Source organism: Halichoerus grypus, chromosome 6 (genome assembly GCF_964656455.1).
Source record: "Halichoerus grypus chromosome 6, mHalGry1.hap1.1, whole genome shotgun sequence".
In the NCBI taxonomy this organism is placed as follows: domain Eukaryota; kingdom Metazoa; phylum Chordata; class Mammalia; order Carnivora; family Phocidae; genus Halichoerus; species Halichoerus grypus.
Window position 1 is genome coordinate 167805576 of NC_135717.1, and position 282143 is coordinate 168087718.

The window sequence follows — 282143 nt, forward strand, 5'->3', positions numbered from 1 at the left end:
AGGATATGTAATAGACGACTGAATTAAAAACAGACTTTTTTTTTGGTGTTGTCTAACTTCTTTCCCTTAGCTGAGAGTTGGCGTGCAGGTATAACCAGTGCATACTTGTTGGTGTAGAAAAATGACCTGTTTCTCCACCCTGCATAAAACTTCTTTTTCTCATGCTCTGTTCCTTTCTCAGAAGGGAAGGCTCCTACAAGGGGCAACTGCTATGCTCCTGGCATGTGGGAGACGGTCCCTGTGTCTGGAGAACAGAAGCACAATTTCAGCAACCTTTGCTAAGTTACCTTTAGGGTATAGCAAGACATTTGCAGACTGAGGCTTTCTCCAGTTTTGTTTCTTGTCCTGTGAGGACAGGGATGGGAACTGGGAGGGGAGAGGGCTGATGTGCTAATCCACTGAGCAGGGAACTTAGCAAGTCCAGCCAGTGGTTCAGGTGGGTGATTTTTTTTGGCTCTGGTCTGTAAGGAAAAAGTGAAGTGCAAGCAGGAAGTCCCCTTAGATGTGCTAGGCCTTTTTTGGGGTGGGGGAGTGGAGAGAGGCTTGGCTGAAGCCACACAAGACTGAGCAGCTTGCCATCTCCTACGCTTGTCACCTTGGTTGCCTCTGACCTGTCCAAGAAGTCCCTTCAGACTAGAGATAGAGCCCTCCTTCTTATCCACCCATCCCATTACCGACCAACGCCTGAATCTTTTGCTCAAATGGAATCAGTCCCAGAGGCTCAGAAACTTCTGTTTGACCACAGAAGCTGGTAACATCTTAGCCACTGACTGTAGCTGCAGCTTTAGCAGCATGTGATTAATCTCCTGGCCGGATAATCACTGAGAGGAGGAAAGGGGGTTGGAGGGAATGTAACAGCTTTGGGCTGTCAGTGTGGACAGAGCAGACTTCTGGAGACGGAACAGGCCTGGGGCCACAGGTTAGCCTCTGCTACTTAACTGCATGACCGCAAACAAGTCAGTTTCCTAGAGCCTCAGTTTTACCGTATGTAAAATAAACACGTTGGTACGTGCCTCTTCCTCCTTTCTGGAGTTGTTCCTACTTACTGCCTGCTTTTCACCGCTGCCACCACCACCATGCCCAGGCCTCTACCGTCCGACTTCTAGCACTTCATTGTGCATGCATCATCTCTCTGACTTGTGAGCCCTTTGAGGTCAATACCTGTGTCCTGTTCACCATGATGTCTTGGGGACCTTGCTCTGGGCTTGATACATAGCCGATACTTGATAGCAATGGCTGAGTGATTATAGTATGAGATGGGTAATGTGCCTGGAACACAGTAGGTGCTCAATAAATGTGGCTTGCCTCTCATTTCTTCTCCCCACTTTTACGTCCAGTTTGGTCTCCAGCGTCCTTCACTCTAACTCCTATTCCGCAGCCCCCCCCCCCCCCCGACCTAGCCTTCTCCTCAGGTCCCTTCTGCAGACCCGACAAGGTTGCCTAGGAAAAGCTGGCTCAGTGTGAGCCCCATTACATGGTTTGGGTCCACCGGGCACACATACTTAGCAGCTGCTGAATGGGTGCTCTTAGGGGAGCAGCTTTGTGTGCCTGCGGTTGGTTACTTGGGAAGGGCTTAGAGGAAATTAGCTGAAATGCCACAGGCCTATTTTGAGCTCCTTCTTTGATGGAGTGGAAATAACATGGGATTTGGGTGCAGCAGACCTGGCCTTGAAGCACAAGGCTGCCATTTCCTCACTTTTGACCTTGGGCAGTCTCTTAGGACACTAGGGCACTCTCTGGGAACCTCTCTTCATCTGTCAAGGAGGACCATGGGAGGAACCTTACGGTGTGGTTGTCAGTATCACATGGTAATAACAATAACAGAAGCCAACATGCCAGGCACGGATCTGGGCTGAATCCCACTATAACCCTATGAGACATGTACGATCATGATTCCCATTTTACAGATGAGGAAACCAAGACATGTAATGGTTTAAGTATCTGGCCTGAGGCTGCCCAGTTAGTGAGTGACAGAGCTGGGATTCTAGTCCAGCAGCCAAGCCTAAGAACCTATGTCTTACTCACTGTGCCTTGACCCAAGACACAGACTTTCTGAATAAGGGTATTACACCAAGTTTATTTACTTCTCATCCACAGGCTTGGCAAGAATTTAGGGAGTAACTTCTAGGTGCTGGGTGTTTTCACAGAGATTCTTAAACCTACCTTTCCAACAACCCTGTCAATGCAGACTACTATCTTATCCTGCAGGTGAGTAAGCAGAGGCTCATATATCAAGTTAACTGGAAGAGTAGAGATTTGAACATTTTGCACTGCTTCAAGTTCTGCTAGCTCCAAGTCCCACAGTTCATTTATTGGTTCAAAAAACAAGCACCTACTATGTGTCCAGCACCATGCTAATCTCTGGGGATGTTGAGCAGGACAGACATGGTCCCTTCCTCCAAGGACCTGAAGACAAGCAGGAGGAGTGGACAGGTAAGGAATAGCCACATTGAGGTGAGGAGAATGTTAGGTGATGGAGACCAAACCCAACCTAGGGGGTGAAGGACATCCTCCCTCAAGGACAAGACATTTAAACTGAGATGCAGGAATGAGAAAGAGTTAGCTAGGCCAGGATGGGGGTGAGAGGGTGAAGAGGAGCTGAGAAGAGGAAGAGCATTCTAGGCTGAGGGAACAGCATGGGCCTGGGTTTAAAAGGATGCACAGATGGGAAAAGATGATTGGCCAGTTTTAGGGAAAACATGCTAAGTATGGCTGATCTAAAGACAGTGATGGGAAATGTTTTAGGCTAAGAACGTGGAGGCCATGGAAAGGAGGTTGGAGCATAAGAAGCAACCCAGAGGAGGCTGGGGGGACAGGGAATATGAGAAGTGAACACAGAAGCAGAGAAACAGCAGGGCCGCTGTAGTGGGGCTCCCAGCAATAGACAGTGGCGGCCTGGACCAGCAGCGACAATGGGGATGGAAAGAAGTGGAGGTCTTTGGGGATGTTGGGTGAAAATTAATACATATTGGTGAGCATCACTGAGACAGCTGCTCTGAGGAAGAAGGCTGGACAGGGGTTGTGTGCAGGGCATGGGGAGACTGAGAATTCTGCTTTGGTCATGCATGTAGTTTTGCTACGTTCTACTGCCTCTTCGCTCCCTGCTCCTGTTCTTCCTCTTCTCATCATGTTCATTCATTAATTAGGACTATAAATCATTCATTCAATTACATTCTATTCCCCCCCTCCCGAATTAAACCTCATGAAGGCAGGGATTTTGGTCTGTTGTGTTCACATTGTATTTCTAATACTTAAAATAGTGCCTAGCACATAGTAGGTGCTCTATAAAATGAATTACTTTATTGGTACAAAAATCTAAATGCATGCATCCAAATGCATATCTGCTCTGGGGCAGGAAATGTGCTGAGATGCTAGGGAGGCAGATGAGATTAAAATACCCAAATTAGGGAGCTTGGCAAGCAGACAGCTAATTCCGGGGCAGTGTGACCCAGCCCAGGGAAGATCTGGGGTGTGTGGCATTCCCCACTGTGTGCTCCCACGGCCCCTGAGAATTCTCCTCTTGTGGTACTTCTCTCCAGATTTGGAATTTCTGTTTAATGGCTGGCACGTAGAAGGCCCACAATACATATTTGCTGAATGAATGTATGAATGCATGAATGAATGAATGAATGAATGAACAAAATGAAGACATGTGCTAGGGAAGTCCAGAAGGATGCATTTATTTCTCTCTTGGAGTATCTCAGAAGGCTTTGCTTTGCTGATGAGGTTACTCTCAAAGGCCAGGAGGAAAGGTCACAATTGGGCAAGGAAGAGAAGGAGGGCATCACGAGGAGAGGAACAGCACATACAAATGCAAGCGGATCTGAAGCAGTGTGAGGACCTCAGGAGGTTGGTGTGGCTGATGGGGATGGAAGGAAGCCTGGGGTTAACTCCAGAGAGACTGCTATGTCCGGGGTGATAGGCCACCCATTGGGGTCACTGCCCTTGTGGCCCTTGCCCAGGAAGAAGCAATGAAGTGGGAAGAGGACAGGCCATGGAATTAGACAGAGTTGGGTTTGAATCCCCCTTCTGCTAGTTGCTCTCTATGTGACCGGGGCTGAGCTTCCTCATCTGTAAATGGGGCTAATAGGTGCCTAGTTTTTTCCTATCTTAAGTCCTTTGCACTTACTATTCCTTCTGTTGGAATGCTTTCCTCCCTGAACACTGGATCCCTAGCCATCATTCAGGTCTTAGCCAAAGATCAGCTCCAGAGAGTCATTGCTGGTCATACAACTTAACCTGCCACTCTATATGACATTGGCCTGTTTTGTTCATATCGTCGTGCTTCTTGCAACTTGACGTTTCTTGTTTATTATCTGAAGTCTCTCTCTACCCCCCTGCCTCCCCCAGGATGTCAGACCACATTGGTCTTGTTCATTACAGTATCCCCAATGCCTTGGAAGTGCTGGAAATATTGCAGGTGCTCAGAGAGTATGTTTTGAATGAATGACTAAGGTCAAGGTTGTAAGGAGTAAACAACAGGGACCAGATATAAGCATTTGGAAGACAGTGGGAGCAGGCCTCTAGAAGCTCCTGATACTTGCAGGTGGGGGTGGGAGGGAAAGGTGAAGGTGGCCCCGAGATGCTATGGGAGACTGGGAGCACATGGTGGGGAGGTAGTACCTACCAGTGTCAGACTTGGGGAGGCCTGGCTTCTCCATGCTGCTCCTCCTGGGCCTGCTCTGCTCTCTTGACCTCACGTATAGGCCACCATGGGTGACCAGAGACTTCTAGCCCAGATAGCTATTCAGCCCCACGCTGGAGCAGGCACAGCAGCGAGGCCCTGATGGGGCTGGGAGGAAGGGAGATGCTAGGAGACAGGGCAGGTTTCATGCCTTGCAGTGCTGAGGGCAGCTGAGAGAGCCTCAGGGAGACCCAAGTGTCTGCTGGGCCAGAGGGGGCTGGAAGAGTGGGGCCAGCCCAGCTCGTAATGGAGTACGTGGGGTTAGTCCTGAGCCTGGTGAGAACCAGAAGCTGAAAATCCACACGTGGAGGCGGCCATGACCAGAAATCCCACAGAGAAGCGGCTTTCCCACCTGGGACTTGCAGCCCTAGTCTGAGCTCGGAATCTCCAAAGCTCTGTCCACCCCCCTGCCCCCCACCCCCCGGCTGGTGTGCAGTTTCACCAGGAACTGAGCCACGGTAGAGAATAGTATGATAGAAAATCAATCAGAAAGTTACAGAGTAGAAAAAAAAAATACAATAAAGAGGACACATAAGGATGCAGAGTAGAAAAAAAATAATACAATAAAGAGGACACGTAAGGATGCCCATAAGAGACAGAGTGTTAAAGGGCAGAAGGGCAGGGAGAAAAGGTGATTTCCAGTGACTCTTCGGGGAATCCAGTGGTGGAGGAAGTGAGAGGGAGGCGTGCACCTGGACGAGCAGGTTTGGGAGGGGGCAGAGAATGGGTCCTGGGTGTCCTTCATGGCCAGACTCAGCCACCTCGAAGCCTCTCCTCTTCCACTTCCCTCCCTCCCTCCTCTCCTCCAGTCAAACCAGACTCCATGCCTGGATCCCATGGCCCCACATCTACCCCAGGGCCTTTGCATCACAGTTTTGGTGTCTGGGATGCCCGTCTTCTGGCAGCTGATTCAATCCCTCCTTCCCACAGCTATCTGCTCAGAGACCCAACTGACCACCTGGTAGAGAAGCCCGCCTGCCCCTCCTCCATCATTGCTCATTCTTTACCTGCTGAAATTTTCTCCTTAACCCTTAGTAGCACCACCCCCCCCCCTTATGTATGCATTTATTTTCTGAGTTCTAGTGTAAGGGTAGGGGTCTGGTTGTGTTATTATCCTCCCTGCCTCTCCCATGGTGTTGGTCCCACGGTGTCTGGCACATAGTAGGTGCTCACCAAATAACGTGTGTACTGCTCAAGAAAGCTCCTGGGCCAATAGGAAGAGAAACAGAGGCTTCAGCAGGCAAGAGGAGGCAGGAAATCGGAACGGCCTGGTTGGAATATCCTGGGAGAGTTGGCCTGGAACTCTGCACAGGGAAGCCAACAGTGTCTTCAGAAGATGCTGGAGGTTTCTGGGAGGAAAGCGGGGGGGGGTGACTTCCAAGGTCCCCAGGCAAAGTGGAACTTGGAGAGGTGACAAGCAGGAAAGAGAAGGGAGGGCACTCCTCTCTGTGTGGGTTTCGGCCGATCAAGAGGAGGGGCTGCTGAGTGGCATGGCAGGACCGTGCAGGAGCCGAGGGATGGGGTTCAGATGCCCCCTAGCAGCGCGGCTTTGGGCAAGCAACCAGGCAGTCCCAAGTCTCAGCTGGCCTGTCTGAAAAATGGGGCAGCGTTGCCGGCCTCGAGGTGCTATGCTGACAATTAAACGAAATGAAAAAGTGCTTCTAGTGCCTCCTTCATGGTAAAGCCCTAAATAAATATTAGCTACATGTCGAGCTCCTATTGGGTGTTACGTGCTTTGAATGAAATACAAAAATGAAAAAGATGTGGTCCCTGCTCAGAGGCAATCAGTCCAGTGGAGAGAGACCTGCCGGTGGCACTCAGTATGATGTGGACGGAGGGCGGAGGTGGGCATGCGGACACCGCAAAGAAGACGAGACAGTGTTACCTGGGTATTCAGCACGGGCTCCCGGGACTTGGTGGCCACGGAGCCAGGTCTTGAAGGATGAGTGGAAGACAAGGAGCAGAGGAAGCCAGGCACGGTTTTCCAGGCGGAGGGAACAGGGGAGGTGAAACATTCACGCAACAAGAATTTGTTGGAAAATAAACACTTAAAAAAGGATTTAGAAAATCAATCCCTAAATCTTTTAATTATTTTTAACTGAAGAGGTGTTTGTGATTTTAGCAGACCATTTGTTACAAATAAAAACTATTCTCGAAAAAAATTGTTTTGTTGAGCACCTACTATGTGTCAAGGCACATCAGTGAGTGAGACTGGCGCGGTCCCGGCCTCTGGGAGCACGCACGCCCAGGAGGCAGACCCTGAGTCATCGATTATGAATTGACTGTTTAATTGCAGTCATGCGTGCTTGTAGGTAGAGGGGCCGCAGGTAGCTCTGTTTTGCCGGGAGGGGCTGGCGGAGATCAGGCTGAGGGGGGCGGTGGGCCGGACCAGGGCGAGCCCTGAATCGGGCGCAGTGCTTACGGGCTGTCACAGCTCTGGACAATGAATACAAAGGTGAACAAAACCAAGGCCGGCACTGGCAGGAACCAGTGACCGAAGGTGGAGTGGTAGAGGGCAGTCCATGGTGTGACTGGAGCACAGCACGGAAAACCACAGGTGGGAAGGCTTCATGGAGGAGGGGACCTTTGCCTCTTCCTCCAGTGGAATAGAAGTCCCAAAGCCGACTGTCCTGCCTTTCAGGGGCGGGCTTCCATACCTGCAGGCTTAAAGGGGCATTAATCACAGCCAAGAATGGCTCAAGAGCAAAGGGTTCTGAGTCTGGCAGAGTTCTTTCTCTAAGCCTTGGATATAAGGGAGGGAGGAACTAGCATCATATTGAGCTATTGACCCAGAGACCAGACTGTGGGGAGGACCAACAGGCTGCTCCTAGGCCCAGGGGCGGGGCGGGGGGAGGGTGGTGGTTGCTAGGGCCAAGGGCTAGAAATCCTGGCTCCACCCCTCCCCCACAAGCCAGGTGAGCTTGAGACAGGTTATTCCCCCTCTCTGCCTCTGTGTGCTTACCTGTAAAATGGGCATCATGGTGACTTTACGGGGCTGTTGTCATCGTGAAGATCAAGTGTGTGTCTCCCCCTTGGAAGTTTTAAGTACAAACAATTTGTTATTATACTCTACCAAGTGTATCACCGATTCTATAAAATGTGGCTGACTTGGCTCCTTGTAGGAATGGTCTAGATGGCCCAGGGTGCTCTGTGGTGGATGGGGAGGGTAGCCAGGTCCTGAGCCTACTAGATGTGGCCTAGCACCACATCCTGCTTTGTCCAGGCCTGATGGGGGCTGCAAACTGGAACAGGTAGAGAAGACCCCACCTCCTGACCCTGGTGGGTGTTGCAGGGTGTCAAGTTCCTCTTTCCCTAACTTGGCATTCTCTCCAACAACCCTGCGTGCCTGCGTTCCCCTGTTGGCGTCACTGAAGTCCCTTGCACACTGTGAGCAGTCTGTGATCTGAGCCAAGTGACTTCCTGCATGATAACATATCCACCCACTCCAGGGGCCTGTGTGGAATTCAGACGGAGGGCCTGCCTCCCAGAGGGACATGGGGCTGCTTCCCGAGGCCGGGGGTGCAGCCCTGCCCCCAGACCAGGCTAGGCTTGGTGCCCTGGCCAGGCTCCCCCCAGCCTCCTTCCCTGGGCCCTCATCTCCTTGTGCTGCGAATACTGTTTCTCGTCTTTCTTGGTAAGTCCTGAGTCCCGAGAGGCTGCATCCTTGTCCCTCATGTGCCTTACTGTGTCCTTTGCCTCTTGAGCAGAGTTTGGTACAAAACAGGCTCTCAGTACGTGTTTGTTGATCAATAGGGGGAGGGGGCCAGGTGGAAGGAGAGCGAAGAGGAGCAAAAGTGATATAGCAGCACATTTTCTTCAATGATGGGGGTCCTGTTGACCACCCAGCTCGCACATTTGTTGAGTGTGGCCTGTGCACGAGGTATGTTTCACGTGATACGAACTCCGGTGACCCTTATAGCAAGCCCTCCAGGGGAGGTCTGTCATAGTTCTCGTTTGACAGATGGGGAATCCGAGGCACAGAGAGGTTAAGCAACTTGCCCAAGGTTACACAGCCAAGAAGTGAGAGAGTCAAGATGCCAGCTCTCAGGCTCTCACGCTGTAGAGTCTCCTATTTGCTGAATGCCTACTGCGTGCCAGCCTCATTGTCCTTTAATAGTACAGAAAACCCGGGGAAACTGAGGCTCAGGGAGGTGAACATGCCAAGCCAAGCGGCCAGCAGATGGCAGATTCATGATGGCTTGCACACAGCTCTGCCTGTATATAGTTTCTGCCCCAGAGTGGGGAGAGGTCCTGCGGGGCACCTGCCCCTCCCCTTCCCCGAGTCAGGGACAGGTAGACATCTACTGAGCCCTTGCCTTCTTTCTGGCCTCACACCTAGGCCCACCCCCTGCTGTTAGGGGGTTATACTTAGCTATGGAGACCTCACTGAATGGGGTAGTGGAAAGAACACGGAGTCTGGAGCTAGAAGACCGGGTTAGAGCCCCAGGGACCTGGGGGAAGGTGCTTCACCTCTCAGAGGCTCAATTCCTTCAGCTTGGAAATGGGAGAAATCACATGCCGCCCTCAGTACAGTATGGATTAATTCAGATCACACACCTAGGGCTGTAGGGTACATAGAGGGTGCCCGGGAAAGGTGGGAGATGGTAGCATCTCCCCACTGAGAATCTTCAGTGGGGTCTACACACTGAGGCCTGGCCACGTCTCGTCCAATCTCGTCCGCTTTATCCCCTCCGTAGCCCTCGACCCCCACGTATACCCTGAGTTCCAGCCACGCTCCCCTTCTTCCTCTGGACAAGCCAGGCCCTTTGGTGCTACCCATTCTCCCACATCTCCTTTCTCCTTTCCGCTGGGATCGGTGTGGGGATGATCTGCAGAAGGGCTTAACTGGGAAAACCCGTCATATCAGCTCTTTCTCCGTCTTTCTTTTTTCCTTTTGCTTGTCTCCCTCCTCCCTACACATTTCTCTCTCCCACCCCCTTCATCCCCATGTCAGTAACCTGTGTATTTCTCCATGTTCACACGATCATAAACAGAACATACCGGCAGCTAACATGCGCACAAAAACACACACCTGCGCCTTTTCCTGTGCCTACGCCCATGTGGGGCTTGAGTATTGTTTCACAAAGCGGGGGCCCTGTGAGGCACCCCTTTTGCATGTTGCTTTATCATTCAAACAGCAACACCCGTGAGGCTCTGAGTCAGCTGCATCAGCCCTAATTCATTCTTGTAATGCATTACAAGCATTCTATTTCACAGTGAGCACTAACTGTCATTTCTTCATCCGGTCTTTTACTGACAGGCATCCACTCTACTTCCTGTCCTCCCCCTGCACCCCGAGCCTATAAGCAGTGTTGCGGGGCACACCCGTGTATGTGTATCCTTCAGCTGGAGCTTTTATTTTGATGGACTAGAGCCCCAGGAGTGGGATTGCTCAGTTGAAGGGTATATGTATTTTTTTTAACTTCAGATCGCTTTCCAACAATGCTATAACTTGTCACCTGTCCAACAACAATTTTATGAGTCTGTTTCCCTGCATCCACGCCAGCAATGAGTGTTAGTAGTATTTTTAGTTTTTGCCAGTCTGATGGGGACAAAATGAAATCTCACCGTTACTTTAATTTCAAGTTCCCGTGCAACTAGTGAGTTAGGGCCTCTCTCCGTATGTTTGTTGGCCATCTGGATTTGCACCATGTCTTGCTGAGTCTTATCCTTTGACTCAATCCTCCTTATGAATTTCTTATCAGTGTGTGAGAACTCTTTGCATATTATAAATATTAATTTTTTATTTGACATCTGCTGCCATTTAATTGAAGAATAATTGACATGTAACCTTATATTAGTTTCAGGTGCACAACATAATGATGTGATCTTTTATACACTGCAAAATGGCAAATAGTTTCATACTTGAATTCCTTATTTTCATATTGACTTTGTGAATGGAATCTGTTGCCACAAAAGTAATTTTGGGGGTAAAAAGTCTTTTCATGTACCACTTTCTTGTTTTCTTTTTTTCAGAGTATTTATTTATTTGTTTGACACAGAGAGAGAGAGAGAGAGAGAGAGCACAAGTTGGGGAGAGGGAGAAGCAGACTCCCTGCTGAATAGGGAGCCCGGTGCGGGGCTCAATTCCAGGACCCTGGGATCATGATCTGAGCCGAAGGCAGACGCTTAACCAACTGAGCCACCCAGGTGTCCAACTTTCTTGTTTTCTTATGCACTGAGACCGACCCTGTCCTCTTCCAAATTTTCTTGCAAGATATTTATTGTTTTTGTTTATTTTTTGGATGTTAACTCTTCGATCCGTCTGACGTCAAATGAGGTTTCAACTTCCTTGCAAAAGAGAGCTGGTTGTGCAAGTTTCATTAATTAAACAATGCCCCCTTTCCAACCAAATTGAAATACCATCTCTGCCCCATATTGAATTCCTGTGAACATGTTGATCTAGTTCTGCTCTCTCGGTCTGTTCCACTGATCTGTTCATTGCTTCCCCACCAGCCCCATCTGAATTTGGTAACAGGGGCCTCAATATGTTCTCGCTTCTAGTAAACCATGTTCTTCCCTGATATTTTCCCTTTCATTGGATCTGGTTATTACCAGGTCTCCCTTCTTCTATGTGAACTTTGAGATTATTCTAGTCAATGGCATGTTGGTCACCCCTGGAGCCCAGTGACTTACGTGGGGTCAAGCATCTAACTGGGGAGCAGGAGATATTTGTGGAACGTTCTTGCTGCCCTTCTCCTTCTCTAGGACTATGAAAAGTATTAAAGAGCAATATGCAAGCCAAAAGTAAGTTAACGTGAACATGTGTATAGAGTAGACGACTCTAACTAGAGAAAGCCTCAGAGATGTTGAGACTCAGAGACACTTGAAGCAAAGAGAGAGAATCATTGGTTTTTCCAACCCCTGTTTATTGGACACCTACTGGATGCCAGACCTTAATGTAGGTCTGGGGATATAGTGGTAGCCAAGGCCAAGACAAAAGTTTGGTTTTTGGGGTATCACAATACTATTGTGCTCATTATTTTTCCACGTGATGATGATATTTTGGTTATATTTAAAATAAAGAGTCCCTGTATTTTAGAGTTACATCCTGAAATATTTCCAGATAAAATTTTATAAAGTTTGGAATCTGTTTCGAAATAAGCCAGGGGTGGGAGAACTGAATGGAAGTACAGCTCAAACAAGGCTGAATTGATCATTATGGAAGCTCAGTGATGGTTTCATAGGGCCTAATGGCTTCACAGTATATTTATTATACTACTCTCTCTACTTTTGTCCGTGTTTGAAATATTCCATAATAAAAAGTTTAAAAAATGCATACAGAGCTTATTATGTTTCAGGCATTATTCTAATTGCCTTACATCCATTAATTCATCAAATCCTCAAAAAAGCCCTATCTCAGACAGCTGGGGCTGCTATAACAAAATTCCATAGACATTTATTTCCCACAGTTTAGGATGCTGGGAAGGCCAAGATTAAGGTACTGGCGGACTTGGTTTCTGGTGAGAGCCCTCTTCCTGGCCTGCAGGCGGCCATCTGCTTGCTGTGTCCTCACAATGCAGCGATCGAGCTCTCTCGTCTCTTCTTATAAGGGCCGTGATTCCATCATGAGAGCTCCTTCCATAGATGTTACCTCCAAATACTGTCATCTTGGGGGTTATGGCCTCGACACACGCATTTGGTGGTGGTGGTGACGGTGGGAGGCACGATTCAGTGTATAGGAAGCCCTACGAAGTGGATATTATCATCCTAGTTGAGACAGACCAGTCCCCACAAGATTCAGTAACTCGCCCAGGATCCCCGCTGGTAGGAGCAGAACTGTCTGGCCCCAAGGCCCTGCTGTCAAGCACTGTGTTCTACTTTTTTTTTAAGACTTTATTTATTTATTTGAGAGAGAGCGAGTGAGAGAGAGAGCATGAGCTGGTGGCGGGGGAGGGAAGGGCACAGGGAGAAGGAGAAGCAGACTCCCCGCTGAGCAGGGAGCCCGATGCGGGGCTCAATCCCAGGACCCCAAGATCATGACCTGAGCCGAAGGCAGATGCTTAATCGACTGAGCCACGCAGGCGCCCCCACTATGTTCTACTTTTATGTCTATTCATTCCAATGAACCTATAAACAAAGAGCTATATATATAATATATAATATGATATATATAATAAAATAATTTCATATAGCAGGAAGAGCTATGAAAGATAAAAAGAAAGCATTGTGGGAAAGAGAGAAAGAAGAGCGGTAGCCCCATAGTGGGACGAGGAGGGACTGAGGCTGCTGGGGGCAGGGTCCCCCTTCAGCAGGTATGACCAGAGAAGGGCCCTCCAAGGAGCCAAGACCTGAATGAAGATGGGGAGGCTGTGTGGAGATCTGGGAAAGATGTTCAGGCAGAGGACTGACAGGTGCAAGGACCCCGAGACAGAAACAGAAGGTTTGGTGGGGCTGGAGCGCGGCCGGAGAGGATGAAGGCAGCGTAAGCAAAGTGGCGGGAGCAGATCTTACCGCAGACCGTGGTAAGGCATTTATAGGTTCAAACAAAGGAACTAAGAGATCTCAGTAGGATCAAAACGATTTATTGGATTTATTAGCTCAATGATCATTTAAATACATTTTCCTACATTTTGCCCCGCTAAATTCATCTGTAACGGAGGAATAATTTAATTCCGAAGCCAAATTAACTGCTCTTTGCCTTCTCGCAAAGTCACCGCTTTAATTTTTTTTTTTTTTTGCATAACTTGATTCAATTTTTCTGCTCTTGCCGCATTTTCTCCAGCTCCTACACAGTTTTTGAGGCGGTTATAACGTTATTATCTTATTATTAGTCACTACCAGGGATAATTCACTTTCCAATTGATCTATGCTGCTTATAAAATGCCAAATCAAGTGGAAACATAGGAAGCAAGTGGTTAGTGACTCCTGAAAGCCAGTGTAGACAGAAAACTGTGCGTGAGAGGCTGGGGGCCGGGCCTTGCTGATCTCCGATGAGTTGAATTTACCTGGTTGAGCCGTGCAAATGTCAGGAGCATCCACAAGGCAGGTTGTCAAGGGCGCAGGTGGTGGTAAGTGCTTGCATCAGATTCATGTTGTGTGTGCTGAATGTTTTACATGGTCCCTGCTAGTTTGTATTTGTTCTAAGTAAGTATCCAGCAATGTCAAGTTCAAAGGATTCTGTAGACAAAATGTGCCCAAGCACAATGTTTCCCTTGGGGACAAAAGGCTGGCAATACTCAGATATTTGTCGTGTAGCCTTCATACAAGCCACACTTACCACGCGGGTGGAGTGGGAATGCATATGTGGGGGCCGGCGGGCCCTTCTGCCATTTTGACTCGAGCCTGGAGAGTGTCAATTGTGGACAAGCAAGGTTCGGGCCATAGACATTTGCTGGTTTATTTTATGGTAGGATCACCTCTGATGTTGCAAGTTGGAAGAAAAGAGGCTGAAGACAGAACATAAGATGGACAGAAAGGAGAGGCTATAAAATAAAACTTATTCTTTGGATAAGAGGATGCCATTGAAAAGGGCAGTTTATTCCTGAAGGAGGGTTCCTGGTCTTTCCTTTTAGGCTGTCAGCTAGTGAGGTTTTGCTGAGTTGTTTTTTTTTTTCCTTCTGATTCTTGACTAGTTTTTTTTTGGCGGGGGGAGGCAGCTTGGGGGCTACAAAATCAAGATGAAAGGGGCAGAAGGAAATGGACAAGAAGCCCACCATTTAAGACTTGGGAGGAATTTTTCAGGGTGCTGGAGGAAAGCACATAGAAGGAGCTGTAGGGGAGGTGAGAGAGGCCAATGGGAAGGTGGATTTTTTTTTTTTTAAGATTTTATTTATTTATTTGAGAGAGAGAATGAGAGAGAGAGAGAGCATGAGAAGGGGGAGGGTCAGAGGGAGAAGCAGACTCCCTGCTGAGCAGAGAGCCCGATGCGGGACTTGATCCTGGGACTCCAGGATCATGACCTGAGCTGAAGGCAGTCGCTTAACCAACTGAGCCACCCAGGTGCCCCCGGAAGGTGGATTTTAAGAAATTTTGCCGCAGTATGTGTCCCTCTGTGGTGTCTGAGACACATAATTAAGGAGCTTGAATTATCGCGAGTGTTTTGGTTGTTGGATTGATTCTTTGACTGTTACACGTCCTCGTGGACTGGACCACATGGCCCCAGGTACAGCAAGGCTCCAGGGAACAAAGGCCTGGATGCTATCGGAGGCTGCTCAGGGAAGACGGTGGATTGGCTAAAGATTTGGTGAAAGTTCATGCCAAACTATACAACTTAAAAATGAGACATTGTCTTTTGATTTTAGGTGCTAGGTAAAAAAAAACAAAAAACCCCCCCAAAACAAAACAAAACAAAACAAAACAAAAAACCCAAAAAGTCACAAGGAATAAATAGCTCTGGATAGAGAATCAAGAGACGTACATATTTGCCTTTGCTAATTCATTAGATGGTCCCTTCCTTTATTCAATAGATTACTGAGTGATCAGTTCTATATGCCAGGCTATATGCCAGGCCTGAGCTAGGTGGAGGCATATAAAGATACATTGTTCATCTTTCTGGGTAATTCTGTGCTGCGTGTTGAAGGGTGGGTGGGAACTTACAGACAGACAATGGAGGGAAGGGAATTTTAGGCAGAGGGAACAACATGTGCAAAGACATGAAGTTAAGTTTAAAATGGCAAGTCTTCCAAAAGTGGAGAGCAGTTTAATGAACCTCAAATCTAGAGTCCATGCAGTTGGGAAAACATGCGATTCATCTCCTTATTGTTGGTGTTAAGGATGTTTCCGTTTTTCGTGATTATAAATAATGCTGAGATGAACATCTTAATGCATAAAATGGTTTTTGGGTTTTGCTGTAGGGTGGATTCCTACAAGTAAGAATCACAGTGAGTTTCAGTGGGAGAGTAACCCAGTGGGTCTTACCCTGTGAGTTTGTCCAAGTCCTTCTGGGTTTTCCTTTCCCTGTCTCAGAACATGGATCACAGGAATGAAAAGGATCTTTTTAGCCCTCACATGCAGACACCTAGTGGCATCTTCAAACTGTGCTTTGTCCGGGACTTGTGAGGGAGATCTGGATTCCTACTGACTGAGAAAATTATTCATTATTTCATCTCAAGCAAGTCACATCCCTCCTGTATGCCTTGATTATTCTATTGGCTCAGCAAGGATACTAAAAGAGACTTAGGGAGCCACGAAGTGATATTTGTGAAGCTTTTTAATAAAATAATTCTGTGGTCCAGAGCACGGAGTTTCCTTCCACACCATCTCTTGTATGCAGGCCCCTCCTTCTCTTGCCTTCCTGTTCCCTGGTCCATTGGCCCCCTCCCTCCTCCTGAGGGGGCTGGAGGAGGATGCGCCCTGGGAGTGATATCCTCCCCGAGGGTGGCTGCTGACTTTATCAATGTTCAGCAACTGTTAAACACCACGGATGCATGGATATGCTCTGAGCTCCTCTCCATGGAACCCTCTTCCCAGAGACTGCACCCTTCACTGAGAGGAGTCCCTGAAGCTCTAATAAGGGCCAAACTCACTTCTTCTTTTTTTTTTTTTTTAAGATTGTATTTATTTGAGAGAGAGAGCATGTGGAACCTGGCTTTAAATGTTTGCTCTGTCATTGACTAGCTATGTGAACACGTGTGAGTTACTAAATCTCACTGTTCCTCAGATTTTTCATATGTGGGGTGGGTTGGGCATGGGTTTGGCTTCTGCAGGGGGCTTGCTGGGCTGAACTCCGAGCTGTGGATTAACCACAGGTCTCCATTTGTCTTTCATTCTGTTTGTGCCAGTGGCCACCTGGGGTCATGTTCTTGAGGAAGAAGACAGGAGCATAGGAGGGCACGTCCAACCATATCAGCACACATCAAGTCCCTACTGAGTCACGTCTACTATTATCCAGGTGGCCAATGCAAGTCAGTGGGGCAAGGATGTGTATTCCCTCCATAGGAGGGGGGAGGTCAATCTTTGTTGAATACTAATTCTATCACATTATGACATGGTTTGTTGTGAAGGTTAAATGAGATAATAACTTTTAAGCGCTTATAACAATACTTGGCATGTAATATGGGTTCAATGACAAATACCCTAATACTAGGGGTGGTATTAATACTGGTGTTTGTATTAGTATAAGTACATATCAGATACTCTTTAAAATACACATTCATACTATAGTGTAAATGTCTGATAAGATAGTGTGACACAGACCTCAAATGTTTATCTCAAACAGCAGATGTTTAAGCCAAAGGGGTGAATGCCTAAACGTGGACTTTTGAGAATCAGTAAGATCTAGCAGCTGAGAAAAAGGGTTCTGGAATTAGCCAAATTTGGGTCATGATTCCAGCTCTGCCACTTTTTTGCTGAGTGACCATGGGCTGGTTTATTATCTTTTTTTGGTTGGTTTTGTTTGTTTTGTTTTGTTTAAATGGTGGTTGGAATTTTTTTTAAAGTTTCTTTGTTTATTTAAGTAATCTCTACACCCAGCATGGGGCTTGAACTAACAACCCCAAGATGAAGAGTCGCATGCTCTTCTGACTGAGCCAGCTGGGCGCCCCTGGTTTCTTATCTTCCCCATGTCTCATAGAGCTGTTGTTGAATGGGAGAAGATATTATACGTAAAGCATGTCATAAAGTGCCTGGCACACAGTAAGGTCCTTAAATGCTCATGGTGAAAAAGGTCTGGAGTGGGGGAGGGGGAAGGTGTCAGAAAGCCTCCCACGGAGCCCGACCCTTCCCAGAGTGTGGGCGCTGCTTCAGCTGTGTCTTCCGGTCCACTCAACAAACATTCTTGTAGTACCTACTATGTGCTGGACGTTCCTCTCTGTTCGATCCGTGCATGCCCACAGCTCACTACCTCATGGTAAATTCCATGGAACATTAGTTCCATTGGATGTTAAGTAGGGTGTCAAACTGAAAATGACAAGTTGAGTTTGGGAAGCTGAATTAGGGAGCACTCAACAGTTTCCGCGGCTGTGGGGCTTTGAGCTTTGCCTAGGCGTGTGTGCCTTGAGGGCTGAGGACTGTGGGCGTTGGGTCTCCTGTGACTGCAGACTCCTTCTTGTGGAAGCCTCTGGGGCTTTCTTCACATGTCCCGAGCGTGCACCCTCATCTCCACCCACTGCCACTCTCTGCGGGTGGCATGTCCCCACCCTGCTGGCCGCCGTGGCCCCGTTCCTGGTCTCCAGCCCACCGCCAGGGCATGTAGAGTCAGTTTTCCAAAATTCATGCCCTTTGAGCCATATGCTGTCCTCCCACACGCATGGTGCAGGGACCTCCTCTCTCCACTTTTGCCTTGCCGGTTCTGTTCACCTTCCATGACTCCACCCCCCCCCCACCCCAAGGAAGACTCCTGCTGTCCTCGTCTTGGATGGGAGCCCCTTTTTGGACCCTCTCTCAGACCTAACGGTATTGCCTGGCACCCCCAAGCTTCCCACTGTCTCCTTCCCAGCATCTTCCGGGAGCCTTCGGGTGGGGACTGCTGTGTAGCCCTGTGACTAAGCCCATAGGCTCTGTGGCCAGGGGGTGGGGATTTGTGACTGTGGGCACCTGCCTGGGCCTCAGTGTCCTGCCCTGTGAAATAGGAATCATGGCCACAGCTCACAGGATGCCACACGGAGGAAGAAGCAGCTTCTGCTCTCCATTCCCCGTGCCCCTTCCTGGCGGGGAGGTGATGGAGTGTAATGGAAGGAGCTCGACCTGGAACCTGGCTTTGAATCTCAGTTGCGAGATCAGAACAAACGACTATACACCTGAAAACCTAAACTTCCCTCTCTGCCATATGGGATGATTGTATTTCCCTCTTTCATCGGGTTGAACTGAGGATGACCAGAGGCTCTGCGGGTACAGGAACTGACACAGGGCAGGTGCTTAATAAATATAGTTTTTCAAATTATGTGGGCTTGCATTTGACCAGTCCCACAGACCTGGGGCATGTGACTCCTGGGCTCCCCGAAAGCCAGCATGGGAAGGCACCTTGACTTCCCATGACTGTACAACCTCATTATGCAGAGGAGGAAACCCTACTTTTGCTTCCTGTTTACCTGAGCGTGGCGTGAGGGTCACCGCCTTTAGATGCAAAAGGCAATCCTAGTCATCATTATTACCCTATTTAATACCAACCCTGAAAATTGGGGGTGCAAGGGGGCCTGAAGACACCCCCTGGTGTCGTTGGCTTCCAGGAGGGAATAGTTCTGTTACCCCTTTGTCTCACACTCCCAGGCCCAGTGGCTTGTCCACACTTGGGGAGCATTCTTTTGACATCGTGAAAGGCACAGCCCAGCAGCTCACAACCCAGCAGCTCCCTGGTGTTTGCAAAGGCACGAACGCCTAGCACGGGTGTCGCATTTCACAGCCTAGGAAGCCCTTTATCCTGCACCATACATCGCTACCCCTCTTATACCTCTAGCGCTTTACAGTGGATACATCACAAAGCGTCTGCCAGGATCAGGGATCCCGACCCCAGCCCTTACAGATGAGGACGTGCAGGCCCAGGGAGTCACACTTGGGCCCAGACCCTGCCTCTGGGGTGGCCCTGGGGGCGAGGTTCCCCGAGGGGAAGAGGTCCAATTCCGACTCTGCCCCGGTGCCCTGGGCTCGGCCTCCTGCAGAAGATGCAGCCTTCCTGAATGAGGCTCGGGAACGCCGCCACCGTTCAATGAGCTAATGGTGAAATCGGAAACTCAGGGCTGGTAGCAGAGGCAAAAAAAAAAAAAAAAAAGGACAAGCTTTGATTCATGGGCCGGAGGATCAGTGAATGGGGAAGACAGCCCGCGGTAACAGAGGAAAAGCCTGAGCTTCTAGCTTAGTCCCTCCCGGGGAGAGGAAGGTCAGGCTAATGGAGGCCAGGGTCAGCATCGGACGGAGCCTGACGGGGGAGGTGAGGGAGCACTGCCGTTCGGAGCAGCTCTGGTGAGCCCCATCCGTGACCCGGGCGGGGGCGGGGTGGCATACTGGTCGTCACCGGCTCCTGAAAGCAGGGTGTGTAAAGTGGCCGGTAGGAGCCAGGCACAAAATAGGGGCTCACAAAATAAAAACACCCTGAAACTTCTTTCGTTAGGGCAGAATGGAGAGAGTGTCCTGTGTGTTTAAGAAGATGGGGATCAAATCTCTTAGCTGCCTCCACTGGTCTTAGAATGAATGAACAGGGAATTTTTACCCTGTCAGATCTGGTTCCTAGTTCCTAGTGGACCCCTATTGGGGTCATGAAGATGTTTAGAAAGGGAATAACTCACATATCTAGGGGGTCACCACACACGGGGCCCTTTCCCAACCAGGCTCTTCCATCTGCTCTTCATACAGCCTCACTGAGCTGGGCGTTATCATCCTAGGACAGGTGAGGGCTCAGGGATCAGAGAGGGGCAGTGATTTGTCCCAGGTCACACAGCTGGTAAATGGCAGAAGTGGGCCTCCAATCCCCAGCTCCTTCTCATACTTCATCTTAATTTGGGAGGAGATGGAGATGCCTGAAGGTGGGGGGGGGCAACATGACAGTGTAAGAAGGAGAATATTATTGTACCTTGACTAGTTACAGAAGTTTCTTTAGCCCTTTCACACTGGTGAACTTCTCTGCAAACGTACTGTTTGGCATGAAGGCAGAGCTAAGCGGCAGCAAGAAAGCCTCCAACTCCTCACATTTTGGTTTACACGCCAGTTTCCCAAATTAATGGAGACTTCCTCTGTGTGCTAGGAGGGTGGCAAGAAAACTTCCCAGCCTGAAATGGGGCAATGATGGTAATTAATGAAGCCGGTTTGTGTGAAGCGCCTCAGCTTTCGAGGTAAACAGGAGAAGGTGATAATGTATTTTATTTTCTCTAATAACTGCTCCCACTGTGCCCAGTTGAGCTTCGTCTTTCTGGCTGGCCTCCTTCAGGACACCTCAGGCCCATTCCATAACTTACCGATCACTTTTGGTTATTAAAAAGAATAATTTCATTTTTATTGTTAAGTTCAACCCTGTTCATTTTTTTTTTAAGATTTTATTTATTTAGTTGACAGAGAGACACAGCGCGAGAGGGAACACAAGCAGGGGGAGTGGGAGAGGGAGAAGCAGGCTTCCCGCTGAGCAGGGAGCCTGATACGGGGCTCGATCCCAGGACCCCGGGATCATGACCTGAGCCAAAGGCAGATGCTTAACGACTGAGCCACCCAGGCGCCCCAACCCTGTTCATTTTAAAATATCGATCTCACACGAAATGTGGGGCTCCGCACTGGGGTCGTGTGTGTGCGTGCATGCCTGTGCACGTGTCCACAGGCGTGTTTGCATGTGCATACGGGCGTGCCCGCGTATGCATGCATGTGCACATGTCCATATGTGTATGTGCATGTGTGTGTGCATCGCCCGGAGTCGGGGCCAGGAGAAAGCTGCCTCCTCGTGTGGCTGCATCCTACAGGTGGATTGTGCTCACCTGGGTGGTTCAGACCTGCTGCCCTCTCTGCAGACAGCCCCGCGTCAGAGGTGCCGAGTTTGCTACGCCTCTGCCCGTGGTTTTGCCTGTATTTCTGTCCAACACACAGTAGCTGCTGGTGTCCTCTGTGAGGCTGAGGACAGGCTCTCTCAGGAGGAGGTGCTGGTTGCATGCAGCTCAGGCTCAAACTTTACCTCCTTCTCTTAGTGCTCATGGGCAAGTAGGGGTCCGCTCACGGCTCTGACTCCTAGGATCCCTGATCTTGGAGGTTTACTCACAGCTTCAACTCCCAGGGTCCCTCCCCGATCTTGGCAGGGGGCCGGGACATTGACATAAGCCCTGAATTTCTACTTTAATGTCTGCTCATGCCACAGGAAACCCACAGGTCCTTGCCACACCGAGCAGTGGGCATCCTCCTCTCTGCCCCGCTGTCTCCCTGTCCCTTTCTCCACACTCCCTGGAAATCTCCCTGACTCCAGGGGAGGGCAGGGGAGGTGGTCCAGGGCATTCCAGGTCTTGTAGAAGGGAGGCTGGACATGCATTCTGAATCCCTCCCCAGACTTAACGTCTTGCGTGTCTCGCTGGTAAATGCTGTCCTGCCAGGTTGGTGTCTCCAGCTGCTGGGGCTATGGGAGGTCCTAAGAGTCCAGGAATCGGACCTTCTTTGAGATGGTCCCGGAGAATTTAGTCCTTTTGTTCTCTACAGTGAGCTTGTGGAGCCCCTTCAGGGAGACGGTGGGGTGTGTAAGGGCCAGACCTCACGGCATCCTGCTACATGAGGTCCTAGCCTGTGCCAGCCACTGCCAGGGGCTTCCTAAGCACCAGCCGGTGATGCTTCCCACGACTCTCAGAGCATGTTTTGTTATCCCCATTTTGTGGATGAGGAAACCAAGGCTCAGACAGAAGATGGCTTGTTAGAAGTGACGCGGACCGCACGTGGCAGAACCTAAACATGAATCCAGGTCTGCCTGTCTTCTGAGCCCGAGGCGATGGGTATCGGTTGTTGGCAGCCACCCAGAATCGATTCCTCATTCTCTGGTCACAGCACCCTGATTTCTTTGGGGGAGCAATGACCTCTTCCCCATCGGGTACAGTCTTGGGGGCACCCTCAATTCAGGTGGCCTGTCCGTTCTTAGACGGCTGACCCAAACTCGACTTATTGGACCGTTGGTCTAGAACAGAGATACAGTGACAAACATCCCCCCTTCCGGCAGTGAAGCCACGAACGATAACGAACAGTCAGAGCACGTGCTCTCCCGCCTGGCTGGGATGAGCTGCGGAGCAGCCCGGGCTCCCCAGGCTCTGGAACTGCCGCAGTCCTGCCCCCGGGCAGACCCTCGTTCTCTGGCTCGCCCACGGCTTCAGCGAACTAGCCAATGTCCCACCAAACCCGTCCGTCCCCCACGTTATTTGCTCCCAGCTGGTTTCCGTTGTTGTCATCCAACAAGCCTACCTGGTACCCCAAGCATTGTGCCAGGGGTCCGGCTCTTTGCCTGATGGGAACCCCTCTATGCTCCGTGTCTCCATGAGTTATGACCTGAGAAGCATGCAGGCCAGGACCTGACACTCGATGAATAAGATCACTGTTCTCTCCCTGCACTCTGGTTCACATCAGGGACCAGGTGGGGCACGGGGCCTGACCTTCCCGGGCGTGGGGTGAGTTTGGGGGAAGCCGGCCCGGTTGCTGTCTGCGGGGCATTCTAGGGTCCCCCGGCCTGGGGCCGATCATCTTGTCCCGCAGTTCTCACCAGCAAGAGGCAGGGAAAGGCCAGACTCGCCCTCTCCCCATTACCATCGTCATCCTCAGCGTCGTCATGAGGAGTGACCATCATTACTGTTGGAACGCCTACCGTGGGCCGGGCCCTTTATGAGAGTGAGGACAGCCCTGATCATGAAAGCAACAGCAACATACGTTGCCATGGTTACTCTTCCCAGAACTCGTCTGAGGAGGCGTATGCCCATTGTATGGATGAGTAAGTTGAGGCAGGGGAATGTTGCTGGGGACACATGGAAAGTCCTGGGTTCCACTTGGTGTCATTCCACCCAGCAGTGGCGGTGGCTGCTTTCTCCTGATTTACTTCAAGGCAGACACGGAACCATTTGATTCTTCCCGAGACAGCAGTTTGACCCACAGGAGATGCATACATGCTCCTCCTATTAATGTGGTTTCTCTCCTGCTCCTCGTAAAACATCATCCTGGCTCTGTGATGCTAAAGGGACCTTCACCTCCTCTCCGGGTCATGTCCAGATCCTGGGGACAAATGGCGCTCTCCTCACCAGTGCTCCCTATGCATCAATGACTCCCAGACTCCTAGCTCCCATCAGACCCCTGTCCTGAACTCTAGACTCACACCACCAGCAACCTTCGCACCTCCAGCCGAATGTGGGTGGACATCACAAACTCCACGCCCCTGGGCCCCTGGTCTCCTCCAGCCCCAGGCCCCGTTTCTCCTGTAGCTCCCTCCACTTTGATTACTGGTGCCTCCCTCCGTCCCTCTCGTGCCCAGTCCCAAAGCCCTGGAGTCCTCGTTGGCTCCTCTCCCTCCTTCACCCCACATCTAACCCATTAGGAAATCCTATATTCACAATCGATCATTTCTCTCTGCTTTTGTCCTGGTTTGAACCACCATCCTCTGGTGCTTGGATTAGCCCATTGGTTTCCTAATTGGTCTTCCTGCTGCAATCCCAGCTCTGCCTCCGTCCGTTCCCACTGCAAAGACCGAAATGATCCTTTTAAGACGTCAGACCGTGTCACCATTCTGCATGAGCCTGAGTGGTGACTCCCCATTTCACTCTGGCTGAAATCGAAGGTTCGAGGTAGCCTCCGGGACCCTCCCTGACCTGGCCACATGTCTTACAGCTCTCCTCTGCCCACTCACTTCGGCCACCACGCTGGCCCCCTTGCCATCCCCCTGCACCGCACGCCCACTCCTGCCTCAGGGCCTTTGACCTGGCCACTCCCCCTTACCCCGGATACACGTATAGCTCACTCCCTCACTTTCTTTGAGTCTCTGCTCAACAGGCTCCTTCCTGCTTGACCACACTAGGATTGCATCACCCACACCCCACCCCCAAAACTCCCGAGCCCCTCACACTGTCCTACTTTTCTTTTGTTTTGTAGTACGTACTGCCTTCTGGCAACTTATACAATACACTTAAGGAGCATTAGGATCACCGTTTATTGTCTGACTCCTGCTACCAGTATGTTGGCTCCCGGGGTGAAACTCTTTGCCTGTTTTGCTTACCCACATGACGCAGGCTTCTGGTTCCCTGCCTGGCACATAGTGGACGCTCTATGAATGACTTCCTTGTCGCTTTCCTCTGATCCTCGACTTGCTCCCTGAAACTGGGGACCAGGAGAGCATCGGTTCATTGCACTGTACTAGGTATTGTGAAAATCCCCAGGAAACCAAGTGATCCTGCCGGGTAGGCTGCTGACCTGGTCCCTGCCCCCACTTCCAGGCTCATTCCAATCTTGTTCTCATCTTTAGGCTCTATCAGTGGTGACGTCCTGGCAGGGTCCTGTGCTGTCATATCTCAGGGCCTTTGCATGTGCTACTGTGCCTCTTTCACCTGATGGCCTCCTAGGTGTCATTCAAAGCCCTAGTTAGGTGTTGCCTCTTCCCTGAGGTCCTCCATGATACTCCCACCCTCCAAAGTCCCGAGAGACTCCTTCCTTCCTTCCTCTGAGTGACTTCTGTGCCTCACATGCGTTTCTCAGTGTGTGGGTCCCCAGTCTCCCTGGGGCTCATCTTCAAGTCCGTTGCACCATCAGACTGTGAGCTGCTTGAAGGCAGAGGCTGGGCTCTGTGTCCCGAGCTGGCCCAGAGCCTGGCACACGGCAACTGCCTCGCCGGGGTTTGTGTGTTGCGGACGATAGAGCAAATCTGACACGAACCAGGGGAGAACAAAGACTGTTCGAAGACCCTTTCAAGGTCACCGGCTGGCAGGGAATGAATAATGTCTTATTATTTGATCATTTATTTATACTCTATTTTCACTAGGATTTGAGGCAGCCTGAGATGAAAGGCACAGATACGGCAAAAACAAAGCCCTGTGTCTCCAACACCTTCCTCTCTTCCTCGACTGGTTCTTCCTCACTGGCCTATAAACACACCCCAGCCTCTGTTCTTTTAACAAAAGCGCCCCAACCCTCTGCAGCCCTCTGTCCCTCTGCAGCCGGCACCTCCAGCCGGGCCTCCGATGCTTGTCCTCCTCATTCCACCTGCTCACCTGTCAAGTGAGCAGCTCCTAGTCAACAGCGGCCGCCTGTTACTGAACACAGTGGACACTTGCAGACCTAGATCCCATGAGCTCTGGTAGCACCAGACCTCCTGACATCTCCCCCCTCCTCCAATCCCTTGCCTCCTTTGGCTTACATGCTGCCATTCTCTCGAAGTTTCCTTCTGCCGCTCGGTTTCTCCTCCCCAGCCCCCTGGCAGATGGCCTTCCTCTGCCCGTCCCATGAACATCTGTGCCCCCAGGACCCCTCTCTGCTCCCCCTAGACACTGCTTGAGCAGCTTTCTGTTCCAGTGACTGCGCTTAGTTAGGGATTAGTTAAGGTCATTCTAGAAACAGATGCCCCCAACCTCAGTGGCTGAGCACAGGGTTTCTGTCTCACTTACATAAAGTCCATTCGGCAGCAAGGGGAGGGAGGGCGGGCTCTGCTCCCTTTGGTCATCTAGGAACGCAGGCCCCTTTCACTTGCCTGCCCCTGCCCCGGGCTCTGTCCTGCGGGAGGAACGTGCCTCCGGACCAGGGCGGGTGGTGGATGGGGTGTCACGGACAAGAGTGTGGGGTAGAGCACAGGGCGAGGCAGGTGGCCCCGAGTCCCCGACTCAGCCTGTCCACTTGGTGTCCCCACCACTGGGGACAGTCACCCTGTGTCTCTGAGCATCCTTTTACTCTGGCCGGAGAGGAATGTGCCACTCACCTTTAGGCTGTTCTGAGGCTCCTTGAAAGCACGGACTCCTCGTGTGCTGATGAGGGAGTCCTCCGTGCACAGGGACAAGCTTCCTGCACTCACATTCACACATTTCTTGGGCCCAGGAGAGACCTGCCAGTTGGCTGATCCCAGGAGTTGGGCATGTCGTTGGAAGAAGGAATCCAGAACCAGCCATGGGTGGCTTGCTGCTGGGGACTGTGCAGGGACATCCTGGCCAGAGGGCAGCTGTGTGCCCGGCTCCTCCTCTACACATTCGTGGCCCAGAGGATGGACTCAGCCTCCCTGCCCGAGCTCAGAGCCTGTGCGGGACGTGCGGCACGGCTGATTGTCAACTCCATCATCCTCAGTCAGTGGCATGACTGTGGGCATTGTCACTGGCTCTTGAAGCCAAACAGGCTGGACCCGCTGTCCTCTGTAAGGAAAGGGGAGCTGACATTGATTGAGCACCTACTGGGTGCCAGACATTCTCCTAAGTGTTTCACACCCGCGCTCATTGAGTTCTCACAACAGCCCTGGAAGGAGGGGTGGCTCAGCCCCCCCATTCACAGACTCAGACACCAGGACTTGGGAAGCTTAGCATTCGAAAATTTCAATAAAAGCACAGTGATGAAGAAGCTGCCCAAAGATCGCGTGTTGCCAAGGTGCAGCGGCTGATGTTTGAGCTCTCTCACCTGACCCACATCTTTGACTCTCTTAGGACTGTAAGACAGAAAGGTAAGAGGCACGGACTGGGCATGGGAACACCTGGGCTTGAAACCTAGAGTCCAGCACTCACCAGATAAGCCATGTTGTACAAGCCACTTCTACCTCGTGAAGTCTCAGTTTTCTCATCTGTCAAATGGGCACGATTATGCTGATCTCCCAGGGGCAGCTTAACAAACCATCCGGGTCTGTTATGGAAGTTGTCTTGTCCTGCTCAGATATTTCTTAGGGGCTTCTGTTTACTCTGGCTTCTTCCTCGGCAGCCTCTTCTCTGCAGAGCAGCTAGAGGGATTATTTTTTGGAAACAGAATCAGTTCGTGTCACATCCTTGCTTAAGACCTTTAAGTGGGTTCACATGTGTTCCAGGTACCCTGCATGATCTGCCTCTGCCTCTCTCCCCCGGGCCTACCTCTTGCCCCTGCCTCTGCCTTTAGCTCTCTCTCTCTCTCTCCAGCCCCCTAGCCACCTTTCAGTTCCTTCACCGCACTAGGCTCTCTCCTGCCCCAGGGCCTTTGCACATGCTCACCCCTCTCCCTGGAATATGCTTTTCTCATGCTCTTCATGCTCTTCACCTGGCAACACCACTCCTCCTTCAGATTGCTGTAGAAACTTCATACTCTCAGGGATCTTCCTTTCTTCTGCCTCTATCTCAATTAGGTTCCTTGGCCTCCCTCTCTTGTATGACCCTGCATGCTTCTTTACCCCACACAATCTGTCCTTGCAGTTTTACTTGTGCATGTGGTTTGGTTTGGTTTTGATGTCTGTCTCCCTCTCAGAATGTGAACCCCATGAGGACAGGCCCCTCTTCTGCTCTGCCCACCACCACGGGGGCTGGCACAGAAGGGCACTTGACACTTGGTGTTGAACGAATGGAGATGCTTCCTGCTGTCTCCCCAGGATGCCCGCAGCTGCTGTCTCAGTCCTGTGCTAGAAAGCATGAGTGCTCGGCAGCGTCTGCCCCAGATGCAGTGGACCAGAGCTCTTTTCCCATCTCGGATCTCCTTGAACCCTCATGGTAGTTCAGCTTTGGTTTCTTCATTTGTAAGATGGGAGTAACTGGGTTGGAAGGTTCGATGTGATATGGTATGGAGGTGTCCGGCACAGTGAAGATATTTTAAAAATGCTGTTCCGGGGGTGCTTCGGGGGGCTCCGTCAGTGAAGCATCAGACTCCTGATTTCAGCTCAGGTCATGATCTCGGAGTTGTGAGATCGAGCCCCAGCTCAGGCTCTGCACTCAGCATGGAGTCCGCTTAAGATTCTCTCTCTTCGGGGCGCCTGGGTGGCTCAATTGGTTAAGCATCTGCCTTCGGCTCAGGTCATGATCGAGCCCCGCATTGGGCTCCCTGCTCAGTGGGGAGCCTGCTTCTCCCTCTCCCTCTGCCTGCCACTCTGCCTACTTGTGTTCTCTCGCTCTGTCAAATAAATAAATAAAATCTTTAAAAAAAAAAAAAAAGATTCTCTTTCTTCCTCTCCCTCCGCCCCTCCCCCTCCTCGAGTGCTCATGTGCACTCTCTCAAATAAATAAATAAATCTTTAAAAAAATTTAAAATATTAAAAAATTAAAAATTCTGTTCCATCCCCATTTTACAAATGTCCTCAGTCCCTCTGTGAGGGGTATTTCTCCCATTTTGCTGATGAGGATGCTGAGGACTAGAGAAGTTTAGCGGTTAGCCCCAGCACGCAGCGGCAAGGCTGGGCACAAGATGGGGTTCTCTGCATTTTGTGTGAGATCAGGCTGCCTCGTCCACCTGCCAGCCATCGGGAGCAGTCCCAGGCCCCGAGGAGAAGCGGGAGGAGCCTCTCGTACCCCAGCCCGCTGGTCACAGAAGAGCGTCTCCTGCCACCGTCCCACGTCCCCTCCTCACAGCTTCCCTCTGCAGAGCCAGCCCCAGGTGACCAGGTCTCCTCTCCCCGGGACCACTGGGACACTGCTCGGCAACTGACCTATATTCCTCTCCAGTGCTATTTGCCGCCCGAGTCCCCTCCCACCCGGCGCACAACCCCACCCTGCACAAACACCGCCATCCATCCAAGGACGTTGTAAAAATAAAATGATCACAACCTGGCCCTCTGGGAACCGTGGCTTTACAGCATGTCCTGCTCCGAGGGGGAGGCATTCACATCCTGGTTCGCAATAGAGGAGGAGGAACAGATACAGGGGGGCCTTAGGAGGAGAGAGGGGAGGCAGGTACTCACCGGCTTGCAGGGTGGGGCAGATGAGGCACGGAGGCCGGGGAGGATGGGCAAAGGGAAGGGGAGTCAGCAAAATGGGTGAGAAGAAGTCACAGGGACGCCGGGGTAAACAGCACCAATGGAGCCTCAGAAAGGGTGCTGAGTGGGTGGAAGCGAGCAGAGAAGGGGCCTGGAAGAAAACCCGCGGAAGGGGAAGAGCGGGACGAAGGGGGCAGAAGACATGCAAGCGGCCAAAGCTGAGCACCCAGGACAGGGGACCGGGCTTTTGTGGGGAATAGAGACTGAGGGCGTGAGAGAGTCCAGGACCAGCCTAGAGGCTGCCGAGTCAGAGGCGAGGGCTGGTTGGCAAGACAGAAAGCCATTTCAGGCCGGTGGGGGCGCCTGGGGCCTGGGGCACCGAGCGGACCAGCCTCTGCCGGCTGCTCAGACCTCAGCCCCAGAGCCGGCAGGTGCAGCCTGCAAAGCCGGCTCCCGCGGGGGCTTCTCGGGCTCCACCTGCCCGCCTCGGCCCCAGACAGCAGTCCGGGGAGGTCCCCTGCCCTCCGAAGGCCTCGGTCCCTCGAGAGCATCCATGAGACATTTTCACTCCCTCTGAGGTCTTAATGAAAGTCTTCACAGTCAGTCACACCTTGGATTCACCTTTAAGCCGTTTCCCTGATAGTGGCCTGGCTTTCATCTTTGCCTGGACCTCATTTCCTCTTGTGGATAGATTTCGAGAAAAGTCTTCAAGCCCAGCAACTCCTGGCTCTGTTACGCTTAAAGGCCTGTTCTTCAGCATCTCTTACTGACAGAGGCAAGACTGCACCCAGGACTCTGTGTTCTCAAAGCCTGTCCTCTTGCTGAGAGACACTAATGCCTCTCATTACAGTGGAGTGAGCGGAGATTCCGGAAAGTCCTGAAGGAAGGAGGGGAGAGCTGACGCAGGAGGGAGAAGGGAGGGCGTCCCGGCAGGCCTACTATACGGACAAGACCATGGCGATGGAGAGGGAAATGCACATGGTGGGGGGCACAGCGAGGCATCCAAGAGGGCCGCACCTTTCGATCCCTCTCTGCTGTGCCTTATCTGTCATATGTCGGTTCCTACCTCCCAGTCACTCAGCACCACCTTTTCTGTCCTGTTTGCAGCACCAGCCTTTCCACATCTGCCACCCTACATTCCCCTCCTCCGTGGGCAGGCTCACAGAGGTCCCGCCCTCCCCAAGAACGCCCCTCCTCATCTTGCCCCCCTGGACAGTGACTTCCTTACCCACCAGGGCCCAAGAGGAGCGTCACCTCCTCCAGGAAGCCTTCCGTCATAGTTAGGACATGTAAACTGTTATAAAAACACACCAGTGCCACAGTGGCTTGACAAACAGTTTATTTGTCACTCAGAGCTCAGCTGAGTGAAAGTTGGCCGGGTTGAGGGGGGTGGGCTCTGCTCCCTAGTTATATGGGGGCTCAGGTTCCTCCTGCAGGGGTCCACCATCCTCTAGGGCAGAGATTGGCAAACTGTGATCTGTTTCTGTAAATAAAGTTTTATTGGGACATAACCACGCCCATTTAGGCACCTGTGCTCTGAGGCTGTGTTAGTGTTACCACGACAGCTGGGCTGAGAAGCCGCGACAGACCACAGGCTCTGGAGGCCTCGGAAGAGAGAGTGGGGACGTTTGGATGGGCCGGGCCACGAAATACTGGGCATCGCCTGCTCCCACGTTCCACGTGACCCCACCGTGCTGCCGGGAGCTGGGGGATGGTGAGCACACGGCCCTGCTCCTCCTCACCTTTCCTCCTTGGCTTTGCTCCCCGGACGCAGGCCCCCGTGGGGTGGGAAGCCCTGTGTCCGTGAGGGCCGAGACTGTGTCTGTCTTGTTTATCACTGTCTGCCCCAGGCTCAGCACAGAACACGTATTCTGGAAATAGTTCCTGAAGAAAGGAATGGATTGGTGTGCACGTGTGCGCCCGGAGCGCTTCGTCAAGACCTCCGGTCTGGCGCCGACATGGCTGTGTTATACTCACTCCATGCCTGTGTGCCCCCCGTCTCTGTTCCACCAGTTTCTCTCCAGGTGGCTCGTGTGTGGTTACAGTGTGCCAGGCCCTGGGCATGACTTTGTGAACAGAACAGATCCAGCCGTGTCCTCAGGGAGCTTCCAGTCCAGCGGGAGGGACCGGCCAGGAGCAGAGAATCACACCATCGTGCCAGTAAATGTAAAGGGACAACAGGGATCGTGTGCTCTGAAAGGAAGGAGCCGAGCAGGTGCGCTGAGCACATCCAAGGAGAGATGATCTAATCTATGATGCAGGGAGGCCCCCCCCGGGGAGGTGACGTTTGGGCTGCAACTCGAACCACACGCAGACATGAACCAGGTGGAGGGAGGGTGGGGCAGCGGCGTGTGCCAGGCCGGGGGAAGGGAGGGCCCCGAGGTCGGAGAGAGCATGACCTCCCGACGACAACGACATCCTTCACGTCATGACAGCTCGGACCCACTGAGGGCTTACTATGTCACAGGCCCCGGATTAAGTTCTTTCCGTGTATTATGTCATTAATCTGCAGGATGCTATGAGAGAGGTACTCACTAGGGCACAAGCTGTTAACATCCAGCCCCTACTCCTTCAGTCTACCGCAGAGGTCCCCTGGGGACAGTCCTCCTACTTCTCCCAGCTTCCCTTGCGGCTCTGCCACCTGCAACGGGTCTACTTCCCAGGTGAGCCCTCGGCAATGACGCCTGAGAAGCGGGGAAGGGGGACAAAGCCCCGCTTCCTTGCCCCTGGCTGGGGAATTCAGTGGCAGTCCTGCCGTGGCCTCTCTGAGCGCTCCCCCCACCCCGACACGGAGGCTCTCTTGGCCACAGGAGTAGCCCCCATCGGGGCACACGTCACTGGCTTTTCTCCCTCCCTCCCTGCGCTCCCGGGATCACTCTCAAATAACTACTTGCTCCTGAACACTTGTCTCAGGCTCTGTTTTTGGAGTAACCCAAACTAAGACACTGTAAAGTGTCCCATTTCATAGACGAGGAAGCTGAGGCACAGAAGATTTACGTAAACACAGAACTGACGGAAGGTCTTTGAAACTAAAGCACTGTGTGTGCGTGTGTGCATGTGTGTGTGCGTGTGGGCGTGTGCGAGTGCATGCACGTGCGTGTGCGTGCGATGGAACCGAGGCCGGGGAGGTGTGTGTGCAGGCCAGGACAAGGAGCACAGGAGGCTGTTGAAGTGCTTTATGCAGACCAGTGACGCGTTCTGATTGATGCTGGGACAGAGTCACCGTGGTGACCGAGGCAAACCTGGGTCAGAGGCACTAGGGCACATGCAAGGGGGCGGTTGGCAGTCACTGCGGGTGCCCTGGGGACCCCCCCAGGGCAGGAACACTGAGCTCACTCATTGGTCTCCGCAGCTCTGTGGGGCCCCGTGAGAGCCAGGGAGTATCTGGGTGTCCGAGGGGCTTGGTTCCCTGCATCCCACCCAGAGTTCATCTCTCCAGGGGGACACACACTTGGTGTCCCAGCTGCTCCCCTCCCCGCACCCCTTTTCTGCCCCCTTAGGTCACAGAGTCCCCCTAACTCCCCCCAAGCCCGGGACCTGCATCGGGGGGGTCTGTGCCCGGCGCCCAGCACCCCCTACAGCCCAGCTGGGGCCGGCAGCTGCGGCGGGAAGGCCAGCCGGGCCTCCTGACCGGGGAGGCCCCAGAGGCCAGCACGCGGCCGGCCGGGTGCTGGCTCTTTCTGCCCCGGGGCCCTGAGCGGCCCGCCACCGCCTGAGCAGATGGTCTTGGAAGCGAGTGCGGACTGAACGGGGTCAGGAGGGTCTGGCAGCGCATCTTCCCCTCTGTCTCTGCTGCGCTCCTCTGCCCTTGTCACCGTCCTGGAGAGACCGCTGAGCTCGGCCGGCTGGTGGCACTGCGCGGCGTGGTGAGGGTGGTGGGACCTGGCCCAGGCGTCCAGTGGTGCTGGGCATGTGGGATGTGGATCCCGGGGGGCTTTGGGGCAGCGGTTGCAGGACTGGAGGGTGGGAGGGTGGCAGGAGAGTGACAAGGGGTACAGGCCACCCGGCAGATGCCTCAGGGAGCCCCTGACGGCACAGTGAGCCCCTCACCGGGTGGCTTGTGGTGGCGGTCTCCACGGGGGTCCCCAAAGGACGAGGTCAAGGGAACTCGCATTTGCTGAGAGGCTAGTCCTCATCTAAGTGTTACCCTGGACTATTGCCTGCCTCTCACCACCGCTTCATCACCTTGCCTCTGCCCTTTCTGGGGGGCCCTTCTCCAGCCCCCATCCTGTGGGTTCCAGCCCCCAAAGTCCAGTGTTGATTATGTAGTCTTCGCTTGCACATCCTCCAGGTCAGCTGCTTCCCCGCAAGCCTGTCCTCGAACATTCCCAGCTATACTGTCCTTCCTGCTCCCTGGGGCTCTCATTCCCTCTGTCTCTCATTCCCAAGGGTCAGTGGCAGCCTCCCTCGGGCCTTTGCTCTGCTTTTGGAACTCATTGATGGGTCCGGTGGTGGGTCAGTCCTGCGTGGGGCCCCTGGGGCTGCCCATGCTAGGAGGGGGAGAGTTGGAGCCCCACCTTAGCTCAAGGCTCATATCTGAGCATCTGCTCACCAGTGTCCGATGTCTGCTACCCTTTCAGAGGGGGGACTGCCAGTACCTGGCAGAGAAGGGCATGGGGAAACCCCGGGAGAGTGAGGGCAAAGGAGGAGGCTCTGCTGAGATCTGCTATGGAATTGGGGTGTTATTCCTCTCTGCCTCAGGACCTTTGAATGTGCGGTTACTACTGGCTGATAGACAATTTCCCTGTATCACTGCCCAACTCTTACTTGTTCACATCTCAACGTAGGGGCTTTTGCTGGACAACCTCCTCCCCAATCTAAAATAGGCCTCCTTTGAAACCTAGTTCAGAGGGCTCTGGTCTTCCCCTTCAAGCAGCTTTTATAGCTTGGTTATATGTGTGTTTGTAAACTTGCTTATTATCTCTCCCTCACGAGATTGCATGGAGAGGGGCCTCACCAATCCTGTTCAGCCCAGAAGATCCCGCACATAAAACAGGGCCTGGCACATAGTTGGTGCTCAAAAGGCCAAGGTCAATTGAGACACACTGTCCCTGTGCCTACAGCTGTTCTGTAAGCCCTCTTGCCTACTTGCTGTGCGTGGAGAAACAGAGAAGTTAGAGGCACAGGACTGCTCGGGATTATTAGTGCAAGCTTGTCATTACGGAAGCCACCCAGGCTTGGGCCCTCCCGCTGAGGGACAAGGTGGACTTGAATCCAGGTCTCCTAGCCCCTAGTCAGGTCTCTCTAGCCTGCTGTGGGCCGTGGTGGGCCACTTCCCAGAGGGGCGTCGTGGGGCACCCAGGCCTTCTAGCCCCAGAGCCCCTTCGGATGAAAGGTGGGGGGCAGCGGACTCAGCCCCTTGGGATGATACGGGACGGGACAGCAAGATTAACCACAGTCGTAGCAGGACACGAACAGTGGCTCTTCCAGTGTGGCCAAGGGCTCTGTACGTACTGCTGCGTTAGGAATCCTAAGCGGCCACTGGGGGAGGTGATATTGAGGCCCAGGGCAGTGAAGTGACTTGGCCAAGGTCATTCAGTGAGGAAGCGGCTGAGCAGAGATGGGAAGCCAGGGCGGTTCGCCTCCAGAGCCGAGAATGCTGGGAGGGGCCCACGGCTCCGCTCTCCGCTTCTCTGAGCTGTGGCCACCTCCCGCCTGGGGAACAGGAAGGTGCTGAAGGAAGGCTGTTGCCAAGGACCTGACCTTCCTCAAGATGTTTCCTGAGATTCACAGATCCCCGAAGGCGGCTGTGGGCGTTCCTGGAAAGCTGTATTGGGGACCGAAGGTCACAGGCCCAGTGTGTCTTCAGCCATTGAGGAAGAACGTTGGCTTGGCCTCCTGGCTTGTTTTGAAGGTTGAATGAGAGGAAAGAGCTTGAAGGGGACTTGGGGAGATCTGGCACAGAGCGGGGCTCTCAGGGGCTACCTCCTCCTGCTGGGCCCCCCCACTTGGCCCCAGAGCCCCAACCCCCTCTGGGAAAGGGAGCCACTGTTGGATCCACGAGGAGGCAAAGGGTTGGGGGCAGAAAAGGCTCACAGATGCCAAGAAGACCATCTGAGGTCATGGAAAGAGGCCTGGGTCGGAGGGACCCCAGGTTCGAGTCCTGACCCCTACCAGTCAGGTGAGTCACGTCACCTGCTGGAACTCAGTTTCCTTTTGTGTGAAATCGGGTACAGAATGTCCACTTCAAAGGGTTGCCATACAAAATAAAATTGAGATAGGACGTATGAACTGCCCCAGACATTGTTCGTGAAACTGTTTCTTGATCTTTGCTTGAGAACTTCCTTTTATACCAGCAAGAAGCCACCATGACCTGGATCCTGTGTGCTCCTAATTTCAATACCATCTTACAAAGGATACAGCAGTTAAGAAAGTTCTGGACTCATTCTAAACCCATGAACTCACCCGAGTTCTATGGTCCTGTCGTCAATGATTACAGTTGGAATGGTTCTGTCAATTGAAGATTGATGACTTCGATCCTTGGACTAGATCTTCTCTGAGGGCTTGTACTCGACAGATGGACGCAACAGCGGAGGGGGTGAGTCGAAGGCAAGCAAAGCATCATGATGTCCCCCTCCAGAGGGACGCTCTGACTTTACCCGGCCCGTAAGAGCCAGAGCCAGCCTGTCCTCCATTTTTTGTGTAGAGCCAGGCCTCAAATGTATCTTAATTTTATTTACTCTTCTCAAACCTGAAATTCCTGCCCTGAGCAAGTGCCAGAACAGAATGTCCCCTGGTCTTCGGTGGTGGAAAGTCTTGCCCAAGTCCAGCCTACAACCTTCAGAACGGGGGCCCCTGGACTGTGAGCACAGTGGATGAAGCTTTCGGGATTTTAGGAAAACAGATAAGCTTTGAGCACAGCTGGGCTGCAGCTTCCCTGCCCGCCTGCCCCCCCTCCCCGCCTTCAGCCATGGCAGCCTGCTCCTGATTTCTCTGGAAAGGCAGCTCCTAATTAGAATGGATCGAAGAGTCTCTGCTCCAGCTTTGTTCTCAGTCTCGATTGAATCGTTGCTTTAGGACTTAATCTGGTGTAGTCGCCGGTGGGCTGGGACCCTTGGGTCTCTGAGCTCCTCTCAGGCTTGAGCAGGCTGGCACTGGAGCGGGGGCCGAGGGGGGAGGGGTGCGGGGAGAGACGGGGGGTGGGGTGCCCTGCTGGCACCCGGGGGGCACCAAGACCTTGCATCACCCCTCTCTCTGCACCCTCTCCCTCCAGCTCCTCTTCTATTTTTCACCTGCTTTCTCTCCCTTTAATTTCCTTTCATTAACAACCCAAGGCTGTCCAGGACAGTCCCTGCTGGTGGGAGTGCAAATTGGTACAATTGCTCTGGAGGGCAATTTGTCAAATGCTATTAAAAGCCTTAAAAAAGTGCATAGGCTTTGACCTGGAAAGTCCCCTTCTAGGAATTTGTCCTAGAATATAATAATTGGACAGGGGTCCACAAATATGTTGCCCTCAATGCTTTTCATGAGTGACAACTTGGAAACCTGGAGCCCATCAACAGGGGGTCATTAAAAATGACCATGTGATAAACCAGCTAGAAAGGAACACTTTGGAGCTAATTGGAGAAATTTGAATCTTGACTGGGTATTAGCTGCTCCTAAGGAATGGCTGTTAATTTTATCAGGTGTGATAATGGCCTCGTGATTGGTTTAGAGACACATGACAGGAGGGCTGATATTGGGTTTAAACTGTTAGAACAACAGTAACGGGAAGAAACAATGCTGGCAAAATCTTGCAAGTTCTGAATCCGGCTGATAGGTTATTTGACTATCCATTTTGGTGTATCTGTCCTAAATTTGTGCATGTTTTAAAATGTTCATGATTTAAAAAGAAATAAAATGATTGTGTAAAACCGTATTTTTTTGATGTCAAGATACTGCTAAGTGAGAAGAGAAAAATCCCAAATAGCAAATATGGCATTACCAGATTTTCTGGTTTAAAAAATATACACGGAATTTTATATGCAAAAGAAAAAGGATGGAAGTACACACACCAGAATGTTCGGGGCGGCCATTTCCGGGTGGCGGAATATGAATAATTTCCACTTTCTTCTTTATATTTTTCGGTTGTTTCTGACTTTTGTTTTTGCAACAAGCATACATTACTTTTATGCTTCTAAAAAAGCCAGAGTTAACTAAAGAAAATTTGGAAATCTCCTACTATGCATTGAGCGTTACTATATGCCATGTCTTGCAAAAGGAGGTTTGATATATCTTAATTCAGAACGCGGTCATTGGTGAGGTTGACGCTGTTATGCCCATTTGCTAAGTGGGGAAGCTGGCCATCAGAGAGGGTGAGCGCTTTACCTACGGACACACAGCCTCAGCTCTAGTTCCACTCTTCCAATGTGACGCCGGTGCTCTTGTCACACTACACCTCCGCTTCTTCCAGAGAACCTGCAAGGAGTATCAGGCGTGGGCCCTGCCCTCCAGGAACCAACCCCGTCTGGTCCCCCTGGTCTCCCGCCCCCACGCTCTGCCCCGAGAACCAGTTACATAATGGCTTTGCCAAGAACGTGTGCTCCCCCCTCCCGTCACAGGTGAAACTTGAACACTGCCCCTTTGATATTTTCTCCCAATGAGCCTTCCCAGGCTTCTTGCCTTTTTAGGATGGAAACAAGTGCTCTGCTGTTATCCTCTTCATATTTATCAGCTCGGTTTACTGGCAGAGTGGATGAGTGAACGGGCATTGTATACATAAATATCATAAAATCCACAGAGGGCTGGCGAGCCTGAGTTCTTAATCCGGGCTCTGTCACTAACAATTTGCAACTCAAAGAAGTCACTCTCTCTCTGTTTTCTCTGTCTCTAAAGTAAATAAAGGATAGCCCATTAGAAAAAAAATCAATTGGTGCTCTGAAGAAAGGAGGGGGTTTAGACAACACTCTAAGTTGGGCTGAAAATACGTTTCCCAAGTTTTTGCTAATGTTGGAAATGGACAAAGCCCTGTCTCCACCTCACCCCATCAGTTCTCAGCCAGAGTACTGTGATGTCTCTTACCTGATCTCCAAGCTCCATGCTCTTGTTTGTCCTTCTCCCCAGCTGTCACCTGCTGGGCGCCCCTCACTCCTTGCCTTACCCTGCATGCACAGTTTCTAAGAGGGGCCCCAGCTTTGCGCCTCAGGGCCTTTGCTTACGCTCTTCCCTTTGTCTGGAATGCTCTTCCCCAGCTAGCATCAGGTATTTCCCTGTAAGGTCCCTGGAAACCCTCCCTGCCCAGCAGACCTGAGCTCCTCGAGGGCACAACCTCAGTTATCTCCAGGATACAGCCGGCCCTGCGCAGACACGGATGGGAACGGGGCGGGCAAGGGCAAAACTGAAGGCTTCTCTCTACGTCTCCAGGATGGGCAAAACCTGTCCCACAGATTTAGGTTAGAAGAGTACTGTTTCCATCCTGGGCTCCCTTGAATCTGCGTTTACTGCCACCCCAGTTTGGGACAAGACATTTTTCCAATATTCTCTTTTAAAAACACAACATTTAAGCACCCAAATGAATGCATTTTTATATAGACACTGACTGCAGGAGGTTACCTCTTGCCCCTGAGCCCTTGCAGAAGATGGTCTAACCAAAGCACCTGTCTCAGCCTGGAAAACTGCGGGGCTGCCTCTCAGGGCAGAAGCGTCATGGCGATCCAATGCGTCCGGGGACCACCTGCCTGGGGGCTGCCTCCCACACCATCCACATAGAAACGAGGAACCCTTCCGTGGTGGGACCCCCGCAAAGGACTCAGCAGGGAAACTACCTGAGGGTCATGGTCACATCACGTTTATGTTTCTGGACACTAGCTCCAAAACTCTACCCGCCCATGAGTCCCCGCCCTCCCACTAGCCTGCGCATCCCTGCCCTCTCCGTGGGTGAATCCCAGCCGTGTCAGCAAGCAGCGGGGACAGTCAGCTTCATACAACCAGGGAGCAAATGCTGAGGCCAGGCCCCGGCCGCAAGCCACTCCTCAGAGAAGGAAGGCAGCCATGGAGGGCAGTGAGAACCTTCCCCTACAATCCTAAAGGAGATGGGGGAGCACCTGGCTCCTATGCAGGTGGGAGACCCTGGCTGGGGTGCTTTTTGGGTTTCACTGGGGTTTAGAAGTCAAGTGTTGCTCAGCTTTCTCCTCTCTGGATTGTAGGTGATTCTAAGACCCATTCAGCGTGGCATTCCCTCCCCAACCCCTCCCCCCGCCCTGCTGCCCCGAGTCCATACACATGGGCTGTGCTCATCTTGAGTCCCAGTGCTGTGTGCCAGGGACAGAAAGTGGGAGATGGGCCACCACTGTCACATTTCGTCTCTGAGGGGCCAATGAACGAACTAGAGGGTGCCAATCACTCTGCTCTCTCTCAAACCTTGCTGAAATGTCACCTCGGGAAGGTTTCTCCTGACCCCCTAATTCATATTGCCACTCCCCCTTCCCCGGCACCCCCTCTGCGCTCTCCTGCTCTATCACCATCTGTCGGATGGTTACTTTCCCCGCTTAACTGGACCTCTGTCTCACTCTGCTAGACGGAGGGGAGGGATTTTTGTTTTACTCAGTGACAAATCCCCATTCCTAGAACAGGGACCGACACATAGTAGGTGTTCAGCAAATGTCAGATGAATACATCTGCAGACCTGGCGTTCGTTTCATAAATGTCTGCTCACTGAGAATGGCGTCTCCAGGCAAGTGAAGACGTTAATAACCACTTACTAGATTCCCCAAATAGTGTGGGGCACTGAGTCCATAAAAGGTCCACTGTTTTCCATTGGCTCCCTGTTGTCTTTGCAGTAATCCAAACTCCTTCCAGAAATGGTCTCTGTCTGCTTCATTTCCTTCTGCTCTTCCCAGCACACACCAGACTCCACCTCCTGGACACTCTGAGCTCATTCACACCTCAGGGCCTTTGCATTTGCTGTCCTTGCTGCCTGATGGCTCATCCCTCAGGGGGTCACATGGCTGTGGGGCCCTAGCTTAAATGTCACTTTTCCTTAGAGTCCTTCCTGCCCACCCAACCCAGTTACCCCAGCACCCATCACAGCTCCACTTTATTGTCTGCATAGCTCTTAGCAGGGTCTGAAATGATCTCAATCATTTATTTGATCATAGTACATTTATTGGAGAATCTCGACCACCTTACTTTCCCTAATTGCTTTATTCTGTCCCGCTCCGTTGAGCCCCCCTTCCCCTGGGTCTTCATGACAGCGAGATCCCACACTAGCATCAGGTATTTCCCTTCCCCCTGGGTCTTCATGACAGCGAGATCCCACACAGTGCAGATGCTCTCGCTCATTAGAACTCAGACCAGGCCAGTTCAAAACCCCATCCTGGCTCAGAGCTCCTCTACAGAAGGGGCAGGAACGGGGAGCAAGGGCTTTGTCTTCTCCTCTCTCTGGGGTGCCTCGGAGCAGAGGGGTCAGGGGTGGGCTACTTCCGTTTCCCTCGCACGCCTCTCTGGGTCTGCTTCTATCCGCCGCTGTCTCCGTGGAGATGGGTGTCTGGTCGTTTTGGGGCAGAGACTCCTCCGTGGCTGGCACCTCCTCAGGAGGTGGCAGGCATACCCCCCACTTCAGCACTGCCAGCAGAGTAGGCCCCAACCTTTTCCAGGTGGGAAGCAGCTCCCTCTGCTCACGATCCGTCTGGGGGGCCCACTGACTCTGCTCTATGTGGGTCCTTATATGAGCCCTCTGGGGGTCTTGCACAACTGAGTTGGGGGCACCTGCTCTTCCTGCCGGTAACACAGGCTTCTCCCCACCAGGTCCCCCTGGAGCAGGCACAACTCCGGGGCATGTGTGCCGAGCTCCCCTGAGGGCACCCTCAGCACCCCGCGCCTGCAGCCGGCACGAGGCTCCTGCACTCGGTGGGCACCCAGCGGGGGAGCGAGGCGCCAGCCTCTTGTTGGCAGTGCCCTCGGCCTCAGGAGCATTCTCTGGGGCTGGGGCAGGAGCTGGGGGGGCACCCACTCACCAACAGCCCATCTCCCCGCACTCCCTCCTCTCGACCGCTCAGCTTTCTTACACCAACGGGGAGGGGGCGGTGGCGGGGAGCACAGGGGCCCGGGGCTGGTTCCTGGCAGCAGGGCCAATTCTGCCCCAGGGAAGGTGTCTGGCCCCAGCCTTTTGGGAGCTCTTAGCATCTCTTTGTCCACAGCAGTGGGTCCCAGTAACCAATTCTGGGGCAGCTGGAAATGCCCCTTCCGTGGCTCCTTGGTTGTTTTTTGTAGGTTTCCCTTGTGGGCCACGTGACACGAGATCAGCACTGCTGGCGCCTAGAGAAAAGCCTGACACACTGTAGGTCCTCGGGAACCGCCGTCCGAAAGGGTGACTCAGCAGGAAGCCTGCTGGCTACTGTGAGCTCACGTAGAGAAATGACCAGAAGAGGAAGGGGCTGGACAGGGCCTGACGGGGTGATGCCATGTCCCCCCACCGATGCCTTTCCCCCATTAGCTGACTTCTCATGGTGGCCTCAAGGGGCAGCCTAGCCATCACCCTTCGCAGATGGAAAGACCTCCACCTGCTCCAGGCCAGGCCGAGCTCGGGGGTGGGGGGGCGCGAAGGGGCAGCGGCTGTGCACTGGGCTCTGGTGTCCGTGATCCTGCTCTGCCCCCCCCCCCCCTTAGCTCAGTGACTGGATTCTCTGACTCCGGTCCCTCGTTTGTAGAAGCGGATGGTAAGACTACGTTGTAAGGCTTGAGTCAGCTCATGCAGGTCATGTGCTTAGTTCAGGTGGAGACACGGCAGGTCATAAACCACCCAGAGTAATTGTCATCATCATCACTAGCATTGGGACAGACCCAGGTCTGTCCACCCCCAAAGCTGATGCTCTGCATGAAGCCCCCCGCCCCCACGAAGCAGGAGGGGGGGATGCCTGGCAGTGGGTGAGGGGGAAGCCCTCGGGGACACCGGGGCTGAAAGAAGCCGAGGCCCCCAGCAACGGTGACTGGCGGGCCTTCCGTGCCAGACCGCGGCACACAGCCCTGATGTAAAAGGCACTGAGGAACCTCTGTGGTCTTTCATCAGGGGAGCGAAACGATGAAAGTGAGGTTTTAGGAAGATTAATCTGGCAGCAGGCACGGGATGGAAAAGAGTCAAGCTTAGCGCTAAGAATTACGACTGCCGCCCGGCTCCGAGAGGCGGGTCATTAAAGGAAAGTGGCCTGGTTTTCGGCTCCCTGGGCACTCAGGGTTCCCGGCAGCTGGGAGGGGCTGGGCGCCGTACTCCGGAGGAGGCCCCGAGGGGGCTGGCAGAGGGCACCGTTTGGTCAGTGGCCGTGGCCACCGCAAGGGACAGCAGAACAGGCAGCAAAGCCGAATCTGTCAGGAGGAGGCAGAGCTGTGGGCCCCTCAGCTGTGGGGCCGGTTCCGAGCCGAGCATCCCACCGTGGGCCGCACTGTCGGGGCAGGCCCTTCGGGGCCGGCAGGACCACCCACTCTGACAGGTGGCGGCCCCCGCCGGTGCCAGGCCACCAAGGTTCTGAGCGCCGCCCTGGAACTGGCAGCCAAGGGGCAAGACGGAACCAGGGCCGCCCCGGCCAAGAATGGAAGGAGTGGCGGCTCCTACATCTCATTTTATTTAAAGCTATCAGGATACACTGGAAGTCGTCGAGGCAGTTCCAGCTTCTCTCCTCCCCGAGGAGCCCGAGTCCCCGCCAGCTCCCCAGTGGCGCCGTGTCGTCGTGGGGCACTGCCCGCCCCTGGCCCTCACAGCAGCGCCTGGAAAACCTCCACCTTCTCCCGGTACAGGTGGTGAAACTGCTTGGCCAGGCAGTGGAAGGGGGCTTCGTAGTTTTCCAGCTCCTTCTGTAGAGGCAAGGTGAAGAAGCCCGTGGTGTTACGGCCTCATCAGGACTCACGCTCCCCTCCCGTCAGGGGCCACACACGCTTGGCCTCCTTTGGCTACGACCGCGCCCTCGGTACAAGGAGGAAACTGAGACACGGACAGGTTAAGTAACTGGCCAAAAGCCTCACGCCTGTCAGTGGTGGAGCTGGGTCTGCACCTGGGTGTTTCTACAGAGCCTGGGCTTTCAGCCACGCTCGCCCCACGTGTGACGGGATGTTACAGTGAGACTCTTCTCGCTTAGTTTTCACTGGGGCCCTCAAAGGCCAATGCAAAATAACAGATGGCAAGGACTCCCCCCGCCCCACTCCGGAGGGAGGGCCAGATGGGATGGGCCCACCCTGACCTCGAGTCGGGCAGAGCCGTGGCACAGACCCCTGCCTGGGGAGGCTCTCCCTCACCTCGAGCTCAGTGGGAGGCTCCAAGAGAAAGCCTGAGGCCCGGGGGCTCAGGCCAGTGCTGGAGCCAGGCCTGGGGAGCATCGAGGTTGGCCCGGGGCTGGCGGTGTTGACAGCTGAGCCAGGAGAGCCAGCCTGGAGCTGCCCTAAAGGGACTCTGCAGGGACGGGCTCCAGGAGGGGGGGTGGGCCCCAGCCAGAACCGAGGGCCAGGAACCAAGGCTGCAGGACAGGTGAGGAGGAGTGACCTATGAGCTGCAGGGGGAGGTTCCGCCAATGGGCCAGGGAGGGGGCATCACGGAAGCGCTCCCAGGGCGCCAGCCTGAGACACCTGGCAGGTCCAGAGGGGCTGCGGCGGGTCCCAGCCCAGCTGCCTGAGCTCCCCACTGAGCTCCCTCTCCCGCAGGGGGCGGGCTGGGCGGGGAGGGGCAGGTGCAGGACCAAGGACCGCCGGCCTGGCCCCGCTTCCCACAGCAGGTGTGGGAGGGGGCACTGACTGGAAGTGGTGAGGAGTTTTCAGGCACCCAGGAGGGTGCATCTTCATAACTGAGATGAGTATTTTGTGACTAAAGGTGCCCAAAGGACTTCCTGTTCTCTGAGCGATTAGACAAGCTCTGGAACTGGCCCTAGATGTTCTCTACGGGGTGGGAAGAACCGGCCCCCCAGGGTGAGCATGGCCAAGCTCTAGGGGAAGGAAAATGGTAGCCTCTCAGCTCAGCTAGTGCTCTCTCACTCTCCGTGTGCACGTATTTTTTTTTTTTTTTTTTTTTACGAAGTAAGTTGGCAGAAGAAAGAACCCGCTACTTTGAGCACAGAGGCTCAAGCTACGCACGCACAAGAAGCCGTCTTCAGACGATCCTTGGGAGCTGGCAAAAGGGCAGCCTTGACAAGAGGCAATGATATACCCCAACGAAAGGGAAGGATTTCCAGACTGAGAATGTCCTGAAGTCATCGAGCTCAGTGCCCTCGCTCTGCAGGCGAGCAGCCTGCGGCCCAGGGGTGCAGTGGCTCAGCTGGGGTGCGCGGAGCCCAGCCTAGGATTTGAGTTCCCCAACTGGAGAAGAGCAGCCTTTCCACCCTGCCAGCCGGGGAGACAGAAACACACAACGGAAACCGGTTCTCATGGAGAACGTTACCTGGACTTTCTCACAAGGGAAATCCCAAGAGGAAACGGGACAAGTTAGCCAAGAGCAGAAACAGAGGTGGCGCTGCCGAGGAACGAGGGGACAGTTTGTAGTGAGATGAGCACCCGTGCTAAGTGCACGACTGCCGAGGACCATCAGCTCCCCAGTCGGACGGAAGAGAACTAACTCAGTGACATCCGCAAGGCACGTTTGGTGGTACAGAACATAATGTCCCAAGCAACGCCAATGTCAACGGTAAAATGTTACACTGGGGGTGCCTGGGTGGCTCAGTCGGTTGGGCATCTCTTGATTTCCGCTCAGGTCATGATCTCAGTGTTGTGGGATCGAGACCTGTGTCGGGCTCTGCGCTGGGCGTGGAGCCTGCTTAAGATTCTCTCTCTCCCTCTCCCTCTGCCCCTGCCCCTCCTCCCTCTCTAAAAAAGAATGTTACACCAGTTGAAAGCATAGTTAAGTAATGAGTAGACAGAGAATGAGGCCTGCATAGGACACACACGAGGATTTCCAAATGAATTTGAAAGCTCCTGAAAGCAAGATCTGGGGAGAACACAACACAAAAAGTAAAGAATTCAGTGGAGATGAGCCTTTATATATGCCATGGAGCACTCCTGAAGTAGCAGATGTAAACTGGACCATTTTCTGAATGCATTACGAGAGTTTGCGGATGACAGGAATCCTTTTGTTAAATGACTAATCATAATCTCCCTGGCACACTATAGAGTACGTTTGCTTTGTGTGAAAAGATCCTTAGAACAGGCTCCCAGACTAGCGCTCAATCTGGCCTAGAATTCTGCCCCTGAGAGTCCCAAAGTAGGTTCCGTGGGAGGCCAGAGCTCCTTCTAGAAGGTTCTCAAGCTTAGACCGGCTTTCTATTCCTGGTTTGGCTGCTCACAGGCTGAGCAACCAGAGAGAGCCACACACCCTTTCTGAGTCTGCTCGTCATCTGTAGGACAGCGATAGCACCGGCTGTCTTGTGGGGCTGCTAGAAGCTTCAGCAGATAATGTCTGCAGATAGCTAGCACACAGTAGGCGCTCAACAAAGGTCAGTTCCCTTCCCTCCCCCGGCTGCAAGAGGAGTCCTCCCCACAGATCCTTCTTGAACTTGCTTGTGTTTAATACTGTCCTACAGTAATAAACTTTTTTTTAACATGCTTAAAAAATGTTTTTTAATTTTTTGGTCTGAAAATGTCAAATATCAAGGGGTATTAGAAAGTCCAAGAAAGGGGGGCACCTGGGTGGCTCAGTCAGTTAAATGTCTGACTCCTGATTTCGGCTCAGGTCATGATCTCAGGGATCGAGCCCCCACATTGGGCTCTGCGCTCAGTGTGGAGTCTGCTTGGGATTCTCTCTCTCCCTCTTCCATTGCTCCTCCCCCCTTCCATTGCTCTTCCTCCCACTCACGCTCTCTCTCTCCCTAAAATAAATAAATAAAATCTTTAAAAAACTCCAAGAGGATCTACAAAAAATGCCAAATAGCCAAAGCAATCCTGAGAAAGAAGAACAAAGTTGGAAGCATCACACGTCCTGATTTCAAACTATATTATAAAGTCATAGTCATCAAAACAGAATGGTCCTGGTATAAAAACAGACACAAAAGCCAATGGAACAGAATCGAGATCCGAGAAATAAACCCCTGCCTACATGGGCAACTAGTATTTGACAACGGAGCCAAGAATACTCAATGGAGAAAAGCTAACCTCTTTAATAAATGATGTTGGGAAAAGCGGATATTCATATGCACGAGAATGAACCTGGACCCCTATTTTATACCATTCATAAAAATTAACTCAGAATGGATTCAAGATTTGAACTTAAGACCTGAAACCATAAAACTCCTAGAAGAAAACATTGGGAAAAAGCTCTTGGACATGGAACTTGGCCATGATTTTATGGCTATAACAGCAAAGCACAAGCAACAGAAGCAAAAATCAGTAAATGGGACTACATCAGACTAAAAGGCTTCTGCACAGCGAAAGAAACCATCAACAAAATGAAAAGGCAACCTATGGAATGGGAGAAAATATCTGCAAACCACACATCTGAGAAGGGGTTAATATCCAGAATATGTAAGGAACTTGGGTAACTCCACAGCAAAAACATCGATAATCTGATTTAAAAAATGGGCAGAGGAGCGAATAGACATTTTTCCAAAAAGGATATTCAGGCGGCCACCAGGCCAATGAAAAGGTGCTCGACACCACTCATCAGCAGGGAAATGCAAATCAAAACCACAATGAACTATCACCTCACACCTGATAGGATGTCTGTTACCCCAAGGACAAGCGATAACAAATGTCGGCGAGGATGTGTGGAAAAAGGAACCTTTGTGCACTGCTGGTGGGAACGCAAGCTGGTGCAGCCGCTGTGGAAAACCGTATGGAGGTGCCTCACAATGTTAGAAATAGAGCTACGATATAATCTAGCAATTCCACATCTGGGTAAATAGCCAAAGGAAATGAAATCACTACCTTGAAGAGATACCCGCACCCCTACATTCACTGCAGCATTATTCGTAATAGCCAAGACATAGAAACAACCGAAGTGTCCATCAATGGATGAATTAAAGACATTGTGGTTGGTATGCATATGGCCACGATGGAATAGTATTCAGCCACGAAAAGGGGGGCATCCTGCTATTTGTGACAATGTGGATGACGCCTGAGGGCGTTATGCTTGGTGAGACAAGGCAGACAGAGAAAGAAATATACCGCATCTTCTCATTTATACGTGGAATCTAAAAACACCCTAATCCTAGAAACACAAAGCAGACTGTGGTTGCCAGGGGTGGTGGGGGACACAGGTGAAGGTGCATCGAAGGGTGCCAAGTTCCAGTTTTAAGACGAGTGAGTTCTGGAGATGGAATGAAGAGCGAAGAGAGAAGGTCAGACGACCACGTGGGCCCCGCCTGGTCCGCAGGACCGTGGCCGCCGCGTAGTCAGGAGGGCGGAGCCGGGCGCTGGGTGTCAAGGCTTGGCTGCGTCTCAGGCAGCGTTGGGTTATATTTCCTTTTTAATTACAGCTTTCTTAACCGAGCTGCCAGTGGTGCTTCTGTTAGCATCAACTCGGGGGACTAGTTAACTTACACAGTTAATACCAAGTGCTTAACTGCAGCCTCCTCCGGTGTAATTTACCGGCGTAGCAACAAACACCTACACAGAATTGAAACGTGCCGCCGAGGGGCCTGTGATGACTAATGTGTTGGGGGTGGGCGTTAATTTTTGAGCTCTATCAAGAGTTCTGGGGACCATGGGATACTGGGGTGGGGAGGCAATTTCACAAATGTGAATGGAGGCAGAGGGAGTAGTAAAATATGGCTTGACGTGGGTAGCGCAGCGTACGCTTGGCTCAAAGGCGCGCCACGTTACAGGATGAGAAGCCGTCTGTCCCGTAACCGTGAACTTCATTAGTTTAGCATTTGTGATCATTGGGTGGAGGCAAGGGGGACATCTATCTTTGTATAATCTATGAATACAAAACACTTAAGTAACAATAGTATAAAGAAAATTGCTGGGGGAATGGTCATACGTCAAAAGCAAACATTTATTGTTTACTAGGTACCAGACTTTGTGCTGATGTTTTCCCATTTATCCTCTGACTGAATTCTCACATTTACCACTCGATGAGGAATATATTTTCTTATTCCCATTTTACAGGTGAGGCGGCTGAGGCGCCAGCATGTTGATGAACACGCCGAGGGTCCCACAACTAGTTCTGCGCCTCACCCTCAGCCGCCAGTGTTGGCCTTTACCCGCTTTACTGTCTCAAGAAAACACGCCACTTTGGGGGATTTAAAAAGTTCACATCCACACAGCAATTGAACAGCAACATTTGCCAAGTTTTGTAAATGCAACAACGGAAATGTCTGCAGCTTGAGTAGAAAACCACCTCCAGGCTATTTCTTAACTAGCCCACTGACTCTTTTGGAGGGTCAAAGAATCAGGCCCGGGGGCGGGGCACAAGGCCAGGAGTGAGGTCCCAGCGACAACCATGGGTGTTTCGGGCTGGCAAGTCTCCCCAGCAACCCCGGGGAGGGGCACTGCAGCCAGGACGTTGGCCCCTGGGGCTGCAATGGATGCTTCTGGGCCGCTCCGGCAGGGGGTGGCTTGTCACTTTACTCCCTTCTGGAAAGTCTGATCCGAGCGTGCAGAGGGGGTCGCATGCCTGCACCCGGCTGCGGGGAGGCTGGGACCTAAAAGGTCTCGAGCAGAGGAAGGGGGTCCCCCAGCAGCGGACAGCCAGAATCGGGAGACAGCACACTCAGGGTGGCAATAGCAAATCCCGCTGGCTGTCCCCTTTCCCAAGAGCTCCTGCTGACTCTAAGGAGGGTACTTTGTGGCCTGGCATCACCCTGGGGCTGTGGCAAGGTGGGACAGGGAGCCAGGGATCATACTCCTGGCTCGACTCTTCACTAGTCCTGTGACCCTGGGCAAGTCCCTTCGCCTTCTCAACACGGAGATGGGAATTATGGGACCGGCGCCCAGGGTCACGATCCTGCCTGGGGGACCCGTGAGATACGCTCCAACAGCACTGTAACCCACCCTGTCTCATGCGAATGCCAACGGTCGCTGCAGTCGAACCCGATGCACTTGCATTTCTCATTAACTGAGATACAACTATGTCGGCGCTGGCCGGCTGATCTGCTTTACTGTAAGTACATGAGTGACTCTGCTATAGCGAGAAGCGTCTTGGACTAAGAATGTGCACGTCAGTTCCAAATGAGACCCTGCATATGGTGGGAGAACAACTCGATGCCCATGAGGTCCTGTGAAAGACCACTTCCAGCAGAGGCCCACTCCAGACTTGGCTCCGGAGTGAGCAGAGCCACTTACCACGGATGTTTCAAAACATTCCAGGCCTTGGCCCAGGGCCCACGCCCGGGCCTGAGCTGAATCCACCGCTCGTCTGCTGGCCAGGTCTGCCTTGTTCCCCACTAGCACACCTACTCGAAAGAAACAACCAGAGCATCACATTTAACTGTGGCGGCCTGGGAGGATCGCTGGAGAGATGAAAGGGCAAGCACGCTAATTTTGAGGGGTATAAAACATTGTTGGGGAGAGGCCGCCCGATTCGAGGTGCTGAGCACGGGGGGGCGGGGGGAGAGAGAGGGAGAGGCTCCAGGGCTGCCCCCCTACCCCCACCCCAGCGGGCTTTGCTTTTCACATGCAGCTTTTGCTCGGCCCTTTTTCCAGATTTCACGCGGATCTGTCCGCCCTGTCTCCTTCAGGCTGCAAGGTGAGGGCCAAATTTATGTGAGCATTTGTGATAATTCCTAGCACATGGAGCAAACGTTAAAAATGGTCATTAATACTAATCTAAGGACTGGGCTCAGAGTCAGGGACTCAGAGGTAATTTAGAGCCGTTCCCAGCTGCATCAGCTGCAGCTAATTTCTGAGCTCGTCTCTGGAGATCGCTTTCCCTGGTCTCTAATGAGGGGAATTTGTTGATCTCACATAGGGATGAAAAATAAACTGATTTAAAGCATTCAGAAGTGACAATAGGACTTGAATGTTTACTTGCGCCCCACATACAGGAGAAAATGAGGAATTCATCCCCGGGGCTAGCTTTCAGAAATAAAAACTCATTCATATCACAGCACCTTCCCCATATTATGCTTGAGTCTCCTCTCCACAACCCTGCGGCGGGGTTGGGGGGGGGACGGGCGTCATCGTGCCCATTTTACAGACTCACAGAAGTGTGTGCAGTAACTCACTGAGGTTTCCGGGGCTGCTAAGAGGCAGAGTCACTGTACAATGCAGGCCACAATACTCTAAGCCGGGGACACCGCACCCTCTTTTCTCCCCGTAGCCACCTCTGCAATGACCTTGAGCTCGTGAACTCGAGGGCAGAGGTGCTGGAAGTCCCACAGCTGACGGCAGCTCCTACCTGGGAGGGAGGTGCCTGGAATCTGTGACCGAGCCTTCTCCAGCCACTTGCTACAGTTGGTGAAGGACTGCTCGTTGGTCACGTCATAGACGAGACACAAGACGTTGGGACTCTCCCACTGTGCCAGGGGGACAGGACGAGCACATCAGTAACAGTGAAAGCGATTTCTAGGCTGGCCTTCCGAGGGAAGCGATGGGGGGAAGTGGGGGGGTGGGATGAAAAACTATAATGGGGATGGGAGTCAGGAACCTGAGCCCACCCACAGGAGAAAGCAGTTCACCCACAGGCACCAACGGGAGGGCTGGGCTGAAGGCGAGGGCAGGGGCTCACCTCTGCACCAGGCTGCTGGCTGGGCAGCGTGCTGTGCGTGGCTGAGAAACCTCCCAACTTTGCAGGGCTGGTCTCAATATCCCTACTGAGCTCGGAGAGGGTAACTGACTTGCCCAGATCAGACATGCTTTAAAAACGGGTAGGACTGAGGCTTTTTCTACCCAGAAATGCTTTTGCCTGCCACTGGTTTCATTCATTCATTCTCTGTCGCATTCCTCTCGAGGGCCCACTCTTATGCCAGTTATTTCGTTTTTCTGCTTTGCAGGACTAAAAGAGCATCCTTTCTTCCATTAGCCAGCCCCTGGAAGCTTGTTTGCTGGCATCTTCTTAATAAGGGCTGGCTTTTCAAAATGCAAAGAGCACTTTCTGCTTCTCCTGCAGTGTATCAGCCCTAATCCAAACCAGACTGACAACTGGACAGGGCTCGCTGTCCCAATTAAGAAGCAGGGCTCTGCTCTCAGAGGCTGTGGCCTTCAGGGGCTGCTCAGAGTCCTGGGACATCCTGCTACATGGCACAAGGCCACAGGACGGCCCTGCTCAGAGGCTGTGATGCTTGTCCCGGTGTCGGACGCTCTTGCCATGCCCCAGTCTCTGCGGACCCCCATCCTGCACAATTACAGCCTGGTTTATTTCTGGTGTCAGTAACCTCCCAGGGTGTGGGGAGGAATCCTTTTCCCTCCAGTTGTCCTTGGAAGGCTGGTCTAGGATTGGCTCTGGAGGGCTCACTGTACCCCAAGGCTATGCTGCCCCTTTGACCGAACTGATGAACACCCCCCCCACACACACACAGCTTCACTCTGCAGACGAACTCAAGAACTCTTGCTAGAACCACAATGACCTCTCCTTTGTGCATGCAGGGGACACCTCCTCCCTCTAGGCCTCAGTGAGGGCACCCAGGAGAGGCCTGGGATCAAGCTGGAGCCAGAGCAGGCACCCAGCATCAGGGCCGGCTGGAAGCAGGGGCTGGGCTGATCGGTACTGCTCTGGCTTGCCCAGACACACCCTTCTGCCCAGTAGGGCCTTGCCCAGTGGGAGGCCATGCACACAGCGGGCACGTTGTAAGCATCGCAGATGGATGTGTGAAGCCAAGCCCATGAGAAATGACCGTCATTACATCTATTTCTCTTAGACAACAAAAAAGGGGCAGAAAACAGTTTCTATTAAAATGTAGCCGTTCTTGGAAAGGCAGGGGAGGGCTCTGGAGAGCTCAAACCTTCTAATTAGCTCACTGGCCCAGATTAGCGGAACTGTTACCTTGGAAGGTACATTGAGCTGGATCCTGTGAGGACGGCTGGGTGGGCCAGAGAAGCCCCTGGTGGCCGCACGCGCAGGTCCCAGAGCAAACCCCAGGCTGGGCCCAGGAGGTGGGAGGGGAAGGTGAGCCTTGCTATGGGGCCTCCAGGGTGCCCCCTAGAGGGGAAGGAAATGTTTGCTTCCATCCTAGGAGGTTGGGGAGTGCTGACCGTGCACCATCGGGAGGAAGCTGGTGAAAGAAGGGGGGCCCAGAGCGCTGCGGGGACTGAGTCACACAGCTCGGGCACATTTGGAACCTGGCCATTCCGGAGCTGGGGGGAGGGGAAACACGTGCACGAGCCAGTCCTCCTGGCCAAGGGGCCGTGAGTCTCAAGGCTGGGAGGACTGCCCCTGAAATAATTCAGCCATGGTAGCTTCTCTTGGCAGCCAGACTGCAGTGACATTTCTGGGAGAGCATGGAAGGGGGGAAACTTTGTGGTGGAAGGTGGTGGTGGTGGTGGTGGTTAGGAAAAAGATCGCACGCTACTTGCCAGTTTATCCAGCATTTCAGAAAACAGCTCCTTGCCGGCAGAGTCAAAAATGAAGAGTTCCTAGAACCAGAAAGGCATGTCCCGAGAAAGTCTACATGTAGGGAAATCGCTGGCCGCGAGTCCCCGAGGTGACACTCAGCTCCCCGCAGACCTGTCTTAGGGGTGAGATACGCCCATTACCACAGAGCCTCTCTCTCTTCCCCAAGGCTCGCGGAAGATGATGTGGGAAAGGAACGATCTCGAGAGCCAGAGACAGGCAGCGCAACGGTTTCCCACACCAACTAGCACTTTCTGTGCGGCAGCTCACCTCTCCTAACCCCGAGTGCAAAAATACCAGGAACAAGCTGACTTCCCACCTGGCAGAACAGAATGCTAAACAGGCTGACAAGTGCTCTGGTTTCCAAAAGGTCATTCTGCACTTTGTTAACCAAATTGATTTTCAAATCTTAAAACAATTCTTTTTAAAGCAGGTCACTGAGTAGGCCTGGAGAAGGCGTTTAAAGTAGGACAGCCTGCCATCCTTCCCCGATGGTGGAGGGTGACCCTTCCTGCCCCTCGACCCAACCTCGGCCAGCCCATGCGAGGGCCCCTCCCCAATGTTGCTGCTCTGGGAAGTCTCCCCCTTCGGCTCCCCTGGGCACTGGATGCCCCCCGGCTGGCTTCTGACCCCAGCACCTGCAGTCTGAAGGTCAGTGCTGTAATCTGTGCTCATTTCTGCCTGCATCGGGGAGTACTTAAAAGTTGTGTTTTCTCATAGACCTCTTTAAGAAGGTGGTGATTCTTCAACCTTCTCTCCAGGACAGTACTACAAACGTAATGCCTTGCAATTCAATTTCCAGAGTTATGGATTCCAAAAAAGGGACCCGGATTAAGAACCCTGATACTATGCTAGTTCTGTGAGCGCAGGGCCCCTATCCCCGTCTTCCTACTCCCTCCTCTTCGGCCTGGGTCAGCGACGCTTCCCAAGTGCTCAGAAAAGCCTAGGCCAAGTCCTCGCACCGCTTCCCTCTTAGGGAGGATGACACTGACCACGGAGACTCTGGGCCCAGCTGGAGGAGCACTGAGCTCTCCGGGGTCAAGGGCACCACTTACCACACTGTCCCCCGTGTCAGAAACTGGCACTGTCTTCACCACCAAGTCCACCCCTGTCGTCTGCGGGGGGAAAACCGAGAGTTTGCACGTCAGAGGGTCCCAAGAGGCGTGTTGCAGGACACGATGAACACCCGATGCCCAGAAGGTACAAGCACTATGTTCTGGATTTGTTGGTGCAGAAGTCAGACAGGACCGACCAGCCTCGTCCAACTCCCTGCCCACAAGGAGCGGTACACGGGGACCAAGCCGACCACCAGCTGCTCTGTTCCACAGACAGCCTCGTGCCCTGTGGCTTGTGGAAAAGTGCTCTTCGCGTGGCCATGCTCTCTTAGGGCTTCTTAAGGAATTCTGGAAAGTCACTGCCTCAGGGTTAGGGGACGACCGCTGCTCTTTAAGCCTGGGCCAGCCCACGACTCCCACATCTCACCAGGGTGTAGTTCTTCTGGAAATGGGCCCCGTCGCTGCGGAAGATCTGCGCCAGGGCGGTCTTGCCCACTGCTGGATCTCCTGTGAGGTCAGAGAAGAAAATCATCATTGCCATCCTGATCTGACTGGAGAATCTCGCACTCCACAACACTAGTTAGAAACCAGAAACTTCAATGACTTTTCAGAGAAAATGTACTTGATTCTCCTGGGGACTTGTGAGGTGGCTGGTGGGGCCACGGGTCCAGGAGAGCAATCTTCAAAGCCCAGTTGCGTTTCTTCAAGGGTAATCCTTTCATCCAAAAGAACTGACCCAGAAGGTAACAGAGCTTAAGGGGGGCTTTCGAGCACTAGAAACAGAACTAACATCTGCCACTGAACACACCCCATGGGGAAAAACTCTCACTTTCAAACTTGAATTTACTTTGAAGTCTTGAAGGTAAAGGGGTAAGACCCGGCTCAGTCTTACGGGGCTCACCTGCCTAACAACCAATTTGAGTTTAGAGCTTCCGTACTTGGGTCCCTGCACGCTTCTTTTAGGACAGGGCGGGATGGAAGTTGGGAGGGCTTCTGTATTTACAGGAAGCAAGAGATCAGGTGCTAAATTCATCAACCTGAAATCCATTTCCAAGTGATACGTTCTGCTCCCGCCTTCCCTGTGCCTGAGACCACTGCGGATCCATCTTTCCAGGGGCCTCTCCACGTCCATCCGCAACGGCCGCCGTTTCCTCCAGCTTGCCTTATACCTACGGGGGTTTATCTCCCTGGCCTTCCTTCATGAGTCCACAGCCCCATAAACTGGTATCTCCAAACTAAAGGTTTATGGCATAGTTTCGGTCTGAGATCTGGACCTTTCGCAAGACTGTCGGGAGCGATTTAATCTGGAGGTCCTCCCTGCCCCCAAGGATGCTGAAGGCTCTCCATGCCCACCCCTAATCCCTCTGTGTGCACCACCCCTCCCCTTCCCCACAGATGGCTCTGCTCGGCTTCCTGTGACTCCACGCTGTTCTCATTTGCAAGATCTTCTGGGCCATGGGTCTGACATGGACGCTCCTTCAGAACACCTGTTTTCTGCTCTCTCACCCCCTGGCCCCTCAGCAAAACCGCCACTGAGCTCGCGGGCCTCTGACTTGAATCCTTCGGTGTGATCACCGCACCTTCGCTGCTTACGGTCGGCCCCCACGCGCCTCTTCATTTGACTTCTCCACAGCCTGCTGCTCTGTTCACTTTTCAGTTTTGACTTTTCCCACCTATAATTTTCTCTTGTGAGACAATTACTTGACTACTTGTGGCATTTCATTTCCTGTGAACTCCTCCGGGACTGAGTGAGCTATTCAGTCTTGCTTTTCTATTTACTGCCATGACTTAGAAGGGAATCACGCACGAGATTCCCTCCTTCCCAGCCCCTACCCCCTACCGTCACCATCATTAACCTCATTTGGCAGATGAAGAGTCCGAGGCTCAGAGAAAGCTGGGTAACTGGCCCAGACTTCCAACATCTCACTCTTCCCGCCAGACCCCACTCCTCTCCTAGAGCTCAGGGACACTCCTGACCCATCTCTAACACTGCCCCTCCAGGCCCCCATCACCGCAGCCTCGCCTGCCATCAGGGGCGACCGCGGGCTGGACTGTGGCCGGGTACCCATCCATCTCCAAACAAACAGAGCGTATCACTCTCCTTCTTGCGCTCTGACTGCATCCACCCTCTGGACTCCAATTTTGCTTCTGAATCCAGTTGGAAATTGGCTCTTCCTGCTTGTGAAATTCCCCACGGATTTATTTGTTCTAGTTAATTTCATAAATCTTTCTTCCGACTGTCAGTCAGAGTCACCCACACTTACGGAAAGCCTCGTGTGCCGGCTGAGGAGGGATCCAGCACAGGGAAGGGAAATGCTGATAAACACATTTGCAGAGCAACACGATGACAAAGTGCAAAGCCAAATAGCACAAGCTGAGAACCAAAGCGTCTGAGGGCGCATCGAGGAAAGAAACGAAGGCGCAGTTTCATCAGCGAGGCAGACTCCCCCGGGGCGAGGCTGAGCCTGGGGTGACGGCAGGGAGGGGCACTGCTGGACAGAGATGGTGACACCTGCAAAGGCACGATGCAAGGTCACCTGTGACCTCCTAATTGCCAAGTCCGATGGCTTTTCTCAGTTCTCTCGCTCCTTGACATCTCTGAAGGATGAGTCAGCCCAAAGCAGCCCCCTCCTTCCCGAGCCCCCTGGCTCCGTGGCCCTGGTGTCCTGGCACTGGTCTGGTTCTCCCACCTCTGAAATGTGGGCACTCCTGTGGGTCTCCCCTTGGCCCTCTGCTCCCAGTTGCTGTCCCGTTTACTCTCTTTCCCCTGTCACCTCTTGGGTCAGGATCTCTCTCCCATGCTTTGTCTGGATCTCCAACAACGTGTGGATGGTTCCACTGGAATGTTGGGCCTTCACCCAATCTGTTTGTTGACAGCCAGGCTTGTGTCGCACCCCCAGGTCCCAAGTGCTCTTGCTCACGCATCTCACTGGTTCTGCTCCCGTCTCCATTTGCCCACACTTCCCAGCTGTACCCAGTCACCTCAGACCGCATGTCCCCCGCTCCTCCCACACCCTGCGCTCTCCTCCCCACTCCTGATGTCCTTTGCTGAGTCTCAAGCCCGCATGACCTTTGTTGTCACTGCTGACACTGCACGAGTTACCTCAGACCTCAACCTGGGCTCTGTGCCCTGCCTTGTGATGCGGGAGCAGGGACTCTGCAAACATGTGTCTCCTTTGCCAGGGGCTTCCTGTCCAGCTCTGCCAGTGCGAGTTCTAGAAAAAGACTGGCAGCTGGGAGAGGGGGGATGGGCTTGCCCCTTTCCCACCTGCCTGCTGCATCCCTTAGCAGCACCCTGGCAATGGCCTTCATCCCAGCAGTAGGTAGTAACTTCTCTCCAGTTTGTTTGCTTTTTTTGTATTCCCAGACCGACCTTATTATTCCCTCTCAGAGATGCCAGCATCGCGGGGCAGTGCCCCCTTCTCAGAGATCTGCATCTCGGCTCCCCAGGGCCCTCCTGAGCTTCTGATGTCCCTTCATCCTTCCAGGCCTCCAGTACCTGTTTGATGGACATCCTGCATGAATTCTCGCCGGTGTAGTACCTAATGCAGGTTCTGCTTTTTTGCCTGGACCCTGACTTCTGTTGCATTGGTAGCAAGAGTGGTCTCAAAACCCAGACCCGCAGCATGATCCGGAGTGGATTTGGTCATGTCTTGCCTGAACACGGGGCCCAGCTCCCTGCCAGTGGGGAATAGGGCCTAGTGATCCATGGCATCACGTGGTGGGTGACTGAATTCTTGAGGTCCCATCCCAGCAGAGCCAGCCCCCTCCTCAGGAATCTGGATCCCAGCTCTGTGGGCTTCTTCCTCAAGCCTCTGATAACCCAACCTCTATCTACCACTTCCGTGTCATCTCAATGTTTTCTTCTTGCTTTTCCATTCTCCTCCATTTGGAGAAATGGAACCGTTGAACCAATTCCGTGGAATAAAATGCCTAATGTTATTTTCTGTTTTCTTGACCGGGTCTTGCCTAAAGGACTCCCCACCTGCCCCTCTCTGCTTTTCATTTTTCTCTTTGTTCTACCCTCCCTGTCGGCACCAATAGATGGACCTTTCCAAGATCGAGTTTGACCCTGTCACGCTCTCATGAAGAAGATGCCTTCTACTGTGTACCCCTCTCTACCGTCAACCCTGAATCCACCTCCAATTAGCTCTCCGACTATCCCTTACACCGAATCTGGACCCTACACTCCTACTCTCTTGCCCTTTGAGAATCCCTCAAAGGTAACTTCCTTCCAGGTCTCCCCGCCCAAGTCCAGATTCTCTGCCCGGCAAGGCTCCGTGTCCTTCCCCCACTGCCTCTGAAGGCCATCCCTCCCTCTTGCCTTTACCTGTGAGGCTCACTGCTGGTAGCATTAGACTTGATGTCGGAGCCACCTTCTGGCGAGGCACTATTATCATCCCCACTTCCATCAAGGGGGAGTAAACTGTGGTACTTAGGGCACACCCCAGCTCTGCCACTTACTAGCTATGTGACCTTGGGTCAGCGATCTCCCTCGGGGCCTCAGTTACCACTTCTGCATAAAGGGAAGAATAGCACCTGTCTCGCAGAATTGTTAGGAGGATTTAATGAGCTAATATGTGCAGTACCTGACATTTTTGAAGTTATATTTAAGTGATTTTTAAGTAAATAAAACAGATAAATGCCAAGGGTGTAGTCCCTCCTCATCTCCTCGTCTGAGCCAGAACAATTAGCAGCCATGCCCTGAGGCATTTCTCTGGTATCTGGCACACAAAGGGCATTCTATTCGTGTTTGTTCGATTATAAATTATTCTCCCAAAATCTCAGCACTGCCAAGAGTGTAGGGGCTGGCCTGGTTCATCCCTGCATTCCCGTTATACCTTGCACGGTGACTCACACAGAGCAGGTGCTCAATAAATATCTGTTGAATGAATGAGCACTTGAACTGAATATCAGGCCCCTCAATGACCAGTTATAGGAGAGAAAAAAGACAGATAAACTCAATTTAAACAGTAGGCCTGGGAAGAGAAAGGAAAAATAAACCCAGGGAGGGGAGTGTATGCGGTGGGGGCGGTGTGGAGAATGAGAATTTGGTGGGTGGTGGTGAGGGGGTGGGGACCTGATTCATTGTGCTGAGGTCTTTTTGGTTTCTGGAAACTACCAAGAGGAAATGCCCTCAAGGCCCTGAAAGGAGGCTGCAGTTGAGGACTAGACTGGAGTTCAAGAATCACTTACTCAGGCAGTGGCTGAAATCAGGTGAAACAGTGCCCGAGGGAGTGCGCATAAAGAGGGGCAAAGAGTCTAGACTTAGGGCTTGAGGACAGAAGAGCTGGGGGGCTAAAAACAAAGCCCTGGAAATCAGACCACCCGGTCTGGATCTGGATGCCAGCTCTGCCGCATCCAGCTGTGCGACCCAGGGCTAGTGTCTTAACCTCTCTGGGCCTCAGGTGCCCCAGCTATAAATGAGGATGACAGCAATACCGATCCCACAGGGTTCTCGTGAGGATTCACTGAGATACCTGTGTTGAGGGTTCCTGTGCAGTGTTGGCACATAGAAGATGCTCAGTAAGTGAGTCCCATGATGGAAGGTGAATTAAGAGATAAGAGAAAGAGATAAGAGAAAGAATAAGAGAATAAGAGAAAGAACAGTTAGAGAGAGAAGCACACATCAGAAAATGTACAACTTCAGAAAATAAAAAACGTTCTCACCTTATCTGCAAGGAAACTGAGGCTCAGAGAAGTGCTGTGTCCAAGATGACAGAGCCGATCAGAGGAACAGCTGAATTACTTTTGTTACATAATACTACCTCCCCTGGGCTCTGGAAACTGGAGACCTCTCCTGAGAACCACTGATCTTTTTTTTTTTTTTTTTTGCTCCAGTATGATCTGAGTTACTATTGTCAGTCATCTTTCTGTGTGGCCCTTTTATTTTCAAATTAGAAAAGCCATTAAAAATAGCATCAATTTCAGTCTGGAAGAGAGGAAGCCAAAAAGGCATCTCTTTTTCCTCCATATAGTTTCTTACCATTTCTTTCCTGAGCTGGTCAGGGAACCCTGGAGAGAGGGCGGGGTTCAATGGTAACACAAGTGAAGAGTTTTGGAGTTAGGCAGGTCTGGGGGCTGAAATCCTGCGTATGATTTTCCTTCGCTGGCGGGGGGGGTGACCTTGGGCAAGAGACTTGACCTCTCAGTGCCTCAGTAAGAGCAGAACAATACAGCCCCTATTCCAGTGTGCTCTGGTGAGGGGACTGAATGAAGTACCCATGCCTGACATGCACTAAGGACTCAATAAAGTACATCTATGTTCAGGGGCCTCAGGTCAAAACCCAGGCAAATATTTTCCTAAATGTGCAGACAAAGGGAACACCACAAATGTGAATGCCACATTGTCATGCATGCCACACATAGTTACTGAGTACCTCTTGGGTTCCAGATACTGTTCAGGATGCTTGAGATATAGGAGTCAACAAAACGAAGATTCCTGCCTTTGGGGGATTCAATATTCGTGTCCTCCTGAGTGTGAGGCGGCACAGTAACTCTGGCTCTTAAAGACAACACACATGGGCCTGTTGCAAACTCTGGTCAACTGTACATTACTGTCTCCAATCCCTGTTATCAGAGGGGGTGGGGTCAGGAAAAAAAAATCCCACAAGTAAAGACTTCCAAAGTCAGTGATACCTGACTTTGGGATACAGCACATAGTTTAGATGAAACACTTAATGGTGTGTTTAGCCTGACTTTTTTTTTTTTTTTTTTAACGAGTCTATTCCTCCTGAACACAGCTCAAAAACTGGTGAAGGTGGTCTCAGAGTATGGCAGGGAGTGGGGAAGTCAGCTGGAGCTACAAATGTGCTCTGGAAGATAATTCTCCCACCCTAATGGAGTTTACTCTATCAGTAATTACATTAACTCGCTTTTGGAAGAGACAAAAAAGGGAAAGAGGGTAGGCAATTTAGGAGAACAAAAGCTCTAGATAACTTACGAAGTCTCTGGACTCCGGAGACTGTAAATTTCAAACTCACCTGCCAGGATGCATTTGGCCGCCAGCTTCACCATGGTAACCAACCACCTCCGCGGACGAGACAGGGAAGAGCGGCTGCTAGAGGCGTTGGGGGGCTTGCCTGGGAAGGGAAGTGGGGAGAGGAGAGGCTCAAGGGGCCTGTGGCCGCGGTGGGGACAGGGACAATGGGGCCCGGACCTGCTGGGCTGGGCTGGGGGCGGCTATCGGGCGCTAGGACTGGGGCGGGGGCGCGGAGGAGCGCCAGATGGGGCTCGGCTCACGGCCTCAGAAGACGGCCTTGGAGGTGCGAGCGAGGCGACGCGGCTCCCGTTCCCAGCCCAGCCTCGGCAGTGGGGACCGAGAAGTGTGACCCCGCAAGCCTGCAGCCCCAACCCAAACACAGTGCCAGAGGCGCTCCCGCTCACCCACCGCCCGCCTGCCCCGCCTCCTCCTCCTCCCCGCTGACCCGCGATTGGCTGCCACCAAAAGCTCCCGCCCCGAAGGCTCTCGGAGGCCAGTGGGAGGAGGGGGCGGGGCTAACAGGCCTCCCTTGACGGACAGTTCTTAGTGGTATTTGCGCTTCAAGCTCATCCCGCTTGACGAATGGTTATGGGAGACGTCAATCATTACTACTCCCGCCCCCGGGCCGCCGGAAAGTTCGCGGGACTGAAGCTCCAGTCTCCGTAGCCAGAAGCAGTGATAAGAGAAGCTTTCTGATTGGCCAGAAGTTGGCTTGGACCATCTGCGGGTGGAAGGAGGATTCGCCGCTGCCCCCCCGCCCTTTCGGAAGTGAGTTCGCCCACGAGGGGCCCGTCGAGCGCGCGGGAGTTTGCAGCTGCGCCTGCGCAGTAACGAGGTCGCAGTTGCCGACGTGGAGCTGTGAGCAGGTTACGCTTCGCAGAGAGTCTTGTGGCTCAAGTTCGCGGGCACCTGGGAGCAAGGCCGCGTGGTGCATCAAGAAATCCGGTTCTTGCCCCACATCCCGCAGGGAAGTCCGATTTTTTAAAGCCCAACGATATTATGCGCTGTAAGATCTAAAATAGGACCGTGTTTATAGTGATGTCTGTGAACAAGAGGGAGAGCAAGTAAACTTTGCCCCGGGCGAGGATTGCTCTCCGGAATGTGAAGTCCTCCTTTCCGCTGAGCCCACTTCCTCGCTTGTACAATGGAGAACGTGTTGGAGAACGTGTGACCCCCCCCTCGCCCCCCACTGAACAAAAGCGGGCCTCCAGGACCTTGCCCGTCGCTCAGGAAGGCTGCGCCCATCTCCGCACGCTTCCCAGGGAGGTCCCTCTTGCTGGGCGGTCAGAACACCAGGCTGAAATCCCCACCGTCTTCCTGGCATGGCGCGTCACCTCACCCTGAGCCTCGTCGCTCATCTTTGAAGATCGGCCAGCAGAACCCGCCTCTGGGGTTGTCCTGAGGAGTACAAGAGGGGAAAGATGTAGGGGCCCGGGGCACAGTAGGTGCTCAACAGTGATTGTCGAATGGATGAAAGAGAAGAAATTTATCTGGACAGATTTGGCTTATCACCATCACGGTGATGACATCATGGCCAGATGCACCCCCGAGGTCACTCCTGCTCACCCCCCCCCCCCCCCGGGTGGCTGGCGCTGAGAGGGAAGAGCAGGCCCTGGGCGAAGGTGCCTGTGCCCGGGGTTCCCATCACGAACCGCTCCTTCACCAAGCACTTCTCTCAGCTGCCCTGTGACTTCGTGTGGCTGCCAGCCGCGTGCAGGGCAGTGAACACACGCACACTCATCAAATTGCTAAGAACTTTTTAGTCCCGATTCTGGAGTGAAACAATGCAAGTTGCCTGGAATTTTCTTTCCTTGGGAATCATTCCTGGTATTATGGTTGAGGCCTCTCTGCCTCTCCTTCGTTCTTTTTACCTGCTTTTCTTTTTTGAGGACATCATGCACAGCTGTCTCAGGCACCTCAGGCCTGGGTGAGTCAGAATGCCTCTGCCTGGTCTTCCTGCTCCCCCTCCAGGCTGTCCTGTCCATCGTCACCCTGCTAATCCCTTCGAGGACCCCTTGAGTGAGTCCCCCTCCTGAGGCAGCTGCATGGAGCTGAGACACTGAGCTACATATGAGGGGAGCCTTCTAGAGCCCCCATTTCCTCCAAGGGGGTAATGGCACTTCCCTCATAGGCTGTTGTCCTCTGCACCACATCCACTCTCCCTCTCATTGTCACTCTGTGATTTGGTCAGCATTTTGGATTTTTCCAGCGAGGTGCTAAACTGTGTATAATGAATTCTACCCCACTTACTCCACAATCCCAAGAGCCTTCTATATATTCTTAATGACTAATGACAGCTGCCTGACTGTCCCTGGTTTTAAAGCGGTCAGAGAGTTTTGGAGCCCTGAGGGCCCTTGAGAAATTCTAGTCTGACCCCTCCCTGAGCTGCTGTAGTGGCTAAAGCTGGCATATGTTGAGCACATTATGAATGCTGGCCTCATCCTGAGCACCGTAAAGGCTTAATTAATTTAATTTTCATGTTCGTATGTGATATTCATAATAACCCCTGCGAGGCTTGTATCATCCCTGTGTGATAGATGGGGAAACTGAGGCCCAAATGAGGAAAAGGCTAACACCCAGAGTCACAAAGATAGTGAATGGCGGAACTAGGTTTTGAACAAAAGGAGATTGTCAAGCCCGTGGTGTCGACAGGAGCCTGTCCCTCCTCCACTGCCTCTCACGTTTCCTTCCATCCTAGAGAATAAATTTATTGAGTTCCTTTGCAGTAATAGGTCATGTCAGTTGAGCCTCATATGCCAGGCATGTGCTAAACACTTCACATCCTCTCTCGTTGGCTGCAACGACTCTGAGAAGTGGAAACTGTCATTACTTCAGTTCAACAGGCAAGAATCTGAGGTCCATGGGCAGCCCAAGGTCCTGCGACATATCAGCTGGAGTCAGAACGGACCTCAGTTCCTGTTCTTGGGACTGATGTCTTTTTCCATTTCCCGGTGCAATCTTCCCAGTTTCATTAATAAGCTTTCCTTGAGTGCCTGCCCTAGGCCAGGCCCTGGGCTGGTGGCCGGGGCTATGAAGTGAGGGTGACAAGAGTCCCAGGCATCTCTGTCAGACTGTGGTCCCGTGGGAGTGCTGGCCAGTGTTGCAGCCCTGTTTTCTAGAGGAGGCCGGAATCTGGATTTTGTGTGAAATCCCCTGACTCTCAAATGATCTGCGCCTGCTTGTGGTAAGTGTTGAGCGGGAAACGATTTGTTGCACGAAGAAATAATACTCTTTGCTGTGGTTCCCGGACTAGCAACATCAGCCCCGCCCCGCAACAGGGACTTGTTGGAAATGCTCATTCCCAGGCCCCACCCAGGCCAACTGAACACGGGGTAGGAACCACAGTCTGTTTTCATAAGCCTTTTTGGTGATTTTGATGCATGCTATTGTTTGAGAACCTCTGCTTTTAGGTCATGCTAGGACCCACCTTTATCCATTTTCTCTGTTTTACTGTTTCTCAGACTCCCCAAGACCCTTCCTACCTCAGGGCCTTTGCACTTACTATTCTCAACGTGGCTGCATGACTCTTTCCCTCAAACCTTCAGATCTTTGTTCAAATGTCATCTCCTTGGAGAGACCCTCCCAAGCACCCAATTTAAAGAATCACTTCCAATCTGTCGGTCTCAATCTCTTTGCCTTATTTTACTTTCTTCATAGCACTCCCCACTACCCGATATTATATCCTGTACTAGTTATTTGTATAGTATCTGTCTCCCTCCACTAGGAGGTAAGCTTCACGAGGACAGGGACTTGGTCTCTTTTGTTCTCCCAAGATCTCGAATGGTGCCCAGCCTGGTGAGATACTTGGTAAATATTGTTGAATGAAGGAAGGAGTCTTCTAGAGTTTACCTTTCTGGTCATTCATTTATTCATTCTACAAGTACTGATTCTTGAGTACCAATTCTTGTGCAGGCAACAGGCTTGTTGGCCATGGCCATTCAGATGGGGACAGCCTGTGGCCTGGGTCCTCTGCTGCCTCCCACCCCCTCGTACACCAGCTCCAGATCTGTAGAACCTCCAGAGCTTACAGACCCATAGGCTCTGTGGAATTGGAGGGGTTAAATAACACTGCTCCCCAAAGCCGGGGACTGGGCTGTTTGGGCTGATTTGGAAGCGAGGGCTTTGGGGGAGGCAGCTGCTGACAAGTTGTTCCCGGGGACTGTTCCATCATCCTGGGGTTGGATGCTTCCTGACAGCCCTGACACACAGCGTGCGCCCAAACTGCGGCTTGCTGCCACAGACAGCCGCAATATTCCACGCATGTGCCCGGGCCGATCGTGCCCACTGTGGCCGAGTCCTTCCACCGTTGCTCCAGGGGGTTCTCCTCTGCTTGGGCTGCTCCTCAGAGCCCCCGTCGCTTGTAGAGTAGATTGTGAGCGGGATTGTTGGGTGCAAAACAACCCCTTTGGATAAATAAGAGGCTTTAGGGGAAATTAGTGGGGAAAACCTCTTGAGAGTTATTCAGCATGAAGCCTCGAGAAGAATACGTTTCATGCAATAAAGCAGATTTGCTCTAATGCCCTCATGTTAGGGGGGCAATGCAAAAGAGAGGACTAGTAGATTTGGGGGAATTTTATGTATTTTGATGAGGGCTTATTTACCTTGGCACTATTGACATTTTGGAGGATAATTCACTGTTGTGGGGGGCTGTGCTGGGCATTATAGGTGTGTGGTAGCATCTTTGGCCTTTACCCACTAGATGCCAGAATCATCTCCCTCGTTGTGACAACCCAAAATGCCTGCAGATATTGCCAAATGTCCCCGGGCGGCCAAAATCACCCATGGATGAGGACCACTGATGTGTGAACTCAATGAGTAAGGAGTATTGATTTTAAAATTGAAATTTGCAAGGGCCGGGACTCAGACTTGTCCGGGTTCAGATCCTGCTTTGCTTCTTAAGTTCTGTTTTGTCATCCCTGCTCCTGTGGGGGCCGCACGGATCAGCCGGGTTAACACCCAGAAGGGGTCTAGAACAGCGCCTGACAAGGAGTAGGACTCACTAAGCACCAGCCCTTACTAACAGCGATCCGGATGCTGATGAATCCCCCTTAGGGTGATCTGTAATGCAGCCTTGGCGTCTGTTTGACAGTTTCCTACGATGCACTGTGTCTCATCTGCCTCCTGGGTTGCCGCCTTCTTATGGTAATGACCTTTGCTGTTCGTTTCTCTGCTGTTCACATGGGCCTGGTTGTTTATGTCTCCACTGATGCAATGCCTGGCGGTGGCCATCTCGATAAAGGGCAGAGGAAATGTGACGGACTCACCTCCTGTGCGCCTGGAATGCAAAGTGGAGCCTTGAGCTGTGTGGCCTCAGAAGTGCACGGAGGCTGCGATGTCCTGATTCCGTCAGCAGGGGGCAGCAGCAGCTGGGAAAATGCCTGTTGCAGGAGGGAGCCAAGGGCGGCCTTCGCGGTTGCGTGTATTTAAAGTGGAGCAAATCATCCCTCCAGAGCCACCCGCGGCCTCCTTTAACAGCCCGCGATAGCTCATCTGCGGGAGCCAAGAGCTGCTTTTCTAGAACATTCTACATTTAGCATCTCTGTCCACTTCCAGATGGCTCAGTCTGAACCCAGGCCAAATTCTGCTAGGGGCAAAGTTAAGCTGGTTCCTGTTGCTCCCTGTGCCTTTGCCTCTCTGCTTACTCCACCCTGTCCTGTCCACGTGTCTGAGTGGCACAGTGCCTTATCTAGGGCATCCCGGCAGCTGCACCCCACGCTCAGGCCCCGCCTTACCGTGTCCCCCATCTCCCCCTCCCACAAACAGCATTCCAGAGTCTCATTCTCTCACAGTTGCCCTGCATTCACTCTGGACCCCCTCCACCGCGTTTCCTCCGTAGCAGCCGGGGACATCTTTCCAATTTTGAATAGACAGTCTCTTCTCTACGTTTAAAATGTAAAAGGTGGAAGACAACAGTACAGAGAATGTTCCCTCCCAGCCGTGACCACAGGCCTGCAGTTCCCAGCCCTGGGGCCACTACTCTTAACAGTTTCCTACACTTTTCAGATATTTTATGTGCCTGGCAGCAAATGCACATGAACATTCTTTCTTACCCTTCCCCTCCTCCTTCCCCCTATGAATAGAAGCTGTCACACACACTCTCCTGCACTTTGCTTTTTCTAACAATGTACTTTGGAGAGGCTCCGTGTCAGCACCCAAAATGCCCCTCATTCCCCCCCCTTTTTTTTATGCTTGTGCAGAGAGTGGTCTTTCTAAATCTTGTATTTCCACTGCACCTCCCTCAAAGACTTCCTACTGTTTTTCCCAAACAGCTGTTAGGCCTGGTGAGCTGGCCTTGGCCTAGCTCCCTTTCTGTGTCTAGGGCAGGCTGGCTTAATCCATCTTCAAACTTGACCTGCCTCTCCTGCCCCAGGGCCTTTGCCTCTGCTGTCCCCTCCTAACCTAGTTTGCCCCCACTGTGCTTTTCTCGGCTCAACCATTACTTATGCCCTGTGTCCTGTACATCCCATAGCAGTGGTGACTGTTGTTTGAACACAGTGATTCATCATAGGCTCTAGACCAGAGTCCTGGGGTTCACATCTTGGGCACTTTGTAGCTGTGGGACCTTGGGCAGCTTGCCACACCTCTGCCAAGTGCCATGGGAGCGATAATAGATCCTTCACCCTGGGCTTTGGTGTTGAGGATTCAGGGACTGGATGAGTAAGCACAGAGCAAGCCTCCACGCCCGTGGTGATTGGAGGGCATCTTTTTCACCTACTGAGTGCTAACCCCTGAGGGCGGGGACCATGTCTTCCTCATAGGCATCACATCCCAGTGCATGGTATAAAGCAGATATTCTATAAAGATGGCCCAAATCTACTGGGCATACTTACAGATTAGAAGGAGTCTCAGTACGAGCCAACAGTAGTTGGCCCTTGTGCCAGGCTCCTCCTTAGATTGTTTTACCCCATCCCCACAACAACCTTGACAGGTAGGTAACATCACTATCCGCGTTTCCCAGGTGAGGAAACTGAAGCCCAGAGAGGTTAAGTAACTTGCCAGAGGTCACACAGGAGCAGAGCTAGGAGTCAAGTCCAGGAAGACTTCTAGGAAACAATAAACGTTTCAAAAATAGCGTCTGAACTCAGAGATGGTTATCTCTGTGAGTGAGAGTGGGCTGTGCCCTGGGGCACCCTTCCCATCCATCTCTGCCCGTTTCAGTTCTGGGCCGGTTTTGAGACCCAACTCAAATAACCCCTCCTTCCTCCAGCCCAGCAGTTCATGTCCTGATCTACCTCTGGACCCTCAGAGAGGGGAGGCAGACAGCCCCTTCACCTGGGTTCGGGTCCCCTGCTGTCCTGGCCGGGTCCCGCTCTGTAGTTCTCCTCTGTCTGCCCACTTGTTCATACAGGCACAAGGCCCCCAGCTTTTGAGACACATTCCCCACACCTCCCTTCAGAGCTTGGCTTGCCCATCCCTCTTTCATTCCCTCACCTCCCACTTCTGCCACAGTCTGCTGCAAACAGTCTCCCCCCATGTCAGAAGTCACCCACAGAGCAGTGGTCCACTCCAGTGCTCGGCTGCAGGAACGGGGGACACTGCACTATGTGCCAGGCCCGCGGTAAGCACGCCAGCTCACGGTAGCCTTGTGAAGTGTTGCTAGCTTCAGCCTATAGAGGAGCAAACAGACCCGGAGAGGTTTAGCAACGTGCCTGGGATCATATGCTTGAAGTAGCAGGGCAGGATTCAAACCCAGGAGCCACAGCTGCGGCCACTGAGCTCTGCTGTCTCCAATGGGGCGTGTCTGCCAAGTTGGCATGGCCAACCTCTTCCCTCTCTTGGCCTTCTTCTCTCTTCCTTGCTCGGTGAGGCCCCTTTTCCTGGTTCTTCTCCTGAGCCCCTTGACTGGTCTTTCTCCAATGCATTGGAGGCTACTCTGCTCCCTGCTCCTGAAATGGTAGACCCCCAAGGGCTTCATGCTGTGCCTCCCTGCCCTGCGGGCGCTCCCTGGTGCCTGCACCTGGTGCCTGTCTGGTGACTTACTGCCCACAACAGGCTGCCCGACACAGGGGACTTGGGGATAATAACACCCCTGCTCGCTCTCTCAAAGAGTTACTGTGAGGGTCAAAGTGTGGCCCAGGATATGCTTTGCAAACTGTAAAGTGCTGGGCAAAGGTCAGGGCTGTCACCGTTACTGCGATGGGCTCCATGCAGAGGTTGGTGTCTGGTCCCCCGTTCTGAGTGTTCTTGGAGTGTGTCGTCAGCACCTGAATGTAGCGCTGGGTAGTTCCTGAGTTGGAACCTGGCAGCCTGCGGACAGGCTGTGAAAGTACCTGATAGCCATTCGGAGTGAGAAGCCGAGAGGCCTTTTCCAAATGGAACCATGGAGATGAAGAGACTGGCCAAGCATGTTACCTGGCTGGGCCGCCTCCGGGCCGTCTCCTGAGCCTCTGGCGGCTGTAGATGGGTGTGATTGCTTGGACGGCAGGCTCCTCCACCCTAGAAAAGGGGGCTGGTGAGACAGAGCAGCACAGAACCCCTCGACTTACCACCACTGTGGGCTTCGTGCCCAAGGGTGCGAGCACCCGGCTCTCGCAGGTGCCGGAGGGGCAGGAGGACAGACGTTGAAGTCAGCAGATGTGGTTTAAGAGGCCGACTCTGAACAGAAAGATGTCTCTGGTCTACCAATGCCGCCCTCCATATCCCCGAAGAGAGTTCAGACATCCTGCTTGCAGGGAAAGAGTCTTAAAATCTCACTAACTTAATCTTTGTCGGGGCGGAGTGGGGGGGGGTGAAGAAAACCAGTTTGGGATATGCAAACTGAGAAGCAGATCCCGGGATGTGGGCAGTCATCCCTCAGAGCGCTGGCACCTCACCTGTCTGGTGGCTCTATCCTGTCCTCTCAGACTTCAGCCGTCGGCGTCCAGTTTCCAGAGGGGGAGACTGAGGCTCAGTTCAACGAGTTGACGGTACAACATGGTTGTGTCTGGTACAACATGGCTAATAAGAAGGGAGCGTGGGATTAGAATTCACATCTCTTTTCTCCAGATCCCGCTCCCCTACCTGCTGGCTGGCTGGCTTTGGGAGAGCTAATGAGCTTGGCTGAGCCTCTGTTTCCCTATCTGTAAAATGGGACGAATGACTGACCTCAGAGGGCTTAAATGTGCCTTGAATGAGGCAATGCAGATAAAACACGTGATACGGGGCGCCTGGGTGGCTCAGATGGTTACGCGTCTGCCTTCGGCTCAGGTCATGATCCCAGCATCCTGGGATCGAGCCCCGCATCGGGCCCCCTGCTCAGCCAGAAGCCTGCTTCTCCCTCTCCTACTCCCCCTGCTTGTGTTCCCTCTCTCTCTGTCTCTCTCTGTGTCAAATAAATAAAATTAAAAAAATAAAAATAAAAAATAAAACACGTGATACAGCCACAGAGCAAACACTCAGCAAATGCTGGTGGTTATTGCTACTCGAGAGCATGCTGTTATTGAATGAATGAATGAATGAATGAATGACTTAAATGTACTCCTACCCTCTATGGGGGGATAGGAAGCTTTCCTTGCAAGAAACCCAAGAAATGAAAACAATTTTCTGTAGATGAAAATAAAGTGCCCATGGAAGCAGTTTCTTGTGGCAGAAGAATTGGCCCCCACTTCCTCTGTGTTATTCACACTCGGAAGCCGAGGAAGGGCTGGTTCCCGGCGCCGACCAGCCATCCACGACCATCTTTCTGGCAGTGCTGACAAGGTGGCATTTTTGTGATCATTACGCAAGAAACCTTTCCAGTCCCTGACCCTCTGCTCCAGCAAAAAGCTTTGGATCTTGCAGAACTGCTGGGCCATTGGCCATTTCTCATCCGGCGCTGGCTCGCCCCGCAAGCTTCTCGGCCATCCCCAGAACCGTCGGAGAAGCACTCTGCTGAAATGATCGCCCTCTGCCCGTTTTTCGAGAGTGCACAGATGTGAGCATTGGGTGAAAAGTGGCCCGAGACCTGGAGATGCTGGAGCAGTAACAGAGGCCCGGGTGTCTTGCTGGAGCACGGCCAGGTCGGTGCCACAGGCACTGTGGTGAACACAGAAAGCCTTCGAACGTTCTCTGTTTTCGCAGCAGGACGTTCAAGAGCCTCCCCAGTCAGAGGTTGGGCCTTCGGCAGCCGCCGCGCCCCTGCGTCCTGCTCCAGGCTGCAGAGAGCTGGCTGCTTGCGAGTCTGGGTCCCTGAACATGGATGCACTTGGGGCTGTTAGGCAGATCACCGCACAGAGCGGAGGAGCTTAGTGGGTCTGAGCTCAGGCTCCGGGGTCAGAGAAACCAGAGATGGGCCCCGACTCCAACACTCTTTCGCTTTGGAATTCTCCCAGAAGCACACCTCGAGCACGGACTTGATTGAATACAGTGGTTTATTGTGAGTCGGTTCCCAGAAGCACTACTTGGGGAGCGGGGACATGAGACAGGGAGGGGACAGGGGCAGGAGGGTGCACAACTAAGCTGATGGCCACTGTGGGCAGCTCAGCCCTGCTGGGGACTGAGGGCTGTGCCGCGGGTACCCTCGGCACGTCTGCCTTGCCCTGGGCGGGAGCTGGGTATCCACAGCCAGGAACACAAACCCCTTGGACAGTGAGCCTGGGGTCTTCAGAGGGAGGAGGGGGGGGCACTGCAGGATCTGCTGGGATCCCTCCCCTCTCTGGGCCTCAGTCTCCCGAGCTATTAAAAAGGGATGAGGATACCATTATTGGGGTTTGGCATAAAGATTAGGGGGAGGGCATGTGAAGCACAAAGTAGAGGACATGCCTGACAGCCGACATGGTGCTATTCTTGTTATAGTTTGCTGTTCGTGTTTCTGGAAGATTGTTCTCCTCTTAACCAAAGAATTCCTTTGTATCCTTCAGATGCCTGGCTTAGATGTCACAGCTTCTACTTCCTGCATGTCTTAGTGTCCTAGGGCTACCATAACAAATGGCCAAAAATTTAGTGACTTAAAAGGAGAGGAATGTATTCTCTCATGGTTCTGGAAGCCGGAGTCTGAAATCGAGCTGTCTGCAGGCCATGCTCCTTCAGAAGGCTTTGGGGAGAGTCCTTCCTTGCCTTTCCCAGCTTCTGGTGGCTCCCGATGCTCACGGACTTGTGGCTGTGTCACTCCCACCTCCGCCTCCTCCTTCATGTGTCTGTTCTATCCTGGGTGTCTTCTCCTTTTCTGTCTCTTCTGATGACAGCTGTCACTGGATGTAGGGCCCACGCTCATCCGGGAGGGTCTCAACTTGAGATCCTCACCTTAATTATCTCGGCAAATATTCCAAATAAGGTCACTTTCTGAGGTTCCGAGTGGACGTATCTGTTCAACCTGCTACACTACACTTTCTGAGTTTTCTTTAATTCCTGCTCATTGGTTAGAATTACGGCTTGTTTTACATACTAACCACAGCAACTCAACCCGCCAGGGGCTTGTTGCGCTGTTCTCAGAACCCTCCCGAGCTTGGTAGCTTCCAGGAGCCCTCGGGGACCAGGCTCCTCCCAGTGTCCTGACTGACACGTCGCTGGCGTGTCTTTCATGTCTACGGCTGTAGGAAGGCAGCTCCATCTTTGGGCACCAGGGCTGCATCCCAGACAGGGCAAAGGAGGAAAGCAAAGGCCAAAGACTAAGGGGTCTGCTTCTCTGGAAGCTTCTCTGCAAACCCCACCCAGGGATGTAGGTTTACATCTCATAGACCAAAACCGTGTTCCCATTCAGGCATCTTTATCAGGGCACATCGCTCTCCTGCCCCCAAATAGGATTGTGGTAGAAAGAAGGAGGTGAGAATTAGGGAAAAATAGACAAATTACAATATACTATAGTATAATGTAATATATAATATAATATATAATAGAGTCACCTATAAACAATTAAAATTCGCATCACAGATCTCATGTTATTATAGAATATCCACGATGTCTGGCTTAAAGGACACCCCCTAGTTTCTTTGTGGATGCTCAGACTTTTCCCAGCCTTGTCCCTCCTGGTGTCGTAGCCGCTCCTTTCTGGACACCAGGGCTTGGCCCTGAGGGAGAGCGGGGCCAGGATGTGGGCGTTCCGGTGAGCCCAGCAGAGCAGAGCCACATCAGAGACGGCAGGAGCCGTCGCTGGTGGTGATGCTGCTGGAAAGAGTTCGAGCAGGGACCGGGAGGTGGCGAGCGCACCAAAGGGCCAGCAGAAGCCTGCAGGAGGTTCATTAAATGCAAACCAGTCTCCTTTGAACCTGGTGACTTCAGCACCTGGCTTTCCCAAGGTGGTGTTCTGAACACTGGGTCGGGTCAGGACGGAGAAAATAAAAAGAATGACCTGGAAACCTCTCTGCCTTTTTAGGACGTGGCCCCCTCTTTGGGTCTGTGTTTGGGTGACATCTGAGTTCAGTGGCTATCTGGAGAGTGATTGATTCAATAACGTAGCAAGCAGCCAGCAGGAGGTTAATGGATTTGTAGTGGCCTGTAAGTTGGCTCAGGTCACAGCATCTCCGAGTTGGAAGGGACTCCCTGTCCAGGGGAACCTGCCTGCTGATTCATGAGTTCTTTCAACAAGTTCCCTCGTCTCTGTTTGCATGCCTCTCATGATAGGACACTCACTGCCTCACAGGATAGCCCGTGTCGTGCCCAGGAGCTCAAGGGGTAGATAGGTTTCTTTAGGTTTAGGCAAGAGCTGTTGCCTCATGAATCCCCCTAGTCGGTCCTGATTTTGTGCCTGCGGAATCACACAAAATAAATGTGATTCCTGTTCAGGCTACGCTCCTGCCTTCGATTATGGAAAGGCTTAATATCCTCTGTACGTTGATGCTTTGCTTTTCTTGCTTCTTTGTGAATGTTTTTCTTTGTTTTCCGTGTTTATTTCCTCCACAAGGATATATTAAGCCCCTCCTTTGTGCCAGGGACTGTGTCGGGTGCTGGGGGTCACAGTGGTGAGTGAGGTACACATGTTTCCAGCTCTCAGGAAACCTAGCAACCGAATGGGGAACCTAGGTGATCATGATGATGATTGAGGTGAAATTCACATGACATACAAGGAACCATTGTAGAGTGAACGATTCAGTGGCATCTAGTGCATTCCCAATCTTGTGCAACTACCACCTCTCTCTAGTTTCAGAACCTTTCCATTACTCCAAAAGAACATCCTATACCCATTCCCCTTTTCCATCCATGCCCTGGGCAACTTCTAGTCTGCTTTATATCCATATGGATTTATCTATTCCAGATCTCTCATATAAAAGGATACTCTGAGTCTGGCTTCTTTCACTGAGCATCATGTTTGCAAGGTGCATCCCTGTTGTAGTGTGGGTCAGCACTCTGTTCGTTTTTATGGCTGAGTAATATGCCGTTGTATGGATGTACCACATTCTGATTATCCATTCAATCACTGATGCACATTTGGGTTGTTTTCACCTTTTGGCTGTTACAAATAGTGCTGCTATGAACACTTGTATACACGTGTCTGGACACATGCTTTCATTTCTCTTGGATATATACCTAGGAGTGGATTTCTGGGGTATATGGAAATTCCATGTTGAACGTTTCGAGGAACTGCCATACTGTTTTCCATAGTGACTGTACCATTTTATGCTCTCACAATCAATAGATGAGAGTATTAATTTCTCCACATCCCTGCCAGTAATAGTTTCATTCTCTTGATTAAAGCCATCCTAGGGGATATGAAGTGGTTTCTCAGTGTGTTTTGATTTTCCATCTCGTTAGCAACCGATGATGTTGCGCGTCTTTCCCACGCTTGTTGGCCATTTGTATATCTTCTTTGGAGAAATGTCTTTCAAGTCATTTGTCTGTTTTTAAATTGGGGTTTGTGCTGGTTAATTTTATGTGTCAACTTGACTGGCCCAGATATTTGGCCAAACATAATTCTGGGTGTTTCTGTGATGACAGTACATTTAAATCAATAGACTGAATAAAACAGATTGCCTTCCCTAATGAGGGTGGGTCTCATCCAATCAGTTGAAGGCCCAAATAGAATGAAAAGGCTGACCTCCCTGAGTAAGAGAATTCTTCAGCCTGGGGAGGTAGGGGATGTAGGAGAAGAATGTGGACTCTGAATCCAGGCTCCTCATAGTTTGAATCCTGGCTCTGTCCCCCATCAGGCAAAGAGTGGGGTCAAGCAAATGGGTTCTGGGGTTTCAACTAAGCTACTTATGCTCCATTTTCTCATCTGCAAAATGGCGATGATGAGGGTATCCTGGCTTGAGTGCCACCACCCATGGGGAGCCTGCCTTTGGCCCTTAGGAGCCCCAGATCTGACTTTAAACCCCAAATGTGGATACTTCTTCTATCACTTCCCTGGGGAGGTATAGGGAGAGCAGAAACAGAGGTAAGTCAGGTGAGAGCCCTTTGTGACATGGTTTGGGGTCCAGACTGGCTGTCCAGGCCTTTCTCTGGCTGGACTGGTGGAGGAGGATGCAAAGTCAGAGGGCACTGGACTTCTGTCCCACATGCTGAGCTGCCCCTCGCAAATGGCCTCCTGATTCTTATATAAACTGGAATATCAGATTCAACCAATTTAAATCTTTCCAGGCTAATTGTCCCTGTAGAGTGGCAGCAGAGACACTGGATGGAGGTGGGGGTCTTCACTGGGGGAGGCAGAGCCAGAGAAGGCCGAACTTTGGAAAGAGGTCTAGCAGTTACTATGATGATCCAATGAGGTAATGCTTCTAAAATGCTTAGCTGTGTTGGTTGTAAGTAAGGCACTCAAAAATTATTTGTTGACTGTATGAGTCTATGTTTGTTATTTTCAGTTTTATTAGCTGTGTAATTTGGGCAAGTTCTCTAACCTCTCTGAACCTCTTTTTTTCACCTGTAAAATATAATTGCTCCCTTCCTTGGAGGGTTATGGTGGGAATTAAGAGGTGTTATATACAAAACATCTGGCACATAGTAGGTGTTCAAAGGAGGAAGAGGCAGATTTGGAAGGCAGCTCTGTCCAGCCCCAAATCCGGAGCCCAGCACGCTCCTATTCTCCAAGCCCATGGCTGGAAGAGGAGAGAGTCCACAGCCCTGATTTTTCCCACCCAGCCTTCCCCACCTCTGACCCTTCCTTGCCCCCTCTTCTCCCACTTACCTGCATCCTCTCTGAGCTCTGGGACGTTTATTCCATCATTCAGCCCTCTGCCCGCATGCAGGCTGCTCCCTGCTCTTATCAAAGGCCACTCAGGCTCCTCCCAGCCCCAAGCTCCTTCCCTCCGGGTCCCCAGCCTTTCCAGGACAGAAGGGAGATGGAGATAAGGAGTGAGCATAACAAGGAAGAAACGGAAGAGGAGTTGTGTTGAGCTGATGAGCGAATGAAGAGAGTGGTGACCAGGTGTTAATGTGACTCTGGCCGGAGGCTGGCCGATGCTGGCTAGGAGGACGTCCGTCGCCTGTGCCCCACTCCTTGCTGGGGTGGAAGGTCTCTGTGGGTGAGACACCGTGGCAGGGTGGGAAAGCGGGAGGCTGGGGTCAGGTGTCCATTCTGCTCTGTGCCTGTGGCCTTGAGCCAGTCGTTGGCCACACTTGGCCTCTGTGGCCACGTTGGCATCATGGCACCTTTTTGTGCATCAGGCCCTGGGATCCAGCAGGGAACCCCGCGGACATGACCTTGGGCATCTTACGATCTCTGGGAGACATGGGTGTGAATTAAGTTGTCACACCTGTTTTCCCCATTTCACCTGCAGAAGAAGTTCAGATGCTCTAGCCCTGGCGGGGGTCTCCATCTGGGGGAGGGGGGGTTCCCAAGAGGAATAAGACTGAGGCAGGGAAAGTGGCGGGGAGGGCAGAACGATCTGGGCTGAGGGAGCAGCTTGGTAGGGAGCGGTGGGGACTGAGGGAGAAGGCAGAGATGGGGGAGGGATGGGAGTGGAGGAGCTAGGCCATCCCCGCGGGCAGGGAAGGCTGTGCTTGGATTCGGGGTTCTAGTCTGTGGATGGGGCAGTCACAGGACAGTTTTAGGCAAGAACCCTTGGGGGCTCTGGGTGGAGAGTGGGTTGGGGAGGGATGGGGAGGCTGGGACATGGGCTAGGAAGCCACTGTGGCAGGCCAGGGGCCAAGGGAACCGCCACCAGCAGCTCTCAGAACCAGCTTGGAGCCAGCCGACTTCCAGGTGGTTAGGCCCCCAGTATATAGAAATGCCAACCCTGAGTTACAAACAGCGACTGGACTTATGGCCTCATTAGAAGAGATGCCCCAAGTTTGAACTGGAGGTTCTTCACGAATGTGAGACCCTGGGCACAGGGCTCTGTGGAGGAGTCCCCTGCCCTACCCTGTGACCAGGCCTGGATTCAGGTGGTGGTGGCGAGGGTGAGGGGATTGAGGGAATCAAGAGCTGTGTAGTAGGAGGCAAGAGGAGGCTTGGTGACTGATGGCCGGTGTGGTGTCACCTGTCATCACACCCCCCCACACACAATACCGCTGTACTCCCCACCCCCCGAAAGGTGCCCTCCATTCAGGGAAGCCATTTCCTCCTTGTCCTGCCCACACCCCAGAAAAATCCTTTCCAAATGGAGGGACCTGGAGCCAATGTCCTGTGTCCCCTAAGAGGTCGAACAGCCCTGCTTTCAGACGTGCTTAGCTGCTGGGCCACGTGCTGCCCCGAGTCTGAATTGTGATGTGCGGGCTGTCATTCGGGTGTGGGGTGAGAAGCGCTGAAAGCCACCTCAGGCCAGTGGGCCGCGGTGGGCGGCGCTGTTCCTGACCTGCCTGTCCTTGCAGGGCCCTGCTCTGGTTTCTGGGGAGACACTGCAGCTCCCCAGCCTGGCCCCTCCTCCTGCATGACACACGGGCCCGGCATACGGCCCCTTTTCATCTTCCCCCGCCCTCAGCTCCCACGTTGGGCCCACCTGCCCCTTTGGAGCACACCTGGTCGAGCCCCCAGCAGGGCGGTCTTTTGGAGCTTGCTGCTTTGACCCACTTCCTAGTTCTGGTCCCAAGTCCCCTCCTGAGCCTGAGTCAGCTGACTCTGCCTGGCTGTAGGGAGGTGGCTTGTCCATCCCTGCCCCTCAGCCTAAACCCGGATGGGGCTGCCTGCCCCGGCCTTACCCTCAGTGAGGGCCTTCCCTGATAGCCCTGCCCAAGACGACAGGGGAAGAGTCAGGAAGCACCGCTGGGTAAGGGGTCTGGAAACCTGACATGAGAGATGAGAACACGCACCAGTTCCCTCCCCAAGGCTGTCGTGGGAAAGAGCAGAAGGCATCCTGCAGGAATGCTGCCTTGTGTCCACCCAGCCTCCGTCCCCACTCCTGATTTCCGTTGGGACACCTCTCCCCAGCTGTCAGACCCTGAGCTTTCTGTGCACCTGACCCCACCTGTCTTCACAGATGGGTGCCATCCGGAATGTGCCAATCAGGGCCCCTAGCCTTCGGGTCACGGGGACTGGTTCAGGGAGGGACGCAGGCTCCGGAGGTGACTGCCAGGGTTGGGGACCCTGGTTCCACTACTTACTGAGAGTGCAGTTTGGGGCAAACACAGAACTTCCCTGTGCCTATGTTTCTTCATCTGTACAAAGGAGACAGTGATAGTCCTCACTCATGAGGTTGTGGTCCAGATGGAATCATGCAAAGGGTTCAGCACAAAGGAAGTGCACAATAAACATTAGTTACTGGTATTAATGGAACTGAATTTGGGGTCTTCTGATGGAGTGATTGGGAGAGAGAAGCTCTTTTTTTTACTGACATTGAGCTGCTGGAGGAATTTTGCCATCATGAGGGACAGCCTGATAATGAATCCAGCACAAAGGAACACAGTCAGAGATGGGGGAAGAAGGACTTAATTCTGATGATACCACTTGATCCAGCTGTTCCTGAAGACCTACCCCTGGACTATTCAGGCATAACCAAATCTTTGTTTTTTCTCCCTTTTTTGCTTAAGTTACTCTGTGTTGGGTTTCTCTTATTTGTAACAAAGAGTCTTCATGGGTTTACATCCATCCATCCATCCATCCACAAGTCCTAGCTGTGTGGGCTTACACACGTCACTTACCTCTCTAAGACTTAGTTTCTGCATCTGTAAAATGGGAGTTTCATCACCTACCTTATGGGTGGTTTCAAGAATTAATGGGCAACCCATGCAAAGTACCATTCTCAGGACCACGGGCAGAGGAGGGCTCAGTAAATTTCCCTCCCATCCTATCTTTTCAGTCTAAATCCTATTCCACCCCTGCACAGGTGTGTCTGGAAAGCCAAGGCAGGTTCCTCGCCCCACCAGGCCCAGGGCCTCCCGAGCAGCAGAATCCGATTGGTACAGCCTTTATTATTTCTCCAGCATTTTTCAGAAGAATTATGTCATTTGAGGGCCACAGGGGACAGGGGGAGTAAAAAATAACATAAACACACTGAACAGAAATGCAGGAGGGCAGCAAGAGGGGCTGAGATTGGGTGGAAGAGGGGCAGAGGGGTGGAACACCAGGGGCAGTCAGAGCCTCTTAGCTTTCGGCCACCAGAGAGGAGAATTCTGCAAAAGAAGACAGAGAGGTGAGTCAGAGGTGGACAGTGTGGGAGGACTGGCCATGGCCTGGCTGCTGGGCCCCACACGGGGCTTGCTGTTGGTTCTCCCATCGGCTGCAGACCTAGAGTGATGGAATGAGTGAGTGTGGGAATGAATGAATGAGTGAATGAGAAACGGTGAGCCTACTATCTCTCCTTTTTGTTTTACTTTTTAAACATTTTAATTCCAATGTAGTGAACATACAGTGTTATATTCATTTTAGGTGTACCATATAGTGATTCCATGTACTACTTCCATATACTACTCAGTGCTCATCCAGATAAATGTTCTCTTAATGAGCCTGCCATCTCTTTTGCTTGATGACGTCATTGCCACCTGCAAATTCCTAATAATAACTACAACGATCGTAGCAGCAATCATCTGAATGTTTATCACATTCCAGCAGCTATCCTAAGGACTTGATATTCTAGATCTTGTCTGGTTCTGACAATGGTCCTATGATGTGCACATTATCATTATTCCCATTCTACAGATGAGGAAGCTGAGGCTCAGAGTCCAGCATTTACAAGGTCACACAGCTAGTAACGAGCAGAGCCAGGGCTCAGACCCGGATCTGTCTGAGCCTCTTGGGACCCAAAACTCTTCCTCAGCTCCTTGTCTAGTTGTTCCCCAGCTTCCCACCAGGATCACCAGCAGAATCCTAGAAGACACAGATTGCCAGGCCCTCGCCCTAGAATTTCTGATTTAGGAGGCCTGGGCTAAGGGAGGAGTTCTTTTAGTTGTTCAAAGGTGATTCCGGCGAGCAACCTGGTTCAAGAACCACTGTGTGCTCTTCCTCCTCAGGGGGCTGAGCAAGACTCTGGAGGAGACCTGAGCAGGTGACATCTCCATGCAGGTCAGACGGGTGAGGGTGGGCAGGTGCTCAGAATGAGCTGCGCCCTGTCTCACACAGCTTCTCATTGAATCCTGACCATAACTCAGGAAACTGGGAGCTAGTCCCATTTTACAGAAGGGGAAACTGAGCCCCAGAGAGGAGAAGTGACTTTTCAGAGCCCCCGGGGTCATAAGGGGCTCAGCTGGGCCTCAAGCCCTGGGGTCCTCGTCTCTCCACAGGGCTTGCCTTCGAGTCCATGGTGGGCTCACCTGCCCCTCCCGCCCCAGGAGCATTCACCTGCCCCACTTCGCTGAATATTAATTGATGTCAGTGATTGGTGTCAGCACTAGGTGGAGATCCAGTGTCCCTCTACTGAATCCAGCTCCACCTAAATGAACAAAGGGATGGCCCCAACCAGGTAAGCGGAGACACAGGGGAGCCGAAGATGATCCCTGCCCTGAAGGAGCTTCTGGCCTAGGCAGGGAAGGAACAGTACTTGGCAGGACAGGCTCCGTGCTACTGGCCTTTTGTCTGGATCTCAAGCATGCTGAGTACATTCCCGCCTCAGGATCTTTGCACCTGCTGTCCTCTCTGCCTGGTGTGTTCTCAGACTTCCCACGGCTACCTTCTTCTCACTTACCGGGTCCCAGCTCAGATGTCGCTCCTCCTGGGTCCTTCTCTGACCACTCTGGTGACAGTAGTGACCCTCCCCTACTGTGATCCTCTTTGCTGTCACCATTTTTATTCTATTCACAGCACTTACCACTCTCGAAATACTTTTGAGTATGGTCTTGCTTATTCATTATTTATTTCCCCCCCGCCAACTGGAACAAGAACATCTCTCTCTGGAGAGAGCCCACTCCCCTTCTTTCCTGCCCCATCCCACCACCTGCCTCCAAGCGTGATACTGAGGGGCCACGTGTGTTTGTGACTGGATGGAAGGCCCAGAGACTTCGCTGTCACAGGGAGAAGGGGTGCCCTCTATTTAAGGTGTCAGCAAAATTTCAGAGGGAAGGTGGCTTCTGATAGAGTCCTGTGAGAAGGTGCAGGATTCCCACAGGAGAAAGCAAATGGTGGGGAAGAGATCACAGGCAGTGGCTTTTCACGGGGCAGGCTCAGAAGGCAGGAAACAAGGGGGATTTGGGAAGGACCCAGTAGCCATGCTGGGCTAGTGTCTTGCGTGATAGGGTGAGTGCCGTAAGAGGCCTGCTCTGCTGCTTATGGGCTGTGTGACCTCAGACAACGCCCCTGGCCTCTCTGAGCGATGCTTCTTGAGTTGGGAGATAGTCAGAAGCGAGGTGCTGGTGCACAGGAGGTCCTCGGCTCCCCCGCCCCCCCCCCCAGCTCCTCTGTCCCTGTTCCCTGCATCCTCCCAATGGCGGGGTCCTTGCTGTGGCAGTCACAGGGGCTACTGCTCAGCAGCCAGGTCTTCTGAGACCTTTTTTGGAGTAAAGGCCCAGGGAATGTCTGTCCTGTTGATTTTCTCTCCAGGAGACCAGAGAGGACAAGAAGGAGTTTGCCACCCTCTGCCACGATGCGTCTGAGATGCTGTGTCCCCAGCCTGCCGGAGAGTGTGGGGCCCCAGGTAAGTCCTCATTGCATCTAGAAGGGATTGAGAGTTAGGGGTCCAGGCCCCGCCTGGCGTGTTTGCTGGGAAATGCGCATCTCTGGGTGAGGGTCCAGGTGTCTGTCAGGGCCGTGAAGGGAGGGGCAGGACCAATTCCTTGGGAGAGACCAGTGAAAACAGAACGTGAAGTGGCCTCAGAAAAGCCGCCAAAAGGACCGGGGCTCCTTGAGGTGAGCGCTGTCCTCCCCAGACTTGGTATGAAGCACATGTGTCCCCCCCCACCCCCCAATCCCATGCGAGCTCTTAGTATTCATCCTGTGCTGTGGCCACATGAAATGTTAGCCCTGGGGGACACCGTGTGTGGGGTGCACAGAACCCGCCGTGCTATTGTTGCAGTTCTTCTGGAAAGCGAGCGTTATTTCCAAATAAAAAAGCAAAGAAAGTAAGATCAACCAAGCCAAACACAGGCCCCCACCATGGGAATAACGGGTGGGATCCCTGCCAGGTGGAGGGACACGTTCCCGGGCTCCTCCTCTTCCTGGGGTGTGAGCTGGGAAGTGGACAGCACCTTCTCCTGTCCCCAGGCTGTCCCCGAGGGCAGGAAAGGCAGGTGACCTGGATGTGGGGGCCTAGGTATCGACTCGAGGTGGGAGAAAGAGAGGGTCCTCCAGCTGGTCCTGAACACCCACGGGGCCACAGGCTGAGTGGTAACAGCGAGGGGCAGGGATGGAGCCCAAACACAGATACTCCAAAAACCCCTCCCGGGGCCGGGGTCAAAGTGTCTGCTCCCTCAACCAGGAGCTCCTGTGACCCTACGGCACCTCCGTGAGGCAGGTGGTTCTTCTGAGATGTCTCCGATCGATACTGTCCATTTTTATAGAATTTAAGAATCCTTATTTGTTGAATGCCATTAAATTCTCACTACTCCTCCACGGGAGAGATGCTTTTGTCTGCATTTTACAGATGGGGAAACTGAGGCCCAAGAGTTAAGTAGCTTGCCCAAGATCACGCAGCAGACGTGAGTCAAGCTCCTGCTTTTAGGCTCCCTTCTCTACCCCGGAGCTTTCCGACCTCCTTTGACCTAGGTGTAGAGTGACCCACGAGCCAGCTCAAATATCGCCACCCCCCATGACTCTGTCATATTAGCCCTGTTTTATTTACTTCATGCTACTTAGCACTCTCTGAAATGAGCTTATTTATGGACTTACTTCTTTCTGTGGGTCTCCCCCTCCTAGAATGTAAACCCCAGGAGGGCAGGGAGCCCTGACTTGTCCACCGCTCTTCTAGCAATAGAGTAGAACTTGGCAAACAGCAGGAGCTAATAAACAAATGCAAATGGGTGGATGGACAGACGGATGGATGGATGGCTGGCTGGCTCATGAGTCTTCCATGGGGTTCAACAAATTCCAATATGCCTCATATAATTCTCACATTGGGTGGTCAGTGGGGTGATTCCCATTTTGTAGATGGAGAAACAGAGGCCTGGAGAGGTGAAGGGTCAGGTCATGCAGAAAACAAGAGGCAGAGAAAAGATCTGGCCAGTGGTCTCAGGCGCACCCACTGCATGAGTGTGGAGAGGCCATTCCTGATTGGGCGAGCATCCCAGATCGGGAGCAAGCAGGGACTCTCAACCCGCCATTTAATCTGGAAAACTACCCAGGGCCGATGTATCCTGTCCTTGGGCACAGAGTTTGCTCTGTGCTGGGATAAAGGAGACGTGAGTCTGTCTGCCAAAGCCATCTCACGGAGAGACTGTCAGGAGGGAAAGTTGGTCCTTACAGTTTCCTGACCTCCCTAACCCTCACCCTAGAAATCACGGGTCCTTGGGCTGCTCATCAGCAAAGAGCCAGTTTACCACCTTCACACTAGATGGCATTTGCTGCGGTCAGCATGAAGGGGACCAGGGAATGCCAACCAAGAGATGCCCCCCGGGGTGGAAAGTCAGGCATTTTGGAGCCTGACTGGGAGGTGCCTTGGACCCGTGGGGTTTTCAAAAGCCTCTGGAAACAGACCCCTCTGCCCACCCGGGGATCTACTCTGAAGCAGCCCGGACGTCACAAAGGCCGCGTGCCCTGGCTTTTTGCAGAGAACGCTGCATTCTAATTTTATCCTCCCAGAAGCTGGAGCAGGGCATTTTGTAGACAAATTGAGGGCAGGGGTCACCTCTTCTGGACCTTTCGTGTGTGCCTCAGGGCAGAGCTCTTAGCAATCAGCCAATTAACAAACAGCCCTCTTATCAAAAAAAAAAAAAAATCTCCTCTAAAATGTTCAGGTTTCTCCTTAAAGAAAAACCAATGAGCAAACATACAAAGTCCTGCAAAGTCTAGGTCAACTGATTTGGCGGTAGGATGCTGGGATGGGGAACGGGGAGGGGGGAGGGGGTTCTGACCTTGGTTCTGCCTCCTGCTCACCCCTCCAGGTCTTGCTTTTCTCCTCTGTGCAATGTCAGGTCTAGAAGATGCCTTGCCAACTCTCCCACAGTGCTTGGAGCAAGGGCTCTGGGAGTCAGCTCCCAACTCCCATTTTTGCTTCCATGACCTTGGACTAGAGATACTTCACCTCACCATGCCTCAGTTTTCCCATCTGTAAAATGGAGCTCTCTGGCTCGTTCAGAGGAAGCCCCACTAAAGCTCTTGCGTCTGGCCTGATACATAGGCAGCACTCAGCATTTGGTAGCTCTTGTTATCAAGCTGCCTCTACAGCTCCAGCTACCCGAAACGAAGCCTGTGAAGTGCCCGGCCGCTGCCTGGCACAGAGCGAGTGAAGACCTGGCAAACGGCACCATAACATTTACTATCTGGCATGGGGGTTGTTGTCCCCCACCATTTCCTGTCCCCCCGCCTGGCACCTGGAGCGGGGTCTGATTCTTGTTCCTTTGCTTCCTGGCTGGGTGGGCTTCGCTCCCCACTTTACTCTCGTTTGTAAAGGGGGCGTGATAATGTCTGCTTGGTCGGCTGTTGGGAAGGCCAAATGAGCAAATGCAGAAAGACGCCTGGTCTGTAAGTGTTAGTTTCCCCCGCCCTTGGAGCTCCTCTCCATGACATAGGTTGGAGCTTCGAAATGTCCACAAAAGTCCTGAGACAAAGACAGGGAGGATGTGAGCTGCAGAGGGCAGGGGAGGGTGGCCTAAAGAGCAGGCAGCTGACCTGCCCCAAGTTTCCGGCACCATCTATCCCATCGAGTTAGGATCCCACCTCCAGCGTGCCCATCTGTGGAAACTCAGCCTCTGACCCTCAGCTTCCGCGTCTGTCAAATGGGGATAGGACTCTGGTGAGGACCACAGGAGGTAACTGGATGAGAAGCGCCTGGCACAGGGTGCCCGGCACACAGAGGGAGCGCATCTAAATCAAATTTCACTGTGGAGATGCGAGGGACGGTGTTCCTTTGGAGGGACCCAGATTCCTGCCCTAGCTCTTGAAGGGGCCCCTGGGGTGCGGTGGAGAGGGTCAGAGGATGGGAGGGCTCAGTCCTCCCCTTCCCACAGGAAGCTGAAATTAGCCTCATTAGATCTGTCCCAGTCCCAGTGCCGTGGGGATTGGACAAATTTAGAAGCTATTGACAGGTGAACCAGCACATGCTGACAGCCCCAAGTGAAACTGAGACGACATTGAGTCAGCGCTTGGACACGTCTTCCCTTCCGTCTGTCGTGAGGACCAGGATGGAGGCACTGGCCCCCTGGTTTATCACCTCGCCTCTAAATAGCTCCTGGGCTGGGTTTCTTATAAATTGGTATTGCAAACAGGGATCACTTTCCCACCCCAGAGAACGGGAGGCAGGGTTATTTGGCGTCAAGCCAGACGGCCACGAGGAGCAGCGTAAACAGTCCTGGGGGCTCACTCTGTGCCAGGCGCTGCCCTGGGTGTCATCCCATTCCATCTGCGCTGACTCTCTTGTCCCCGTTTTACCAACAGGGAAACTGAGGCTGCGAGTCACTCAGCCACGAAGATTCTAACTCAGGCGTGGCTCACGTGGGGTGCCTCTCTTTCTCTCTTAGAGGCTGGGGTTCCAACTCACGCCCTGACCCACAGAAGCAGGAGAGGGATCGATGGAGAGGGGATGTCTTTCTGCCCTCCCCACTGTTCCTCCTCACAGGAGGGCAACTCCATAAGGAGCGCTGCTTCCTCTCCCTTTGCTCCATCATATCTAGCTCCACACAAGGCCGGAGTTAGGGAGCGTCTGTCCACTCGTGAATGAAAGCCAGCATCTCGCTAAGCCCAGAAACCATTTATAACCTGAATGTCTCCATGAAGCCCCGTGGAGGGGGTGGCGGAGTCAGGAGACACGGGTTCCCTTCCGCCAAGGATTTCCGTGTGACTCTGGCACAGAGCCCACCGGGCCTCAGTTGCCACAGTTCTCAGTGGGGATCACAGACTCTGTCCCCCCGACCTTATGGGGCCCGTGTGAAGACGCAGGGAGACGGGACAAAATACCGTACACCTTAGGGCTCTGCCACCAGGACCGCGGCTGGCCTTGATGTGCTCATCCTGCCTTCCCCGGAAACCAAATCCCACAGGGGCTGGAGGGCTGGATGACCTCTCCTGCGGTCCCTGTCACTGTCCTCCCATCTTCGACCCCATTTCCCTTCCTTCGAGGACTGGTATTCCACAAGGGTTTCGAGGCGGCTTCCGAGAGAAAGCACACATATCAAGTAGGAGGAAAGGAATCATTTCCAGAACACTCACTTCATGCAAGCAACAACCCTTTGAGGTGGGCATTTTTGTTCCCATTTTGGGATGAGGAGGTGGTTGCCCAGGGAGAGAAAGGGGCTTGGCTGTCCACACCACCGCATTCTGTGGGTTGGGTTTTCAGCCTGACTTCAGGTGTTTGGGCCCAAGGGCTTACTCCCTCACTCCCACCCGCCTGCCATATTAAATGGGCTGCTTAAGGATAAAAGAGAACAGATTTCACCAGAAGGAAGCAGAAAAGGCAAATGCCTCGAGGCACATGATTGGAGCAGACCATAGTGGTTCAGCGATAATTATGACTAAATTTTTTAGCATCAGAAGCAAAAAGCAAACCACAGGCTCTTGGGCTGGAATAGGCTGGAAGCCTTGGAAACAGGACCCATCACTGGAATCAGGTTTCAGGGAACCGAGAACAAGGATCTTCTCTGTGTGTGTGTGTGTGTGTGTGTGTGTGAGAGAGAGAGAGAGAGAGAGTGTGTGTGTATGAGAGGGAGAGTGTGGGTGTGTGTGAGAGAGTGTGTATGAGAGTGTGTGATAGTGTGAGAGAGTGTGAGTGTATGTGTGAGAATGTGTGTATGAGAGACAGTGTGTATGAGAGTGTGTGTGTGTATGAGTGTGTGTATGAGAGGTGTGTGAGTGTGTGTGAGAGTGAGTGTGAGAGAGTGTGTATGTGTGAGAGTGTGTGAGACAGTGTGTGAGAGTATGTGTGAGAGTGTGTGTGAGAGAGTGTGTGAGAGAGTGTGCATGAGACAGAGTGTGAGAGAGTGTGTATGTGTGAGAGAGTGTGAGAGAGAGTGTGTATGTGTGAGAGTGTGTGTGAGACAGAGTGTGAGAGTGTATGTGTGAGAGAGTGTGAGACAGTGTGTGAGAGTGTGTATGTGTGAGATTGTGTGTGAGACAGTGTGAGAGAGAGTGTGTATGTGTGAGAGTGTGTGTGTGAAACAGTGAGAGAGAGTGTGTATGTGTGAGTGTGTGAGACTGAGAGAGAGAGTGAATGTGTGAGAGAGTGTGTGTGAGACAGAGTGTGAGAGAGAGTGTGTATGTGTGACAGTGTGAGAGAGTGTATGTGTGAGAGTGTGAGAGAGTGTGTATGTGTGAGAGTGTGCGTGAGACAGAGTGTGAGAGTGTATGTGTAAGAGAGTGTGAGACAGTGTGTGAGAGTGTGTATGTGTGAGAGAGTGTGTATGTGAGATTGTGTGTGAGACAGTGTGAGAGAGAGTGTGTGAGTGTGAGTGTGAGAGAAAGTGTGTATGTGTGAGTGTGTGAGACAGTGTGAGAGAGAGTGTATGTGTGAGAGAGTGTGTATGTGTGAGAGTGTGTGTGAGACAGAGTGTGAGAGAGAGTGTGTATGTGTGAGTGTGTGAGACTGAGAGAGTGTATGTGTGAGAGAGTGTGTATGTGTGAGAGAGTGTGTGAGACTGTGAGAGTGTGTATGTGTGAGTGTGTATGTGTGAGATTGTGTGTGAGACAGTGTGAGAGTGTGTATGTGTGAGAGTGTGTGTGAGACAGAGTGTGAGAGAGTGTGTGAGACAGTGTGAGAGAGAGTGTGTATGTGTGAGAGTGTGTGAGACAGTGTGTGAGAGAGTGTATGTGTGAGAGAGTGTGTATGTGTGAGAGAGTGTGTGAGACAGAGTATGTGAGAGAGTGTATGTGTGAGAGAGTGTGTGTGAGACAGTGTGTGAGAGAGTGTATGTGTGAGAGTGTGAGACAGTGTGAGAGAGTATGTGTGAGAGTGTGTATGTGTGCGTGTGTATGTGTGAGATTGTGTGTGAGACAGTGTGAGAGAGTGTGTATGTGAGAGAGTGTGTGAGACAGAGTGTGTGAGAGAGTGTATGTGTGAGTGTGTGTGTGAGAGAGTGTGTGAGACAGAGTGTGAGAGAGTGTGTATGTGTGAGAGAGTGTGTGAGACAGTGTGAGAGAGAGTGTGTATGTATGAGAGTGTGTGAGACAGTGTGTGAGAGAGTGTATGTGTGAGAGAGTGTGTGTGAGACAGAGTATGTGAGAGAGTGTGTGAGAGAGTGTATGTGTGAGAGAGTGTGTGTGAGACAGTGTGTGAGAGAGTGTGTATGTGTGAGAGTGTGTATGTGTGAGTGTGTATGTGTGAGATTGTGTGTGAGACTGTGAGAGTGTGTATGTGAGAGAGTGTGTATGTGTGAGAGTGTGTATGTGTGAGATTGCGTGTGAGACAGTGTGAGAGAGAGTGTGTATGTGAGAGAGTGTGTATGTGTGAGATTGTGTGTGAGACAGAATGTGAGAGAGAGTATGTGAGGAGTGTGAGACGGGGTGTGTGCGTGCGTGTGCGCGTGTGTATACAGGGCGTGCAGATCTTGTCCACGGCACGGTGGGGAGCAGCGGGATATCTGGAGTCAGAGTGTCAGGGTTTGGAGCGGCCCGGTGATCCTGGGCAAGTGGCCCCACTTCCCGGAGTGTCAGGTTGCGGGTCTGTCCAGTGAGGGTGTATCTCGTGGAGCTGTCGTGTGGGCTGCACGAGCTCTCAGAGCTAAGGCCGAGGTGCAGTGCCCGGCACACAGGACGTGCCACACGGGTGGTAGCCACTAGTCCTGTCAGCCTGCACGTTCCACATGGGCAGGCATTGCGAGTGGAGAGCCCGGGCTGGGGACACATCTGTGTGAGAGGCAGGGGGGTATGTGGGGGGACTCTGGCTGGACCTCTGAGCCTCCTTCCTGGCTCTGTGACTGAGTGACCCTGGACGCCTAATCCCTCAGTGCCTTGTTGTCCTCATTTGTAGAAGGGGAAGAGTGATGGCACCTACCTTCTAGGATTATTGTAAGGCAGTAAGTTCTCAGAGTCTGGTCCCCGGGGCATGAGCCCCACCGGGGAACTTGGTGGAAATGTGAACACTTGGGCCCCACTCCAGACCTAAGGAATCAGAAACTCGGGGGTTCGGGCACAGCCATGTGTGTTGTGAAAAGCCCACCAGTGATTCTGATGTTGGCTCCAGTTTGAGACCCACCAATGGGAAGGGCAGACACTTGAGAAGGAGCCTGTCACTTAGCAGGCTTGCCTACTATTTGTGCCTGGGTTTTGAGACTATGGCTGGGGTCGCCTTCCACCTCTGTCCAGCTTCTCTCTCCTTTTCTGCCTTAAAACCCTCCTTTACCAGCTCTGCACCAGCCTCTCAAGGGTGGACTTCGAGAATCAATCGACCACATCTATAAAAGTCTGAGCTTCCTGGAAGTAGTTGCCCCAGGGATGGGAACGCAAAGGGTTATTATTAGAACTCTGTCTTTCTATCCCCTCCCTTCAATCTGGGGTCCTCAAGGACCTGGTAAGCATCACTCACCTTGAGAGGGCAAACGGTGGGAGATGAAGGTAGTCCTGCTTCTAGAATCTCCCAGCACCTGCTGCATGCAAGCCCCCAGCCCACACAGGTCTCCAGCCTTTGCCTGCAGACCTCTCCCTACACACCACTCTTCCTCAACACTGCGTCCCCAGAGCTGGCCATTCATTCATTCATTCATCAAACTTTCCTTGTGCCCCTACTGTGTGCCAGGCCCTATTCTAGGTGGTGGGGTCAGAACGGAACAAAACAAAGTTCTTGCTTTTGTGGATCTGGATCACAGTGGGGGAGAGAGAAGCAAGCAGTAAGTCAGTAAATAAAATCATCTTAGGGTAGATGCTCACTGAACTCCGTGAATGAACAGAGCACGCAGCACTGGGCATGTGCTTTGGATCCAGCAGACGTGAACTCCGATCCTGACCTTGCAACTTCTGAGACATGAAGTTTAGGCAAACCCCTAGCCTCTCTGAGCCTCAGTGTCCTTGTCTATAAAATGAGAACAGTAATAGTATCTACCTCAGAGACAGCTAGGAAGATTAGGGGAGTAAAATACTAAGCACAGTACCTGACACAGAATGAGTACTCCATGAAGTTAGATGTTACTGCTATCATTATTCGAGGTGGCACGGGCTCAGCTGGTCCTCTGCCTAGAGGTTTATTCACTGGGGCATCCACGGAGTCCCGGGCCTGGCAGGGACCCCAGTGATTGGCTAGTGATCTGACTCCTGATTGTAAAGATCAGGCACCTGAAGGTCAGAGGGGGTTCTGTGACTTGGCTCAGGTCCCACCACAAGTTGAAAGCATCCTCCTGCTGATGGGCAGGGCTCAGAACCTTTTGCCTTTAGAGGAAACAGGCAGGCAAGCAGATTGCCTAAAACAGAACTTCCCGGGGGCCTGCAAAGTCTTCTGCCTCTCATCTCAATACCTATTGGGCATCATCACCCCCATCCTTCCTGGCACCCTCCAGAAAAAGTACCGTGTTTGGGGTGGAGATGGGGAGGGGAAGCATCTGTATGTTCCATCCTCAAAAGTGCACCGTGTGCGGTCCCGCTGACTCAGGGGATCTGATCTCACCGCCCCCCACTTCTTCTCCTGCCCCACTCTGTTTTGTTCTGCGCTGACCCCCAGACCTTGCACCAGGTCATCCTGAGCTAGAACTGCGCTGGCAGACAGACCTGGGTGTGTATCCAGTGTACCTCGGGCTCTAGCACTGCTCTTTCTCCATCTGCCCCTCCGTCCTCTGTCATAGGTGACCGCTTGGGCAGGCTTCGACACACATTACCACCCTGCTAACAATTCTCTCTCTCTTCCCACCCCCAGCGAAACAACCTTCTTGTCCCTTTCTAGACATCCCTAAACCTCCCAGCCTTGTGCCTTTGCCGAAACCCATGCCTTGCCCCACGCTCCCCCAGGAACACCCCCACCCCCTACTCCGGCCAGTGGTTTCCTGTCCCCAGCCTCCCATATGCCTACACACCACCGTCTCTCCCTCTCCACACCTCTCCCCCTCCTCCGCACCTTCTTGGTATTGCCATTCCTTTGTGTACATATACATAGAACTGTAAGCAACTTGCTGCTAGAATAGAAATAGGATCGTAGCCGCTGTTGGCCGAGTACTGGCAATGTGCTGGGCGCTGCGCTCAACATGCATCGGGTCATGGAATCCTCAGGGATGCCAGTGGGCCATATGTTGTCATGCCCAGTTTATCGATGAGCAACTGGGGCTCAGGGTTGCTGAGCCGCTGCTCTGGGGCACCCAGCCAGGAAACAGTGCCTCTGGGAGTAGGGTCGAATTCATCTTTACCTCCCTGACAGCCTGGCACAGGCTTGCTACTCAATAAACGTCTGTTGGATCTGTTGGAAGAGTTGAGTTAGCTCTTTAAGATAGGAGACGGGCAGGGAGGGAGGAAGGGAAGCAGCCTAGGATCTGGCCTGGTTTTTCTTTATCCTGAGGTTGCTTGTGAGCAGCCAACCATGCAGACCCCGCCTCCGGCTTGCTTCCCAGCTGTGGCATACTGGCTGCAAATGAAAATGGGAAGCAGGTCTGGAGGTTTGGGATGGGGTCCTAGGAGGAACCCTGGTCCGGCGTGGAGCTGTCTCAGTGGATTGGTGAGGAGGGGCTGTCGGGAGATGTGCCACTCACCACTCACCGGAACCGCCAAGACCAGCCACCCACCTCTCTCCAGCATTTTCTGCTCCAGCTCCTTTAAAATCACCTCCCTCCCTCGCAGCCGCAGGAGACATGGCTGGCACTGGAAGGCCAGGCGACTCGCTGCATCTGACCTTGCTCGAGTTTCTCCGTTTTGGTCTCGGGCATAAAACTTTAATAAACTACACCCACATTCAGAATCCTTTTAACTTTCCCAAAGCAATTTTGTGTCGATAGCCACTTAATTTTCACAATGAGCCCAAGCGGGTCTTAGGATTAAACTGTGCACCTCATTTGGCGGGCAAGGGAACTGGGTGTAGAGAGGCGCCGGGGCCAAGGTCATAGCTGGGGAAGCGCAGAGAGGAAGCAGAGCTTGGGGGGGGCTGGTCTTTACACTCGGGCAACAGATGTTTATTAAGTGCCTGCTTTGGGGCAGGTGTGGGGTTCATACTGGATATAAAAGGGTGAAGACAACCTAGTCCCTGTTTTTTAAAAATTTAGGTGACAGACACATATATACAGTGCTGACTCTGTGCCAGGCACTATTCTAAACCCTTTACACATTAACACATCTAATCCTCATGACAATCCCATGAGATAAGAACTATCATTATCCTCGGGCGCCTGGGTGGCTCAGATGGTTAAGCGTCTGCCTTCGGCTCAGGTCATGATCCCAGGGTCCTGGGATCGAGTCCCGCATCGGGCTCCTTGCTCAGCAGGGAGTCTGCTTCTCCCTCTCCCTCTGCCTCTCCCTCTGCTTGTTCTCTCTCCGTCTCTCTCGCAAATGAATAAATAAAAATCTTTAAAAAAAAAAAAAAAAAAAAAAAGAACTATCATTATCCTCAGTTCAGAGATGAGAAAACTGAAGCCCAGAGTAGTTACTTGAGTTGCCCAAAGTCACACAGCCAGAAAGTGGTAGGGATTTGAGCCCAGAGGCCAAGCACCTGTACACAGTTTTCTCTTAGGCTGATGGGAAGGACCATCACGAGGTGCGACACAGCTTACTGGAAAGAGCTATTCTAAATCCCTGCTCGCCCACTTATGTCCTAGCTCTTTGAACAGGCTAAGCTCCCCAGCCTCAGTTTGCCCATCTGCAAAACCGAGATCGTTCTCAAGGCTGTTGGGATGCTAAGAAAGATAATGCTGCTGGGGTGTGTTCTGTGAATGTTAGTTCCGAATGGAGAAGGATGTGGGATGGTGGACTGGCCACCATCCCCTCACCTGTTCTGACAGCAAAGCTTGAAAAGCAAGTCAGGGCCAGATATTTCTTTTCCTGATTCCCAGCTGATTGCTGGCTGGCTGTTTTTCCTGGCTCTCCTACAATGCGGGAAGGGTATATTTGGGTGAAGCCCAAACAGGCTTTTGAAACCTGAAGTTACAGGATACCAGGACAAGATGCTAAGGAGGATAGAAGATAAGGAATTTCCATCCCTGGAATTTGAGAACATGAGAGCCCCCAGGGTCCTTGGGGATCAGTTGGCCTCATCTCCTCAGGTTACGGTTGGGAGACTGAGGCCCAGAGAAGGACAGAAATGGCCCAAGGTTACACAGCCAATGTGGGCAGAGCCGGGACCGGAACCCAGGCAAAAGTGCAGGCAAAGTTCAGGGAAAATCCCAAATTCTCCTTAATTCCCTACACAGTAGGGAGGAAAAGAGAGTCTATTCCTTTTGGGTTGTTCAAATTTAGAAAAAAAAATGTCCCAGGTGTTTTGTGTGTGTGCCTGGCTTACGTGATAGAGCTCTCAGACCTAATGCATTGCCTTTTCCTTCTAATCCTGGGGAGTGGGGGACCCCTCCTCTCCCTCTCAGGTGACAGAGATAGCTCCAAGCTTTTAGCATCCAAACATCCCAAGATCCACGACGTGCTCTGGCCCCAGGTCATGGCTACTCACCATCGACCCCAATCTTGCCGTCCCCATCCTTGTCTCCAGCGGCCATCAGCGTCTTGGTTTCTTTCATCGACAGGTCTCTGGCATCTGGGGAGAAGCCCTTCAGGATGAACCTGGGGAGAAAAGCCAGGGAGGGAGTCAGGCGGCGGTCATCTTGCAGGAACAGCGTCCCGATGGTGGGCCGGCACCTGCGCAGCTGCAGTGGGCGACTGGGGGAGGCGGTAAGCAGCGGGCCTGCACGCAGCTGTGCTGAGCCGGGCAGCCGGGGCTGTGGCTGTGCTTTCACGGGTGGGTGTGCAGGGGAGGGACGGGCCGTCCTCGGCAAAAGGTCGACCTCACTCCAGGCAGGGCACCTGCATTTGTTTATTTATTCAGCCAACCCGACAAACGCAAAAGTGTCTTCTCTGCACCGGGGCCATGCTGGAATCCGGGGGCACAGAGAAGGAAGCCACCCGAAAAAATGAGGAGGCAGTCGAGTACTCGGAGAGAGACCACACAGGGTGATGGATACAATGATGGAAACAGAGAAGGGTGCTCAGAGGATGCATCCAGCCCACCTGGAGTGAGAGGAAAAGCTAGGGAGGCTTCCTGGAGAAAGTGATGCCTGGAGGACAAGTAGAAGTCAGCCTGTGTGTGTGTGTGTGTGTGTGTGTGTGTGTGTGTGTGTGTGTGTAGGTAGAAGGAGAAGGTTCTAGACAAAGGGTACCCTTGCGAGATGGTGTGGGGAGAGACTGGATGGATAGGGAAGTCCCTATGGAAAGGTCTCTCTCCACACCCTCCCCCTTCTCTTTAGGACGAAATTCAAGGCCGTCTTGGCCAGAGAGTAACTTAAGGCACAGCTGGGTGGGCAGACATGAGCCAGGTGCATTTTCCTAGTCGTAATCTTCCCCTCCTCTGCTTTGCTCCCAGAACTCCTGACCCCCAAAGTTGGTTCTGCATTCCCCACCTGTCCAGACATTGCTTTAGCTGCACTGGTACAGAAGTCGGGCTGCGGGGGGGGGATTGTCTGCAGGATGATGGATGGTGCCTTTGAGACAAATGACAAATCAATGAAATAAATACTCAAGCTAGTGCTCCCTGTCTTGCACATGGCGTTAGGCATCCAGAAAACCTGCCTCTTCGTGTGTATTTAATTATTTAGTAGCATCATCCCATTAGCAATATTAAGTGGCTATAATTTAACCTAGTTAGTTGCACTTTCTGCTGCCGATTTTATTCTTCCGGAAGCAACCGTGGTGAGGCACAGCTGTTTTCTGCCAATGGTGCAGAGAGAGGGCCAGATCTGATGGGCACTCGGAAGCAAGAGTCCCAACCCCCACTCCCTCTCGGGCTGGGCAGCCCTTCTAGGCCTTAGTTTACCCCAGCTCATCCTCCTCGATGAAGCCGCTCTTGTCTTTATCCAGGATGTGGAACACCTTCTTTACGTCATCCGGGCTCTTTTTCTTCAGGCCAATCATTTGGAAGAACTTTTTGTGGTCGAAGGAGTCGACAGCTGTGGGGGCGGGGTGGAGAGGAGTGGGTTAAAATGAGGACAAAGACGGGGCAGTAGGGAAGGGCAGGAGAACGGGGTGTCAAAGCATTTGTTGATTGAGCCCCCTGTGCCAGTGCTGGGGGGTGGGGGGTGCCTCTGTGGGAGGGTTGAAGGAGCCCAGACTAGCAGACGGTGCTTGGGCCAAGGTCACACAGCTAGAGGTAGAAGAGGTAGACTTGCCCCCACTCTCCGCTGTACCCTTCACTGAGAACAGGGCAGCCTTTGAAGGCAGAGGAGCTTCCTGGGTTCCATGAAGGCTTTGGGGTGTTGGGGGTGGGCAGGGGAATTGGAAGTGGTGTGAACATGGTGTGTGCATGTTGGGGGGCGATCGACCTTTTTTCTCGGCCACACAGATTGTATTGCCAGAAAATCGACCGACACAGGGAAGACAAGTTTCTCTCAAGGTCATACAGTGGGAGGAGGAGGGGGAGGACCCAGGAACCCTGGCTTTGCCACAGATATCAATTCCGGTGGGAGTTGGGGGAGTGTTGGAAGGCTCCCCAGAATTCCCACTTAAGTTTCTTCTCAGAGGGAGCAAGCTGGGTCAAGGAGTCGTGGGTGGGTTATCCCGGCACCCTGGGAGGGTAGCCTCCCAGAGCTTCTTCATACCCTGAGGAGGGGACACCAAGCAGAGAGGAAATGGGAGGCCCCCTCCCCAATTTTCTGTGTGCTGAGCTCCCTTTCAGGAACACCCGGAAAGGGTACAATGTTAGAATAACAAAAGTGTGTGGCAGGGAGGGGTCCTGTTGAGAGTCATGTTCTCCCCTCAGCCTTGAGCTGAGGGAAGGACCGTTCCTCCGTCCACCTCTGACACTAAGGAGGGGGACCAAGACCTGGAGGTGACCTTAGCTCTAATCCCCCTTCTGCTGTGCTAGGTGACCTTGGGCAAATTTCTGGTCTGCTCCCAGCCTCAGTTTCCCCACCTAGGTGAGGGAAGGGAGGAAGCAGGTAGGCAGCGAAGCGCTCGACTCCAGGGCAGCTCAGAGAGGTTAGACTGCCCGCTCCCCTCCCTGGGCCATCTACCGAGGCTGGAAGTTGCAAGCTGAGGATGCTCCCGCAGGATTGGGCAGAGCAGAATGCCAGCTGCGGGAAGGTCAACGCATTCGTTCGCTCGATGGTCGGTGGTGGTGGTGGTGGTGGTGGGGTGCTCTGAGCCCTAGAGAGGGGCTTGGACTGCAGGGGAGCCAACCACCGACAGCTGAGAAGAGTCCCGTTCTGAACGGGGGTCTCCGAAAGGGGCTGCTTGGAGAGGAGATGTGCGCACCCGCACCCCTCCAAGTGCCTTAAAGGGGAAGTATCAAGCGCCCACAAGGACCTGGGGGTCCCGCTTTGGACCCTGGTCTTTGCCCTTTGTCCGGGACCCCGAGTCCTCGCAGCGCGGCCACCCGGCCTTTGGCCCCGACAAGTTTCCGCTGTCGGGCAGAGCACGGGGCCTCCCCACCCGCTCCCCGCGCCAAGTCCCGCTCCGGAGGAGTTTGGGAAATGCCGAGGAGCCCCCTGCTCCGTCCTGCCAGCGCCCCGCCGGATGCTTGGGCAGAGGAGCGCTCCGGAGGACTGGTCAGCCGCGCGACCCGCGGGGTGCTGGGGCCAGGGTAGTGGATCGGGGGAGAGGGCTGGGGAGGGGAGCGCGCTGCTCACCGGTAAAGGCCCCCACTGCCTTCTTGATGTCCTCAGCGTTGAGCAAGTCTGTCATCGACATCCTGCAACTGTTTGAGCGGGCAGAGCAAGTGCGAAAAGATTAAAAAGTGCTTTTCTCATCATTTCTGCTCATATGACCAGCGCTGCAGTGCTGCGCGCCGGGCGCACGCCCGCCGGCCTGGCGCAGAGCCAGGGGGCGCTGGGCTGGGCGCGCAGCCAGAGCCGCTCACTCCCCCCGCGCGGCCCGGGCCCGGCGGGCGCGCAGACCCGCTGCCGCTCCCGCACCGCCCCCGCCGGGGGTCCTCGGGATCCCAGGGGCCGCGACCAGGGCGCCCGGGGAGGGGACGACCTCTGGAATTTAGGGGGCGCCCGCGTCACCAGCCGGGGCTGGAGGGGTCGCCTGCCGTCAAGGGCACGCAGGAGGCGCCAGCCTGGTGCGGCGCAGCTTCTCCGGTCCGTGCGCCTCGGAGGATGTCCCGCCGCTTCGGGGAGGATCCCGGGCCGTCAGGGGCCAGACCTACCCCCTGGTGGGCCCCTCGGGGCGGGGGGGCCCTACTCGCATTCTGTCTCCGCTCCTACCTCAGCCTCCGCTCTTGTCTGTCCCCGATGCAAATTTATGCTGCAAAATCTGAGCGCTGAGGTCTGGAAACCTAACCCTCGGGACGCTGGGAGGAGGTGGCACGAAGATAGGTGGCTACCTCTCAGGCCCTCTCTGGATGCCCCATCCCACATCTGGCCAGAGATGCACTGAAACCATTTTTCTTTCCTAGTCTGACTTTCCAAAGAACTGTTCTCAGATCTCCACTAACTACTTGCTTCCCTGGTCTCCTGAGCCACGGACTATAGTGTGGGTCCAGGCTCCTGCCCCCACAAACCTTTTGGGAGAGGGTAAGGTGGGAGAGGCTCGCTGAAATCTTTATGCACCCTCTCCTCACTTGGCGACCAGAAGACCCATGTTTGGGGAGAGGTTGGTACCTTCAGACCACACTTTCTAGACAAGCTCAGCAGGTTTTATGGCTTGAACTTCATCTCTGGGAAATGTGACACTTCCTAATCTTAGGCAGCCAGAGACCAGTTGCATTCTTTCCCACGGTCTCCCCAGGATTCAGGCTGCAACCAGCTGCCTCTATAGTTTGCAGAGCAATGGACGGGGAGTCAGGATGCCTGGGTTCTAGATCTGCGGCAGTGCTAAGTCCCTGAGTGACCTTGGGTTATGACCTTCTTTTCTGGTCGACATAGACCAGACCTTGTGTTGATGGTGTTGATGGTCCTTTGTGGTGGGATCTTGAGACTCCAACGGAAGGTGTAGGCAGGTGGGCTGGGGCTGAGTGTGGTGCCTGTTGGTGGGCGGCTGGGGAGGGCTGTCCAGCTGCTTGAGTTCTGGCACACTCGCTGTCAACACTGTCTCCTCAGCTCAGCCCTGGACGGCTGCCCTTCCTGGAAGCCTTAGGACGACGCTGCTCGGGCTGCCCCCTCCCTGTGAGTCAGCTCCTTCAGTCCACAGCCCTCCAGCTGGCTTCCAAGGAGCAGAGGCTCTAGCTCCTGACCCTCTGTCTCTTGCTGCACAGCCTTCCATGGACCCCTCAGCTGCCCCTGCTCTCCCGGCCCCCAGCCAAGCTGTTCACGTGGACGTGCTGGGCTTCTGTGCAATCATTTCAACCCCCAGGGCCAGCTCATGCCAGGGGCCTAATTGGAGAGTTTGTTTCCTTAGCTGAAGGGTCATTATGCTATACTGGTGGGGAAACTGAGGCCAGAGAGGGTCAGTGAATGGTCCAAGGACACACAGCAAGGCAGTGGCAGAGAGGGACCCCAGCCTGAGTCTGCTAACTTGGAGTTCAGTGACTCTCGTCCGTGGCACCCCTACCCACTGCCCAGGACCCAGCCCTGTCAAGTCCCACCCGTCTGAGCCACAGACCATGCCCAAACACTGACCCCCGTGGCAAAGGCAGGAACCTCAACACAGGCCCATCCTCCCTCCTTTCTCCATCTCTCCCTGCTAGAGAAGACTTCCATCAGCTTGACACCTTCTCTGGGCCAGAGTCCACCCAGCCAGAGCCCCAGATGATGTTATTGGGGTTGGCCTGCCAGCCCTCCATACCCCTTCCTCCTCCTCCTCTGCCCACTCATGGACCTCCTATGATGGCATCACCAGAGTCCACAGATGCCTGGCTCCATCCCTCTTGTTGCACAGGTGGGGACCCTGAGGCCCAGCCAGGGGGAGGGATTTGTCCCAGGTCACACCGGTAGTTTGGATGGAGAGCCCAGGAATCCGTACTCTCAGGGCTGGACCACAGCTGCTGACCTTTCAGCACTTCCTCCGAGCCCCGTGTCACTGGGGACAGGGGCAAAGTGACTGTCCCTTCCATCTGGCCTCCTCCCCACTGCATCCAGCCTCCAACCTAGTAGCTGCCACTCACCTTGGGTACGGATGGAGGGCTGGAACTGCACGGAAGGGCCGGGCCAGTGGGAGGTCCTGCAGGGAAGTGAGCCTGGCAGTGGGATGGCCACCTATATAGGCTTCTGCTCTAGCTATTTTGGGAGGTGGCACTACCCCCGGCCCCCGGCCCCCTCCCCTTCTGGTGTCAGGTACTTCCCAGCCACGGTGCTGGGTATCTGTATCACATTCACCCTCCCTGGGCCCATCAAGCCAGGTCTATTAATAACCCCTGGCCCCTGGCTCCCTCCCGCACCCAAAATTGAGGCTCAGGCAGGGCTCTCCTCTTCCATGAAGCCTTCCGTGACCACATTAGATGGCAGCACTGTTTCCATCCTCCAAAATCCTGCAAGGAAAGGAAGAGAACAGGCGAGCACATGAATGGAACAGGATCTGTCCTCTGTGCACGGGGCTGGCCTAGGTTCTTATATATATACCACCTCCTCACTACAGCCTTGCTGTGCGGGCCTGGTCACTCTTGCGTGGATGAGGAAATGGCATAGAGATGCTAGGTGTGATGGGAGTTATCCTCAAAGCCATGAACCTGGAGCCGCGTGTGGGCCCAGCCCTTGCAGGACATGATCTAGTGCATGGAGATGTGTTCTGCGTGTTTTCTGACAAGCCCCTTCCTCTCTTTGCATTCCCATCTGTAAAATAAATTAAGGGCAAACTTTGCTCTGTAGATGGGTTTGGGGGTCTAAGAACCCCCCTGAAATTATATGGAAAAAGTCACATGCAAATGTGCTCTTGTGAAGTTAAGGCCCATAGCTTTTATGAGATTTGCAAAGGGATCTCTGGAGTGATCTATCTGGCACTGGAGATGACCAGCCAAGGGGTCATGCTTAAAAAGCATGAATGAATGAATGAATGAATGAATGAATTGAACATATGTTTATTGAGTATCTACTATGAACACCATGAAACTTTCCTTTCCTCATTCCCTAACCTTAAAAAGAATCTCCAGGGCATTGACATTATCTGCAGCGAAGTTCAGTTCTTGATGGTGACATGGGGAGGCCCAGCCTCTATGCAGAGTCTGTTTGGGAAAGAGGCTGCACTAAGTCCCTCGTTGACTACCGGACCCACGGATGGAAAGAGCAGAGGGTGAGCTGGATGGGGAAGTCGGGGCTAGAGCCTGGATGTGGAGTCCATCCAGGATGTGCTGATGTAGGGGTCCGGACAGCCGTGACGGTAATGGCAACAGGGAGGAGCGAGAGATAGGGAACATCTTGAGGGAATCTCTCCCAGACTTAGGGGCTGTGATGAACATGATGGACAATCCCAAGTTGACTCTAAGTTTGCAAGCTGGGTTTCACTGGAGGATGGCAGTGCTGCTGTGGAGGGTGGCGAGTCTGGGGGAGATGACACAGAGTTGAGAATCCTAGGATGTTAGGGCTGAGAGGGGTTCCATAGTGATCTACTACAACCTGCTCATGTAAAGATGAAGAAACCAAGGCCAAGGTGACAGACCCAAGTCATGCAGAGAGTGGTGGACTAGCCAAGTCATCGTGTTGGATCTGGAATGCCTGGAGGACATTGTGGTGGAGATGCCCAGAGATCTGCATTCTGGAGAGAGGTTGAGACTGGACACAGAGCTTTGGTGGTCATCAGGGAGGTCAGGGATTTGAGGTCATGGGCATGGCTGAGCTCTGTGAGGCAGGAATGACACAGAGCCTTAAGGACTGGCCCTTAGGAGGATCCCTGGCTAGGGTCTGGGAAAATAGTCATACTCATTTGTTGAGCACAGTGTTGAGCACGGTTACACTGCATCATGCTTTTGTCCTTATACCCCATTATGAGGTAGGCATTGCCTTCCCTATGTTGCTAATGAGGGAGCAAGGCTAAGAAAGGTTAGGTGAGTTGCCTAAGGTGACTGGCCTAGCAGGGCTATGACTTAAACCCAGGTCTCTCTGACCCCAAAGCCCTTGCTCCTATTCACTCTAATATCTTGCCTTTTTTTTTTTTTTTTAAGATTTTATTTATTTGCCAGAGAGAGAAAGAGAAAGAGCACAAGCAGGGAGGAGGGGCAGAGGCAGAGGGAGAAGCAGGCTTCCAGCTGAGCAAGGAGCCTTATGTGGGACTTGATCACAGGACCCTGAGATCATGACCTGAGCCGAAGGCAGACACTTAACCGACTGAGCCACCCAGGTGTCCCTACTATCTTGCTTCCTGATAAGACTAATAGGAGATACATGATAGAGTCAGAACCCATCATGAGTGAATCCTTGGGAACCAGGATGGCCTTCCTCTCTACCCCCACGTGTCTTCTTCATGTGCCTGTAATTAAGCAGATCTACATGGGGTGAGCCATATTGTGAGGGTACATTCACGGAGAACCTCCTGTGTACTCAGTGCTAAATGCACGTTATTTTATTTTGCCCTCATTATGATCCTCAGAGGCTTAAGGAAGTAGACTCTCAGAGAAGTTTAGTGGCTTGTCCCAGATCACACAGCTAGGTGTCTTTCTCAGCTAGACCCTGTACTGCACTGGCCACCTTCTCAGACTGACTGTCCTCTGAGGATTACAAAAATGGCCCTGCAGTGCTGTAAACTTGCAGGTCTGAGTCCTGTGGGGAAAGGGGAGTCCACTGCCCCAAGATCTTGATCAGAAGTCTCAGAACTGAGTTTCTTTGGCTGTGGTTAGCTTGGTTCGGTCATACGCCATCCCTGAACCGGTCACTACCATTTAGCAAGGGCTGCTTGGGCCTGGGCCACAAAGCAACTTGAAGCCTGGAGGGTGCAGAATGTCAACACCATTGGAGCTACCAGAGGAGGGGGCCCGTGCCTGGACTGAGAGGTAAGGGATTTGGGTGGTCAAAGTCCATGGACTGTTCAGGGATCGAGTCTCGGAGGCAGCCAAGTATGCCAGGCATAAGGGAGGTTTATGCCCTAAGTCCTTGGTGAGTTTGATGATGGTATGCATTAAACTTCTGTGATGATTCATTCTGGGGTCCAAAGTGGTCTTCCTGGACTTGAGATCCCAACCACTTCCTGTCCCTAAAGGCAGCTACTCCCGTCCCCTGGGGCCTCTGCTCAGAGGCAGAAGCCCTGCCTGGTGCAATTTCCCCCTCACTTCTGGGTTTCTTACTGCAAACAGCCATGAGGCAGCTGGGTGGGTAGGTGGACATCATATCCCCACGTTGACCCCACCTCTTCTATCCTCTGGGTCCCCACACTGTGCCTGGCCTTCAGCTGGACACGTCCACCTACATGTTCCCAAAGTGGATCCCAATATCCCCTTTTACAGATGGAAAAACCAAGTTTCTGAGATGTCAAGTCACTTGCCCAAGGTCACACGGCACACGGAGGCCAGAGCCTGGTCTGTCTGTCTTCAGCCCCGTTTGCAGTGTCCAGCGCTCTCCCCGAAGCCCGCTCTGGCCTCCCAGCTGGTAGAGGGGGGAGGCCAGTGTGTGCAGGTCAGCAGTCTCTGAGCTGCTCTATGTCAGGAGACGAGCATTCAGCTGTTCACTTCACTGGTGCTATTGCATTAGTTCACATTATTTCCACCTGCTGTGGCCGGGAACAGGATACAGAGTTCCTCATGTCCAGAGCCCTGGCGGGCTGGGCGGACACTGCAGGATCTAATGATATGTATGAGGTCAGCCCTGTGATATGACGTGTATTAACTCGAAGGAATCTCGGCCCCATTCCTGAGAGCTAGATCTTGGGCCTGTGGCCCTGTTTCTCCTCTGGCTTCTCACCTGTACTGAAGTGCAATGTCACCACTGAGACAGAGGCCAAGGGGCAGAGGGTCCTAAGGGAGGTAAGGGCACATAGGCTCCCTACAGTGGCACTGTGTGACCTTGAGCTAGTCGCTTCACCTCTCTGGGCCTCCGTTCCTTCCATGTGTAGTGATGCTGAAGAGGAAGCTATGGAGGATACCGAATGGATTGTGTCTGAGTAGGGGTCTGGAGGCTACGATATCCTACACAAACGATTAGGGTGGTTATCATTGTGATGAACTTACCCTCGAGCCTGTCCTGCCACTGGACAAGGGGACCCTGGAGGGGCTTTATGGAAAAAAACCAGGAAGGAGAACCCGAGTGCCAGCCCCTGACCTTTCCCAGGACGGTCCCCAAGACCAGGATGCAGGTCCTTGCTGGGGAGGTCAGGGTGACAGATACTCGGGGAGGTGGGGGGGAGGAACTACAGCATGTGAGGGTGGGAGGGGCTGCGAGCGGGGTCTCCCCCTCCCCCAGTGCCATCCTAGATCAGGCTGGGATCTGGAAAGTGAGCCAGGGATGAGCCCACGAGCCACGGAGATTGTGGCTCTTGGCCACCTGGGTGTGTGTCCTTCCCTTGAAGACCCCATCCTGTCCCAGTGATGCTCAGGGGAAATGAGGGAAGAGTTTGGTCCCTCTGTGGGCTGGAGCTACTCAGGGGAGCAGGACGCCCCACGGCCATGGCTATGCGCATTGGAAGACTTGGTGGCAATTGGTAACGGGCAGCCTCTGGGGTTCTCCCCTCTCTCCTTGTGCTGGGTGATGCATGTGGAGAAGCAGACAGACGACGGTCTGCAGAGTTTTTAAGAGCTCTCTTGGCTCCCAGACACCTACTGACATCAGGGGAGTAGACGACATCAAATCTTGAGCCCAGCTCAGATCAATACGGCCGGCCGAGGTTACAAAGGCAACGGGTTTTCTCACATTATCACCTCTTCCTCAGTCCACCACTACCTCCACCGCTCCTTGCCCCCATCTCCGTAACAACCCACATCCCGTAGCACAGTTAGGATGGTCAGGAGAGGTGTGTGCATGTTTATGATGTGTGTGTGTATGTGTTTGTATATGTATGTGTGTGTCTGTGTGTGTGTTATGTGTGTGTGTGTGTGTAACTGTGATATGTGTGTGGTGTGTGTGTTTGTGTGTGCTGTGTGTGTGTGTGCGCGCATGCACGTAGGCACGTCGGTAGCTGCAGGGGGCAGATGCTGAGTCTCTGTGTGTTTGTGTGGGACTCTGGGCCAGCCCTTCTTCCTGACTCGGGGGGCCCTGGGGCTCTAACGGTGCACATGTATGCTCTCCAGCATCCAGCATCTTTGTGTCAAAATCAGACAAGTTCTAATATTCTGAACTCTCCCATAGCCAACGGGAAAAACAAAGGACTCATCTGGAGACATTTATCTGTACCCCAGTATTGTGGGCTGAGTGTGCCCCCCCAATTCATCTGTGGAAGGACCTGCAGGACCTCAGAATGTGACTGTATCTGGAGACAGGGTCCTTGAGGAGGTGATGAAGTTAACGTGAAATCATTAGAGTGGGCCTAATCCAATGTGACAGTGTCCTTCCAAGAAGAGGACACGGACGCATACGGCACCGAGGGAGACCACGTGAAGACACGGGTGAAGACAGCCATCTGCAAGCCCAGGAGCCAGGCCTCAGAAGCAATCTCGAACTTGCAGCCTCCAGAGCTGTGAGATCAAATTCTGAGGTCTAAGCCCCCCGCCCCCCCCGCCCCCCGCAGTCTGTGGTCCTTCGTTGTGGCAGTCCCAGCTGGAGGTGCCTGGGTGTAAGGGGGTAAGGGTCTCCATTTCCACAAGCGTGACGCAGAACCTGGACCACGTTCTTGTGACAACTCTCTGCGTCCTTTGAAATGGCTACTTTTCCTTTCTTTTAAAAAAGTTTTATTTAAAAAAGCAACATAGACTCTTTAGAGAAACAAGGGAAACAGAGAGGCTAAGGGGTGGGGGGAGGGGGAGTCCCCAGTAATCCGTCACTACCCGAGTACAGCCATGCCATCATTTCTGGAGGCTTGTGCCTTCTCGCTCCTGTGGGCCATCCGCCGGGGGATCACCCTCGGTGACTCAGCTCAGATGCCACCGCTTACTGGAAGCCCTCCTGGGTTTCTTTCCCCTGAGCTCGTGCCCCTCCTAGCGCCTGCATTTACCTCCATCACTACCTCAGTAATGGTCCCTTTATTCCGCATCTTCCCTGTTTCCAGCTGCCTTTCCAGCTGGGACTTGGAGGCACGAACACCAGCGTCCAGCTTTTCTCTCGGAGAGCCTCCAAGGAGAATAAATCAAACTGATGTTTTTATTTTTGGTTGTATGTGGACAATGGTTGTTCTCTACAATATTCTTGGACTGCTACTTATAATGCCGTCTAAATCCATTTATTCCCCTGCACTTTAGAGGCAACTGCTGGTGTATAATTAGTCTTTCAGGAACTGTGGCCTCCCCTTGGGGTTCCAGACTCATCCACGGCGCTCTCCCTTCCTCCTGACCTGAAACTGCAGCTCATATTCTGATAAGAGCAGGTGCTCTGGGGAACAGGGAACTAGATATTTGAAACCAGGCTAAGCAAATCTAGAATGTGTGGTCCCCATACATCTTGGTGTCCCTTCAGCCTCTGGGGGGAGGCTTGACATTGGCACCTAGTGTGAAAGTCCTTGGTGACATGACCCGTGTTTTTTAAGAGAATGGCCGAACCATTGCTTTTTCTTATCAAATATTTACTGCTTTCATCCTGATTCTGGGTCGGATTCTTTTGAGAAAAAAAAAAAAGTTTAAATCACAGAAGCTGAATTGGAAACCCAATGGTTCCCATCTTGCTCCAGGACTGCAGACGAATCTGTAGGTTGTGCTGGAGGGAAAAGCTGAGGTTTGAAGAATGACAATGATGAGAATCGGGAAATAAACACATGGGCATAGGGAGGCAGGGAAGGACTGCTGGTTGGGACTACCAGAGGGTCCTCCCTCTCCCTTTCCCTCCTCCTCTCCCCTCCCTCTTCCCTCCTTGTACCTGTCCTCTCTCCCTCCCCCTCCCTCTTCTTCCCTCCTCTCTGTCCTTCCCTTTCTCCTCTCTTCCCCTTCCCTCTCCCTCCCCCCTCCATCTCTCTTCCTTCCCTCTCTCACTCCCTCCTCCTCCCCACTCTGTCTCTCCTTCCCCCTCCCTAGACTTTCCTTGCCCCCCTCCCTCTTTCTCTCCCTTCCCCTCCTTTTCCCTCTTTCCCCCTCCTTCCCCTGCCCCCCCCCTTCTTGGCTGGATTGCTCCTTTCCTTTCTTTGTCCTTGGCCTGCCTTCTCCCTGACTCTCAATCTTGAGTCCTTGGTCTTGTTGGCTATAGGATGGCTGGGGGGGTGGTGTAGGAAGGGGGGGTCCTTAGTGATCAATGGATGGATTTGTTTGTTTGTTTTCCCCTTATATTGCTTTTTTTAAAAATTGTGATAAGAACATATAACAAAATCTACCATCTTAACCATTTTCTAGCATACAGTCTGGTAGAGTTAAGCATATTCACACTGTTGTGTCAACCGTCTATTTTACACACGGGAGGCCTGAGGCTCGGAGGGGCAGAGCAAGTCAAGGAGATGCTGAGTGAGGACTCACACCCAGGCCTGTGGTTCACCTCTGGGCCCCTGAAGGAGGGTAGGACTTGTCGAAGGGAAGAGCCCAGGATTGGTCCGGGTGATGCTGGCTCATATTTAAACCATGGTCTGAGCTATGCTGCTCTTCCCCACCTTTCTAGAAAAGTTATAAAATATGAAATGAAGCCTGAAGACATGACGTTAAGTGAAGAAGCCAGGCACAAAAGGTCACACACTCTGAATCGACCCTTCTTCCCCTGCTTAAAACCTCCAGGGCTCTCCAGTTGCCACTGGGGTGGTAGTGAAGCCCCCTGGGCAGGTTCTGTGCCCTCCCCAGCCTCGTTTTTAGAAGTGGCCCCTTTGCAACATGCATTTGGGATCAATGTCTCTCTGTCTTTTTTAGTATGAAACCTCCTTTATAGCATCTAGATAATTCCCGAGCCAAGCATGGTGACAGTTCTACTTTTAGTCCCCACTAATTGAGAAAACATCTACCAAGAGAAAGCTACCACGAGTTCAGCAGTACTTTTAAATATATTCGAGAAATTGTTATATGTGACTTTTTTTTTCAGTTTATAAACCAGGCTGGATTCAGAGATAAATTCTCAGACTTCTTTTTTTTTTTTTTAAATATTTTTTTTTTAATTTTTTTTTTTTTTTTTTAAGATTTTATTTATTTGCGAGAGAGACAATGAGAGACAGACAGCATGAGAGGGAGGAGGGTCAGAGGGAGAAGCAGACTCCCTGCTGAGCAGGGAGCCTGATGTGGGACTCGATCCCGGGACTCCAGGATCATGTCCTGAGCCGAAGGCAGTCGCTTAACCAACTGAGCCACCCAGGCGCCCCAATTCTCAGACTTCTTATAATAAATCCTTGGACCCAAAGATTCTTAGCCTTCAGCTTAGAAACCATTTTTCTCCCACTCTTCTAAGATCTTACAGATTCCTGAGGCATGTTTGAACATTGCTGATCCCTTGTCCTGGAGTCACTTGCCCTAAGGACCCGGCTAAAGTGTCGCTTCCTCTGGGAAGTCCTCCCTGATTCATCACCCCACCACTGCCCAGCAAATAGCTCTGTTCCATTGTTTCTGCGCCGGGGCTGGTTCTCTATCATTGGTCATGCTACACTGTCTTGTCATTGTTTGTTTGCAAACAATATTTTAGAATTTGGCCACAGAGCACCGGAGCTTTGGCATCTACAAGACCCAGATTCCTGTCTTGGCTGTAGCATCTTCTAGCTTTGTGAACTTGAACAAATCCCTTCACTATGTTTGAACATCAGAATGCTCATACCACCTGTCTTCCCAGCATTACCTAACTCATTCTGGGAACAGAGTCTTCCTCTTCTCTCTCCCTCCCTCCCCTTCTTTCCTTCCTTCCTTCCTTCTTTCCTTCTTTCCTTCCTTCCTTCCTCCCTCCCTCCCTCCTTCTTTCCTTCCTTTCCTCTCTCTTTCCTTCCCTCCCTCTCTCCCTCCCTTCCTCCTTCCCTTCCTTCCCTCCCCTGGTTTTTAAATAAGGTTCCATGGGGTTTGCTAGGACTACAGTGGTGGGCATGTGTTCTAGACCTGGCCAATAAAAGTGTTCCATCCCCTGGTCACAGTGATTGGTTTAAACATGGGCATGTGGCTCCAGACAAGCTAATCCAGACCTGTCTGGAACTTTCTGCAAGAAAATGGAAAGAGATTGTCTCTTCACAGAGGGGTTGCTAAGCATGTTGGATGTAGTTCTAGAAGGTGGGCGGCTGTCTTAGCCACCACACAGAGTCAGTTTGAGAAATGGAGAGAAAGATGAAATCTTGATTATAACATACATGCCCCTTGATCCAGTTGTTCCTGAAAGCAGATGTGCACCTGGGCATCCAGTTATAAAAGCCAATAAATCACACCCCCCGCCCCGCCTTTTCTTTTAAACCTAAGTTAGCACGAGCCAAGTTTATTTCACTTGTGACAGAAAGAATCCTGATAGTCTGTTTTATGGGTGGCTCTTGAACCATGCTTTTTACTATTCATGCCCTTGTGTTGTCACCCGCCCCCGCCGCCTTGACTATAGGGTGGGGCTTGCAACTTGCTTTAATCAATGACATGGGATAGAAATAATGCTGTGCCAATTCTGGGCCTAAGCCTGAAGAAGACCTGACAGTTTTCTTGCTCTTACAAGCCCTGAGCTGCCATGTAAGTCCAGGTACCCTGCTGGAGAGGCCAGGGGGAGATGCCACACAAAGAGGGAGAGGGCCAGACCCCATGTAGAGAGATAGAAACTCAGCTTCCTGGTGTCCTAGCTGAGTGCGGCCCCTGGTCCTCCTGCCGGCTGAGTGCAGCCACACGAGTGATCCCAGGCAAGAGCAGAAGAACCACACAGTTGCGCCCCATTCAGATCACAGCATTTGGAGAGATGACAAAATGATTGTTAAAGGCCACTGTGTTCCGGAGTAGCCTGTGATACAGCACAAGATAAACGAAGCATGGATGAATACACCACTTCATGGGGTTGTGGTGAGAAGCAAGCAAGACACTGCATGTAAAGCGAACTGTTCTAGATCCCATGACTGATAAGGGGGGCAGCATTAGGATTTAAATCTGGGTCTGTCTGACCCCAAATCCCGTGCTATGAGACGCCATGTGGCGACAGAGCCGTGTGGCATCCATGAGGTGTTCTGGTATCTTGTCCGTGGGAGGGAGTGGAATAGTCTCCTCAACGAAGCCACCAGTGAGCGCATCCATTATCCTGTGGACCCGGACCTGCTGGTGTTAGGAGGCTCGAGTGCATCCTGCTAATTTTTGTTAAGAATCCTTCCTGAGCAGTGTCTCCTGGGATGGAAATCAATGGGTAACTGTCACGTCAACGGAGCAGGTATAACCAGAAGCAATTTTTTCTCCCCTGCCCCAAGCCGATGCTGTGGGGCTAGTTCTTGCCCTGTCCCTAGAGGAAATCGTCTCACTCATAGATAATAAAAAGCTCTCTCTACCCTGAATCTGTCAGTTCAGTAACTAGCATGCCCCATTTTATTTAATAATCAAAACTCCAAGCTTCGCTCAGAGCTAAAGTTCCATCCCTCCTCTAGCTAGAGCGTGCCGTGGGAAAAAGGGATATGACCCACTTTTTTCTGGTTCCCTGCTTTTCGCTTTTACCACTCATCCACCACTTGCTAAGAATTGAAGGGCAGGGAACTTCTCACCACACCAGCACTCTCGGGAACTGGTGTTGGCTCTTTCTGGGTTGGGCGGATGTTCAAAGCTGAGTCTTTCGGGAGACCTTTATGTGGGTTTTTTGGAGATGCTCACTGCTAGGGACTCCTCCCCCTAATGCCAGTGATGCCTCTTAGGAAGGACACTGAAGAGTCGTCTCTTGAACCCTGGGCATCCGGGGACCCCTCCATCAGTGTTCTGTTGAACCCTCTTCACCCCTCGGGACTGTGGCCAACGGCAGGATCTAAGACGATCTCATGCTGGCTCACTCTCCTGCGTGGCCACTTCTGTCGAAATAAACTCCCCGGAGAGCCTGAGACTTTCTGCAGCTGGGAGTATGGTTCCTTGTCAATCAGAGTCCTGTATACAGCTGCCACTGGCCATTTCAAGACATCAGATGGCAATCCACGGGGTCATGTGTATCAGGAATCTTGGGTCAACCTTTCCCATTGGTCGGCTTGGAGCTTCTCAAGCACTCCACGGTGGATTGATCTGCAAAGATAGCCACCAATAATTCCTCCCATCTGGATGGGTACACCGTCGATCTCAGCAAGAGGTGAATCTATTCCTCTGAGCCTTTGATGCGTGGAGATGAGCATGTGACTCACATTGCTGTTTTAAACCACTGATTACAACAGTAGGAAACTGACATAGAAATTGGCACCTAGAAGTGGGTGTTGCTGGACCAAAACAGAAAAAGACATGGCATTGGCTTTGGGACTTGGACATAGGTGGAGCTGGGAGGGCGGGGAGGAGACTAGTGGAGGCTACAAGATGAGCAAGAAACTTGCTCCTGGAGGGTTGCAGAAAGGGGGCACTTTTATGTAGCAGCAGACCTTTTAGCAACACTGTTGCCTTCAGTGATGCTCAAGATGAAAACATACCTCATGAATTTGTGGGTCCTCTAAGGAGGTTTCAGGCGGCATGTGGAAAAGGACAATTGGCTTCTTTTAGAGATCCAAAATAAGGTATTTCAAGAAAGAGATAAGTGAAAGAAAGAACTATTCAGTTTTCAAGTAGAATTTGGAGGAAACTGAGGACCCAGGATTGTCTCTCCAATCTGAGAAAAATTCTCAAAGTAAGAAATAGTGTCAGGACAAAGGTAAAACACAGGAGGTTGCTGCCAGTAAAATATGGCCTCAGGATAAAGATCATATGAAGGCTGTAGGACCTCTTTTAAGACTTTTGAAACATTTAACTTGTTCTTCATAGACCCTCCCAAATAGCCAAAGGGTTTTACAAATCTTAAGGGAGTTTCACCCCACACAGCCCTCCATGCTCGAAGTAGGAGAAATCTGTCTTGGAAGGAACTATGGCTGGGTCTTTTATGGGCACAGAGTAAATCCCAATAAGATTCATGGGAAACATGCAAAGTTTTCAAGGAAAGTGGTTGGTGAAAGAACCATCAGCCTGGATTCAGAGAAACAGTTCAAGCTGAAAAGAGGTGTTTGGAATCTCAGCTTTCTATAGTTGGAAATCTAGTCTGTTGCAGATGTGGGCCACTTCTTCTAGAAAAGGAAAGGTGGCTCAGATAGTAGAGCTAAGAGCCCAGAGGGTGGACCAAGAGCCAAGGAAAATGTGGATCAGGGAATGACTCCCCAGTGAGGTAGCCTTTCCTGCCCCATGTTAGGGGACATTGGTAGCATGTGCCCAGCTGGATTTCCAGATTTTCTATGAACCAGTGACTGCTGCAGCCTTCCCTTTCCTCCCCATTTTCGATGGGGCTGTCTATTGTGGTTACTTCGTTGCTGTCTCAGTATTGGATGCTGGGTGTGGGGGGGTGGGCAGGAAAGTTGTCTTTTTGCTTCACAAGCCTCTGAATCAAGAAGAAACTGAACTTGAGGAGCTGCCTCTAAGGGTCTTCCTCTGCACCTGGACCTGATCAAGACCATGAGAACCTGGACCAAGAGCCTGATGAGAATTGGGGGTCCAGTGAGAGAGAGAGGGAGCGTACCTTACATGTGGGATGTTTCTGGCCAAAGGGCAGACGAGGGTGGATTAAGGATAGTTGAGAATTCTTTGTCTCTTCTCATTCAGAAGCAGAGTCTATTTCCCCTCTCTTTGAACCTGGGCTGCTCTGTGACTTGCCTTGACCAACACAATGCAGCTGAAAACCAGTCACCATGTGTAGGATCTGATTACCCTGCTGGATGGAGTGACAGACCCTGGAGGATGAGAGACATCAGAGGGGGAGAGAGAAGTCCAACCAGCCCCCAGCCCTGCCGGTCCCTCTCTGTGGCGCCAGACGTGCTAACAAAACCACCCCGGGACCTGTAGCCCTTGCTGAAGCAACTCAGCCAGCTCCCTGGGGGGCAGAGATGAGCTGTTCCCCCCCAACCTTGCCCCACTGCCGAATCGTGAACACATCAATAGTCACTGTTGCTTTAAGGCACTAGATGCTGGCCTGAACACTTACTTACTCAGCAATAGAAAGCTGACACAGAGGTTGGTACCAGAAGTGGGATTTGAACTCATGGGAGAATCAATTCTACTGGCGACATGTGCCTAGTGGGATTTCAAACTGCTATGGCCCCTTGGCTGCTGTGCACCTTCTGTTTTTTCTCTTCTCATTAATGAAAGTGTCCATTGCAATGATCTTATGCCCCTTATCCCCATGCTGTGTTGGGTGTGTGTGGAGAAAAAAACAGGTGCAAATAAATGATCCTTTTCGTTCTTCAGTCACCAGATCAAGAAGAAATGCATCTGAGGAGCCTCATCTGCATCTGGGCCTTGAGTGGATGCCCAGATTGGATGACACTTTGGGGGGTCTCGGGAGGGAGTGGGTGTATTTTGCCTGCTGGAGAATTGTCAACTTCCAGAGGGAAGACTGTGGTAGATCATCTCTAAAGATGGCCACCAACAATTTCTCCCATCCTTGCATGTACATGCCACTCCTCTCATCAAAAGGAATCTATTTCTCCATCCCCTTGACTCTGGGATGTCCTTGAGACTTGCATCGACCAACAGAATGGGCAGAGCTTATGCTGTATGAATTTCAGAGCTGAGGCAACAAGATATCTTGCAGTTTCCACCTTTGCTTTCTTAGGATCCAGCCACCATGTAACGGAGCTTAGTTAAACCAACGAATGATGAGAGCCCATATGGAGAGAAAGAGGGAGGGAGGCCCAGCCCATCCACCCACCCCAGCTGATGGGCCAGACTTGTGGGGTAAGCCACCTTGGTCTTGTAGTTGCAGCCAGATTCCCAGTTGGGTGTAGCCACATGAGTAACCCCAAAGGACACCACATGGAGCAAAAGAACAACCCCCTCAACCCAAAGAATCATTAGAAATAGTATATCATTTTTTAAATTTAAATTTTAGTTAGTGAACATGCAGTGCAATATTGGTTTCTGGAGTAGAATTCTGTGATTCATCAATTATGTATAACACCCAGTGCTCATCACAACAAGTGAGAAATAGTAGATCATTGAAGGTTAAGTTTTGAGATCGTCTTTTCTACAGTAATAGTCAAAATACACCTCAACAATTACTCTTTGTGGTTGGGGCACATGGCCCTCCAACAACTTCCTCTAAAGAAAAATCTACAACCTTTGACTTCTCTGTCCTTCTGACTTTAACCCCTTGATAGCTTCCAGGGGATAAGCCAAGAGTCACAAAACTGTTTTTTGACCCTCCCATTTCTACAAGACCAACATAAGGGGTCAAGTACAGGAGTTGGCAAACTATAGCCTAAATCCAGCCAACCACCTCTTAAAAAAAAAAAAGAAAAAAAAAGATTGTGAGCTATGGTTCACAAAGCCTAAAGTATTTGCTATCTGGCCCTCAAAGAAAAAATTGCCAATCTAGAATCCCACTTTGGAATGCGACTCACAGTTGACAACTCTTGTCTGGGACCCTCAGCTAAAACTTAGATGAAAATGCCTCCATTTTACTTAGTGTGTCAGATATTTCATGAGCAGAGTGTTCCATGGCCAGATAAACTTGAGAAATACGCAATGGAAAACCAAATATTAACTAAGATTCTTTCATGGCAACCTTCTCTCCAAGAGGGCAAGAAGAGGTCTACAATACCCTGTTTTCCGAAATGTTCCGGAACCTTTTCTGCTGGGGCATCTTCCATGATTTGGGAATTCCTGTTTCCTGATACAAACTATGGAGGACATACAGAAAAATGCCACAGAACGAGGCTGAATTCTCAATCCTAGGTCTTCATTTTGACCTTCTGCCCTCTTTTCTCCTTAGGATGCTCTGTCTAGCTGGCTGTCCATCTGGTCATAAACAGTTTAGCAAACTTTTTGGTTTTCAACAGCATTGGGGGCTCTTCTAGAAGGGTCTTATGGAATGATTTCCGGTCATACATAGTTTAATTCATACTAGATTGTGAGAGACTTACCAGTTCTCTGGCAGAGGTGCGGTGAGGGTTGGGGATTTAGCTTTCAAAGGACGTCAGGGAAGGGCAAAGTTGAATCCAGAGACACTCACTTTTTCTTTCTCTTTCTCGTCACCATCAGAGTTGTAGTTTGTCCCTCAGCACCTGTCCTATACGTGTTCTGTGATTGTCTGGAGTCAATTCTGAGCAGATTCCTTTATGATCAGAAGGAATATTTTATGCCGAGAGGAAATTAATCTGCTCAGACTTGTTGCATATCCCCCTGACATGACAGGCTCCTCTGTCAAGGGATGTTTTAATTTCCAGCTTCTTCCTTTGATTACGTTCAGAAGGCCCCGGCTGTGCTGAGTCACCATTTCAGCTCCTGAGAACTTCTCTCTCATGTTTACCATCCTCCCTGTCACTAAAAAGAACGAACTCGCAGTGGAAATGGTAGACGGATGCACTGTTCTCTTTGCAAAGCTGACTTTGTGTGGAGGAGGATTTGTGCAGGCAGAGAAAAGAGCCGTGGTTGTGTTTGTGTTTGAATTGGGCATGAAGTGCATTTCCGCACACGACATTTCCAGAAGCTCCAAAAAGGAGGATGTAGACGTGTAAGGCTTTCATGATTTTGCCCTCAAAAGGCGGTATTTTCTGCAACTGGCATAGAATTTTGAACTCTAATTTATCGGAGCGCTGTGAATGACTAGGCGGCATTTTCAGTGACGTGTTTGCTCTGTATGTTCAGGGCAAGGCAAACTGAGTGAGGCTTGGGCATGGTTACCCATGTGCACAGTTTGGTGGTCCAGGTGGGATTTAATGGTGCATTTTGGGGCTTCCCAATGGGCTCCTGGGGGTGATACTGGGTTTGGGGGACCTCGCTCTGGAGAAACGAATGACGGGACCTATTTCTATGGAGTGGACTCTGTGTGTGTGTGTGTGTGTGTGTGTGTGTGTGTGTGTGTGTGTGCATGCGAGTGCGTGGTTGTCAAGTCAGCAAACGATAGCTGGGCTCCTGGGCTGGTCCTGGCACGCCTATCTCAGCTGCCCCTAGGGGTGTCTGAGCATCTCATCTGCCGTGATGGGAGAGGGAGCCGGGAGGGAGCATGCGTGCTATGATGCTTTATAATCGCTGGCATGTTTGCGCACCTCTGGGTGTGCTGGCCATCCCAACTCTCTAGTCTTCAGCCCTGAAAGCCAGACCCAGTCTGTGGTGTCTGCACAGGAAGGTCGTCCCCTGCCGCTCCCATGCTGTCCTCGGAGGCTAGGAGGAGCAGCAGGGTTGCGGCTAGGCTCACACCAGGAGCTTGCTGAGTCCATCTCCAGGTGGGATGGAGGGGCTTCCTCCCCGCAGGGGAGAGGAGTGCAGGTTGAGGCCGAGGGCGGGCCTCGTGTATGTGCCCACCGTGAAACGGGGCGGGGGTGGAGGGTGGAGGGTGATGGGTGCGACACTGCAGTGAGAGCTTGCAGGGAGCCACCAGATTCCCCTTAGTAAGAATCCATGTCTGGCCTTTCCTGTGTGTTGGCTGCTCTAGAGGAGAAATGCAAACCCAACCCCATAAAATGAAGCACTCAGTAACTATTTGTTGGGTGGATGCATCCTTGAGATAGTGGGAGTAACTCAGTGTAAATGGCATCCTAGTGGTGGGACAATGGTGTCTCTGAGTGAAGGAAGATGCTGGGAAGGACAGGGAGAGCTTGACCCCCAGCCCTCAGGACAGATGGGGTGTGGTTGCTCCCACCACTCTTCACTGAGGTGCATCTGATACACTCTGTCTGTGACTCCAAAGTTTAATTTAGCTGATGCCTTGGCTGCAAGCAAGAACTGGTACATTTAGTTGGAGGATTAGGGACCGTATAAGATGCATAGCTCCTTAAAAGGAGCTGGATGTCAGGGGAGAAACAGCTGAGTGCATCCCGAAGTTGGCTGTGAAAGGGGGGGTAGCAGCCCTTGCAGAGCAGATCACAGGCTCACGTGTGCTGAAGCCTCTGAGGGGTCAGCATGTCCACGCAGGGGTGACAGAGGGCAAGCCCAAGGACGCTGCCCATCACCGAGTCAGTCGCCCAGCAATCCTTTCAACCTGCTGACAAGGAAAGGGAAAGCGTGAAAACCAGGAGGCTGCCCAGAAACTGTACATAAATAGATCACCAAATGTGACTCTATGAAAATGTGGAACCTGTGCTAGGCAAAAAAAAGAAAAAAAATTGCCATCAATAGAGTCCAAAGCAAACAACAAAATGGAAAGACACATATTTGTCACACACACAGTAGAAAAGGGCCAGTTGTCCCTGGTTTGCAAAATGCTCATAATCAATGAGAAAATGATGAACAATCCAATAGAAAAAAGAGGGTCCCAGGGCATAACAGGAGGGTGAAAGGAAAAGAAAGACACAGCGTCAATAAACGTATAAAACTATCCTCAGCCTCATCTAGCAGCAAGGAAACACAAATCAAAATGAAATACTTTTTTTTTTATTCGTCAGCTTGGCCAAAATTGTAAAATGTGATCCTATCTGGTGATGGCAATGAGAAGAGGAAACAAAAATTTCCCTCCTAAAAGGTGATTTCTATCCAAATTAAAAATGCACGAGCCCTTTGACCCAGAAATTCTACCACTAGGTAGTTACCTATGGATGTTTATAAATATGCTCCCTTGGCACACCTGGGTGACTCAGTTGGTTAAAGGTCAGACTCTTGGTTTTAGCTCAGATCATGATCTCATGGGTCCGTGGGCTTGAGCCCCAAGTCAGGTCGGGCTCCATGCTCAGCAGGGAGTCTGCTTGGAGGGACTCTCCCTCTGCCCCTCCCTCCACCTGTGCACTTGTGTGCTCTCTAAAATAAATAAATAAATCTTAAAAAATATAAATATGCTCCCAAAGGAATATTTCTTTCAGAACATTTTGGTAATAGCAAAATAAGCTATAAACAATTTAAATTTCCATCAGTGGGAGACACTTATGGATTAGCCATACAATGAAATATATTGTGGAGTGGTTTCTTTTTTTACCATATATGTAATTTTTTTTAATTAAAAAATGTTTATGAGGTTAACCTAGGTCACAGGGTAATTAACCCATTTTTATTTTCTGACTTAAAAACACTCTATTATCTATAATATAAAACAAAATAGAAGAACCTGCAACCGGTTTGGGGCAAGCCAAATTCCAGACATGCAGTCTGAAGATTTCATCTGAATGACTTTGCCATCTGCTATGTTGTGTGATGATTTGGGGTATGACATACCATTTCTTTGGACCTCAGTGTTTTCATTTGTAAAATGGGGAGAATATTCCTATTCTGTATTGTGATTTTGGGTGAGTCATTTTACTTTCTGAGACTTGGGCTTTTTATTTATAAGATATGGATAATAATTTACTCACTTTACAAGACTGTTGTGAGGAATAAATAAAATAATGCTTGTAAAGCATTTAACACAGCATCTAAGTAGGAGGTGCCTAAGATGATGGTGATGATGTGATGATGATGATGATGATGATGGTGATAGTGATGATCATGATGATCACGATGGTGATGGTGATGGTGGTGATGGTGATGATGATATCAATGGTGATGGCGATGATCATGTTGATCATTACAGTGATGGTGATGATGGTGATAGTAATGATGATGATGATGGTGATGATCATGATGGTGATGGTGATAGTGGTGATGGTGGTGATGGTGGTGATGATGATGGTGATGATGGTGATGGTGATGATGGTAATGATGGTGATGATGATGGTGATGATGGTGATGATGGTGGTGATGATGGTGGTGATGATGATGGTGATGGTGATGATTGTGATGGTAATGATGATGGTAATGATGATGGTGATGATGGTGATGGTGATGGTGATGATGGTAATGATGATGGTGATGATGATGATGGTGGTGATGATGGTGGTGATGATGATGATGGTGATGGTGATGATGGTGATGGTGATGATGGTAATGATGATGGTGATGATGATGATGATGGTGATGATGATGATGGTGATGATGATGGTGATGATGGTGATGATGGTGGTGGTACTGATAGTGATAGAAGAAGAGGAAAAGAAGGAAGACCGGGAGCAGAGGAGGGACCCAGATGGGGAGAATGAAAAGAAGGAGGAAAGGAAGGAGCAGCTGGAGGCCACTATGTGTGGGTAATTTACATTCCTTAGCTCATGCAGTTGTTCTAGTTATGCTCTGAGGTCTACACCTAAGGTGACCACGCGTGCATTTATGACCAAGGAGATGTAGGTCAGAATTATGACTCATCTGAGGTCACCCTCTAGGCAATAGTCGAGCCAGCATTTGCCTTGTAATTTTTTTCTGGATACAAAGCCAACATTCGGGAGCGCCTGGGTGGCTCAGTCGGTTAAGCGACTGCCTTCGGCTCAGGTCATGATCCCAGGGTCCTGGGATCGAGCCCCACATCAGGCTCCCTGCTCGGCAGGAAGCCTGCTTCTCCCTCTCCCATATCTCCTGCTTGTGTTCCCTCTCTCACTGTGTCTCTCTCTGTCAAATAAATAAATAAAATCTTTAAAAAAAAAAAAACAACAAAGCCAACATTCGAACACGCAACCTTGAAGATCTTTTTGGTTCCAAGCCTCCCCATAGCACCCAGCACAGTGCTTGGCACATAGGAGGTGATCGATAAATGTTATATAAATCAGAATTTATTTCTAAAAAGTATTGTTATCTCTCTAAGTTATGCTTTGGGAGTTGTTCCAAGGCCTGTGGGTCATTTCTTTGCAAGTCCAAGTGGTGAAGATTTCTTCCTTCCAGAATGTGCTGGTTATTAAGCTATCACCTCAGCCCAAAACCCACCCTTTCCTGTGATTCACTCTGTGGCACAGGGCCTGGGACCCTGCAAAGCCATTTCTGTGCAGCCAGCTGCTGCCTCTGTGGCGAGTGGGCGCTAGAGAGAGACTGCAAGGTTGGAGGGGGAAGTGGGCCTTGCTCTTTTCCTTTTGGTTGCAATTCTCCTGAGCTGCATAAGCCTCACTTTTTCACCTTAGCAATGGCCCTGCATCTTGGCGGCAGCACTTGGTAACCACCTTCAATTTTTTCCAACACCCCCAAAACCCATTGCATTCCCTCAATGCAAAGGGTAGTGTCCCCTTCTCAAGAGGTCCAGATCCCAGCTCTGTGGGGTCCCCTCTCTGAACTTCTAGGTTCTAACACCTGTCCAAACAATTCCCTATAGCAAATTCTCTCTGTTAAAATAACTAATGTGCTTTCTTATTTGGGACTGGACCCTGGCTGATGCACAAGGTAAATTTGATTTTGGACTGTAACTACTGTTGGACCCAGGTCTTGGAAAAAAAAAAAAAAAAGAAGAAGAAGAAGAATCAGGTTGTCTGATTTTTGCATTTTACATCAGAAATAAGGCTTCACGATGAAGAAATGAGATGGATGTTCTCATATGACTTACTGAGCTCTCTCCCACATCTTGGTTTTGGTTTTCTATTTTTACAACCTTGACAGGCAAGGGTGTGAGCATAATGAGCCTGGAAAGTCCAGTGTCCCAGTGGGCAATGGCCAGACCTCCCCTGGAGTCTGGATTTGACCCCTGCCAGCACCCTCCCCTCTGGCCTCAAGGACTGGGAAGGGGTCACTGCCATCCTTTTAATGTTCCCAATCGAGGCCCTGAACTCTTTCCTGCATTTATCCCTTGAGCAGTGGCATCAACCTGAAACTGTCAAAAGACTTTTAACTTTTAAACCCTAAGGGAGGACAGCTGAGAAGTAAACACAAAGAGGGCATGAGTTAAAGCAAGCCTGGCATAGCTCACCATCTAGAGTTCGGAACTTGCTTGCAGCCTGCCCCTCAAGAAAATCCAGAGAAAGGTTGTTTTTCCTCATTAACGAGCTCTTGGATGGTGTCCCCAGAGCCAGTGTCATTTGCCACCCACATCCAGGGATGTGATGAGGATGCTGATAATGGTAAGTTCATGTATTAACTCACTTAACCACCCTATGAGACAGATGCTATTCTTAGCCCCATCTTACAGATGACAAAACTGAGCCACAGAGAGGCTAAGTAACTTTCCCCATGTCACTCTGCTGGTAGGTAGCAATCTGGGGTATGGATGCAAAGAGTCTAGATCCAGAGCCCCCCTCCTAGCCAAACTTCCAGTTCTTTTCTCCGGGATGTCCCTCTTCTCTGGGCAGGTCACTGTGCAGGGGCATGGCCTCACTCTTGCAAACTGCCATCGACTAAGAGCTTACCTCTTCACAAGGCAGCCTAGATTGTTGGAAAACTCCTCATATTGGGCTGGCATTTCCTTCTAGTCTCTTCCACCTTTTGTTCTTGGGATTTCCTTTTAAAGACACATAGAACGAATGAATCTACGTGTCACATAGAGTGAATCTACGTGTCTTTAAAACCAACATGAGTCTCTTTCTGAGTTTTCTCCTGTCACATTGTCTGGGATAATCCAGATCCACCGCCTCCAAGTGGCGTGACCTTGGACGGGTTACATAACCCCTCTTTGCCTCTGTATCCTCATCTGTGAAATGGGAATCATGAAAATGTATACCTCATTGGGTACTTTACACGTGAAGCCCCTGTAGCAGTGTTGAACATACTCTCGGTAAAGGTGGGCTCCTGGTTCTGTTCTGTAGCTTTAACACCCCCAGTCTTTCCGATGGGGATGATAGTGAACTTGCTCTGTACACGATGTGGTTCTATGGAACCAGCCATGCATTTTGTGACCCTGCCCTCTGTCTGTCCATCTCCACTGCCTCTCTCCTTAGAGCCTCTCAACCCTCCCCTGGATACATACTCGGCCGGGTACCCAATCTGCCAGCTTCTAGTCTTGCCCTGTTTCAACCCATCTTCCCCTTGCCTTCCATGGTGTTCTCAGTGAAACACAAATCTGATCTGGCACCTCCTCTGCTCAGATCCTCCCCGACTGCTCCTGAGCTGCTGGATAAAGCTCAGCCTCCTTAGTTTGACTTACAAGGTTCTCCTTGGTCTGTCCCCTGCTGACCTATCTGCCTCTCCTCTCCTGTCTCCCCTCCTGCTCCATTTTCAGCAAAACGAACCAACTCCCAGATCTCTGAGCCTCCCCTGACTTTGAGCCTACCTGCCTCGGGCCTGATACCCTGGGGCCTAGCACAGGGCCTGGTGCGCAGCAAGGGGACCAGTAAGCTCTGGTTGATGAATGGGCCGGTGGGATAGTGCATAAAGTGAGTGCTCTGTAAGCCAATGTGACATCCATGTCAGTTCATGGCATTATTTTTTCCAGGGGTCATATTCAAAATCTGTAACCACAATTGTCTGGTCTGCCAGTAGGGTCCTGCAGGCCTCCTGATGGACCAGGCATTAACCCTTTAGTTGATGGATTGTGAGGAGGTTTAGGGGGTCCAGGGGGATAGTGGGGGTGGAGCACAGGCTCCAAGGAGCAGTGCTTTTTTAACAGACCGGTTTGGAAGCATCTCAATATTTTAGCTGTGCCTGTTTCCACAGAAAGCTCCTTCCCCATCCCTGGGCCCTGTTTGCTTCCCTCTCCCTGGCTTCCCCTGGCCCTGTCCCACCCCCAGCCTATCACTATTTGGAGGCTTTTATTTTGAAGCCTGCTCAGGGTCCAGGTGACCCGTTTTTTCCAGAATTTGTCCACAGGGCTTGGAAAGGCTCCCTCCCCACATGGCACTGTGGACACCCATCTGGCCTGGTTCTTTAGCTTAAAGGTCCCTCACCCCAGGGCTGCCCACTCAGGATGAGGACAGGGAGCTCTCAGCCCGTTCTTCTCATCTTTCCCGGCGCACACGACACACACAGCAGGGGGTGGCATGGAAAATCATGATTTCACACCCGAGACTTTCATCCAAATCGGTTTGCAAATTGCATTAGCCTTTGAGACAAGAGTTTAGTAACCACATCAAAAAGTGAAGGGTGTTGCTTGCTCCTCAGGTGGCAAGGATGGAGCTCTTGGACTGGACAGGAGCTGGGTGACATTGCACCGGCCTCTGGGTGTGCCCATGGGTCAGGTAGGATGACTATCTCCAAAGGATAGACCCCTCTGCTGTGTGTCTTCCTGTTCTTGATGGCCTGTGCTTTCCATCAGGTGGCACACTGGGCCCCGGGCAATTCATTCTCCAATCCAAGCTACAAGTTCCTCATCTGGGAAAAGAGGCATAATGTAAAGAAAATTTTAAAAAAAGCACATGGCCGTTTGGAAAAATGGAATGTCTGTCATGCTTCACTCCTGGAGGAGGTGGTAGCGGATGACTTCCTAGTTCAGGAAAATGCCTCGATTAATTTTAGGGTCATTAAAAAGGGGCAGCCTCCTGGGCAGAAGATGGATGGTCTGGATGGAAGATGTTTATGCACACACAAAGGGAGAAACCCCTCTGCAGAGAAAAGGTAGGTCGTTGGTGTCTTCTCCCTTCTGAGCATTTGCTGACATTATAGAGAAAAAATAGAAAAAGCATGATCCCACAAAAACAGGGAATAGAAAGGAGGTATCAAGAGATGAGAGATTGCAACACACTTTTGGAAGGGGCTTTGTCTAGAATGATGGTGCCGTATTTAGAAAGGCCGAAGAGACTCAGCAGGCAGAGGGCACATGTGGAGAAGGAAACAGTGAGCCTCTAGAACCCCAGTAAGGTCCAGATGCAAGGGGAGCGGTGGAGGGGTTGATGGTGTGAGATGAGAGCTGGCGGCCAAGGGCTTACCCTTGAGCCTCCTACAGGAGGTTTACACTCTGGAGATGGCAGAGAGGAAACTCTCAGGACACCAAGTTTGCCGGCATGACAGAAGGCAGGGACAAGACATGGGGCTGAAAGCAGGGTATTTTTTTTTTTTAAGATTATTTATTTATTTATTTGAGAGAGAGAGAGAGAGAGACAAAGATAGCGACAGAGGGCATGAGCGAGAAGAGCAAGCACGAGGTGGGAGGAGAGGGAGAAGCAGGCTCCCCGCTGAGCAGGGAGTTGGATGCGGGGCTCGATCCCAGGACCCTGGGATCATGACCTGAGCTGAAGGCAGATGCTTAACTGACTGAGCCACCCAGGTGCCCCTGAAAACAGGGTATTAATTGGAAGTCCGCATCCCAAATGGCCAGAACATCTTCCTGGTCCTCCCGCTCCCAAGGCGCCCTAGCCTGTTCCTACATCCTAAGCAGAGACTGGCAGCTGCCAGACAAGTTACTGGAGAATTTCCTAGAGAAAAAGTCTCATGCCTGCTATCATAATAGGAGTTCCCAACAATAATGCTCTTTTCTGTGCCAACACTGAAATGGACACCTGTCAATCCATAAGCCCTCACCTGCACTTGCAGAGCTTCCGATCAGCCTTTTTAGTACATTTAATATTTAGTGTTAAATGTTCGTGAATAACCCAAGAATATTAGACACATAAGGAAAGCTGCCGATGTGAAACAGACACACCAAACGAAAAAGATAAAAGAAGAGCCTGGAAGAAACTCTGTCCCTCTAGATTGGACTCAAGAATGAATCATCTGGGTCAGAATGACTCCAGTCAAGCCACAGATGCATGAGCAAAAAAAAAAATTTTGCTATTGTTGTGCACCACTGGAGATTTCTGAGGTTGTTTGTTACACAGCAAAAGCTGACTGATACAATCCATAAACAAGACTAGGATGCTATGACAACTGAATAATCATAAAACAAGAGAGAGGTCTTGGAAATTTAATATAAGGTAGCCAAAATAGGGATTTCAGTAGCAGATTTGAAAAGTATGTCACGGAAATATTTTCTAGGACATGACAGGAAGAAATGAAGATGGAAAATATGAAGGGAAGGAACAGGCTTAGAAAAGCAATCCAGGGGGTCTACCATCTGACTTAGAAAATTTTTTAAAAAGAGAGAGAGAGAACAGAGAAAATTATCAAGAAGACCATCCAAGAAAACATCCCCAAACTGAAGATCATGAGTGTCCAGATTGAGTTAGGTCTACCATAGAAATAGTAAAATGAATGAAAAATAATCCACACAACACACATCATCATGTGACCCCAGAAGACCACAGATAAAGAGAAGTTTCCAAAAGCTTCCAAAGAGGAAAAGAAGATTTAATACAATGCAACAAAAATAAGAACACCGAATCCTCATTTGCCATAAGAGGAAACTGAGGCATCATATCTAACAGTCAATCAGTCAAAAATAGCAATATAAGCTTTTTATATAGAAATACAGAGGAATTTAGAGGGAATAATGGAAGGGTTTCAGTAGTTCCCTTGGGGTGGGAAAGAGAGGGTGGGGGCTTTTCAGTCCTCCTCTTCCTTGACGCAAACCAAAGCCTGCGCCTTTTATTCAAACATTGACAAGTCGAGGCACAGAAGTAACAGGTGCAGTCAGAGCTGCTGGGTTGTAAGGGAAGGGTCACACAATGGGCAATGCTTTGGGCCCAAAGACAGAGACAGCGAACGAGGGGTTTCCTGCAGCAAGAGTGTGCAGAGCCCCTCACCCTTCTGGTCACCCGCCACCTTCCGCTCTTCCCTAAAAGTCTATAAGTGTGGTCCGAGGGGAGTGAGGGGAGGGGGGCATGCCACACGTGGGACGCTGCCGGACTCAGGGAGGCCGCAGAGGAGAGAAGACCCCTCTTCCTCCTCTTACTAGAGGAAGGGGACTTGTGGGAAGAGTTGGGGTGAAGGTGCTGGAGAAAGTCTCGATCCTGCTATTAAGTGAAATGGGGACAGGATGACCCACCCCCTCGCCGCTACACTGGTCTGAGTGGTCTGAGCATCAAATGTCATTGTGAGGGGGAAGCCCACCCTAAGACCTGCATGAAAGCAGCAACTCAGGGATCATTGCTGGGTCCCCGGGGCTGTAGGAGCCCCCTGATAACAACCCCAACTTCCTCGTCTTAAGCACCTACTGTGTCCCAGGCAGACAACACATTTCAATCCTATGATGCCTTTCCAGGGGATGGTAGATAGTCTTTTGGGAGAAACAGGAATTGGCCAAGCAGAGAAGATGTGGGCCTCATGGGGCACCAGCAACCTGCAAAACGGACTTGAGCTGGAAGAGGAGAGGGACGAGGCCAGAGTCATGCAGGAGCCTGGCTTGGATGACAGCAAGCTGGACTGGTTCTCCGGAGAGCTAGAGGGCTGGAAGCATTGGTTAGTTCTTTCTAGGAAGGGCCTCCTGCAGCCAGTGGGGAAGACAGACTGCAGGGCTGAACTGGAACAGGAAGATCGGGTAGGGCGGCTGCTGGAGCAGCGCAGGCAAGACAGGAGGCTGTAGGGATGGAGCGAGGGGGCACTTGGGGGACATTTGGAGGTGAAACACGTTCCTGGGGATTGGCTATATCAGCGAGGGAGGACGAGGAGGCCATGTGACCTGCAGGTCTCTGACTTGGCCGAATGGCGAAGACAGAGGTTGCAGGAGGAAGGGTGCTCTGCAGAGCTGGGGGGCATCTGCGTGCGGTGGGGGCCCGGAGGCAGTTGGACGCACGGGCCTGGGGCACCACTCGGGAGCAGCTGGTAATGGGGGCACAGGAGTAGATGAAGCCTGCAGCCAGAGAGAGCATGGGTGTGTGGGGAGGGGACTGAGGAAGTAGATGAAGGAGGAGCCCAGGAACGGGCCCCCAGACGTGGAGGAGGAACTGGGGGAGCAAGCGGGTGTGGAAACTGAAGCAATCGGTGGAGACCAGGGCTGGGGAAGGGCCCCGGGGCGAGGACGGGGTGTGCAGAGGGTGGGAGGTCTCAGGGCCTCGGGGGAGGCATGCTGTGGGGGCTGGGGCTAGAGGGAGCAGATTGCCAAAGGGTGAGAGTATGAAGGGCAGTTACAGAATTTCCAGGACCTCCTGTTGCGAAGCTCTCTGGTTCCTGGGTGTGCCGTTCTGGGCTCCGGGGCGCGCTGGGCAATTAGTGCTCATTGTGGGCTGGGACAGAGGAAGCTCTTCCCTGAACCTGGAGGGCAGAGCCCAGAAGAGGCGATGCAGTCTGTGAGCCCACCGCCCTGCTTTGCCCCCTTCTTCATGCCCTTCCTCCACGCCCCACACACGGGTTGGTCCCATTCTGGACACTAGAGATTCATAGATGAATGTGGTAGTCCTTGACCCACAGGTGCTCATGGTACACAGTCCTTAGCAGGAAGGGGTGGAAAGTCTAGAAGACTAGCTCTTATGGGTAGGAACTCCCAACCCATGAGAGCTAGAGCTAGAGGCCACCCCGCGCCCCCCGCCCCCCTCTCCCCCGCCTTCAAAGAGCCATTGACCAGCTTTGCATCTTAGCTGGTGCAGAGAATCCAAAGGCTGAAGAAGGCCCATAGAATCATGGAGGCGGGGGTGGGGGGTGGGGACAGCAGGAGAACGCACTGAGATGCGCTGAGAGAGGCCCCAGGGATCTATAGGATCCAGAAGAGGCAGGAGGGAGGAGGGAGGCATGCCGTGGGGGCTGGGGCTAGAGGAAATGTGTGCAGGAGCTGCAGGGTGGGGAGGAGGTGGGTAGGGGAGAGGGGTTATGAGAAGTTTGGCATTCCTTTGTACTTACTCCCTGGAGGCAACCCTGATTTTCAAATAGAGCCCCTTGCAGACTTGGGACAGCCTGGAGCCGCGGTTTTTCTGCAGGTTCTATTTTCCCCCGTTTGGTGCCTTCAAGGTTCTGATGAGTCCAGGTGGTGCAAACTGCAGCCCGGGGGACCCTCCCCTTCTGGGGCAGAGTTTTAGAGGCAGTGGCATCGTATTAGCATCCAGAGGCAGACGGAGACCCCCAGGGAGGAGGTGACCTTGGGGCGGGGGCTCAGCTCCAGCCCCACCAACGAGTCACCTGCCTGAGCTCTTCACAGATCCTCCTACGCAGTCCGTGTGAACTGCTACCCGGGAGACTCTTGGCTCTTAACTCTTGTTCAAGGGTCTGCAAACTACGGGCTGAGGGCCACATCTGCTGCCTGGTTTTTATAAATAAAGTTTTATTGGAAGACAGCCACCCCCATTCAATTATTGCTACAGCTGCTTTCAGGCTACAAAGCAGAATCCAGGAGTTGTGACTGAGATCAATGCCCCACAAAGCTTAAAATATTTACTGTTTGGCTCCCTAGAGAAAACGTTTGCCAATCCCTGTTCTAGGGTATCAGGTAGGACACACGTTTAGCAGATGTAACCAAGGTCAAAATACCAGTGGCTTGAACCCAATAAAGATTTCTTTCTCTTTCATGAACAGTTGGAGTGTAAGCCATCTGGGGTTGGGTCAGAGACTCTCTACTTTGTTGTTTAACTGTCCTCTGTCTTCGGCCTCTGCAGCCAGCAGGAAGGGGAACAGGGGAGTGGAGGGCACACCCTCTCTCTTTGAGGGCACAGCCAGGAAGTTGTGTCCACAGATCCCCCCGCATCCCACTGGCCAGCCCTTGGTCACGCGGTCACCTGTAGCTGCCAGGTAGATTGGGAAACGTTACATTTAGCTGGGTGCCCGCAAGTCCACTGCCACTCCGGGACTTTCTCAACAAAGGAAGGCGGCAAGCATGAATTCTAGGGGATTTAGCAGTTTCTGGTTAAGAAGAACAAAAGCATAGAGTAAGAAAGAGTAAGAATTTGCATCCCCCCTAGGAGTAAAATTTGCAATGCGTGCCAACTGAGCAGGTGTCAGGAGCTAATATAAAATGCCTCCTTCTCCCAGTTCCTTCTGTAAATACTTACTTAGCCCTCAATTATATCAGGCTCTAGCTGGGCGCCTTTTGTAGAGAAAAAAAACTGCCGGTCAGAGTGGTTGAGCGAGCTGTCCGAGGGCCCGTCCTTCTGCTCCCAGCATGGGCTCCTCCTGCCTGATGGTCCTGCTTCCCTTGGGACGCCCTAGCCAGGAGCTGGACTTGGGTCCCACCGGGCGGGCTGGGCGTTGGGGAAACAGAAAGTGCGCAAATTATTTTAGCAGTGAGAACTTAATATAGGGGATGGGTTGTACAGATCTTGGAGGACTGAAAAGCAAAAGGGGACGCTGAGGTAACCAGATAGAGTACCTGCTTCCTATGGCTGTGGGAACGGAAGGAAGACAGTGGGGTTGTCGCAACCTAGAAGCTTGGAGGAGGAGCAGATGGAGGGGAGGTTGCTCAGCTGGTGTTGGTGCCTCAGAAGCTTGGAGAAGGGCCCTCAGGGAGCTGGGACTCAGAACTTCAGACCTCCGAGGAAGGGGTGGGGTGAGGCTCATCCTGGGGATGTGGAAAAAACTAGAATTGACTTTCAGGGCAGTGCTGTTGGGTATTGGGAGCAAACAGAAGGGAGCAAATGCCTTCCTCCTCTCCATCCTTCTGGTCTCCTGGTAGGAGCTACTATTGGCAGAAACGAATGGGAATCAGTCTGCCAAGCAGCAATGTGGTCTGGACACCCAACACCAGCTCCCGAGAGCTGAGCATAGAAGGGTAGGTCTGGAGCGGAGAGGAGACAGTTTAATAACCAACCCAGAGGCTATGACTACATTTAGATGCCTCCCTCCCCCCGTGTTTACTGACCTGGAGCCACAGTGTCCGAGGCAGTGTGGACCTGGAACCTTGGCACATCTGCTTCCTGATACACTGGCTGGTGGGAATGTAAAAGGGTCCAACCACTTTGAAAAACAGTTTTCTTCTAAAGTGAAATACCATAGGATCCAACACCCTACTCTTAGATCTTTACCCAAGAGCAATGAAACACACATCCACATGAGCCTTTATGCTTGAATGTCTGTCGTAGCTTTGTTTTAATAACCCTAAACTGGAAGCAGCCATAATGTCCATCAGTTTGTGAAAAGATAAGCAACTGTGGTATCCATATAAGAGACTACTGCTCGGTCGTGAGAAGGATAAATTACTGATGTACGCATCAATAGCAGTGAATTTCAATAGCCTGATACTATGTGAAAAAAGCCAGACACAAAAGACCACATACTCTGTGATTCCATTTGTATGAAATTTCAGAAATGACAAAATAGAATAATAGGAAGCAGATCGGTAGTTGCCAGAGCCTTGGGCAGGGCAGGGAGGTCGGAGGCAAGGGGCACAAGGGATCTTTTTGGGATCATGGAAATGACCTATATTGTGACATGGTTGGTTACATAATCGTCAAGACCCATTGACCTGTGTGCTTTAAGTCAGTGAGTTTTATCGTATGCAAATGACACTTGATAAAGCTGATTTTTAAAAATCGAATCAGAAAGCTGTTAGTAGGGGGCGCTTAGTCTACTTACGTCCAATGCCACCTCCTGTGAGCTACCGTCCACGCGGCAAAGGGATCTTTAAAAAACGTTAATCAGATTACATCACTCTTTATTTAAACACTGTGATGGATTCTCTTTCCTCTTTGAATGAATTCCAGAGGATTACTGTCCCTCGATCCTGCTCACTGACCCCAACACTTGCAGGGATAGGAGCCATAGTGCCAACGGAAACCCAGGCACTGGGTATCTACACACATGAAGTTGTAGATCAAGCCAACCGACTGCTACTAAAACAAGTTCTATCCTACCTTGTCAGGCAGACCTTCGTGAAAAGCTGGAAGGCCAGGTTCAAATTGAGAATTCTGGGAGTCCTTTGAGTTCTGTGCTGGAAGGTGATGGCGTGGAGAGACAGACGCTAAGCTACGGGCTCCCCGCCCCTTGCCTTTCCACCCTGGCTCCATCCGAACCTGTGAGGACACCGGCTAGGCCTCTGGAGAAATTTGTGTCTGTGACCCCCTGGGGGCATGGAACCGGGGAAACTGTATTCTTCTGTATCTCCAGGTTTCTCCAGGAATTGTACTTTGTTCTGTATGATGTGTGTATGCGTGATGTGTGCATGTGTGGACATGCGTGTACACGCATGCCTCTGTGTTTATACCTGCGTGTGTTTGCACACCGCGAGTGTGCCCGTGTGTGTGCATGCCTGCATGTTTATGTGTGTATTTCAACAGCAGGGGGAGCTCGTTGAGGGCAGCAACTGTGCCAGATTCCGGTCTGTATCCTTTATACCTCTGCAGAGTGGATGCTAAATGAATGCTTGTGGAATGAATAGATGAAAGAATGGCGGCCGGTCTAGCACAGTTACTGTGTTTTGGAGTCATCCAGATTTGAGGTCAAAATCTGACCTTACGCACTAAGTCACTTTGCTTCAGGCTCCTGATCCCGTAGAGACTCAGTTTCCTCATCTCCAGACCAGGGATAAAAATAGGACCTATTTTATCAGGGTAGGTGTGAGGATTAAGTGGCAATAACCGGAGCCGACATGTACTGAGCTGGACTTTGGGCCAGGCACTGTTCCAAGATTTTGCAAGGGCTGACTCATATACTCCTGCAATTTTATGGTGGAGGGATGGTGAAACCATAAACTCAGTGCATCTCGGTGCCTATTTCTGATCAGTGGAGAAGAGGTTCAGGGTCCTTAGCCTCTGGGGGCATCTTCTCACGAGTCCCGCTCAGATTCGGACCGACGGGCCCTTCTGGGGAGGACGCTGGGATCCAGCACGCAGGGCTCCTCCGGGGCTAGCTCACAATTTGACCCTCTAGTGGAGTTGTTCCTTCTACTGCGGCTCAGGACATTTCTCCTCTAGGTGGCGCTGCAGAGCGAGAACCGGGATGTTGAGTTGCGGCGCCCCCTGGTGGTCTGTTTCCGTCAACACATTGATTAAGTGCAAAGCCGTTTCCATAGACAAGTGCGGCAAGAATGGGTTAGAGGAATGTGGGGAAAAATTAGAATCTAATGTGATCAGTTTTAAGACACAGAGGAGCAAAGTGCACATGGGGAGATAGATCAGGAGGGGTCCAATCCATACCAAGAAAATTATCCTCAATAACAACAACATTAACATTTGTAATTTACTGACCACCTTCCGCGTGTGGGTGTCGTACTAAGCACTTGGCATTCATCATCCTATTTAACCCGCCTCCAGAAATTATGCATCCCAAGGACAATTACTTTTATCTGGAGCCGGGCACACGCTGGATGTCTGGCATGTAGTAGGTCCTCGTTACATTTTGAAACAACGAGCAATGCATTAATCCTAGGAAGCAAATATTATCATCTCCACTTAGAAAAATGAACAAGAAAAATGAACTTCGGTCAGCCACATGCCAGAGCCAGGGCATCTGAGTTCCGCACCCAGCTCTGCTGCAAGCCGGGGCGCCAAAGAGAAGGCAGAGCCTTCTGCCTTCAGGGAGCTTGCTGTCCGATTGGCTTCATCCACACCCTCTGTCTCCAAATACCACTCCCTGGGGATTGCCAGGGGTGGCTATTTATAGCTCAGGGAGGAGGTCCAGTGAAGCTCCCCTCATAAATTACAAGGAGAGACACATGTGGGTCAAGATTGGGGAATTCAGTGCGTGAGGGATCCCCAGGAATCTTGCTCAGCGTAATCTGGGATTTTCCTCTTCTTCCCTAGGAGAGCTGATGACTCAGGCAGCAGGCATTTGCTGAGCTCCCCTAAGGAGCTCCTGGGGCATCATCTCCTGGTCCTGCCTCTTCCCCAGCCCCCGTCTGCCACTGTGCCCTATTTCCCGTGGCTGGAGCTCTCGGAACCACCGGCTCCTCGGAGGCCGTGTTCCTCATCTCTAAACCAAGGGCCGCGCTTTAGCTCGGATACGCCGGCACCCGAATCAGGGTCGAAGAGTGCTGTGCATGTTGTGAGTTTTAGAGCCAGGCCTCAATCCCATCCAGTCCTCTGGGAATTCCTCGGGTGCGGCCTGAGCATATGGAACCCTGCCTTGGAGATGTGGCTATGAACAGACATATGAACTGCATTCCGTAATGCAGCGATGCCCCTTCTCGGAGCAGCCCCTGCCTTTTGTTGTTGACTTCTTGCACCTGCTTTCTTTCGGCATTCCATCCTCCTTGTCACTGTCAGACTGTCACTTAACTGTCATTTGCTTCCAACCCCTCCCCCGCCCCCCAGCGATTTTCCTCCAGATTCGAATCTCCGGGTTGTTAGATTTGGGTATGCTCTCAAAGTAACCTGGGGAAGGGAAGGCCAGAGGTGCTTTCTTCTAGGAATAAAATATCTGAGCTCCAGTGCCTGGGCAGGGGAGCTACCCATCCCACTGTTCAATGACTCTTGTTTACTCCCAGGCTGTGGCCAGTGGAGGTTATCAGATCAGCTCTTGATACACCAGAGGTCACTCCAGGCATTTCTTTGTACCTCCCCAGAAAGGCTCGATAAACACTGGCTTAATGAAATGTGTGAAGAGCTTGGCTCCTCTTCCTGGCTAGTCTTCTGCCTCATTCTCCACCCCTGCAGCAGCAGCAGGACGGGTGCCCACTGCTGACAGAGTGTCTGGTCTCAAATTACACCGTATCAGAGCTCGGACATAAAATTAGCAGCAGTGTTCTGTATGAGGAGCTAGAGAAATACCCATATTCAGCAGAACCATGGGCAGGGAGGGAAGAGCTGGCCCCCCACAGGCCCTGGGGCCCTTCCCTGGACAATCTTCCCATCCCCGCAGCCCTCCCCCCGACTGCGGAGGCGGCGATGGCTGCCCGGTGGCTGAGTCAGGGCCACACACAGGAGGCTTCTTGGGGGGTGGGGGGGAGGGAGTGGGGGATGGGAAGGCAAGACCTTGAGAAATCTGGGAAGGTGAACTTAAGGGCTTGTCATCCCTGAAACACACACACACACACACACACACACACTGAAAACTATGAACAAGAATAAGAAATTCCCATGTGTCTAGGCACTTTTCATACATTTTTCTCATTAATTCCCAATACCACCCATTCAGTAAGACTGTTTTACGATGGGTAAAGAAAGGATCAAAAAGGACATACTGGTTGCCCGAGTTCATATGTTATAAATGCATTCGTGTTCATGCTCATGATGTGCCCACTTAGATCCCAGCGCGTAAACCTGGCCTCTCATACTCACAGTCTCACTGCTGTGCACTATGCTGCGTGCTCTCGCGTGGACGCAACCTAAACACACTCACACGTCCCTACACAGAATTGTATGTGTTTATATCCACATTTATGCGCAACTATATGTGTTGCCAACCATACACATACGATGATACACACAATCACATGACAGTGCTGTGTCACACTTCCTGGCTCAAATTGTCACTTCCTGTCTTTCCTGACCAACTCTAGGGCTGCACTGACCTCGGCCATGGCTGGGTGCTTGCAGCTCTTGGTGCTTACAGACACCTGCCATGTCTGTCACTTCACCCTGTCCTTTGACTCTGCATTTAATTGCTTTACACTGTAGACCAGGAGCCCTGAGACACCAGTGACTGGGTTGGAGTCATTAGTTATATTATCTCTAGTTCCCCGGGTGTGAATTCTTCCGTATGTTGAGTCTGTAAGCTGTCTTTCAGAGTGTAGGTGTTCTTTACACAATTTTTAACTTCGATTTGTGAACTCACAGGGCAGTTTTGTTGCTGCTCCTATAGACTCATGGTTTCCAAACTGTTTTGATGTAATGCCTCAGCTTGGGATTTCCACACTGTGTGGGTAGCTTGGATCTGGGCTTCGGGCTAGTGCATGTTTCAGGCTTGAGACTCTGATCTGGTGAACGTACCCTTTGTTCTACCCCTGGCCTGGGAGAGTATCTCCATTCCTGCCGTGACCCCTGGCTGATAGCTGAGAAAGGCTGGTCTTCTAATCAGTTCTGACACCTGGCTTCACACTGGGAACTCAGATTTGACTTCTTGGCAACAGCACAGGACACGTAGCCCAGGCCTAGTCCCAGATTAGGCATTAAAAATCTCAGCCCCAATAACCCATCTCCACCCTTAGTTTTCCCGTGGAGTGTGAGGCACCAGCCCCTCTCTCTGGTCTAGGTTCTCCCTCTCTTAGAACCTGAATATTATACTTTCTTGCTTGTGAGCTAGGCTCTGTATGTTTAAAGTACTAAAGAATGTATTATCCAGCCTTTTTCGTATGTCTGGAGTAGGATGGGGAATTCCAGCTTGTGTTCACCCTGCCATCTTATCTCTGTCTTCCAAATGCCTTGCTCAGTAAATAGTCACTGATTGTCTCTCTATTTTTCTCCTTTCGTGTCCTCTCCTCTGTCTCCAACTGTCCTTGCCTCCCAAGGAGTACATAAAGGATCTTGGTTTCAGAAGAGGCCTTGGCCTGGTGAAGAGAGGGAGATCCTCACTGAGTCAGGAATGTGGAGTTGGGGCAGCGGGTGCCATGGGGTGGCTGGCTGGGGCAGGGATGAGGTTCAGAGGAAGGGCTTGAGGTTGCCAATCGCCCTCCATTCTTATAGCCAGATAGCCCTCGGGATCCTGAGAATGCTCCTGTCCCCAGTCCCTTCATCTGGGAGGTAACAAAGGGACTGTTGTAGGAGACCCTGGCTCTGGCCTCCATGCAGCTGGCTCTGTCCCCCTAGACCCTTGTCCCAGTCCTAGGGGCACTGCTATGGCATGGGTTTGGGACAGATGGAGTCAGAAGGCCCCATTCTGTGATGCCCATGGATGGCAAAGCATGGCTGTTTCTCATCTCTACTCTCTCTGTGTTGTTCTTCTGCTTTGCATCTGCAATGCATGAGTGAGCGCTGAGTGTGGATGAGAGTGTGTGAGTGTGTGTGTGATGGGTTGGGGGTTAGTGGGTGTGGCTGTGGACTTCTCAGAGAGCTCCCTTCAGAATCCAGTAGCCATACCGGTGAGAGGACCCATGGAATCACCAGCCAGAAGCGTCCCCTGAATACTGTAGGCAGGCAGGACCAGGAGTTTGCACTTTCTCCTTAAGTGCAAGGCGAAGCAGTTGAAGAGTTTAAGCAGGAGAAGGAATGATCAGGTTTGTAACATAAAGTTCACTGTGGTTGGCAGATCCAGCAAGGACCGGCTGGCTGTGCCAGGCCTGGGGATCTAGGGATGAGGAGAGTTTAGCCCAGAGCTGCTGGGGAAGGGGAAGACAGAAGCATAAACCAACATTCACACTCTATACGACAGAGGCAACTGAGTGCTAATTCTGTTGGGGAAACCAGGGAGGCTTCCCGGAGGAGGTGGCATTTGCCCAGAGCCTGAGGGATGACAGGCAAGGTGGAAGCCAGCACTCCAGGCCTAGGGAATAGTTTGGGCAAAGGCTTGGCAGTGAGAGTGAGAGGGTTGGGCGTGATGAGCCAGAGGAAGAGAAGAGACTCTCCAAGTTCACGAGGCCCCTTGGTGGCTGAGCCAGCACAGGGACCCTGTCTCTGATGGAATGGAGCTCTCTGATGCCCAATGGCAGCCCAGCTCCAAGAAAGTACATCGAGGAAGTCCTCAAAGCCCCCAAGTCAGTGGATTCCTGCAAACCCAGCATGCAAGGGTGGGCACTTCCCCAATTGCAGTGCAGCTGGGAGGTGGGAAAGAGGAAGTGTGGGCCCAGGGCTAGACCTAGAGAGCCCAGAGGAGGAGCCTCTTCTAAATGAGAGAGGCAGGGGTGGGGCCTCCCCAGGGGTGGCTCTTGGGAACTCCTGGGACCACAGCAGAGACGCAGGGTGGCTAGAGGTGAGTGAGAGGTGAACTTGGCCTCGGGGCCTGGCCAGGTGAGACTCTTGCCATCCTCTCCCCGGGAGCACTGACGACCATGGCTTTGGCCCAGCAGCTGCGGGCCGAGAGGTGAGTGTGGGGGCAGTGCCCTCCCTGGGCCTCCTCCCTGTTCCCAGAGGGCCTTGGGGGACAGAGGCCCACCCTCCTGCAGCCCCTTATCGAGGTCACAAAAGCTAAGAGGCTGGAGCTGAGTCAGAACCCGAATGCTCAGAAATGCTGATTCTCAGAAGTGTTTCAAGGAAGGCTCCAGTCGTGGCTCACTTCCCTCAGGCACAGATGAAGGCATGGGGGCTCAGAGAGGGCAAGTGATTTTCCCAGGGTCACACAGGAGTGGGTGTAGAGTCTGCACAGGTGTCCTGGGTCCCAGGCTAGAAGATGGCTTTCCATCTTCTGTTCAAACAGAATCACAGGATCTGGCTTCTTCCTCTTTATCTGGGGCCTGGCTCAAATGTCAAAAGTCTTCCCTCACAGTCCCTACATTGCTCTCTGACGGCTCGCCCTGTTTCCCTTTTCTGCAGAGTCCTTAGCCCACTTGCATAATATTCTATGTTGGCTCGTTTGTTTTCTGTATCACTGGCTCTCCCATCAGCAGGCCCCATGAGGGTATTTGTCCCTCCATCACCGCTATATCCTCAGTACGTAGAACAACACCAGCATGGACTAAATGCTCTGGAAATGCTGCCGGATGAGTGAATCGGTGAATGGATCTTTGAACTGGACAATGTCCTTGGATCCTTCTAGTCCAATCCTGTCGTGGTGCTGATGAGAAAAATGAGGACCAAGGAGGATAAAGTACTTCCTCAGGGTCACCTGGAGCACAGCCTCGCCAGGGCCTATCTCTCAGCAAGACTGCGCCCTGAGCTGTAGGGGACCTGAGGACACAGGGCTTGGCTCCTGCCCTGGGTTGGAAGAGCCGGTGACATCAGGAAGAGAGCGTGCCCACTGTGAGATGGGTCAGGCTGGTTTAGGTCAAAGTGGGCAGCAAAGGGTCCACGGTGGAGTCTGGGGGCTGGAGGTGGAATTGCCAAAGGCTGAAGGTCGGTGGGGGGGGGGTGGTCAAGAAGGGCCTTGGTGAGCCGGAGGGCGGTGCGGGGGCTGGGGCAGCCCCACCTGGCTCCCCACAGGCTCTCAGAGGACACTGAGCCGAACGCACAAACACACAGAAGTGGCTGCCGTGTGAGGCCCATGGCACTTCCTGTTTGTCAGGGAATGTCAGAAGGCTAGACGCCCACCAAAGCCACCCCCTGTCCCCGACGGTGTGCTCTGTCCTTCCCACTCCCTGCTTCTTCTCAGCCACCCTTTTGCCCCTTGGAGGGGGAGGAATGGGTGCCCTCCTGCCTCCCTTCATGGGGCCATGGAGCCAGGTCTTGGGGTCGCTGGCCTCCCTGCCCCTCAGGTGCCCTGGATGTGCTCTGCTTGAAGCCAGAGCGGAGGACGGAAAATGGGGGTGAGGGTCCAGCAGGACTTTCTAAGACCCCAGACCCCAGACGTCCAAAGTTCGAAAGGACTGCCTTGGGGTAGTGAGTTTGGTTCCAACAAACATGTTTTGAGCACCTGCTGTCTGCAGGAGCCACGAAACCTGGCCTAGCTGCCACCTGAGGGCCTTTCCAGGCCTCGGTCAGCCCCTCCCATCCAGGCTCCACGGTGGACTTGGCATGAGTAACATGGGCGCGTATGAACCCCGAGCAGCCCGGCCCCAGAAGGCCCTGAGTTGACTTCAGCTCTGAGGGGTCCTGGCTGAGATCTCCAGGGGAGTGGCTCTTCGGGGGGGATTTCCAGTCGGGTTTGCTGCACCCCTGCCTCCGCCCTGGTGTAGCAGCTTCCTGCGTCAGCCCCCAGCAGGCAGCCAGGCCATTCCCATGCTGACCACCAGAGGACTTGCTAAGACACGTGGGGTGGCCCCGCATGGAGCACCTACTGTGTGTCTGGTGCTGTTCTGGGCCCTGCGGCTGCAGCAGTGGGCAGAGTCCCTGCTTTTGTGGGGAATCTGGGGCTGGACTTGTTATGGATGAGACCTCCTGACCCATGCCATCCCAGTGAAAGGCTCCCTCGCCCAGCACCCCTTTGTGATGGGCCCTGCCAGTGTCTCACGTTACTTTCCGCCTCTCGTTCTGTGTTCTGGCTGCGCTCAGACAGCCCCCGCCCCGAAGTTCCTTGCACTTGTCCCCTCTGGCATGGCTAGAGCCTTTGCACTCAGTTTCCCTTGCCTGTCGTCCTGTGGCCAACTCGTCTTTGCTTCTCCTGCTGACCCGGCCCCCCTTCTTCCAGGAAGCCCTCCCTGACCACCCTCCGTCTGAGTGAGCCGTGAGCCTCAGACATGCATAGTACCCTGCTTTTCTCTCTGATGGATGTAAGCCCCATCTTCGAAGTGCCTGCTTGCCAAACTCTCTTGCCCACTGCACTACTAGTCCTCGGTGGGGTGGCGGTGGGGGTGGGGGGGGTGGATTATAATAATGGCCAGGCTCTAGGATGGCTCAAAACACCATGTGCTTTTCCTTCACAGCCTCCCTGACCATTGAAACGATGTTGTTATTTGTTTAATGTCAAACTCCTTCACTCAGCCATGAGACCCAGGAGGGCAGAGGCCATGTCCAAATGTGCTTAGAACAATATGTGAGCTACGCTAGGTGCTATCAAGGGTTTGCTATTATTATTACTATTATTATTATTATTATTACCTCAGGTGGGGGAACTGAGGTGGGGGGGCTGGGATTTGTCTATGTGTGTGCAGTGAGCTGTTGGGGCAGCAAACTAGGAGCAGTGTGGCGGTGTTTGGGAACAAAATTCTGCTTAGGCTCAGATCCTAGCTTCTTGATTTACTTGGGCAGGTTCTGTAACCGCCCTGTGCCTCAGTTTCCCTGTCTGTAAAAAGGTACCAGAAGAGCATCTGGCGCATAGCGCACACTCACGGAACTGTTAAGTGTAGTTATGACCCAACCTGGCCGAGTCCCTGCCCAGGGCCATTTCTATGCTCTGGTTCCTTCCTTCCTGTCCTCCCCCGCCCCCATCCTATTGCAGATGAAATAACCATGAGATGCACAGCCCCTGGGGAGAAAGTGGAGGAGGGAGCTTCTCCCAAGGGTGTTGCCATGGGGCCATGTGTGGAAAGTGAGTGGGGAGGCTGCCAGTGGTCACTAAGTTGCTCAGGAAGTGGTGGGGATTTCCTCTGCTTATCCATTGCCACCCTGAGTCCCCCCCCTCCCCCCGCAGTGGCAGCTGCCAGTGTCCTGAGGTAGCCGGAGGTCCCACGCAGTCCAGGCCATGTGGGGACCCGCAAAAGCTGGGACTGGGTGTGCAGACTGGGAAACCGATCTCCCCGAGGGCCTGGCCAGCTTGCGGATGTGGCAGCCCCGCCCCCACTCCCACCCTGTCTCCCAGTTGCTCAGGACTCGGCGACCCCTGGCTACTCTTTCTCTGTCCCCTTGGCTGTCTGTTTTCTCGTCCTCCACCTGTCCCTCTCAGCCCCCTCTGCTCACAGATCGCTCTTCCGGGGGGGCGGTCTTTACCACCGGTCACGGGCACATGGTACCTCCCCGACTCCAGCAGAGATCCACCCCCACCCCCATCCCCAGCCGCCCCCACTGAGCGCCAGAGGCACAAGAGTTCTTGCCAGACCTCGACCTGGGGGCCCAAGGGACTCACATTAGCGTGCTCGAAACTCAGTCCGTCAGCACTGCTCCACTCCCACCCACCCTGGGCAGGAGATGGGTGACATGTAGGTGTCACTCTTGACACTGCCCTTTCTCTCACCTCCAAATCCAAACAGTCCCCACACCCTGCTGGCCACTGGTCAGGAATGACTCACAGATTGGCAGCATGTCTGCTAGAAATGTGTAAGTCTGCAGGGCACCGAGGAACTCGTGGGAGCTTAAACAAACAGGGACTTATTTGTTCACATGACAAGAAGTCCAGAGGCAGGCCACAGCTGCTGCTGCAGTTCAGTGACCTCAGGACCAGAATCCCAGAGATTCCTTTGGTCTTCCTCCTGTCTTTGCCTCATGGAGGCAATGTGGCTGCTGTGGGTCCAGACGGCACCCCTGCTTCCAAGGTAGGCAGAAGGCGGAAGGTGAGGAAACCCATGCTGGCCTGCCCCTCCCTCTGGATCAGGAAAGCAAACACTCCTGGAAAGGTCCCAGGGCAGATTTCCTCTTAGGTCTCATTGGTCAGAACTGATCACATGGCTGGTCCTAGCTGCAGGGGAGGCTGGGAAAAGGAATGAGATTATTAGGTTTGGTTCAGACCAATCGTGGCCTATCACCTTGAGGCTAGGCACATTGCCACCCTAAAAAAAAATGGAGCTTGATTAGCAGGAAGAAGCAGAGGACACAACAATGAAACAGTGTCCACCAAGGGTTGCGTCTCTGTGTCTGGCTCGGCCCCCACCATCTCTCAGCTGTACCACTCCGGGGCCTCAAAGTGCTGATCTGTCCCTTCCGTCTCTGTCCTCCCTTTCCTCTGCACACAGCTGCCTGAGTTGGCCTCCATAGGCCGGGATCGTACTGTTTTTACTCTCTTCTGAAGCCTTGTATGGCTCCCTGTTGCCTACGGGAGTTACTTAGCTCAGCACTGGAGCCCCTCCTCAACCTGGCCTCACCTGCCTATTCAGTCTCCGATCACAGCTAACTCCAGTCACACTAGACCCAAGCCCACTCCTCACGCCTTGAAACCTTAGCATATGCTGTTCCCACTGCCTGGAAGACCCTCCCCCAACCCCCTGGGCCTACTTGGTGGATTCCCCTTTGACCTTCTGTTTGACCTTCTAGACCCAGTTCAAACACCACATCCTCCTCTGTGAGGACTTTCCCAGCCTGGGCATGATGAACTATTCTCTCTGTGGGACATACGTTGACTTTGTTCCTCCCTGCATGATCCAGGGCCTCGCCCAGGGTCTGACATGATGGACTTACTTGATGCGCTGCTCCTGGATGAATAACGCAGCCACAGAGTGATTCACTTGCCTGTAATATGGCTGCTGATGTACGGCCCCTTCTCCAACTGTCCGGTCTGTGCCCTGGCCTGGCTCCGGAAGCGGTGTTGACCGAGGAATGCCGGACACACTCTTGGTTCACTTCTGCCCACTTCGGCCCAGAGAGCCCATCAGGTGGTAACCAGGCTCCTTTCCCTCCCGTCTCCCTCAGCGACTTTGAGCAGCTTCCCGACGACATTGCGGTCTCCGCCAACATCGCGGACATCGAGGAGAAGAGGGGCTTCACCAGCTATTTTGTAAGACAGCCCCCCGACCTTCAGCTTCTGACCTCCAAACCTCCAACTCTCTCATCCCCTTAACTTCTCGACAGGGCGATTTCGTAGTAAATATCTTGAGACATTTTTGATGACTCCAGCTTGGGGCCGGGGGTGCTGCTGGCCTCTGGGGGACTGAGCCCAGGGAGGCTGCCCGGCACCGACCATCGCACAGGGCAGCCCCCCCAAAGAAGTCGCTGGCCCCCCACAGAATAGCGAGGTTGAGAAACACTGCTCTAGTTCTAGGACCTTCAAACCCCCACCCTCCTCTGCCCCCGGCCTCCCTACACCCTGGCCTGTGTCCTCCCTAGGTTTTTGTCATCGAGGTGAAGACTAAAGGGGGATCCAAGTACCTCATCTACCGCCGCTACCGCCAGTTCTATGCCTTGCAGAGCAAGCTGGAGGAGCGGTTTGGGCCGGAGAACAAGACCAGCCCGTTCACCTGCAACCTGCCCGTGCTCCCAGGTAGGCGGCCGTCCCAGTCCCGCAGCCCGGGGAGCCGGGCGTCCTGCCACACGACAGAGCTGCGGCCACCCTGTTGCAGCCATCCATCCCCCGTGCATCGCGCGGACTCACCTTCAGCGCCCCCTGCAGCCCTGTCTGAGAGCGGCCCTCTGACTGCCACCCAGCTCCCACAGTTCCCCGGGGCTCCCCCTCCTACCCTCCTCCGCTGGGACACTGTGGGCACCCCATCTTTGCTTCCGGGCAGTCCGCTCACCCCTTGCCTCCTGGCCTCTCTCCCCAGCTCAGTCCACACATGCCCCTCGGATAGGCCCAAATCTCTAGCTGTTCGGCACCTGCCCTCTGGAGCCCTGCAGGAGTGTTGGGGTGCCGGGTCCGTGGGGTGGTCTCGGGGTGCCCCCCACACCCTGCAGGCCGCATACAAGCACCCTTCCCACAAACAGCAGAGACACTTCCTGACTTTCCTTCTTCAGGCTCCACACTCTGCCTCCTTCTTGCTCTTGCTTTCTCTCTGTCCCGGCAGAGCTCCCGGAGGAGCTGAAGCTGTCCCCCAGGGGTTCCTGGCTTCTCTTCTCCTTCGGAGCCACTTCCACTCGCACCTGCCCCTTCCCTGTCTCTGGGCTGCAGGGGAAGGGGGACCCTCCTGTTCTGAGCCCGCCTCCCCGCCAGGCTCCAGGGAGCTTTGCCCTTCCCTCCTCGGCAGCTTTCCCCAGAAAACTTGTGGTCTCCTTACACACTTGCCTTTTCCTTATTCTGGACTCTGCCAGGCTCTCCCACAACCTCAGTTCTCCTGTCTTTAGACAAGCCTGTGCCACGAGGAGGCTTTCCGGCCATAAGCCCCCTTGACCCCCGACGGCCCTCAAAATCTCCTTTCTTTCAGGAGTCACTCACTGTCCCCCTTTTCCCCTCCCCTCCCCTGCTCATCCACCAGCTTGGTTTCTGCTCTCACTGCCCCACTGAATTCCCCTTGGGACGGTGGCCCGTGACCTGTTAAGTCGGACTTCTGTGGGCATATCCCGGCCTCACTTTCACTGTCCTGCTTCCTCCTCTGGGAAGCTCTCCCTGACCTCCTCCCAGGTCTCTTCCTACCTCACCAGCTGCTCCTCCAGCTCCTTACAGAATCTACCCTCTCTGATGCTTCTGGGAAGGTTCTTAGGCGTTCTCTGCAGCCCCATCCCCTGCTTTCTTCTCCCTCCCAGCACCCTCCCTGCAACCAGGTAATCTGACCTCTGATTAACTGCTCTCTTGTTGCTGCTAAGTCCCAAAGGCCTCTCTACCCCAGACCTCAGATGCTGCCCTCCTGCTGGACACCAGCCCTTGCCCAGCTCACAGGCAACAGAGCCAGATGTTTGCTTGCCTTCTGCTGGGGGTTCTCGGGGGATGGTTCTACCAGGGCCCCCCCGCCTAAGGCCCCTGGAGAGGACATTTGTCTTGGGTCAGCCATCATCTGTTTCCCTTTCTCCCTAAACACGCTGCCTTGCTTTTGAGGAATGATTCACTCATCTACTCTACAAATATTGATTGGTAGGGGGCACTATTCTAGACCTTGGGGGGCATATTAGAAGTACCTTGAGATTTAGAGAATTCTGATGCCCAAGTCCCACCCCCAGAGATTCTGATTTAATAATTCTGGGGCAAGTCCTACATAATGAGATTTTTAAATGCTCCCTGGGTGACTTAAATGTGCAGCTGGGCTTGAGGACCCCCATCCTAGGTGATGGGACTCAGCTGTGGGCAAAGCAAAGCTCCTCCTCTCTTGGAGCCAAGAATCGTGAGTGTGTGTGTGAGTGTGTGTGTGTGTGCATGCGCACGTGTAGGAACAGGCAATAAATAAGTAAAACAAAGAAAATATCAGCTGGCGACAGTAAGCCCAGAGAATGCAAGCTGAAAGGTGGGGTGGCCCCTTCAGCACGGCTGAGCCAGTGGGGAGGATTCCTGGCCTGGGTGGGTGGCTTAGAGCCCAGAGACCGTAGTCTTGGGCCAGGCTCCCAGGACAGCTCTTTGCATTTCCACAGCCAAAGTCTACATGGGTGTGAAACAAGAGATCGCGGAGATGCGGATACCCGCCCTCAATGCCTACATGAAGGTAGCGGTGGGTCACCTTGGCACCTGGGAGGGCCCCTGGGAAGGTAGCATCCCTGAATGTGGCCTGGGAGCTGGCTTTCCTGCTCCGATGGGCCCCATCTTCAAACCTTAATCTTCTCCCCTGGGGAGAGAAACAGGATGTGTTCTGAGGGCTCCATGCAGAGAGGCAGAAGCAATGGAGAAGGTACAAGGAACCACACTTTGAATTGACAACTCTGGTGTCTGCCAGGTGTTCTGATACCGAGGTGAATAGGATACAGTATCTGCCCTCAAGGTACCTGCTGCCCAGTGGGGAGAAGGACAGGTGGGTCACGAAATCAAAACTGTGGCCTATGTAACAGAGGCGTGATGTGCCAGGTCCTCAGCTCTCTCACAGAGTGCCTTTGTACAAACTAGAGAAAGGCCCTTGGGTATTTCGCAACCTGTAAACTGTCTGCATCCCTAGGAGATGAGAGCACAGAGACAGAAGCACCTTGAAGGCAGAGACCAGCTGGTCAAGAAAGGCCCTCTACCAATCAGGACTGTGCAAGAAAGGGACAGTGTTCCTCATGAGGTAGTGAGCACCCCGTCACTAGAGGCATCCAAGCCATGGCTTGATGGCAACCTTAGGAAACTGGAGAGGGAAGCCCTCCTCATAGCACAGAGGTACCCTCCCAGCCAGCGAGGGCTCCCCCTCCTCTTCTACTCTCATGGCTGAAGGGCACAGAGCTAGGAGTCTTCAGTCTTTGCTCTGACATTGACTGTTCGGGTGATTTGGGGCGAGTGGCTCATCCTCTCTAGGCCTTGGTTTCCTCACCTGTGAAATACGGCCGTCCCTCCAGCTCGCTGGTCTCATGGGAGGGGAGTGATGTTGGGAGCTTCCAGAATGTGAGAGATCATAACTCCTAGTGGAGTGAGCAGTGGGAGGTGGGAGGCAGGAGGAGAAGCCCCAGCCCTCTCCAGCGGCTGCAGGAATCCTGGGCTCTGAGCAGAGAAGAGGGACCATGGGAAGCCCCTGGGCCACAGCAATGGAGGCATCTCCCCTCAAGGGGGCGCTGTGACAGCTTCTCCTTCAGGGTGGCTGGAGGATCCTGTCTCCCCCTGCAGGGCTTGGAGAGGAGTGAGCTCTGGAGGGAGGGATGAGGCCGTGGAGCTGGGGCTCTTCCTCCCACACCTGGAGGAATCCCATCCTTTCTGTCTGATTTGGTTCCTCAAAGCCCAGGAGTCAATCGGTGCAGGAATCTCTGTTATGGGTAACCCCAGCCTATGCTTGAAAGGTTCAGGGACGGGGAGCTCACTACCACCCTTCCCTGCTCGTCCCCTGTTGGACAGCTATTAGAAAAATCTGATTCCCTGTAACGTCCACCCACCAGTCTCCTCACTGTCCTCATGGAGAATATGGGTCGTGTGATAACGACCCCTGCCTGGAACGATGTGGGGTGCTTTGACCGGCAGCCGGGAGGCTCTCGATATACATTTGTAGGATAAACTAATAGGCTTGGTTATTTCTCTCAATAACTTGTGAGTTAGATGCCATTCACCCTATTCACAAACGAGGAGGTGGAGCCACTCACTCCGTGTGGTAGAGCAGCTGGATAGGAGGGTTGGGGATTCGAACTCGCGGCTCTGTGTACCCACTGCGCTATGTTGTAACGAAAGCGACAGTGATAGCGATCTTTGCCAGCTCTGACGGTGCACCTGTTAGATTAGATGCCTGATGGTGTTCTAAGTGTCGTGCACATGTCACTCATTCAATCCTTACGCCATCCCACAAGGCAGACGCTAGTATCATCCCCACTTTATTAATGAGCATACGGAGGCTCGCTTGCCCACGGTCACCCAGCTGGTGAGTGGGATTTGATCCCAGGCCCCAGCCTGGCTCAGTGTCTGTACCCTTAAACCCATCTCTGGGCTACCTCCCAGCCCTCCCCAGATGACAGCCATGTCCTTTCCAGGCTCTGCATTCCCAGTTCCTCTGGGATGGACCTCCAGGTCCCCCCCCCCTTCCTGCTGCCTCCATGGGATTCTCCGAGGGGGTCCAGGTGCCTCTGGAGTACTCCCGGGGACCTGTGCGTTGTGCAGTTTGGGGGGAATGACTGCCAGGGTCTGGGTACTCTGCGTCCTCATGGAGAGCCTAGTGGTGGGTGTAACCAACATGAGATTGAGTGAGGGTCCCAAGTCCACTGCTTCCTAGCTCTGCCAACTGGGTCAGGTCCTTTGCTTCTCTGAGCCTCAGTTTCCCCAACTGTGTATGAGATCAAGTATCAGAAAGCACTTTTTAGGCTGTAATACCACCAACTGTTGTTGGTTTGGGTCATTTGAGGTATCCTTCCTCCCACTATTATCTGATATTTTATCTCAGGGCTGGGCCTTGGTGGCAGATGGCTCTGGGTGGCCCAGCACTGTCACTCGCTAGGCCAGGCGGCCTCGGGCAGGTCCCCTAACCTCTCTGGCACTAACTTTCAGGTTGTTGTGAGACGGAGCGAGGTCACCTGGTGTGGCACTCAATGTGGTGCCTGGACAGTCACCTCCATGTCATTTTACCTGCCATTACCATTATCATTGTGTCTGGAGGCCTTTAGGTTTTCTCCAAATGAACTGTCTTCAAGCCAGTTGGTCCCCTCCTGATCTTGAACCCGGGAGGAAAGCTTCTGAAACGTTACATGTCTTGTATGAAATGAAATATGTCGTTTCTGTGATCAGGCAGAGAAAGCGGTACTAGAAAGAGAGGGACCAGGGTGGGGGATGGGGATGGGGCAGAGGGGCTGGGATGTCCAGACCTTTCTGTTGACCACCCCCCTGTCCTGCCTCCTCTCCCAAACGCAGAGCCTCCTCAGCCTGCCCATCTGGGTGCTGATGGATGAGGACGTCCGGATCTTCTTCTACCAGTCGCCCTATGACTCGGAGCAGGTGCCCCAAGCACTGCGCCGGCTCCGGCCACGTACCCGGAAAATGTAAGTGACCGGCCGCTGCGCTCCTGCGGGCCAGGCTCTGGGCCCCTTACCAGGTGTTCCTAACTGGGCGCTCTGTCCCAGATGCCCCCACGGCCAAGGTACGTCTTTTCCCTGGAAGAAGAGAAAAACTAGACATCAGTTCTATCCCTGAACACCCCAGGATGTTCAGCTTGTTAGGTGAGCTTGGAAAATCGAGCACAGGGCCTGGAGGGATAGAAGGTGGGTACATTTTGATGTGTGTGACAGTGAGGACCAGAGGACAGGGGCTGGGCCACTGATGGGGAGAGTTGGGTGTCCCAGTCCCCAGTGGGGATGCCTCAGGACTCGGGGTGCCTGGAGAGAGTGGAGAGTGGGAGGGAAGGGAGGAGTTGCTCTCTCCACAGACATTCCCAGAGTATCTCCTGGGATGCCCGGTCCCCCGGTCATGCAGTTCCACGGGGCTGTCTGTGGCTTCTGGTATATCACACGGGCCCCCAGGGGACACTGCTTCTTCCTCACTGATTCCGAAGAGCCCACCACTCCCTTCCAGCTCCCTTCTAAGCAGAAAATAATCACAGAAAATCCAAGCCACTGTGATAGGGCTGGGCTTCCAGAGGCCAGGCCGTCGCTGCTAAGAATTCCAGGGACAGTGCTCCTGAGCCCCGGCCTCCCTCCCAGGGCCTCCCTCCTTCCTCAGGCTAGTATCTCTGAGTGTCCTCTTGGTGCCTGGCCGTCTCCCCGGGGCATGCAGGCAGGCCTCAATTCCAGCTGAGCCACGCGGCAGCCCTGTGCCCCGAGCCCTGGCACAGAGGGCCTCTCCAACCCATTTCCTTGGCTGAAAAATGAGAGGTTGGGTGTGGAAAGTAGAAGGAAGAACAGATGTGAAAGGGTTGACAAGTTAGGGTGCTGAGCAAATGTGTATCTTCCTCCCCACCTCCTTGCTGAGTCTCTGTTTCCTGGTCCACAAAGGGGATACAGTCCCTCCCCCATGGGCAGTGGGAACTGGTGCGTGTGTGTGTGTGTGTGTGTGTGTGTGTGTGTGTGTGATGGCCCAGAGAGCAACTGTAGCTGCATTTTTAACATCCTCTCCCTTCCCTGCCTTTCCTGCCCCTGATGAGGGGCTGCTTTGGGGACAGAAGCAGGGAGCCAGGCCCTGAGGGAACCAGGAGGGCTGACGGGCCTTCCTTTTCTCTCTGCAGCAAGAGTGAGTCCCCACAAGGCGCCATCTTTGACCGCATGGCAGCTCCGCGAGCAGAGGTAACCTCCACTGGGCCAGGCCTCCCACCTCACCTCTGGGCTCCACCCTTCGCCACTGCACCCCTCCTCCTGGGCGCCCTCAGTGTGCCCACAAATGGCGCTGGGTGCTGCAGGTTGGAGGGGCCTCAGCCTCGGCCCTAAGGGCGCCCAACCCAGCTGATAGGAGGTGATATGGGGAGCACTCAGGCAGAGGGGAATGCAGCCATCCGTCATCCGTTCAGCAAGTTTTCCTGGCCTCCTCCAGGCCAGCCCCACCCTGGTGACTGAAACGTCAGAGGTGACTCAAACCAGGCCCTGTCCTCAAGGAGGTCCCAGCTCCCTGGGGACACACATGTAGAAACAGTGTGGTCAGTGCCCTGGGCTTATGGGAGCACTGGAGCCCACACTGAGGCCTGGGGGGCTGAGGAAGGTGCTCGACCCAGGGAGTTTGGATCCTTGCCTCTCTGTGCTCATCCCACCAGGTCTGAAAGGAGCACCATTCTGGAGTCAGAGAGACCTGGGTTCTAATTCTGGCTCCTCCACTAACAAATGGAGTGGCCTCAGACAAGTCAGTCATGCTCCCTGAGCCAGTTTCCTCATCTGTTAACTGGGATGCTGAAGTATGCAAAGCAGTTTCATAGGAATTCAATGAATGCTCCCTTCCTCCTGCCCTACTCCACTCTTCCCCCAGGCCCTGTTTGACTTCACTGGCAACAGCAAACTGGAACTGAATTTCAAAGTTGGAGATGTGATCATCCTTCTCAGTCGGATCAATAAAGACTGGCTGGAGGTGAGGGTGGGGTGAAGATGGGGGTGAGGTTAAGGGTGAGGATGGGGGTGAGGATGGAGGTGAGGTTGGAGGTGAGGTTGGAGGTAAGTTTGGAGGTGAGGATGGGGGTGAGGTTGGAGGTAAGTTTGGAGGTGAGGATGGGGGTGAGGTTGGAGGTAAGTTTGGAGGTGAGGATGGGGGTGAGGTTGGAGGTAAGTTTGGAGGTGAGGATGGGGGTGAAGATGGAAGTGAGGATGGGGGTGAAGTTGGAGGTGATGTTGGAGGTGAGGATGGGGGTGAGGATGAAGGTGAGGTTGGAGGTGAGGATGGGGGTGAGGATGGGTGTGAAGTTGGAGGTGAGGATGGGGGTGAGGATGGAGGTGAGGTTAAAGCTGAGGATGGAGATAAGGTTGGAGGTGAGATTAGAGCTGAGGATGGCGATAAGATTGGAGGTATGCATGGGAATAAGGATGGGGTGAAGTTGGAGGTGAGGTTGGAGGTGAGGATGGTGATGAGGATGGGGGTGAAATTGGGGGTGAGGATGGAGGTGAGGTTAAAGCTGAGAATGGGGATAAGGTTGGAGGTGAGGTTAGAGTTGAGGATGGGGCTAAGGGTGGAGGTATGCATGGGAATGAGGATAAGGGTGAGGTTGGAGGTAAGTTGGAAGTGAGGTTGTTTCGGGTCTGGTTGTGGGGGAAATCAGAGGGGACAGAGTCAAGGAATGCCCCAGGAAGAGATGCCCTCTGAAGATAGTCCTGGAAATCAGAACAGCTGGGTGGGGGCAGCTGGGTGGGAGGCAGGTGTGTGACTGGAACAGAAGATTCTGGAGACCACACTTGCCTTTGGTTCTGATGCCAACAAACAGTTGCTTCAGGCAAGTCGGTTAATCTACTGAGTTTAATATCTTGGTCTATCACGGGGTTTCTCAGCCGCGGCACTGTTGACATTTGGGGCCAGATTGTTCTTGGTGTGGGGCCATCCTGTGCATCGTAAGGGGTTTAGCCATATCCCTGGTCTCTGCTCACTAGACGCCAGTAGCGGTCCCACAGTTGACAATCAAGTGTCTCCAGACATTTGGCTCTGGGGGACAAAATCACCCACAGCTGAGACTCACTGGTGTGTCATCTGGGCTGCCTTGCAGGCAGCGAGAAAAGATAGTGATGCAGACCTTGAGCTCTGGAGTCAGACTGTTGTGTCATTTCCTAGTTGTTTTTAACTAGCTTTGCATCCCTGGGAACTTTGCTCAACCCTGTGGTTTCCTTTTCCGTAAATGGAGATAGCTGTCGGGCAGTTTCTTCATCGCGGCCCTGGGAGGGCTGACCGAGGCGCAGCTGTTGGGGGCTTGGCCCATAGAGGGCCTAGATGCATCCATCTGGCTGGTGCCGGGGCTGCTGGGAAGGTGAAATGAGACTCTAGACACCAGGCCCTGTCTCGATCGTTGCTTCGTCCCCACGTGTGGCATGCTTGGCCCCTACGGGGGCTCATATTGACTCGGTGAATGGAGATGGGAGGCCCTGGCCCTGGTTCCAGCTGTTTGGATTGGGTCCTGCTGTTCTTAAACAAGATTCCCTTTTGTCGAGGCTCCTGAGGCAGGAGGTGTCTAAAGGAGATGGTGGGACGGGCCCCAGGGGGGCGCCGGGGAGGGCAGGGTCCCTGGCGTCCAGGGGTTAGAGAGGCCCGAGGACCATGGGTTTCATGGACTTGGCAGCTTTGATTGTATCCCAGTCCTGGAGACCTGTCTTGGGACCCTGTGGCTCTTACAGCTACTGGGTATTGTTGGGAAACTGTCCAGAAATAGGAAGTGCTTGTTACCTTCCTGTTTCCTGGAAAGTTCTCTATGTTAGTAGGCTGGCCGATTTCTGGCCTCAGGTTAAGGGGAGGGTCAGGGGAGGAGCGAGGGGACTACTTTGAGCCTCAGTGTACGTGTCTGTAAAATGGGATTGGGATAATATGTCTTCTCTAGGGTTGTGAAGATTAAGAGAACATGTGGGCAAAACACAGGTGGTGGTTGGGTCGTGCGTGGCCGGGGCTGGAGAGAGCTTTCTGTCCGTTGGCTCTAGAGCAGCTGCTCTGTGCTATCTGCGGAATGAATGAATGAATGAATGAGTGAGTGAGTGAAGGGACCACCTCTTCCTCTCCCTTCATCTGGGTTCCTCCTTAACACCTGGCCACTGGCTCAGCGTGAAGCTCACCTACTTCCTGCGCAGTGGCCGTCACCCATTACAGTACGCGCTCCCGGCAGGAGGGCAGGGACAGCCATCCACCCTGAGTCGCAGGGACTGCCATCCACCCGAGTCCCAGGGCCTGCCACGTGGCTGGTGCTCACGAAGTCTCTGAATGAAAGACTGAATTAGATGAAAGCAGCTTCCCAGATAAAGTGAGATCTTGACTTATTCTAGAACAGAAATATGTCTTGGGGTGAACAGCATGGCGACCTTTGTCACTTTTTCTTCTGCTTCTGCATACGACCTCGTCCACATGATGATAAGGGAGCTGGGGGGGGGGGTTCGGTCCTGCTCCCTCTCCTCCCACTGACAGCGCAGCCCCTCCTTTCCTCCCCAGGGCACTGTCCGCGGAGCCACAGGCATCTTCCCTCAGTCGTTCGTGAAGATCCTCAAGGACTTCCCGGAGGAAGAAGACCCCACCAACTGGCTGCGCTGCTACTACTATGGGGATACCATCAGCACCACCAAGTTCGTGGCCTGGCCACGCCCCCGCCCGCCCCCACCCCCACCCCACCCCCCACGTCACACTCTGGGCTCTGAGACCCAAAGCAGATCTCCTCGCCCAACTAAAAGCCCTCCAGATAAGCCATACCTGGGTAACAAGATGTAAGACCCGGCGTGGTCCTGCCGGCCTTGTTCCCGTGTCACCCTTCGACCCAAGGCCTGCTCACCACTGCCCGTTGTCCCCTTAGGGACATCGCCGTGGAGGAGGACCTCAGCAGCACTCCGCTGTTCAAGGACCTGCTGCAGCTCATGAGGTGAGAGGGGCGAGGACGGAGGGCAGGGGTCAGACACCCTGGAGGAGAAGACAGAGGGAGGAACACAGCGCGTGAAGGCGCTAGGTGTTTTGCATTTCTCTTATCCCCAGCCCGGCACTGCCGGGCAGATATCAGCCCCCCGTGACGGAGATGAGTGGGGGGTCTGCACAGAGACACACAAGGGCTTGGAGGAAGCCACACAGTTCATGAGTGTGAATTTGCAGCTAGAGCTAGAGTCTTCCTAGCGAAAAGCCTTGGACTTGGGTCCTCGGCCATCAGAGAGCCACCACCTCCCAAGAGCCAGCCTATTCACCCAGAATGGAAATAACCTTGTTCTGTTCCTGACTATGAAAGTAATTCCTATTCATAATTAAAAAACACAAGATGTCAGAAATCACAGAAAGGCAGAAAGAAGTGAACTATAGATAGGCCTCCTCTCGTTATTAGATGCACATGCAGGTGGCCTCAGTGCCCACCTCCACCCCCCCCATAAATATGACGTCAGCGGGCTGCGCCGTGTCATTCTGGGGATGCACCACAATCACTGTAACCACTCCTTCTTGGCCGTTTAGATCATCCTCCGCTTTCTCACTACCAGAAAGAATGCTGTGATTCTCCTATTTGGTGACTGGCATGATTGTTCCCTTATGATGAGTTTCTAGAAGTGGAATTTTGGAATCAAGGTGTTTGCAAGCCTGTCAGGCTTCCAACCCCATTTGTCGAGTTACCTATGGAAAGGTTGTATCCGTTTTTACTGTCACCAGCCTCGTGCACCCCACATCAGACAGTCCCAATCCTTAAAGAGTTCTCCCCCATAGCTGTTCACAGCTAGCTCTGGGAACTTGATTCTCTCTACTGTGTGCCTGGCCAAACTCACACCTCCTCCCCACGACAGTTCTGAGCTCTGCACATGTATACACAAGGCATTTCAAGCTGTGCCACTAATTTACTGGGAAAGCCCCTTCTCCCCCACAGGTCTCAGTTTCTCCATCTGTACAATGGGAGGATGGACCACACGGGTGATAAGGCCTGTGTCCAGCTCTGACCTCTTCTGATTCTTAGATCCTGGCTCTAAAACTCCCTCAGCCCCTGCTCCCTGTCTCCCTGAGGCTTAGGCCTAAGGCCCCTGGATCTTTTATTAACCCTGGTCTTTCCCACCCAGGCGGGAGTTCCAGAGGGAGGACATTGCCCTAAATTACCGGGATGATCAGGGGGATCTGGTGCGGCTTCTCTCAGACGAGGACGTGGCGCTCATGGTGAGGCAGGCCCAACGTCTCCCCTCCCAGAAGCACCTCTTCCCCTGGAAGCTGCATGTCACCCAGAAGGATGACTACGCGGTCTACAACACTGTCCCCTGAACTGATGGTGTCCCTGGGGCAGGGAGGGACACTTGGTAAGAAGCCCTCCGAGGAGATTAGGACCAGGAAAGCCTGGGAGCATGGGACAGACTTCCCGGTTTGAATCCATGGACCGGCTCGGCTTGGCTTGTATTCTGTCTATCTGCACACTTGGTCTCAGAATTAAATAAACCCTTTCATCTCAAAGGTCCAGACTGTGAAAGACAATATCTTTTGAGGAAAGAAAGGAGAGGGAGTAAAATCCTCATTAATAAGCGTCAATTAGGGGTCATTTATATAGGGAAGGGGGCTCTGGTATTGGGCCTATATTCTAACTGCCCCATTCCTTTGCTCTGTCCACCAACATCAAGATGTTGGCAGGGCCATGCTTCCAAGAAACCCATTGGGCTATCCTTCCTTGCCTCTTCCTAGCTTCTGGTGGTTTTCTGGCATTCTTTGGCATTCCTTGACTTATGAATGCATCATTCCCATCCTCCATATTCACATAGCGTTCTTCCTGTGTCTCTTCACATCTTCTCTCTGTGCATGTCTGTCTCTGTGTCCAAATTTCCCTTTTTTTATAAGGACCCCAGCCATATTGGATTAGGGCCACCCTAAGCACTTCATTTTGACCTCACTGCCTCTCTATAGATCCCATTTCCATGTAAGGTCCCATTCTGAGGTACTGGGGGTTAGGACCCCATCATATATTGGGGGGGATGCAATACAACCCATAACAGCACACTAGAAAATATCCACTCAACAAAAATTCAACAGACCTTGAAAGCTCCATTGTAGCAAATCCAGTTGTTTGGCTTCTAACATGTTGCCTGACCAGACTGATTGAGGGGCCCTAGATAAGACACACTCTTCAAAGAATCACAGCCTTACAAGAAGTAGTGGGGTTCTTCAGTGACCCTCCCTCTCCCCTTCCCCCCAAGCCCCCCATGTCACAGCTGGGGCCAGAACCCACAGCATGGAGGGGTGGGGGTTGTTCTGAAATGCAGAGGCTGCACTGCTGTCAGAATGCTTGAGCCCCAGGAAGGCCATGATGTGGGGAGGCTGGACCAGGGACTCTTGTGATGGGTCAAGGCCCTGGGGGTGAGGGCTGAGTTGATCCTGACAGAGCGACATCCCTGCCTCCAAGCAGAAGCAGAAGGAAGCCCCCTCTGGAGTGAAGTGTCCTCACTCTGGGATGATGGATTTAGATGAAGCAAAAGCTCATAGTCAAAGATCACTAACTGTCCATGAGTGAGAATAGGCAGTGAGAATAAGCAATAGCTTTAGAGCCCCAGGGACTACAAGTTTTTGAACTATGTGACTAAAATGTTTAGAGAAATAAAGGATCAAAGCATAAAAACTAACAAGTTGAAGAGAATGACCAGGCAGATTTGTAAAAGAGAGCTGGAATGTACATACACGCTTATGCGTGTACCCACGTGCAGATGTGTGCGTGTGCACCTGCTGAAACAGAAAACCCAGTGGGTGGGTTAGACAGTGTATTAGAGAGGAGAAAACCAGTGCATTGGAAAAGAGAAAATCAAAGAAATTACCCAGAATATAACACAGAGAGACAAGTGGTTGGAGAACATGAAAATGAAGTTAAGAGATATAAACAATAGCATGTGGTTTTGAAAAACCAGAATCTCAGAAAGAGAAAATATAGAGAATGGAGAAGCAATGTTTAAAGAGATGGCAGATGAAGTATTACAAAACTGATGAGAAACTCAAATCTGTGGGTCTAAGGAGCATGTCTGGACAAGCAGGATAAATAAAAAGTGGTCCATCCATGGCTACAACATTTTGAAACTGCAAGAACACTGAAGTCAAGGAGAAGATTTTAAAACTGGAGAAGGTTGAGGTCACTACAAAATAACAATTAACATGATAAGCAGACTTCTCAGTATCAATGGAAGCCAAAGTCAATAGCATGATATCCACATTTTGGAGACAAAATAACTTTCAATAAAGAATTATATGCTCAGTAAAACCATCTCAGTAGTGACGGTGAAATGAACACATGTACAGATAAAAACTGAGAGGTTGCCACCAAGATCCTTGAACCAAAAGTATCTTTAAAGTACATCTTCAAGAAGAAAAAGATCCTTGAGGGACAGTCTGAGATGTAAGCACATATGATAAGCAAAAACAATGGTAAGTATTGCGGTGGATTTGTCTTACATTGACTTAACTAAGCTGATACAATATTTCCAAGAACTTCCTTCCCTGTGTGGATCCAGATTGGTGTGAGCCATCAGAGACATTTTGCAAGAGATTCAGAAGGGGGATATTTGCAACAACAAGCTTCTTTTTAGTAAAGAGTTGCTGCTGCAGTTCAGGCACATTGTTGCTTATCTGCAAATCTATCTATCTATCTATCTATCTATCATCTATCTATCTATCTATCTATCTCTATATATCTGCTGGGTCACAGTTTGGAACTTCAGAACACAAAAGTCAAAGAGAAGATCTTCAAAGCAGTGAGAGAAAGTTGAAATTGCCACAAAAGAACAACACTTAGAATGATAGCAGGTTTCTCAGTAACCCCTTCAGTGTCAGATCCCAACTCCTGTGCTGGATGTGTGTTTAGCTCTGTGCCAAAGGGCACCAGTTTCCTCTGCAAGTCACCCTCACCGGACTCTTGGAGGTGGTGAGAGGCTGATGTGGTTCCAGCCCGTCCTCATGGTTCCAGCTCACACCTGGAGGTTTCTGTTTGTCCTTGCTTCTCTTAAATCACACGTGTCTTCTATTTTTGACAGCCTGCCTGGCAGACCTGACACAGATATAACGGCATCATATAAAAGGTTTAAGCAGCTCCCATGATTAAGGAAGATTCAATCCTCAGGGCAAAACTCTTGTTTACATCTTTCCTAGTGATCCTGCTTCTCTGATGGAATCCTGACTCATACATATGCATATAAATTCAAAGAAACATTCTCAATATAAGAATAATAATGTCTAATGTCCAGAGTTTAAAAAAAGGACAGAATTAATATATTGGATACTAAGAATCATACATGCATTGGGAGAGGTGGAATTAAAGTATTCGGAGATGCTTACGTTATGCATAACCAGAGTTAAAATTATTTAACGTTGGGCAAATTAAATGTGCATGGTAAAATTTCAATGAAAATCATCCAAAAAATAGGAAAAGAACATATGTATTTCCCAATATTTATGTCAAAATGAATAAGAAGAAAGGAAACCAATTAAAAAGGGGCAAGAAGTAGGGTGCTTGGCTGGCATAGTCAGAAAAGCATGTGACTCTTGATCTTGGGGTTGTAAGTTTGAGCCCCACATTGGGTGTAGAGATTACTTTCAAATAAAATCTTCAGAAAAAAAGAAGAGGCAAGAGAAAAGAAAAAAGAAGTAGGATTCAAGAAGTTACTTGGTAAAAAAATAAGTTCAAATATATCAATAATTTTGATACTTTAAACAATATATGGACTCAATGCACCAATTAAAAGATTGTCAGATTAGATTTTTTAAAAACTAAGTCCATGTGAGTGTCATACACATGAGAGACTCACATAAAATCTAAGGACATGGAAACATTGAAAGAAAAAGTGTACAAGAAGATACGCTTGACAACTACTAAGCAAAAGGCAGCCTGGTGGCAGGGTTGGGGGTATCTCTAGAGACCCACAGTCTACTTTTGTGTAAACTTGGCACAGATTTAGTGACAGTTCCTGACCCTGAACTAAATAGTTATGTTTACCAGCCACACTTGCCTCTATTGTTCCCTTATACTTTGTTACTTTGGGGGTGTGTGTTATTTTTTACTTTATTTTTGACTTTATGTATAACCGAAATATGAAAATGTCAAAATCGGAGGTGAAAAATCTTTTGCTGATAACGAAGCTGCTGAAAATTGCATCAGTGGGTTTGCTATGATATTAACTGATTTGAATTTTGACACCGATCAATTGGTGGTGGGGAGAAAACTTCTCTCTAGAAAGGCCAATGAGCAGCCACCAATTGGTTACACCCTGTGGACTCTTCTTGGTTTGCCAAGTCCTGCAGAGACACACAGGATATGTGTGGAACTCACTGGAAAAAAATCAACATGTGCCATCTTTGAAAGGTGGATGCAACTTACTGTCCATTATCATGCAAACAAGACAACACAGGTAACCAGAGAAATGTTTTCTGACTAATAACTACTTTGTACCAATCGCAAACTCATTACAGGCATTCTGGACTGGGAAAAAAAAAAGACTTATGAAATGTTATCATCATTCCTGGAAAACTGCCATGCATACCTCCTTCCTGAATTTCTCATGAACACCAGTGTTTCAGCGTTTATGTCTCCCCAGTGAGATATGTGTATTATAGCCCGAGAACAAAGAATTTTAGAACAAGGATAAACACTTCTTTTCAGACTGTGCACTTGCTATAATCACAGAGCCTAAGACTCCATGACTCCCCAAAAGAGTTTACTCTTCAGAATGTTATTTACACAATGGCCGATACTTGGAATGATGCTGACAAATCATTATTCACAGAGACTTGACAGCCTCTGTCTACGGTGATATTTGAAAAATGAACCTGTCCATAAGGGCTTTGAAGACTTCTTTTTGTGAGTAATGAGAAGATGGTGATATAAAACTTCATTCTTGCACAAGTTGATCAGCCCAAAATGTAAATAAGTTAGAGGAGCTGATAAGCAAAGAAATGGTAAACTCTGTGATTCATCTATTGTTCATTCCTTGTGTGATGGGGAAATTCCTGAAGCGGTGTTCAGTACAGATAAGAGTGGACTAGTAACCATGATGGTGCTGATGATATGATGAACGCAGATGAAAACATTCCCCTTGCCAATGTGGTGAATATCTGTGACCAGGTAATAGCCTTGAACAGTTTGCAATTAGTAACGTGTAGAAGGTCATGGCAAATTGCCTGATCAGAAACAGACTTCTTAGGAAATCTAAGTTAATGGAATACCTCTGGAAAAAGTCGTTAAAAAGAGATTTAATTGCAAAGCTGCTTCTTCATTTGAGACTCCTATTCCTGACTCACCATCAAATATCCAATAGGAAAACTATGGCATCCTGAAATTAGGATGATTCAATGGGTGTTTAATAAAGGAACTACTTACAGAGATAGAGGCAGCATGTGGGGAACCAGAAAGAATGGCTCAATACCCCAGAGATAAGGCCACGGTCCTGTTGCATTCCTGGGTCCATAGAACTAAAGAGAAGAAATGTTTACAAAACCTGGAAGGAGAGAGTTGTATGCAGAGGGCCACCGTGAGAGGACCAGTGACCTTTGCTTGGTGGACATAGCCTGCCCAAAGTAACTCTGCAGGGAAAGAATTGAAGAAATAAATACTCCATCCTCCTCCTCCTCCTTCCTCCCTCTGATCTTCCCCAGAGACAGGGTTTCCCCATGGCCAGAGCTACCTGGAAGCCAGAGGACTAGGCTCTTATAATCCACACAGGTCACATTCCTAGGGCAGAAAGCAGGGTGGAGAAGAGTGAGGAGTAGATAAGAATGGGCAAATGAAGATATCTGGCACAATCCACCCCCTTTGCCCCTCACCATCCACTCCTGTCCTTCATCCAAGTGAAAATTCCATGAGCCTGGACAGGGAGCATGGAAAGTCCCATCAGCTACAATATCATTGTAGGGCAATATCAACACAGACATATTCCCAACTGAAACCTAAAACATTCGCTGCCACAGGTATTCTGTATATAAAATAGGGGGAGGAGTGGTAGATTAAATAATATGTTTTTTTTTTTAAGATTTTATTTATTTATTTGACAGAGACACAGCGAGAGAGGGAACACAAGCAGGGGGAGTGGGAGAGGGAGAAGCAGGCTTCCTGAGCAGGGAGCCCGACGCGGGGCCCGATCCCAGGACCCTGGGATCATGACCTGAGCCGAAGGCAGACGCTTAACGACTGAGCCACCCAGGTGCCCCTAAATAATATGGTTGTTATAGTCACTGCCTCCCCAGCTGGTCATAGGTCCTAAATTGGTAGTTCAGACTACTTCCTCCCACCACTCATTTCATTGTTCCCTTACTCTCCTCCAGCACTTTGGCCAAATGGGGGCCTTTATTTGGTGGGATGACCCAACACTTCATTCTATGGGATCTGAGTTCTTGGAAGTCTTGTCTTTATTGAATTGCCTCAGTTTGCCACTGACCAAGACTAGAGGATAAGAAAATACCATCAGGCACACACATGAATCACTGTGGTTCCAGACATCACTTTCTTGGTGTAGAAACAACTTAATCTCCCCTCTGGTAATAGGCATCAATAGCCCCAGCTAATACAGTGACTCCTTTCTCTGCCTGTTGGCTCAGTGGCACAAGGACCCCAAATGGCTCTAATTTTTAAAAATGTGACTTTAACATATCCCACAAGTTTTGATATCCTACTGTTGCTCAATTGTAAGTGTTCTTTTAATTCAATTATAATTATATTCTTTTTAAAGAATATTTATTTATTTATTTGAGAGAGAGGGAGAGCGTGTGCAGTGGGGGGAGGGGCAGAGGGAGAGGAAGAGAAAACCAAGCAGACTCTGTGCTGATCACAGAGCCCGACGCGGGGCTCGTTCTCACAACCTGAGATCATGACCAGAATCAAAACCAAGAGTCAGATCCCCAACCAGCTGCGCCACCCAGGCACCCCATTATTATATTCTTGGACCTATCAGTTACTTAGTGTGTTTTTAAATTTCTAAATGTGTGAGGATTTTTTTTAAAAAGTTTTAAGGGTCAAATATAACAATACAGAAAGTGCATAAAAAGAAAAATAGCTGGAAATTAACAGGCTAAGCTTACAATAGCAGAAGTTAAAAAAGGAACAATAGAATTAGCACAAGGAGAGAAGGAAGAAGTAACAAAGATAAGCACAGAAGTCAAGTCGACAGCAACAACGAATACGATAGAAAATGATGAAAAAAGCCCTAGATGGGTTCTTTAGAAAGACTCTGGCAAGACTGAGCAAAACAAAGGGGGGGAGGGAGTAAAAGAAAACAGTGTTAGGAATGAAAAAGGACCATAATGACAGATAAAACAGAGATTTAAAAGAAACTTGCAGAAATCCCTCTAAAGCCATAGATCCTAATTTTAAATTTAATACAAAACAAATACTTAGAATAGTATATCTTGGTAAACAATTTTTTTGGTTTTATTTATTTGTTTATTTGAGCGAGAGAGAGAGAGAGAGAGAGAGAGAACAAGTGGGGGGAGGGGCAGAGGAAGAAGCAGGCTCCCTGCTGAGCAAGGAGCCCGATGCGAGGGCTCAATCCCAGGACCCTCAGATCATGACCTGAGCTGAAAGCAGATGCTTAACCAACTGAGCCACCTAGGCGCCCCTTATCAGGAGAACTAGAAGCCTGAATTTTCCCTTAAAACTGTTAAATAAATTGAAGCAGAAGTACTCTGCCTCACTAGGCATATACTACAGTTTTATGGGTGAATTCTACCAAACATTCAAGGAACAGATCATGCTAATATGACAAAAAACTTCCAGAAAATAGAAGCCAAAATACTTGCCCACTCATCTATGCAGCCAGAATTATCCTGATGCCCAAACAGACAAAGATAGTACAAGTAGTAAAAAGAATAAACCAATTGCGTATATGAATATGGATAAACATTTTAGCAAATGAAATGCAGTAGGGTATAGAAAAAAAAGATAATACAAATGACTACATTAGATTTAAGCCAGGCATATAAGGGAGGTCTAGCATCTAAACATCTATAAATGTTCACCACTGCCTAAGACATTAAAGGAGAAAAACTATATGGTCATCCCAACAGATGTGGGAAAAGGAAATTGATACTATTTAGAAAGCCATTCATGATTTAAATTACATGAATATGCACATACAAACACAACTCTTAATATACTGGGAATAAAGAGACTTGCCTAAGCTGATAGAGACTCGTCTTCAAGAAAACCTACAGGAGCACCTGGGTGCCTCAGTCGGTTAAGTGTCCAACTCTTGGTTTTAGCTCAGGTCATGATCTCATGGTCCTCAGATGAGCCCCACGTCAAGCTCCCTGCTCAGTGCAGAGTCTGCTTGTCCCTCTTCCTCTGCTCCTCCCTCTGCTCTCTCTTTCTCATAAACAAATAAAACCCTAAAAAAAACCTACAACAAACATCATTCTTAATACAAAAATACTGGAATATTAGCAGCAGTTTCTTTGAAAGGCAGGAAGAAAGCAAGAACACCTGTTACTCCCCATCTATGCAACACTAGAGGTCCTAGCCAGCTCAGTAGGGCAATAAAAAGAAACTAAAGTATAAGGACTGCAAAGCAAAAGCATATCTGTCATTATTCACATTTGCTATAATTGTCTATATAGACAACCCAATAGAATGTATAGGCAAATTATTAGATCTGATAATAGAGTTTAGCTATGTGGCAGATGATATTAATACTAAAAGTTGATTGCCTTTTTATATACCAACAATAAACGATTTGAAAAGAATTTCACATCAATAAAATTTTAAACTACTTGAAAATAAATCTAAAAGTGTATAAGACCTGTACCTATAAGATTACAAAACTCAACTGAAAGATTAAAGACCAAAATAAATGGAAAGACAGCCGATGTTCATGGATAGGAAGCTAATATCATATAAAGATTTTGTTTCTTCCCATTGACCCACAGATATCCATAGGTTAAATGCAATTAGGAAAAAATACTCCAATATTTTTTGTTTGTTTTTGTTGGTTTGTTTAAAGTTTCATAAATTTATTCTAAAATTTATATAGAAGAATAAAGGACTCAGAATAGCCAATGTACTCCTGAAGAAGAATAAAGTGATGAGACATGCCTTCCAGAAAGCAAGACTTCTTATAAAGCAATGGGAATGAAAAACAGTGTGATATTGGTGCAGGAATTTACAGTTTAGCAGTGGAACAAAATAAAGAGCCCAGAAATACCATGCACACCTGGTATTTGATATATGAAAGAGGGACCTTTGTAAATCAATTGGGGAAAACAGGAACAAAATTTAAAAATGGTGCATGGACAAATTGCTCAACTGTATGGAACACAAAATAAAGGAGACTAAATCCCTAATTCAAACTATCCCAAAAGGCAATTCTAGATGTAGTGAATCATGAGAGGGAAAAGCAATACTTTGAGAAGATAGGTAGGATACTATTTACCTAATCTTGGGCTAGGGAAGGATTTCTTAAACAAAACAAAAATAAATAAATATTAATACATTTGACTACATTAAACTTAGGATATTCTGTTCATCAAGGACACAAGGGAAAACATAAGCCAAAATCTAGAAAACATTTGTAAGACATATAACTGACAAAAGGCTAGTATTCAGAATATGTAAAGAATTCCTACATATCAATAAGAAAAATGCAGACAAATATATTTTAAAATGTGCAAAAAACATAAATAAGAATTCCACTACAGAGAAAATTGTCAATAATCATGAAAATATGCTGAGTAGAAATAAGAGGAATGTAAATTAATTCAATCACTTAGGAAAACTGTTTGCCGTTAGTTTGTAAAGTTGAACATTCATGTATTTTATGACCCAACAATGAACTCTTACATGCGACCAGAGGACATAAGCAAGCATATTCAGTGACAGGTCTCTGCAACCCCCTGCCACAAATGTAAAAACCCAAACACCCGCCCAGAAAACAGTAGTTTTATTCATTAATTACAACACGGTGGTGAAACATACATGGAGACATGAATGATTTTCAGAAATGTAATTGAATGAAGAAATCAAGTCTCCAAAGATATGTTTTTATTTTGATAAAACTCAAAAACTATGAACAAAAAATAGCAAACACAAAATTCAGGAGAGTGGTTACTTCTGGGAGGGAGGTAAGGAATGCATAGGGAGGAAGACATACAAATGTCTGGTACTGTGTTCTAGTACTTGGGTTTGAGGGATGGGTTCACAGTGATTCGTTTTATTATACTTTATAGCTTACATACATGTGACACATATTCTTTTTTTTTAAAAAGATTTTATTTATTTATTTGACAGAAACACAGCAAGAGAGGGAACACAAGCAGGGGGAGTGGGAGAGGGAGAAGCAGGCTTCCCACCGAGCAGGGAGCCCGACGCGGGGCTTGATTCTAGGACCCTGGGATCCTGACCTGAGCTGAAGGCAGACGCTTAACGACTGAGCCACCCAGGTGCCCCGACACATATTCTTATCTATGCATCAAGTATGACATTAAAGATATTTAAAGTTTAAAAATTGGTTTCCATGGGAAGTTCATATTCTCCAATTTTCAGAACTTTGGTTTTGTTTCGTGTGAATTAAATTATTTTGATCTACCATGCTAAGAGCATTTGCTCCCTCCCTGCCTTGGGTCACTTGGTACCTTTTTAGATGTTACGTGACACTGATCAGTTCTTTCTTTCTTGGCTCCAGATGGGGCATGGCAGGAGTGAGGATGACAATCGCCCTTCTCTGCAGTGATTGAATGGTGTCAGTATTTCCTTGAGGGAGTGGCTTCTATTGTTTGCAGTGCCCAAAGCTGCAATAGGCAATCCATGAACTTACTGAACTTCAATATGTTTTTTGACATTCCGGCCAACAGATGTGATGGAGGTGGGGCTTTCCTGAAAGATAGGGCAAGAGGAGGCTATGGACTGGGGAGGCTGGCCTTGGAGAAGAAAGGCTGGGGCAGGAGTCCAAATCAACACTGTGTCTGGGAAGGGATTCACAGCTCTTCCCAAGCTGAAAACTTTGGGACTTTCCACGTTGCAGATCTGGTCAATGTTCCATTTCCCTACGAGCGGTAAACCTGGAGAGTAGCCTTGGTTTAGAGGTTTGACTTTAGGGGCAAAGAGGAATAGGAGTAGAGGAAGGAAGGGCGGGTGCTGCTGGGCACAGGGTGGGGGAAGGGAAGTTCATGCTAAAAAGGAAAAGGAGGCATCTCTCGGCCTGGAGCCTGCTGTGAAGAGCGGGGAAGCAAGGGAGGCCCTGTGGCTTGTGGGTGGAAAACATGGGTCCTGTCACTATCACCTCCTAACTGTGTAACTCCGTTTCCTTGTGTGTGAAATGGGCTAATAAGAGTATCTTCTTTGTCACGGGGTTTTGTGAGAATAAGGAGCTGAGTCTTGTCCCTTGCCCGGCCCATAGCAGCCACCCAACAACTGCAGACTTCATGAAAAGAAGACCACCTAACAAGAACTGCCCTAAGCTTTAATGAAAAACTGAAACATTTGAGCCAGGGACCGGCAAGGCAGGAAGTAGGGGCACAGGGAGGGCTGGCTGGAGCTGGAGGCAGTCGTAGACACCCCAACCAGATCACACTGTCCTGCCACCCCACCCCCCTGCCCAAACCGTCCTGTAACAGTTCCTGCAAGAGAACACAAAAGCATCCGGGAACCGTGCTGGTGGCTTGGCTATTTCTGTTCACTGCACTTTTAGAAGCTGTGTGTTTTTCCTCCTGTGCCTTACGAGAACTTATCAGGACATTTCCTGTAAGATAGGAGTGACTTGTTCACCCATTTGACATTTAAACAATGTACACCTAGACCCAAGTAGCACCGTTTGGGACATGTGGCCTGGGGCTTATGTGCTTCCTGCTTGGAAAGAGAGGCCTTTGATAAGCAACATTTGCTCTTGCAGATCCTCAAGTTTTATAACCTCAGGCACCTGGGCAATTGGAATCCTAGAATCCCCATGACTGAATCAGAGAACCTCTGAAGATGTGTGTGTGTGTGTGTGTGTGTGTGTGTGTGTGAGTGTCGGGAGGTGGGAGGGCAGAGAATACCGAAACAAAACCTAAGTTGGATGGATGGATAGATCAAAGTCTTGCACAAAAGGACAAAGCATTTCTGAAGCCTGAAGTAGAAAGACACCTGGGGATAGCAGGTCAGTGGTGCTACCTATCCCCATGTCCCGGGGAAGGCAGAGGTCATCTGGTAGGCACCATGACCACTAGCCTTCTGCCCTGTCAGGGAAGGGGTGACCCAAAGATGAAGCCAGATGAAGCCAGACACTTAATTAACAATTGTTTATGTTCAGATCTCTCGGGTCAAATAACTGGTGTGATCTCTGTCTCTGGATTGGACCCTGCCTTATACAATAAATATGAAAGTTAATTATATGCATTGTATTAGGACTTAGAAGCATTGTCTGGCACTTAGAAGGTCTGTATTCCAGACCTAAGTCTACCACTAGTATATAATCAAGTAAACGATCCCATGGATTGTCCTCTCTTGTTCTGCTCCCATCCTCTTGGGTTACAAAGTTCTACCTGCTCAACTGCTCTTACTTCCGGGAAGTAATAATGATGATGATAGCATGTATGATGAGTTTATTATGGACCACATAGTTCCTTATTTGCACCTTCTCATTTAATCTTCAAAACAACCCCGTAAAGTAGATACTAGTATCATCTTCACTTTATAGATAAACACTGATACCCATTCAGAGAGGTTAAAAGACTTGCCCAAAGACTCAGAGTTCTAGATGGCAGGGCCAGAAATCAACTCCATAGTCGATGACTCCAGAATCCATGTGCTTCACCCATTGGCTGTGGTGTTGTGGAAAGAAATAGGCTCTGAGTCACAGCTCTGGTGAATGGAAGGAGTGGCCAGGAGACCAAGTACTGGATGGCGCCATCTTGTGAAATGATGACCTGAGGCAGTAGAAGCAGGAGTGAGCCAGCAGTGATGGACTGCTACTCGAGTCAGCAGTGATGGGTAGGGGTTGACTGGAGTGCTGGCAGTGCCAGCAACACAAGAGGGCACAGTAGACTCTATGCCAAGAACTTCAAATGAGCTGGGGTTGTAGAAGGAGCAGACAGAAACCATCCTCCACTGGAGAGAGCTGCCATGGCTTCAGAGGAGGGCAGCTTGGAGTCAGAGCTCAGGGTATAGATAGTAGTTTTCTGGGGCTGACCTAACAAAGTACCACAGAACGGGTAGCTGAACAAACTACAATTTATTGTCTCAGTTCTGGAGGCCAGAAGTTGAAAATCAAGGTGTCAGCAAGGTTGGTTCCTTCTGAGGAGTGTGAGGGAAGCATCTGTTCTCTCTTCTTCTTGGCTTGTAGATGGCTGTGTTTCATGTTCACATTGGTGCTCTCTGTATGTGTGTCTGTCTCTAAAGTTTCTCTTTTGATAAGGACACCAGTCATATTGGATACGGGACCTATTTTACCCCATTTGGCCCATAATGACTTCATTTTAACTTAATTACCTCTGTATGAACTCTATCTCCGACCCATAACAAGAATGTGGGGAGCAGTCATCAAAGAGACCAAGAGAGAGTGGGCCCTAGCTAGACCATGAGTCCCCATTGGTACAGGGAAAGGTTTGGAAAAGCTGAGGGGTCATACAGGGCTATGACTAGGAAGTATACGGAAGAGTCCTCTGACATGAAGGCCAGGACTTCTGGCAGTGATTGGGGTGAACCAGGAAGTCCATGTGCTGGGATTGCCCTAATGGTCTCTTGCGGAAGGTGGTAACCAGTTTCAGCTGCCACCGACAGCTGCCCTCTCTTCCACTCTTGGTAGTTCAGTGCCAAGTGGAGAGTGAAACCTCCTCAGGAACGCTCTCAAGAAGGCTTAAAGGATGGGGGGGAGTGGTGCCTGGGTGGCTCAGTCGTTAAGCGTCTGCCTTCAGCTCAGGTCATGATCCCAGGGTCCTGGGATTGAGCCCCACATCGGGCTCCATGCTCGGTGGGGAGCTTGCTTCTCCCTCTCCCTCTGCCGCTGCCCCCTGCTTGTGCTCACTCTCTCAAATAAATAAATAAAATCTTTTAAAAAAAACTTCCTTTAAAAAATAAAAAAGAAGCGTTAAAGATGAGTGGGGTTCCTCCTCCTAGAAACAAAAGGACAGGAATTCTCCCCCAAGGCCATCAAAGCAGAATTAGCATCACTGGACACAACTGACCATTCTGTACAGGATAAGGGCAGGGTCTATGGAAGTTCTGGAACCTTTGTGACTTCCCTCAATTAACCAGAGTTATTATCCATTTTTCTTTTGTAATCAGTAGGAAAACAAAATCCTAAGAATGTCGAATGTCCTCATGGCAGTTTTGAAGTATCCTGCCTTAATGGGTGTTGGGGGAAAGGAACCCCTGAGGCTGCAGAGGGAGTGGCCATGTGAAGAGATGGTGATGCAGAGAATTTTAGGAGCCTATAGAAGCACCACCTGCAGAGAGGACTGGGCTAGAAGGAAGGAGCAGTGCTGGGGGTTAAGTTTCTGGGGCAGCTCCCAGATGGGGGAGGCCCTGATGGCCTTGATCCCTAGGGCTGATGGATGGCCCTGGACTCCTGCGCTGATGGATGGCCCTGGAACCCAAAGATGTTTACCCCACACAGGCTGAATCTACTCAGCTCTCTTCATCCGCCTCCCCACCAAATCCCAACCCCTCCCTGCCTCGTCACCTGAGACTGTCTGGTGTGAGAGAATACACGTGTCCAGTCAGCACCCCCACTTCCATACTAATCACCCCAAGACACACACTTACCACTTCCTCTGTCATACTCAGGAGTGTATCAATTCAAAGGAAACAGTTACCCAACAGAGAGAGAGCAGTCTAGAGACCTGAATAAAACCACAGTCCAGAGAGCAGGAGAATCTCATGCAAGGAAGATGCATTTGAAATTGAGAACAGAGTCTGAGCACTCCATGAGTTCTAGATAAGTCCCTGCAATGGTGAGGTGGGGTAACGATTCCCAGGATGGGGTTAAGGGGCCATGTGGGCCTCAAGCTCCCTCTTATGTCTCTGTCAGCTCCCCCAGCCAGGGCTAGTGCTCCAGGTTCACCATGACTGTGCAAGGTCCTAGCCCAGCCTGACTTCTCTGAGCCCAGCACCCTACACCCACCTCTTCTGGCTCCTCTATCCACACCTCCACCCTCAGACTGCCCTCAGTCAGAGACAGCTCCAGGCCTTCAATCACACTCACAGGATTTGTCTGTCCAGGCCTGTCTCCAAGATGCCTCCCGGGGGTCCCTGCATTCTTGCCTTGGGCATAGCCTTCAACCCCTCAGGACAGAGTTTTCAGTGATGCCCTTAGGTCCCCCTTTCCCATGCATGAGCCACTGTCCCCTCACTCCCCAGCTGGAGGCTCAGATCCATCATCAGTCCTAGGACTAGAGCTGACATAAGATAGGAAAGATTCACAGGGCCACAGCTATTCCCCAACCCTCCTAGAGACTCTGTTCTCACCCCTGGGTCTAGCCTTGTTTTTGAGAGCCAGGGCCCATTTATGCCTGGCAGTTGAATTTCTACATACCTCTCCATACCAGAGGCTCTATCCTAAAAAAGCTCAAGATGATCCTCAACTTGATAAAGAATATCTACGAAAACCTACCATTGACATAATACTTAATGATGAGAAACCTGAAGCTTTTCCACTAAGATCAGGTATAAGGTAAGGATGTCCCTGCTCACGATTCCTTTCCAACATTGTACTGGAAGTTTTAGGTAATGCAATAAGACAAGAAAAGTAAATAAAAGGTATACAGATTAGGAGGGAAGAAATAAAGCTGCTTTGTTTGCAGATGGCATGATCATCTATATAGAAAATCTGAAAGAATTTTTTTAATCTCCTGGAAATAATAAGTGATTATGACAGGTTTCAGGATACAAAGTTAATATATAAAAGTCAATCATTTTCTTATAACCAGCAATGAACAAGTGGAATTTAAAATAGAAAACACAGTACCATTTACATTAACACCTATACAAAGAAATACTTAAGTATAAATCTAACAAAATATGTATAAAATCTATATGAGGAAAACTACAAAACTCTAATGAACAAAATCAAAGAATAACTAAGTAAATGGAGAGATATTTCATATTCTTGGATAGGAAGATTCAATATTGTCAAGATGTCAATTCTTTTCAATTGATCTATAAATTCAATTCAACCCCAGTCAAAAGGGTAAAAAGCAAAACTATGAAAGTCTTATAAGATAATAAAGGAGGAAATCTAGACGACCTTGGGTTTGGTGATGACTTTTTAGGTACTACACCGAAGACATGATCCATGAAAGAAATAATTGGTAAGCTGGACTTCATTAAAATTAAAAACATCTTCTTTGCAAAAGACAATGTCAAGAGAATGAGAAGAGAAGCCACAGACTGGGAGAAAATACTTGCAAAAGACACATCTGATAAAGGACTATGATCTAAAATATACAAAGAACTCTTAAAACTCGACAATCAGAAAGTGAACAATCCGACTAAAAAATGGACCAAAGTCCTTAACAGACACCAAAGATGTACAAATTGCAAATAAGCATATGAAAAGATGCTCCACATCATAAATCATCAGGGAAACACAAATTAAAACAACAATGAGGTATCATTACACACCTATTAAAATTGTCCTACTCCAGAACACTGACAACACTAAATACTGACTAGGATGTGGAGCAAAACGAATGTTCATTAATTGCTGGTGGGAATGCGAAATGGTACAGCCACTCAGGAAGACAGTCTAAGGGTTCCTTCCAAAGGAGTAAAAAAATGTATGCTCACACAAAAACCTGCAAACAGATGTTTACGGCAGCTTTATCCATAATTGCCAAAACTTGCAAGCAACCAAGATGTCCTTTAGTAGGTGAATGGATAAACGAACTATGGTCCATCCAGTCAAATGGAGTATTATTCAGTTCTAAAAAGAAATGAGCTATCAAGCCATGAAAAGCCATGGAGAAAACCTAAACACAAATTGCTAAGTGAACAAAGCCAGTCTGGAAAGGTTGCATACTGTATGACTCCAACTGTGTGACATTCTAGCAAAATGTCTCCCTCTAAAAGGAGACGGGGGAAAAAACCTTCTCCAAAAAAGGAAGGAAAGACCAAACTATGGAGAAAGTAAAAGGATCAGTGGGTGCGAGTCATTGGGAGAGGGGTGAATGGGGGGGGCACAGAGGATTTTTAGGGCAGGGAGACTATTCTCTATGATACCATAATTGTGGATACATATCTTATACACTCATCCAAACCCAAAGAATGTACAACACCAAAAGTGAACCCCAATGTAAACTATGGACTCTGGGTGATAAGGATGTATAGATATAGGTTCATCAATCTTAACAAATGTACCACCTGGTGGGGGATATTGGATAGTGGGGAGGAGTGAGGGTGAGATATGGGGGTAATGGGAAATCTCTATACTTTCCTAATCTTTCTGTGAACCTAAAACTGCTCTAAAAAAAAATAATAATAAAGTCTTGGGGCACTGGGTGGCTCAGTTAAGCATCTGACTCTTGGTTTTAGCTCAGGTCATGATCTCAGGATCATGAGATCGAGCCCCATGTCGGGCTCCACACTCAGTGCAAACTCTGCTTAAGATTCTTTCCCTCTGAAGATATTTGCAAATGACATATCAGATAAAGGACTAGTATCCAAAATCTACAAAGAACTTATCAAACTCATAACCCAAAGAACAAATAATCCAATCAAGAAATGGGCAGAAGACATGAACAGATATTTCTGCAAAGAAGACATTCAAATGGCCAACAGACACATGAAAAAGTGTTCAGCATCACTCAGCATCAGGGAAATCCAAATCAAAACCTCAATGAGATACCACCTCACACCAGTCAGCATGGCTAAAATTAACAAGTCAGGAAACGACAGGTGTTGGCGGGGATGAGGAGAAAGGGGAACCCCCCTACACTGTTGGTAGGAATGCAAGCTGGTGCAGCCACTCTGGAAAACAGTATGGAGGTTCCTCAAAAAGTTGAAAATAGAGCTACCCTACAACCCAGCAATTGCACTACTGGATATTTACCCCAAAGATACAACTGTAATGATCCGAAGGGGTACGTGCATCCCGATGTTTATAGCAGCAATGTCCACAATAGCCAAACTATGGAAAGAGCCAAGATGTCCATCGACAGATGAATGGATAAAGAAGATGTGGTATATATATATATATACAATGGAATATTATGCAGCCATCAAAAAATGAAATCTTGCCATTTGCAATGACATGGATGGAACTAGAGAGTATTATGCTAAGCAAAATAAGTCAATCAGAGAAAGACAAGTATCATATGATCTCACTGATATGAGGAATTCTTAATCTCAGGAAACAAACTAAGGGTTGCTGGAGTGGTGGGGGTGGGAGGGATGGGGTGGCTGGGTGATAGACATTGGAGAGGGTATGTGCTATGGTGAGTGCTGTGAATTGCATAAGACTGATGAATCGCAGATCTGTACCTCTGAAACAAATAATACATTATATGTTAAAAAAAAAAAAAAAGAAGATAGTAGGAAGGGAAAAATGAAGGGGGGGAAATCAGAGGGGGAGACAAACCATGAGAGACTATGGACTCTGAGAAACAAACTGAGGGTTTTAGAGGGAGGGGGCTGGGGGGATGGGTTAGCTCGGTGATGGGTATTTTTTTTTTTTTTTTTTTAAGATTTTATTTATCCAGTCATGAAAGACAGAGAGAGAGATGCAGAGGCAGAGGGAGAAGCAGGCTCCCCATGGAGCAGGGAGCCCGATGCAGGACTCGATCCCAGGACCCTGGGATCATGACCTGAGCTGAAGGCAGACACTTAACCGACTGAGCCACCCAGGCGTCCCTTGGTGATGGGTATTAAGGAGGGCACGTACTGAATGGAGCACTGGGTGTTATACGCAAACAATGAATCATGGAACTACATAAAAAACTAATGATGTAATGTATGGTGACTAACATAACATAATAAAATAAAATAAAATAAAAATAAAGATTCTCTCCCTCTCCCTCTGCCCCTCCCCCTGCTCACACTCTCTCTCTAAAATAAATAAAAAATAAAATCTTTAAAAAATAAAATAAAGTCTTAAAAATTTTTTTAAAGCTCAAGATGGAGGCCTGCCTGTTCTGCCCCTCCCCATCTGCCCTCTTAACCTTGCACCTGCTGCTCCTAGGCCCCAGCCCTGAGGCATGGGGCCCAGCTCCCTGTTGACAGCTTGTCCCTCAGAAGAAACCTGCTTTCTCTGTCACTGTAATCAGCCTGGGGTAGGGGACACCCCTCTCCTTGAGCAGCTATTATTGCCTGCCATTAGTGATTGCCTGAAGTCCCTTAGCTTTGCATTCTCCTGTTGGGAACTCTCATGAAACAGGCCCATCTCTCAGAAGAAAGTATTGCTTTTGGGGCAGGGATTTTCCTGTAAACTTCTCATGCGAGGGCAGTTGTTTTATCTGTCTCTGCACAGATGAAATGCTGACAGGCTCTTATCTTCCTCATGACTCCAAACCACACAGTTCAGTTCCTGGTATCTCCTTGACCACATTGGGCCCAGCAGGTAGCTTCAGGGCAGAGGTTTGGGTTTCCTCTGCAGTTCCCGATTTTTGGCTCAGAATGCCCTGCTGGTGAGTTGGGTATTGGGTGCTTTTCTGGCCTTGGAAGAGCTAGTGGTCCAGGGCAAAGCCACTGAAGGGCCTAGGCAGGAGGAGGTAGAATTATTAGATCTCAAAACATAAATTCTCCAGCTCCAGGATGTCACACCAGCTTCTCTCCTGCCAGGGAAGCCAATTCCTTCCACAAATCCTGAAAAAGCATCTTCCATGTGCCAGTAGCAACTGCCCTCGGAGGCTGCATCTCCCCCAGACCTGGTGCTGCCCTCCATCCATCCACCCAGTTGGTGGCCACCCCTCCCAGGTCTGTGGGATTACCACAGAGACCCCGTGGTTCTCTCTCTTAAATATGTCCAGAATCTACTCACTCTTCTCTCCTCCCTGTCACCACCAAAGCCCCAAGCAGCATCATCTTCCTCCTGGTGACTGCCTGCTCAGTGGCATCCCTGTCCCCAGTCAATTCTCACATGGCAGCCTGAGCCATCTGCTCAAAAAACAAGTAAGATTGTATTACTCCTCTGCTTGAAATTCTCATAACTTCTCAGTGCCTGTAGGATGAAGTCCCAAATTCTTACTGTGGCCCCAAGCCTCCCAGAACCTGAGCTGTCACCATATCTCCATCTCCCGACATCCCTGCTTTTCCCTCCTCCCTCTCTGCACTTCACCCCCTGCTCTTCCCAGTTCCCAAATGCCTCATCTCAGAGACTCTTATCCAACACTTTTCCCTCCCAACCAACTCCTGCCCACCTTTCCAGTCTCAGTTTAAATGAAACTTCCTTCGGGGTGCCTTCCCTAAACCTCCAGGCTAGATTAGGCAGCTCTGCTCTCTACTTCTCCTAGCAGCTACACTTTTCTTTTTACAAAGCTTTGAAAGGTTCATCGTACTTTTGCTTGTTGTCTCTGTCTTAAACAAAACCTTGGGCTTCACAAAGGCAGGATCATGGCTGTCTTTTAATTTATTTATTTATTTATTTATTTATTTATTTATTTGAGAGAGAAAATGAGAGAGAGAGAGAGCATGAGAGCAGGGAGGGTCAGAGGGAGAAGCAGACTCCCTGCCGAGCAGGGAGCCTGATGCGGGACTCGATCCTGGGACTCCAGGATCATGACCTGAGCCAAAGGCAGTCGCTTAACCAACTGAGCCACCCAGGCGCCCGGATCATGGCTGTCTTATTCAGTACTCAGTTCTCATGTCCGGCATAGTGGCCAGAAAATTGTAGGAGCTTAATATATTGTTCAGTTAGGGTTGTGTTAGTCTGCAATGGCTTCATTTTATTTTCGCAGAATAAATCTGGAAGTGAGGGATACCAGTGTTGGTCCAGTGCCTTGATAATGCCAGGGCCAGTGTATGAATCGTTCTCTTGGTTTTTCCCTCATTCATGTTGCTCCATGGTTGGAAGATAGCTATGCTCCGGGGGCTTCAAGTCCATGTTCAAGGAGAGGAGGCAGAAGAAGGGAAGGCCAAAAGACCATCTCCTTGCACATCTATGTCTTTTTACTTGTGAAGAGGAGCTCTTTCCAGCAGACCACTCTTTTTGTTTTCATACTTAGGCTAATCACTTCCCAAACAGAAGGAGGCTTCCAAAACTGCTTTATTAAATCATTCTTCTTCTTTTTAATTTTTAAAATTATAGTTCTTCTTATGGGTTGCAATAAAGAACCACCTTCCCTGAACACAAGACATCTTCCTAGAGACCTAAAAATAGTGGTTCTGTTAGAAGAAAAGAAATAGGGTGAAAAGCATACAGAAATTATCTATTACTATGTATTGAATTACCCAGTGCTTAGTGACTTAAAGCAATAAACATCATCTCACAGTTTCTGTGGGTCAGAAATTTAGGAGCAACTTAGTTGGGTGGTTCTGGCTCAGGATCCCTTATGAGGTTTCAGTTAAGCTGTTGGCTGGGGCAACACTCATCTGAAGGCTGGACTGGGGCTGGTGGAGCCACTTCCAAGTTGGTTCATGTGTTTGCTGGCAAAAGGTTTCAGTTCCTTGCCATATGGGCTTCTCCATAGGACTGTTCATGACATGGCAGCTGGCTTCTCCAGACTGAGCTATCTGGATAAGGGTTTGGGATGTGAAGAGAGAGAGAGATGGAGAGGGAGAGAACATGTGAGAGAGAGAGTGAGAGAGAATGAGCCAAGATGGAAACCACAGTGTCTATTATATCAGAAATGGCATGCCGTCTCCTGCTCTCTTCCATCAGTCCCACAGACCAGCCCTGGTGCAGTGTGGGATGGGACTATATGAATGTGAATTCAGGAGATGGGAATCATTGTGGTGATCCTGGACACAACTAACACAAACCTGTAGAGCAGACAACAGACTTTGACTGCCACAGTGTGTGTTTATTGAGTTGAACTGCATTGAAAGGAAGGAAATGAGTTGAAATTAAGTGTTCCTGTTTTCAGGGTGAAGAGAAGGAACAGATTAAGAAAGCTTACAGTAATTTCATGCTTGCTATATGCTAGCCATTCTATATAGGTAATTTCACAGACTTTTCCCAAGGGCGCTAGAGCAAGTAGGTGGTGATGTTTCCATTGTCTGGGTAAGAGCATGAGGGGGGCCAAACCTCAGTATGCCTTCTCTGCATCTGACCCTCAAAAGCCATCCTAACCCACAGCTGGCTATCTATCTGTGATACTTAGATTCACTGAGTTGTTTGATTCTCTTTCGTGAACTTGAACAAAGGAAGCAGAGTGAGTGAGTGAGGATCTGGTAGTGGGAACGGAAGCTGACACTGATGGTGGACACTGATATACTACTGAGATGCTCCATCAATGAAGGACTGGTACTCCAGGGGCTGGAAGTGCTATTGGCTCGACTGGCAGCCCGTTCAGGGACCATTCAGCAGAATCTATGATACTAGAGCTATCAGTGGTGGGAAAAGATATGTGTGGCAAGCCCCAATGAGTGAATCATAATGGAGACCCCAGGGGTTCTGGGGCAAGGTTACGCCATCTGCAGTGGAAAATTGTATACCTTTTGGAAAATAATCCTTTGCATGCTGTGGGGCCCTAGCAGAGACACTGCTTGATTATGGGACACCCCATGACTGGGTGGCCATAACTGGCCTTCATGAATTGGGTTCTGTCAAACACACCAAGTCAGGATGTGGGGCAGGCCCAGGGCATTATGTCATCAGATGGAAATGGTTTACCTGGGATCAAGCATGAACGGGACTGAGGAGCATAAAATAAGCAAGCTGCATGAGCACATTGCCTGTCTGCACCAATGCCTCTCCCTTAGCTCATGCTTAGATTGCACAGGGTAGGAAGAGCCCTTAGGACAAGCCAATAGAGGAAGAAAACACTAAGCTTGATTCATAGATGGGTCAGCTGGGTATGTGGGTGCCAACAGTAAGAGAATGGTGTTTGCACTGCAGCCCTACATAGGAGTGGTCTTGTAAAACAGTGGCAAGGAAAAATCCTCCAATGGGCAGAGCATTTGGCCACTTACTTTGCATGGAAAATAAAATAAATATAGACTTATGGGTGAGGCTGTGGTTGGACGTGCATCACAGCTCAGCTTCTGCCGCCAGCCCTGCTTCCTCTCCTTCCTTCTTATAGGTTTTGATCCCAGGGGCACATCTTAATAAGCACCCTGCAAAAACCCAAACGCCACCTGAGAGTCTGCCTGACAGAAAGCCCAACCTGTGACAAAGAGAGAAGGCAGCTAACAGAGACTCTGAGATGGAAGAGCCCAAGGGAGCCATGAATAGTTCAGGGAGTCAGGTGGGCAGTGCTCATGGGGAGTGGCAGGATGAATAGGGACAGAGATAGGGGGAGTGGTCACAGTAGTGGCAGGTGCTGCTGCTGAGTGAAGGATAGTGAAACTAGAGCTACTTCAGATTCTCAGCCACCTGCAACTCCCCAGTGGCCTCCCCAATTCTGTAAAGCCTGGCTTCGTGGGTTCCCAAGAATGTCCATCATTACCCCCCAGTGTCTGTACTTCCTTATTCTTAATAAAAGAATTCGTGCTGGATACATAGTGTAGTGGGTTGAATGGTGGCCCCCCAGAACATATGTTTACATCCTAATCCCCAAAACATGTGAATGTAACCGTATTTGGAAAAAGAGTCTTTGCAGATGTAATTAAGAATCTCGAGATGAGATCACCCTGGATTATCCAAGCGGGACCTAAATCTAATGACAAGTGTCCTTATAACAAAAAGGTAGAGGATAGACACAGGGAGGAAGAGGGAAGACCATATGAAGACCGAGGCAGAGATTGGAGTCGCCCAGCCACAAGCCATGCCTGGAGCTACTACGAGCTGGAGAGGCAAGGATGGATCCTCCCTAGAGCCTCCAGAGGGAGCGCAGCCCTACTGATGTGGCAATTTTGGACTTTTGGCCTCTGCACTGTGAGAGGAAAGATTTTTGCAGTCTCAGGCCATCACGTTTGTGGTAATTTGTTACGGCAGCTCTAGGAGACTAATGCACGTAGTCGCTGTGATAGAGGCTGCGTTTCCCAGTTTTCCTTGAAGTTGAATGTGGTCAGAAGACAAAACCCTGCTCCATGGGAGTAAGATTCTGCATTTTTGACATAATACCAGGTGATGCTGCTGCTGGTGGTCCGGGGACCACACTTGGAGCAGCAAGGGCCTGCTTAACATCACCCTGGGGGAAGATCTGGGAAGGTTTGTAGAGCAAAGATGTCACAAAAGGGAAAGAATATATAGAATGTAAAGTGGTGCAACAGTGAGGCCCTGTCAGCTGCCAACAACCAAAAACCACTGAAAGTAGCTGGGCTATAAGATACAGAATCTGGAGGTTCTCCAGGGCTCAACCTCATCATGCACCCATGTGCTGTCCCTCCTCCTGCTCTAACAGCCCAGAATGTGGGTGGTCCAGGCTGGAGTGGCTCCAGGTGTTAGCAGCAGAGGACTGGGGGGCATGTCCAGAAGCAGGAATGATATTTTTCCTCACAAGGAAAGGTTCACCCTCATGCCTCATTGACCAAACAGAGTACACATGCCCCTTTCTAAGCCAGTCACTGGAGAGAGGAGAATTATCATGAGGAGCTTAGATTAATCAAATTCTGCCTTCTTGACAAGAATATATCTTATATCCAAGTTCTGATTAATCCACTATCTTTGGTTCTTGGGGGCCTATGTCTATTGTTTTTTGTTTCTGCTTGCTCTCTCCCAGGGTGGCTTGTTTCCTTGTGGATTAGGTGATTATTAGTTATGGGCTTGTGTATGAAGGATATGTGGAAAGTCAACATGCTTTGGCAAAAAAAAAAAAAAAAATTGGTGTTTTCTACAAACATCTAACTACAGCTTGGTGCCTGAGAAACACTTAAGGTTGAGCTGATTCGTTGTGCCTCCTGATGATTGGTCATGTTGGTATGTCATGTGATTCCAAATGTTTGCTCTGTCATACCTGTTCCCTCTACCAGATGGCTGCCTGAGGGAAATCATGGAAGGCAGGAACCCAGGGCAGGCAGAGAAGGGTGTTCTCTCTCTTAACACCCTGTGCTAGGGTTCAAGGCAATCTAGGCATCCTGCCTTTGCCATGATTTCCGGGTTGGATCCACACAGAAAAGGCCATCACTGTCAAAAATGGCCATTCCTAGCCCAAGGAGCTCTCACTAGTGGTGCCTCTCCTTGGGCTTATGACCATATTTCCAGGGTCTCTGTACCCACCACAAGCCTTCTGTTCCTTCTCTTACCCCAGACCTCAGGCCCTGACCCAAACCCTCCACTGCCTTCTACCTGCTCTGCCAGGGGACCCTCCAGATTCCTGAAACTTAGTTATGCTGAGCAGGTTTCTGGTAGAAGCACAGGGGCCTCACCGTTCATAAACAAAAAGGAGGCTGTGGATGTCTCCAGAGGCCAGGGCTGAAACAGATTTGGGTTTCACAGCATGTGTGTGTGGATGAAACTTTCTAGGGGAAACATAGCTTGAGATGAGCCAGGGGCACAGATGGGTCTTGGAAATACCATCACTTAAGGGATGGGCAGAGAAAGAAGAGATGATAAAGGAGAAATAGAAAAATGCAAGAAAGTATAGTGTCCTAGAGGCCAAGGCACAAACGTGTGTCAAGCATGGAATGTTCAATAGCATCAAGCTCTGCTTCCACGGTGCTGGAAGGTGACCCCAGATCTGGCAATATGGAGGTCTTTGTTGGTCTTATCAGAAGCAGTGTTTAGGGAGCAGATTTCCCTGGGCTGAGGAATGTGGGAGGTACGAAGTCGTGACAGTGAATTAGACAAGACACTTCAGAAATGGTGAGTATCTCTTCTGCCCAAGGAGATATACCCTGATCATCCCATTTAATACCGCAACCTGCTCTCCCCATGCCCAACCAATTCCTTTGCCCAGATCTACTTCCTTTTTCCATAGCACTCACCTCCTTCCAAAATAATACATGCATTCTATCCTTTACTAATTTATTATGTTCTTTGTTGATTGTGTATCTCCCTTGGGAAACTGTAAGAGTCCTAAAGCAGAGACCCTTGTCTGTTTTATTCACCGATAAAATCCGAAGTATCTAGAACAAAGTGTTGGCACCCAGTAGGTGTTCAAAAATATTGGTTGAATGAATGAATGAATGAGGAAAAGGATGGGGATTGAGAAGAATGCCCGGGCAAAGGAGGGTTTTGTCTTTAAAGATGGCAGGAGCCTGATTATGTGTATGGCTTAGGCAAACTTTCCAGTTTGAAAACATAGGGAAGAAAGTGGGAATTAATGATTCAAGGTCTTGGAAATTATGTGTTTCAGAGAACACTTGGAGAGAAGGGTCTAGTTTGGGCAAGTTGTGAGTGGTGGCAGGGTAGGCAGGGTAGGTTCATCGAGAGTCTTAAACAACTCTGACAGGCTGAGAGCTAATGTCCTGGGGAATGGAAATCCCACACTGATGGTCTTTTTGAACAAAGTAGTGACAGTTCACTGTGGGGACCTCCCAGGGTCACCATATTGCAGAGCTCAGGAGACACCACTCACAACCCCATAGAGCCCAACGTGAGTGGTGTCCCCTGAAGTTGTGCAACGTGGCAGCCCAGTGAGAAAAGGCCAGCACTGAGAGCGGTACAAGGCAGGACTGTCCAATGACAAGCTCTTAGAGACACAATAAGGCCCGACGAGGGGGCTGCACAAGGGACAGATTGAACATCACAGAAGCCCGAGTTTTTGCCAGAGCAGAGTTAACACAAATCCAGATCTAATAGCAGGTGGGAAGGTAAGAGGGTCAGAAGTGCCGAATATACATTGTTTATGGGACGATCTTCAGGACGGGATGGCTGTGCTGGGGAGATAATGAACTGAGGTTTTGGTAGTTGCAGTTGCTCAAGAAAGAAGAAGGAAGTCCACTTAGATATAAATTTTTTAAGTACGATTATAGATAAATTACCAGATAAGACCCATAAAGGGAATTCAGTACTTACTCTTAAACGAAAGGAACTATTGGAAGAGTCTGTGACTTTTGAGGTTGAGGCAGGGAGGCCACCTATGTCGTACTGAGATCGTCTTTGGTGCCTTTGGTGCCAGTCCTATGGGATCTAATCACATTCTGTCCACTCCATTCAATCCAACTGTGTGCCAGTCCATTCAACAGACGTTAATTGAGCATCTACAACTCCTCAGCATCAAAGAGAAGAATTAAATGGACTGGTCCCTGTTCCTGACTGGCTGTCAGGCTGAAAAAGGGGAGAGAGAAGAGCAATGACAACAGAATGCGGAAGGTGCTAAATCAATCTGCAGGGGATCGAGGGAGGCCAGAGGCAGAAGTTTGGGAGGGTTAAGTCTCCTTCTCTCTCTGAGTTTCCTATGGAGATGAGACACAGTTGAGCTTTCCTTGGTCATCTCTCTTCCCAAAGTCCCAGGAGCTGGGGCGTGCAGGAGCAGGAAAGGGTACAAGAAGCTCAGGATTTCATATTTGTTCCTGGGATCCCTTACTGTGCTCAAAGTCATAGAGGTAGCACTGGACTCGACTCCGTCACTAACTGGCTGTGACTTTGGGGTGTCACTCATTACCTATGAGCCTAGAAGTAAGGGGGTGGGCCTGCTCCTATGTGGAGGCCCTCTTGACTCCTTGGTGCTTACCTTAGCTAACCAGATCAGTGAGTAGACACCAGGAATGAAGAGATCTAAAGCAAAAGCCCTCACCTCCAAGAAGGCTGCCCAGATATCCCTTTTCCTCTGTGTGGCAAGAGTCTCCATAAACTCTAAGATCCAGCTCTGGGGAGGCCTCTACTGTAGAGCCTCCTCTGACCTCCCAGCAGATGAGTCTCTGCTCCACATGCTTCCACTGGGGTGGTAGTGGTGGGCGGGGGGGGGTCTCGGTTTGCACAGCACCCTCCCTAGATTGTGACAGGCACTGGGTTTTACTCCTCCTCCTGTTCCCTTACTTAGTGCACAGCAGGGGCTCCGTGCTTATTGAATGGATAAATACATGATTGAATGTCAAAATTTTACACCGTCCTTCACCAGAGCCAACATCACTGCCCCGGAAGCCTTCCCTTGCCTCTCTAGGTAAAAGTCACCTTTCCTCATACTCTCATCGGGCACTCTGAGTATCTACTACGGAACAAGGGCCGGCAAACTTGTTCTATAAAGGACCAGATAGTAAATATGGCTTTGCAGGCTATAGGTCTCTGTTTCAACACCACAGAAGCAAACCATAAATGAATTAGCATGTGTTCCAATAAAACTATTTCCGGACCCTGAAATTTGAATTTCATGTAATTTCCATATATCACAAAATATTATTCTTTTTTTGATTTTTTTTCCAACCCTTTAGAAAACTTAAAGCCATTTTTAGCTCATGTGCTAAAGATAAACAGGCTGTAATCCAACACCTGTTATAGAACTTATTTAGATCTGCTTGCTAATAGGCTTATTTTGGCATCTCCTATTATTCTATGAAAAGAGTGAAATAATTAAGAACCCGGCCTTTGGAGACAGTTGGGCCTATATACTAATTCAGATTCCAGACTCCTTCTCCTCCCTTCCTTCCCTTTAAGTCAGTCACTAGGGAGGCCTGATAAGGGCAGGAAGGTGCCAGGACAACTCCAAGGAGGCGGCGTTCCTTTCCTAGGGATACTGTAAAAGAACACCAGGAGCCTGGTGGCTCAAAGCTACAGAAGTGTTTTGGCTCCCAATTTGGGAGCCCAGAAGCCCAAAATCAAGGTGTCAGCAGGGCCATGGGCTCTCCGACATGACCGCCCTAGGAGAGGACCATTGCTTGCCCCACCTAGCTTCCGGCTTGTATCTGTACCCCTCCCCGTGTGTCTACACATCTTCTCCCCTCCGTGCACATCTCTGTGTCTAAATTCCCCTTTTATAAGGGCACCAGTCGTACTGGGTTCAGGTCCACCCTCGTGAGCTCATTTGAATTTTGTTATCCCTCTAAAGACTCTATCTCCAAGTAAAGTCACATTCTGAAGTCCTGGGGGTTAGGACGTCAACGTATCTTTTTGGGGGGGAGGGGAGCACCGTTTAGGTGTCAGAGCCGGGATGCAGCCCAGCAGGGAAGGGGGTTGGCTGCCGGGAGGTGGGTGAGCATCCAAGTAAACATTCTGAGGACAACAAGAATGTGTTTTCTCACAGCCAAGAGGAGAGGTGCCGACATACATGAGAGAAAGCTAGAATGAACTCTGTGTCATTGGATTGGGACTAGGAGTCCCAATCAGTGTGAATTCGGGATTTTCAAAATAATAGATATAGATATAGAAATAATTATAGCTGTAAATACATGCATTCATTCATTCCCTGGCTCGGTACACTCCCTAGGCAGCAGGGAGCCCTGTGTACATTCTCCACTCATAAAACCAAACAAAAGGAAAAAAAGAGAAAATACAATTTCTTGGAGATATGTCTGAGCCTATGGCTGGGGCAGGAGAAGTCCAAGATAAGACGGGAGTATCTTATGGTGCCTAGAAATCAGGAAGGCCTACGGAATGACGGGGACAGGTCAAAAGGACACATGAGCCACTTCGAAGGAGCGCTTACTGGCCAAACCTGGGGGATTAAAGCATCCAAACAAATAATCAATCATCGTGATTGATGTTATCCTTAATAAAATAGGAATCCATAAGTTTGTGTGGATCAAACAAATGAATAAACAAGGAAAGAAAATAAAGCTCTGTCTTATAGTGGAATGCCAACAAATGTGGAAGGAAGGAATGACATAATCTAAAGGGGCAACCATTCTGATCGTATTTAATTTCGTTAAGGAGCATCATTGTTTACTAAGTCAGAGGGTTGAAGGAGACTGATGATGGGATTTCACTCAGTCTCAAGGTATCTCTCCACAAAATACTTACTGATTTAAAGAGTCAGAGGGGGACTAACTTTACAACAAGGGAGCTTGGCCAGCACCATTTTAATCACGTGAGTGGAGTGAGCCTTACAAATGAGCTTGACACCTGACAGGATGTCCTGTCCTGAGAAGAACCCAGCATCACTTCTTTGTTATCCTGACCAAAAATTATAACCTAAGGAAACACCACACCAACCTAAACAGGGAAATCCTCTGCAAAATGCCTGGCCTGCCAACTTCACAGAGGTCAAGGGAAGAGGGGCAACTAGTCCAGGTTGAAGGAATCTGGAGAGACGTGACGTCTACACGCGGTGTGTGGTCCTGGGTTGGATCCTTTGTTATAAAGGACAGTGAGGCTTAAATGGGGTTTTCACGCAAAGGGTGTATTGAGGTTCTCTGTGCTGCCCTTAACACTTTCTGTATTTTGAAATTGTTTTGGAATTAAAGTAAAAAGAAAAAATAATGCAGTGTTACCGTAGACTAGCTATGTTACTTTTGACAAGTTACTTCACTTTCTATGCCTCAATTTCTTCATCTGTAAATAGGAAGATAATCCTGGCTACTTAAAGGATATTGTCAGGAATGGAAGAAATCATGTGAGTGAAGCACGGGGTGTCCACTGTCTGGCCACATTGTGAAAACGCTTAGGCCGTGGTCATTATTCATGTCATGTTCTTGTCAATATTGCACTGGGTTTCATAGAATCTGGATGTCACCTAGTGTAAGACACGTTTTTGTTTTTGTTTTTTGGGTTTTTTTTAGGTTTTTATTTATTTATTTGACAGAGAGAGATAGCAAGAGAGGGAACACAAGCAGGGGGAGTGGAAGAGGGAGAGGGAGAAGAAGGCTTCCCGCTGAACTGGGAGCCTGATGCAGGGCTCGATCCCAAGACCCTAGGATCATGACCTAAGCCGAAGGCCAATGCTTAACCAACTGAGCCACCCAGGTGCCCTGACACATTTTTGTTTTATATGCCACTGGGAAAATAAAAACATGCCCAATTAAACTGACAATGTGATTCCTCACTTAGAATGTTTCCTATTTATTGAGAGAGCTGCTTTATTTTTTAAATTTTTTTATTCCGATATAATTAACATACAGTGTTGTATTCATTTCAGACATCCAATCGAATGATTCAACAATTCTATATATTTAAACAGAAGTATCATATGAGGGTGCCTGGGTGGCTCAGTTGGTTTAGCGTCTGACTTTGGCTGGGGTCATGGTCTCAGAGTCCTGGGGTTGATTCCTGCATCAGGCTCTGCGCTCAGCGGGGAGTCTGCTTCTCCTTCTGCCCCTCCCCCCACTCATGCGCATGCATTCTCTCTCTCTCTCAAAGAAATAAAGAAAGAAAATCTTTGAGGAAAAAAAAAATGACACCAAAAATTCATTAGGGATGATATACTGAGATGTTCATCACAGTGTTATTTAAAAAAAAAAATGGAAGTACCATTTGATCAGCACTTCGTTCCACTTCTGGGTATATTCTCAAAAGAATTGAAAGTGGGGACTCAAACAAATGTTTGTACACTCATGCTCACAGCCCAGAGGGCCATCAACACATAAATGGATAAACAAAATGTGGTTTAGCTGTACCATGGAATATTATTCACCCTTAAAAAGAAGGAAATTCTGACTCATGCCACAACGTGAATGAACCATGAAGCCATTGCAGTAAGTGCGATAAGCCGGACACAACAGGACACATATTGCACGACTGTACGTACGTGAGGCACGTGGGATGGTCACATTCATAAGGGCAGAAAGTAGAATGATGGTCGCCAGGGGCGGGGAGGAGGGGGGTGGGGAGTTATTGTTGAATGGGAACAGACTCCCAGTTTGAGATGATGAACAAGTTCTGGAGGTGGACGGTGGTGATGGTCGCACAACAATGTGAATGAACTTGATGCCATGGAACTGTGTCCTTAAAAGTGGTAAAAATGGCAAATTCTATGTGATATATAGTATACAATTGTAAAAAACAGGCACTACGAATTTGCAGGGAGAGAAATCAGAGTAATAGTGACCTCTGGGAGGCAGTGATGGGGAGGGGGCACAAAAGGGCCTTCTGGCGTCTGGAAATGTTCTAAATTTGATCTAGTGGTGGTTATATGAGTGTATAGATTTATAAATATGCACTGCACTGCACACTTAGGATTGGTGCACTTTAGTGTATAGAACTTAGAAATATTGTGGGGGGGAGGAACAGTGGTGGGGGGAGAGAATCTCAAGCAGGCTTCACGCCCAGTGCAGAGCCCTACGTGGGGCTTGATCTTACAACCCCAAGATCATGACCTGAGCTGAAATCAAGAGCCAGACACTTAACTGACTGAGCCACCCAGGCCCCCTAAAGTTTTGGGGGTTTTTGGTGTTGTTTTTGTTTTTGTTCTGAGAGAGAAAGAGTGCAAGTGAGGGAGGGGAAAATATGTTAAATGCAAATACAATAGAGATTTTTTTTTTAATTGTATGAGCAAAACTTCCTAAATCCTAGGAGGAGAAGAGCTAGCCTCCATGGCATGCAAGGCAATTGTCCAAGAATCACAGAGCCAAGAAAAGCAGGCTTCCAGGGAACTAGGTGGGATCCATGCATTGTCCACCCTTTTCATCAGAACCCTGCTGAGTAACCACACGCTCCACCTCCCCTGTGGGATCGCACTCCCGTATCAGAGGCACCCCCTCAAGAACATAATGAAGCTTTTCTTGTTCTATTTGCTTGTCTTGTTGTTGCTTGCTTGTTTTTATATCATTGGTAACTTTATTTTTAAAAGTTGAACACTGTTAAATTCTGATGTTCTGGATTCAGGCCACCTCACTGCTGAGTCCTGGTCATGCCTCTCTGTCCGTGCTGGTCACACAGGGAGCCCAGAGGCTGGGGGGCACTTGGCCCACCCAAGGAAGGGGTATGACCCGCGCTGTCAGGAGCTCAGCCCAGGTGCCGGAGTAGCCAGTTACAGCCACAAGCCTCAGGGAAAGAGGTAAATAAGCCTGAATCCCTCGTGGATGGAATAAGCCAGGCTGTGCCCCCGGGGAAAACACCGACCCCCCTTTTCCATCTTCCCTGTAGAATGGAGTGGAGGGTGCGAGGATCCTCTCACTGTCGAGGGAGCCAGAACAGAAGGCTCCAGACATTTTACGGAGGCGGGGGGTCAGGGGAGGGTGAGGGCGAGGGTTTGGAGTGGAAGGAACGGGGTGCTGAGTCAGAGTGGGGAAGAGTGTCTTCCAGGTGCCCCTTGAGAAGAAGACCTATGCTCGAGGCCTCCAATGCAAATATGTGAAAGAGCATGACCGGCCGGGGGCCACACCTCCCTCAGAGGGGCCCTCAGACAAGGCACAGTGTGCCCCAAGTCTGGTTCCCCCCACAGGCCTGCCCGGGAAGGCTTTGTGATCGCCTCCGGCCAGGCCTAGAAGACACACACAGGTTGTCAACCAGGAGCCAGATTCCTCAGGGATGTGGGTCCCCTGCCCTCTCTTGGTGGGCAAGGTGGGGGAGGGGCGACCCTCCCTCAAGGTGACAAGATGGAGTTTCTCAAGCTCCCGGGCAGCAGAAATGCCCCGCGGCCTGGAGAGCCCAGCGTCCACGTGGGCCTCCTTGGGCCTCAGGGCTCCCACCGCACAGGAGCACCCCGGCCCAGGGGAGGGCCTCTCTCCTCCCAACTAGGCTCCCAGGTCCTGCAGGTACCACTCTGCCCTCCAGCATGGGCTTTTTCCACCCTTCCCACCCGCCATGGGGCATTCCAAGCCATTCCTGGCCAGGCAAGCCCTTCCTGGAAGGTCCCGGCCCCCCGCCCCTTATCCCTGCCCCTGCCACTGCACCCTCTTCCCTGGGAGGTGTCCTCTCCCCTCACCAAGTCTCTGCCCCGGGGAAATGGCACCGCTTTTTCTTTCTGCCCGACTACAACATGGCTCACGGAGCACTGAGTGTCTTTATTTAAAATTTCATACTTCGTTTGTTGTGGATTTCTTGCGTTATTTTTTACCATATTGCACTAAAATACTCTTTTTCCAATCACTGAGTGTTTGGGTACCCCCTTACATTTTCCGCCCAAGGATGTGCCTCACTCACATTGCCTTAGCCCCAACCCTGCTGTGCTCCACAGTCATTCATTATTCCCCCCCAGGGTCACTAAGAGCCTCCTCTGTGCCTGGGCACGTGCTGGGTGCCGGGCATAGAAATGCGAGCCACACACAAGGCCGTGTTGGGGAAAGACAGCCACGCACACTGAGGACTGTGGGACAGGATGGGGTGTGCAAGACAGAAAGACACCAGGGAAATCACAGGAACACGGGCTAACACGGGTAGGGGGGCACCCGGCTCTGAGCATCTCATGCAGCGTTTCATTTGATACTCTCGACAGCTGCTTGTAAGTGAGGAACAGGTGGGGGTCCCGAGACCCCACGAAGTCACACACCGCCGCCCGGTGATTTGCACAAGGTCACACTCTGCGCGGTCGTAGAGGTGGGAGCCCGCCCGGGGGCGCTATCTGGCTCCAGACCGGGGCCCACTCTGGTTATTGCCTCCACCTCCCCCTGCATCCCCGGGGGGCGTCAGGGAGGGCTGCATGAAGCAACTTGGCACGGAGCTCACGGAGATGCGTAGGAGTGAATAGGGAGCAGTACTTGTGGCCGAAGGAACATTTGCAAACTCAGTAAGGCCTAGAAAAAAATATCGATATCTCGGTGTCCACAGTTCTCAGAATCTGGGCGATCTTGTGAGGAGTCACAGAAACCGGCCTGGCCTGGTGTCGCTTCCTCTTTCTGCTTCTCTGTTTCCTAACGACAGCGTCAGCATAAATAGGAAGCGCGAGAGGCTCCCTGTCGCCTGGACACTGTGGCAGAAGGCTGAGCAGTCCCACCGTGAAGAGGTACGTTCTGGCTTTCAGGGGTAGGCTCAAGGGGAGGGCTGGGGGAGCAGGGGGTGTCTGGGCTGGGAACCGAGGACAAGCAGAGCCTGGGGGTGTGGAGTGGGCCGGTGTGGCTCTGGGACTTGGGGAGCCAGGGGGCGAGGAGACAGCCCGAGTGTCCGTGTGTAGGGCTGTAAGGGTGGGGAGCTCACCTGCGGGGTCCCCTGTCCTGGCAGCGGGGAGGACGCCAGGGGAGGTGGAGAGCTCCGGCCTGGGAGTCACACACTTGCGGCTTCTTTGCTTTGCTACGAAAGTGTCCCTAAGATGTTGGTGGCAGTGAGAACATCCTCTCCCTGCCCCCTGGTTTCTGCCTCCTGGTCTCTGGAATGGGAAGAGCTCCGATAGTCCCTGACACCCTGGTTTAGAAAGGGAGAGTGGGAGAGCGAGGGCGTGGTCGCGCTTGCGGGTGTGGGTGTGTCGTGGGGACGTAGGGGTGCAAAGAGACTGGGAGGCAGAGGGGGAAACCTGGAACTTTGTCATGCTGCGGCCCAGAGGTTGGTGTGGCTTTGGAAGCTCACTTTGGAAGATGAGAAAGGGCCCGGTCCCCTGCGCAGGGACTTCTTTTCCCCCTGGAAGAAAGTGTTTTGGCTGGCATACTCGGCCCCAAGCCTCTGTTGCTTTGTGGGGTTCAGGCCCAGGTGTGGGTGTTCTGTACCCAAGTGTGCGGGCTGGCGGGGTGTGGGGCTGGGGTGGGGGCGGGGGCGGAGAGATGTCTAGGTGTAGCTGCCGCAGGGTGTGCGCGGGTGCGTGCATTTGCCCTGGGGATGGGGGTGCAGGTGTTCCTCTGGTCTGCATGGAGGTCCGAGCCTGTGGGGCCTCTCTAGTCAGGCCCAAGTGACAAGTTGCAAATGTCCAGTTGCTATAGGGTCTTCAAAGACCCTAAAGCAATTTTGTATCACCAGGTTCTGATTTTCTCGACTTCTCATCTTTCCTGCTTTCTAATCGCTTTATAAGGAATGAAACCTTTTCTGTTCGCTTTTGATCACTCTCTTTCTCATTCACCAGTTCTTCTCCTGCGCCATACCCACCAATACTACAGGATAGTTGAGTTGTTTGATGAGCGTATTTAATACTAAGTGACTACATGGGTATCTGCTTTATCAACAGTTAGAATGATCCAGAATCATGTAACACAAAAGAGAACACGCCAGCTATCTCTATCCCCTGGTCCCAAAACATCTTCTGAGCATGCTGCAAGTATATAGTTTTCCTTTGTACATAAATGGGATTATAATACACATATCGCTCTTTGACTTATTTTTTTCACCTAGTATTACATTTAGGACAACGTTCCACAATAACACATATAGATTTAATTCATTTATTAACCCTAAGAAATAGGTGGCATTAATTAGTAGGGGTACACCGCAGGTTACCCGATCCCATATTAATATACATTAAGGTTGTCTCCAATTTTTCCACACCCGCGGAAGTGTTTCTTTTGCAGCCCACATGTCTACAAGCAGAATTGCCAAGCAAGAGGTTGTGCATTTAAAAATTTAATAAATATTGTCAGATCATCTCAAAGTAGCTGAATTAACATATGCCCTCACATTCTTGCATGAAAGGCCATTTTTTGGGGGGCAGGAAGATGATCAGTCTTTAAAGTGTGTCCAATGGATGGATGAAAATGATCTGATTCTTGCTTGGATTTTTCCTTTCCCTGATTATGGGTGAAGTTATGCATCTGCCATATATGTTCGTTGGCCATCTGGGTTCCTTTTATGAAATGTATGGAGATGTTTTGTCCATTTTCTTACAGGTTCTTTGCCTTTTACATATTTACTGTAGGTGTGGCTCATTTATTAGGTTTATTAACAATGTATTTACATATGTTTTAAATATGTTTCCAGATAATCACTTGACTTTTTTCTTTGCCATGTTTAAGATATCTTGTTTCATATAAAAGTGTGCTAGTTGCTTCTAACTCAAATTTATCATTGTTTTTCCTTTATGCTTTTTGGATTTGGTGTCTTCTTCAACCCCTAAGGTTAAGGAAACACTTGAAATGTTTTTACCATTTCAGTTTTGACTTTTAGATCTTTAATTCACCTGCAATTTGGAGGGGCAGGTAATACATAAAGTAGTAATCTAACTTTAAAAAAAATTATCAGCTGTCTCAACATCATAATTATGAGTATGTAGCCTCCATGATTAGAAATGCCACTCTTACCTCCCAAATTCCTACTTGGTTATTTTCCTTACTGTTTTCCATTCCATCTGTCTACGATTACATTCCCCATTATTTTTCTGGCTAAAGAACCCATCTCTCCTGTTTGGTTTGTTATAATCTAGAATCAGTTTGTCACGCACAGTAAAAATCCTTTTGGAGTTTTGATTTAGATTGCATTGAATTTAGAGATTATTGGGGGGAGGATTGACCTCTGGAGATGGCAGTTGTGGTCAGCCTTCCCCTGTTTGTTCCTTTGACGAGAAGAACACAAACATTTTCCTTTTGACTCTGATGTCACTACAGATTTGTAGTAGATGTCCAGAAACGCCAACGTTCCCTTCAATGTCTCCTTTGCCGAGGTTCATCTGTTCGTTTGTTTCATCGGAAGGGCTTTTGTATTATCGAATATTGAGAAGTATCTGTCAAGATAAGCTGATCCTTTTTTCCCTTTTAATCTGTTGGCCTGTTTCTTTTAATCATGAAGAGATTTCTTTTCTTTTTTTTTTTTTTTTTAAAGATTTTATTTATTTATTTGACAGAGAGAAACAGCCAGAGAGGGAACACAAGCAGGGGCAGGGGAGTGGGGGAGGGAGAAGCAGGCTTCCCGCCTGAGCGGGGAGCCTGATGCGGGGCTCGAACCCAGGACCCTGGGATCATGACCTGAGCCGAAGGCAGACGCTTAACGACTGAGCCACCCAGGCGCCCCAATCATGAAGAGATTTCTTAATGGCTCTTCATCCGTTTCTGGAATAATCCCCATGTGGCCATGATGCATTCTTCTTTTAAACATCTTTGTCAGATTGTTCTATGACATTCTTTTTGTCTGGAATGAATTTGTGTTTTGCTTTTTTTTTTCTATCTCCAGTTTTTATTCCTACCATTAAATTTCTTCATGAGTTTGGGAATTTTGGTATGCATGTTTGTTTTGAGTGAAAAGGTGTTTGCTTTTTCTCTTCTCTTTTCTCCCTCTCCCTATCAGTCTTTTGCTCCCATGCTTACCTCTCGCTCTTAGTGGTTTTTAACCCTTACATTTTTTTTTTAAAAGATTTTATTTATTTATTTGACAGAGAGAGAGAGACAGCGAGAGAGGGAACACAAGCAGGGGGAGTGGGAGAGGGAGAAGCAGGCTTCCTGTTGAGCAGGGAGCCCGATGCGGGGCTCGATCCCAGGACCCTGGGATCATGACCTAAGCCGAGAAGGCAGATGCTTAACCGACTGAGTCACTCAGGCGCCCTGATTAACCCTTACATTTTTAACACACGTATTTAATGTATATTTTCCCTCTGCTTTTGAGTGTAATTAACATACATATGCTTCTCCAAACAAGACATGATCTTTAGCTTAGCAAGCTTTCAGTTCTCCTTTGCTTTCCACCCCTAATCTGACAGCCAACTCCCACATTAAGATCATCTATGTTTTACTTCAATATTGTGATTGTGAATTCACTTATTTTCACTTTATAAATAACAGTTCTTTACTCAGTATAAATCTTATTGGCTTCTTTTCTTATCACTAATTTCAGTATCATACACTATCTTTCTTGGACAGTTTTTCTTTTTCCTGAAATACATCCTAGAGTAATTGTGTTCCTCAGAAAAGATCTGAAATTTTTCTTTGTCTTACATTTCCAAAATGTGTTTTTCTGCCCTCAAGCGTCAATGTAACTTTGACTTTTTCAATGATTCTAGGCTTAAACATATTTTCCCTCAGGATTTTCAAGACATCATTATCTATTTAGAGTTCAGGATCACTTGTGAGAAAATCTGACCAACCTGACCCTTATTCCATTGAAAATAATGCTTGTTTCCTTCTGGAAGCTTCTAGGAGTATCCTTTTATTCTTGGATGGCCAAAAGTTTACCAGCATGTGATTGAGTATGGCATTATTAAAAATGGAGCTTGCCCTTCACTTAGTGGACTGTTGTCTCCTTTAAGCCCTGGGAAGTTTTCTTCTATTTCCAGTTGCATCTGTTTTGTCCCCAAACAATGGTGGCTTAACAATATGGAAGGTTTGTTTTTTTTTTTTTCTCACATAAAAGATGTCCAGAGGTAAGCACTCTCAGGCTGGTATGGTTGCTCCACCGTGACAAGAATGATCCAGGCTTCCCTCTTTCTGTTGTATTGGGCTCCATCCTTAAGGTAACCTTATGGTCCAAAACGGCTTCTGGAGCTCCAGCCATCACTTGCAAGTTGTAGGCTGGAAGAAGCAGGAGAGGCAGGAGGGCAAACATGGAGCCTCCTACCTGAGCCAACTCTCTTTAAGAAGGCTTTTCTGGGAAGGCACACCCAGTGTTTCCACTCACATCTCCTTGGACAATATTTAGTGACATGACCATACCTAGCAATAAAAGAGAGTAGGAAATGTAATCTTTTATTCTGTGTAGCACCAAGCCAAGCTGAAACTTGAGTTTCTTTTACCAAGGAGGAAGGGGACAGCTCAGAAGCTGACACTGTCTGCCACATGGTTTGCAAGTTTAATATGATTTAACTTCTTATATTTAAATTTGTAACTAACTTGATATTTGGGGATGGTGTGGGGTAGAGATTTAGGTGGATATGTTTTACAATGTTATTCAAGTATCTTAGCACTTTTTATATTCCATCCCTTCGCATTGATTCATGAATCCTCCATCATGTAGTACATTCTTGGGTAGAATAGAATTGCGTGGTCGTTATGTCCATTGATCTATCGTGGGTGTGCAACACACTGCTTTACTTACCGGATCTTTATAATAAATTTTGCTATTGGGGAGAGCCTCCTCGTTTTCAAAAATCTCATTAACTGTCCTCACATATATATTTTTTTTCCGAGTTCCTGTAAAAAACATCATGTTAAATTTTCTTTGGAATTGTATTAAACCTCTAACTTATTTTAGGATGAATCACTCTCTTTACATATGTAGTATTTCTACTTGTGGTCAGACCCAAATGGAAGCTCTGGGGTTTTAGGCTAGTTCCAGGTAGGCAAACCAAGCTGTACCAGCCACAAGGACTCGCACCCTTACCCGGTGGCATTGCCCCCATCTGTAGGTACTGAAGTGGACAAATACTCTCCTCCCCCAGCTCCAAACAAATCCACTCTTCTTTCCTGGGCCTCTTTTTTTTTTTTTTTTTTTTAAGATTTTATTTATTTATTTGAGAGAGAGAGAGCTCATACACAACCTGGGGGAGGGGCAGAGAGAGGGAGAAGCAGACTCCCCACTGAACCCAACTCAGGGCTTGACTTGGGGCTTGACTTAGGGCTCAACTCGGGGCTTGATCCCAGGTCCCTGAGATCATGACCTGAGCTGAAGTCAGATGCTTAACAGACTGAGCCACCCAGACACCCCTTTCCTGATCTTTTATTGGACTAACCGCTCTGTAAACATCACCGCGTTGGGTTCCTCTCATGTGAGATATGTGTTTGTACCCATGTTACTGGTGCAGAGAACAAGGTTCAGGGTGCATTGGTGGTCAACCCAGGTCGCTGGCCTGGGAGGGACTGAGCCTGTGCTGAAGGTCAAGTCGGCTGTGTCCAGAGCTGTGCTTTTCCCAGTAAGACAGTTGCTGCTTTGTGTGTGTGTATATATATATGCAGCGTGAAGTTTCAGACCGTCTTACAGGGAGAAAAGGAACCGCTGTCCTCTGCTCTGCTCTACTCTCCTGGGTACTTCCCAGGGCTAGACGAAATGAAAAGAGGAAATCCCCAACCTTCTGCAGAGAAAAGGGAACGGGCATTCTGAGGGTGGTGTGGGAGGGATGACAGTAAATGGAGGGAGGGCGGGACAGCACGAGGCCCCAAGCGTGTGTGCGCACGGTGTGAGCACGCGTGGGATCCCACCCAGGGGAGGGCACTGTGGATGCCACACTCTGTGATTGCTCTAAGCAGATCAGGTCAGGGGCCCTCAGGGAGCTCAGAACAAATCAAATACCAGGGCTCCCTCCCAGGTCTTCCCATGGCCAGGGCATTGTACAGGAGCTCCTGGTGCATGACCAGGTGGGTACCTATTTCTGCAGAAGCCATTAAATGCATCGCCCTCACAGTCCTGCCCTAGGCACTGAGGCTAAGCGGAAGGGCCTGCCCTGGGTGCCAGGCTGAGGTGGCAGGGGCTGCTGGAGCCCATGCATCACTCCTGGGTTCACTCTGCAACATGGGCCAAGTCCTGGGGCTACAGGATAGGAGGGGCCCACTCTCAGCTGGAGTCTCTTCTCCAGGCAGAATCCTGGAGAGACGATTCACAGGAGCTGCGGACATGGGTCTGGCCTGGCCTCCAGCCGGGGTTGAATCCAAGATTCCAGGCCAGTGAAGACCCCAGCCCCTGCGCAGCGCTGGACCTACTTGAGCTGGCCACCTGCTCATCCAGAGCTGCCCCAGAGATGGTGCCGCCCTGGGGGCTGCTCCCCGTTGTCTTGCTGGCTCTGCTCTGGGGGCCCAGCATGGCAGGGGCCCAAGGTGAGCTCCGTTGCTTCCTCTCCTCTCCTAGCCCCTCCTCACAGCCAGTCCTTGAGCAAGGCCACCCCCACATGTCCCCCAGGTAGCCCCCAGACCCCTCCCTCCCTCCCTCCCTCATTTTCCCCTTCCTTGATCCTCTCTGGTGCCCCCCACCCCCCTCCTGGATTCTCATCCTTCTCCAGCCTCCTGAAAGTCCATCTCTGCTTATGTGGCTTCTCTGTCCACACTTGTCCGCCTGGCACTCGAGCCTTCTCACCTCCAGGCTGGCTGTTCCAGCCTTACGTCTGCCCCCAGCCCACCCCAGACGCTCTGCTCCCCTGACGGCCTTGACCAGTTCCCTCCTTTGTGCCTTCATTCCTGGGCGCCCTTAGACTGGTGGTCTCTCCCTGCTTTGGCCCTGGCACCCTCCTCCTGCTCGGAGGCTCTGCTGGGTTGTTCCTCCGGCTCTTGAGGCCCACAAACCCCCTCCCCAGGGGCTCCCAGAGAACACGGCTTCTCTGGTAACCCCGAGAACCGCATTTCATTTCCCAGCACGAGGCCCTGCAGCTGACCAAAAGCCCCGGGCCGGGGAGGTCCCACGGGGCTCTGCCGTGCTGACTCTTCAGGGTGGGCGTGTGCCTCTCCTCCCAGGCTGCCCCAAAGGCCCGGGCCTGAAGCATGTGTCCTTCGTGGGGTGGGAGGGAGACCGTTTCCAGGAGCAGGGCACAGCAGGGGCTCAGGAGATGTGCCATGCCGACTAGAATGTGGTGTTTCTCTCCGGGCAGGAGAGTCCACGGCCAGGGAGGGCCCTTGTACCCACAGAACCTCTGTCCCCCTCAGGGCCCCCAGGGAGCTCTGCCTAGCAGCCAGTAGCCCCCGTAGGACTCTGGGAAACCCCTCCCCAGCTCTGGGCATCGCAGAGGGGCTGGGAGGGGAGGTGACAAGGGACATCTTGAGGGGAGAGATGTGACCCCCTTTGTGCCTCTCCCTGGGCAGAGACCGTCCCACTGCAGACCCTGAGCTGCTATAATGACTACAAGAGCCACATCACATGCAGGTGGGCAAGCACTCAGGATGCCCAGCGGCTCATCAACCTGACTCTCTACCGGAGGCTGAATGAGTGAGTGACACCAGAGCCCAGGGGCCGGGGGACAGGGAGGGTTGCTGCTGTGTGGGGCTGTGCCAGGTTGGGGGACGCACCGAGGGCCAGGAGGGGGAGGCCCCAGCCCCAGCCCAGGAGCTTCTGCTCCATTAGGCAGCCTGCCAGGCCCAGGAGCTCGTGTCTGATGTCGGGGTTTTGGGAAGAGTCTTCTACGTTAACCTTGCCATTGATGACAGTGATGGCGATAATCTTATTTCATCACAATTGAACACAATTGCCCTGCAAAAGTCGATGTTAGATTGTCTTCACTATGAGGTGGGCAGGGCACGGGTATGATGCCCAGTTCACAGACACGCAAACCGAGGCTGCAGAGGTGAGGTCCCTCTCCCGACCACAGGGCAGCTGACCAGCCGAGCGGGGACCAATGCCCTGTGTCTGGCACGGGGGGCTGGCCTCCATGCCGCCTCCAGAGTGTGGGTTTTCTCCTTCCCCTTCACATGGTCTCCGGGGTATATGCCATTTGGGAAGATTCCTTGCACCGTCCTGGGGTCTGGGGACAGTCTAACTCACGGTAATAGAAATAATTAACTGGCTGGCATCACAGGTGCAGGGAGACCCGCTGGAGGCCAGCCCTGGGGAGGAGCGGCTCCTCACACCCCACAGCAGTGCCCCTCAGCCCTCTCTCCCACGCTCCTGGGAGCCCCCATCATCCCGGCTCCACCCTCCTTACACTCCTCTACCCGCCCCCACCCCCCGCCCCGGCTGTGGCCCGCTTCCTCCTGCGCCGAGACACCCACCCCTCCCCGGCACAAGAGAGGCTCCCGGCCCCCTCCATGCTCACACCGCCTGCCCACCCCCCTGGCACCTCCCTGGGTGCTCTCTGCAGTGAGTTCCTACCCCAGACCTGTCTAAGGCTGTGCCCTGGGATCCCACCCACCCTTGCTGCTCAAGAACATCACTGCCGCCCCACTCTCCGCTCTCCCTGTGCCATCGACAGGCCCTCTCCCAGGATCATTCCCGATCCCTGAGCAAATGTGACTGGACCCCCACTCACCCCTGCCAACAAGGGCTGCAGCTCTGGGGGTGCCTCCTGACCCCCATCTTCTTCAGCGGGGCCCATCTTCTGCCTCGCTTTGAGGCCACCCTCCTCCAAAGAGTTGTCTAGACCCACTATGTCCCAGGTCTTTCCAATTATTCTGAACCCACGCCCCCGGGCTTCTGCTGCCCCCATCAGGCCCCCCAGACTGCTCCTGCCCAAGGCACCAAAGCCCTCCCTGCTGCTAAATCCAACGCTCAGTCTCCCTTCTTGACCGTGGGCAGCACCCGACGCGGACTGACCATCGCGTCCTCAGGAAGCACCTCCGTCTACTGGCTTCCAGCCACCACACTCTCCCCTCTCCTTGTGTCTCCCCCCTCTCCTTGTGTCTCCCCCAGCTCACCTTTTCTGTCTCCCTGTTTGCTCCCTTCTTTTGTCTCCAACTTGAAGGGTGAGATGCCTGGGGGTTCATCCTTGGATCTCCACTCTGGTATATCCTGATCCAGGGGCAGAGACCCAGCCTAGCCTGAGGCTGCGCACTGGTAACTCTCACACGCTCACCAGCCCCACCCGGCCCTAAGCTCCAGGCCTGCAGGTGCACCTGGCTCTCCACAGGTCCTTAGAGAAAGGTGTCTTCCACCCCCAAGGTTCTAAACCAAATTCCTGCCCTGCCCCCAAACACAGCTCCTGTTCATCCCCACATCCTGCTTCACTAAATGAGAGCTCCCAGAGGCTCCAACTGAACAACTGGGAGGTATGTTCCTTTACCTTCTTTACCACCTTTCCTTCCCCACCGGTGCCTCTAATCCACCAGCAAATGCTGTCGGCTTCATCTTTAAATAGAATGTGAATCTGGCCAAGGCTAACATCACCACCCTGGTGCAAACCACTTCCTATCACTTGAATATTCCAGAAGCCTCCTACCTGGTCTCTGTTTCCAAGACTACCGTCCTCCCCACAACCCAATCTATCCACAATCCAGCAGCTAGAGGAAGCCTTTGAAAGCAGACGTCACGATATGTCACTCCGTTGCTCATAACTCCACATTTTCCCCACTCGCGGTGACATCCAAATTCCTTAAATTCCTCTTAAACACTGCTGCCTGTCACCTTGCTCTACTGGTCTCTGCCTCCCACCCTCACAGACTCTACCCCATGCACACTGGGTAACTGCCTAGTCATACAACAATCCAAGCCTGTGCCTGCCCCAGGGCCTTTGCACCTGCTGTTGCCTTTACCTAAATTCCTCTTTCCCCAGAATGTGCATGGCTCCCTCCCTCACTTCCTTCGAGTTTCTGCCCCAAAGTCACCTTTTCCATGAGGCCTCCCCTCTCTCCTCTATTTGAAATTGTACCCCCACCCCAGCCCTACTGGCTTCCTTATCTCCCTGCCCTGCTGTATTTGTCTATGTGAAGTTTGCTCCGTTTGACACATGACATATTTTATTTAGTCGCATCACGTGTGTCCCCCCGACCCTGGACAGAGCCCCACACATGGTAACCACTTACTGACATTTGCTGAATGAGTGACTCTCCCTCACTGTGGGCTAACCATGTTCTCTCCTGGCAGGGACCCTCCAAAGCCAGTACCTTGTGACCTCAGTAACGACACGGCCTTGTTAGACCACCCTTGTTCCGGCTGTGTGTCCAGAAGATGTGTCATTCCCTACAAGATTTTCGTTATTGCTGACAGAGACTACTTCTCATTCCGACCGGACCGGCCTCTGGGCACCCAGCTCACTGTCACTCTGACCCAGCATGGTAAGGCCTGGGATCCCCGGATGGAGGTGGCCCCTTGGCAGGTGGCCAGCCTGCAGAAGGGCCTGGGAGCGAGAGTCTTCACTGGCTTGGGGGTGGGTTTGGTCTCTTGAGAGAAGAGGCTACAGTCTTCCTGTGATGGAGGCATTGAGCAATAATGTGAGGAGCCCCTGGCCAATGGCACTTCCCTTGGCCCTGGCTGCCCCACCACCTGGAGTGGTGAAGGCTTCCCTTCCAGAGCAATCCTTCCTATTCAGGTAGAAACTTTACAGCCCGAAAGCACTCATCACCAGTCTAGTCTCATCCAATGTCTGCAACAGCCCAGTTTCAGATGAGGTGATTAAAGCCCGTTAAAGCCCAGAGAGGTCATATAACTCTTCCAAAGTGCCACCCCTGAGTGATGGTGACAGTGATGGGCCAGCGAGCGCGCCGTGTGTCCACAGCGGCCCCCAAAACCAGTGCTCTTGGGTGGGTGTCAATGATCATTTTATGTAAATAGTTAAGTTTCATGTGACTGTATATTACACAGTCATATATAACCAGCACTTCAATCTCATTAATTCAATTATATTTGTGCTCAGAATGAACCTAAAATAGAGATGTTTGAGAGGATCATCTTTTAAAGTTGGAATTCACGTGGTAAGAATCCCACAGATGACTGGCTTTTAGGAAACACTGCCCAATATTATTTAATAACTACAATAATGCGTGGTGTCGTGCACTACCTTTTTTTTTTTTTTTACCCCATTTCACTGATAATGAAATGGAGCCAAGAGAACAGGAACTTGCTCAAGGCCACTCAGATGCATGTGTGTGACTTAGCGTCCTGGGTCCCAAACACTGGGCAGCCTGTTGCACCTGCAAGCCTCGGATGGAAAGGGGGCTCCGGCCTTTGTTTCCTGCCTGTTTTCATCACAGCAGCACAAAGCTGTTGCCCGGAAGAGGGGATGGGTTAGGCCATGGTGAATTCATTTCAAACAGGGTCTCAAAACATGTTTGATGGATGAGAAAGGGCCCCATCCCGGTGGGCCTCAGAGCATGCAGAGAGGCAGGAAACAGTAGAAGTTGAACCACAGGTGGATGCCATGCGCTGAGGGGCAGTGGGTGAGGAGCCTCGGGTTGGGGGGGGTGGTCAGGACAGGGTTCCCAGAGGAAAGAGCTTTGCAGGGAGGGCTGAAGGGTGGGTGGGAGAACAGAGCAGGAAGAGCATTCCTGGTAGAGGAAACGGGCACATGCCAAGGCTGGGAGACGGGAGGGCAGGGCAGGTTGGGAAAACCATCCATCATTTATCCCAGGATCTGGTGGCCTGGTCACAGGGAAGGTGTCAACTTAGAAAGGGGGGAGGGAGTGTGGTGTTTGCCTCCTGAAGCGTATGTTCAGCAAGGAGGTCAAGTTCCAGCCCAAACCATTTTGGCAATGAATCAGGGAGGCTGGCGGGTGCTGGGCAAGGGGACAGGTGTGCATTCGAGGCCCCCACACACGGAGGTCTGGGACATTTCACTTCCTTTCTCAGGTTCTTGACCTGTGCAATGAGCTAGCCGACTAAAATCTCTCAGGTCGGGTGAATAGGTGTTTGCTTGGGTTCCTGGTCCGTTCAGGTAGCAGCTTTTAGAGCTCCATGCTGAGAGGGATTCCCACTCCCTGACAGGCTCAGGGGCTAGTCGTGCAGGGACTGATGAGCCTGCTGTGGGTGCAGGGGTGGGGGACTGAAGAGAGGGTGCCCTGTATCTGCTCTTCCTGCCTTAAGATTTTCTAGAGGCTCCAGCGTTGCTATGGCCCACATCCAGCACAGAACATTTACATCTTGTTTGGACTCATTGAATTTATTGTGCTTGAAAGTCACCCCTCAGCATTCAGACACAGAAACTTCAGGAAGGCGGGAGCCAGGCCATTCATGAATGAATATGCTCTCCCAGCAGACAGACGCTTGCTGTAGGCTGATGGAATGATTTCTTGAAAGGTCTTTGAAGGTTGCCTACACGTACCTGTTTGTGTAGTCATTCATCGTTCACTCACTTTGTCCCCCAAATTCCCTGAGCCACTACTCTCAGGCCGTGGGGATAGGGAAGGGCGTCAAGGCCCAAACACTGCCACCCACGAGCTCCTGATTACTTGGAGGGGCAGACATGGAAACACATGAATGCACTAGGGTTGTAAGGACCATACATCGGGCTATGGTGGGACGGGAAAAGGAGTGAGGGGTTCTGCCCAGCGGAGCGGAATCCAAGAAGGTACTAAAGGAGGCGACATTTATGCTGGGCTCTGAGAGGCCAGGACCCTGGGCAGGTGGAAAGGGAGAGAGGGTGGACAGGGCAAGGGGGAGTAACATGAGCCACAGCGCCCTCTGCTGGGAAGGGGACCACACAGGCTGCAGGGTGGGCCCTGGGGACAGGTGGTGGCAGGTGGGGACAGGGGCCTCCATTGGGAGCTTATTGCCAGCACTTCATGGAGCTTATGTGATATGTGCACAGCTTTTGTTCGTGTTCACAGTGAACCCAGACAATTTTGCAGGTGAAGGGCCTGAGGTCCACAGAGGAGAGGGGTCTTGTCCAAGGCCACTCGGCTGGTAGGGGCAGCACTCAGCCTGGAGCCCATCTGCCCACACAGAAAATGCTGCCCGACAGTCATCTAGCCTCTTACGGGCCCTTGCCCCCCTTCCTCCAGTGCAGGCCCCGGCGCCCAAGGACCTCCTGATCAATACTACCAGGGACCGCTTCCTGCTGACCTGGACGGTGGCCCTTCCTGGTTCCCAGAGCCACTGGCTGTCCAACCTGGAGTATGAGGTGGTCTACAAGCGGCTGCAGGACTCCTGGGAGGTCAGGACCATGGCCAGCTCCGCCCCAAGCCAAGGGACCGGCCCAGCAGGCGCCTCTCCACTAACCCCTCTCTCTCCGCAGGAGGCCTCCACCCTCTACTTCAAGTCCTCCCAGGCCGTCCTGGCGCCAGAGCACCTCATTCCCAGCAGCACCTATGTGGCCCGAGTGCGCACCCATCTGGCCCCCAGCTCAGGGCTCTCGGGGCGGCCGAGCCAGTGGAGCCCGGAGGTCTGCTGGCCCTCGCAGACAGGTAACATGGTCAAAGTTGGGGCAACGCCTTTCTGAGGGGAGGGCAGCTCGTCCAGCTCCGGGGAGTCCATTCTGCGGGATTCCACCAGTCTCCTGTGTCATGGGTTTAGAATCGCTTCCCTGGGCCAACTCCCTCCGGGCCCCGGCCTCTGCACATCTTCTGGCTAGGGGCACTTTCAGTGACAATGACAGTAGCCTGATGAGCAGCTGTGTCTTCCTGAGTGTTGTGCTCCGTGGAGACGAACCAACATCACTGTATCGAGGCCCCGAGCACGGAAACGAGATGCCCTCCCCATTTTGCCCACTGGGGTGTGAAGGGTCACGGGATTCACTCACCCAGCTGGCGGCTTCAGGCTACGTTGAAGCCCGAGTTTTTCTGGGGCCCAAGCCCATGATCTCTAGGAGATGAGGCTCCCGGTAGGCCCCCTGAGAGCAAAGGAATGAATGCGGGAGGGAATGAATAAGGGACTGTCTCCCCTCCCAGGGGACAAGGCCCAGCCCCAGAACCTCCAGTGCTTCTTTGACGGGGCCGCCGTGCTTAGCTGCTCCTGGGAAGTGAGGTCCGAGGTGGCCAGCTCAGTCTCCTTCACCCTCTTCTACAAGGCCAGCCCCAATGCAGGGTGAGTGTCCCCTTTCTCCCTCCCCACCCCTCCCCTCCCCGCCTCAACACCTTGCCCTCTCCAGGCCTCCCCCTGACTCTGGGGGCCCCAGCGGAAGCCACGGCTCCTCCCGAGGTCACATCCCTCCCGTGGCCCCTGCCTCCTTCTGCCCTCACCTCCACCGTGATCCTCAGGGAGGAAGAGTGCTCCCCAGTGCTGAAGGAGGAGTTCCCCGGCCTCTACGTCCGGCACCGATGCCAGATTCCCGTGCCCGACCCCGGGAACCACAGCCAGTACACCGTCTCCCTTCGGCTGAAGGAGGAGGAGAAGTTTATAAAGAGCTCGGACCACAGTGAGTTTGCCTCCCCCCCCGCCTTCGGCATGGGTGCTCCTGCAATGGTCCTGTTGCGTGTGTCCCCCACATCAACTCAGGACTCCTGATGGCCGGCTCTCCTGTTGGTCTCTGTCAACAAAACGCAGCCCAGTGAGCAAAGGGAACAAAAGTCATTTGAATCTCTTCTCGAAGTGCTCAAGAAGCAACAACAATGACAATGGCAAATAATATGAAGAAAGATTCAACTGATAATCCCCATGAACACATCTTTAAAACCCGTTTTCCCCTTCCTTTAGCTCTGCTTTTCTGTTGAGCTGCTCTGTGGTCCCTCCTGACAACCACGCCCTCCTAGTCCTCCCACCAAACTTTCCCTTTCCTTCCCTGACTGGATTTTTCTCTCTCAGGTTCCCAAAGTCCTCCACCAAGGGATATTTTCCATCTTCAAAATAACTGATCTATGATTGACTTCTTCAATCAGGGCTAGAATACGTGCAAAGAAATTGTAATTCCTCACAGGATCATATCCCTGATTCTTCTTGTGTAGCAAGGACCCCGTGCGAAGGAACCTCTTGCATGGCTTCTCAGGGCCCCAGGCTCTTCCACCCAGTCTTGAGTGTGTGCAGGAGGCCACAGCCCATCTGTCTCTGTCACCTGGGTTGGAATCTACCAGTCACTCTGGGGGTCTGCCGGGTTGCCATCTTTTTTCCACCACTTGTTAGCTGCCTGTCCTTGGCAGGTGACTTAATCATTCTGGGGCTCAGTTTCTCCATCCGTGAACTGTGGCAAATGAATAGGACCTACCATGTAGGGGTTGCTGTTAGAATCAAGTGAAGGGATTCATGCAGACCGAGCCTGTAGGACAGTGCATACAACATAGCTAATGCTCCAGAAGAGGACCAATTATTGGTGTTTTTATTTTTACCTAAATGTGAGGAGTAACCCATGCTTTGGGTCACCTCACTGCAAAACAAGTGTATCTCAGCATCTCCCCAGAGAAGGGCTGCTCAGGGGAGTGGGGGTTCAAGGACCCCGAGATTGGCTGGACCCAGTTAGAGAGAGCACCTGTGACCAACATGGAATGAAAAGAATGTTCCATTGGAGGCATGTTAGGAACAACGTTTCCTAAAGGTTTCCCTCCCTCCAGTCCAGATGGCTCAGCCGACACTCAATGTGACTAAGAGCAGAGACGGCTACACCCTGCACTGGATGGCAGAGGAGATGTTCTACAAACACATAGGTCACACCTTCCAGGTCCAGTACAAGAAAGATGCAGCCTCATGGGAGGTGAGGACCTCTGCCCCGGAAGGGGCTTATACTGGGGTGGGGGGCGGGGTGAGAAAACACACAGGAGAGCCCCAACCTGCCAGGTGCCTGGCTCCCAGCAGGGGGACCAGTCAGAGGAAGCTGCTGAGACGTAGCAGTCATGACCCTGTGTGGTCGGCTGGTCACTGTCCCCTCCCTTGGTGAAGGTCTATGGTCACAGAGGTGATGTGACATGGCCAGAATGAACTATGGGACCCCGAACTGCGAAAAGGATCCAAATGTCAGGGCTCGGAGGGCAGGGAGACAAGCTGGATGAAGGGTTTTCCAAAGTCACCGAGGGACTCTTCTTCAAAGAGGTCTTCTCTGGAATACAACTGTGCAGCCACTCCAAGCAGAGCTGCTCCTGATAAAGCAGGCAGGGCCCCAGCCCAGGGTTCCATCTCTGGCCCCCACCCCCAGGTAGCCGCGGGCCCTGTGTGCAGAACCTGGGGCTCCCCGTGGCCCAAGTCAGAAACCTCGGAGCCAGCCGCAGACCTTCAGCCTGGAAATAGGGAAACTGAAGCCAGGAGGGGCGCGGTCAGTGGGGGAGCTAGGAGCAGGCCCCCCGAGTCCAGTCATGCTGCACAGCATTCCTGGGAAGGCCATAATTGGGGTCCAGGCTGTCCCTGAGGAGCTGGGAGGTTGGGGGGTTTGTCTCAGAGTGAGGGTGGGACATGACGTGTCTTCAGGATTTCTGGGCCTTGGTGTTGTCCTAGGGCATAGGAATGCAATCCCCAGTCCCACCCAGAGTGCTCTACCTCTGCGAGCACTGGAGTAGGGCCCTCCATGGGGGCTGGGGGGACTGCCTCAGACCTGGGGATGCAGCTGCAGCTGGGGACTGATGGGACAGAAAACCCGGGGCCCTGAGGTGGGAGGGGTTTGGGGCTGTGCCCCACACACACCAGCAAGTTGCCTCAGCCTCAGCACACCTGCTCACTCACGTGTGCCCTCAGGAGAGCAAGACGGAAACCCTCCAGAACGCCCACAGCATGTCGCTGCCGCCACTGGAGCCCTCTACCAGGTACCAGGCGAGAGTGAGGGTCAAGCCCACCCCCAGCGGCTACAACGGTATCTGGAGCGAGTGGAGTGAGGAGCGCTTCTGGGACACCGAGTGGGGTATGTCTCCCAGCCTCCACCCTCCCTCCCGGGTACAGCCCAGCTGGGCAGAGGACAAAGGTGATGTGGACACAGAAGTGTGACCCCACCCCACCCAAGTATCCTTTCTTCTATGTGTCACTAGTCACACGAAGTGACACCTGGTGTGCAACACAGACTGCAGGTGAGGTCTTGAGAGCAGCGAAAAGCAGTCCTCACCGTCGCTCCTCCCTCAGACCGGACCTTAGCCCTCTATTAATATGGCCCATGGCTTCATTAGCCTTTGTAGCAGCCATCACCTAGTGACCACTCAGCCCGAATTTCCAGTTACAGTTATCATGGCAGCAAACATCAGGAGCTATGGACTGAGGCCTGGGACTGAAAGGGTTTGGTCTGATTTCTTTCTGATTTTTTTTTTCTTTTAAGTAGGCTCCACACCCAGTGGAGTTCAACGCAGGGCTTGAACTCACGCCCGTGAGATCAAGACCTGAGCCAAGATCAAGAGTCAGACACTTAACCGACTGAGCCACCCAGATGCCCCAGATTTCTTAATCTCCCTGCTTCTATACTGACCACCGGGAGACAAGTACAAGACTAGGTCCAGGAGGAGGGAGGAGTTATTAGCAGCAAGGACCCCAGCCGCAGCCAGCCTCGCAGGGGACGAGTCCCAGGAAGGGGGTTACAATCGAGTAGAAAAGAGGGCCAGACACCAGGCCTAAGAGAAGAGACCAAGGGAGTCCTGGAGGGGCCCAGCCTGTGAGGGGCTTGACGTTGGGGCTCCTGATGGGCCTTTACCCCTCCTGGTTCCTCCACCAGGTTTTTCCCATCTCTACCTCTCCAAACCTCCCTGTTACTTGAAGCTCAAGCTTATGCGTTGCCTCCTACATGAAGTCCACGGTGTTTGCCCTGAGCTATAGTCCCCACCCCCTCCTGCTACTGGAAAGAATCTAACCCTCTGTGTCTTTCCTGATGTGGGGAACAAAGGCAAAAGAAATGCAGACAAAATTAAATTTTCTTATAACCTGCAGTCTTTACCTCCCCCAACTCCAAAGTGTATAATCAGTCACTGCTCACAATCCCTGGGCAGCCCTTCCTCCCATGGGTCCTGTCCCCGTGCTATAATAAAAACATCTTTTTGCATCGAAGACATCTCAAGAATTCTTTCTTGGCCTTTGGCTCCGATACTCCAGTATCTGCCAGCGCTTAAACCTTGTGTTGCGGGGTAGGGGTGGCGGTCGGACCATTTCCCTGTCCTTCTTAGCCCGTGTCTGGCCTTCCCCCCACTCTGCATCTCAAGACAGTGAGCTGCTTCTGGAGCTCAGAGCAGGATCTGGGGGCTCTGCCCCGGCCTCGCCTCCTCCCCCTCCTAAGCCTCCAGCTCTGCCACCCCCCGCCCCGCCAGATGCTAATGCTCTTTTTTTTCCTTCCTGGCGCCCGCAGTGCTACCCATGTGGGTCCTGGTGCTCATCCTGGTCTTCACCACTCTGGCGTTGCTCCCCGCCCTGCGCTTCTGTGGCATGTATGGGTACAGGTAAGGGGACTCCGTGACGGGTGGGGGTGCCCAGGTCCCCACACTGGCTCCCTGTAGTCCCTGCTCTGCCCCTTCCTCCCCGGGAGCCTTGGACAAATCTCGCCTTCGCCCTGGGCCTCAGTCTCCTCTCAGCACAGGAGCGCGGGGCAGCTTCCCTGAGGTCTCTGACAGCTCTACCTCCTTGGTATCTTTCTAGGCTGAACCGGAAGTGGGAGGAGAAAATCCCCAACCCCAGCAAGAGCCACCTGTTCCAGGTAAGATCTAGCTGTCAAGGCGGCTGGGGTGGTGGGGGCTCCTCACTCCTGTGCCCATGTCCCCATCCCTATGTCTCCCCCACTTTCCTGTGGCTTTGAGCGCGAAGCCTAGGTGGCCCGGGAAGGTGCCAGGAAACTCTAAGAGGCGGGCCGGCACCAGCAAGCTCAGCTCTGCCATCATCTGGGCACCTGCAGACACACAGGGCTGGCCCTGCCTGCAGGGCTCCCGTGGAGCAGGGGTGGAGTGGAATGGGGGCCTGCTAGGAGTCGGGGGGGCGGCCCTCAGGGGGAGGTTCAGTTCTGCAGGGGCCGGTGGGCTGACCGGAGGCCGAGTGGCTTCCCTGAGGACAGGACATCAGAGTTGAGCTTTGGAGGATCCAGGGTGGTGCCAGGTGGGAGAGGCCTGCGGAGGGTGGACACAGGACCCCTTCGTGAAGGGGACTGAGAGGGGCGGGCAGTGAGGCTGGGCGCACATCCCGGATACTGAGATGGTCGCAAGGTGGGTGTCGTCGGCATGTGGGTCACGGGGACCTTTCGGTCAGGCACGGCCAGCTTGCCTGTGGAGGGGTCTTGTGGCTACTAGGGTGTGGCTGTGGAGGCAGTGACGCCCCAGATTTGTGGCCTCGTGAGAAGAAGGTCCCCATCCCCGGGTGCTCGAGGGCCCACGGCAAGTCCCAGCCCCTCTCTGGGCCTCTCCTTCCTGGTGTCAGGAGGCCGGGGCTGGTCCTGACCTTGCTGAGACCCTTCTATGTCTGGGGGCTCGCTGCATCCCCTGTGAGTCCTCACCGCCCCCTTCAGTTTCTCGAGGGCCCACACACCCACAGCACAAATGTCCCTTCTCTTCCCAGAACGGGAGTGCCGGGCTCCAGCTCCCAGGCAGCTTATCGGTGCTCATCAGCAGGAGCCCCCCACACAAGGAGCTGCAAGGCAGCTTCTTCCCTGAGCTGGATGGGTGAGTGCCCGGGCACGGGATCCCTAGGAGGCGGGAGGGTGGCCCCATCACACGCTGAAGGCTCAGAGGAAGTGTCCTCTGGCCTGTGGCTCAGGATGGAGAGATCCACGGAGGCTGGTGGCTCTAAAGCCTAGGTTGGGTGTCAGGAGGAACTTCCTGATTCCCGAGTTAGGGAGGGCCCTACCTTGGACTTGACCCGAGGCAGAAGACTGGAGCAGATGACCTCTCCCTGCCCTGCTGCCCAGGAAGACTCCACACTGGGGTGCTGATGACATGGGTGTGGGGGGGGAATGAAGGGACGAGGGCATGACTGGGCATGCATGGGCTGGGCATCCACCCGGTCCCTGAAGCTGGGCGGATGAAGGAGCACGGGGTGAGAGGAGCCACACCTGGTAGAGGAAGACCTTGAACAAGAGCATGGAGGCTGGCGGGCAAGACCCGCGGGGGACTAAAGTCCCGTGCCGTGTCCTCTCTGGGCTTGCTCCCTGACCTTGCCCTGCCCTGTGCCCTCCGTGAGCTCTGGGTGGGGCCGGGCCTCCCCCCCACTTCCCCGCCACCATCCAGCCCCAGCATGAGCTAAAGTGGCCCCAATGTCCCTGTGCCCATTCTCCCCCCAGCGTATTCCCTGTAGACTACAGACACAGCGAGGTGTCGCCTCTCACCACGGAGGATCCGAAAGATGCCCGTGAATCACCATCGGAGCCTGACACGACTCCAGCCTCCTTGGACTTGTACTCGGAGCAGGCCCGCGGCCCCCAGCCAGGCCTGTCAGCCCCGGCGGGCAGGCCCGAGAGCCAGGCTTCCGGCTTCGACTTCAATGGCCCCTACCTGGGGCTCCCCCACAGCCACTCCCTGCCTGACGTGCTGGGCCAGCCGGCGCCCCCACAGGCAGGCGTGAGCCAGAAGCCGCAGTCTCCGGGGTCCCTGGAGTACCTGTGTCTGCCGGCGGGGGGGCAGGTGCAGCTGGTCCCACTGGCCCAGGTGATGGCACAGGGCCAGGCCAAGGATCTGGAGAGAAGCCCTGGCCCGGGCGCAGAGGGGAACCCCTCCCTGGAGTCAGGGGGAGGCCTTGCCCCTTCTGCACCCAGGCTGATGGTAGACGGTCAAGGCCCAAAGAACAGCCCCAGCCCGAAGGACGGGGCCCTCACAGCTCGGCCCGCTGGCTCCGGGGACCCTGAGGATGGCTTCCTGGCCTCTGGCTATGTCACCACTACAGACCTGGCTCTCCCCTTGCCCACGGGGCTGCCTTCTGTCTCCACAGTTCACCCTCCGCACCTGCCCTCAGACCAGAACCACAGCCTCGATCTTGGAGTGCTTGGCGGGCCCCATGCAGGCCCAGCCCCCAGCAAGCCAGAAATTGAGGGCTATGTGGATGTCCCTCCAACCCCAGGCCAGTCTCCCAAGTCCCCTTTGGGCAGTCCTGCCCCTCCTACAGCCAGCAGCCCCATCCTAAGCCTGGGGGAGCCCAGAGCAGAGGGGGCCCCTGCCTCCCCACACCCCGAGGGGCTCCTGGTCCTGCAGCAAGTGGGTGACTACTGCTTCCTCCCTGGTCTGGGCTCTGGCCCTCTCTCACCCCAGACGAAGCCCTCTTCCCCAGGACCCTGTCCTGAGATCGGGAACCCTGACCAGGTGTTCCAGGCCAAGAAGGCCCTGGGCCAGGCCATTCCCCAGATGCCAGCCATCCGGCACTTCAAGGCCCTCAAGCAGCAGGACTACCTGTCGCTGCCCCCCTGGGATGTCGGCAGGCCTGAGGAGGTGTGCTGACACCCTCCAGCTCCTAGGCACATGAGTGGGAGGAGGTCTACCTCCCCGCCCACCGTTGGACCAGATGGAGGTGGGGAAGTAAGTGGGCCTCCTCCCTTCTTACTGGACCTTCAGCCAATCGATTCTCCCCTCCCCACTGCCTCGCTCTCTCTCTCACAGATAGACAGATGGACACAGACACACGCACATTTTTCTTTCACATTAACTTACTTTTAGGCTCCAAATTATTAGAGCTTCCTGTATACTCATTGTATTTGCCCCTGGTTTTTGGGTTTTTGGGGTTTTTTGTTTTGTTTTGTTGTTTTGTTTTTGTTTTGTTTTTTACCAGATTTCCTTGTTTTCACCACTGTCTTCTTTCTCTTTCTACTGATGTACTAGTGAGTTTGAGGTCTGAGCTAAGCCCATTCTGCGATGTCGTGTCTCGGTCGGAGCCTGTTCTGATGCCCACGTGTCTGGTTACGTTGAGGACTTGGGTCTGTGGCCTGGCCCCAGCAGGCGCGGACGCTGCCCCAGTGTGGAGGGAGGCAGGAGGCCCCCTGGCCGGGACCTGGACGGGGAAGGCTCGGGAGAGCAGTGCAGGACCCGCTTGCTGGTGGCCGGCCCTGCAGCCCCAGGTGTGGTGGCAAAGCCCCAGCATGATGGGTGCTCCAAGCACTGGGCGTGGTAAGCGGCGTGCAAGAGAACTGTGCTGAGCTCACGGGAGGCCCCGCCGGGGCTGGGGGGGTAGCGAAGGCTGGCCTGAGAGATCGCTGTGCGTGCTGCCCGCGGGCTACAGTGACCTGCCTTCTATGTCCCGGCCGGTGGGGCCTGCCGAAGTTGGGACTCGGAGGGGCGTCCAGAAACCATGTGCACTCCAGAAATATTGGGAACAACCGTTCAACAAAGAAAAAAAGGAAAACGATCAAAGGCCTGGACCCTTTGGGGCTTTATAATCCGAGTCACACTGCTGCCCTCCCTCCAGAAAGAACTTAACAGCTCCCACCTCTCCCGGCCACGGCCCAGGGGCTTTGGATCTATGTCTGGGTCCACACAGAGGATTATGGTTTCTTAAAATCTGTGCCTTTCAGATATGCAAAAAAAAAAAAAAGGGCATTAAATCATTTTAATTTGCATTATTTGATAACTATCAAGATTGCATGCATTTTTGTATTTCCTGGGCATTTGTATTTTTTGACCGGGCTAAGCCCGTTAGGGACTTTGTTCTCTGGGGTGTTCATCTTTTCCCAATTAAGTTTTTAAAACTGTTTACATGCAGCCTTTCATGGATGGTGCATGTTTTCCCCCTAGTTTGTAGTTTGTCTTTGAATTTTGTATCTGAGGCTTGTAGACCTACACAATGTAGGCTTCTCTGCATGTTGAGATTTGCCGGCTCGGCTTTTGGTGTCCAATTTACAAAGGCCTTCCCCCGCCTTTGAAACTACATTGGTCCTAATTTATATTTTTTCTAGTTCTTGTGTTTCAAGCTTTTTGTGTTGAATTGTGATGGGTTTGGAATGTACGAATGTCAGAAGGACAGCTTCCTTTATGTTTTCCCCAAACAAGTGGCCTGGGTGTTCTTCCATCGTTTGCTGAAACACCCACTCTTCGTCCATGTGTCCAAAATGCCAGTTTATGGTCTGGAAAGACCCTGATATACTTAGTGGGTTTCTAGGATTTCAATTTTCTTATCTTACATTGTGCTCTCAATGGTACCCCACTGTTCCCATTGTTCTGGCTTTGTAATGTTTTAACAAGTGGCAAACCCAATGTTCTTGTTACTTTTGTTCTCAGAGTCCCGTTCAGTTCAGCAACGTTGGGGGTGGGGGGTGCGGAAGGGATTATAAACAATATAAATATTCACAAATAGTGACATGTTACAATAATAACACTTTAGGCTACTCTAAAGTAGAATCCTGTGTTACGGAGGAGCAGGTAGTCCTACATGGATTAGAAAAAAGTCCAAGGGAATGAATTCCAAAATGTTCAGACATGGTTAGCTGAAAAAAATTGTAATAAAATATTTTTATTGTACAACAAAACCCAAACCCTAAACTTGTGTCTCTTTGTGTTAGAATAGCAGGGGAGGGGTGTGGTTTGAAACCGCAGTTGCATTAAGGAGGATGACTTCTGTGAAACAGAAGGGCCTGTGGGTCTTTGAGGCTCTAAGGCGGGTTTAGGGACAGTGTAGACGAGATCAGAAATGCAGCGCCAGCAGAGTGAGAAGCAGGTGGAGGTCCTGGGGACAACCCCAGGCGGAGCTGGGCTGTAAGCCAGGACCTCCTCACCCCAGAATTGTTGCGAGCCTACCCTGAGGGGAGGGACCTCCTGGAGATTTGCCCTAATAAACTCCGTGAGAGGTGGATTCCAGGTGCAATCCATTCCCGCTCTAGAGTGGTTGAATCTTGAACCCAGCCTCATCCCCCTCCCACTTGCCTGGTTGACTTACTGTGTTTCTCCCAGTTTCTTTCTGAGAAAGAGCAGTCCTGGTTTCAGTGGGACTGGGCTCGGGAGGGGAGCTTCCCATATCAGAATATGGAGCATCCCTGGTAGATTATGAAATGTCAGGAAGGGGAACCGGATGTAAAGGGGGGAAAGGACTGTGTGTTTGAACCCTTAGGCTGCAGACAGAGAACAATCCCCCGCAGGAAAGCCAACTCAGGGTGGTCTCCTTATCGTTGGGCGGGTGTGTAGAGGTGAGTGCACGTGGATTCACAGCTAATGAGCTCACAACAAATGCTGGGCCAAACAGAGGATGGTTGGAAACAGGACCTGAGGAGTCGCAGGAAGTGGCCGTGTTCTCTTCCCTGGGCCCCAGGGCGGGAACGTGAGCCCGGGCCGATGAGTGGCTGCCCTTGTCCAGAAAGCTCTCATAGACACTAGAGCTCAGCTCAGAGCTCCAACCTTGACTGAGCTTCTACTTGGCTGTGTCACCTTTGGGGGCCACTTGCCATCCCTGAGCCTCACTGTGAGGCCTCCCCAGCTGTAAAACTCAGGTTCCAGATAGCGTCTGCCAACCTGTGCCCTGAGCCTGGCTCCCCCCAGGCCCCAAGTTTCCCTCTTGCCCCTCATCACTCGGCTGATGTCCCCACAAGCAGAGCTCAGGGCCCCGAGGACAACCAGAGCCCAAGTCAACCATCACCGGCTTAGAACAAGCAATGTAATTCAGGTCAAAGTTTCTAGCGATATGTTTCTAGAAGGAACTCCGCACTCAGGATTAGTGGCTTAGGTATATCCCGAAAGCCTCATCTACAGCCCCCGGGGCTGTCATTTCTACAAGCATGTTGTTGAAATTTTAGTCTCCGAAGACTCAAAACTACGAGGAGCGGCATCCTAAGGCATTCGCATCGGGTCTGCTGTATCGAGGTTAGAAGAATTAGTACAAACGGTTGCCTGGAATGACTTGCTGATCTGTAATCCCAGCTCCCTTTCCTTCCCGCTTCCCCCCTTCACCACATCTGCCTCAAAGACACTTGCTCATGGAAGCTCTGCTGGGAACTTTGTCCTCTGTGAGATCTGGGCCCGGCAAAGTTGGCATTTTGCTTCTAATTTACTCTCCCAAGGTATGAACAATTCTTAACCAGGTCCTTTGCCTGAAGGATCAATGGCCTAAAAGGCATTAAACCACCCAGAAATGGAACAGAATTCTTAAAGAGATTCTGTTCTGTGTGAGGAAGGCTAATACCCTCAAATTTCTGCAGAGATTAGAATTGTAATAGAATTAAATCTCGACTTTCTGCCTTTTACTGTTATGTACATTTAATAGGCTCGTCTGTAATAGTCTTCCTGAAATTATCAAGCAAACACACTGTCTTGATATTTGTACTAACCATCCATCTATGTCCCTATTTAACTTTTAAAGCTCGTAATTACAGTTTTCTTCATAAAATTAATAGTTTTCACCATCCTTAATTAGTGCAGCATTTTGCTCTCGAAATAATAAATATATATTTATACTTCAACTGCCTGATTCAGTTTCAACATGAGAAGTATGTAAGCAAATACATTGCAGGAGGAGAAAAGAGAAGCTGGTGGGTACATATAGGTGATAAAAGGCAAAGTACGCGTAGTGTTCAGAGACACACAGTGGCTGATGCAGCAGAAGGACATTCGGGGAGGTGGTAGATGCCGCCCTAGGAGCCAGGGTATTGGTTTGGAGGCGCTGGGAGGCTAGCCTGGGAGCAGTGCGTGGAGGGCTCTGCATGGCTGGTGAGGATCTCTCTCCTGTCCTGGGAGAGGCAATTAAAAGGATATTCCCCTTATAATAATTTATTAAGCTAAACTGTTTCATGTGGGTTTGGGTACTTGTGTTACAAAAACAGCTTGTAAAAAAGGATCCAGTGCCCGTCTGGAAATAAGGAACACTAAATGCTGGGACATACTACATCACATCAAAAGTCCTTTTGTAAATTCCTCGTCCACCTGCCCGTATCTCTTTATGCTTTTCCCCTTTGGCTCCTGGCCCTGGCGCACCTCTGCTCAAGTTTCAGCCTATCCCGCGGGGGTCATTGCACATGGGAGAAACTTGTCCTCTCTCTCCTCCTGCCCCTTCCCAGCCTGAGTGCCCAGGGCCCCCCGGCGCCCCTCTGCTCTAGCTCCCACCACACGGAGCTGAAATTCTCTGTCCACTCGTCTGTCTCCCGTTCTGCTGTGAGCATCTGGGGAACAGGAGCCCAGCATACTGCCAGACACCCAGCAGACATCCGGTAAATTAGATTTCACGTTCCTCTCTGTACCAATTACATCTCAGGCTCCATTCATGATTTCCCATGATTATTCAGGGATGGCAATATATCTAAAATTTCAGAATTTTAATCGTCGGAAAAGGTTGTTTCTGGCCGAAGGTCTCGCAGGATGAACTCTCCAGAGTGACCCACCTCCTGTGCGTTTTCTCTAGGGAACAAGATTTCAGGGGATTCTCATTTTCCTTTTTGGTGAAACGTTATCTTGTCATTTTCCCATAATCAATTCCCATTTATGTAATAAAGGAATTTTTTTTTCTCTTTTCCTTAGCATTCACTGAGCAGTTAAAAAAAAACACCGAAGACATTTTCACTGCAAGTGTCTATCTCGAAAGAATGCCGTGGCCAGCTGCTTCCAAAGACGATGGCCACCGTCCCTCCCACCCGCACGCCCCTCTATGCTGTGACTTCGTGGCGCCTCTTCTTCACAGGTGGGAATGATTTCTCCTCCCCCTGGACTTGGGTCAGCCAGCAGGGTGCGGCCGAGTGAGGTGTGGGACCTCTGGGGCAGGCCGGCAAGGGCTAGAGCTTGTGGGCTCCCAGTCAGCCTGCGGGTGAAGCCACGGGGCTGTCGGGTGTCAAGGCCTCGTGCAGACAGACACCCTGGAGGGTGAGCGGCCCCCACGGAGGGGAGGGAGGCGGCCCGGTGACACTAGTGTGGCCGTCCCTGGCATTCCAGCCACAGCCTGGCTCCCAGCTAACTGCTGCTACGTGGATGACCCCCCCTGGCTTCATGGAGCAGAACCACCCATGGAATGGGGACACCCTAATCAGTGCCTGCTCTTTTCAGCCACACATGTGGGTGGTTTGATCCAGGGCAATGGGTCCCTGGTTCTTCAGACACATTGCTTTGCCGGGTAGATGCGGCGTCAGCTCCTGGGGGTGGGAGTGGCGGTGGGGGTGGGGGGCGGTCATGTGATGGGTCACACCGAAGCAATGCTGGAACCTTCTCTAGAGGCAGGCACTTGGCCAGCAAGTTTTTCCAGGTCCAAGCTCAGGGCACTCTTGTTCCTTGTCATCGCACCCCCTTCCCTACCCCAGGGCCGTCCCCTTCCGTGTCCCTCAGCCCCATCAGCGGATCCCCTCTTTGTCTGGTCTGCTTCCTCAGACCGGAAAACATAGTCAACGCTCTTCCATCTTTGAAACAACACCTGCCCTCGCCCAGCCAGGACCCACAATGAGCTTCCGTATCTCCTCTGTCCTCCCTCTGCAGCCAAGCTTTGCCCAAGAGCCGTGTTCCTCCTCCCACTTCTCTCAGGCCACAGTCCGGCTCCCGCCCCCCACGCTCCAGCACCGGCTCTCGCCAGTGTCACCCAGGACCTTGTCTTGTCACCCGTCGGCCTGTCCCTGGACTCACCCTGATCCTCAGACATGGCTGCCAGACCGTGGCCTGTCCCAGGGCCTTACACGCGTCTCCCGTGTAAGCTCTCAGCTCCCCACCGCCCCCTCTGACAGGCCCTTCTCCATCCTCCCTGGCCCGGGCTCCTCCCTGCAGGGCTCTCCCACATCCTTCCCAGTGTTTCTCCAGCTCAGTTCTCTCCTCCCAGCCCCACAGCTACGAAGCCCACTGCCCAGAGGACACCTTCCCTCAGATGTTCCAGAGACACTTCACATTTAACACACCTCATTCTGGCGCCTGAGCCCCCCGCTACTTCTCCTTTAGTACAGCCCCTGGCCCCGGACCCCTGGTCCTGCTGAGGCCAGAGAAGGGCCGGACACAGGGCAAGTCATGGCAAGGGTGACCTGAGCCCAAACTGGGGAACCAGAGAGGAGGCCCAACCCCGCTCCCCCAAGCTACATCCCTATCATCAAGGGTGAGTCACAGGGCAAAGGGGGTGTCAGATACCAAACAGTGGTTGTGAGAAAGATAGGACCTCAGAGCACTTGTTCTCTCCCAAGACAGATGAGAAGCAGCCCCCACGTGGGGACAGAGGGAAGAGTCCCGGCTGAGAAATGAGAAACGAGGCGGTCTCACTCTCCAGTGGCGGGGCTCCCCTCCCACGGGAGCTCACGACTCGAGTGGGCCTGGAGCTGGGGCAGGAGAGCTAACTTTGCAGTCCCCGGAGGGGAGGGTGCTGAATCCTGCTCTGCACCGAGCTGTGCGGTCCTGAACAAGTGACTTCAACTGTCCGAGTCTCAACTTTGTCATCTGTAGAATGGGAACAGTCATAGCTGTTTCTCTGCTTCATACCACTACCGTAAAGATTAAGTGAGATTAGGATACTCACACTTCCCCCAGGCCTTCAGCTGTTTGGGGGGGAGCAGGCGAAGAGGGGGGCAATCTTGAGGGCGAGGAGAAGCCCAAGGAGAAAAGGTCTGCTCCCATAGAGGGTGCGGTGGGAGGCTGGGGAAGGGGCCCTGGGTTGGGGTCTAGAAGCCTGTCCTTGAATGTGGTGCTTTGGAGGGGCCAGGCTGGGGACCCGAGGAGGATGATTGTCCTACTCTTGGCCGGTGCCTAGGAGCTGTGCTGTATCAGGAAATACTCCAGAGCCCTCCAAGGGGCAGACCATCCCGGACCCCCAGCTTTGCCTGCCCATGAGAGGGGTCGACATGCCACGCGTGCCTAGAAGCTTCCATGGAGATGGTTCAGTTCCCAAGTGGGGTCATTGCCTCCCTATGGCACCCAGGACATTCGTAAGCCCCAAACAGACCAGCAAGCCCCCACCCTCTGGGCCAGGTGCAGATGTACCTCTCCCAGTCCCCTTCACCCTGAGCTGGGAATAGAGGGAAGAGAGCCATGCCACCATTATCTTAAAACATAGCACAGGACAGTAGAAATTGCCAGCAAGGCTCTGAAAGTCCTTAGGCATATATTTAGATAATCCCTAAAGAAAAAGATAGAGACAGCCCAGGAGATAAAGTGAATGCCAAGCCATGACACATCTGGTTATGAATAATAGTTGTGGTCCAATTTCTTTATTGCCCCCGGCTTGCTAGAAACTACATAAGCTTTAACCAGATACTTAAAAATTCCTCTTTGTCTCTTAAGGAAATTGGGAATAAGCAAAAAAGATAGCTGGTTGTCTCCGAAGGAAAATCACACTTTATTTAGAGCACACGCACTGTTAATGGGTGAGGGAAATCTGATTCTAGGCTTCTACTGTTTTTGAGCTAGTTTATGATTCTATAAATTGCACGTAACTGATAGCAATGAAAAGCAATCCTTTTCTCCAGAAATGCAAGCAAATTCTGCCCAGTGGAAGGACAACACTCCCCCCTCCCCCCCCCCACACAACACAGACACACAGTTCATTCCAATGTTCCTAATCTGTAAATATAAATGTGTATATTCTTTGGACTCTCCTTTGAACTGGCTGTAACATCTGCTTGGTTTCGTCATTGATCATGAATTACATAAAATCCTTAACTGGTCATTTTATTCCCGCATGATCTTATCCTCTTTTAAGATTTGAGATGGAGGACCACACGTAGAAAAAAAGGGATGTGATTTGCAGCATTGAGGCAAAGGCTCCCAAGGTTGATCAGGCCCAGGGAAGGGGTCCGGGCATGGGGCTGATGGGCTTGTACCATGGCTGAGGGCCCACCTTACCAGCCACAGCCCCCAACCTGGAGCCCCTCTCTCCTCGGGCTACCTTGAGGAGGCCTGGAGGAGGGTCAGTCACTTAGGTTCTTCCATCAGGAAAAAGACAGCTGGGGTGACGGGTTGTCCATTGCCTTGATGGCAGTGATCGGGCAGACCAGGAGCTGATGGTCCCCTACAGCCTGGACCCACTCAACATCCCCATGTCCCCACCAAACCCCAATCCCTAATCTCCCCGGGCCCCTTCTCATGTCAGGCAGCCCTGTGTCTTAAGAAATCTCCAACCTAATCTCTCAAGGCACATCTTACCACTTTTTCTGCCTCATTCAAAACTATTAATTCAAAAGAACCAAATCATACCAAGGATCGGGAACAAGAGAAGAGTCTGGACTAACCCCAATCCAGGGAAAGGCGGGTTCTCACAAGGCCTGTGCATTTGAAACTAATTTGGGACAGAGGGGCTGGGCACCCTATGGAGCCAGGGCAGGTCCTTGCAGAGGTAGTGATTTGGGGGGATATCCCTGATGGCTGACTTCCTTCTTCCCCATGCCCCAGTCTCTGTTCTAAAAAACTCAAGAGACAGTCCTGTTCTGTCCCTTCCCAGCTCCCAAGTGCACTTCCTTCCCCACACCCTGCGTGCTGGATGTGGGACCCCCTTCCTACCAGAGGCCTCCTCTCTGCTCCCCCAGTTAGTAAGTGGAGGCATCCTTCCCCTCTAATCCCTCGCTTCTCAGCCTCCAACCTCTGCATATGTGTTTCCAGACATTGAGTTTTCATTGATATTCATGAATGAAGGGGGAAAAAAAGCAAAAACAGGAGAAAAAGAATATCAACTTTTATTTCTAAATCAAAAACAATTAAAAAGAAACCAACCTTTACCATCAACATCATTTTATATTTTTAAGAAGGTCATGTTAATACAAAGGAAGTAGAAACATTTCTCATCTCTAATAGGATGGTCCCTTGTTCCAACAGAGTCCAGTTCTCACTTGGTTCTAGTCTCTCCTCCTTATTGCTCAGCACCCTGTCCAGCTCGCCTATTGAATTGCTCATGACAAACTGACATGTTTCTGTGACTTTCATAAATTGGGTCTGACTTCCGGGAGTCCAGTCAGCTGCAGGCCCTGGGAAACAGATGTTCTAGGCCTGGAAGGCTAGGGGCCAGATATGGATCATGGCCGTGAAGTCACCAAGATAAATGCCACCTTGTAAGACCTCTCGGTAGTAATGCTGACTGTTTCTATTTGTAACCTTGGCTAGAGTGGGTCTGCTTTTCCTTTGGGCAAAGCCCATTAGCAAACACAGATGGCCCATGATGTCCCTCTCTCTCACCAGGACATACACACAGCTGCCTCACCACCACCACCGTCACCATCTTGTTCCAGCAGAGTCCAGTTCTCACTTGGTTCTAGTCTCTCCTCCTTATTGCAGTAGCCTTGAATAAAGTCGTCCTTGTCTGTTTAACCATTTTTGCTTTGACAATTCCCAGCTTGGTGACGTGGAAGCCACGATGGTGGGACAGTCCCTTGGAACCCCAAACCCACCAGGGAGACAATGGCCCTGGGTTATGGAGTGACTTCTAATGTCATAGGATTTACTTCTAGGGTCTCTCCTTTTATTTTTTGTGCCGATGGATTTCCTACATTGGAACCGTCACTGCCTTGTTGGAATGAATTCTACTGGTTCAGATATTCCGTTAAAACATTTCTGTGTTTGACTTGCCGATACCTTATTGATGATTTTGTGTCTGCATTTATAAGTAAGGTTAATCTATAGGTCTCTTTTTGTGCTGGGTTTATCAGATCTGGGGGACATGGAAGACAAAGTTTAAAATGATAGTGATGAACAAGCATTGCTTTAAAATTTGGATTTCAGTATTAAAAAGCTGGCAAATATCACATATTTTAAATTCTGTTGCAGTAAAAAGAGAACAGAGGGATGTCTCTCTTAATGCCGCAATCATCCATCGGGGTGTCATAGTCTGAATTTCATGCTTCTTAAAGAAATTTGCTAAGCCTGCTGCTGAATCCTTTATGTATACTGACATAATTTTTGAATCATCATCAACTTTCACGAGTTACATAATTTAGCCTGAGCAGTGTTTCACCAGCATTAGAAACAGCTAAATTATTCATCAAGTCTGAATATGAATAACTAAGAGTAAATTAACATGTTTATTAGCATCAGAGGGACTCATTTGTTTCTGGGAGGCAGGACTGAGTTCAGGTAAAGCAGCTGACCTCCATTCTGAAAAGGATCTTCCCGACCTTAGGTTTTCTTTCCAAAGGGGGGGTTATATGCTCTCTCCCCACATTTTAGGAATGTGATAGTTGCACCGAATGAATGGGGAAATTTTCCTCCCATCTGTATACCCTTCCTCTGGGATCAGTTAAATAATGTAAAGATAATCTATTGCTTAAAAGTCACTTGCTTTAAAAGAACTTAAAACCTCAAATGACCTTGATTATTGAACTGTCTGGGCGATGGGTTTATAAATGGTTCATTATTAAATACGGTTTTCCATTTTTTTTTCCTACCATTATTCTGGGGTTTAGTACTTCACTGTTTAAGAGGAGCCATTGTTGGGGCGCCTGGGCGGCTCCGTCCAGTTGAGCCTCCGAAACCTCTTGGTTTCAGCTCAGGTCATAGTCTCAGGGTTGTGAGATTGAGCCCCTCATAGGCTCTGTGCTCAGCAGAGTCTGCTTAAGATTCCCTCCCGCAGCTCATGCAAGCTCTCGTGCTCTGTCTCTCTGAAATAAATAAATAAATAAAATCTTCAAAAAATAAAAGGAGACATTGTTGGTTTTTGAAAACTGCTTTGTTTTGTTACATAACAGCTGGTATTCTCATATCAAGGATCAGTGTCCAAAGTAAAAGACCCTCCTGGGAGCTGTACCTATCTTCTGCGGGAGGGTATTAATGTAATCCGCTTCTTCTACGGCAGAGTATGAAATTGAGCATCCGATTAAATACCACATCAGAAAGATTTTCATCTTTTCTCTTTTTCATTAGCATCTCTACTGCTCTTTGAATTAGTTTTGGTATCTTCTACATGATAGTTGTGCATTTCAGCGAGATTTTCCAAACTATTGGCATAAATTTGCACATATTTCTTATAATCCTGTTTATTTTCTCTCTCTCCATGACAACATCTGCTTTTCTCATTTGTACATTACATGCTATTGTTTTCTCTTTTAGAAATTTGAGGTGGGCAAGGTCAGCATTAAAGCTTCTAAATACTCAGGATGAAATTATTGCTGTAATCTCCATATAATACATGAAATCATTAATATCCTCAATGCACAATGTTGTTTAATCAGGAAGCAGAAAGAGTCCTCGTTATGACTTTTTCCACATTCACATTCCACCTTGGTGGATCATTTTCAGGTTTTCTTGGGAAAACTCTCTACGTGAGACTTCATGATACCAAAGTATCAGGACTTCCTTCTTCTGGTGGGAAGAGGGGAATCTTTCTTCCTTCTAAGGCCAGATGCTCAGTTCCTATACCTCTTTTGAAAGCATAAGCAGAACTATAGTTGTATTAGTTGCATTATTAACTTAGCCCCACATTGTGCTTTGTTCCCTACTTATGTTTTATGTACTTCTTAACCTCATGCAAGATCAATCATTAACTTTGCCTTTTTACCCCTACTCCCTGTTTACCCACTGTTGTAGAAACCTAATGGGGACAGGGCAGTAACATTTGTCTTGACATATCTGAATGTACCAGGTCCCAAATAGCATCTCACTGTCTAGAAGAGTGCTTGCCTCCAGGCTGTTTCAAGCCCCCCCACCCCCACCACCACTGGAGGTTTCAAGAAACCCTCGTCTTCTGTATTCACCTCCTTCCCCAATCATATAAGCTGTCCTTCGGCTCAACAGGGCAAGGCAGTTTTGGGAATGACCCCCTGCCTTCTCATTGAGCTGCCCTTCTGATAATAAAGCTTTCCTTGCTTCAGAACCGTGTCTTGGATATCGGCTTCCTGTGCCTCGGGCGCAGGGACAAGTTTGAGCTGGGTAACCCATCCTTCTTTCCTTTGCTCCATCCTTCCTTTGTTTGTCTTTCTTTAGCTCTTGCCTGTTTTGCTTAAGCAACCTACACCACAGACTCCATGTCCTTCCAAGAAAGGCTTGCTAATCTCTAACAAGAAGGAACTACATCATGCCTGCAGGTTGCTCAAAGTTGTTTCCTCCAAATTATGTTTAAAAAGACCCTCTGTGGTTGGAATTCCACTTACTTGCTCTTTCTATATGTATATGCTTCTCTTAAAAATTAGAGGTATGGGAAGGTTGAAGAGAGTAGATCCTGAGTCATCACAAGGAGGATTTTTTCCCCTTTTTTCTTTTCTTCTTTCTTTTTACTGTATCTATATAAGAAGACGGATGTGAGCTGAGCCTACTGTCATTCCACAGTGTACGTAAATCAAGCCGTCATGTCGTTCACCTTAAATTTACACACCTTAAATTTACACATTTACAAATGTTAATTATTTCTTATTAAAACTTGGAAAGAAAATTCAAGGTAAGTACTTACATCATTATCCCAAATGAGAGAATAGGAACTTGTGATCGTGTGTCACACAGGCTTTGGGAACCTCTCCATCAGGCTGTGGCAGGGGCCTCCTGGGCCAATCCTACCAGTGCTGCCACTGTCCCAAGGAGAAGGGGTACAAAGCCAGACTCTAAGACTTGCCCAGAGGTTGAAGAACCCCACCTTTGAGCAGAGGGCTGGGAACAGTGTGGGGGTGTCTGGCGTAAAACAGTACCACTTATTACCTCATGGTCTCAGAGTCAGACCAGATGTGGCTCAGGCCAGGCCACAGTCAAGCAGCAGCTGGGGCCACAGTCACCTCAAGATTCACCTGAGCCAGGATTTGCTTCCAAACTCACTTGGTGACTGCTGGTGGGATTCAGCTCCTCGTGGACTGCTGGACCAACAGCCTCAGTTCCTTCCTGACTGTTGGTCAGAACCCAACCACGTTTAGTTTCTTAACACATGATTGGTTCTCTCCTGTGGTTCCCAACATGGCGGCTGGCTTCACCAAAGTTATCACGTGAGAGAGAACCAGAGAGAGCCAGTGGGAGGCAGTCATGGCCTTTTATCACCCAATCTCCGAAGTGACACCCCATCACTTGTGTAGTATTCTCTTGGTTGGAAGCAAGTCCCCAGGTCCAGCCCACACTTGAGGGGAGGAGACTACAAGGGTGGGAATACCAGGAGGAAGGGATCATTAGGAACCATTTTAGGAGGCTTCCTACCACAGGAGTCTGAAATAAAACCAGATGTATGTGGGAAGTTACTATAAGACAATGGATGCCATTTCAAATCATGGTGAAAAGACTATACACGCACACAAGAATGGTTGAGATAATCAATCAGCTCTCGTTTGGAAGTAGGTTCCCTGCCTCACACCATTCACAAAAATAATTTCCAAATGGCTAAAAATCTAAAAATAAAATAACACCATGAAAATACTAGAAGAAAACACAGGCAACTGTTTTTATAATCTTCAGATGGGAATGTCCTTCTAAACATGACTAGCATGCCCAGTTCATGAGGGAAGGGGATCTGTGTGGTTTTGTTACTATGGTTGTATTCCCAGAACTAAAAACGGTACCTGGCATGCTGGGAATGTTTAAATAATATTTGTTGAATAATGGCTGAAGGAATAAAACCCCAAAACCCTAACAGAAAACACTGACAGTTCTGACCAAAGATGATTGTAAAAGGTGTGTGTGGTGGTGGACACCAAAAAGAAAGTTAAAACAAAACCAAAAAGCGAAAGAAGCATGAAGAATTGAGCCAAGTGGAGAATAAAATGTTAGCTTCATTAATGGCTGGAAACTAGTCAATAACTCAAATTGCAAAACTTCTCATGAAACATGTTATGCAAAAAAGGAAGATCTTTTCATCTTTTTCTCTGAACCCAGACTATGTAACCCACAGACAAACCCGTGGGGAAGCTGGGTCTCTGGTCCCCACTCGCCCTGACTTACCTGTGGGCCACAGGCAGAGAGGCTGGAAAGCGGAGGGTCTGCGCCAGTAGCCGGGGAGGAGCAGACGGGCTGCCTGACCGATTTCAGGTGTCCCCGGGGAACGAGGGGTCGGTGTGGACACGCCTGAGCAGCGGCCCCCTGAACCAAGTGTCGTTTCTTCCCTAGGGAAAAAGAAAGACAGAAAGGAGGGAGAAGATGGAGAGAGGGGTTAGGATTCCTCTCCTCTGTGGACATCAGGGATGTATGTGTGTGAGTGTGAGTGTACGTGAGTGTGTGAGTATGTGTGGGAGTGTGAATGTGAGTGTGAGTGTGAGAGTGAATGAGTGTGTGGGTGTGAATGTGTGAAACAGTGAGTAGTGTGAGAGTGAGTGTAAGAATAAATGAGTGTGTGAGAGTGGGTGTGAGTGTGTCAGTGCACGTGAATGTGTGAGTGAGTTTGAGTGTGTGAGTATGAGGGTCAGAGTGTGTGTGTGTATGCACACTGGGGGAGGAGGGGCGTTCCCTCTTCCCAATATTCCAGGAAAAACGTGGCCCACAAAAGATCACTATCTATGTTATACAAAGGGTTTCCTCAAGAAAATAAAGGAGCAATATACAATTAAAAAGGAAAAAAATCTAGAGGTGCCTGGCTACTCAGTGGGTAGAGCATGTGACTCTTGATCTCGGGGTTGTAAGTTCAAGCCCTGCACTGGGTGTGGTGATTAATTAAAAATAAAATCTTTTTTTATAAAAGGGGGAAAATCTAGAAGAAAACAAATGACCAGATAACTTATAGAAGAAATACAAATGGCTATCTGATAAAGATGTAGCAGATCGAGAGTTTTTTTTTTCCTGTCTCATCTTCTTTCCTTGACCTCCTCACTCCTGGAGGGGAGAAAACTTGTGGCCATTCAAAGATTATTTTTAGCATAAAAGCACACAGAAGTTCTGCTATGATAGGTGTTCAGTGGAGCAAGCTTTTCGGGGTTCAGTCAGGAAAAAGGCAACCATTCTATGCATTTTGAGCATGAAGGATTAAATACAAGAATTGGGGGCTTATCCAATTTACTGAAGAGCAGAGAAAGCTACAGGGAAGCTACAACCAAAGAGCCCAGCCTCAAACACCAAGGGGAGGGTTCCTGAGAGTTTGCCAGGAAAGTGTGACTCACATGCGCTCATGGGTCTGGATGCATCTGCTTCCAAAAAATAATGCCTTGTCATCAATCACGCCTCCCGCATGCTTCTCACTAGAAAACTTTAATCCTGGACCATGCAAATAAAGGGATTCTGGGAATTGTAGTTCCTGTCTTCTCTGCATTGCGCAAGAGAACTCAGTGGCGCTGGCGATGATGCCAAGGTGACTCAGACGGCTGGGCACAGTCCGCCGGGGTCTACGCATATCCCTTTACTCGTGTTTAACTTCCAAAAACAGGAAGTGAGAAGGTCATGCTTCTGCATAACGCAAGCCAACTGTCACTCAATCCGATGAAGCTATGCTCACTCTCTCTCAGAGACGTGCATCCTTTCTCAGCCCAGTCACAACTCCCTTAAATATCCAATAACATAAATGTTGAATCAGAAATACTTTGTATTAGATACAGAGGAGTGGGGAAAAAAAAGATTTTTTTTTTTTTTGAGACAGAAAAAAGCCCAAGGGCCAAGCAAAATGTTGCAACCATGTTTTATGAGCAACTTCTTATTTAATGATATGTGTGTTTCAAACCGAAGATGTCTCTGGGGAAACTCTTAAAAGGAAATGTATGTCTGAGCACCTGGGTGGCACAGTCGGTTGAGCGGCGGACTCTTGGTTTCTGCTCAGGTCGTGATCTCGGGGTCCTGGGATCGAGCCCCACATGGGACTCTGCACTCAGCAGGGAGTCTGCTTGTGATTCTGTCTCCCTCTCTCTCTCTGTCCCTCCAACTTGTGCTCTCTCTTTCTCTCAAATCAATCAACCTTAAAAAAATGTATATCAATCAAAGCTGACTTGCCTTGTGAATGCTGATACTTCAGAATACTCTTAGTATTTCAATAGCAGTAAAATGAAATATGTTTTTTTTTAAAGGAGACAAAACTGAATAGCGCCTGCACAGTCCTCCTTTCTGCAACTGGTCCTGTGAACACGACGGGAATGAATAATGTGTTTTTCCATCACCCATCCTGTTTTCCTTGCCCTCAGCCACCGCTTTGGCTCTCATGGTTCTTTCCCTCGCAGGGGGACCCAAGCCATTCCCGAAGGTGGTTCTGGCTCCATTGGGTTGCTGAAGTATTTTAACTAACTTTTGCCACTGGACATGTAATATTAAGAGATGTTGCAGACAATGCCCCGGGTTCCTCTTCTTCCCCACTGCATGGTGTGATAACAGTCTTCTTCCCTTTGATATCACCACCAATCGCTCTGACGGGACAGCGCCTGCCTTCTTGCCTGTGGCCGGATGTCAGTCTCAGCTTCCAGGTCAACAGAACCCTTGTTTGATTTCTCATTAGAAGCAGTCTTCTCTTGGGAACTAAGATCTCTAAACCAGCAAAGCCCAATATTGCAGAAACAGGAATAAAATATTTGCTAGTGGGCCATTAAGAAAGGCCTGTCCCAGCTCTAGCCTTGTTTCTGGATAAATAATCTTCAAAAAGTCTGGGTACTTCCCTTTCCCCAGTGCACAGTGCCTTTGGAGAAGGCAGGGAGAAGCATTTCCCAAATACATTTTAGGCAGAGTAGCCGAGTCGTTCCTCGAGAGGACCACCCTCCCCTTCAATCAAGGGGCTCTGGGTCTGTGAGCTGGCTCGGTTCTAGGAGCTGGTCAAGGGGGCAGAACTCCCTAGAGAGGTGGTCCACATCACATCTCTGTCTGTTAAGAGTTTTTTCACTTGTACAGATTAAAACTCTGATAGTCACCCGACTATTTCAGTCCTAAGTACACCATGACCCATTAACACCTGCTAAAGATCTCTCAGGCCATGCTATACTTTTCCTAGTCCATCTCTGCTTCCCCTCATGCTGGCCACAGCACCTCTGAAGATCTTTCTCTTGGCCTCCACTACACCTGGATCCCACCCTACCCCACGGACCACAGGGAGCCCATCTCGAAGGTGGCCTCTCCCACTGTCGTCCCCGGTCTGCAAAGAAACCACTACAGAGCCTCTCAAGGAGGCTGGAAACCGAAGCAGGAATGACCACATTTCCAGAGGTCTCTACAACAGGTGGTTGGTTTGACGGAAAATGGCAGAAATAGACGAAAGAGAGTAAGGAGCTCTGGGGATGCCAAGGTCAAGGGTTTTGCTGCTCCTGTCCTCCAACGGTAAGATGCATCTGCCCTGTGTGTCTCTAAAAGGTGGTGGGGGAGATGGGGGTTCACCTGAAAGATCCAGCTAGTTCTATCAGTTACCACGTGCTCGCACATCAGCACAAATTACGTCCTGTTCTGAATTTGTTCTAACGACGATTCTCTCTGAGCACTCTGCATGCTCATTAGATAATATTTTTGTCTTGGGCAGCTGCGCATTTGTACAAGATGCGTCCCGTGTCCCCAGATGACTGATGGCAACCAGCTTCTCCGTCCTCAGTAGGCCTTATCGTGTCCTACCACACCAACGTATGTCTTCCCCCCAGCTTTATTAACCGATGATTGAAAGACAAAAAAGTTACACAATTAGGTTGTACAAGGTGATTTTTCAGAGTGTACAATATGATGATTTAATATATGTGCACGTTGTGAAATGATCACCACGGTCAAGTTCATTAATGCATCCACGGCCTCATATGGTGACCTTGTGTGTGTGTGTGTGTGTGTGTGTGTGTGGTTGAGAACACTTGTGATTTACTCTCTTAGCAAATTTCAGGTCTACAAGAGAGTATTAACTATAATCACCATGCTATAGATCAGATCTCAAGAACTCATTCCTCTTATAACTGAAAGCTTGTACCCTTTGACCAACCTCTCCCCATTTCCCCCAACAACTCAGCTCCTGGCAACTGCTCTACCCTCTGGTTCTATGAATTTGACTTTTGTAGATTCCACATAGAAGTGAGATCATGTAATACTTGGCTTTATTTCACGTAGTGTAATGTCCTTCTGATTTCATCCTCGTTGTCACAAGTAGCAAGATTTCCTTCTTTTTTATGGCTGAATAATATTCCATTTAGATATTCCATTCCATTATATATATGTATCTGCATACAGATATATGCAGATACATATATATAATATATGCAGATACATATATATAATTAGTTATTGGAATATATATGGAATATATATGGAATGAAATCTATATCATACATTTGTTTTTGTTATTTATATTATGTTATTTGTTTGGGGTTTTTTTGTTTGGTTGGTTGGTTTTGCTACTGAGTTGTAACAGTTCCTTATATATTTTGGCTATTAATCCCTTATCACATATATAATTTGCAAATATCTTCTCCCATTTGTCAGTTGTTCGGTTCATCTTGTTGATGGTTTCCTTTGCTGTGCAGAAGCTTTTCAGTTTGATGGAGCCCCACCTGTTTATTTTTGCTTCTGTTTCCCGTGCTTCTGGTGTCGGATCCAAAAAACCATTGCCAAATCCAATGTCAAGAAGCTTTCCCTTATGTTTTCTTCTAATTTTACACTTTCAGGTCTTGCATTTAAGTCTTCAATCTATTTCAAGTTGATTATTGTATATGATCCAATCTCATTCCTCCAAATTTAGACAGAGAAATATCAAGGATCTGAAAAGAATCACAAGTGATGGGGGTCAGATGTCCTCTCTGGGTTCTGCCACCCAAAGCATCTGTGACACACTCTGGCTGCCCCCCCCGCCCAATCCCAGAAGTGTTCGACCACTTGGAAAATCTGTGGCTCTTCCCCTCCCTCCCCATGGGGAAGGGGGATTTCTCCCCACTACCCCAAGCCAGGTGAGGATGCCTGCAGGAGAACCACTGGTTGAGGCTGGGGGTATGTGCAGGAAGGGGAGACTGACACTTCCCTCCCCAGTTAGGGGGCAGGGCCTACAGGGGGCTTGCTGCTCTGCCTTCCGAACATCCAACGAGGAGGAAAGAAAACTGGAGGCCATGGTGGGTCCAGTGGTGGGTGCAGAGGAGTTTCCTATACTCCCCCATCTGATGGCTAACATTCCACTGGACTCTGAGGAAGGTATCCAGGCTTGGGTGGCCAGAACCCAAGAGAGGGCCCCGACAGCTGGTCAGAGCCGGCCAGAGAGGCAGCAACCAAGTTCCAGTGGTCCACAGAGGCACCGGGAAAGACAGAACCCTTCTCCAGCCCTCCCACCCTAAGACGTCAAAGGAGCTGGAAGCATGTGGGAGAGAGGGGGAGGGAACCAAGCGACCAAGATCCTCCCTTTCTGGTTCTCTCAGCAAGGGTTCGAGTCTTAGGGGAGGAACAATGAGACTGAGCGGGAGTGGACTTTCAAAATAACTGACATCGGTCAGAAAGCTGGGGAACTTGCCCAAGACGTCATTAGGGAGGAGAAGGGGAGAGTCCAGGCAGCTCGGTGAGGATGCCGTCATGGGAGAACACAAAGCTGCCTCATGGGGGCACCCGCTGAGAGCAGACCGTTCAGTTACCCCACCACCTGCGTTATGCTGAAGGCAGACTTAGCAATATTGGATCTGAATGTGTAAACAAGTCGCATTAAGTGAAAAGTAAGTTGAAGAATGCGCGCAGAATATAAGTCTATTTAGGGGAAAATAAAACACGTATGTGTGTTTATACCCGGAGGTAAGAACCATGGGTAGGGGCGCCTGGGTGACTCAGTTGGTTGGGCGTCTTGATTTCAGCTCTGGTCATGCTCAGGGTGGTGAGATCAAGCCCAGCGTCGGGCTCAGCAATCAGCAGGGAGTCTGCTTGAGAATCTCTCTCTCTCTTTCTCTCTCTGCTCCTCCCCCTCAAATAAATAAATACATGTAAAAAAAAAAATAAAAGAAATATGGGTAGGGGCTTAGGTGGGGAAAGTGTCTGGAAGGGCATGTGCCAAGTTACCAGTGAGGTATTGTCACTTCCTTCCACAGCCTTAAGACAGAAAGAACCAAAAGGTGTCAGCTTATGGGTGATTTTTACTCTTGTGCGTGTGTGCTATTTTCTGTAATAAAATATGTTGCATTTGTCATCAATTTTAAGAAACAACAAAAAAATATATTTAAAAAGAACGGGAAAAAATGAATTGGAAAAAATACAGGCACAAAAAAATGGATTGGAAAATCCCTAGGAGACTCTGTTGCTTCGGGAAATCTCCATGCTTTCTGGAAGAGAGTAGATTCCGGGAGTGCCCCAGTGACACCCACTTCCTTGTCTCCCCCCCTCCCCCTTTCTTCCTCCCCGACTGCAGCGTGGCTCGGCTCGGTGCTGCCACCTAGAGGTCGACGGCCGACATGACTTCAAGCCCGATCTGTGGGGGCAACCCCTCCAGCGGCCGTTTTCAGTTTTCATTTTAAGAAATCTGGTTTCCGGGCTGAAGATGGAACTTCGTGGGAACTTCCTGTGAAAAGACAAGAGAGGAGGACGGAGCAAAACAGAATGAGAGAGAGAACACCTGTGTGTGCATTATTAAGCATTTCAAAACCAGAACAGTGGGGGCACCACACAGGTGTGGGGCCCTTCTGAGCACAGGTTGCGTCCCTAAGAAGCCACCCCTGCTTGCACACTTGTATTTGGATGTGTGCATGTTAGCGATGCTTTTGTATGCCGTGCATTTGCGTGTACGTGTACACACATGTTCATTTGCCCTGTGCATCGTGTTGATACGCACCAGTCTGTACCAGCGTGTGTGCGATGTGCATACATGTTTGCTTAGGTGATTTTGTGCATGTTCGCGAATGGTGTGTTTGTGTCTGTATGTTTCTGTGTGTGTGAGAGATAGAACAGGTGTTTGCGCTCCGAGTCACAGGAGCCTCGGGTCTCTAGCTGAGGCTGCTGGGGAATGGCAAATGGGCTGGCTATCCTGATGTTGCCTTTAACAGGTGTTACAGAATTGAAAGAACTCTCCGCACATAACCACTCCATCCAATCCCCTGCACTGAGAGGCTTGACCAAGCTCTAATGTGGGCTTCTAGCAGCATTAGGCTGTGTCCCTAGGATGAGCCCAGGCTCCCACTGAAATGCCTGCCTGAGAAAGCTCACTGCCACCAGAATTTTCTGTTTGTTCCGGCCAAACCTGGTGATAGGTCCCTGTGCTCATTTTCTTAGGGCATTCACTAAAAAGAGCTTAGACTTGCAAATCCTTCTTCCGCCCCCTTGAAACATGGCTGTATCTCCTACGACCCAGGAGTATCTTTCCATTCCTCAGAAATGCAGTCATCTGGAAGGATAGGCCTGTGTCGAGTCTCTGTGGGAGGACCGGATCCCACCTTCCATAATGGCCAAACAGCAGACGCAGCTGCCGAATGGCATGGACGCTGACCAACCCTTTGTAACTTGTCCCTTGAGCCCCCCCTCCCCCTGCTACACCCTCATTCTGCCTTTCAAAATCTATTTTCCCCTCTTTAACTGATGTCTGGCTTTATCTTTGACGCCACACCCTTGCCCCCTTTCCTGCTCAGAGTACTTGACCTGCCTTCCCCGGCCAGGAGTGCATGGCCTCCCAGAGGATGCTCTCGGGCTGCCAGAGCCGAGCTGGCCAGAGGCTGGCATCTTGGGAGCGGCTCTCACCCTACACCCTACACCCTCCAGTGGGATAACTCGGAAGCCCAGGGGCCACACAGCTCCCAGAGTTCCTTGGGGGATCTCCATTCCTTCCAGTGGTTGGAGCAGTCATTTACCAGACAATGTACATTTTATTGGCTTCCTTCTCTTTCCCTTCCCCACTCCCCTGGGGTATCTCCCGGTAAGGGCTTCACGGGACCATTGCCCCAGGGTCTACTTCCAGGGAACCCAGACTCTGAGGCTGCCTCCAAGGCTGGTACCCAGCCATCAGGGCTCTGCCCCCAGGGCCTGTTCTTGAGGGGGTTTTCATTGTTGTTTTTAGTTTCTCTCTGTTCAGCCAGCTAACAATGGACAAGGACAGCTGGGTGGTGGGTAATGTGTTTTTCTGTCTCCTGCATGCAAAGCCTTGTTCACCCTCCAGAAAGCGAGCCCGATTTCTGACCCCATAGGCATCCTTCATCTCTCCTCTCAGCTTTTCTGCCTCCCCACTGCTTCTCCTTTCTTGGCTTCTTTGTTTTTTAATGATTTCTGGGGAGCAAGGGCCTATGTGGGAAATAATAACACAATAGCATCTATCAAAGTGCCTACTCTGTGCCCCACACTCAGGGACACTTCTAGCCCTTACAGGCACCCTATGACGAAGATCTCTGACTATCAGATTGCAGGCCAGGAACCCGGGCTGGGAGCAGGCTTGCCCAGCGCTGTTCGGTGGCCCAGCCGGCACCTGGAGGGAGAATCTGAGACCCGAGTCCCAGCTCTGCCAGCCGTGAGCTGAGGTAGCGAGAGTCATGAGGTCACTGAGATCCCACTTCACTCGCCACCGTGTGCCTCAGTTTCTCCATGTGTTAAATGAGAGGGTACAGGGGTCCCTCGACACTTTGCAGCCTCTGTGCTCCTGCTTTTCTTCAGGGAGGGAGCACGTGGTCTAAAGACTTCGGGTTCTCAGTGGGTCACCGGGAAACACCGCTAGGGTTAGTTTTTCTTTGCAAGCGTTGTCTGGCGCTCACTCAAGTCAAACGCTCTGCCCCCCTTCCTCCTCCTTCCCCAGCTTTAAAAGATCACTGACATTTCATTATGAGGAAGAATTTGGAGACGAGCAGCAAATATGAAAATCTCTGTGTGAACTTCCTCCTCTGAACTCTGAATACAAACATTCTGGAAGCCTCACCCCTGCCCATACTCGTTCCTGACAAAAACCACTGTTTACACTTCCTCAGAACACTGTAACCTAGTGCTTAAGGGCATGGACTTGAGAGTTAGACCACCTGGATTCAAACCCCAGCCCCGGCACCTACACACCAGTGTGACCTTGGGCGAGTCACCAGACTTTTCTGTCCCTCGTTCCGGATCTGTAAAATGAGACAGTAAAAGCACTTATGTTGCACGTGATGTGGTTTTGGAATGCTGTTGGGGTCCAGAGCTGACAGCCAAGAAAAAATTCTTGAAACGTCTGGTGCAAAAGGGTGATCTTATTAAAGCACGGGGACAGGACCCCGTGGGCAGAAAGAGTTGCATTATAAGTGTGAGGGGTGACTGATTGTATACTTGGGAGTTGGGGGAGGTAAGGACAAAGGCAGGTGTCCAAAAGGACTTTCATCTGCTAAAGAAGACTCTCATGATCCTGGAGGCCGGGGTTTTGTCAAGCTAAGGTTGTTTTTTCCTCTCTCTAGTAAGGCATTAACTTTAAGATAGTTGGGAGTTTCCTGGAGGAATGTTCTACTCTATCTCAAGTATTTGTCAATGGGCTGTAGGTTATAAAGACATTTAATTGTATTGACATTCCATTCTGCCTCTGTTTCCCACACACTGTGGAGAGGAGGGGATGTTAGGGCTCCAGGAAATGGAATCTATGGGTTCCTGAAAGTTGGGCTATTGATAAGAATGCTCTTTTCTTGTCAATCACGAAGACCTTTGTAAGCTGATGGAGACTCCTGTCCTGCAGGACTGTGATCTCCCAGTGAACCATTTGGTTTTTCCTCCCCTTAGTTATAGGGCAGCTGGGAGTGCCTAAGGAATGTCACACACATGTCCCGCCTGGGAGCCGGGGGGTGGCGGGGGGACGGTGGAGAGGCTGGAGAGGCGTGGGGTGTCAGCTTGCCTTCTGCTCCCTCATCCCAGGGGGTTGTGACTGATTTAATGTACACAGAAGTGTCAGTGATGCTACTATTCCTAATGGGGTTACCCTGGGGTGCGAGCCTCCAGTCTGGGGAGATAGTCTCCAGAGGGACTCAGCTTCTCTGTGGTGGACATTTGCAAGGGAGCTGGGGAGTGGGGAGTTACCCTGGGCAAAGTGGTTAACAGACCCAACTGAAGGGCAAACCAAAACCTAGGGGAAATCCCTTAAGAGCCAAGGGTGGAGATGAATTGAAGGAAGAACCTTATAGATCACAAGGGCTTGACCGCCTACAGAACCAAAGGGGAAGAGCTGTGGGAATGAGCAGGGGCCCATTAAAAGACAAAATTCAACTGAGTAAATGTGAAGATCTAATTGGCTTTATTCACAGATGGGGCAGCATCCCAGGTACAGGGAAGCTCTGGCTAGCTATACGAAATGGAAGGATTTTATAGGAAGAAACAGGGTGGAGCAATTAGCAACGGAACAGAAAGGACCGGTTCTGGCCAGATCACTTTCCCTGAGGGGGAAGAGCAGGTACACAGATGACCTCATCTCCCTTCAGGGGATGGGGAGACCCCGTGACAGATGACCTCGTGGGTGCTGCCCAGAGACTTCCCTGGGAGGCCGGGAACTGCGTTAGATTAAGTATTAAGCCCCTACTTGGGGACTTGGCCTAAGTGACTCCATTTTGGACCTGTGGTTTTCTTTTTTTTTTTTTCTTTTTTTGGTTTTCTTTATAACAGGAGCAGATAAGCAGCAGTGAAGCTCTTCAGTTCTGACCTCCACAAGGTCAGCAGTCACAAACCTCCTTCCCTCAGATCTGGAATGTTCTACCCTACCAGGACCCTGACCTCCTCCAGAGCTCCAGCAACATTCACCCGAAACCTCCTGTGGCCCACAGCGGGAAGCACATCATGGCTCCCGGAGGCCTGCCCCGGAGGCCCCAGAGCCCCATGCTGCACCCTCTCCCTCTGTTCTGTCCTGACCCTCTCATCCCCTTGTAATATGCTCATCTATGTTCCCCATTATCACCCCCCAGCCTGGGAGCCCTCTGAGCAGAAGGACAACTCATCCCTGTTTCTCTCATGGTGCCAAGCACCTGACACATAGTAGGTGCTCAGTAAATACCAGCCCACTGGAAGGAGATGTGGAATAGGAGAGGACCAGGTCTGCCTCCTGGCCACTGCCTGGTGGGGGGGGGGGGGCGGTCACCCTTTTGCTGGTAAACCTGGGACGCTAGCAGCACAAGGCAGTGAGCAGGAGGCTGGGCTAGCCCCTCCTCAGCCTGCCTGGTGCAATACCAGTCATAAACCTCAGCCCCCCGTCCCAAGGACAGGCTCATGCCTTCTCTGATTACTTATCTGCTCCCCAGGTGGGCTGCCTGCAGGGTTGACCAGAGGGAAGGGGTGCCAGGCCCTTTGACAGCCACAGTTCTGCAGAAACCTTGATAATGAGCATCTTGGTTCACACATCAACCCATTTACCAACCCCCCCCCAAAACAGGGTTACTCTTCCTGGCCTGACTTCCCAGGCTTCCAAACCTGCAATTTTAATAAAATCATTATTCTTGTTGCAGATATTAGCGACTCGCTCTATCTGCACCAGGCACAATGGGAAACGGAACCCTACGTGCAAGAATTTGGAGTGACACAAGGAATTTTAGCATATTCCCAGTTCTAAGAAGTCTTGCACAAAAGAAATCTGTTAGGGTTATTTAAACCAGCGTCACCCACATTCACTTGACAATGGGACAATTTTTACAGAACACCTATTAGCATGTTGCAGTGTTCCCTGCAGCCCGGTCCTGAAGGAAAGGAAAGAAAAGACCAAGCGTTCATTGCACCTGTAAGAGGGCTCTGCACTGTGCCAGACCCTGGCCATGCACTTTCTCAGGTAATCCTGACAAAGACCTCTGCCGGACATGAGTGCCAGGCTCTGACAAGTCAGGTGCTCTTCCCAGGGACCCAAGCCCAGTGTGAGAATCCCCTATGGCTATAAAGTCCCTCGTTGCCTCTAGACTACAAAGCTGCATTTGGATTTTCCCTTGCTTTTGCTGCAGCTCAGAGGCCGTGATTCCTGGAGGGAGAACGGGAGAAGGCTCTGCCTGCCACCCCACACCACTGCGGACGGTTGGATTTGCAAATCTGGCCACATGGCTGTTCACTTCCAGATTAGACATAAACTCCTTCAACTGGGCCTCAGTTTCCTCATCTGTAAATGGAGCTATGGGTGGAGGGCAGAAAAGGCACGGTTAGAAAGATGTAACCTAATGCTCTCTAGGTCCCCTCCTTAACGTGTACATCCTGGATTTATGAAGCCTACGTACTCAGCCTGCAATTTAGAGACACGGCCACCAGGGGTAGAGCTGGATCAAGATAATAGCCAAGTGAGGCAGGTGGGCTGGCTCTCCCGAGGAGCATCAGAGGTTGCTTTTTTAAGTTCCCTCTCAGGTTGTACTTGGGTATAAGAGAAATTAAGAAGATGGTTCTGAGTCACTCTGAGCAAATGGGATGGCATGGATTAAAGGATGGATAACTTTTCCACCATGTGAATTAATGCTACTTAAGACCTGGTCCCTGTACCTCCTTGAAACTTTAAGAATCACTGTGAATTCCACCGTCTAGGAACTTCAGGAGAATGAAGAACAAGGAACAGTGTTGGAAACAGCACCAATGGGTAAAGGACTTAGTTTTTTAAAAATTTATGCATGTTTTATTTTGCCTGTATTATGGCTTCTCTCTCTCTCTCTTGAATATTCAATATTTAACCTAAAAGAGTTCATCTTAATGTTCTGGGGTCAAATCTTAAGCTGAGGCAAAGTCATGACACCTGTTACATTTGCTCGCTTATGTCAAAATTGAAATTGCTGGCTTGATGTTAAATCAGCTCCCCTTTTGGCAACTCTCTGGCAATTACAGGAAGCAAAGCATCTGAAAAGAGCTAAATAAATACAATGTAAAGCTGAATGTCTGCCTCCTTCCAACCCACCTCTGCTACTCATCACTGCTTCCATGAGCAATGAGGGGCTCTGTGTGTGCCTTTTGAAGGTTGCACAAATGGTGCCGTTTCATACAGTAAGGCTTGTTCTGCAGATTGTCCTTTCCAGAACCCACTGCGACGTATCGTGAGATCTTTCTATGCTGCCATCTGGCGACCTGGGTCATTCCTTTCCCCTGCTGTAGATTACCCGTTTGTCCATTTTCCTGCTGGCAGACATGTACGTGCACACAGCATGGCGGTGAATGTCTTTGTGCGGGGCTCCTCGTGATCATGTGAGAGTTTCTCCAGGCTACAGAGAGTGGAGTTTCTAGGTTATAGGACTTCAATTTTGCTTAATTCTTCCTTGCTGTTGTGCATTCACAGTTCATGGATTGTATGAGAGGTCCCACTTTCCACCTCACCTCCACTTGCTTTTGAATGTTTGCCAACCCAAGGACTTTGTTTTAGTTTGTGTCTCTCTGATCACTGGGGATGCTGAGCATCTTCTCAACTCTTCTGTTTGGCTTCTTCAGTCCTTATGAAGCCTCTGTTCTGGCTAGGTTATGAGCTTCTAGAGGAAGGGGCTGGATCTCACATGTAAGGCTCTCCCAGGGCACAGCCCCATCCAGGCACAGATTTTTCCATCTGTCTTTCCCACCTGATCTCTGTGCCCCACCTTGGGAGCCCTACCCTCCAAGCTTAATAAGACCCCTGGGCTGTATGGGTGGCCAAGGACACCGTACTGGCATTTTATTCACATTGTGTCCTCTGTCTCGAATGCTGTGTCTCTTCCAATCCACTTGAGTTACCTATTCATGTGCCAAGACTTGAGCTACCTCTTCTGTGAATGCCTCTGTGACCACCAGCCCCAGCCCATCCCAAGTTCTCCTTCGTACTTCCTCTGCCTTGGATGAACTTCTCGCTGCATCTGCAAAACTTCTGAGCATCCATGCACTGATATATCTGTCTCTCCCCCAGACTCTGGGCTCCTTAAGGACAGGCATCATGTCTTATTCACCTCTTAACTCCCCATTCATTGGGCAGTGCTGGTCAGAGGGTAGATGCACATTACAATTTGGTCAGTTGGATGGATGAGCCCCAAGGCCAGCCTTTTCCACATCAGTCTTCTGCAGACCGGAATATCCTTGAGGACAAGGACTTTATTGGATTCACATCACTGTCCCTCACAGTGCCTAACAGGGCTGAGTGTTTGCGGCGCTCAGTATGTATTTGTTGACATGACAGTATGATTGTCTGGTAGAGTAGAAAATGGCTTTGGTCAGAAATTTCTGGACTTCCGATCCCAGCTTCCTAGTGGCATGAGTTTGGGCAATTTACTTGGTTTCTCCAAGCCTTGGATTTCCCATCTTCATAAAGGTTCTAGCTCTGAGGACTGGTGTCGGGATGAAAGAAGGTTGTGTGTGTAAAGCATTGGACATACAATCATATGCACCAGGCATATTACAATTTCTAGGTCAGAATAGCATGAGGTCTGCTATTGCTACAACACCCAGGATGGTGTGTTTTTTCAGCTCTAAGTTGTGATGAGCAGATAGTAGCTACTCAATAAAAATGAAGTCTGGTTTTCCAGCACAAGAACAGTGCCTTGTAGAAATTACATACTCCATAAAGAAGTTGAGCTGAACTCAGCACCTCGTACGTAATTAGGTACCCAATCAATATTAAATCAAACCAAGCTCACTTCCCCATGCTGCATCCTGCTCCAATCCTATCTTAAAAAAGTCTTTCCCTTTTGTGGCTCCCCTTCTCCTGACAGCGATCTGCTTTCAATTTTTCCAAAGCATGGTGATCACTGTGGTAGACTGTTACTGAACCTGAACCTGTCCTGCCTATGCTAATACTCTTGTGCAGTCTCTTAGTACGAGTCTGGGCTGGACCATATGTCCCTTTGACCACAGGGACATTAACAAGCCAGTGCAAGGTGTGATAAGCTCTTACACACTAGAGTCTTGTCCCTTTGGAAAGCTGCTTCTTGGAATGCCATCACTATGTCAAGAAGAAGCCCAAGCTAGTCACAAGGGAAGGCCCCATGGGGAGAGAGTGATGCCCAGGCAGCCCCCAGCTATGGCACTTATGCTCACCGGGTACCAGGCATGTGAGAGCGGCTGTCATTCTCACAACAGACGCCACATGGAGCAGAAATGAGTCACACCGAGCCAAATTGCATAATCACAAGCAAATAAATGATCATTGTCGTTTTAAGCCTCTTGGTTTGAGGGTGGTTTGGAACACAGGAAACAACAACCCATGAGTGGGACAAGTTTTGAGGATGCATGTCAGTGACACTGCTGCTGGCTTGGAGACCCACCAGGTAAAGCCCTTCGGGATCAGCTGGTAGACATGACGGTCTAAATTGGAACCCCATCCCTGGAGGACTCTTCCCTGGGAACCCAGTCCCCAGGTCCCTCCCCTGTTGTTACCAGGGACCTTGACTGGCTAATGATGACTTTGTCTTAAACAATGAAAAGTTGCCCAGGCTTGCCTTATAAGAAGTCCAGAAGTGGTGGCTTCTGGCCAGGTGGATGGAGCAGCTCAGTGAGGTCAAGGAGAATCCAGATCGTGCCCCAGCGTCTGCGATTCCTCCGGTCCCAGATTTTCCGCCAGGAGCGGTCTGCACTGCATCATTCCTCACTCAACACAACAGGAGAGAGGGATGCTTCCCAGCTCTCCCAGTGGACAAAAGAATTTCCCAGAAGGCTCCACACACCCGCACCTCTCCTTGCATCTCATTGGCCCAATTTGAGTCATACGCCCATTTCTGAACCAATCAGTTTGTGTGCGCAGGGAGAGAGGCGAGAATTACCCTGAGACCAATCAAACCCACCCTTGCACTGGGTGGCGGGGGGGTGGGGGGAGCATGCCTGATTCCTCTGAAGTCCATGGGTTCCTGGGGGAGGAATGATGTCTGAAAATAATCGGGGTTCAGCTAGGGAGGGCATGCAAGGTAAACTCCCGCAGTGTCCACTGTGAGGCCCCTCCCACAGGACATGAGGGAGAAGCCAAGCAGCGCTCAGCTCCCACATCCTGTCCTGGAATTATGAGGGAAGGGGTGTATGTCTAGGCGGAAGGTCTGAGGAGAGTTTGGGCTCTTGGGGCTTCTCTCCCCCCCCCCCCCCAGCTGGTCTTTCCAGTACCACACATCTGCCCCCACCCCAACGTGAAGGGAAGCAACAAGAAGAGGAGAACATTCAGATGTGTTTTTCTTTATTGTTAGCGCTTTCTCTGAGTGGAGGGCAACTCTTCCCAGTCGTATCTAGTACTTTGAGCTCTTGTTTTTGCTCTTTTCTCCAAATCTCTCATCCAATGCTTTCTGTAAGTTCATATTCATCGCATTTTTCTGGTGCCACCGTCCTGCAGAGAGCAGGGAAGGAGCCAGCCCAGATCACCCAGAGGACTTCTGGAGTGCCCGGGCCCCAGAGGTGATCCATGCTTCTCCCAGGCCCACCCCAGAGCTCTACCTGCTGCTCTGGTCTCCCTCTGCACCTTAGGGCCAACACACCCTGCCCGGGTAAGGGAGCGCCCGCCTCCCACAGCCCAGCACCCCACGTACCCAGATCGTCCGTCTTCCTGCCATGCCAGTGCTCTATGTCCCTCACTGATTTCTCAATCACCTCTGGGGTGTAGGAGGCCTTCATGAGGCTCTTCGTCTCCTCGGGGGCTCCTGTGGAACCCCATGAAGAAACCCCCAGAAGCCCCAAGTCAACGGAGGTCAGGCACTCAAGGATTCATACCTGGGCGTCAGTTTCCCTATGGATGGTGGACTGTGGGAGGGCAGGGATGTGGAGAAGCGGGCCTGGGTTCAAACACCAACTCTGGCATTTATGAACAGTGTGGCCTCAGACAAGTATTTAACCTCTCAGAGCTTTGGTCTCTATCTATTCAAAAGAATAAAATTTTCTTGCAAGATTGGGAAGATTACATTATTGGAAATTTGTTGGACCATCTGGCATGGGACAATTAATATCTGTGTTTTCAGAAAATTTACTTCTAGGGGCACCTGGGTGGCTCAGTCTGCCTTCGGCTCGGGTCATGATCTCAGGGTCCTGGAATTGAGCCCTGCATTGGGCTCCCTGCTCAGTGGAGAACCTGTTTCTCCCTCTCCTCCCCGCTCGTGCTCTCTCGCTATCTCTGTCTCTCTCTCTCTCAAATAAATAAATAAAATCTTTAAAAAAATTTATTTCTATATTGCATTGTATGTTAACTAAAATTTAAATTAAAAGAAAATGTATTTCTATGTGGACAGTTAAAATACACACACACACAAATAAGTTATCAGGATCAAGAGTCAGCAGAAACATCAGAGGACCAAATCCCAAAAGATAGCAAGGATTCAAATGATCAGTTACAGAATATAAAATAAGTGTATTTAATGTTTGAAATCACGAAAAAGAGAATAAAAGTATCAGTAAAGAATAAGAAATTACCCAGAAAGAACAGATTAGTAAAAGAAGCAGATGGGATTTCAGAAACAAAACCTATAATAATTGAAAAATAAATTCAATGGATGATAAGATGTCTGGGATTTGCTTTGAAATAATGCGGGGTGGGCAGATGGATGGGTGGGAGAAAAGATGAAACGAGATTGGCCATGGATTAATTGCTGAAGCTGGGTTACACGTGCAACATAGTAGTCATTAAATTATTCTCTCTTCTTTTAAGTTTGAAAATTGGCATCAGAATGTTTAATAAAAGCAAATTCAGGGGACAAGGAAAATAGCAGATGAGATGCAGCTAAGAAAAAAATGGTCAACTTCCAGCTGATATAGCTAAAGAAATTAGCTAGGGGGGGCACCTGGGTGGCTCAGTTGGTTAAGCATCCAACTATTGATCTCACCTCAGGTCTTGACCTCAGGGTCATGAGTTCAAGGCCTGCATTGGGCTACACACTGGGCATGGAGTCTGCTAAGGAAAAGAAGAAGAAGACATTAACTAGAATGCAGCATACAAGAGGGGAAAAGATGCGGAAAATATGAAAACGCTAAGATGAAGTTCTGATACATGTGTAAGTGGAGTTCTGAAGGTAAGACTGGAGAAACTGGAGACGTAGCATTTGAAAAGATAATCATAGTGGGAATTTTTCCAGAATTGGTGCAATATATGAATTCTCAGACTCAAGAATCAGTTTCCCAATCAGCATATGTAAAAAGAATTCTTTAACTAGGTACATCCAAGTAAAACTTGAAATACCAGAACCAAAGAAATCTTAGAAGTGGCCATACATTGATGTGTATTTACATCAATACATATGCATATACATAAATTATACACAATATACATGGGTTTTAATTTATGGGGTAAAATAATGACGATGATCTCTAACCATCTTTGAAGATTTACTACGTGCCAAGCACATTCTCAGAGCTTGATAGAGCTTACTCATGGAATCTTCTCAACAACCCTGAGAAGTAGGTATGATTATTATCCCCCTCTTACTGTTGAAGTCACGGAAACACAGAGAGGTTAAGTCACTTGTCTAAAGTCCCACAGCAGGTAAGTTAACGATCGAGGGCCCAAACCAGACCCTGTGTCCCCAGAATCCACAGCTTGAACTACTTCGCTTCTGTAGAATTAAAATTCGGTAAAATAATAACATGTAAGCTGAGATGGGGGCAGAGAGAATAAAATTGAGGCCTGTTAGCATCCTTATATTATTCATGAAAGCCTAAATATCTTGTTCAACTTCCGAATGTGTTAGCTATGCGTGTAAAAATGTGAAAGGTAACCACTAAAAAATAGGGAGATTAAAGACACAAATTGGAAAAAAAGAAACTTCACTCAAATGCAAAACAAGGAAGGAGGAAAAAAAGCAGCACCAACAGAAAACACAAAATAAAGTCATAGGAATAATTCCAAATGTATCAGGGATCAGTGTAAATATAAATAGACTAAGCCCCATTGATGAAAAAAAACATGATCAGACTACAGAAGATATTTTCCAAATATATATTATGTAAAGCATACGTAAAACAAAAGGACACAGAGAAAGGATAAACATGGAAGTATAGAAAAAGATATGCCAAGCACGTACTAACCAAAAGCAATCTGGTCGCATTTTACTGATATCGGACAAATAAGACTGTAAGGCAAGGGCATTGAGAGATAAAAATATGAGATAAATAAAAACCACTGCAATGCATTCAGGCGATGTAATAGTTCTAAACTTGCTGCATTAGAATAATCTCAAAATAGATAAAGCAAAATTGCCAGAGCTACAAGGAGAAATTGACAAATCTGCTATCATCGGAAAAGATACACTTACTTAATACAACTCAAGACCTGTTCATAATTTTTAAAAAATTAATGTGCAAACTAGGAATAAGAGGGGCTCTCCTTAATCTGATAAAAGATATCTTCAAAATTGTTTAAAATGTCATATGTAATGGTAAAATGTTAGAATCAATGAGGTTAGTGGCTTTCCCTGCTGATATGCACTCTTCTCCTGGACAAGTCAGCCAGGAGAGATGGTATAAAGATGGGAAGAGCCTAGTGGTTAATAACGTGAACTCAGGGGGCGCCTGGGTGGCTCATTCAGTTAAGTGTCTGACTCTTGGTTTTAGCTCAGGTCATGATCTCAGGGTCATGAGATCAAGCCCCTGGGTCCGGCTCGTGCTCAGCAAATAGTCCACTTGAAGATCCTCTCCCTTTGCTTGCACCCCCCCAAATAAATAAATAAATCTTAAAAAATGATAATAATAATAATGTGAACTCAGCCCCAGGCTGCCAGAACTCAAATCCCAACTCTGACCATTTCTAGCTGTGTGGCCTTAACCAGGTTATTTAACATTTCCTAGCATCAGTGTGTAAGTGGGAATGGTGGCACCCACGGCTATGTGAAAATTGAAAGTGTCTAAAATACTTAGAGCCGTGCCTGGTGGCACATGTCAGATGTTGTGTATAAATGCAACCATTATTAGTATTAAGAAGAAGCCCCAAAGAACCTACAAACCAATTTTGGAATTAGCAAGTGAGCTGGGCAAGACTTCAGGACAAAAGAAAGACTAATATGCAAAAGTAAAAGCCGCATCTGTGTATACAAGCAGCAAAGTTAGAAAATGTCATTTAAAAAAAGATACCATTTGTAAGAAGCAGTAAAAAAAAGATAAGTTCTTCTAAAGAAACCTAACAGAGGAGATAAGATGGCAGAGTAGGGGGACTCTAAGCTCGTCTGGTCCCTCAAACACAGCTAGATAGTCATCAGATCATTCTGAACACCCTAGACATCAATCAGAAGTCTGAGAGAACAAAAAGTGCAAGTCTGCAAGTAGAAAGCGACCATCTTTTGGAAGGTAGGGGGTGCAGAGAGTCGACTGGGGGGAGGCAAAGCTGAAGGTACTGTGGTGGGGAGGGAGGCTGCTTAAGGAGGCTACTGTGAAGTATTATAAGCAGCAGAGGGCAAAATCAGAACTTTTAGAAGTCCGCTACCATGGGGCATGTGCCTGGCTTAAAGGTGCTCAGGTGGTGATGTGGGGCAGAGTCCCAGGAGTGATAGGGTGGTCTGAGGATCCCTGGCCTCACAGGAAGACAGGAAGTGTCTAAGTGCTGTCCTGTTCCCAGGCATGAGAGCAGGGAAGCCAGCTGGGAGCAGCGGTCTAGGTGCCAGCTTTCTGCTCTGTGTCACGATAAACTTTGAATGCTGGGCAGTCCTGCGACAGCTTTCCTGGGATGGGCCAGCAAATGGCAATAGCCGGTGGAGACCCTCCCCCAGGAGATCAGCACGGGTTTGCTCCCCAGGAGTCCCTAAAATGTGGAGTTTTGAAATCCATCACATGCCTGACCTAAAACAGCTCAGACACAAGCAAGAAGAACACAGAGTTCTGATGGAAACTGGGGAGACAAGAGTGATTGCTCTTCTGTGAGGGCTCCCTGAAGGATGGGGGTGCAAACTTTCATCTCCGGGGCTGGAGAGCTGGGCAGCCATATTTATCCCATCCCACCCTGAGCGCTGAAAGCCTTCAGGGAGCAAAACAGCGCCACCTAGTGGAGACTGGAACTGTTTACACTGAGCCCTGTGCACCGGAGTCGCATTTCCACTGAAACAAGCCTGAGAGTCAGTACAACAGGCCCCTCCCCCAGAAGACGGCACAAACAACTTGCTGGCATCAAGTCTACTGATCATAAAGGGCTGGAAAGCTTCAGCTCTAGGGGAAAGGGGACTAGCTTCCTTTTTACTTTTATTCTTTGTTTTTAATTATTATTTTTTCATTTATTTTCTCATTTTTAATTTCTTTTTAAACTTTTATTATTTTTAAATTTTTTATTGTTATATATTTATTTTGTTTTGTTTTGTTTTGTTTTGTTTTATTTTATTTTTGGATCTAGATTCTTTTAACAAGCAGACACAAAACACACATAGGATCTAGGGTTTTTTTGCTTTTTTGTTTTGTTGGGGTTTTTTTTTTTTTTCTTTCTTTTTTCTTTTCTTTTCTGGACAAAATGACAAGATGGAGAAATTCATCCCCCAGAAAAAGAATAGGAAGTAGTACTCATGGCCAGGGATTTAATGCAGATATAAGTAAGATGTCTGAACCAGAATTTAAAACAATGATTATAAGAATACTAGCTGGGCTTGAAAAAAGCATAAAAGACTAGAGAATCCCTACTGCAGAGATAAAGGAACTAAAATCTAGTCAAGCTGAAGTTAAAAATGCTATAACCGAGATGCAAACCCAAACGGATGCCATAAAAATGAGGATGGATGAAACAGAAGAACGAATCAGTGATATAGAAGATGAAATTATGGAAAATAATGAAGCTGAAAAGAAGAGGGAAACAAAGGTAATGGACCACGAAGGCAGACTTAGGGAACTCAGCGACTAATTAAAACGTAATAACATTCAAGGGGTGCCTGAGTGGCTCAGCTGGTTAAGCGGCTGCCTTCGGCTCAGGTCATGATCCCAGGGTCCTGGGATTGGGTCCCGCATCGGCCTCCTTGCTACTCGGGGAGCCTGCTTCTTCCTCTCCCACTCCCCCTGCTTGTGCTTGCTCTCTGTCTCTCTCTCCCACTCTCTCGCTGACAAATAAATAAAATCTTTAAAAAAAAAAAAAAACGTAATAACATTTGTATCATCAGAGTTGCAGAAGATGGAGAGAGAGAAAAAGGGGCAGAAGGTTTATTCTAACAAATTATAGCTGAAAACTTCCCTAATCTAGGGAAGGACACAGACATCAAAATCCAAGAAACAGAGAACTCCCATTAAATTCAACAAAAGCTTACCCCAAAGATACAAATGTAGTGATCCGAAGGGGTACGTGCATCCCGATGTTTATAGCAGCAATGTCCACAATAGCCAAACTATGGAAAGAGCCAAGATGTCCATCGACAGATGAATGGATAAAGAAGATGTGGTATATATATATACAATGGAATATTATGCAGCCATCAAAAGGAATGAAATCTTGCCATTTGCAATGACATGGATGGAACTGGAAGGTATTATGCTGAGTGAAATAAGTCAATCAGAGAAAGACATGTATCATGGGATCTCACTGATATGAGGAATTCTTAATCTCAGGAAACAAACTGAGGGTTGCTGGAATGGTGGGGGTGGGAGGGATAGTGTGGCTGGGTGATAGACATTGGAGAGGGTATGTGCTATGGTGAGTGCTGTGAATTGTGTAAGACTGTTGAATCACAGACCTGTACCTCTGAAACAAATAATACATTATATGTTTAAAAAAAAAGAAGAAGAAGATAGTAGGAGGGGTAAAATGAAGCAGGGGAAATCAGAGGGGGAGACAAACCATGAGAGACTATGGACTCTGAGAAACAAATTGAGGGTTCTAGAGGGGAGGGGGGTGGGGGGATGGGTTAGCCTGGTGATGGGTATTGAAGAGGGCACGTATTGAATGGAACACTGGGTGTTATACGCAATGAATCATGGAACACTACATCAAAAACTAATGATGTAATGTATGGTGATTAACATAACATAATAAAATTTTAAAAAAAATTCAACAAAAGCTGACCGTCACCGAGGCATATCATAGTCAAATTCGCAAAATACACAAACAAGGGAAGAGTCCTGAAAGCAGCTTTAAGGAAAGGACTTTAAGGGAAAAAGTCCTTAACCTACAAGGGAAGACAGATCAGGTTCACAGCAGATCTGTCCACAGAAACTTGTCAGGTCAGAAGAGACTGGTAGGATATATTCAAAGCGCTGAATGGGAAAAATATGCAGCCAAGAATTCTTTATCCAGCAAGGCTGTCATTCAGAATAGAAGGATACATAAAGAGTTTCCCAGACAAACAAAAACTAAAGGAGTTCATGACCACTAAACCACCCTGCAAGAAATTTTGAGGGGGACTCTGAGTGGAGAAAAAAAGACCAAAATCAACAAAAACTAGAAAGGACCAGAGAACATCACCAGAAACCCCAACTCTACAGGTAACACAATGGCACTAAATTCATATCTTTCAATAGTTGCTCCAAATGTAAATGGACTAAATGTTCCAATCAAAAAACAGGGTATTAGAATGGATAAAAAAAAAAAAACAAGATCCATCTACATGCTGTTTACAAGAGACCCTTTTTGGACCTAAAAACACTTGCAGATTGAAAGTGAACCATTTATCATGCTAATGGAGGTCAAAAGAAAGCCAGAGTGGCCATACTTTTATCAGACAAACTAGACTTTATTTTTTTATTCTTTTAAAGATTTATTTATTTATTTTATAGAGAGAGAGCACGAGCAGGAGGGAAGGAAAGAATCTTAAACAGACTCCACACTGAGCACAGAGCCCAACGTGGGGGTCGATCTCATGACACTTAGATCATGACCTGAGCTGAAACCAAGAGTCAGATGTTTAACCAACTGAGCCACCCAGGTGCCCCACAAACTAGATTTTAAAACAAAGACTGTAACAAAAGATAAAGAAGGGCATTATATAATAATTAAGGGGTCTATCCATCAAGAAGATTTAACAATTGTAAATATGCCCCAAACTTGGGAGCACACAAATATATAGATCAATGAATAATAAACATAAAGAAACTCATTGATAATAATACAATAATAGTAGGAGACTTTAAACCCCACTTACAGCAAAGGACAGATGATCTAAGCAGAAAATCAACAAGGAAATCAACAAGGAATGACACACTGGACCAGATGGACTTAACAGATATATTCAGAACATTTTATCCTAAAACATCCTAAAACAGCAGAATACACATTCTTTTTTTTTTTTTTTTTTTTTCCGGCGTGCACATGGAACATTCTCCAGAATAGGTCACATACTGGGTCACAATCAGCCCACAACAAGTACAAAAAGATTAAGATCATACCATGCATATTTTCAGACCACAAAGCTATGAAACTTGAAGTCAACCACAAGAAAAAAATTGGAAAGACTTCAAATACATGGAGGTTAAAAAATATCCTGCTAAAGAATGAATGGGTTAACTAAGAAATTAAGGAATAAAAAAAATACATGGAAGCAAATGAAAATGAAAACACGACAGTCCAAAACCTTTGGGATGCAGCAAAGGCAGTCTTAAGAGGGAAGTATATTGCAATACGGGCCTTCCTCAAGAAGTAAGAAAAGTCTCAAATATACAACCTAACCTTACACCTAAAGAAGCTAGAAAAGGAAGAGCAAATAAAGCCTAAAACCAGAAGAAGAAGGGAAATAATAAAGATTAGAGCAGAAATAAAAATTATAGAAACAACAACAACAAAACAAGTAGAACTGATCAATGAAACTAGGAGCTGGTTCTTTGAAAGAATTAATAAAGTTGATAAACCAGATAAGCCAGACTCATCAAAAAGAAAAGAGAAAGGACCCAAATAGACAAAATCATGAATGAAAGAGGAAAGATTACAACCAATGCGAACAATTATAAGAGAATACTATGAAAAATTATACACCAAAAAACTGGGCAATCTGGAAGAAATGGACAAAATCCTAGAAACTTACAAACTACCAAAACTGAAATAGGAAGAAATAGAAAATTTGAACAGACCTATACCAGCAAAGAAATTGAATCAGTAATCAAAAATCTCCCAACAAACAAAAGTCCTGAGCCAGATAGCTTCCCAGGGGAATTCTACCAGACATTTAAAGAAGAGTTAATACCTATTCTCAAACTGTTCCAAAAAATAGAAATGGAAAGAAAACTTCCAAACTCATTCTACAAAGCCAGCATTACCTTGATTCCAAAACCAAAGACCCCACTAAAAAGTAGAATTACAGGCCAATATCCCTGATGAACATGGATGCAAAATTCTCAATAAAATACTAGCAAATCAAATTCAACAGGACATTAAAAAAATTATTCACCATGATCAAGTGGGATTTATTCCTGGGCTGCAGGGTTGATTCAATATTCACAAATCAATCAATGTGATACACCACATTAATAAAAGAAAGGATAAGAACCATATGATCCTGTTAACAGGTCCAGAAAAAGCATTTGACAAAACACAGCACCCATTCTTGATAAAAACCCTCAACAGCTCAACAAAGTAGGCATAGATGGAACATACCTCAACACCATAAAGGCCATATATGAAAGACCCACAGCTAATATTCTCAATGGGGAAAAACTGAGAGCCTTTCCCCTATAGTCAGGAACAAGGCAGGATATCCATTCTCACCATTACTATTTAACATAGTACTGGAAGTCTTAGCTTCAGCAATCAGACAACAAAAAGAAATAGAGGACATCCAAATCGGCAAGGAAGAAGTCAAACTTTCACTATTTGCAGACAACACAATACTCTATGTAGAAAACCAGAAGGACTCCACCGAAAAATTGCTAGAACTAATACATGAATTCAGCAAAGTCACAGCATATAAATCAATGTGCAGAAATCTGTTACATTTCTATATATCAATAATGAAGCAGCAGAAAAAGAAATCAAGGAATTGATCCTATTTGCCATTGCACCAAAAACAATAACATACCTAGGAATAAATCTAACTAAAGAGGTAAAAGATCTGTACTCGGAAAACTATAAAACAGTTATAAAAGAAATTGAAGAGGACACAAAGAAATGGAAAAGCATTCCATGCTCACGGATTGGAAGAACATTGTTGAAATGTCTATACTACCCAAAGCAATCTACACGTTTAATGAAATCCCTATCAAAATACCACCAGCATTTTTCACAGAGCTAGACCAAACAATCCTAAAATTTGTATGGAACCACAAAAGACACTGAGTAGCCAAAACAATTCTGAAAAAGAAAAATAAAACTGGAGGTATCAAGATACTGGATTTCAACCTCTATTACAAAGCTGTAGTCATCAAGATAGTATAGTACTGGCACAAAAACAGATACAGAGACCAATGGAACAGAATAGAGAACCCAGAAATGGTCCTAAAACTATATGGTCAACTAATCTTCAACAAAGCAGGAAAGAACAACCAATGGAAAAAAAGACAGTCTCTTCAACAAATGGGGTTGGGAAAACTGGACAGCAACATGCAGAAGAATGAAGCTGGACCACTTACACTATACACAAAAGTAAATTCAAAGTGGATGAAAGACCTAAATGTGAGACTGGAAACCATCAAAATCCTAGAGGAAAATTCAGGCAACAAGCTTTTTGACCTTGGCTGTAGCAACCTCTTACTAGACATCACTGGAGGCAATGGAAACAAAAGCAAAAATGAACTATTGGGACTTCCATCAAGATAAAAACTTTTGCACAGTGACGGAAATAATCAACAAGACTAAAAGGTAGTCTACGGATTGGGAGAAAATACTTGCAAACAACATGTCTGATAAAGGGTTAGTATCCAAAATCCATCAAGAACTTATCAAACTCAACACCCCAAAACCAAATAACCCAGTTAAGAAATGGGCAGAAGACATGAATAGACACTTTTCTAAAGAAGACATCAGATGGTTAATAGACACATGAAAAGATGCTCAACATCACTCATCATCAGGGAATACAAATCAAAACCACGATGGGATATCACAAGAAGCAACAGGTGTTGGCGAGGATGTGGAGAAAGAGGAATCCTCTTACACTGTTGGTGGGAATGCAAACTGGTGCATTCTGGAGAACAGTATGGAGGTTCCTCAAAAAACTAGTAATAGAACTACCCTACAACCTAACTATTTAGGTATTTACCCAAAGGATACAAAAATACAGATTTGAAGGGGTACCTGCACCTGATGTTTATAGCAGTGTTATCAACAATAGCCAAATTACGGGGGGAGCCCAAATGTCCATTGACTGATGAATGGGTAAAGGAGATGTGGTGTATATATTTAATGAAATATTACTCAGCCATCAAAAAGAATGAAATCCTGCCATTTGCAATGATTTGGATGGAGCTAGAGTGTATTACGCTAAGCAAAATAAGTCAGTCAGAGAAAGACAAATACCATATTCACTCATGTGTGGAATTTAAGAAACAAAACAGATGAACATATGGAAAGGGGGAAAAAAGGAGAGGGGGAAAGAGACTCTTAATGATTGAGAACAGACTGAGGATTGATGGAGGGAGGAGGGTGGGGGTTGGATTAGATGGGTGATGGGTATTAAAGAGGGTACTTCTTGTGATGAGCACTAGGTGTTGTATGTAAGTGATGATTCACTGAATTTTACTCCTGAAACTGATATTGCATTATATGTTAACTAAAATTTAAATAAAAATTAAAAAAAAGAAACCTAAGAAAACTGCATAGTCCTTATAGAAAAAATTATAAAATGTAATTTACAGATACTGAAAGAAGATTTAAATTAATGGACCTGCCTATCATATTCATGGATTGGAAAATTCCTTAGCATAAAGCTGACCGTTGCCCCTAATTTGAGCTGTAGATTCCACATACTTCCAATTAAAATCTCAACAGGGTTTTTGTTTTGTTTTGTTGTAGAAATTGACAAGGTGGGTCTGAAATCTCTATGGAAGAGGCAGGGACCTCAAATAGCCAAACCTTAGCTGGTGGTGGTTGTGGAGAAGCAGGCTGATATCTGCCCAACCAGATACCAGACTACCTCTCATACTTGGTCATTAAAAGCATAATAGTCAACCAATGGGCAGAATGGAGAGCCTGGAAACTGACCCCTGTGCACGTGGAAGCTTGGTGGACACCAGTGGTACCACTGCGGGTCCCTGGGGGCAGGGGTGAAGCTACCCAGTTCTGAGACAATTGGTAATCCACATAAAGGAGGAATTAAACAGGAATCCCTGCTTCTCACTGACAACAGAAATCAACTCCGGGTGGATTAAAGGCTTAACTGTGAAAAGCAAAACTAAACATTTTAGAAGACTATATAAAAGATTTTCTTTATGACTCAGCATGGGATAGGATTTCTTCAACCCACTCTTCCTGGAACCTTCTCTCTGAGGAAATAGCAACTCTGTCCTCCCAGGCTTTCAGGTCAGAAACCTGGAAATCAATCTTAATTCCTCTCTCATACACCCCAGATCCATTTATTAGCATATTCTGTGGCTCCAGCTTACGCAAATACCCAGAATCCTACCATACTGTACAATGGTACCTCCAGAGTTGTGCAGGGCCCCAGCCCTGCTCCCTAGACAAGCCACCATCATCTCTCCTACCTGGGTTTTTGCAGTCGACTCCTCACTGGTCTCCCCATTTCCGCCCCAGCTCCCCTGCAACTATTCTCAACAACAACGAGAATGGTCTTTTAACCAACAATACCATTCTCCTGCTTGAGACCCTCCCCTGGCTTCCCGAGCCCCCCAAGGGAAAAGATTTTCTGGCGGCCTTCCCCACCGAGCCCATCTCCTGTCTGAGTTCCTCTCCCTTGCTCTGGTTCAGCCACAACCTGGATCAGCAAGGGCAAGGCTGACGGGGTGGGTAGAAACAAGAGGGAAGAAGAGGTGAAGCCCACTGGTGCCAAGGCTGAATGAAGCCTGAATTTACGGTGCTTGCCAATGTCTGGAGTATAAATACTACCGCGGCTCACCGTAAGATAGCAATGCGATGCCAATCAGTTAGGGAAAATATAACAACTGACTCTTGTTGAGCGGGTAGGTACAAGCTGGTTTGCACTGGTTCCAGCACCACCCCTCGCACAGCTGCCAAGGTTGTGTTTCTCAGGCTGGCGAAACATGCACAGATGTCTTTTAGACGATTGTTTTATGTCTGGGTAGATGTTACCATATAAGGTTGTGCGCACCCTCGGGTGATAATTATTACGGAGACAAATGGAAGGCAGGAACTCTGAGGCCCAGAACAGAAGACAATCTGAGCTGTCTTCTCTCTCCCTCCTCCAGCACCACCCCTTCTCCAGGCTCAAAGAAAGAGCCAGAAAGGCTTCCCGTGGCTGTCTGGTTCCTTGGGTGATGGGGATCTGAGCCCGGTGAGGATGTCCGCCAGGCCCTGGGGGCACGGGAGAGGGCCTGGCAGGACGGAGGGAAGAAAGAAGAGGACCAGAAGGATGTCATGTTTGGCAATGAGGCAAAACTCGAACGTGGGGGCCGAGAGAGGCCCCTGCGGGCAGGCTGTGGACCCCCAGCTGAGCAGGCCATTAAACCACTTTGGGAACGGGGTCATAGGTAGGGAGGTGACCCAAAGCCGAGGAAAGACTCTGGGGCTTTGGAGGCAGGAGAAAAACGTGGATTTGAGCTCTGATCCACCTGTTATTGAGAGATCTTAGGCAAACTGTTTCCAGTGAGTCCCTGAAATGGAGCTAATAGCTCTCACCCCAAACAAACAGGACTACGGCTGGTCCTCAGGAAACACTGCACACTGCTGTCCGAATCTCCAACCCACCCTTCTCCCCAGGCGGTGCCACCACAGCTCTAGGAAGGAAAAACAATGGCCTGCCAGCTACTCGTTTCCAGCCCCAGGCCAAGCACCTTCAAGTGGCATTTCAGAGCCCTGTCAATGACCGAGTGAGGGCCACGTCATCATTATTATCCCCATGGTGCCAAGAAGGTGACCGAAGCCCAGAGAGGTGAAGGATCCCGCCTGAGGCCACACCCAGGAAGTGGCAGAGCTGAGCTTTGAACCTAGGAAGCCTGACATTGTCGCTGTGACCAGAGGTGCCCAGGCCAGCCAGGGGTGCCCAGGCCTCCCTCTGGCAGACTAGGACACCAGAGGTCCCCGAGGGAGTGAGGAGCTATTTGCCACCTAGGATGGATCATCTGCACGGTGAGAACACATTTGCCTGGGGCCTGGATATTCCCAGCGCAAGGCACAGAGCCTGGCCCAGAGAGGGCCTTGGTGGCCATGCAATGAGTGTCCCATGTCCCCAGGAATGTGTCCTGGGTCTCAGACCCCCTAGGGGTACAGGAAGGGGTGGCTTGGGATCCACAGGTGCTGACAGCCCTCACCCTTGCCCTTTGGCCTGACCTTGAAACAAGTTTGATCGCATGTTGTAGCCCAAATCATAGTAGTCTGAGAAGATGGAGGTGATTTTCACGGGACTCTGGGTCCTGCTGGGCCATGAGTTTGCCCTCTTCTGGCCCTCAAAGACCTCATCGATGGCCCTTCGAGCCTGCGCAGTGAGCAAGGGAGAGGAGACAAAGGATAGAGAAGCAGGGTCAGCCCTCTATCTCCCCTCCAATCCCTCCTCCCTCTCGCCTGACCTTGCCACCCCCTACCCCACCCCTACCCTGCAGCCTTCAACCAGGCCCAGGGCTGGGAGCCGGGAGAGCTGAAGGCCCTCCATTCCTCACACCACCCCACCTCCCAGACGGGCACAAGTAATGGTAATGATCATAGAACCTCCTCCCTGCTTTGAGCACCTACTGTTTATCATCAGAAGAGATCTTCATAAGCTAATATTACTCCTGCCATTTTATAAATGAGGAAGCTGGGCCTCAGGGCAAGACTCACCCGGTCGCCACAGCTGATAAACCGCAGAGCCCCGCTTGCCTCTAAAACAGAGGCATCCCCCACATCATCTCTGGGTGGCTCCTTAGATTTCCCTGGGGCCAACTCCTTCCTGTACCAACAAGGGACCTGGAAGGCTCAGAGTGGCTGAGCCCAGGCCTAGGAGCCAGGAAACTGGGGTTTGAGTCCCAGTTCTGCCATAACCCATCTGCTGACATTGGACAAGTCTCTGGTCTTCTCTGGGCCCGAGTTTCCCTACTTGTAAAATGGGGGTGGGGGCAGAACTGGATGGTCTTTGAAGTAGCTTCCAGCTCTGATAATCACGAGCTCAGTGACACCCGTGATGTGTCAAAGTTAGATAGAAAAACCAGATCTCCTGATTCAAACCCAGGACAATGATGGCCAAAGAGAGAAATGACAGCTTCCAAGGCTGAGAGGGGCAGTGAGAGATAGTGACCATAGAGCCAGCCTCAAACTGGGATAAGATCTTCCAAGTAGGACAGGACATTTAGGATTGTGACCTCCCAGACTAGCAGGTGGGTGTGGTCACCACACCTAAAGATGACAAAGTAGAGGGGGACCCAGCCCTTTGTGATCCTGGGAATTCCACTTGCTCAGTGTGACCCCGAGCAGATCACATCACCTCTCTGAACCTCTGTTGTACTATGTGTTCGAAAAGAAGCCATAAGTCAGGCCTGGCCTACCGCACAACGTAGTCACTGTGCGGGTTGAGGTGATGGCTTTAACCTATGTCTCAAAACTCCAGAGCAGGAAGAACTCCTAGCATTTGACCAGAAACAGCAGTTTTATCTCAACTTTCAGTTGATCGGTAGTGATTCTCTGGAATAGTGTATCAGGTGGGCAAAGGTGCCAGCATCGACTAGTGATGTCTGCCATGAATGCAGTCTAGGAAAGTTGGGGTATGAATGCCATTTGTCAGCCTGATCTAGTCCAACTGTCTCACTTTACAGAGGTAGAGACTAGAGCCCAGAGAGGGGAAGTGACTTATCCAAAGTCACCCAGCATTCAGGGGGCAGAGCCAGGATCAAACCCAAGTCTTCTGATTCCCAGTCAATGCTGTCTCCTTTAGGAGACTTGTTCAAGTTAAAAGCATCTAATCCAACACCAGCCTTATAACTGAAAAGTCAGTAAGGGCCAGGCCCCCAGAATACGTTGGCCCAGCTTGGATCCTTATCCCATAGAACTGGGTGAGTTTGGTTAGTTTACTGAACCCCTCTAAGCCTTGGGCTCCTTATCTGTAGGATGGTGATAATAGTACCTTCCTCACTGGGAAGATCAAATGAATTGTTTTATGTGAAGACTTTAAATTGGGCTCTGCCTGGCATAGTCAACATTCCTCTCGAATGATATTACTGTAGGGACTCTGTGCTCAAGAGCAGGCTCTTTGGGGGTCCTCGTAAGTCTCCATGCATAATGCTTCCGCCACCCTTGGCCTCCTGTGCCCGCTCGGATACCTGCTCCTCAGAGACCAGCTCGTCCACCACGTTGCTCCCAAACTTGTGACGAATGTTGTCAGGAATGATGCTGCTCCTCTGGCCCTGGGCTCCTGTGTTGGGGCCTTCTTTCAGCCCCTGGTTCAGCTGAGCCCCGTCTCGGAAAGAAGCCCTGCTCTCCCTCGAGGAGGGTCTGTAGCCTCCCTTCCTCGGGGACCCACGCTGGGGGTCCATCCCCGGGGACAGACGGTCGCTGCTGATGACTGATGGGGGTGGAGTCCTGACCTCCTCCAGGTGGACCTGCCTTAGGCGGCGGCCTCCCCGGTCCAGGGTCTGCTGTGGGGAGACTGGGGCCTCGTACTTCAACTTGGAGGTGTCCAAAGGGCTGGGGGCAGTTCTCCAGGGGTTCGTGTCCTGCTGGTCTTCCTTGCTGTTCAGATGGGCCCTGGGCAAAGTAGTTGTACCTGAGCAGGGAGAGAGGCAGGGAGGGAGGGAAGGAGGGAGGGAAACAGATGAGTGCAGAGTGGGGGGTGGGAAGGGAGACAGCGATGGGAGTGGGGAGGGGGGAAGAGAAAGACACAGAGCCCCAGAGCCTCAGAGCAGCAAAAGAAGGTAAGGGAAACTGAAGGGACCCCACGAGAAACTGCTTTCTCTGCTCCTTTTGCTGCCTCTACTTTTGCTGGGACCTGCACCCCTGCCTCACACACGCCTTACAGAACAGACAGTCCTCATAAAGGTCAAGGATTTAATGATTTTTTTGGAGTCTTCCAGCACAACAGACAGTACCTAAGGAGTGACATGAACATTTCCCAAGACCGCCGACTCACCAAGACCCCTGGCTCCAGGGCGTAAGTGACTTATGGGGACACCTAAACACGCATCTTTGTTCCTGGATGCCTGAGAAGACAGGGCACTGGACCACCACCGTCCTCAATACAAACCCCAGGCCCCGTGCAGAGACGAGACTCACCGTCCTTTCCCTTCTGGGGCTCCCAGACACTCTGTATTTGCACTCTCTCTGTCTTCAGTAAACTGCTCTCACTTCCTCTCGGCACGCATTTGATTTCTACCCTGTGTGAAGCCAAAGACCGTCTTGGCTGGTGCTGCGGGACCCTCTCTGGGTCCTCAGATCCAGCCAGCCTGCACCAAAGGGATGGGGACAGAGAGAAGTCACAGGAGCCAGAAGCACAGGGGAGAAATCAGGAGAGACAGAGGAAGCAGGTGGTTCAGTCTGCCAAGCCTCCCACCAGATGGGATCACCCCACGTTGTTTTTGACAATAGGAGTGGCAGCCCCAGACTCTCCAGCCTTGAGGTCTAGCTGTGGGACCTTGATGTCTCTGTGCTTTAGTGAACCTAGCTCCATGTGATTAGTTCCCTTCCCCTCTTTGAAGCCCCCAGCGAACCAGTGAAGAAAACCAGCAGCCGCGGGACCTGCCAGAGGGCATCGCTGGCTTGGCCAAGTCACAGAGCTGGATGGCCAGGTCTTTGCTCCCCATTCAGAGCTGCTGCCCAACCCCCACTTCCCTCTGCTATTGTCACTATTCAGGTGCTGTCACTCCAGCCACTTCCCGGCTCTCACACCCCCACAGGTCCCTTCCCCTTCTGGCCCTGACTCCCAGTCCCAGGGGGCCCCTGCTCCCAGCCTGCAAGCCTCCTCCCTCTCTTCACCCAACCCTGGCTCCCACCAAACCAGCTAGTCCTTCTCTCCCAGCCATGCCCTGTGCCGTCCCACCTCCCAGTGTCTGCCCAGGCTGGTTCTGCTACCTGAGGGCCTGCCCCTGCTTCTTCCTGAGAAAATCCTACCTTCAGCTCCTTCAAATGTCATCTTACCAGGAAGTCCTCCCTGACGCCCACCCCACACTGGCCTGGCCGCAGGCTCCACATCTCTCTCACGACCCTGGGTTTTCCCTTTCTCCGTCACTATGGCTACAAACCTTCTCATTTTCCCTCCAAGATGGGAGGTGGCAGTCTCGTTGAGGCGGGTCCACGGGTGAGTTGATCCTGGACCTCCCTCAGTGCCCACCAGACAAGCCCGGTGCATCGGAGCTGTGGGTGGAGGCCGTCAGCCAGCCCAGGGAGTAGGGGGCGGCGGGGCCGGCGGACCCAGAGGAACCCTGTGCCTCGTCAGTGTAACACATCATTTCTTTTCATGGTCATACCGCTGACATCAGGCTGCATCTGGCAGTTGGTGACCCTTGATCTAACCAGCAGGGTTTTCTCTTTCTTTAAGAAGTGGCGGGTAAGTCACATAAATAACAGTGTATCTGACAACCAACCTGATCGTGACCTAACACAATTTATATAACATGTTACACATGATAATACCCAGGTGGTGTATAAATTCTTCCTTACCTTATTCTTTCTTGTATTTTCTGTGCAAAATACAGAAGAGGAGCCGTTTGCCCACCCCCATCCCCCCCCACACACACACAGCCTTGACCTCGCCCCCTGCCCCCCAATCTTCAATCCCAGGTGACAGCTGTAAACACATCTGGTGAGCTGCCCTCCAAAATATTCTAGATGGCTCCTCCAGCCCTCTTGAAGGATTCATAGTAGTGCTTTGCTTTTGTTTCTAAATGAGATTGGATTATATGTATTGCTTTGTAACTTGCTGTTAAAAAAAGTACCACTGGGCCTTGAGGATTGAGTTATGGCAGCAGACACAGACCCCACTTCCCTTTCAAACCCGGCAGGATTTAGTAGCGGCCCCACTTGTGGTCATTCGGATTGTTCTAGGCTTCCTTTTCAGAGAAGGCTGCTAGAAAGCAGCGGGTTTTGGAGGCCATTGGGGGTTTTATTTCGCTCTCACCAGACCCTGCTGTGCTGTCACCAAGGGGTGGTGGTGCTCTGTGAAAAACCCCTCTTGCCCACCCACGAAGAATGGCAGACCCTTCCCCTGGGCGGTGGAGACAGAGAAAGCTGATGTCCAAGCCCGCCTGCCTCCTCCTTTCCTTCCCTCCTCCCTCCCTGCCACCAGTGAAATCAGATACTCTTTCATTCTTGCTCCTTTGTCATCTACACAAAAGGCAGAGGGAAAACCTGTTCCCCGAGACCAGAAGGCCTCCCCGCCCTCCAGTCCTGGTTCTGCCCCAGCAAGCAGGCAGCCAAGTCAACGGGCGCCTCTGGGGACAACCGAGGTTTCCAAGGTAGGGAGGCACCCTGCTCAATAGAGTGGAAGCAGCATGCTCAGCAACCCACCTGCTCAGCCACGGCCCCTCCTCCTGCTCCCAGCACAGCGAGGGGCTCCACCTGGAGTCCCACAGGATGCAGGGCTCAGGACTCCAGGAGCAGAGCTCCCCGTTTCTCCCAGGCCGCGCTCCCGCCTGCCTCATCTATGAGCATGTTAGAGCAGAATTGCCTGAGCCCCCTGCCCGCCCTCTGGGGTGATGAGTGCTTCACTGGCCGGGCCCTGGCTCAGAGAGCCGATATTGACCCAATTCACGCACTGAGGGAGCCCTATGTCAGGTCCAGGCACTGGGGACACAACAGGGAACTAAAAGGCCAACGCCTGTCCTCTCGGAGCTCAGTGTTTGTTGAATGAATGAGTGATTGTTGGCAGCTGAGGAGCCTCACTGCAACTCTGCCCCATCCCTTCTGCCGTAAAAAGGGCAGAGTGAATCCAGCTTCGCTTGCTAGTGTCAGGAGACAAATGGTCTGTGGTCAGTTTTCCCGGCTTGGCCCTTTATCAGAATTCCGCCCCCCCCAACTTCCCCACTCATGACATTTGCAGATTCTTGGGCCCCTCCCTGCATTGGGCCTGCATCAGAACCTCCCTGGAAGAGGCTGGAATCTGAGTGTTTAACAAGGCCTGGGTGCTTAGGTTGTTGGAGAGAGCTTCCAGCAGCCAAGTCTCACTGGATGGCCACTCACCGTGGGGCCCCTGTCAGAGCTGACCTGACCCCGTCACCCCTGCATTGAAAGCAGAGCCCCCACGTCGGGGTTTAGGCCCAGGACCCAGCCTGGGCTTCTCCCCCACCTGCCTCTCCAGCCTTCCAGCCATATTGACTTCCCTGGGCTCCACCAAAGCACCAGGCCTCTCACTTTCAGACTTTTGCCCATACTGTTCCCTGTTCCTGGAACACTCCCTTCACCCCTCCTTGGGCCACACCACTCCCTGGGCTGGGCTTACTCAGGACCTACATGTACCTTCCACCCCCTTGACCAGCCCTGGCCCCCGCTGGGGTCTCCCTCAGCCCTGCCCTCTGGGTGCACACTTCCCCACTGATCCCCGCAGAGGGGAACTGCAGTGGGGCTGCAGTCCCTGGCTGGACAGAGGGGAGGGGCCCAGCAATATTCCCCTCCCTTTGATTTCTATCTTCAAATAGAATGCGGAGGAAGTCAGGGCCCCACAGTGGGTCTGGAGGCCCAGGTGAGACCGAGGGAGGAGGAGAAGGGGCTGTTCCCTGCTGCCCGCAGGGCACCCGTCCAGAAGCCCTGAATGGGCATTCAGCATGTCCCTGGTCAGCCTGTCCTACCTGCTCGGTGGCCCAGCTCCATCGACTCTTGCTCTGGGATAGGTAATTCCAAGCTTAGTCCTGTAGACAAAGAAACACATTTGGTCATCCCAGATGACACAGTCTCTGCAGAAAAGGATGAGCAGAGAGCTAAACAGGGAGGCTTGTAGCCATCTGCCCAGCCCCTGACCAGAGGTCCCTCCATGCTGTTTCCAGTCCTCTCTGGTACTCAGCAAGCCCCTTCCCCCATGCTGCCGCCATCACCCATCCCCCCCTGGCCTGCCTCCTGGACCCCTGCAGACTCTGCCCTCTCTGGAAAGCCCAGGTCACTTCCAATGCCAGTGCCTCAAAGAACTTTCTCAAACAGCCTGGGGGCCCTGAGCTCCTCTTGCCCTTTGCACCCTCTTCCTTCTACCTTCTCCCCTATCTGCAGCACTCAATGCTCCCCTGGGATTCCCCAGCAGGCCCCTGGCTGTGGGAGGCCTTGCCCCAAGCCCCCTATCCTGGTGACTCTTTGCCTCCCTGCAAGTAGGACTGTGTCCCTTTTAATAGCTGGTCATTCAAGCTCAAGGGAAAGGAACCGGCTTGGCCATCATAGGAGAGCTGAGAGCAGGAGCCTCGCGGCTGTGACCTCAGTCTCTGCTCCACAGAACAGGCCTTTGGGCCAATTTAGAGCAGCCCTGGCGTCTACAATAGCCCCTGTGGCTTTCAGGTTTGTGTTCCTTTTCCTAGTGATCTTCTTCTTATTCCTAATACCTGATTTTATTGCAGTGTCTTTAAGATTTTTGTGAATCTTGTAATATGAAAAAGTAAAACAATTTCTTGTATACAGTGAATGTTTAGTACCTAGGCCTAAGCAGGAAGTAGCTTTGTAATAAGGAAAGCAAAAAAGTAGCAGGTTAGAGCTGGAAGGGATCTTTGGGATCAACTAATCCAATCTCTTCATTTTATAGATAAAGAAACTGAGGCCCAGAGAGGGGGAGTGATTTGTGCTAGGTCACCCAGCAAGCTGGTCTGCTGGTAAGCTCAGAGCAGATTAAGAACCAGATTAATTTTAGGGTCGCCTGGGTATCTCAGTTGGTAAAACCTCTGACTTCGGCTCAGGTCGTGATTTCAGGGTCCTGGGATCGAGGCCTGGTTCGGGCTCCCTGCTCAGTGGGGAGTCTGCTTCTTCCTCTCCCTCTGATTCTCCTCCCACTCGTGCTCTCTCTCAAATAAATAAAATCTTAAAAAAAGATCAATTTTCTTTTGAAGAAATCACAAAGCAAAACACCCTATTAATGTTGACACTTAATAATCGTGTGGTGATAACTGTGTGATCGTGCAGCTTCTGATGGACTGACTCCCCATGATCCCTAATTTCATAAGACCTACTGCTGGGGAGGGACTGAGCTCAACAGAATACCCCCCCCCCGGTATCCATACACAGCATTAGCCCCCCACCCCAACCCCCTGACTGTGGGCTGGACTTAGCAGCTTGCTTTTGATCAAAAGAATATGATGAAAATGGGAGGATGTCATTTTGAGATTAGATTAATGACTTCTGTCTTATTCACACTCTCTGGCTCTTCTTGGCTTGTTTGCTCTGGTGGAAGCAACTGCCATGTTTTGAGCTGCCCCATGGAGAAGCCAACAGCTCATGAGGAAGGGAGACCCTTGGTCCAATAGTCCTCGAGGAACTGCATGAATCCTGCCACCCAAATGACCATGGGAGTGGATCCTTCTCCAGTTGAGCCTTCATATGAGAACATAGCCCAGCTGACACATTAATTACAGCTTGTGGGGGACCCTGAGGCAGAGGACCCAGCTGGGCTACACCCAGGATCCTGACCCAAAGAAACTGGGAGATAATAAATTTGTACTTTTTTTTAAGCACATAGTTTTAAGTTGCTAAGCTTTGTGGTCATTTGTAATGCAGCAGAAGCTCACTAACATATAGTTTGGTACCAAGAATGGGCTGCTGCTGTAACAAATACCTAAAAATGTGGGAGTGGCTTTGGAACTGAGCAGTGGTTGGAGCGTGCATGGATTTTGAAGAACATGATAGAAAAGGCTTAAATTGCCTTAAACAGATAATGAGTAGAAATGTGGACTTGGAGGATGCTGTCACTGCAAGCACAAGGACGTGAGGAACATGTTTTTAGAACCTGGAAGAAGACGTGTCCTTGTTATGTAGTGACAGAAACTTGGTGACACTGTCATTGACAGTTATGTGGAAAGCAGAACATGTGACTAATGAGCCAGGGGATCTAGCAAAGGAGATTCTCAAGCAAAGCGCGGAAGGTGCTTCCTGCTTTCTTCCTGCTGCTTGTAGTGAATTGTGAGAGAAGAAAGAAGCATTGAAGGAAGGACCATTAAACATAAAAGAGGCAGGACTTAATAGTTTTGGAAATTCTCATCTTCTCCAAGTGTCAAAAAATGCTAAAATTAAGAAATGGCTTCAGAGCACTGTCAGGAAAAGGTAACCAAGGGTGTGACTATACCACATTTTGTTAAAAGCTTATAACGATGAAAAGCTCAGAGCATATTATTCCGTCACACAAATGACCCTTTAAAGAGATAAGGATGCATCTCACAGACCCCCAGTGGGGTAATAGGGCCTCTAGGAAGCTTACGGGTGCTGTCTCTCTGCAGGAACCTCAGGAGGGAGGAGCGTAGCTATTGTCTAGCAGTCCGAGCCCCTGTAGGCTTCAGTTATTGAGAAAACCATATCAGCAAAAGCACTACCAGCTTGCAATAAAGGGGGCAGAGACAGTACAAAATGGGACAAAAAAAAAAGGGGGGGAGACATTAGTGGACTCTCAAATTCTACTGGTAGAACAGTCTGACAAAACTGTTCAGCATACACACATGCTCTCTTTTATTTATTTATTTTTTAAAAAGGATAGAGTGGAAGAGAGTACCTGTTGGGCAGAGCTGAGAACCATGGAGAATTACTTCCAGGCCTTGAAACCCAATCAGGAAAAGTTCAACATTTCCTTGGCCGGATTTCAGAACTGCTATGGGCCAGTGACTCCTTTGTATCTCCAGTGTCCTCATTTTTTAATAGAGATGTCTATCATTCTTTTCCTGGGGCTGCCACACCATTTCGTGGTGGGTGTGTTCAGAACAAGTAGCTTAGTTTCGGAACAGGTAGTTTAGTTTCATAAGACCTACTGTTGGGGAGTGACTGAGCTCAAGAAACCACACCCAAGGAGTCTCATCCACACCTGGGCCTGATTCGGAGAACCAGGTTCTAGATTTAGAGCTGATGCTGTAATGGAACTTGTGTCCCATCTGCCCTAATGGCACCCCCAGTCCAGAGCAGCCTGGACTGCCTTGAACAGAAGTGTGGACCCACTGCCAGTTTCTGATCTGGAAAGAAAGGTCCCAAGAAACGTCAGTCAAGGAGGATGGGGTGGAGGTCTAGTTGCTTCTGGGTACTCTTCCCTCACAAGCAGCCCTGAACGGAGAGAGGGAAGATGAAATCCCAGGCCTCGGGAGACCCCCGCCCACCTCACAGGTCTCTGCCTCACCTCTCCACTCTCTCTCATAACATCAGAAAACACGTGAACCACTCTGGTGTGTGCTGAAGCCCGGGAGTGCAGATCCACATTGCAAAAACTGCTGGTGAAGACCACTGGGTGGTTGCTAGGGAGCAGCCCTCCTCCACTGTTCATTGGAGTCACCATGGTGAGCACTATCCATAGGGCTCTATTACCTCAGAGGGCTTCTAGGCCCACCCTAGGGAACTGAGGCCAGGGAAAGCCAGTACTGGGGGGGAGGGGGAGGAGCCTTCAGGCATCGTTCACTCTCTCATCCCCTCAAAATGTTTCCAGAGCCCCCCACATGTGTCAGGTTGTCTATCAGGCACAGAGTGTTCAGATGCCATCAGGTGGAAAGGAATTCTTGGGATGACAAAGGATTAAGTAGAGAGAATGATGAGTTTTGTCTGGGGAGAGGAGTCATTTGAGCTGGGCTTTGAAGGATGCATAGGAGTTTAACAGCTTAGAAGGGACTTGACTATTAAAGGCCTGGATGTGTTTATGAGCATAAATATAGGCCAAGAGGAGTGGGGAGGGGAGGGAAAGGTGCACCTGGAGCTCTCTGAGCTGGACATGAAGGGATCAGGGAGCAAGTAGTAAAATGAGAGCAGGATGAGACAATGAGAGTCGGCTCTCCCCCGCTCGAACCACGAGGGCTACCAAAGATGAATAGTTCAATGGCTTCTGCAGCTGGTGGCAGCAGGAACTCAGTCTTGTCTGGCTGTTGCTTAGCAGGGGTAAGGGTCCAGGGGCTGCCTCCTCATGCCAGCCTTCCAGGGGCTCCCCAGGAGGTGGAGAGCTTGGTGACGCTCGGGACCCCTGAGTCTGGGCCTGCCACTTAAGAAAAGAGTGACTTTGGCCGAGTTCTTTGGCTGAGCTTTCCTCGTATGTGAAACAGACACAGCTCACCGCTAAGGGTAAGAATGAGGATGGAGCGAAGTCACTTTCGAGAAGCGCCTAGCACATCACTTGCCACAGAGAGATGTCGCCTGTAACTCACAGCTAACCCCGTAAGCAACTCATCAGCAAGGCCTTCAAAGTACGCCAGAATCGCACCCCTTCAGCCACCTCCACCCCCCGCCCCCCGCCCCGGCCCCCAGTCCAGACCTCTTGCCTCCTCACTGGTCTCCTGGGATTGCTCTCACCCCCCTGTTATCTATTGCTGAGTGACAGTATGACCGCAAACTTAGCAGCTTCACACATTCCCTACGGCAGTTGCTGTGGGTCAGGGGTCTGGGCGTGGCTTCGCTGGATTCTCTGACCACTCAAGGCTCCAATAAAGGACCTAAAGCTGGCATGACAAGGACAGCATGGAGGCAGGAAGGGTCAGCCTTAGCCCTCTTCCACGTAGACCCCTCAGGCCTTCAGCCTGATCCAGCCCGACACCCAGGCTCCTCAGCATTTACTGAGCACCTGCCCGCCTCTACCATGGCCTAGGGGCTGGGGCACGTCATTGACAGACTTGGTCCCTGGCCCTCGGTGGCCCTGTCTTTGCCCAGGAAGGCTGCGCAGTGGAAGCAGGGAACACCCATTAGGTGAGGCCAGGGCTCAGCGTGCAGCCTGTGAGGGGAAAACAGCCCTCCTGAGGCGCTGCCCAGACATTTGACAATAGGACAACCCTCCTTGCACCCCGAGTCTGGACATAGACAAGGGCCTGAGCTTAGGTTTCCCGTCTCAAATTCCAGCTTTGTCTTTCCCAGGGCACCTAGGAAAATAACCACCTTGACCTGAGCCCATGGAAAGTTAGTACCCTCGGCCCTAACTGCCTTATGAGTAATAGGCTCTCTGTTCTGTCTTTCCAGGTTGGGGCGACCTAGGAGAGAGGACTGCCCTCCCCTGGCTCATCACCCCCCACCCATGTCTGGGATCTGTAAGTAATAAATCTTATGACTTAACTTCCTTTGTGTGGGTGTATTGAAACTGCATCTCCCGTCAAAATAAACCAGGGGTTTTCACTTTCCCAGGTGGGAGCTCGGATGTTGAGGGGGCTACCTGCCGACCTTGGGGGGGGGTTTGCCCCCTCATTCAGCAAGTTGTAAACTGATGATTCTGAATTCAGTACACCACCTATAGGTCCTCCAACACATGGCCCCAAAGGAGGGCTTAGAAAGCATGTTTCTAGGAAACTCAAAATGCAGCCACGAGGGTCCAGTCCTCTTCGGTAGCTTCCCACTGCCAGGGCTCTGGAACTTTTTCCCGGGGCTGAGGCTGCTTCTCCAGCCCCTCTCCATGTGCTCCCCAGAGGGTCGTATTCTGAGCCAAGAAGGACACCCTAGGTGGAGGCCACCTTCCTCGGGCCCGCTTCTGAGCATCGCCTGTTCTGAGGGGCCCCAGGGCCTGTGTTGGGTGACGCGGCTTTGGAAGGCCGGATGCCCCCACCCTATTCCCCGCACCCAGAGCGCTGGGCCCACAGCGGGAGCAGTTGGTGCCCAGCTAGCCTCGGTTTTGCTTCTCCCCAGCTTCCCGTCCCACTTCCAGGTAGGTCCCAGTATGCTGTACCTGACATGGGACAACAGGTGGCTTCCTTTGCCAAAATGAAATAATAGAATGGCACCCTCTGCGTGGCCTCCCCAGCTCGGGGCTGCTCTGGAGGTTTCTGGCCTCAGCGGGTTCTAAGGAACATGAAGGAGCTGGGCACATGGGGCGAGGGTGACACCCAGGGAGAGGCAGGCAAACACAGCTACTCAGAAAAGGCAATTTATTCCAGTGTTTCGAGGGAAAGGAGAGCTCTGCGTAGGAATTCTAAAACCTGGTCAGTCTCCTTTGCTGAAGAGGTATGCGCTGCATGTCAGGCTGCGGTCGCTAAACAGATGGGAGCTGCCAGCCAGCGAGGAGGCCCGCCACTCAGGCCTTCTCGCGCCTCCACTGGGACACACGCGTCTCTGGGGGTGCCCGGCGGAACCACTCAGACCAGGAGCCATCATAGACGGCCACATCCGGCTTGCCGCAGACGTAGGCGGCCAGGGCGATGTGGCAGGCGGTGACTCCCTTCCGGCACGTGGCAATGAGGGGCTGCGCTAGGTTCACCTTCTTGGCCTCGAACATAGCACGCAGCTCCTCTGGGCTCTTCTCGAAGCCGTCCGCGGTCAAGAAGTCCACGAACGGCATGTTGACTGAGCCTCGGATGTGGCCCGGCTCCAGTCCTGGGCGCAGCAGAGGACAAAGGGAAGGACAGGTTTAGGAGCGGCATTGGGGGGCGGGGACAAGTGGGGCGTGGCCATAAGGCTAGGGAGCTTCAGAAACAAAAGGAACACCTTTGCCCTTCTCAGAGCTCAATTTACTCCCGGTCCAACCTACACTGAAGGCCGGAGACACAAGACAAAGGGCCCCCTCCCCCAAAACCTGCCTTGAAGTAGGGATGCCCAAAATCATACCTGCTTGGGAGGACAGGGATGAGTCTCAGCTCTGCCATTTACTGGCCTTCTTACTAACATCTGCCTTGGGCAAACGCTTCACTTCTCTGAATCAGTTTTCTCATCTGTAAAATGGGCTCAATGGGACATACCTATCTCATAGGGTTATTGAGAAGCAAATGCTTCGTGCCGGGCCAATTGCTAAGAACACAGTGGTGGACACAGTCCAGGCTCCCAGAGAGATTACAGTCTAGCAAGGAAGACAGATGCTAAATGGATAACCACATGATTCATTAAATATAATAGAAATATAAATTCATAAAATATAATGTCCATTTTACAGATGTATACACTGAGGCTTAGCAGCATTAAATGGCTCACCTAAGGCCACACTGAGAGGCAAAGGCAGACCCAGGATTACACCGAGTCCCCTGACATTCCTGTTAAGCACAGTTGTGGAAAGAGCATATGACCTGCTGCTAGACATAAGTGTGAATTCCAGCTATGCCACTTACCAGAAGGGTGACCTTAAGCAAGTCATGTCACCTCTCTGAGCCTTGGTTTTCCCAGGGGTAAAATGGGAATGAGAGTATTCACGGGCCTGGGCTGTTGTAAGGAGCAAAGCACCAGCTTCTGCCCCCGGCCCATGCACCCTCAGATGCTGATGCTCCCACCTACCCTGGGGGAGGGTGAGGATGGGGACAGTGTGGTCCCTGCAGGCCCTTCCTAGCAATGCTGAAAGGCTTGGATAGAAGTAGAGTGGGGGTCTGAGCTGGCTTCAAGGTCCATTCTGGAACGGTCTCCCCTCCCAATGAGGCTTCTCTGCCAAATCTGGTTTCAGAATAGCCAGCAAGGGGGTGGGGAGCAAAGAGGTCTGGGCCAAGGCCAGAGCTGGAGGTGCCTGCAGGGCCAAGGCCTTGGTCCCGCCCTCAGCATGCCAAAGGTCGCTCCTCTCTTCCTCAAGCACCCCACGCCCTGGTAGACTTTAGACGCTGGGAGCGGAGCCCATGACAGATTTAGGCATCTCTTTGGGCTCCCCTTCCTCCAAAATTCCCTACCACTCCCTTAAACCTGGACCACGGGACAGGGCAGGACCAGGGTGAGCAGCAGTGGGAGGGAGAGGACCGGACCAAGGCACACGCTGGGGCAGGGTGCAGCCAGGAGGCCCTGCATCCCTGAGCCTCAGTCTCCTCATCTGTGAAATGGGGAGATAACCCCACCTCACAGGCTTGTGGAGAAGATTAGCGACGGTAGGTAGAAGCCCCTAGTGGCCCCGGGCACATAGTAGGTGCACAATCATGCCAGCAACATCCCATTCCCCGCACCCTGAAGCCAAAGAGGCTTGCAAAATTCCCTGACATGAGTCAAGAGTTCCTTTGATTGAATAGGTGTCCTAACTTATAAATTACAGTGATTTCTTCCTGCTGTCATTTTATCTTTCTTGTCTGGAAATTTTAACCTGAGCCTGGATGTGCGCTGACCCCACCAACGAGGAACAATAGATCTGTCGGCTTCAAAGGCGTCCTTTGCCAAGACACCCAACTTAAAAATCTTTCGGCATCCAGGCAGTGGGCTGAATTTAAGTGCATTTAAAAGTGCAAGCGTTTATTAAGTTCTGAATGCTGTTTTGTTTCTTTCCTCCCATCCCCAATGAAAACAGCTTCACTGCTTTCTTCTGACTACATAAAAGGCACTCTTCTGGGTAAAGAAGTCCGGGGGGGGGGCGGTTTTCTGTGATGCGGGCTTCCCAAAACTGGGCCAGCCTCAGGAGGCGGGGGTCCTCCTTTCTCCTCTGGCAATGAGGGATCAGGGCCCCTCTGAGGAATTTGAAAGAGCAGGCACTGACCGCCTGTGCGTGACAAGGGCCAGGATGAACCTGGCCCAGAGAACCTTGGAGAACAGCCAACTGAAGGGAAGGCACGCGGCCCCGAAGCCGGAACTCCTGCTGCTTTCCCCCCAAGTCCGACCTCGAGGCTTTCCGCCCCCCAGCAGGCAGGCCCCCTGTGCTCAACCTGTGGCACTAGGCGCCAGACGGTGAGTTAGCTCAAGAGCTTTGTCTTCTTGAATCCTCACAAAGCCAGATTATCCTCCTGGCTCTGATGGGGAGCCCAGGCTCAGAGAGGTGGGGAAACTTGCCTCAGGACACACAGGTATGTGAAGTGAAATCAGATCTGTCCAACCCTAAAACCTGTGTTCTTGGACTACCCTGAGCCTTTCTGGAAAAGGGGACTGAGGCAGGGGAATGGATAAGATGACCCCTCATGTTCCTCAACAGCTCAGAGGCCTGGGACTTTGTGCTCCAGCTTTGGCCAAGAAGAGGCCAGTGGTGCGGGGAGGTCATTGAGAGGATGCGACCGCTGGTTGACCCGTGAGCTGGACCGGGGCAACTGGAGGCTCCTCACGCCCTCCCCTGTCCTCGGGATGTGCATTCTGCTTGCCTTCCCCGCTTCCCCGCCTCTGACGCTGACATGGCCTTGAGATAGTGATGTGGTGTTGAGACCAGTCGGATGGTGTGTAAGGGACACAGTTAAGGCCTCTGTATAAACTTTTGAGATCTGGCAGGTGGGTGTGGAAATCTCATGGTATGGCCAGGCCAAGACAAGCCTTGTAAGTAAGTTCCCTTGCTTATTAAACCTGCTGCCAACGATCTGGAGCCACCTGCCCTTTTCTCCAGCCTCTCCCTCCGCATTGCCTCTGGGGCTGGTTTCAGATTGCCCCGGGGAGGCTCCGGAGGAGGCTGGTAACTAAAAGTTGGCCGGCCAGCCAGGAGGCTGAAGAAATGGGCCTTCGGAGAGGCATCGGTGCGGGAAATCCTACGTCGGCCAGCGACCTCTATGTGGGGAGGGGTGACCCATATGTTAGGTGCTTGTGGACCTCTGCATGAGTCTAGGGGCGTCCCCAAAACTCCGGCTGCTTTACTGAGCTTGTTTAAGGAACTATGCACAGCACTGCGCCAGAGAAATGAAGGGAATGATTGTCACAGTGCACTGGTCTCTACTGTGGGCGGTTCAGCTGGACACTGGTGCCCAGCTAGAGGTTCAAAGTCAAGTTAGAAAGTTGGAAGAGCTGAGGTTAGAGAAGGGTGTGCAGGTATCCACTACTTTGCTGGCTTTGAGGCTGGCAGCCAAGGCGGGACAGCAGAAGTCAGCTGGGGACCTTAGCGCACCCTTTTTTTTTTGCAAGGCAAGGAAGGCACGAGATGCTGTGGATTAAGACACAGGAGCTTGTGACAAAGGCTGATTAGGGCGCTGAGAGGTGGCTCGCTGGCCAAGCGAGCAGAATGAAGAGGAGGATGTTGTGGTCGAGGAGGAAAGGGAGATGCCCCATGCCTTCCCACCCCAATACAAAGGAAAATTTCCAATAGCAATTGCCCCCAAACCTAGGGGAAAACTAAACCCAAAGTTGTAAATCTTATCATGTCTTTGAAATGTAAACACCCCAGGAGATAACCAAAACAGTACCCACAGAGACTGTAGGAAAAAATCTGGGGGTTGGGGAGGGATACAGACTGTTCTAGAAGTTCCCTTGTCCAAAGCCTAGCACCCAGTCTCCCCAGGATTACTCATCGAGGGCTAAGTTATGGGGTCTCTGTCTGTATGGTGACATATGTCTATGGATATATGTTAAATACATCTTTTTCTACCTCCTGAAGGTATTACCAAAATTAATCTGTAAAACAGCTCTATTTAATTAGCTTTAAAATAAGCTATATATCAAAGTGAACTTATGTAAAACTGAAATTTAATTTTCTCTCATCTGCTATAAAGTTTTCTTGAACGATTGGTCTGTTCTTGATGGGATCATGAAAGGCTTTCCTTTGCCTTTTAGGTAACCTACCTAGTAAACAAAGATTCTGTGTTTTATCAAAATAAATTCCTATGAGGGGAAGAATGAAGGGGGGGAGATCAGAGGGGGAGAAGAACCATGAGAGACAATGGACTCTGAAAAACAAACTGAGGGTTCTAGAGGGGAGGGGGGTGGGAGGATGGGTTAGCCTGGTGATGGGTATTGAGGAGGGCACGTTCTGCATGGAGCACTGGGTGTTATGCACAAACAATGAATCATGGAACACTATATCTAAAACTAATGATGTAATGTATGGGGATTAACATAACAATAAAAAAAATAAAAAAATAATAATAAATTCCTATGTTTCATGCAGTCTTTACCAGGTCTTTGATTACTTAAGAAAACGGAGTCTCCTCTATTAAAAGAGCTAAGTGGTTTGGTTTTTTTGTTTTGTTTTGTCTTTTTTTTTTTTACAACTGTGCAATTTCTCTATTTGCCTTTGAAGGCTTAAATTGTCATTTTGGTTAAATGGATAACTGAATGTTGTTTCACAATGATCCGTGATCCTACATGAGCATGTATTTTAAAACCTTTTGATATTTTTGACAAACTTCCCCCAAATCAAATTCTAAATGAAGCTTTATTGACCTTGAACTAACTTGGGGATTTTCCTGGCCCAGCTCAAAAGATTTGTTTTTTCTCCTTGTAAGGGAGAAATATTAAACTAATCAGACATTTCATATGTTAAATTACACAGGAAGCATCGTCAAGTAGGAAGTGATGCTAATCTTTTCTTAGGAACTATTTATATGGAAGTTATTAATAGGAGTGTTCCCAAAAGTATATAAAATTCCCCAAAATTTTATAGGTCCTGGTATCATGTTACCAATCATAATTTTGGTTTTTACTTTAAAATATCTATCACAAAAATAACCACATTTCCTTGTCAATTGCATTAGAATGAATTCTCATCAGAGCTATTGTTTTACTCTGATGCTTTTGCAAAAGCATTTCCTGCAAAAGGGTCTCCTCTTTAGGGAGATTTGTGGGCAAGACAGACGGACGGACGAATAGAGGTTTCTGAGAACTAAGATCATACCACTGACCTAAGTAAGAATTAATTACACGGGATGGTAGCCCCAGAACTGTCCCTACTCTCCTTCTTCACATCAGTAAAATGCGCCCATTACATTGATGCTCTAATATTAACGTGTGAAGACTTTCATCTGCCGCAGGACATGCCTCAGGCTTTGCTGGAACATCTGTGAGGGAAGAATGGTGGAGAACGTGCAGAAAATTCAAGGCCCAGGCACTGTAGTAAAGTTTTGGGGAATCGCTTGGTTGGGTAAGACAGACATCGTCCTAGACGTTGTGACTGGTAAGATACAAGTCCATTCAACCCGTAAGAAGGCAAAAGAGATGCAAGCCTTTGTAGGGATTGTAGGGTTTTTGAGGATTTTTATTTCCTGAGGCGCAGTGCTGCTGTCCCTTATTCAGCCTGGGAAAGAAAGGGTGACTTTTCTTTCAGCAAGCTGCTTTTGAGAAGGTAAAAATACTAATGAAATGTTAAATCTCTGGGCATCTCCCAAGCAGGGCTCCCATTTGAGTAAATGAGTCTGGGACTCTGGAAGATATGGCTCAGGCACTGTGGCAGACAATAGGAGAGGGTACCCCTAAGATTTTGGTCTCAGCTCTGGAAGGGGGCAAAACCTCCATGTACCCCCATAGAGCACCGGCTCCTAGCAGTGTCCACAGCGTCCCTCCAGATGGAGAAGCTCAGGGAGGAAGGAACCACAGCAGCCAGTGGTCGTAGTCACTCCTGAGTCCTGGTCTTTAAGCGGATTAACCCTATTGCTTGGGCAATGGGAAGCTGAGGGGTGGATGACCATGAGTGGGCCCTTATCGGGTCAGGATAGATGAAGGGATATTTGGGCTTGCCTGCAAGAGCCTGAGGCAGTCTTCACTTTTCCATATCCCAGCCCATGGGGCACTGACTCCCCCTCCCTGGCAGTCAGGAGGCCGATGCCCTAGCCTGGGTACAATCCCTAGCGACTGGCCCTTCAGTGCATATAGCAGATCGGATGCATGGAATGAGCGGCCACCATTGCGCCCGGGTGGGTTGGCATATTGCCAAGGATGTTGGCTTGCCCCTGAAATAGGTTGACTTGGTTAATGCAGTAATGGCATGTCCCGTGTGTTGTAAACGTCATGCAAAAGGCAAAAGGCAAAGGAGCCTGGGGCCATTCACCAGAATTCCCAACTGGTGGCAGATTGGCAAATTGATTATATTGCCCCTTCCCCCTTAGTGAGGGTTTTTCCTATGCCTGGTTTGTGTGGACACGACATCTGGCCTAACCCCAGCCTTCCCTGGCCACTACAAACCAGGCTGCCACCATGAGGGGATTATAGAAACGGAATATGGTGTTTAGATACCCTCATCGACGAGACAGCGATTGGGGGTCATATTGCAAAACTGGGCAAAAGAACATGACCTAGAATGGACGTCCCCATCTCTCCTATAATCTGCCAGCAGTAGGGTTGATAAAAAGGAAAAATGAATATTAAAGCAGCAGATTAAATTACTCCCAGGTAAAACCACCTTGGCTGGGTCACTAAAGCAGTGTCCCAGGCTTTCATACATTTGGATGATCAACCAGTAGGGCCTGGTGCCCCACAGGCCAGACTGGGGACTCTTGCCCAGACACCCAATGCTATAAAGGTATGGAAGTTGAGGGAGATAACCATTGCCCTGCTCCCTACAGATCAACGTTATGCTGCTCAGAACACTAAGCCCCATCACACGTGGGCAAGGTGTCATCTACTGGAATTCGCAATGAGATGTCCCACCAGGATGGGTGAGTGACTTCACATGCCTGGGTGAGGGAGACCTGCTCCCTCTCCCCTGGGATCTCACGGTCCTGCTCTAAGGCAGACCTGCTAAAATGCATTATACCTGGAACAGAATAAGCGCCACTGGAAAAGGAGAAGAGGTGGGGGTCCTGGGCTGCCACATGGTGCCCCCAATCCATCTCCTCACTCTTGCAGCGCCGCCTCCCCCAGCCAACACGTGTGGTGTGCACAACCAGGTAGAGGTCCTAAAGCTGACAACCTCCCTCTCCTCGAGGCCAGGTGGGCATGTTCTGATTCCCACTGGTACAATCATTTGGCTGCTTTTCCCCCTCTGTCGGCCTGGAGGATGTTCTAGCACACACAGAAGCCCTTAACTAAATTCACCCAGCAAGTCTTGAATGATAGCCAACAAAACCTGTCCTTACTGAACACCAACAGATCTTCAATGAGGAAAGCTGTCCTCAAAAACAGGGTGCCTTAGAGTTCATCGCTGTCTGGCAAGGAGGCACCATTATCCAAACACAATGCTGCATGGTCGTATCGATGAGTCTATTATGTCATCTTTATTAAGTCACATGGGAATACAAGGGAAGGCCCTGAACGATCTGACTCCCAGGCTAGGGGACTTAATAAATCAATGGTTCGGATCACGGGGCTCTTGATGGAAAACATTATTACTGATGGGGGAGTCATTGTCTTATTCTGTATTTTCTCTTGTGTGTGCCTGTATTGTTGCTACGGCATTTGCCCCCAGTGTAGCCAGACAGCCACCAAGGGAGCTGCCACCATGCTCGTGAAACCCCTTGCTGACCGCTCAGGGCACAATGCAGAAGAGGGGGCATGTGAGGTTCTAAGAGCCGATAGGAGGGGTAGAGGGTTATGGAGAGGATATAACCACCAGTTGACCCATAAGCTGGACCGGGGCAACTGGAGGTTCCTCTCCCCCTCCCCTGTCCTTGGGATGTGCATTCTGCTTGCCTTCCCCGTTCCCAGAGGCTGCCCCAAGGACATGGCCTTGAGATGGTGATGTGGGGTTGAGACCAGCTGGACAGTGTGTATGGGGACTGAACCCAGTTAAGGCCTCTGTATAAGCTTTCAAGATCTGGCAGGCGGGTGTGGAAATCTCGTCTTGCGGCCGGCCACCCAAGACAAGCCTTGTAAGTAAGTTCCCTTATTAAACCTGTTACCACCTGACCTGGGGTGGCCTCTTTCTTGGGTCTTTCCTGCCCTCTGCATCTGGGGGCCGGGTTCAGATTACCCCAGGAAGCTCCCAGCTCCTGAGGAGGCTGTGAACTATCACCAGTCAGGGGGGTGAGTTAATGTCTCTCAGGCCACTGACACGTGTGGGTTTTCCAGGCCAGGAAAACCTGTTTGGCTCTTTCTTGCTTTCCTCCTAAAGACACAAAGCAAAGCAGCGCAGGCGGCCCCAGTGGGCAGCTCCCAATCCTGGCCACTGGGAGGCAGCTCAGCACTCTTCCTGCCCCCATCCTACACCAGCCCCCAGCCCCAGGGAGGGAGAGACCTAGGCAGAGGGGCCGCAGGATCCCATGAAGCAACACTACACTGAGAAGCTGTGACCTTTCCCCCCCAGGCCCTGTGTTTGCTTACACAGCAGTGGCCTTGGGAAACGGCCCCACTTTGAGGCCTGCTGACTGGGGTCAAATCCTGGCCACTCTGCCTCCTTAGAGAACCCTCTTCTCCCTTTTCCTACCTGCAAAGTGGGGTCAGTCCTAACTCCCACCTTCCACCCGGCGCAGGGTTGCTGTGGGTATCAAGGAGAGAACACGCATAAAACATTCTGCGGATGAAAGTGCCCATTAGGGGGTCAATCTCTGCCCTCATCACCCTCACTGCCCTCAAGGCATGAGGAAAAGAGAATAGGGTTTATAAAGACATGGCTGGATCCACTGCCACCTCCCCACCTCCTTGGCTGGCTTCCCCCAGCGCTCTGTAAGGTGAGCACGTTCCTTTCATTAAGGAGGAAAGGGTCTGCCCGAGGCTGCCCAGGGTAGGATGCAAGCTCAGGTCTGCCTCTCACCTTGTGCCCCTTACAAACAGGACCAAAGGCACTGGGGACACAAAGCTGGGGCCAGGGAAGGTGTTTGCCTCATGTCAGCAGGAAGCAGCTGTTGGGAGTCCAAGGCCCACTCCCAGCTCCTCCACCAGGACACACCTTCCAGCGTTTTGCCATCCACACCACCCCTGGGTGTTACATCTGGACCGCTGAGCCCACGCCAAGCCAGGGACCATGAAGTCAGCAAGCCCCATGCGCCTTTGTGCCCCCAACTGGAGGTCAGCAAAGCCTTTTAGTGAATGAGGGAAGGAAGTGCCACGCCCATGCTTTCTAAATGGCCCTGCCCTTTGCAGGTTCCTTACGTTTCTCAAAATACCCTTCCAGCCACTAATGCATTTAAATAAGTACACAGCCAGGTGGGCAAGGCTTGGCATTCCTCTTCTCATTTTTTAATAAGGGAACCCAGAGGGGCCAAGAGATTGGATTGAGGTCCCGCCACAAAGGAGGGGCTGACCTCACAGGAAGGAGGAAGGATCCATGCTCCCCGGGATCTGGAGGAGGTGGGAGGAAGTAGGGAGCAGGGCGATGGGGAGGGACCCCCTCTCTGAGCCTCAGTGCCCTCATCCTAAAACAGGGGTGAGGAGATGGGATCTGACATCTCTTCGCTTATTTCCAGCTTGCTCAGGGCAAGCCGAGAGGCAGCTAGGGAAACAATTCTACCATTCCTCCCCCGATGGCAGGGTTAAGTCCCAGGTAGAGAAGACATCTTGGACCAAGGCCAGGAGGGGGCTGCAGGAGGTCCGTGCCTTAAGTCTCTGAATCTTCATCCCCAGACCTCCAGAGAGCAAGGTGGGCAGGAAAAACATGGGGCCTGGAGAGGGCCATGGTTCTGCCACTAACTAGCCATAGGGCCTGGACCTGCCCCTTCCTCTGTGTGCCTCAGTCTCCCTTCTGTCCTATGAGGTGACCTCTCAGGACCTCCAGCTCGAGAGTGTTCAAAACAGTTTTCACAGAGGTCTTTCCCTCAGAGGCACAGAAAGGAAGAGCCATTTTTCAACAAATTAGGAAAAATGTTGCACAGGACTTAGGTTCTGCAGACCCTGCCCCGAGGACAGAGCTCAGAGCCAGGAGGTGTCGGCCACTCTGAGGGCTCAGGCCAGCCTGGAGAGGCCCCCAAAGCAGTGAGGTCCTGGCCACGAGAGGTGCCCAGGCAGGAAACCCAGCCAGGGGGATGGTGAGACTTCTAAGGTTCTCTGTTAGGAGGTTCTAGAACTCAGCACTTCCTCTCCTGAGACTCCCCCGCCTCCTCCAGCAATGTGGAACCCTCCTGGCCTCCCCTTTGTCTGCAGGAGAGGATGAGCCATCCGGTTTGAAACTAGCCAGCACTGGGTTAAATCTCGACTCAGCCACTTAACTGAGCAAGTAACTTAATGTCCTCACATCTTTGTTTCCTCTTCTCTAAAATGGGGATACTAAGCCTTCTTGGATGAGATAATGCAGTGTCGAGTGCTTAGCATGAAATGGCAGTTATTTTATAGCTCTGCAAACCGGCTGTAGCTGTTTGGAAAGGTCAGGGGGCCCCGGGAGCTGGAAGGAGGGAAGGGGTGCTGCGGGCAGGACATTGTTGATGTCTCTGTGGGTTTCTGGGGAACTAGGGGGGCCCTGGGAAGCTAGGCGTCCTTGAGAGCCTCTGTACAAAGATGCATGCGTGGGCTCGTGGACACACCTTTGGCCATGTCGGGGAGTTGTGCCGGGGCAATGGATGTGGGTGGAGATGTCACCAGTCACCTCTCCTGATGCCACCTCATACGGATGCTAGGTTGCTTGTTAGCACGCAGCTATGGGAACACATATGTAGGTCCTCATGAGTCAGAGCTGAAATAGCTTTTAGCTTTGGGTCTGTTCTCCCATTTCACAGATGCAGACCGGGACCTACCTATGGGGGGTGGGGGGAAACTGAGGGCACCACCTGGAGAGGGTCCCAGACATCCTTACTCTCCATCATTCCATGGGACATTACTCCCCAGGGACCACCCACCCACCAGGACACCTACCTACTGCATCTGGCTCTGGCTCAGTGCCCAGGTACCGTCCTTGGGACCGTGAATCCACCAGCTGGAACCTCTTAGACTCGAGGTTCTCCAGCACCTGCTCGTAGGTCTTGAGCAGGGAGCGGTCCAGTGTGGCTTTGAAGACGGCCGGCTCTGGGCGTGAGGGCTCAGACGTCACCGGGTGGCCCTCCTTCAGCCAGTTCCGGAAGCCGCCATTGAGCACTGACACGGTGCGGTGGCCAAACACACGGAACATCCACCAGACCCGGGGCGCATAGAAGCAGCCCAGGTTGTCACCGTCGTACACCACCACGTGCGTCTGGTTGCTGATGCCCAGGCGGCCCACGTAGTCCGCGAAGTGGGCCTCGCTGGGCAGCATCATCTCGTAGGGCGACGCCGTGTTGCGGCACTCCTCTATGTCAAAGAAGGAGGCTCCGGGCACATGCCGCTCTAGGTACTCCTTGCGGGCCTCGCGGGTGCCCGGCGAGTACCAGGACGCGTCCAGCACCCGCAGGCCTGGCCCCAGCTTGCCAGCCCGAACCGACTCCGCCAGCCACTTGGTGGAGACCAGCGCCCGGTAGAGCACCTGATGAACCATGGTTTCAGCTCTGCGCATCACCTGGCGCGGGTGGAAACCAGGAAAGAGCGGCATGAGGTCTGTGTGTGCCGCGGGGCGGGATCTGGGAGGAGCTTTTTTCCCACCGCACCCCCCCAGGGTGGCGTGCTCGCGGCAGCCCAGCAACCCTGCGGCGCCGGGGCAGGCTGTGGGAAAGCTTTGCCCATTCCCCCAGGAAAGGCCGCCCCGCCCCTCCCCGGGGCCCCCCGCGCAGAAGGGGGCGGGGCGAGAGCCTCCGAGGGCCCCAGAAGGGGGAGCTGGCGGGGAGGGCGCCCGGCCCCGGGAGCTCTACAGTGCTCGTCCTCGGGATCCTGCCAGAAAAGAGCGGCGAAGAGATGCCCAGGACGGGGGAGGAGGAGGGAACCCGTTGAGCTTAGAACCCCCTTGGCTGGGGGGGGTAGGGGAGTGGGCGCCTGGGGGAGGGGTCGCTGGGGCCCGCACACGCCCTCGCCCGCGCCTCTGGCGAGCCCGCCCGCGGCCAATCTCAGCGGCCAGGTAGGGCTCGCCCGCCTCCAGAAGGCCCGCGCTCAGCCCCGACTCGGTGCCCTCTGCCCCTGCTGGGCACCCGGCCGCGCTCTCGCCAGGGGGACCCTCCCCTGGGTCGCAGGGGCCAGACCAGCGGCCCAATCCCGAGCGGCCCGGGCGCCTGGCCGCCGCCCCACCCGGCCGCACTCACTCGCCCTCGCCGCCGCCCTGGCGCTCGCCCCTGACCGCTGGAGAAGTTGGCCGGTTCAAACCCCGAGCCCACACCTCCCCGGCCGGCCCGCACCATCACGCCACCGCTGGAGGGGGGTACGGCGCGCCGCCCCGCCGCGCCCCCGCCCCGCGCCGCCCCGCCGCGCCCGCCCCCGGCCGCCCCCCAGCGCGGCGCGCCCCTCGGACCCCGCGGACCCTCCAGGGGGTTGCGGGGCGACTCAGGGCGGCGCGGGGCAGGGGCGCGGCGGCGCGCGTGTCCCCCTGGCCCAGCGAGTGGAAGGCGCGGGCAGCGGCGGCTCCAAGTGGCCGCGGCGGTGGGCTGTGCCCGAGTCTCCTCCCTTTGGCCGGCCGCAGGTTGGTGGCGGGAGGAGGGGACGGCTTCGGGCGCGGGGAGGGGGCGCCTTGCGCAGGGGCCATGACCGATCCCGGAAGCCCGGAGCCCGAGACCCGGGTAACTGCTGCGGCATCGCGCTTGCCTTTCTTTAGGGGGAGGTCGATCGTTGGGGTGCGCGGCGCGGGGCTCCCCCGCGGGGTCTGAGCGGAGTAGGGGGCTGCAGTCTAGCAGGGAAGGCTCGCCCCTGGGTTCGCCCTAAGCATGGCTGTCCGCAGCCGCTTGGGGCGGCCTGCACCGTGGCCTCGGCGTGAGCGGCGGGTGGGGAGCTGGGGGCGGGGGTGGGGTCACCTGGTGCCACCCGAGAGGGTAAGAGGGAGGGGGGAGGACTAATAAAGCCCCACAGAGAGGCCGGGGAGGCAAGGCCGAGTGACCCAGAGGCTCCAAGAGAAGAAACTGGCAAAGAACTTGCTGGAGTGAAACGAAACTAGCATTGGCCAAGGCCTGCTCGGTGAGCACTTTGCTCCTAGGGTTTTACAGACTTCCCACAACAACCCTGCGGAGTAGGCCGGAAACTTGTTTAAAGACCAGAGAGACGGGCCGAGCGAGTTACTCCAGGGGCTCGCAGTGGGGTTGAGACCCCTCAGTTGTTAATCTCAGATCTGAAGCCCACGTGGCCTGCCTGCTGCCTTTGTTTACCTGGCTGACCCCCAAAGCTTCATACTTTAAAAAAAAAAATGCTTTTGTTTTTAACCGACTTAGCCACCCAGGCGCCCCAGACCTTTGTTTTTAATTAACCTATTTAATTGTAAGTTTGTATAATTTCATTTTTTAACAATGGCTGTGTTTCACAACCACATCACATAATTCCTGAAAATGGAACAACTTGTTCCTCCAAGCTGGTGGGCCACCCCTGCTCCTGGTCAGCTTTTTGCATGCATGTGTCTCTGACATATGCCTGGAATGCTTTTCTCATCCCTCTTTTAAAAATTCTTTTTACTCCGAAATAATTATATTCTCACAGGAAGTGGAAAAATGCACACTTTGACAAGCATTTCCCTAGAGAATCTTCTAAACTTTGTGCTTTGCCCTGAGGTGCGGAGGGGGTACCAGGAAGGAGTAGGCTGGGGCAAGTCCTTGCGATGGGCCTGGGGCTGTCCCCTGTGACCTGGAGTCCTTCACTCCCAGAGCACCCGCACCTGTAGTGGGCTAGGCTTGGCCAAGCACCCAACGGCCGGGTCTGAGCCCTTCAGCGACACACAGCCTCCTCCCCCAGACCCTCCTCTGCTTCCTTCAGTCCTGTGTGACAACTGCCAATCAAGTGGGAGTGGGTGGGGCAGGATGACCTCAGACCTCTGAAGTCCCACCCAATCCTGAAATGCCAAGATTCTAGATGTGTTGCTATTGTTGCAAGTCCACCTGTGAGAATAACTTCTCAGAAATAATGGGATTTTTATTAAGCTGTTTTTAGTAATTATTAAAACCAGCCATGTGCAGTGCCTTATGATGGCCCCTCGATATTCATTATTTAATCTCCACCTGTAAGAGCTGACCGTTGGACGCTCCAATATAAGAAGTGAAGATGGCCAGGGATCCCACCACGCCTGCCCTCAGACAGCTAGTTAAGGAGCAGAGTGATTCACACTGACTTGAGGCTGGGGCTCTGACTCACAATCCGGGTTTCTTTCTACTCTAAATGAATCCTCGGGGAAAAAAACCAGGAGCTCCAAGAATGGGGGGGGGGAGCCACTGTGGTTCACAGATGGGTTCCACAAGAAGGGACCTGCAGCATCCCCCAACATTATCCAGCTGTGGTGTAACCCACAGATACTGGAATCACCCCTTAGCCAAAGCCCCCTTGGCAGCCTCCTTATCCTAAAAGTCAAGCTGTAGTTTCCGGGGTCCCCTGAAAAGGTCCTCCAGGAAGATTTCCCACCTCTTCTGCTCCCACCCTAGGCTAAGGTAGTGGCCCCTCCATGTTCCCACTGAACTCCAGACTTTCCTCAATTATACTGTCCTTTGAGCAGGCCTGTGGCCTGTCTTTACCCCCAGGGCCTGGCAAAATCAAGAGTTTTTCAGCGTCCAGCACAGGGCCTGGCCGTGGGGTAGAGTGACTTCCTAAAAGCCAGACTGCGATGAGTCTGGGAGGGTCCGGGGCACGAGGTGTCACACTATAGACTCATTAGGCCCTGGTCATCAGTGACCCGGGGCTGGGGAAGAAATCCAGCCTCAGGAGCTGAACTCTGGCTTCAGATCCCAAGGCCACCCTGACCAGCTGTGTGAGCAAGGGCAAGGCACTCACATCTCTAGTCGCCTCATGCAGAAAACGGGCGTCTTCATAGGTCCAATATTAAAGGCTGCAGTGCTTAGCCTGTGGCCTGGCCCACAAAGCACCTGTTCTCTACCCACCCCTTCCCCTCCGTGGCAGGTCTGCTGGGTATGGATGGTCAGGTTGTGCCCTGATGAAGGGGGAAGGGGGGCCGACCTGCAGCTCACACTCCACTCACCCAGTCACGTGCCCTGGCAGAAGGGGCACCTTTCTCTGACCTGCAGGAAGGCATCTAACGGACCAGGGGCTGTTTGTACGGGGGCTCGACATGTTCAGAATATCCTGACCCTGGAAGGCTGTGACCTGGCATGTCATGGGCTGGAGTACTCTCAGCTGCTGGCCCCCAGGGGAGCGGAGGGGAGGGGGTGAGGCACAGTCACTCTTGCACCTGCTGCATGAAGGTTCAGAGACCAAGTTCAGGCTCAAGGGGCAAAATCTGCCCTTGCTGGGCCCCCAGAGCCTGCACAGTGCTTGCCCACCAGCGTCTGGATTCCGGGGTCAGGCTGCCCAGTGTGAAGCCTGGCACCACCACTTTAGCCGCTGACTTTGGCCAATTCAGTGCACTTACATGACCCTCAGTGTCGCCTTCTGTGAAACAGAGTATTACCAGCCTTCTTGAGGCCACTTGTTCCACAAATTAATTGAGAGCCTACTCTGTGTCCTGCAGTATTCTAAGGTATTGTGAGATTAAATGACGCGCAGGAGTCAGTAAATCCCAGCTGCTAGTCCCATGAGGCTGCTTATGTAAACGTTTGATGAATGAATGAGTGAATGAATTCCACCAGGGACCTTGGTGGGTGGCAAGTGAAGCAGAGCTGCATCTTGGGGAAGGGCTAGAATTTTGGCCCCTACCTGCCCGCCCCCTTGAGCCCCGTCCCCACCCCACCCCGCAGCCAGCCGCAGTAAAGGGGTCAGGGTCATTCCGTTGCTCTGCGCTGTGTATGTCCTGTCGGGGGGAGAGGAAGAGAGGCCCCGGTGACCGAAGTCTGCCCTTGGGTTTGCCACCGCCGCTTTTCTGTGCTTCCTGGACTCTGCCCTCCCGGGGTTCCACCGCCCCTGCCGGCTAGGGCCAGCCCCAGTGGTGCAGGCGGTTGCCGCCACCTGGCCGGCCTCTTCCTCGATTCCTCCTGACATCCTCCCTGTCGCCCAGGCCTGCAGCCCCAGTGTCGCCACCGCCACCACCATGGCCCCACAGCAGCTCTTCCGCGCGCTCGTGTCGGCGCAGTGGGTGGCCAAGGCACTGCGGGCCCCGAGCGCGGGGCAGCCCCTGCAGCTGCTCGATGCCTCCTGGTACTTGCCCAAGCTGGGCCGCGACGCGCGCCGCGAGTTCGAGGAGCGCCACATCCCCGGCGCCGCCTTCTTTGACATCGACCAGTGCAGCGACCGCACCTCACCCTACGACCACATGCTGCCCAGCGCCGCGCACTTCGCCGAGTACGCGGGCCGCCTGGGCGTGGGCGCCGCCACCCACGTCGTGGTCTACGACGCCAGCGACCAGGGCCTCTACGCGGCGCCGCGCGTCTGGTGGATGTTCCGCGCCTTCGGCCACCGGGCGGTGTCGCTGCTCGACGGCGGCCTCCGCCACTGGCTGCGCCTGGGCCTCCCGCTGAGCTCGGGCAAAAGCCGCCCGGAGCCCGCGGAGTTCCGCGCCGCGCTCGACCCCACCTTCATCAAGACCTACGAGGACATCAAGGAGAACCTGGAATCCCGGCGCTTCCAGGTGGTGGACGCCCGCGCCGCCGGCCGGTTCCGGGGCACCGAGCCCGAGCCCCGAGACGGTAACAAACATGCGCGCAAAGGGGCGGGCGGTCAGCTGGGGCGCGGGTGCACGTGCGCCCTGAGCTCTGCCTTGTCCTTGCCTTTAAAGGACACCGCATGGGGGCCTGGGGTTTGGGTTCTAGTTGCCTCCCTCCCTAAGCTTCACTGGCTTTATTCCTAAAGAGTGGACAATAATACTTGCCCCATCCCCACCCCCACCCGTGCTCGGGGCAGTGACTACCCGAAACTCATTGGGAACCCAAGGCGCCCTGCATAAAGGGAAGAAGCCAAACAGCCCCACCCCGATTCTGTGGATGTAGGGGGGTCTCTGAGGAATTGGAGGGATGGCAGGAAGGCCCAGTTTGGGAAAAACCCAAGGGGCTGGGTGTACACCATCCCAGCTCGTGATGGAGGCAGA

General features: G+C 50.9%; 7 protein-coding genes across 24 annotated transcripts in view; 3 read left to right on the plus strand and 4 right to left on the minus strand.

The window, feature by feature from the left end:
• Positions 1 to 42396: 42396 nt before the first annotated feature.
• Positions 42397 to 60714, minus strand: IFT27 (intraflagellar transport 27). The gene is made up of 7 exons (XM_036108734.2): positions 60290 to 60714; positions 53734 to 53813; positions 53307 to 53366; positions 52215 to 52274; positions 50101 to 50218; positions 49047 to 49156; positions 42397 to 42641 (listed from the first exon to the last, which is right to left on the minus strand). The coding sequence occupies exons 1-7, from the start codon at positions 60321 to 60323 to the stop codon at positions 42543 to 42545; spliced, it is 561 nt and encodes a 186-aa protein (XP_035964627.2). The 5' UTR covers positions 60324 to 60714; the 3' UTR covers positions 42397 to 42542.
• Positions 60715 to 75507: 14793 nt separating this feature from the next.
• Positions 75508 to 152135, plus strand: NCF4 (neutrophil cytosolic factor 4). 4 transcript variants are annotated; one of them, XM_078076570.1, is made up of 10 exons: positions 134797 to 134972; positions 139778 to 140126; positions 140456 to 140609; positions 142622 to 142692; positions 145497 to 145624; positions 146803 to 146860; positions 147531 to 147629; positions 150171 to 150301; positions 150526 to 150591; positions 151164 to 151371. In XM_078076570.1, exons 2-10 carry the CDS (start codon positions 139869 to 139871, stop codon positions 151201 to 151203), a joined length of 1005 nt encoding a protein of 334 aa, XP_077932696.1. In that variant the 5' UTR covers positions 134797 to 134972; positions 139778 to 139868; the 3' UTR covers positions 151204 to 151371. The 4 variants fall into 4 exon arrangements, with proteins under 4 accessions (XP_077932697.1, XP_077932696.1, XP_077932695.1 ...); XM_078076569.1 differs by lacking the exon at positions 151164 to 151371 and adding an exon at positions 151754 to 152135 and having other exon boundaries at positions 134799 to 134972; XM_036108728.2 differs by lacking the exon at positions 151164 to 151371 and adding an exon at positions 151754 to 152135 and having other exon boundaries at positions 134800 to 134972; positions 140042 to 140126.
• PVALB (parvalbumin) lies at positions 78443 to 96961 on the minus strand. Of its 2 annotated transcripts, XM_036108732.2 has the most exons (5): positions 96871 to 96961; positions 96292 to 96359; positions 94482 to 94614; positions 93126 to 93235; positions 78443 to 78663 (listed from the first exon to the last, which is right to left on the minus strand). In XM_036108732.2, exons 2-5 carry the CDS (start codon positions 96350 to 96352, stop codon positions 78635 to 78637), a joined length of 333 nt encoding a protein of 110 aa, XP_035964625.1. In that variant the 5' UTR covers positions 96353 to 96359; positions 96871 to 96961; the 3' UTR covers positions 78443 to 78634. The 2 variants fall into 2 exon arrangements, with proteins under 2 accessions (XP_035964625.1, XP_035964624.1); XM_036108731.2 differs by lacking the exon at positions 96871 to 96961 and having other exon boundaries at positions 96292 to 96455.
• A 34122-nt stretch (positions 152136 to 186257) lies between the features above and the next one.
• CSF2RB (colony stimulating factor 2 receptor subunit beta) lies at positions 186258 to 217473 on the plus strand. 12 transcript variants are annotated; one of them, XR_004922414.2, is made up of 17 exons: positions 186258 to 186338; positions 192744 to 192981; positions 193957 to 194080; positions 196667 to 196857; positions 199519 to 199670; positions 199752 to 199920; positions 200404 to 200539; positions 200713 to 200870; positions 201997 to 202136; positions 203108 to 203270; positions 204690 to 204780; positions 204977 to 205034; positions 205883 to 205986; positions 206604 to 207828; positions 212283 to 212432; positions 212740 to 212899; positions 213682 to 217473. XR_004922414.2 is itself a non-coding variant. In XM_036108719.2 (14 exons), the coding sequence occupies exons 2-14, from the start codon at positions 192906 to 192908 to the stop codon at positions 207748 to 207750; spliced, it is 2709 nt and encodes a 902-aa protein (XP_035964612.1). In that variant the 5' UTR covers positions 186258 to 186338; positions 192744 to 192905; the 3' UTR covers positions 207751 to 209768. The 12 variants fall into 12 exon arrangements, 1 of the variants encoding a protein (XP_035964612.1); XR_013449343.1 differs by lacking the exon at positions 212283 to 212432 and having other exon boundaries at positions 213682 to 214282; positions 214368 to 217473; XR_004922417.2 differs by lacking the exon at positions 212283 to 212432 and having other exon boundaries at positions 213682 to 214282; positions 214372 to 217473.
• Positions 217474 to 237946: 20473 nt separating this feature from the next.
• On the minus strand, positions 237947 to 258491 carry CIMIP4 (ciliary microtubule inner protein 4). Its single transcript, XM_036108721.2, has 5 exons — positions 258436 to 258491; positions 253981 to 254423; positions 252023 to 252167; positions 238284 to 238394; positions 237947 to 238084 (listed from the first exon to the last, which is right to left on the minus strand). The coding sequence occupies exons 1-5, from the start codon at positions 258455 to 258457 to the stop codon at positions 237987 to 237989; spliced, it is 819 nt and encodes a 272-aa protein (XP_035964614.1). The 5' UTR covers positions 258458 to 258491; the 3' UTR covers positions 237947 to 237986.
• A 6128-nt stretch (positions 258492 to 264619) lies between these two features.
• On the minus strand, positions 264620 to 277965 carry TST (thiosulfate sulfurtransferase). 2 transcript variants are annotated; one of them, XM_078076589.1, is made up of 3 exons: positions 277784 to 277965; positions 275999 to 276614; positions 264620 to 265081 (listed from the first exon to the last, which is right to left on the minus strand). In XM_078076589.1, exons 2-3 carry the CDS (start codon positions 276609 to 276611, stop codon positions 264783 to 264785), a joined length of 912 nt encoding a protein of 303 aa, XP_077932715.1. In that variant the 5' UTR covers positions 276612 to 276614; positions 277784 to 277965; the 3' UTR covers positions 264620 to 264782. The 2 variants fall into 2 exon arrangements, with proteins under 2 accessions (XP_077932715.1, XP_035964608.1); XM_036108715.2 differs by lacking the exon at positions 277784 to 277965 and adding an exon at positions 277288 to 277417.
• The window catches only part of MPST (mercaptopyruvate sulfurtransferase), a 7986-nt gene continuing 3379 nt past the window's right edge, over positions 277537 to 282143 (plus strand). The window contains exons 1-2 of one of the 2 annotated variants that reach the window (XM_036108718.2): positions 277537 to 277661; positions 281118 to 281745. In XM_036108718.2, the coding sequence (XP_035964611.1) occupies positions 281151 to 281745 (595 nt within the window). In that variant the 5' untranslated portion in view covers positions 277537 to 277661; positions 281118 to 281150. Of the gene's footprint in view, positions 277759 to 281117; positions 281746 to 282143 lie in introns of both variants that reach the window. The other variant, XM_036108716.2, reaches the window with a different exon arrangement.

Bases quoted from the DNA above. Each gene is read 5' to 3' on its own strand.
- CSF2RB (XM_036108719.2), top strand. From the start codon at position 192,906: ATGGTGCCGCCCTGGGGGCTGCTCCCCGTTGTCTTGCTGGCTCTGCTC. The intron at 196,858-199,518 runs GTAAGGCCTGGG...CCCTTCCTCCAG, and splicing joins TGTCACTCTGACCCAGCATG to TGCAGGCCCCGGCGCCCAAG. The intron at 199,921-200,403 runs GTAACATGGTCA...CTCCCCTCCCAG, and splicing joins CTGCTGGCCCTCGCAGACAG to GGGACAAGGCCCAGCCCCAG.
- PVALB (XM_036108732.2), bottom strand. From the start codon at position 96,352: ATGTCGATGACAGACTTGCTCAACGCTGAGGACATCAAGAAGGCAGTG. The intron at 93,236-94,481 runs GTAAACTAAGGC...TTTTCTCCCCAG, and splicing joins ATCGAGGAGGATGAGCTGGG to GTTCATCCTGAAGGGCTTCT. The intron at 78,664-93,125 runs GTGAGTAGCCAT...CTTCTTTTGCAG, and splicing joins CGGCAAGATTGGGGTCGATG to AATTCTCCTCTCTGGTGGCC.
- TST (XM_036108715.2), bottom strand. From the start codon at position 277,383: ATGGTGCGGGCCGGCCGGGGAGGTGTGGGCTCGGGGTTTGAACCGGCC. The intron at 276,615-277,287 runs GTGAGTGCGGCC...CACCCGCGCCAG, and splicing joins CAGGGCGGCGGCGAGGGCGA to GTGATGCGCAGAGCTGAAAC. The intron at 265,082-275,998 runs GTAGGTGTCCTG...TGCTGCGCCCAG, and splicing joins GCCAGAGCCAGATGCAGTAG to GACTGGAGCCGGGCCACATC.
- CIMIP4 (XM_036108721.2), bottom strand. From the start codon at position 258,457: ATGGAGCTGGGCCACCGAGCAG. The intron at 254,424-258,435 runs GTAGGACAGGCT...CTCCCTGCTCAG, and splicing joins GGAGCTGGGCCACCGAGCAG to GTACAACTACTTTGCCCAGG. The intron at 238,395-252,022 runs GTCAGGCCAAAG...GGGGTTCCACAG, and splicing joins GCGATCAAACTTGTTTCAAG to GAGCCCCCGAGGAGACGAAG.
- NCF4 (XM_078076569.1), top strand. From the start codon at position 139,869: ATGGCTGCTGATGTACGGCCCCTTCTCCAACTGTCCGGTCTGTGCCCT. The intron at 140,127-140,455 runs GTAAGACAGCCC...TGTCCTCCCTAG, and splicing joins GGGGCTTCACCAGCTATTTT to GTTTTTGTCATCGAGGTGAA. The intron at 140,610-142,621 runs GTAGGCGGCCGT...GCATTTCCACAG, and splicing joins CAACCTGCCCGTGCTCCCAG to CCAAAGTCTACATGGGTGTG.
- IFT27 (XM_036108734.2), bottom strand. From the start codon at position 60,323: ATGGTGAAGCTGGCGGCCAAATGCATCCTGGCAG. The intron at 53,814-60,289 runs GTGAGTTTGAAA...CTGACCTCACAG, and splicing joins GGCCAAATGCATCCTGGCAG to GAGATCCAGCAGTGGGCAAG. The intron at 49,157-50,100 runs GTAGGAGCTGCC...TCTTTCGAGTAG, and splicing joins TCCAGGCACCTCCCTCCCAG to GTGTGCTAGTGGGGAACAAG.